Source organism: Gallinula chloropus, assembly GCF_964237585.1.
Source record: "Gallinula chloropus genome assembly, chromosome: 15".
NCBI lineage: Eukaryota > Metazoa > Chordata > Aves > Gruiformes > Rallidae > Gallinula > Gallinula chloropus.
The window spans coordinates 1,434,828-1,723,185 of NC_140100.1; the positions used below are offsets into that span (position 1 = coordinate 1,434,828).

General features: G+C 39.9%; 1 protein-coding gene across 1 annotated transcript; it reads right to left on the minus strand.

Annotated features, from left to right (window-relative positions):
* Positions 1-73,101: 73,101 nt before the first annotated feature.
* GRIN2A (glutamate ionotropic receptor NMDA type subunit 2A) lies at positions 73,102-239,771 on the minus strand (the record flags this gene model as incomplete). The annotated part of the gene is made up of 13 exons (XM_084271260.1): positions 73,102-74,892; positions 76,500-76,738; positions 90,383-90,570; positions 107,985-108,145; positions 114,573-114,802; positions 117,332-117,457; positions 121,432-121,585; positions 121,710-121,878; positions 123,264-123,469; positions 135,387-135,501; positions 146,366-146,958; positions 236,848-237,270; positions 239,754-239,771. 13 exons carry the CDS (start codon positions 239,769-239,771, stop codon positions 73,102-73,104), a joined length of 4,413 nt encoding a protein of 1,470 aa, XP_084127386.1.
* Between the last annotated feature and the right edge of the window lie 48,587 nt (positions 239,772-288,358).

Sequence of the window (288,358 nt, forward strand, 5' to 3'; positions counted from 1 at the left end):
CCATCACCCCCAGGAGCTGTAAAAGGACTTGACATTGGGATGCTCAGAGCCCTTTATGGTTGGAGGCTTCTTCAGCTCCACAAAGCTGTAAATGTTTTACCCTCAGACTTCTACAGCAGCTCTTTTTCATGTTCTTTCCTGTCAGTATTGTTCTGTTGTTGTCTGGGGATAAGCAATGCAAGACCTTGCTAGTACTTTTCAAAGTTTTCCTCACGTGTGAAAGTGGATTCCCTTGTCTTCCTCTGACATTTCAATGGCTTGAATCTGGAAAGCTTATGAAAAATCAGTTCATTTCAACTAATGGCTCAAAAAATTGGAAACTTTTTGAGGATTATCCCAAACCACAGGATTTAGCATTTTTTTTTCCTCAGCCTTTGAGACTTTTTTCCCCAAAAAACCAACAATCTTCCTCTCCATCTCATCTGTTTCTTTCAAAGACAACCTTCAGCACCAGTTCACATGTTTCATATTAATTTCCAGAAGGAACCCAGGTACTCTGATGTTTGTGCTCAACACAGCTTCATCTGCTCTGCCTTGGAGGCAAACAGTACTGGTAAAACCTCAAAGTACACAGGATTTGATTTTCAGCCACCCCCACCTAACCAAAACAATTATCAGTAGCAATAATGCAAATGAAAGAAGCTGAATTAAACAGTTTACCCACTGGGAGAGACTGGTGCCAGCAGATACCTGGATTAATACACATGGCCAGAACAGCAATGCCATTACCTATGTACTAACCCACAAGGGAGTACAGAGTGTTTAATTGCATTTAACCCCATCAGAAGGCAAAGCATTTTGTGCTGCTAACATGAGACATAAAAGATTTCTAAGCAGCATCTTGTCCACAGGTGGAGCTGACCAGGAAAAGAGATGAGTTGAAGAGCTAGCTTTTTCTTTTTTCCTTTTCTCTGGTCAGCAGAGTTCCCTCTGGTCTGGATCCTCACAGATGCTCAGACTACCATGGAGAGACCTTGCTTATTGTTACTAAAACACTACTACTGAAGATAACATTATATGGCAAAACACCCCTTGCTTCCTTTACCTATGAAAATGCCCAAAGGGCAAAACTGCTCAATTATTATTGAGGGATTTTTTAATGCAAAGGATTAGGGATAAGCATGCATTACTAACACCTTAATCCATTATGAAAAATTATCTTCTTAGAATCCAAATAGTTGGAGACTGAATTGCCTTATCAGTTCTTACCTGGTGCTCAATGTAGAGCCCTAAAAGAGCTGCTAAAGAAAATACCTTGTCACTAGTATCCATGCTCAGCACGCCATGACATATGTCTTTAATTAGGGGTGATAGCTGTTAATGTCTCTTTTTATAAGAGAGTCAATGCATGATAAGACAAGCTGTGATCTGGGCTTTAGCCCTGTTGCTATGGGATGTCAGGTACAGCCCCCATACATACACATAGACTGGGAGAAAATACCTTAAATACAAAGGAGCTGATATCCACCTGGGTTTCTGCCTCCCTCACTGATCTCAGAGGGATGGACACTGCACAGGACAGGATGGAATTTGCAGTGTTAGAGATCACTATTATGCTTCTTAAAAAGAAGGATGTTTAGGCATGAGCCAGGTTTTACTCACATCTGTGGGTTTGCAGAATCTTCCTTTCCCCCTGACTACTGTGCACTTCTGTGAGGCAGTAAGACCCTTGATTTAATGGAAAGGCTAACAACTGAAGTTTTTCTAGCAATACTCCCAAGAAGATGAGTGGGATCAGGAAGCATGAACTCCACACAAAATATGAAGACTAAAAGCTTTCAACATTTTTACTTAAAAGGAAAGGAAGCCATACAGAAAAAGAGAAGGAGCTGGAGATAATATTCAGAGCATGGATCTTAATCTGGTTCCCTCACAGCTCAGTTTGAATATCCTGGGCTTTAGCATCTGTTCTGAGCTCTCCCTCCTGTCAGCTGATATGTTTCCACAAAAAGTTTTCGTTTTTTGATGAATTTGCCAAGGAGACAGTTCTGCTGAAAATGCCATTACCGGGTTCGCACTCATCTCCATGGTAATTCACATGTTCCTCAGCTCCACACTGGCATTTTTTGGGTGCATCCAGCACTACTACCTGCTGCTACAGAAACGATTCCATATGATCCCAAAGTTGTGATGTTCCTGAGTTACCTTTTGCCCTTCAAAAGCCAGAACTCTTCTCTAGCAGAAGAGTCTGAGGAGGCTAAATAAATCTGGAGCCCTGCAGTCTATCATCCCTTTTGAGAAGACTGCTCTAAACCAATGTGGGACATGCTTTCTACTGGGGTCTGCCAAGCACCAAGGAGAGGGTAGGTAGGCTGAGCTGTGAATATTGGGATGGGGAATAGTAATAGTCAGTGTGTTCCAGTTTACATATGCTCCAAGGGCCCAGACAGTAGGTCACACAAGCTATCTGTTCCACAGTGAGCAAACAGCAGCTGAAGACACTGCACGTTACATGAGTTCAAACAGAAAAGAGCTATCAGAAATTAGGAAGGACAATGCCACTTTCTAGATAGTTATCACATGGAAAGAAAAGGAAGGGATGAGATCTGAGCAAGAGTGGCAAAAAATTGGAAGCCAAACTATTGCCAGCAAGAGAAAGCAACTAAATTCTACCTCATCCCTTGGTGAGCCAGCTGCTTCACCAGGGTAGTAACACCCTTGGTGTTTGTTGTGTCCTTCCTGTTTGCCCTTTTCCATGCCCTGTTGCACAGGGATGTGTAAACCAAACTCAGTACATCATCCCAGAACACAGCTGGGTACCTCTGTCATAGTGTTGAGTTCTACCATCTCACAGAGCCCTCCACACAACTTCTACTGGCATTCAGGACTGATGAAACAGTATTTAGCAGCTCCAGGAGATAGGCAAAGCAAATATGTCAAGGCTAAAATGCTTTCAAATGCAGTGAGAAAAAGATAGAAAATGTCAAGAAAAATCTGGCAAATTGAGAAAAAGGCACTGTCCCATCCCTTCCAGTCTGCATGTTGATTCAGAAGTTCCTGGAGTCCCTTTCAAGCAAGTTACACATTGTACCCAAAACTCTATTTGGAAGTTTTGCAAGTGGATGTTAATCAACATGCCAGCTACTAAAGCTGAATCACTGACTTAAATCAGAAAGTGCTGTGCTCAGCACTTAACAGTGTATTTCCAAAAGCCTTAGAACAAGATAAAAACTGCTGGAATAGTTTTAACTGTTATTTTCATTGCTAGAAATTAAACTGGAAGTTTAGTGATACAGTAAGAAATAAAAAATATAAATTAAAAAAGAAGAACAAAGGCCAGGGAAACAGGTACCTATCCAAGAGTTCTGCCAAGGTAAACTACAAAGCCCTAGAGTTACATTAAGGTATATGCAACTAGCATTAGTGTATTATGTTTCTGCTTGAAAAGTTAATGTAATACAGGGACAGCAAGTGATCTTTCTCTCTAGACTTCATATCAGGCTGGTCAAAGATTTTAAACGAGTAGCATGTAGCTGATTTTTGCTTTTAACGATCCTCTTTCCCTCCCTCTAGACATTCCTCTTCTAAACAAAAAACTAAGTTCTTTCAACTGGCAGATCACACACCACAGCAAGTCAATAGAAATGTTTGCTTTCCTCAGTCATCTTTCCTTCTACAAAGTGTAGTGCTAGGATGCTGAATTCAGTTACGAAAATAAATGCATCACTGTTTAATGTGACTAAAGCATAAAGAAGTTTAATACCAGACACCAGCAAAATATGCAGTGAGGGTTTAGTCATGTGCTTTGATACACATGAATAAAGAAGGGTTTTTCTACAGGCTATTGTAACAAGCTGTGTGGTTATAAGTTGTCAAGCCTTGAAACACAGAACCAAGGCCCCAAAACAAAACAGACACAGAGATGATAGAAGTGGAGAGTAAGAGAAGATACAAGTGGGATCAAACCTGCACTGTGCTGGAAGGAGCCTCTGTTTCAAGAGATGGATTTAAAAACAATGCTCAGAGGAACACAAACAAAGACCTGGCTTTTCTCCTGGTCAGTTTTACTGCAGAAGTGTAAACTTCTCAGACATGCATTCTGGCTAAGACTGAGAATAGTAGTAGGGACTACTTTGAGCAAGACTGGAGAGTGCACAGTGTGCCTGTACAGTTTGTAAGTATACTTGCAAAGCTAATGAGCAGTAGCAGCCTGCAACCTGCAACACTATTGGTTTTAACTCTAAGAAATGTACTCAGGGGATACAGGCTGGTAGGTGAAATAAAGGAAATAGCATTCCCTTCCTCTAGATAACAGTGGTGATGACTCCATGCAGCATTACTTACTTAAATTATATACAACTTGCATCTATAAGGGATTTTGGAAGTAGGGCAGTAACAAACATTAAAGCATTAGGCTCACTTATTACACCTGATAACGGAACTGGCAGTAAACAGTACAGCTGACTAAAGGCATGCAGGTTACAAGAGCATTAAAGGAGATACCAAGATTACATTTTAATTTAATTAAGACTTTGTGAACACCAATTTTATCAAGGGGACCAATTTTGTTCATTTCTTTTAGCATGTGTCTGGACCGGATAAGGACACCATCACAATAATCAGAGCAAACACAGTGCTGATTTTACAGGGACTGGTGAACTGTATTGGTTGAAAGCCATTGTGTTTCACTCAGCATTAGAGTTAAGAATGCAAGAACTGAAAATGAAATACACTACAGAATTTCTTTTCATAGGATCAGATTTATAAATCCCTGGGTTATGATTGCCACCTTGGAAACCCAGGACCAGTCTGATTCAGCCATCTCAGCTAGCAGTTATGGAGCACAGCAACATATAGATCTGTGTTTCTGTGTGAGACCCACTGAGACCTCAGTGATGTCATACAGACTGTGGCCCTTCCTTTCCCTTGTCCTCCTTCCCCTGTGAGCAGTCCTCAAGTCAGTGTTTTCACAAAGCAGACATAGCAGAAGTGAGCAGTGCTAGGAAATCAGTGTTTCTGTCACTCTTAATGCAGGTCCTGAAACTACATGGTCTTCTAAATGGCAGAGAAAAGCAGATGGCAGCTCTCAGTCCCAGCCCAAACAGAGATCTAGGTGTCAGAACATCTACTTTGACCCATGGGGCTACAAACACTTTTCTGGGCATAGGGACCTACTTCCATCCCTTCGTGGCCACAGGAGAGCAAATAAAACCAAATCATTCATTAAAGTAAGGTGCAGAGTCCAGTTGATTAATATGGAATGGAAGCCACTCACAAACTGGTGACTAGACATTTGCATCACCAGGTCCTTTTCAAAGTCATGGAACTGACCCTCATGATTCTGATCTACATGCCTGTCTGGTGAAGGGCCCAAAGCAAAAAAAAAAAGCATCATTTAGTGCAACAAGATGACATGTTGGCATCTGAGAGGGATGTTACTCCAGTTTAACCTGAGGTGTGCTCAAAGGAAGCTCACACAGGCAACCACACATGCCTGTCCCACTGAGTGACTAAGAAACAGATTTGTGAATCTGTGACCGTATTTGTTCCATTCAACCTCTTCCAGGTGTTATGGCAAAATAATGTGACACCTTTTCTGAAAAAAAATGGCAATATAAGAAATTCAGTGATATGCTCAAAACTCCATAAAGCACCAAATATCAGAAGCCAATAAAGAATGCATAATACCTACTTCATAGTCCCACGCACTGCCTATCCCCCTTATCTTACACTTCTCACTTCAAAGCAGCTTAAAATACCTCCCTGACTGAAAATAATTTCCAGACTTTGCACAGAGATTATTTCACCCATCAGTAAAAGGCAGTCATTTCTGAAGTAGCATTTAACAGAGCACGGCAGCCTGGAACAAAAGGTGAAGAATAACTTATTTAAATGAAATGTGGGAGGAAATCTAGAAAGGCAGAACTTTTCTTTCAAAATTAGCTCAGGATATTGGGTTAAAAAAAAATTCTGCACGTTGTGAAAATTACAACAAGCCGCTGAAAGACAAGATCTGAGATGTTTCACACGTTGATCAGCCCATCTCCCCCCCACCATCTTGATATAGCAACTTAATATTAACTCCACTGCTGAAGAATTTTAGTTAGCCACCAACTACATCTCAAACACATTGTTGGTGACCATTCATCCAACACTGACTAGCCTAATTCAAATAGCTTAGGGCAATCAGGCAGCAGGCAATGCAAAGTATAAGACAACTACCACTTATATAGGAATTCCTTCTACCAGCAAATTAAAGGCTTATCTAACTCATTTCTTCAGCCAATCACAAGTTTGCTGATCTGAAACGAAGTGCTATGGCTTCTTTTTGGGAAGCAATTTGTCTTGTTGATTTTCTCTAACATGTCCCTTGCAGCACAGGCATAGGATCACACTGTGGACAGCTGTCTGGCCTGGGAAGCCTTCCCTTAATAAACACACTTACTGGACATGAACAGCATTTCAGAAGCCTAGAGTCATTCCCATCTGTCTGGGTGGCACGTTTCCCTGCACCCCTACTAACAGATTTTTGCCAAGGGATACTGCCACCAGGCTTTGAGGAGCTTTGCTAGTCATCCCATTGCATATGGAATAAGATATTTCTATTAAAGGCACTCTCTGTGCCAGGAACTAAGGCATCACATCCTCCGAGACTTACACCTGCTACCTAACCCAAAACCCACTGCAACTCAGCAGAGGAAGGTACAGAGCTCACGTCCACCACAGGCTGCCAAGAAGACAGCTTGTGTTGCCTCCTGTGACTAGAAAAGCCAGAAAGGTCAAGTCTTCTGAACCAACAACGGGAAAGAACACACTAGGAAAGGTTCTGATATGACATTTCATTGCTTAGCATTGTAAGAGACAAAATTTGGACATTAGAGTTAAGTGTGCAGAGCTTATCCCACAGGAAGAAAACAAAAGCTGCTGCAAACAGAACAACACTTGCACTTTTTTTCTTCACAAAGTCTCTGCATTGTCAGTATGGGAATGGCAGAGTCAAAGGAGGGAAAGCTCTGTCGTGCATCGGTAGTTTCTGTGGTACCCAGACAATTGTCCATGCTGTTACTCTACGAATTCTCTGCTGCTTTTCTGTTACATTGAGATTCTGTGGAGTGATGAAGAACTGCAGGGCACAAAGCCTCTGGTGGGAGCTGGTTCACACCTCATGAGGTTTTCCTTCTGAGCAGTAAGACCTCCAAGAAGTTGAGTAATAATGATGGCTGCTTGTTGCCATTTTACCACCTTCCCCCAGCTAGGGAGCATGAAGGGGGCTGCTTGGGACTTTGTCCCGTGAAAGCTGCAGCTACTTCAGGAGCAATTTTAGGGCAGAGTAAAAGACAACACAGAATGATAATTCATCTAACAGGAACAGGTGTCTGTCAAAGATGTTCTAAGACATCTAATGCTGGAAATATATTTATAACAACCCCCTTCCCTCCCCCAAAAAATAAACCCAACAAAAAACCCCACAGCAATGTGTGCTCAGTCAATAATTCTTTGCTTATCCTAGATATTCTCAAAGATAATCATCCTTGAAGAAATATCATTTATTGAGGTTTTCCTCTCCCAACTAATTTATCCTGACTGCTCTCACAATGAAATTAAAATCTCCTTCTGTATTTAGTATTTAAAATAATCTATTGACTGAAACCAGCCAGCAGAAATCCACATTATAATTTTGCTTGAGGAGAAAAGAGAGATAAATCCCTTCTTTGGGATACAATTATCTTTCATACCTTCAAAAACAATGGTGTAAGAAATCACATGTCATAGATTATTAAATACTGTAACATGAAAATCAGCCTCTAACGAAATCCCCTCCAGAGAATGTTCCTGAATACCAGTACCATCACCTTCTCACAGAATCCAGGATCTGTGCACCCCTCCACAGGAGGAAAGTTAACAGCTAAGGGAAGCTAATAATGTTTCTACCCTGCAGCAATGACAAGAAGGTAGATCTCATCAGCAGCCTCAGGAACCTACTCCATTCCCAAGTTACCATGCTGCAAGTTAATTTCCTGACTTCCATGGCTCCAATATAACAACATTATTTTGTAATTAATACTGTTTACTTTGTGTCAAAGCCTAAATTCCTTTGCCATTAAAATAAAAGGCACAGAATTGAAAGGATTTATCTCACTATTGGAGAAAATAAAAGAATCAGTTCCAGCTGTCAAAAATAACATAAACCATGAACACAGACAGAATAATTCTAACATCTTAGACTCAACTGAGATGAAGAGATAAATGCAACAAATTTCTTTTATAGAATTCTTATTTCTATTAGAAAACAGCTCTTTCTACAAGATCTTTTGTGATCTTGTCTTGGTCTCCAACATTTTCTAGACCTCTAATAGAGAATCTTTTTACATTATCTTTAACATGCCATTTGAAAGCTCAAGTAGCAGACATCAAGCAGCTATTTACATGACTGTTCAAGTAGACATTCAGTAGCTCCACATAGGAAGACTTGTGCAGTTATATCAACACACATAACATTATCACTTAAGAACCACAGAAAAGAAATATGAAATAATCTTTAGAGATCTCCAACCTTCCCTCCTGCAGAAAAGATCTATTTGAATGGGACAGAAACTTCCATTTCTTAGAGTTCACCAAATTTGGTACTCACCAACCACACAAACACCATCATATTCAGTCATCCCTAATTCTGACAAAACCAGAAGAACTAATAAAAATTCCAGGAGGTGCTCTATATCAAAGTTCATCATCAAAGCTAGAATTGAAGCTGGGAACTTTCAGATGGTTTCAGAACAAACATACTGGCTGTGACTGGTTGTTATTGCACTGCAGTAGTCAGGACATAGCACTGGCTTCCCTAATGGGACATGCTTTTCTCTAGTTCTTGTGTAAGGTGTCCCAGCTCCAGCCAGATGCCTTAGCTACTGCAGAGAATCTGAAATGCCTTTACTCTGCATCACTGAATCCTGAATACATATAATGTATTAGTTAACAACTTGCTTCTTGCTTGGGCTAATAAAACATCCAGCTTTGGGTATCTACAGAGAAATTCACATCAGGGCTTTTCAGTATTTTATTTCATAATAATAAGGTGATAAAATCTTCAGTAGATCTTATGTGTAGGCTTCAAATTCTAATGTTTCTCAGACAAAACATTTAGCATGTTGTGGTGTATCTATTGCAATCCAGACAGTCATCACCAGTGATACTGAAGGAGTTCTAAGTTCCCCAAGTCCTTTCTTTCCTCATTTTCACAAGGGTAAAACAAAATGTTGTAACAGGCACTTCTCTGAGAGAGCTTCTTAAAATAATATTTATAAAAAGGCTTTTGGTAGATTGCTGATGTTAATTTAAGAGAGAAATAAATTCATCAACATGAAATAAAATCCCAGATAAGGGCTAGAAAAATCATTTGTATGTCCTTCTTAAATGCAGATCTGCCTGAAGTTATACATCACTGTGCTGTTTGTATGCAACATCAAAAAACAAGCAGCAATAAGCTTGTGCCTGTGTCTCCACCAGCTGCACAGTGCCCTTAGCATTTTCACTTGGTTTTCTTTCCACTTGATAGTCTGGCCCCCAGCCCACTGCACATCCAAGTCCTCCAATCCCCAAGCATCCCTGTTGCCCTTCTTTCACCTTCTTGGGGCTGCCCTCAAAGGCATGTGCAGCCAGCAGCCAGGGTTTCACAGCTACATGAACCAGATGGAACCTCTTGAGTTCATGCTAGTGTCACACATGATTCAACTCAGAGCCCGGTAATTAGACCACCTCCTGGTTCTGCCCGCACGTCTCGCTGCCGGAGCCACACGGGCATCTTGTGCAGTGTTTGGGCTGCCTCCCTGCAGGGCGTCCCTGGGGACAAACTGCCCGTATGCACACAGACACCAACAGCTATTCCAATTCATTCTAGCAAAGGAATCAGTGCAATCCATTGGGTCATCTCCGTTTTAAACCCAGCTGTGAACTCGCTAACACATTAACTGTCCGGACTGCCCCTGCCCTGCGCAGCCGCCTCGCGGAAGGGCCTGGAAGGGCCCTCCCTGCCGCGGCTCCTCGGCTCGGCCCGGTTCTGTGTGAGGGCTGGGAAGCAGTTCCAAAAACGTCTTGAAGCGACCGTGTCTCTTCAAAGAAGTATTTCTCTTCTCTTGGTAAAACTGCTACTAAATATAAGCAAAGCTGTCTTTGAAAACCTACAGAGAGCTAGGAAATGAGACATGATTCCTTAAATATAGCTTCCTATTTCTGAAGTGTACCTTTACCTAATACGTCCATAATGGCTAGAAAAGAATAGGACTGTGTAGGCACTTGAGCAGTGCTAGGAATGGGGAGGAGGAGGTGTTGCTTGCCTAGATTATTTCTAATAATGAAGAGGTTTTCATGCAGCCTTTAACCTACTAGAAATTGTATAATATACATTAAATTTCCTTTTTTTCAGATCTTCATAATCTGTCCAATGAAAGTAATGCTATTATCAACTGTCATTGGAGAACTGATGAATTTTGTCATTTCATAGATTTTTTTGGAAAGATTATCCCTCACAAGGATGATCATTACTTCCCTTCTATCATCATTTGTGTTAGTTCCTTCTTAGAACTGCAGATTCTCCCAGGAACAGAACTTAGTTCTGCTGGCCATACCCCACTGCTGACATCGACTGCCTCAGAATTCCAACTTAATACATCAATTCAGACAACAGGATTCTGATAGAAAACAGTTTAAAATGAAAAGCAAAATGAGGAAATGGGGTTGGGTTTTATTTTTCCAAGATTTCCTGTCCAGAAGTATTTTGATTCCTAAACACAGTATTTCAATATAAGTCAATTCTACCCAAACTGCACTTCATTATTTGCTGTTTCTTGAAATAAACCATTATAAAGCTGTGCTATTCCTACCCCCACCTGCTGAAGCACTTGCATCATAGTTCTAGGTAAGGAGGAAAATCTGATGTGACCACAGTGTGCAAGTACTGGGAAGGGGACAGACAATCAGTACTTCTGATCATGGAAAACATTCTAGCTAACCAATGTAATACACAATTCCACGACTGGAAATCAAAACTGGGAAGAAGATTTGAGTGTGTCTCAAATCAGTATACTGTCAGCTACGTATTGACCAATACAGATGGCCCATTGCTTGGAGTTTTTCACTCAAAACTGAGTATCTTTTCTCCAAGAGACACTAATTTTGGTATGAATTACGAGGTAGAATTCCAGTGTGTGCAGTACAGGCTGTGTGGGGTGATCTAACTTCTGCCACACACATCTCTGACACATCATGGCTTTATCACCCTCTCCCATTTGTAATGAACTGCTTCCATCTTGAAGACAACTTGACTCATCACATTCAAAGTCACCTGTCACCTCCTGCACGTATTTCTTGATTCAAAAGGTCTTGGCAGAGATGAGGATTTCCCTGAAGCACCAAAGCCATCTATACCTCACTCCCTCTATCCTCCTCTCTTGATCTCAAACCTTGCTGACTTCAGTGCAGTGACATTTATCCAAATAGCTATCACATCCTATTATTCTTCCTTCTCTTTTTCAGTTCTCCTGATTTGGCCCTTCACAGAGGAACAACAGACTGCTTTTTTGTTTATTTTGCCTGAAAGTTATGTGCACACAAAGGTTGACTGCAGTGTGAAGCACCTTCTGCAAACAGTGCTACAGCTTTCCCTCTCTTGCCAAAGTCAAACATCCGAAGGGTTTAAAACATATTGCTGATTATAAGATTGCTTACAATTGCCATATTAATGTATTCTGAAGCACTTTCCAAACAACATTTGTAATGAATTATATAAAAAGCAGATATCATTTTCTCTTTAGCTATACGTGCACACTCACCCGCTCTTCCCTGCACAGCAATGAAATTCATAGCAATAAACAAACCAAACCTCACAAGCTGAGACAAGATGTCTCATTACCATGGAGATAATATGTGGCTGATGCTGTTAGAATCTCAGCCACTACCTACATCTGGTGACTTCTGGGGAAGGAACAGACCACCAGAAATCAGAGAGCGCTGTCAGTGTGTTGAGAGACAGTCACCAATGTGGATCAGATGAAAAATTTTCTCTCTTTTTCTCAGTTAAAGACCCAAACCCAGAGCTTGCTGTGTCACTCTGCGTTCTCTTATCACAGACAATCTGCTTAGATCATAGATAACAGTTCAGCTGGGGATTTCTGTGCAGAGGAATCTCCCCAGACTCACAGACTTCTTGTTTCAGGATTGAACTTCTATCTCGAAAGCATTGTGAGTCTGACTTTCTGCACATTCCCTTTCCCAAAGCCAGAGGCCAGGCTCCACTTAACCAGGAGGCCCTGGAGTCTGGGATGGGAACAGGTAGGGTGTACTGTGTGCACTTTCTTCAGCTTTCCAAGGAAATTATTTTCCTTCCCCTCAACTGACAGAGATAAGTGCAAAGTCTCAAACAAAACTTTGAATTAAATTTCCATTCCAGACAGAGAGCAAGGGCAAAAACATGGACCCACACTCATGGACTTAAATATGACATCCTAAGGTGCTTTCCAGACAGGGTTATCCTGTGACTCTCTAATAAACTCTGAACACAAAAACCCAGGGTAGGAAAAGGCTTCCTTCTTGATTCCATTTTACAACATAGTGGCTGTTTTGCCAGTTATCCTCTCTGATAGTTGTGCTTTCTAGTGGTAACTAATATATGAAACGAAGAAAAACCAGGAAAATATTTATCTCCCTTCACTACTAACTCCTACTGAAGCTTCCTAAGCCTCAGACACTGATTCACATCTGTTTACAGATCTCTCACTCAGTCCTGTCGGCCTCCATTTGTGTTATCCCCCTGTACCCTCCAGTCTGCAGAACAGAGGAGGAGAGAAAATGCCAGTAAGAGAATCCTAGTTATTTATTTCTCAGTGCAATCTTTCTCCAAGGAGCAGTAAAATCTTAGGCTAAAGACTGTCATAGCTTTCATCAAAGTTGGCTTTAGTTAGGAGCACTGTGACAATAACAGTGGCTTTACTGGGCTTGCACCGCGTGACCTGGAATTTTCCAGAATTCAGATACTTCATTACCAAGCAATTTGTTTTGTCAGCTGGCTATCTTTCATTTCAGGGCACACTATGCAACTGAACCCAAGATCCCCATACTCCAGAATGATGTGCTATTTCTGTGGTTGCACTTGCTTTACAACAACACGTTCCTAGTAGGCATCATGGAACTGATGAAAGATGGGTTTCTGTCCAGTAGGAACAACCTGAGCACATAATATGTATGTCACCTGCCAGAGTAATTATTTCTACAACTTTGATTTTGGCCTGATAAGACAGACTACCTTCTTATAGATCTTGTCATGTAAAAGATGCCAAACTGCCTGTTGGCTGCCTCATGTAACCTATTTCAAAGATTTAAGCAGCAATATATTGTCTTTTCCCCATCCACTCACACGACAACACTCCCCCTGCCCACCAACCCTTACAAAATTCCAGGCAACCTCCCTGCTTCCAGCCTATTTCATTCTCTCCACCACCACCGGGGTTTTTCAATGACACCCAGCAGCTTTGGTGTGCAGCAAGAGTTCAGCTCCGAAACATCACAACTCTTTAAGTTCAAGAGGTATCCCACAGTGAAATGCCACAGTGCTAAATCACACCGTTCAAGTCAGAATGAAGAGTAACAGGCTTCTCTAAATCATACAATAGAAGTCAGTTAAATTCAGACACAGGTCAGTGGGCAAAAAAAAAAAAAGGGATTAAAAAAATGTCTTTATGAGTAAGTCCTCCTGAGCCAGCTCTGATCTCCCAGCCCAGGGCAGGGGGGCAGTGAGGCAGTAACTGGAGGGTGCCTGGCTTACCCAGCTCTGAAGCAGACCCATGGGTCACACAGCATGCCTCCAGGTACTCAGCTCCTGGAGATGGCATCGGAATGATGCCAACTCTGGGATTGCCTCTGGGTTGTTTTCTACAGCTCCTGCATGAACATACCACAGCACAAAGCTTTTCAAGGCACTCCATTCTGCTCTGACCCATATATACATGAACATGAGTATATCAAGTACACTTTGAGAAATTCCCTCCCACTCAACAGGCAAATTTTGAGCAACTCAAACTTAGGACAAAGCTCTGCTCAGCCTGCCTGATAAACTACCTAGCCAGGGCAAAATTTCTTCAAGCTATTTTATTTTTATATGCTTTCTTCATTTCTCTATATGTTTTATTTTATTTATAGGTTTTTCTTGGTGAAAGATGAGTAGCAAATATATTTTCCCATTTTATGTCATAAATATTTTAGTAATATAGGTGTATATATCAATAACATATGTATATAAGAGAAGCTGTCTTTGGTTTATTTATTAGCATTACCAATGCTTTAAGAATCCATATTCAGAATATGATTACAGGTTGATTGTTTTCCTCATCATCTGCAGTGACATTGACTCTATATTCAAGTTAAATCTTATTCATACTTGTGTCACAGGCTGGTTTATTTATGATGTATCAATTTACAGACACAGGAGAGCACTGCATGCAAAGTTAAACAAAAATGCCCAGAAAGTTAAAAGTGGTTGTACTGAAAATGACAACATAAGTACAGGGCAGAAAAGTCAAAGAGAAATAGTGTGAAGTAAAGTAGGGGAAAAAATGCAAGCAAAAAAGAAGATCAGCTGAGCACAATACTGTACTGCAAAGTTTGCATCAGTCACCTTGAAAGGAAGTCTTTAGGTGAGCTGGCTCCACAGAAAGATGCCATGAGCTGAGCAGACTCAGAAGAAATGCAAATTCACATAGACTCCTGAGATGATGGTTAAGAATTACCAACACACCAGCTATAGTTGAAGTTACAAGATTATTCAATGATGATCTTAGTTTTGCAAGCAATTTCTAAGGCCTAAATGAAAGAGTTTACATGGGTTTCTCCATAATTTTAAAAATCTGAAAGTGGGAGCAGCTGACACCATTTCACTTCAATTTGTATCTGCAACTGAAATAGGATTCAGGAATATTTCATTCACTAGATGCACATGGATAAGGGCAACTCAGAATTTGGATCTGGAACTTATCTTCTACTGCATAGACTTGGCATGTAATCTGGATCAACATCCTTTTGAATTCAGTAGGATTTAGAGATTTTTGGTGTCTCCAGAGAACAGTGCCCTGGCTGCTATGAGACTCAATTTAAATTGAAAATAATGTGAAAATAACTTCCCTAATTACAGTGTCACTGTGCAGATAAGTTTCTTAAAACTGTAGCAGCTGAAGTGCTGTGATGATAATTACCAGATATAGATTAGTTGTGCATAGGCTGCAGAATTGAATCTGCAGTTTCTGTTTTGATCTTCAGCCCTTTTTCTTCATTAAGAGTTTCATCTGTGAACCTTAAAGCTTTCTCACTTACTCCAAGGTGAATATGAAGTAACTCTAGGAAGGTCACAAATTTGAAGCCAAGCAAAATTTTAGAGCTTCTTTCAGAAACTTTAGCTCTGAAATTGCAAATCTTACACTACATGCTGAAATCTGCATGAGCTACACCAGGTTTTCTTTCAGAGTCCATAGTAAGAAAAATCTGACGAGGATAAGCCAACAATTCCCTGGTTGCTTTACCCTGGTGGGTAGATTTTCTCTAAGCACTAAAAAAATACTTGACTACGTGGACCAGCAGACCATATTCCTTGTCAAAGAGCCCTGGGTGCAATCCTGGGCTTGCCCATTTACTGTACTGAAACCACAAAACCTTTCAGCAAAGGGTAAATGGTGACACAGGAAAAGGGTAGAACAAAACTAATTCCTTAGATAAGCTCTTTCAATTCTGTCTTCAGATAAATGCAGCCAAGCATTAATTGTCATGATACATTAACATTTCCCCCACTTTTATTACAGAGATATTAAAATTAAAAGTCCATTTTGGTAATACACTTGATAATAATTACTGACATCTAACTGCACCGAAAAAACTCTCAGAACTATTCAAAGGATGTACTCCACGGTTCAGACCCATCAGAGTTGATGCAAATCTTCCCAGTGAGTCAGATACTGAATAGTCAAGCTAGATCTACATGAACACGATTTATTCTTGGTCCATTCACATCTTTCAATAGGCTTTATCTGTTCTCTTAGTCTTACAAACCAATGTACTAATTAGGATAAATCAGAAAATGTTCTACTAAAATGATGTTATTTCCACAGTGCTGGATACACCCTAAATATTTGCTTATTAGCAGTAAAAAACATTGCCATTTTTAGTTTCAATTTCAAATCACAGCATGCTGCAATATCCAAATAGTATCTGACATCACAGATCTCTCTTTATTTACACATTTTGCATACTGTGTCCGAAGACATACTTTTTTGCATGTAATATATAACCATCCCATTTACACAAATACATATCAGCTATGAGCTCATTCTCTCTGTTTATTATGAAATCAAGTTTAAGGTCATGTTACACACCTCTTGTTTATCTTACACAAACTAATAAATACTTACTAGGCAGAAAAAATAATGTCATCAACTGTTCTCAGAGCACTGTTCTGCAGTTTTGCTTGTCACCATTACAAAGAGGAACACGGGGGTTGAGGCCAAAGGGGGAAAAAAAATATCATCTGGTAGCATTGCCTAGCATCACATGCTTTTCAGCACAGCACCTTAACCCCTTCTTGCTTACAAGCAGTCTGGCTCCCTGCCCACTTGAGCATCATCTTGTTCCATGTGGTCACCTAAATCATTTGATGGGGGATGTTTCAGAACAACAACAAACCATAAAAAGCGTATTCTGGGAATCCTGAGATGCAAAAGTTACTCTGCCTCTGCTACACTGACCTATCTCACCAATTAGTTCGGCCCATTAATGCCTCCTGCTGTCACTCTGCTGATAGAGCAGCATGATCAAGGTACCATCTCATATGCAGGTTGCTAGTGCAACAGAGACAGGTATTCCTTCTTCCAGTCTCCTATCAATAGAAATCTCTCATTACTAATCAATCAGCCAGCTCAGCCTAACACAACTCAACCCCCTCTTGCAGTCATTGTCTAACAGGATCCTTTCCCCTCTTGCAGTCATTGTCTAACAGGAGCCTTCAGCAGCAGCTATCATAGTCAAATGCAGATTTTTCACTGCTGTTCACCCTGCAGCCATGGAGAACATTTCCACAATTCAGCCATTATTTGCTCTCAGTATGGATTTTTTTCCTCTTTAAAAGCAGAATATAGGTTTTCCTCATTTCTGAATTAAGGCTGCCACTAGCATTGCCAGTCCTCTGACCCATGATGTTTCCCCCTGAAGATTTCCATATCAGCCATGCGTTCAAATCTGTATCTGTCCATCCATTTTCATGGCACTTGTTCACTGCTCAGGGGAAAAGTTATTTTTATTTTTCATTTGACTGATGTTGTAATGTTCAGGATGAAAAAACATGATTTGAACCAATTATACAGTGGACAAGGATTCTCTCAGTTACATGTTTCCTGAACACAAAAGAATAGCAATACTCATACACCATAAAAAGGAGCTATGTCTGTACCACCCACCACTGAAATCTACCCAGGGGTTATATAGGATGTGCATCACCTCCAAAGCCATTTTGGGTGATATAATCTCAAGGGCACTCATTCTTTACAAATGTTAAGTGTTCCTTGCATCAAGATCCAGTCAGAATCTGAAGACTGACAATGAAAAGAAACCTCAGCACCAGAAGTCCTAAACATAAAGAATGTCATTTGAAAAACTGTTTGATGAGGGGGTTTTGTTTGTTTCAGAATTTAAGAGATCATTAATTTGAAAATCACTGATTTTGATATGGTCAGGATTTCCCCCTAAGACTTAATGAATTAAAGGTCTTTAGCCTGGAAATATCTCCACAAGACAGGCAAGGCTGAGCATACTTCTCTTACTACTCTATGTTATACCCTGTCTTCATGGACTCTGAAGGCACTGTACCACTTCTCTGTGAGAATTGTTTGCTATCAAACAGTACTTTGCTGGCTGCAGTGGAGCACTCTGCTACTTTGAGTTCCTCAGCTAAGCTACACATGCTTTTCAGGAATATATCCTCGAACAACAGCAATATATCAAACAGAATAAAAGTGTTATTAATGGTCTTTCATCCTTATTGGGATCATTATACCATAATTTTATACATAAAAAGCACACAAGAATAAAATATACATTAAAACATATGAAGATCCTGAACAACCAAAACCACTACAAACAGCACCAAAACCAAACCCAACCAAAACTCCAACCATAGAGAGAGAGCATTAAAATGCAAGTCTCACCACGTGATCCACCCTACTTGAGGGCAGCTGCTGCCACACCGACATACTCAACCTGCCGCATGTATGGACACTCCACGTTTCCCGTGAAGGATGAGAGATCATTCACTGCAGAAAAGCCAGACATGTCTCATAGTAAGAGGAGACTCAACACATCTAGAGACTTTTTAATGGCCATTTGAATGTCTCCTCCTTCATAAAAACTCTGACCTTAATGAGTCTGGGAAGAAACAAATGCAGAGTTTAGCAGAAGCCCCACTGTATAATTCCAGTGGGGCTACAATTCTTGGAAAATGGGTAAAAATAGGGATCATGGAAAGACTGCCTGCTACCCAGCTGCTTAAATTTTTGAAACACCATTAAACAAGCCTTTGGCATTCAAATGAAACTTCAGGTCTTTCCGGAAAGCAGCAGGAAAGGCAAACACAGACATACACCATCTCTGCTGGAACACCTACAGACGACTGTTTAGGAGACTTCTGAACATTTCTGCAGGGGAGGATGACTCAAGGAAATCTATTGCTCAAATAGTCTTTTGTCTTTCTTAACAGGCTGTTACTGCATAAAGCAATATCAACCAACAGCTGTGGTTCTATCACTTAATGCACATGTCCATAACCAAGCAGATCTCAGCATTTACTATTCATTCCTTTTAATGTAGGACTCACTGAAAGATAACTGGTTTTTACATCTGATAATGCCCCTTAGTCTGTGAGTGGAATAAAAACATGGATTACTCAAATCCTCAGTGTCTGTCTTTTTTTCTTCTGCAGTGAAAAGTTGTTGCAACGTCAGAAATATTTGGCCTCAAGGCTGTCTTCACAAAAGTGCTGCTGTTTAGCTCGTGCTTATGTAACAGTAACCGCCTCAGTACCAGGCATTTCCAGTAGATCAGCAACCTGCAAGTATTTAAGACCCCTCAGGAGTCTGCCTATCAGCTCAACTTGCCTGGAAAAGCTTTTCATTTTCATCTTTATCACATAAATATGCCTAACCTAGTTAAGAGACTATTTCTTCTATTTCTCTTGACCCTTTCTATGTCGCTCTGCTTGTAAAATAAGTCAACAGGCTAAAGGTACTTTAAAAAGCAGACTTGCTCAGCAGAGCAATGCTAGAGGGCATGTAGATTTTCAAAAGCCCTCAACAAGCATCCACTTTTGAGACTGTTTTCAATATTTTACCATTCTGATGCATACATAAAAACACTGAGTTTAAAGCCAGGAGTGACTAATATCAGAATCTAATCTGATCTCTTACAAGGAATAGGTTGTAAAATTTCAACAAGTAATTTCTGCATCAACCCTGCAACTTTCCTTTTCATCACTTTATAGCCATAGTTTACATCCAGCATGTGATAAAATCCAGTCCTATCCTTAAATGAATCAGTTCAATAATGAATTTTCCTCCCTGCTAAATACTAAAAGATTTTCTGTAATATTCAGCTCTTAGTGGTTATCATTGAACCTTTACCCTGTATTTGGCAATTATTTGTATTAGCCCACACTCAGTACACTTCCAATTCAGTGTCCTAGATGAATGCCAGACTTCTTCCTATGTAGAGATGTGAAATACATAAGGACAAAATCCTAAAACACATACTACCTAAAAATTACAGGATGCACAGCTGAAGCAGCCCTTTCAACAGTTTCAAGAGATGGAGAAATCAACATAGTGTTATCTCACATATTGAGTTATCACACACCCCATATTGATTCACAGTCTATTGTAATGATTGGTTTCTTTCTGCTTTGCATAAGTAATACCTCTACCTGAGAATTATCATCACCCTGGTAGTGAAGAGCAGTCTAAACACAAACCTATGACACTGAACTCCCAAGATGCTTACTTTGTAAACCCTGACCTCCACATCCCTATCAAAGAACTTCAGGCAGAAAATTAAGTTGGGAATTAAGATACTAACAGCTTAACACATAAAGATAACATACTAAACTCCAATGGACTTGAAAATGTGCATGCTTCCCTATGAAATATTGTACTTCCATGCAAGCCCTAATTTAACACTAGTAAAGAGGACACAGGTCTTTCACATTTCCTCAAACTGTTTATAGTAGGAGACCCGTTTCATTTTAAAGCCAGTGAAGTAAGAACAGAGGTTGACACTACTGCAGAACTCATTCAAGAGTTCTTTAACTTTATTCAAGGGGGTCCAAACTGCCTGATCAAGGAACAAGCAATGTTCTGGTTAGGGAACCAAAATCTCCATGAGTTGGTAATGAAGGATGATACTCATTATCAACAAGAGTTTTCACAATAACTGCTTTAAAGTGTCTGGGGAAAAAGAAATAAATCAGCTCAATTTCTCAGTGCTGGGAAGTGAGCGTGAGCATCCCCACGCCAGCAGAGTGCTGTGGCTGCCTTTAATGCTGTGTTTGTGTTTGTCAAACGACAGGTCCAAGTTTCCTCCAGATGACAAAGTCTTGGCAAAAATCAATAACAAACTCCTAAATAACAGAATCTGAGCACATAGTACCATTTTTTAATAATTGCATCATTTCATCAAGGCACAGGCAGACTGGTAGAAGATCTATACATCAGAATTTATACCTGAACTGTCCTGATAGTTTTTGAGACATTATGCCAATGGAGCATTTGAAACTGGTGCTGCAAAATGTTTTGAGAGTTTACCCATCTAGGTCATTCCTTATTGACAAGCTAATGATTATATTTTGCCATAAACCTCTCTAAGCTACTATATGCATAGTCAATATCAGCCAGAATGATGACAAAGCCACATTAGTTGATGCACTTTGCAGCTGAAATATAATAATAATAATAAAACAAAAATAGAATGAGCCACATGCTTATAAAATCCCTAAAGACCCTTCTCTTTCTTCCTTGGTCTAGATTTGCCCCTGAAAAAGAAACTCAAGAATAAGGAAATGAGAAGAATAAAAAACAGTGGAGGGCTTAAATTTATTAAAAAAAACCCCAAGGAAACAAAACCCACCACCAAAAAAAAAAAAAAAACAAAAACACCCCAAAAAAACCAAACCACACACCCAACCACCACATCAGCATTTGTTATGAAGGTTTTGGGGAGTTTTGCCCCATGGATGAATTATTCTTCACTTGTAGCCCATTAATCTGCTTTTGCATGTGTTGGGTTTCTCTATTTTTTCTTTTTTCAATAAGGGCATTTTAACGCTGTGCTGAGACTACATTGCTGCCATGAGAATGCTCACAGAAGAAAAATGAGAGCCATAAATCCATTCAAAATTATTTAGCCACTGTTTATAAGAAAGAAAACCCCAAACAACTATTTCCTATAGCAATGAAATACTGACAGGTATTTGTGTTATTGGAGCTCAGTTTCATACTGGGGTTCTTGTGAACCCACACACAAAGAGTAGAATTTAGTTATAAAAGGCAATTTCTACCACTGTAATTATATCCTTTTTAAGGACCTCTGTTGACAGAATGACACAAGACACCTCTGAACTAAAACCTGCCAGCTAAAAGCTGCTGCATGTGTGTAGCCTTATTCAAAGTTTTGCTTTATTTAAACATTAAATGAGGCAGCAGTCTGGGGTTTTGGGGGGGGTTTTTTGCATTGATCCAGGCAGCCAGTCACACTATATGAACAGAAAATACTCAAATAAGAGTGAAATTGGTTTGCCATCAAATCAGTGGGATTAATGAATATGCCAAAGTTTATCAGCAGACAGTTCAGGTGCAGAATCAGGAAAATTGGCTGTGGCAAACACTGTGCCTCATCCTCCTCTCTCCAAATTGTATCTCATCATGGTAATAGTAGAAATTGAACTGCTGACGACATTTTGTCACAAGATTTAGCTGCTGTAGTCATCCCAAAACACAAAGGTCAAATCTCCCTTGGAGCCAAACTTTTAGAAGCTAATTGGAGGGTTTTTTCCACCAAACAGTAGCCAATTAATGGAGACTTCTACTTTTCACTGGTGTCAGAGACATAGCTCTTGGATGTTTTCTTCTTGTTAATATTATGAATGAGAACCTTTTTTTTTTTTTAAGGGAGCAGGAAAATAGAAATAGAAACTGTATAGCTCAGAAGGAGGTGTTGTAGAAAGGGCCATAAGAAAAACAGTCTAAAGGTTTTCTACACATTCAATCACGGTGCAGGAGCTATAAGGTGATGCTGTTGCATTAACATGGAAATATTAAGCTTAGCTAGTAAAAAAAGCCCAGCTGCTTGCTGGCAATGTTAAAGAGATACCTCAGCCCTCAGGACAGCTATAACCTGAGAGACATGGGTTACAGCATAAGCTGCCTGCTATTTCAGCATCCCACAGCCAGCAGGTAGGGACAGTGAAGGCAGCACCTGGAACACCTGCACACCTTGAGGCAATGGATATTTTTAGCGCACAATGCGCAACCGTCACTTCAGCTTCGGAAGCCAGGCACAGGACCATCAGTCAAACTGTGCCTGAGTAGCACCGTGCACTTCAAGGGACCAGTGCTAAATCTGAACCACAGACCTGGAGCTGGGTGACAGGGGAGTGTCTGGGCAAGATCATCAAAACAGAGAGAACATTCACATCTTTTACATGCGAAGCAGCAGATGCTTCTTTCCCTGAGCCCTGTTCCCAAACACTGGATCTGCTATACCCATAAAACCACCTGCACAGATATCCCCTGCATACTCTGGTATTCCACACACTCTAGATGAAGTTTGCTCACTTTAAAAATCATCTATGTATGATGCACCTTGACACACTAATCCATTACTAGCAGTGCAATTTCAGTGGCACGGACAAATAACCTACATCTAGTAATTTACTTTTGAAATGGTGCAGGGAATTTTCACAACCTCAGTTTATCAAGATGTATCCCAGAAAATGCACTGGCCATGATGGACAGGTTATAAATATACTTCCATGTGCTAATGGCCGTGTACCATCTCATCACTGCTTTTCAGAAGCAGTCTTGTTCTCTTTCCATGGAGAAATATTCCACCAGTACAAGTAAACTGCAGTGACTAGCTGAGAAAATTGTTCTGAACAACTGACCACCCATAAGTACATCTTATTTCCATATTAAATTCTGATGGCCTCAAAAAGGAAGTCTAAAACAAGACTTATCCCAGTGGTTAGGTTTTCTTCATCATTAAAGGCTTCTTCGAAGTCACAGGATGGCAGAACAACCACAACAGCAAAGAACAAAATTGAGATGAATCTCATGATACCCAACAGAATAACTCTTCAGAGATTTACAGCTACATCACACCAGCTTCCCTTGCCAGGTTGTCCTCTTTGGCAGCATGATATCTGACTTGAGGAATTCCTTGATTTTTTTCAGAGTTGAACCAGATCTCTCAACCTCTTCGGGATGAAGGTACTGGCTGGTGAAATCCAAACCATGTAAATTGTTTGGAACAAAATGATGAGAAAAAATTTAGTAAATTAATGAGTCTTCCTTTCCAGAGACAAAAATAAATATACCAGAAGCATCATGAAATAACTAAGAATAAAAAAAAAATTAAATGTTCCAAAGATATAATGGGCAAAATATTTTATTCCAAGGCCAAAGTCCATCAGTTTTCACTTTGATTTATTTATGCAGCACCATTTTGGGGTATGATAAAATTATATAGCCACAGTCTTTTGAAATTTGTCAAATTTGTCATGTCAACAGATGGGCTGTAAGAACAGAAGCTCCGAACTGGGATTAAGGATGATTTGATCTTGAACGATTCCATCTAACTGCTAGTTACAGCTAAAACAGCTAGATATAAACTTAGATTGTTATCCATCTAATATAAATCATTCTGTTCGTGATGCTGCTTGTTCAGAAAAAACACATATCTCTTCTTGTAATTTTTTCTCCATTGTTCTAATTCTTTAAAAAATTATGCTGAACATCAGGTAGGGGAATTAATACTGGCTGACCAGAAAAATGGATGCCTTCCTCTCTTGCCATTTCAGCCATCACATTGAGTTATGTTGCTTAAATCTAATCATAGCATGCCACCTTGTACCGTGCTGTTATACTTGATGCAATAAATCACTAAATCCTATTAGAATCAATCTATGCCCAGCTGCAGTACTGTGATCATACCCCACTGGTTTGTGTCATGTATCAGAGATCCAGCACCAAACACACCCCAGCAGAGTGCCCCATTTCATGAGTGTTGGGATGGCATTTAACAGCATGGGTTCAGGTGAGCAAGACTTCACTTCGTTTGTATTTTTAGGATGAGGAATCCCTGGGACTAAGGTCCTTGAGTGGTCCAGAAAAAGTAGGTGGCATGTGGGTAGAATGAGCAACTTTGGGACCCTCATCTATAGCACATTTGACCTAAAGCTAAACTTAAACCAAGATTATATTCACATCCATTCATGTATCCAAACCCCCCTGAGAAAATCATATTCTTCTGGTGCATGAAGCAGTTCATGGCTGCAAGCAGACACACACATGAAGAAAGTTTCCTATACAGTGTGCCATTAATCTGTAGCCCTGACACATGCTTTTTCTTATATAGCACTTTATAGGCCACCATTTCCCTGTTTGTTTTCACAGCATGCTTCTGTTGACAATCAAATGTTGTGTGTGACATGTGCAAATGCTGTTTCCAGTCTAGAAATCTCCAAGTACTAGAATGGCCTAGACAAGTTGTTACTTCACAGCAAGCCCAACCAATAATTACACATCATTTTGGACTGAAGCATAAACAAAACAGAAAACAAAACCAGAAAAACAACATACACACCCCCCACACCCCCCAGTCTGTGACCACATCTTCCACAAAGAAACTCCAGAACAGGCAAGGTAATAAAACTATCATAGCTGGCATCAGGGATTACTGATAAGAAAAATGACTCAAATGTTAATCTGTTACAGAACTTCATTAATTAGCTCTTCAACTTGTAGAGTACAATTTTCTGGAAATACTCTGCAGTTATGTACAGTCATTTACACAAAGACTGCCTGTCATTATCCATTTGTTTGGCTCATAATTTTCTTCTCAGCTCTTATTCACCCATTCACTACTACAATAATTTCCAAATATGAATCTGCTGTAGCTTTGAAAGAGTATTTGCACACCTTGAGGTACACAGACACTGCAAACTATATTGTCAATACAAGTCAACTGTATCACATGTCAAATAAAGGGAATAAAACCTAATCCTGGGCTTTCTGAAGCCTGACATTGACAATCTTTAAAAAAAACACAAACCCAAAAAATCCCAACAAAACCCAGCCACACACAAACAAAACCCAGCAGGCCAGCCACTGAAAGGAGATAGGAAATTCACACCATCAAATGTCAGCAGCATTTATTGTAATCCCCTGCCTAGAGCTAACTTTGCCAGTGCTCTTTTCTGGTTTGTTTTTTAATTTCAATAAGAGCAAGGAACATCCTACATTCATCCACCAAATCAGCACACTTGTGTCTCTGAAGAGCCATGAATGCCAGTCCTGGTCATGCTCCTCTATCTGCAAGCTAGAACCATCATTCAGACTTGCATCACATTCTTCCATCCTCCAGAGCCTGTCCCTCTCAGTGAGGATGTGCATCATCAACAACCACATCTAGGGACTATGGAAGTCTAGCTCAAGCTGTGAAGAAAAACAGCTTCCTCCTCTGCCAACTGCCACTGGTGAGTGATGTGATACTTCTTGGATTAGACTGTTTCTGACTATATGCAAAGTTGTAGTGATTCCTTGGTAGAATTAGGAACTCACTTCAGACACTTTAGGTGAATAAAAGTTTCAAAGAATATGTAGTTTTCAAACCTATTTTGACATAGGTCCAATGCTAAAATCTAAACCACATTTTAAAGTCCACCTGACCCTATTGAAAACTGCCTGTGCTTCACTGGAAGAATAACTTGTTTACACAATGCTTTGCTCTACTGCTTCCTTTAGCCTCTTAAAGAATTGGTTGACCATAGTGAACAAAGTTACCAGCAGAAATATTAAGTACAGAAAACTTCTTAAAAGTGATTGACAAGACCAATAGAAAAACCTACTTCTACCCCATACCCATCACACTCCACTGTTACAATTAATTTTCCAAATTTAAACAGGAATGATTCAAGTTGCAGAAATTTAGTACACCTTTAGATAGGCATCACTGCAAAGAGATACTTTCCTTCCTTGCCTACACATGCTGCTTTTCCAACTCATAGCGTTGTCAGCAGTGTAATGTCACAGACATCTAGAATTCCCACTTTTACTGCACAGAACCCCAAAACTGTATTACACATGGCACTAGAGTGTTGAGTGTGCTCCCAATTAAACCTGAAGATTAACAAAGATGTATGTACTGCTCGTTACAAAAATACATTAGTCATCTAAATCTGCCATGGAATGATTCATGAGCAATTCATTTGTACGCTATGCAGAATCTATCCTTGTTCAGAGTTCCTTTCTAAATTTAGATTCCAGAGCAGTTCACTTTAAGAGAAATGTTAAATTGGTGATGGGATGTGGAACATTATTCTTTTAGATAGAAATAAGAGGTTGTCTAGGGATTCTAATTAGTTCAATAAGCTATGAATGAATATAACCAACTTTAAATACTAAGAATAATTTTGAGTCCTTGTTCCACTAATTAAGAAATACCTTTACTTGTAGCTGAAAAGTCCTGTTACCTGTAGCTAATGTGCCTAGGTTAGTTTTGATGACACACACATTAGAACTTTTTTTTACCTTGGCTTTATCTTTACATCTTTACATACTTTTCCCTTTGAAGTTTAAGGTTAGTTTGAATGCTCCTGCTGGGTGCAGGGTATAGGACATTCAAAACATCTGTCTTAGTCCCTCTAAAACAGGTATTTTCTGCTGGAAGGAGTATTTTTGGAAGTTAATTATAACATTAAGTACTTTGTTCAACTTAAATGCAAATGTAAACTGCAACAAAATTTTAACTATGAATAGGTATTTTGGTAAAAATATATAACAATTAATAATTGCACTCTGCTAACACTGTGAACACAGCCACGTAGGTAAACAGAGAAATGATAATTCCACACTGCCAGCAAAGTGCAGAGGAAAAAGAGGAAAAAGTGCAAGGAAATTACATCTGAGAAAGCCAGAAAAGCATATTTACATGGCCTTTCATCTCTGGCAGAAACCCCAGCGATCTGGGAATTCACCTTAGCAATCTTACCATTAGCTCACAGCCTGCCTAAAATGCACAGCAGACTGTGGGGAAAAAAAGCAGACAGCTTAGAGAGAAAAACAACATCTTGTTTCACTGAGATCTACACATTGCCAAAGGACAGTGACATTAAGAACAGGAAGATGGCCAACAGCAGCCCCTATAGCAAGTTGATGGTAAGAGCTTGAAGGTATGTGAGCAGGAGAGATGTTCAGCACGTAACCAGCTGTTTCTTTGATTTTGTATTAGGCATTTTCTAGTAATAGGCCAAATGAATCTGAAAGCCAATGCAAATCACATCAGCTCCATGGTTTTGCTCTTGGAAAAAAACCCAAATTGTACTAGGTCAGATAGCTCAACCAATTGAGAATAAAATGGAGAACTATGTCAGAGAGAACAAAATAACTGATCCTGAATAATCTTCTCCAAGTGCAGTTTTGTGCATAAAGCACAGTTAATAAAGCACATCTGCAGTCTCCTATCCAAACTGCTTCCCAAGGCAAGGTGCCTCATGAATACAGGAGCTGTTTATTCTATTTTTTTTTTCCCTTTACTGTTTTCACATAATGGAAATGAGCACCCTGGGGTACTAAGGGACCTGGATGGTGCTTTCTTTAAACATTTTATTTGTGAAGCTACATAACCATTCAGGAGTCAAAAGCAGCAGTCATTGTCTTTCACCTCACAGAGTGCAGGTCAAATCATCTGTTTCATGCCTCAACCAAAAATCATGCACAAAAAACCCCCAAATCATTTCTTTTGTCTTCAACATTACCCCTACCAGCACAAAAGCCCACACAAGATCCAAGACACTGGAAAATCATGTATTGATGATATAGGAGTCAAATATTGTAAGCTATTCTTAAAACCAGGAAGAATAATACCTGGTGAAGGTGTATGCTGGTTTTGTGCATTTCCCCAGGGCTGAAAGACACATGACCAAGGTCACTTCATGAGAGGAATCAGTGGTGGAAACCACGAGGCATTATAAGGCAGAGGCATCTGCACTGAAGGCCAAATTCAGCTTCTCAGTCAGCCACTCCTGTTAATACCATTTGGTTTCAAAACTCTACAAAAATATACTTCAAAAGATTTTTAAGAAGGGAACTGGGAGAGGAGGGAGTAAGCAGCCCCAGTTTATGGCACACATAAATTGCCAGAATCCCATGTCTTAAAGTCACAGCTAATGCAAAAAAATTAAACTGAGAGAGCCTAAATGAACTAAAATTAGTACAGTGCCAGAGGAGAATATGTCCATTGCCAAAGGCAAAGGTAGAGTGGATGAATGATGAAACTAAAGCAGCAAAAATATAAATCCCTATTCCCCACTCTAAATCTTCTTTAACAAATAAATTAGTTATGTCATCAAAAGCAGAGGTACCTGTGCTTCCAATTGGTTGATCTAAAGGGATGAGAGCAGATGATAGATGGGACTGAGCAGGATACAAAGCATCCTGCATGAAGTCATCAGGAAAGCGAAGAGGTCTTTATACACCCACCACTTCTGGTGCTGTGAAACCTTCAGGGTTCAACACTGCCTCCTGGAGCCCTTTGCAATGGGTCTCAAGGAATTTTTATCTCTAAATTCTGCTTCCAGTTTTCTTTTATTCTTTTCATTTGCTCTTTTGCTGGTTTGACTACCACAAGACAGGAGCAACCTTTCTCACATTGAACCAAACACTGGCACTACATAATTGCTACATGAAGCAATAGGCGGCTGCTTTCAGATCCAGCCTCCTCTGCAAACACCACACTCCTTCAGCAAAGTTAATCTACCTTTAAAGAGCAGCCTTCTTCATGGAAAAGAGGCAGGTATAGGTTTATAGTACTGGATTTTAGTTCTCGGTGCCAAAGGGTCTGCAATGAAGGAAGGAAAGCCTGAAGGCTTGATCTTAAATTAAACCAAAAAACTTTGTAGCAAAACTTCCATTAATTTCATGAACACAACCCTCCAGCTGACTTGCTCAATCCATCCATTAATACCTGCCTCACTCCATGTGTGTAGGAGGAATTTTACAGATTGGCTACTCCATCCCTTTCCATATCATACTATGGCCTGTCTTATCCAACAGGAAGATTTGCTTAAGTAGAAATTTATTCCTCAAGACAACATTATCCAAAGGAAAGTGTGTTATCTTAATTGAGAAAGATAAAAGAGAGCACAGGTATGCTCCTAACACCTCCTATATCCCCCAAAAGACAAAATGTTACATCCAGATTAAGCGGGTTATAGCTTCTGGGCTCCATTTATCTAATGTGCTATTGGAGATAATTGCCCATTCTCTGAATTGTTGTGCAGGAGTATAAATTTGTTTTTCATAAAAATCCACTCTGATTGCTAAAGCCATTCAAACTGTCTATGATATCAATGCTACTAATCACATTTCCCCTCTGTGTCCCTCCCTCTCTTTTCCCCTAAAATCCAAAGAGATGCTTCTGTATCAACATTAAATGAATTTGTTTGCTGCCCAGAAGCCAAATTAAATGTGTTCTTTTATACTCAGTGCTCACAGAATAGGGAAAAATAAGAATAAATGAGAGCCATTAATTAAATCTCACAGGGAACCACACTGTTGCAAATGGAAAAGAAAATCTATTTTTCCCGTAACTACTATTTTATGCTAAATGCATCATAATTGCTGTTCAAGACCAGATTAAGAGTTTGTTTTTCCAGCATGTGCTTTCTTTTTATTTGTGATCAGACTGAAAACTAAGTCTGCCTCTTTGCATTCAAACTTAAACATGAGTTTTCTGAGTTGTGGGGGTGTGTGTGGTGCAAGTGTGTGCAGAGATCCAAGCAACAAGGTTGAGCAGTGCAGTGCCTTATGAACCCCTCAGTGCAGGCTGTCATATAGAAAACTGCAGTTGGTGTCATTTTGTGCTCCTCTGACAAGCCCTTCTAAATTCTTTGTCCCATGTTCCCCTTCCCAAGTGAACAAGGGTAGTGTCTGTAGGGGTGACAGTAGCCTGTGCTTAGTGCCTTTGGGCACGTAGCTACACGAACAGTCTGGGCCAACAGGTTTGCAAGCATTAAAGTCTTTCCTGGGGCTGGGCATAGACAGAGCCCTATCCTTTCTAACAGTCCTTCAGGTTCAAACATGGTTTTACTTATTCTAATTGCAAGGCTTCCCATTTCTAAGAAGTTAGAAAGGTGAATTTTGTTGCAATACCAAAAAGTCAGTTTTTGTTTTGTCTTCATTTAGTTACCTGTCCCTGTGATCTTCCCCTCCCCCAAAAGTGATCAGAGACAACATCCTAAACATCTTAATCATAGTTTGTGGAAGTTTGTTGACTGGTTTGTTGTTTTATTTAAATGCAGAGGAAAAATCAATAAGGTATTTCAGGTTCATCTTCCTGCATTTTGAAAGCCTTTCTAAGCTTGCAACTCTTATGACAAACTACAGCAAGCCATGTAAAACCAAATACTACACATCCTGGAAAGCACCAGGAATCACAAATTCTGAAACCACAGACCATGTTTAGATCCAAAAAGACATTTCTCAGCTTGCTTTGGGGCACTGGAACCACTCCTGCTCCCTGTGCTGGTTAACAGTCTATAATCAAAGCCCCATCAACAGCATTGCAATGACCCCTCAGTTCATAAACTGGGAGCTCAGCTCTCAGCAACCTGCACATCATTGCTTTGCATCATACAGGGATTACTAGCAGACAGCAGTTAAAGACAATCTTTCCCCCCTTGGGCACACTCAACCCTTCTAATACTCCTAATCCCTGAAAGGCTCAAGTCAAGCTCAAATCAAATAAGAAAGGATCTTTAATAAAAGGAGGATCCAAGAACTCCATTCTCAGATTTGACTACAGGAAACCAGCAGAGGGAATGCAATTCTCACATGCTTGTGATCATAGTGAAGGCCTGGTAGTGCTTGTGAGTATCCCAACAGCTGCACACATGTTATTTTGAAATTGTACCTCCCATCTCAGCAAGTAGTTACAGTATGATCCTATCTTCCAAAGCAAAGACGTTTCAAAGCCAAGTTCTAACAGCTGACAACCCAAATGAGATGAAAGGAAATCTTCCACTGAATACACAGCAGAAAGAGACCTCACAGTTCTACAGTGACAACAACTGACAGGTATGAAACAGTCTGTAGATTCTAGAAAATAATACCCAGAAACACGTGACTAGGAAAGCAATGATACTCAGTATCTGTGGATGCCCCCAACTATACCCATCTAAAGACAGAGATCTCTTTCCGTATGCATGGCCACAAAACCCCAGAAAAACCTATTGTACCCACATCTGGAAGTCACTCCACCTGTCATCCCAGATCTCACTGCCCTCTCTTCTACTTCAGTTTTGTGAGGGATGTGGATCAGAGGAGTGTGCTGTATTCCACATGTGAATGCACATCTGTGAGTGAGGAGGAGTCATAAAAAGACAGAATGTGACTTCAAGGTTCAATTTTACACAACAGTTTCCAAGACTGTATTTAGGTTTCGACTACCAAGAAGCTCAGGACTGATGCTTTCAGAGAACTACCAATATTTCAAGATCTTTCTCCCTGTGCATACCCCTCATCATTATGTGGGCACTGATGTACTATTATTTTTCTACCCTGCATTAAGTCTGCATTTAGCCCAAGGTTTTATAACCCAGTAACTCAACGGTGTAAGATAAAAGGTACAATTAGAAAACTTGTAATTCAATTAATGACAAAGGGCCATTGATTGTCTTAAATAAACTTCCCCTTCTTGCAATTACTCTGGAATAAGGAAAGGCTGGGTGGTGGAATACAAGAACAAATAACCTTCCAAAGCAGTCTTCTCTACAGGTCCATATAGTATACTTAAATCCTAGCAAAGCAGTGTTTTACATGCCAACATCAATCCCATTGATACTTACTTAGCCAAAAAAGAAAATCATTTCACTCGATCACAGCTTGGAAAAATACAATACTGTATTCCCTGAGCTCTCTTTTAACCAAATTATACCAATAATTTTTAATGAATATTCTCAAGCCTTTATGCACAACACAGTTTAACAAAACAAAAAAAAAAACCCAGCCCAAAACCACAACCACCCTAAACCAAACCACTTTTCAATAGGTTGATCTAATAAGTTTTAATAACACATAAAAAGGGGGAATGTAACTCCAACAGACATTTACCTGGGAAAGGTTTGTTGTTGTATTGGGGGTTTTTTTAAATGCACAGAAAGTACATTCTCTGTCACATAAAAATTGAAGTAATTACTAATAGCTTACTGATGTCAGGGTAATTTCTACTGAATTCTCTTGGGTTCATCCCTCCTAATATGACTCCAGGTGACTTTCCAATATGGTGTGATAACTGGTTTGTTGTTGAGGGTTTTTTTATACCAACTCTTCTCATAAGTAATGATGCACAAAAAAAGAGCATTTATCAGACAGTGATCCACACATTCTCAAACGTCACCAAATGATACTAATCCATTCAGTCTTCCTGGGGAAATTGCCTTTTAAGCAGCAGGTTTATTTTGGGGTTTTTATATGAAGCAGGATTGATAGCACCTCGCAGTGCTGGTCTTGAGTCAGCAGCCATCTCCTGGATCATGCAGACTGCCAGTGGAGCAAAGATGGGCTTTTCAAGTGTTCACCACTGACCTAACCCCCAAGGCATTTTTACAACCAGTTAGAATGGAAGTAGCACTATTTTACTACCAGTTTGAATGGGAGTTGCATTAGGCCAAGGGTCTGTCAGGCGAAATTAAGAAATATGAGCTAGCTGCATCTGAGCACAGGGGTGCTGGAAACAGTGGGGATGCAAAGCCAGAAAGTCTAATTAAAGTCTTAAGTACTTAAAGTCTGATTTACTTTAGAATTATTTCATTCTCTTAAAATTCTCCACATTCCCTTTATTCTTATTGCATTTAATTACACTTTAAATATTTTTCCAAGCCAAGAAAGCTGCCACTTGCATGTTGAAAATGTTGAAATGAGATGCTCCCAGCAGTTGAAATCTGTTTCTTAAAGCTTTTTCCACAGGAAAAAAAAAAAAAAGGATGAAATCAGCCCTTTCCCACACAATTCCGGTTTTGACAAATTGGCATTTCTACATGAAACATGTTCTTCTTCAACATCCTGTTCAGTTCTATTTAAACACATAAAAATGTGAGCAGTGAAACGAAGTATATTTTATCTGGGGCTCAAATCATGAAATATTGAACATGGCTATGGGAACCTTATTCAATAACAGCTCCAACCAGACCAAATTGGGTTGTGGAGCTGTGAGCAGAGATTGCTCAGAAAGTACCTGAGTTGCAAACAAAATCATTTTCATGTCATTACTTGAAATAGCAGTTGGATATCCTGAACACCTCTGAGAGCAGTCAAGGGGGGATAAAACTGTGCTTTTAGAATTGATAGTGTGAAGCTCACTGCCACCCAAATAAAGCCAATTTAGGATGGTGTTACTTACACACAGCTGGGACAATATCAACAATTATATTCATTTTTTGGAGCTAGTTTACATCTTATTGCATGTTGCACAAAATAACATTGACAATTAGCATAAGATTAGTTATTGTATTTTGATTTTTTTAGATGTGAATTATTTCTCCAGCATCTCTCACTGGAGCCAGCCATAAGCTAATCATATCCATGAGGCTTCACTAGACTAATCAATGAACACTGAATAGGCTGAATTTTTTATTCAGAATTTTTTTCAAAATGCATAATAGAGAACCTAATTCAGTTTTTCAGATCTTAATAATTTGCTACCTTCCATTTAGTTTAATAATCATGTTATGAATTAATTTATTTGTTCTACAAATTCTCTTAATTTTTATGCTTATTGCTAAATGATATGACTAAAAATTGTAGCAGGCCTGTGTATATTGATGAAAAGATCTAAAGATAAGTAAAACGAGGAGATGAAAAGAAATGCAAAGCTTAAAATATAAAATTAAAATATTAATTTAAATTCTTAATAATGTTGGTGACCTATTAGGTGGCTAAAACATTGGGAAAAACATAAAAATATTGGTAAAAAAATGTCAATCATGTAACTGAGATTCTCAACCATCTCTCAGAGAACAGGCAATAAGCCATTTTCACCACAGTCGTTACAGTAATTATTTTTAGAGAAACTCCTGGTGAAATCTAAGCTGTAGCAGAGGGAACCAGTTTGCAAGAGTTTGAAACCAGCACATTTTTTTTCTTAAGATTTTTGAAGCTTCAAAGAAACAGCTAGCAACAAGAAAAACTCAAGCCTCACCCCGTAGCCACAGTAGCATGATAGCAAGCTGAAGAGCAAGGAATAAATATCCACCTACAAAAGACACTGAATAACCAGCATCAGGGTACCTGTTCACGTTCTCTGTATGGAAATTGCTAAATGTCCTTCTAGCTGTCAGATACCAAATCAATGCATGTCTAAAACTACTCTGCATGTCCAGTTGAAGCCAAACCAGGAAATGCATCTCCTGTCTCTAGAAGGTTGCCCAGAAAGGAGAATTAGTAAGTCAACAGTGTAAACACAATACACAGGAACTCTGTGGAACATGGAACATTATTGCAATAAAACAAAATAAATCAGTTCTTGGTTGCTTCTGGATGGACTCTTAGTGGTTGCTGACCCCAGCCCTCAACTCTGTCTGCCCGATATCTCAGACTACTCTTTCCCCATTTTTCCCAGAGTTTAGAGAACAGGAAGAAATCCCAGACACTTGGGGACAACTACTACATGTCTGGCAAGTGCTATTGACTTTTGATTGCAAGCAACTGATTAACAATTTGTTGCAAAGGTCACAGCAATAAGCTGGAGATAATGGGCAATGATCCATTGGATTGGCCCCCTCTTTCAAGGATGAAGTCTCAGCAGGGGTCAGATAGGAGCAGATAATCAGCCTTAAGAGAAGTCAGGTAATTGGGTCTGCTTCTAACACTGACAGAGATCAGAGGGCAAGAATGTTACTCTACTCCAGTCCCTCCTACCTCAAATCAAAAATATTTTTGCTCCAGCTTTGGGACCTATAATATCCCTGCTCTGATTAACAAATTGGCCTGGGTTTCTTTGATGCATTTGCAAACCTCCCTTGTACGTATTCCCTACACACAGTTGCACACAGGTATTTTTCTACCACGTGCAAAACAAGACCTGGGAGCACAAGTAGAACAGCATGTGTCTCTACTAACCAGAGCATCAGGAAGCAGACTGCACTGTCACCTAACCTGATACAAAATTCATAACTCTCATTTTCATATTTACTGTTGATTATAGTGCAAATGATGAAACTCTTCATCTCAGTTTTCCCGTGTTGCCTGTGGGACAGGGCAGGGAAGCTGTGTGCCATCAGCTCAGTCCACTCATTCCAGCACTTTTTTTCCCTGCTGCATGCATGCTGGGGATTGACTGTGGTGATAAAGTGTTTAATATTTATGATTGGGAGGTCTGGCTAGGAAGTTATCTTTACTAACTGAAGATTCCCTTTGCCTAAAATCTAACTGCCACTGTTTTCAACTCCTACACTGGGTGTTAGCACTCTCAGCCAAGCTGCTGAAGGAGTCCACCCCCCCCCCCCCAGAGATGGACATCTGGCTCTGTTAACATTAAAATGATTGATTTTCCTCCCCTCTTTCTTCCTTCTCTGACACAGTATATAGGTTGGGCCTGCAATCACTTAGCAGAGAGCCAGGCAGTGAGAAAGATGTTGTCCTATGGTCTCTCACAATGATCACAGTTAATAAAACCTCTGTCTGACCTGTCCTAAATTGTGCTTGCTTTGTTGCACAGTTGGAGTCCCCAGATTCTCCAGCAAGATGTAATCACTGTTTAGGAATGGTAATGCATGCAATGTTGAAATTCAGACATAAATTATTTATACCACAACTGATTGGGAAATTCACCAGATAAACTACTCATGATTATTATTCTGTTGGCTCTAATATTTTGTGAATTATGTACCTCTGAGAGCAGATTGCTTGTACTTGGGAGAGAGATCACTGAACCAGTATAATCTTTACTTGACATGTCAAGATATTGCAAGAGGTTTCTATCAATTCCTGTATGAAATAGGAGTGTGTAACTGGGACTGAGGTTTAACATTGCCATTAAGAAATATTTTGCAAAGTGCTTACAGGTCAGGATGAATAAATGCACACTGCAGCCTATGAGAAAGTCAGAAGTGGAAAACAGGCTATAAAATGTAACAATGAAAACAATGATATTCATGAGAGGAAAAACCTGTCTGCACGTGCAATTTACTGATTTTATTAGTTTTCATATACCTGTAAAATAAGTTTGACCTTGTTCTAGCCCTCACGTTATAGTAGCTTGTGTTTGATCAATCATCCTTTTTATATGAATAATTTAGTTCCAGTAATAGCACATTACTCAAATATATAACTGCAGGGATGTCTCTCTGTACTTAAGCATCACAATAACATTACAAAAGCAAGTGCATATCCACCTGCTAATATTTTCAGAATGAGCAAAATATATCTAAATTTAGATTATTCTTTTTTCAAAAATATTTTCACAGTAAAGGCAAAAATTCTTACCTTCAAGGAATTTTTTAAAGAACATGTAAATATTCCTGGCCCAGAGGTAAAAAGAAAAGCTGAGCAAATCAGCAATATTCTAGTGTGCCAGACAGCTAGGAACCAATAACACACAAATAGAGTTTGGTTTGGATCAATCCAATTCAAACAGCACTTGACCCAGAATAAAACAGTGAGTCTCTTCCCTTAATTAAATGTTGAAGGAAACTTATGGAAGGAGATCAAAATACATAAGAAACTAAGAAAATACTTAGGAGACTTTTATAATTAAAAGTGGGGAAAAAAATCAATATGGGAAGGGGCACAATCTTTCTTTAAAGATTCACCACAGAACAAAACACTTCTATTTACTTATTCTCTCCCCTACCCTTTCATGACCTTAGGAAAGATAAGTGGCCATCACATGGATTTCTTCTCCATTCACGATCTTGGTTTGCCTTCTGAAGTACCAGCTTCCTCGATTTCTTCAGACATTTCCCTTTTGCTCTCATTCAGCAAACTAATTTGGCCTAATTCCAGTCATTCTGTACTAAAGTGTTAAAATGTGTCCAGCTCAGCACGACCCATGTATCCTGCCCTTTACAGTTTTAATACTCTGACAGTTTAGCACCACACTAAACAGGAACAGAGATCCTGCCTACCTATCACACCCCCATTCACACTGCAGTCACAGAAACATCAGTGTAGTTTCAAGTTAGTGCAGGATTCCTAGTGCCACTAGAGCAGAGCTTCAAGTCCTTCACCCAGCTCAGGCTGCAACAACAGACAGCAAGGTGGAAAATTAATAGAAATAAATGCTTCAAGTTAAGACCAAAAAAAAGGGAATTCAAAAGAGAGTATCATAGTACATACACAAAAAACCCCTGCAGAGCTTTGTTTAGCCTCTGCAAAGGACAATAGATGCTCTAAATGAATTGTTGTATCTAATTGGTACAGCCTGCAGATACTGTGGGGAAAACACTTCTAAATATGTTCACCATTGATCATATTGGGGGAAAAAATAAGAGATCCAGTAAAATAAGACATTCATACACAGGTTTGGTTTTTTTTCCAGAACAAGTGCTCAGTATTCTTAATGTGTTTCTACTGATGTATTAGCAATTACCTTGCACAAAAAGGCAGGAAGTATTCCTTCTCCCTGAGACTCCACAAACTGGGCTGTTTGGGACGGCACTAGCAAACCCCACCCAATAGGTCGCCCCTCAGGCCCAGCCCCACACGCTCTCCACCATCCTCACACACTTCTTGGCTCCATATTCAAGCTGTTCCTTTGCTGTTGCTTTTCCTCCCTGCTTTTGTGTAGAAGCAACACTCCTGTCACAGGCTGGACCACCATGCCTGTTACCCCAAGGATGTGTTTGTGCACAGAAACTATCACTCCTGGAGCTTTCCCTGCTCCTACCACTCCACAGCACTATTTCTATGTGGTCCTCCATTACTTCACTCTTGCAGCCTATAACCTCCCTCCCACCACTTCTGGTTTCAAGCTGTCCCCAGCAGGCTGGCAGCCCTCCCTCCCCCTTTTCCAGGGAGGACACCCCACCTGAGCCCCCTGCCACTGATACTCATGGGGACAAAGAGCAGGTGTAATAGCCCCAGAGCTGAATGAGCCCCAGCAACCTCTCCATTGCTCCTGGGCCCCCAAGAAGCACCCACACTCCCACAAGGAACAGGTCCAGCACAACATAAGGAAAGATCCTTCTTGTTCCCATTCATCTCAGTGGTGCTGTATTAGACTCAGAAAAAACATTGATTTGAGCAAGACCTGAGGTATCAAACATCTTGCAAGATCAACCTCTTCCACCACAAAACTGTTAAGAAGAGCTCATGACATTGTCCAACTTCTGGTTTGCTGAGGCAGTTTCAGCAAGTTGGCTGGCGTTGTGTGACCGCATTTACCAGCCATCCCCGACTCAGGGCTGCCCAGCTAGACCTTTATCACCAGCTGCACAAAGCAACAATATACTGGTCCAGAGATTGTGATTGATACAAATCATCCTCTGAGGTAATTTGTCTGGATCAAACTTTGCCATGTCAATTTGTAAACTTAATTAACTGTGGTCTCAATAAAAGCCAAGATTAGGAACATAATGATTAATTAGTTCCTTTTAGGTAATGCAATGGTTGAATTAGCAAAATAAAATAGTGGAGAAGCTGGCAAGATAACGCTCCACTGATGGATGTAGGTTTGTCCTACAAAAGCAAATGAAAGAAGCATTATGCATTAGCACAATAAAAATAACTACAACATTAATCATTGGAAGCATGTATGTTATATACAGCTCTTTATAATATGAAGACACAGCTACTGCAGTGACATTGTTCGCAGAAAACACTAGGCTGGGAGGAAGTATCGGTCTGCTGGAGTGTAGGAAGGCTCTTGAAAGGGATCTGAACAGGCTGGATGGGCTGAGACCAGTGGGATGAGGTTCAACAAGGCCAAGCGTAGAGTTCTGCAGTTGGGACATAACCCCATGCAGTGCTACAGGTTTGGGGAAGAGTGGCTGGAAACCTGCCTGGTAGACACAGATCTGGGGCTGTTGGTTGACTGCAGGCTGGATATGAGCCAGCAGTGGGCCCAAGAAAGCTAATGGCATCCTGGCTTGTATCAGAAACAGCACGGTCATCAGGTCCAGGGAAGTGATCCCTGTACTCAGCACTGGGGGGGCACACACAAGAAACACACTGTGTTCAGTTTTGGGTCCCTCACTACAAGAAAGACATTGAGGTCCTGGAGCACGTCCAGAGAAGGGAAATCAGGCTGGTGAAGGGGTTGAAGAGCAAATCTTTGAAGAAGAGGAACTGGGGTTGTTTAGCCTGGAGAAGAGGAAGCTGAGGGGAGACCATGATCCTTTTTAGATTACAGCTCTTCCCTGTTTAAAGTAAAATTTGCAAAAGAGAAATTGACTCTACCCTCTGCTTAGAAAACATCTCAAAAGCATAGGATATTATTATTAGTTATTAGAAGAGTTGCAACACAATGACCAGATTTCAGAGGTGCATTAGGACTGTAAGTTTCTTACAGAAGTCAGAAACAAAATTCTAAAGCTTAAATACTTTTGGAGGCTTTAGTCCAGCCAGTGTGTACCTTCACATTTATAAACCAGGCTACATCAGCAAATTGGATGGAGAACATTTCTTTAGGTCTGCAAATAACTGGTAGTAACCAAATGGATTTAGCAGTGGTTCAAATTGTCTATTCCTATTCTGCAAAGACCTTGCATTCATTATTCCCTCTTTTCCACCCTCTCTTCTCCCACCTTAAACAGTTAGCTTGGACCAAAATCCTTTTTCATATGGGCAAAATTAACTTAGTGCTCCACTCATAGCAAAATAAGATTTTGGCCTAACTTAAATTTTCTTAATAGTAAGTATAACACAAACCAGAAAATAAAAACAATGACTGATTACTTTCAACATACTGGTAAGGCAAGGTATTGCATCATTTCTCACCACCATTCTTTAGCCTAAAAAGATTTAGAAGGTGGATATTTCTCATTAAGTTTATTCACTCCTTACCTTGCTGAAGGAAGTCATAGCACTTGTTTTTGTTCTATCTCAAAACCAACATCCTTCAAGTTATGGTGGAAAGAGTTTGATTCCACATTTTTGGGCTTCTCGTTGTCACATCCAGCAGTCCTGTTACTCACCAGTACTGAAATCTACTGGCATTATTGTTGTAGCATAACACCATCAAATAAATTTAGTTGTGCTTAATTGTTTCCCATGTAGCACACAATGCTCATGATAACAGCTAATAACTTGTGAGACTGGATTTCATCAGTAAATTCTAAAGTTATTGCAGTCAAAATGTGTGAACTGGATTGAGGAAAAAGAAAAATCATGAAAAATCACAAATCTTCAAATATTTGAAATTGCTCAGTTTTTTGGTGGAGGGAGAGAAGGAGGAGGAAAGAGAAAAAGTAAAACTATGTGCTACCCATTTTCTTTTATTCTCACTACTAAAACAGAGCTGCAACTGAGGAGCTGACTAACTCGATCATTTGCAATGAGTCACAATTAAATGGAGGCTGCCAGACTCAATTAACGTATCAGTTTAGTGCAGATATTGTTCTGTCAAATTGAAGGAAGAACTGTTTTTTCAGATCCCAGGAGTTTATTGCTTCTTGCTTGTGAAAAAAGCATACCTAATTCGAGCATCTCCAACTCCTGCTGCCACTGTCTAACAGCGCAGAAACAAAACTCTGAGAGCTGCAGCCCATTAAAAAATATGTTGGCCAAAAATTAGCATAAACCACTTGCATGCCTGACCAAATTAAGTAATCCCAATGTATTTTAAAGTCATTGGCTGTTCTGCATTAAATCTGATTAGTGGGTCTTTTTGTGCATGTTCTGATCTGGTGAGTTTTGGGTTGGTTTATTGTTGGGTTGGGGTTTTTTTAGGTGATACTAATTAACGTTTATGTAATGTATTAGAGTAACTCTTACATGTGAGCAGACTGTATGTCTAATGGGCGTAAGAGTCAAACACACTCTGTAGGCAGCCACAGGGCTTAACTCATCCACACGGGCACGTTTCAACAAACCTTAACATCCCTTGCTAACCACAAACCGGCCAGCAGTTTGAACTTACAGCCAGACAAGGGGCCACTGGGAACACAGAAGCGAAGCCCACAACCCTCCTTCCCCGAGGAGCCAAGCTGCAAAAATCCAGTTGAGAAGGGGCTCAGAAAAGCTGCCCGTGTAAGCAGAGGGCGACTCGCACTGAGAGATGCCACGGCCAGGGCTGCTGTCAGACCTCCTTTCGTTTGGTGGCACAGCACGGGGCTGCTTCAAGTAACACATTTTCAGACCAGCCCATCCAGGTGGCAACCCTGCTGTTTCAAAAACAGAGGAGCCTGTTCCTACAGAAAGTTGAAACCCAACTGTTGTCTTCAGCTGCAAAACAGCCCAACTGCCGTTTCCATACACCACTTCAAAACCTGCCCTTGGTACCACACTAGACAGGCAAGAGTAAAGAAAGGAACACTACCTTCTCCCCCAGGAAGGGTGTGGTGAGGCTCTAAGGTAACAGCAAACCCGGCTGCTACCAACAGTTTGATTTTTAAATGAATTTTGAAGTGCAGCGGAACTCCCTTTGGGCAGACACACGCCTGTGAGAAGGAAAGCTGGTAATTCAGCCACTCAGGAGCACGAACTCCGTAAACCCGACACAAGCCCTGCTGAAGCGCAATGACCGGTGTTACAAACTCCAGAGGAAAGCTCCCTCACCCAACGACTACAGGGTTTTTACCTCTTTCTTTCCATTTGCTTGTGTTTCCCTTTAGCAGGAGGAGGAGGGAACGCTGCAGCTGATGGCTTTGCTCTGTTTGCCCTCTCTGGCAAAGACCACACGAGCACTTCAGCGCCACTTACCCTGTCGCTTCTCATTCCCGTTCCTCCCAGCCACAAAGATCCCCGCAGCTCTCTGCTCGCTTGTAAATAAGTATCGTGACTCTGTAAGTCAGTCTCGTGTGTCCCAGCTGATGGGCAGGCTCGGAAGCTGACAGCCGATTAACCATCCCTTGGCTGCTCTTGGCACAGGGGCCGTTCGCCGACATCCCAACCCAGTCCCTTCAAATCAGCTCTCGCTAAGCACAGCTGTTTCCCTGATCGCTTTCTGCACACATGTGGCGTGTCGAAAGGCACGACAGACAAGTTTAATAACCACAGAGCAGACTTTTATCCCCTCTCGTGGCTGACACGGCAGCCTCGAGTCAGGATACAGAACTTTTCGTGAACTAGAACCACAGCACTGCTGTACTAGAGGTTGTCCCAGGGAGTCTTTCAGTCTGCACCTTCCTTACCATGACAAAGCACACCCTGCCACCTCCCTGCTAAAGGACGCACAAATTTACATCTCTAAACGACCCTCTTTCCTGCTTTTTCTCTCGCTTTTGCAGCTTGTCTCCAGCAAGCAGAACTGCTGCTTTTCCAGGGCCGCTTTTCCACTTCCCACACAGACACCAGAGGACAATGAACCCAGCTGCCTGCAAGTGCATTTCCCTCCCTATGTGAATTTCATACGGGAAAGGACATGAGATGCGAAGGTACAATGTATTTGTATTCATTATCCAAAGAAAATCTGCGGAAAAAATAAAAAAAAAAACAAACCCGCAAATAATATTTTTAAACCCATTAAAATCATCCTACATTATTAAAATCATCCTACAATTTATTAAACATTAGAAACTTCCAGTACATGAACCTCGAACACAATAGCCTGAGGGGAGCCTCTTAATATCTCTAATACTCCTTATTTCTCATTAAGAAACAGATAAACAATTCAGAATATGTTGATATTACCCTGTCACAGTTGGGAAAAGATTTTTACATTAACTATTTAAATTTTATGGCACTGTCTGCAGTATTTTCTGCATTGCAACAACAGAATTAAAGGACAAAGGATTCCTGCCAGTAGAACTGCAGCTCCAGACCGCGCTTTAAGGCTCAAATGTTATGCATTAATGAAAGGATAATAGAAATCTTTAATAAGTCAATGGAAGTATGCCCTGAAGGAATGAAACTTAGAAGACATGAATAGGTCATCTAAGGGAATTTCTTTGTGTTTGAAACTAGAGAAATGTTGACAGATGCGAAGGAGTAGTGACTACATATGTTATCCAATGATGTATTCACACAAAACACTTAGGCAGCCCTGGGAACCAGGGCCAGCAGTGGAGACCAGGCAGCCTCAGGATTCACCTCATTTTCTAACACTCCTTCTTCAGCAAATTAACCTTGCATTCTTAGCTTCACGACATCAAATGTACCCTTATCTCACCCACCTTGCACCTAGGGCTAGCAGTCTCCTTTCAGACACTTCACCTTCCAAGTCCTACCTACACTGCCTAACGTTTGCAAAACAACTGGGTGCTCAATTACACGTGGCTCAGACCATCTGGGAACACTGGGATCCATTCACACGTATTTTTAAAATTATTTCCTCCTCTGAGAACACAAGAGAGTTTCACTGTTTTGTCTTTTTTATTTCTAACAAATATTTAGAAAATGAGAAAGCAAAGCCTCCCCCTGCTAAAACAATGTCTTAGCAGTTACTGCTAGTGAAGGATTGAGCTGAGACCCTGCACACATTGCCCCCACAAGATGTATGGACATGCAAGTGGGCACACACAAAAACACTGGAGGAATAACTGGAAATGTGAGGAACACCCACTTTTTTTGCTATTGTGTCTTCTCCACTGCCATGTTCCTATCTAATGGCTACATCCAAAACCAAGGAGCTTTTCACCTTTTTTCCCAATCTCCTACAACCATTGGTGTAGCTCCTAGGGAACACCACCACCAGCCAAACACACTGCAGCTGCTCCACACACATTACACCTTTTTCAGGCTTCCAGAAATCTAGCAAACAGCTCCTCTGAGTAGACCAACTAACCAGTGAACACCAATTTGAGTGAGTTACACAGTCAAAACCCATCAGTCATGTAAGAATGTTGCACTTGTTCAGATCTCATTTAGCTCAGTCTCTGTTTTCAGCAGTGGCCACAAGGAGCCCTGGACACACTTGCAGCTTCAAGTGCTTCCTCCACAGTGCATGGTGTTTTTAATAAAGGCATCACATAGTAGTTTATAAGAATTCAGTCTATTTTCTGGGCCTGACCACAATAGAGGGTATGCTTTATGAAACACAGATTTGCAGTGGTTGGCAGGGCATCCATCAGCCTCAGTCATATTCAATCTCTCTTAGGCCTTGAGTATGCAAGAGCCCCAGCACAGTATCTTACATGCAGCTCAGGTGTGGTGTGGGACACTTCTGCTCTTACTGCAGGCCTCAGCAGTCACAAGTGCTGGTGCCAAGGAAACCTACTCCATTTAATTTAATTTGCCAGAAACAACTGCTATTTATGAGAAGTTTCTCTTCCTAGAATAAAGGAAATTTATTATAGGAGTGGAGGCCAAATCCAATAAGACCTTGCTATCCAGATCTTCCATCACAGTTCAATGTACCATGGAGTAATCAGTAGCATTTCCATTTTGCAGGCTTTTATATATGTGAATTGGAAAAAAAAGTTTTACTTCTTGCCAGATGGAGAACAAACAAGATATCAGCCTGGAAAGTTATTCAAATAAAGTTTAACCTTTAAACGATACCTGTTTAATTGTTCAGTCTTTTGTTGAGGAGCCCTGACAGATACAGGCAATTCTTGGCTCACACTGAATTCAAAATTAAGTTTAGAGTTTGAAATTATTTTTCCTGGCAGTTATTGGTAGAAGAGATTCCAACAGCTTGCCAGTTAAAATGTAATTAAAGTAGTACTCATACTTAAACACCAGCACTACTAATTTTTAATGCACATATTGACAAGTATCAGCAAATGATTGAGCACTGCAGAGAAGTCAGTGCTGCAGCACTAAGGATGGGTGCGCTGGTTCCAAAGGGTTCTCAGTGTATAAAGCAAAAGCTTCAACTAAAGAGAAAAGGCCCAGTCTGAAGTGCAGAACACCATTGCATGTGAGGCTTATAAGAGAATACAACGAACAGCTACAGCTCATTGAATCAACAGAGCTCATTAGGGAATTTGTCAGGGTGTATTCTCACATATTGATAAAAAGCATCTGCAAATGTATCCAACAGAGCCAATAGTTCCTTGCTTTGTCACCCATTTTTCAGATGAGTCCTGACACGTTTGCAAACCATGAAATTCAAACAAAGGCCTGTCTTGGCACACCACATGCATTTACACTCACATTTGGCCAGGGTGCCATAAAAATTGGTTGTGGTGTTAATCAGATATGCTCCTTCAGAATGATCAACATTTTAGCATCATACTCACTTTTACCTTGAAATCCATTGCATTTTTTTTTCCATGACAAATTGGGAATTTTGGTGAATAGAAGTTAGAAACAAAGAGAGAACAGGAATTAGTTGAAGGGAGAAAAAGCAGAGTAGAGGTTTGGTGCACTTGAAAAACTGCATGCTTGTACAATTAGCATCCCAGGGAAGCCTGAGGCTGTGAGAAGATGCAGTATGTTCTGGAGAGAAAGTTGCACAGACCTACACAAGCAGAAGATCCTTGGAGATCCCAGGCATGTAGAAGTCAATAGTTTCAGAGTTTTACAGGGGTAAAGCTCAAATGAACCATAATGTAGAGCTTTCCTTAATTTCACTTGGTGACTTAAAAGATTCTTTAGCATTTCTGGAAAAAGAAAATTCAAATCTGAGTGCAGCATTAGGTGCAGTTTGCATAGAGTAATAATAAAATATGTATTTCCCTTCAAGACAAGATTCTGTCTTCCTCCTTCCTCACAACATCTTGGTAGAGAAATGTAAAAAAAAAAAATAAATTCAAAAGTTTGAAAAAAAAAGACACTGAAAAGCCTGCCAAAGTGATTTAGCACAGCCAATTTCTCTGCGTTAGTATGACTGGGTAGAATTTGTTATCAGAAATAGTCGCTTTTCCCCTAATTTTCCCTGATTCCTAAGGGTTTTCTACATGGCCACATCAAAGAGTATCAACAGGTAAAGACATTTGTATGATAATATTAATTCACACACAATTCACACCATCTTTTGATCAGGATTACTTTGACTATTATGGACAAGGCGGGTTATATTAAATTTTTCACACCCTCAACATTGTTTGCTCACCTAATTGCCATGAAAAACCAGACCAGCTGGAAATAGCACTGGGAAAAATATCTCCAATCTGATTCAGAAAAAAATAAATATTCTTCCTGTAAAGTAGGACTGAAAGTAGATAGACCAAGATAAACCAAGAACATTCATAAATAATTGCAGTGATGACACTAATGAGATAAAATGCTGTGGGCTTCTCCTGGCATGTCCCAAACTGTTGGATTACATGGAATAGTCTACAGACACTAGAACCCAAAACACTGTTCTTACAGGCTAGAGCTCTGACATGTTTTTAGGACATCTTCAGGCTATGGTTCAGTGTACGATTTGTGTGCAGGTGAAGCACTGCAGCCTAGAGAACATAGCACAGAAACAGGAATTAAAATATGGATCTCATTTCTGTCCTTTAATGCATTTTTATTAGTGACCTTATGAAAAGTCTTTACAATCAGTCTACAGCATAGGACCAGTGACAATTACCTCTGTTGTAAATGCCTGAGATTGACTGAGACGTGCTCCAAAATCACCACTGTGATGGCCACGTGGCATCAGTAGGAGGCAGATTTTTGCAGTGCCCAGCTGGCATGCTGAGAAGGTACAACATGACACTGACCTTCTGGCTGGAGGAGACTGGGAGTAGAGAGGCTCTGCTGTTCCCAGGATGCCATAACCAGGCTTGCAGGCTCTCCACAGAAAATCTAAGAATAAGGTGCTCTTCAAATTAAATGTAACATGCCATTTCCTGCTCTGCACACACATGTTCTGGGAGCACAAGGAAAATGGCCTGCTGAAGAGCTTTTGGCTTCTGGGTGTTTACTTTCCTGCATGTCAACCTCTGGGATTCACAGACTTGGAAAGCTCAGGCTCCGGACGGCGCAGGGGCTCTGCAGCCCTGGTTCTCAGCCAGCACTAACTGGGGACACCACTGACCCCAGCCAGGCCTGTGCAACCCTCGTTCACCATTGGAGATGGGCAACACCTCTCCTACAGCACCACAACCAGCTGATATCTCAGAGGGCACCCACTGAAGCCACCATCTCTGTGCTGAGCAAATCCAGAGTTACTGTAGGATAATGACTTATGCCAGTGCAACATCCCTGTTCACCAAACCTGTGCAGTACAAGCCAACCTCATGCATTTCAAGTCTTAATGCAACTAAAACATATGGGCAAATACAAGCACAGATCTACTTTCACATGCCCATGTTAAAAGCACCAGTAACACCCAGAGACTTCACCACTTGCAGTGCATCAAGGAAAGGAGAGCAGCCAGCAGAAGGTCCACCTCGAGGTCTTGCTCTGTGTCAGAGACATTGCATCATCAGGAGCTGATTTCCTTTGCAGCAACAAGCACTCAGCACCCCTGGGGAACAACTCAAACAATTGTATAAAAAGTGCCAACAAGAAGTCCCATCAGAATGGATCCAGCCAGGCACAAAGCTGGAGCACGTAGCATCCCACAGCAAGGGGGACACCCACCCTATTGCTGCAGTCTGACACAATCTGTGGAAGTTCTCCAGCAAAATGGACATACCGTGGTTATTAAAAAAAATCAGGGAATAGATATATTTAAGACTCTCCTTCAATTTTTATTCTGAAAAATCCATAATAAACTAGCAAAAAATTAAGATTTGGTGATTAGCACCTGAATAATAACAAGTAATTATTTTTGAGCCAAACAAGGATAGAATATCCTGGCTAATTTATACTGGCTAATTAAGGTAATGAATACTTGAGAGTCTATCAAATAAATAGTCCCTTAAAGTGTTGTTTGAACAGGGGCATGATTATAGGCAGCACTAAAGAGGGTTGAAACAGATACAACGTACCTGTTTCAGACACATATTTAAGAAAAGCATAAATATCATCACTTAAGGTGTCATCTATATTCATCATCAATAGGGCCTGTTCCTCTAAGCTTGTTTACATGGGCAAATCCAGCATCAAATCAAGTGGTACAACTATTCCAGCATAAGAGTTTATCTAATGCCCTGTCCACACGGGGACACAACGGTACCATTCCACCTTTCAGTACAGTGACAGGGAAGAAGTGCCAGTGTAGAGTAATGTTTCCATAATAACATAATAACATGCTAGGAAAATAATTGAATAAGCTAAACAATTAATCACTGCAACAACCCTCCCAATATTATTTTCTAACTGGTGATTAATATACTGCTCAACATTCCTCAGTTTGCTTCTGGAGGACATCCTGCAGGCTCCACTCTTTGCAGTCAGCAGCAGCACGATCCTTCACGTGTTGATCTGGACAGAGCCAGTGGAAATGTGCTTTCTGCTGTCCTTGCCTCCTTGCTATGCACTATGCTGTGCAGCACTTGCTGCTGCACTCACTGAGAGTTTGATCCCCAGCACTTTCTGGTCAGGTGTTAAAAACCGCAGGAAAAAACTGGTGGGATTTCATTTTCTACTTTAAAGGCAAGTATTAAGTAGCCTAAAGTAGGAATTATTCCTATGATTTGATGCTAAGCTTTACCTAAAGTGACTGTAATTTTGGCAAAGTAATAAGATAAAATGAACCATACATAAAAGCTCCACTTTGGTTAAATGGCTCTAATCCAACAGGAGCAAGAAGGAATCAGCAGTGTGCATTTGGGAAAGAAAGCATAAGGATTCACTCATCTGACAGTGATATTTCAACAATGTCAGCATGAATTGTCCTGGTGTAAATGTTAGCTGGTTTCGCAGCAATACAAGGACAGTGGTCGTCAGCTAAACAGCAGATTTCTTTGTTTCTTCATTTAATAACAAATAAATTAGGAGGAAGCTTTTGTTTTTCATCAGCTTGACAATTATATCACTGTTTTGCTGGAAATAAGAGCAGTTGGCATTTTCTTCCTGCCAGCGTGTGCGTGTGTGAGTTGAATTGTCTCTGAACTCTGAGCAGCAACAAGATGCGCCTGGTGCCAGAAGGCAATTAACTACTGCACTGCAGCCAGGTTCATCGTGCGGGTGGGAGCCCCCATTGCACAGCCTGTGTGGCAGCCACAGCTTCTCCATCAAGGAACATCAACTCTGGGGTAACTACTTAGTCGCTTTAAGGAGCAGAGACCCACCCTCTTGGCAATACACCACCTAGTTTTATTAAGAACTTTATTTCTAAATGTATGGAAAAACCCCATAGAAATAAAGGGTGCAACCAGCTGACTGTAAATGGATTATGTGGTTTTCCTAATCTTCAGAAAGGATTTAAGGACTGAGACAACTTACCACTCTCATACAGATGGCTTTTTGGCAGCTTTTTCTGTCTATTAGAGACTCCAGAAATCTGCTGTGGGATCTACAAGATCGGCACAACACTGAATTTTCCTAGAACCCTCTCAAGGTACCAGAGGAAGCTGCTGCAAACGCTCTCAGAGAGGAGGCAAGGAACTCTGAGCCCTGCAGGAAACACTGCGCCCTGGAAGCTGCAAGCACAGGGAGAGGGGCAGGGGACGCCTTAAAACACCACTTCAGCTTTCACTAGCAGATACCAAACGCTGATACACTGTCCAATTAACACCAGGATAAAAGCTGTTTTTTCTGAAGCCTGCAAGCACGAAGCCCTCCAGAACTGCACCCAAACGTACAACTATCCCCTTCTCCTGCCTCTTCAGCAATGTCACTCCTGTTACATAAACGTGCCGTGCACACTGCATTTCACACCGCGGGAGCTGCTCGAAGGATGCCAGAGCAGTTCCAGCCAAATATACACACCACTCCAACTAATATGCATATACATCTCTCTCTAGTATGCAGCTAATGAGATGCAATTATTCACAGCTGATAAGACTCTTGTTCCAAAACCCTCTACATGAAAGCAAGAAAAAATTGAGTTGCAGGGAGACTTCTCCCTTTCATCAGTACTGTCAGTTATAATTCCAACATTATGTAAGAAACAGGAGAAATCGGCTCTGATCTGGCTAAAGGTTAATAAATGCAGTGGTTCGGGGAACTAGAGCAGAAGAATACTAATGGCTCCTGCACCTGGGACACAGCTCCCCTCTTCATTCTAATTAGCTTCTCCCACGTCAGGGCGGTTACATGGTATTTATGCCCAATGCTTTTATGAAATAATGAGGGTCTTTGACTTCAAGAAGTCCAGTTCAAGTCAAACAGAAGAAACAGGGGTTTAACAAAACACTGACCCTGTTAGCATGACTAAGGTGGCATAAAATAATATGGACAGCTCTTCTGCTTCTCCACCCTCACTTAAAAAGAAAGCAAAAAAAGTACCTTTCTTTGGATTAATCCACAGACATGTTTATTTTCCCATGTTAATATTTTTAGATTTTTCTGTAAATATGCTACCAACTTCTCCCTATTCTCAACAAAACATGAAAAAGCTAAACTCACTCAAAATGCCATAGGGAGAGGTTTCCTGGCATTGAAGTGGTCAGCAATACACACCTTACAATAAATTAAATGTCCGAGAGCAAAGGCAAGGGAAAGACTTGAGGAGTGATGAACTGCTCATCTCTCATGGTGCTGTCAGCAAGTGCAACAAATTACATGCTGGACACACACTGTGGCTCCTTCTCCCTCCCAGTGTCCTCCCCTGCGATGTCCTGGGGTCACTGTCCTACAGCACCACGGAGCTGAGGGCTGGCCCTTGCACCCCTTGCAGCCTTGAGATGAACGATCTCTCCCAGACCCTGCTCACCAGATGACACTTAGTCAACCACCTGCCTTTTGTCAAGGCAGTACAGCAACAGAGTGGCAAAGGAAACCGGCCAGAGAGGTTTAGAAGCCGACAACATTTTTGTCCTGAGATGTGCCACATCATTCCTTAATTCTCTAAAACTCCCTGGAGCAGGAGTGCAAATCCAGCTCTCCTGGCTGACCACCAGATTTTGGAGATGTGGCCTTTACCTCCAGTTGAATATTTTGTGATTTGTAGAAGGTGTTCAAGGAGAGAGACACTACTGCTATAACCAAAAGCAGCTAAGCTTATAAAGGGAACATTAATTTAGGTATCAGAGGGAAAGTCAGTGGACAGTCTGGGTTTGGTAAACTGCTTGTTTCCCAGCACTGTCAATGTGCAGGAGGTGGTGCCCTTCAAACCAGGGAACCCTGGGAGGCAGGAGACATCCCTCCCTGCTCACTGGGGCTGTCTTGCACCTGACCACAGTGCAGCTATGGCCGAGGCATCACCCTCCAGCCCTCCAAACCTCCACCAAATTGCCTGGGCTATAGGTAGGGCTGTTATTTCCTTGATCTCCCTTCCTTTCTCAGGACAGGGAATCCATTCACCCAGCAATGGGAAAGGGATTGAGGAAACCAGAGAGAGAAAACCTGCAGCAGCAGCAGCTGGTGCAGCTGCCAGCATCTCCTCCCCACTCACCTCCCAGACTTTGGCCTCTCTTCAGGACTGAGAATCCGCCTCCTTCCGTGAAGCTTCTCCCGCCAGTGCAGCACGCTGGTTCCACAGGCACAGGTAGATAAGGCAGGAGCTGAGTGAATCCCAGGCTCATGTGCTATCTCCAACACCAGGGCAGGATGTCTGAAGTGGAGTAGTAGGTAGTAAATAGGATCCCAGCTGAGGGAAATGCAGACCTTCCTCCAGCTCCCAGACATGGGCACGAATCTACTGAGCAAACAAATGTTTACAGCTGCAGCAATCGCTTCCATGCCACAGTTACACATCCACCAGCAACTGTGGGTAGGGGCCACTTCGGGAGGAACTTCTGACTGTTGTGAGCATGTAATTGGTATTCTGCCCTCCAAAAGGCTGTGTTAAACCTCCAGAAGGGTTTATTTAGGTAAAATGTGTAAAGCTTAACTCTATACCTGGTGTTCCTGAGGCATTTGGCCAGGTGTTTTCAAAGGGATGCCAATGCTATGTAAAACCAAGCTTTACCAGTGACTCAGATCACAGCCTAAACCAGAGTCAAACCATTGGTAGCACATAGATGTGTTCAAACAGGCACTAAAAATATTTTCCTTTATTTCTTCACTGAAAAAGCCAAACACCTCCTGCCTATATTTACCAGATGATGTCAGCTCGTGACATCATCCAGCACCTGGCTTCTGCAGTCTGTGTACCTGAGGTCCTCAGCTGTTCCTCTGTAGCTACTTCCAGGCACATGGCAAGACACAATCACTCACAAAAGTTCACTCCTTGCTATGAAATTCGTCATTGCTGCCCTTGACACAGATTCTTCCCTGCATCTTAGTGTTTAATACCAAGTAAAGATTAATTAAGTTTTGTGCAACTATGGCTCAGGTAGCTCATTAGGGACTTGTTTGCTTCTTTTTATTTAAATTTTCATTAGTTCACATTAAGTTACATTACAGGCTATAACTACTTTGCCCTTCTTGCTTTCAGCAAGTCAACTTAAATACTTCCAAGATTGTAAACAATGCAAGGTAATTAGCCCAAGTAACATTTGCTCCCTCTGGGAGAGAGTTTGTCTCTGGGGTACATCCTGCCAAAGGAAACCAGAAGCCCCGTGAGCTCTGAGGAGGAGGGCTGGGCTGTGAAATTCCACTTGGAGGCAGATATTCACTCCACAGAGTCAATACAGCATGCATCCCTCTGAGTGAGAAATCCCACCTCTCCCATTGTAGGAGGTGATGAAGAATTACACATACCACAACTTAAATTTTGTTTTAGAAGCCACAGGCTCTGGAGGCACTTTTTCATGCAGCTGGATGCAGTCACTGGCATTTGGGCTCTGTGTAGTGCCACAGTGTCTTTCAGGCTAAGAAAGAAACGAGGACATTGCAGGACATCCCCATGGCCACCTGATGGGGACACCCATCACTGTGCCCAGGTACCTCCCCTGCCCCTCATACTCCTTGGGCTGCTCCGGCACGAACACGTGTGCTGCTGAGCAGTGACCTGAGCAACTAAAACTGGCTGGGCTGAGGAATAGCAGGGGAAAAGTCAATGTAAGGAAATACTTCTTTCCTTTTCAGCCTGAGCACGGTGCATCTGGCTCATGCCAGAGTGCTCCTGCACATGGGCCGGTCAAACAGAAAATCTCTCCAGTCAAAACAGGGCAGAAATACAACTGTTCAGTCATGAGTGTGACAGACCCGCTCATCTCTCACAAACGTGATTAACTGTCTCACAGTCTTTCAGGCTTTTCCCACAACTTGAGATCTCGTTGGCAGATGGATTTTCCATCCAACGGCCACAGCCCCAGCCCCAACCCTTTGCACAACCAGCTCTCTGCCTTGCAAATGCAAAGTGAACTAGGGCAGGGGAAAGCCTGGCCAAAAGAGAGAAGGAGTTTTACTTAGTTTTTTGTTTTCTTGGTTCTCCAATGGCTTACAGAATTGTTTGTGCCAGAAAAGTAGGAGCTAAACTTCCCCTGATCACAGGGAAGCCTCTTCCCATGCTGCTGCTCCTCATCAGGGTCACCTCAACCCACACTGCAGCTCTCCAGGGTCTAACCACACATTATCTGTCCTATTTTCCTCACTTTCTCTGAATGCTCCTTTCTCAATTTCTCCCACATTTTCTGTTTTGGACATGATGACCTACAATAGGGATACATGACTCCTTTCCTCTACAGACACTTCAGGCATCTTCTCCCATGCACTCAGACCAGGCTCCCCAGGCTGGTTCCATCAGTTCTTGTCACAGCCAACTGATGTATTTTGAGTGCCAGCACTGTCTGGAAGGTTTCAGCTGAGCAGCTCTGTCCATAGGGCAAGTGTTGGAAAGGAGGATCAGAATGAGTCCTTCAATTAACCAGGGATTTCTATCGACTTGCGTTTTGGTGGATGGGTTTATGCAATCTATAATAACAGAGCAGATGGTTTTCAGAATGAGAAATCCATCAAACCTACCTGGTGATATTCAGGGAGCACAGATGAAGGAGAGCAAGAAACGTTATTTAGAAAAGCAAAAATAAAAAATTTCAAAAATCTGTATTGCCAGAGAACAACAGAGGAATGTGTTTCCAGGATGGGCTGTTAATGGGGACTGGCTATGAAAAATGATTAAAAGCTGGGAGAAAATTCAGGCTGCACAAAACTGATGTCATCAAGTTCAATTTCATTTTGGTCATTCAAGGTACTGAATCAGAGTTCCCTGCCTGAACGTTTATTATCCCCTTTTTCAGATTAAGGCAAAAATGGTGAGCAGCTCAAGGTAAGATATAAGGTTATGAGCCCATTTCTCACAGGTTATGAAAACTGTATTCACCAAGCTTCACGTTACCACATTGCAAGGTAAGGAAATTAGAGAGTGTAGATCCATTTGCAGCTGCTCTTCATTCCAAGAGTAACCATGTGGGGAACTACAAGGACTTCAAAACGTCTGCTACATGGTATGTTCAATAGACAAGACATCCACACTGGGGAAAAGAGGTTTTCAAGGGTTTTCAGCTTGACATAGAAGGCAGTGGAGTCAACGGCATCCTCCATGCTGCCTGTGCAATACCTGCACTTTAGGTTTTTTCTTTCCTGCACACACCAGCTGAACAGAAAAGCTGACAAGGCCCTTCATGCTCACCACTTACAACCCACTGTCTGAACTGAAAGTTTTTGTTCCCTGAACAACCTGTCCTATTTTTTTTTCCCAGGATCTGAATTCAGTGTTAGAAGGAAGAAAGTAGCTCATTGTTCACAACTTAACTGATGTATTTCTGCACCAGCACCTGCGCAGACAGTTTCCCTCACAGGTATGAAAGGACATAACATCAAGGATGGCTGAATAGAAACCGATCCCTCTGACGTTCCACCACAACTAGGACAAGCCTGATGGCACCAAGACAATCAGAGGTGAGAACATCCATCCCCTCAGGCAGGCTGGAATTCAGTGTCATGCCACCTGTGGACAAAGCCCAAGGTTCTTCTGCCACCCCCATGCACCAGCACTTCACACAGTCCTAATTTCATTAGCCATTCTTGAACATTCATCATAAAATAATTACATAATTGAAGATGGGTACCAACATTTTCAATGGCATTGAAACCTGAAGACAGCATTGCCAGAGACCACAGCACACGTATGCCTCCCAAAAACTTATGATGCTGTCTGTGTCTGTCAGGATACATCAGAGTGAGAATTCCCAGGTGGAGGAAAATATCACAGGAGAAAGGGTACTGGTGAAAATGAAAAAAAAAAGTGCAAAAAAGAACTGAAAGAAGAAAAAAATTTTCTTTGTTCTAAAACTTGATTCTTCAAAAGACAAACACTTAATTTTGCTGAGAGCTAAACGAACTTCTTGCTAAGAGATTTGCCACGTGTGCTTTTCTTGCCCTCTAAACGTCTGAGGCTTTGAGACAACTTCCTCAGGCCTCATCACAAATTATCTGAAATTATCTTTTGCAGAGCTGGAAAGGTTGAAGAGGATTTCCAGAATTAGTTAGGCTGCACTAAACTAGATCCATTATTAATAAAACTTCAAAGTGGACAATGTATTCCATCTGTAGCAATCAAAATGTAAATAAATACAAGAAATCAAATAATTAATCCAAATATTTGGGGACATTATATGACTTTTGGGAAGCGTAACACTTACACCAGTGCATCAGGGAATGGAAAACTCACACTCAGGAGATTCATCCAAATCGGAAGGCAACACTGTTGGACTAGATGGTGGTAGCAGGACAGCACTAAACCTCCCAGTGTTCAGAACTGTTGTTGTTGCATAACAAGTTCTGCAGCATCTCTTATTCAAAATGAAACAATTTTATTCCCCAATGGGAAATATTTATCAGTGTAAGCAGGGCTTTCTTCTGCTAGCTGTATGGGCTGAATACTATTTTCCTTATTTAACAGAGAAATTTGCATGGGGCATTGCCAGGTTAGATGCTGCACTAACAGCAGCCACCGTGTAGCTGCTCTGTCCCATCCTTAACACTCTCTAGTGCTGGCTGCTCCTCTTTCTGCACCAGGAAACAAGTCTCCATAGCAAATACAACATCTTACTCACCGTTTCAGTACTCCTGAACCAGAGTTTCTGCTTGGGAATTCTTCTCTGAAACAGCCACTGAATACTTTATTTTCTGGGAGTGGATGACAGCCCATGTCAACCCATTGACTTACCAGTAACGCTCGTTCCTCCTGCTCCTCCCTCTCACCTGCCACTTCAATGAAGGGCTCCTTGGAAAGAGGCATTCAGGTTTTTGGCACAGGCTGTGCAGGGAAGGTAATTAAACGACGTCACAATATTAAAATAGGACTGTCGACATCCTACGTCCACAAAGAGATCTTCAGTTTGATTGGTGGACCATTAAAATGCAGGCTCTTAATGGAGATGTAACTCTGGCCCAAAGAGCGGGTTTGGAATCTGCATCAGCTTTCCTGATTAAACCTCTGAAACGGTTATTGCAGGACTCTTATTATAACCTATCTCATTAAAAAAATATTTGCATCCCTCTTGTTACAGTTAGCTCAAATTCTCTCATTAAGTCCCCTTGTACAGTCATTTTTCTCATGCTAAACTCTTAAGTGAAAACAAAGCTGTTTCTTCCAAAGGGCTTTTCCTTTGTGTCCCTCTTAAGGAGGACGGAGTGACAACGTTCAGGACAGCTGCTCTGCACTGTGCACAAACAGGCAACCAACAAAAACAGTGAAAAGCAAACCAAAAAAGGAATCTGTTTCATATTCATGGGTCCCTGAGGACACCTCAATGAGTTCACAGGGGTCTAATGCACAGCAAATGTCACAAGTGTGGTCTGCTGAAAATACAGTGTGTGAAAGTCTGTAAATAAGGATGATCTAATACCATAACTTATACAAGAGTTAAGGGAAATGTAGTTTCTGTGTCAGATCAGGATGAACAGTTTGACAAAGGTCAAAGAAGACTGGTGGTCTCCATGTGTTGCTGATGGTTTCAGGTCTGCAGCTTTAGAAACAGTACCTCTGTGTATTCACGTGTCATCAATGGAACACGGTGTCAGTCCTGCCAAGGCTTTCTAGCTTGTCCTGCAGACAACTACAGAATGAGACCCATTTGGAGGTTTATCTTTGCTGTTATATGTTAACCCAATGGTGGCTACTCAGATGTCCTCTACTTTGCTCGACCTCTCTGTACATTAGGTTTCCAGTGACAAGTGGTCAGATGCAGTGAAGTTATGCCAATAGCCTTCAAAGTAGGAGAAAAATTAGTAAATGAGAAATGTTAACTGTTTTATTGCTGCAAAGCCAACTGGCCTCTGCCAAGACTGGGAGCTTCTTACTTTAGTGTCTGCTCCATATGAGAAATGGCAAGAGACATTAACCCAGCAGAACCCTTACTTTCAAACTGAAGAGGAGCTGGAGGGAAAAGAGAGGTGAAGTGGCTCACAGGATACCGTAGCATGGTAATGTGGGGCCTGTGTTAGAAACCAGCCTTTGGGACTCCCAGCCCAGCAATCTGTTTTGCTCCCAGCCAAAACTATAACAGGACTTCCATAAAATCCCATGGTTGGGAAGGCACAAGACTTTACATCTTCATCCAGGACATACTAGCAGCATACACACTGGGCAGCTATCCCTGTCACTGGCACTAATAGTGTCTGTCTGACACACAGGCAATATTCCTCTGGCCTTACTGACCATCGAGCCATCTGTCCTCCTAAAAGTCAGTCATATGACAGCTGCTAAAATCAGCACACAAGGGTCTGTGTTGGGACCATCACACTCATCTGGAGAGCATCTGAGAAGCTGGTTCTTCAAAATACTCGTGCCCACACACTGGTGTGCACACACACACACACACATTTTCACACACACTAAATTATCACAACCCTGATGCAGTGTCCATAGCAGTCACGTTTCTAGCCCCAGTCTCAAGCCCCACAGTGCTTGGTAAGCACCAAGAATGTGGGACCAACTTTTCCCCAGGTTAGACCACTACAATGGAGCTGATGGGGCCACTTAGCAATTAGGAGGATCGAAGCATTCCCAGGTCATAATTGGTCTTTGTGCACATCAGTGCAGCTGTTCATACACGGCCTGCAGAGCCAGAGTTACCCTGCACGTTCACTGGGGTAACAGACTGCGGTTCACTCTGAGTTAATCTGCATTTAATTCATCACAGGTTGCCCTTATGTAAGTAACTACATCTCAACATCCTATCTAGAAAGACAAGGATGCATTAAGGCAGCTTTCCAATCAGACACAGTAGCCCACAGACAGCAAGAGGGAACAAGAATCACACTGCAGGTAACCTCACATCCCTCTTTCCCTCTCAGCCTCAGGAAGAAGAAAGGTTTCCACAGAAATTTGCAGAACCTGCTGGGGAATACACCGATGTGAGCAATGAGCTGGCAACTCTGGTTCATACACACTCCAGTTTGCCCACCTGCTGCTCAGAGAAATACGTAAAACTGTCACGATCAAACAGGGATCCTTTCACCATTGACTCAATTTCTCCCTGTAAGACTAGTTCTGCTACCTGCATACAGCTCCCCAAAGCAGTAGATCTGTGGGGTTTTGGGTTTTTTTTCAGCCTGCAGTGTGAAGGAATCGAAGACTTGTGCCATTTTCTCAAGGCATCAATATTTAATAACTTTCTTGACAGCCTAAACTGTGGGTTTCTCATTCTCTGACTTCAAAGCATTCAGTGGTCCCACCCAGTACACCACATTACATAATCCAGCTTTTTTTATGCTGAGCATGGACTCAGGAAGTCCTCAGGAAATGGAACCACAGCAAGTCGGCATTTAGACCTAAGAGGTGTCTAAATCTATCCAGCATCCCTCAAAACACACAGTACCCAGCCCTCACCCCGGTCTGTAGGTGACCTGACATTTCTTTGCTGTTCCAAGGTAAATTGATTTGAAGGAGATCTAAAATGACCTATTAGACTCAAATATTAAAGGAAAAAAAAAAAGTTAGTGTTTAGAAATGCCAGAAAATAAATATACACAAGGAGAAATAATTTAAGCTATCCAAATGTTTTGAGTGCAAAAATAACATCTGAAAAAAGAAGGTTATGGGTGTCATTATGCTCTGAATACTGAAATCATCTTCTCATTGCAGAGTGGCAGTGCAGAAATAAATGAAATGTTAGTTTTACAGAGACAGAAATAGAAGAGAACATGGAGATTACAATGCTTTTAACTAACCCACAGAAATGTGCTGACCATGCAGGTCTGGTTCAAGGTGCAGCTCACACTTACAGGATGTTCTATAGCAGGAACAGAAATGGAGAAAACTGTTAGGAGTAGATGGGGGAACAGAAACTAAGAAAGGTGATATCATCAGAGCTGTTTGGTTCAGATAAGAGATATGTGAAAGCAAACAGAAGTACAGATATGGATAAGGTCACATTGGGTGCTCCCATTTGCTAATAGAGCATCCACAGAAAGGAACAGCAGTGGATTTAGAGCTGAGCAAACCAGGACCTGATTATTATTGCAGCATTTCTATTCAGGGTAAAATCTAAATGGAGTAACAATTTGAGATTTGATTTTTCATTAAAAATAAATTATTTTCTTTGTTGGTTAAGACTGTGAGCTGTTCTTGCAGGTGAGAGGCATGTTCAAAGAGATTTGTGCCATTTTTTGCAGTATGCTTAGAGTTGCCTAGTCTTGTTTGAAGGTTTCTCCCATAGCAGAAACCCTCAGCATCATCCCCACCCCTATTTTTAAACATAAGCTCTTCATACACATTGATGTACAAAATAAAAAGGGTAACAGGAATTAACAAGCACTGTGGTTTTCAAAGCCCATATTGGGAAACACTCACTGTGGCCAAATCAATGCAACTGCAGTTTTGTTCTCAGAGGAAAATTGAAGTTATTCCAGTCATCCTCATTCCTATTACTTTTATCCTCACCACAGTACACAAATGGTTCTACTTTTATAACTGCAGTAAAGGAACTCAGAGGCATTTCAGCTACTGGGAGAATTATACAATTTGCCATATTTTTGTGATATTGTGATGTCACTGCAGGAGCCTTTTCTTCATTTGGCAAACCTCCCGACTGATAAAACTACACTGCTTCAGAAACTGGGAGTAAAACCTGTCCAAGGTCTCTGTTTTCCCTTAAGCACAGAGAAGTGCCTGTTCATACTTACATTGGCATTATAAACATAGATTATTTTTAATAATTAAGATCTGAGCATACTGATTTGAACGGAACGCAGTCAGGCTCTAATTCTCACTCTGTGTAAGCCAACCAGTGGCAAATAAATAGTCAATAAATTACCCCTCCTCCAGAAAGCTTTTTGGTTAACTTCTAGAAAGAATATATGGAAATCAAAGCAGAGACCTTCAGTGTGTGGGACTTCTTCTGTGGAAAGAGAGAGCCAGTTCCAAGCTGTGCTGTACGTGAGGAGAGTCCTGCTGAAGCAGACTGCCAAGGGGGAGAACAGCAGTGCCAGAGGATAACACGATAGACCCCATGCAATTTGTGGAAGCTGTGGGTTTGGTTTTTTACTGCAACAAATTTGCAAGGGAGAACCAATGCTGTTTGTGAACTGTTGGAAGCAGCAGAGAGACTAGTGGCTGATGTGATCAGTGGGAAAAACTCACCACGCCAAGCAAGGTGGATGGTGTTTCTGTATACAGTGAGGAGCTGACTTCAGCAGTTGGCCTTAAAACAGGTGGGTTTTGCATCCAGAAGACACCTGTGTTCATACCAGGTGAATTGCTCAGTTTGCTGTGCACACTGCTGGCAGTGCTATGCACAGCATGTCAGCCTTAAAAAGCTTCCCTTTCCCACTAACCACTTACATTTTAGGGGGTTTTTTGTAAGCAAAGTCTTAGAGGTCTGATAGTTGCCACAGACACATCAGCAAAGACTCAAAAGAAGGATCTGAGAGAATATGACTATCTTTGAACCAGATCCCAAAGGAAATCAAAGCTGAAGCTGAGATGACTCATAGACACACACAGAGAAATCAGCTATGCTGGCAGGTAGACCTGGGAGGAGCAGGCTGGATACAAACACCATCACAGCTCTTCAGCTGGGACCACAGAAAACTGTTTCCAGATTGAGTCACATGGGCAGTGTCCTGCATCACCCACTTCCTACAGGGAGTCCAGTTTGCTTTGCATTATTAAAGGACTTCAGCTGGGTGCTTGGTGGACATCACTGCAGGTGGACCAAAGCCATTCCAACCGCCATGGGCTACAGTGCAGAAATGACCAGCCTGCCCACTGGACAGTGATGAAGATTCAAGAACAGATAAAGATTCAATAACCTGGGCACACATGATTTCATGTCATGAAATGGGAATGTTTTGCCAGAAATAGAGCAGGGTCCCTTGAAAACGGCTTTCTAGCAGGGGAAAGTAAGCCAAGCAGTCTTTTCTCATTAAAAATACTCATTAAGGACAGAAATCCAGTTTTATATCTCTCATATTTGTGCAGTCATGTTTATCTTGGGTACAAATAGATGGGACTGTTCTGCTGTGAGACATCTGTGAGCAACCTTTCACCTCCTGTCTCTTATTTTTATATTCAAGACAAAGCACATTTATCAAAACAATGCTGTGGATTTATATAATGACTTTCATCCTACGGCCTTAAAGAATATTATTCTACTTACCAAGGGTTTGTTTATGCCCACTTTGTTGATTAAGGGAAGATCCTCATTAGTACTGATGAGATATTCTGGAAAATGAGGTCCTACAGAACCACTTTGGTGCCCTGTGTGAACCTCGCTCCTTTAGCCCTGCTGATGGTCAAATCTCAGATAAGATTTTAATCACTCCACTAAAACCTCTATTTCAATACAAGTCTTGATTGATCAGAACATTAAACAAGCCTGCTGCTATCAACATCATAGCAGATGTAAGACATAACCCCCCGGTTTGCAGTCCCCCATCCTTACCTGGTCAACATCTGGGAGCGCTGCCATGCCAGGAGCACTCCACAGCATCAGCTCTACCGTTCTCCTCGGGGTGTTTCTTGGCACCTTCTCCTCCTAGGGCTGGACACTGCCTCCACAATTACCCAAAGAGCTCCTGCATTTCAGCTGCCAAGACCATCTCTTCAACGTGCTGTGTTTTCAGAATATGGGAAAGCGTTGCCACAGGTGGATGCGGATGGGCCCTCCTCAGCTTGGCTCCTGCTGCTCCCCCCGCGGAGGGAGCGCCATTCAAAGCACACGTCTCACACTGATTCCATTTTTCATAAGTTAATTGTCTCCGTCTTCTTCATTAATTAAATTAAACTGGGAACATCAAGCATATACTATCAGCTGTAGCTTCAGGCATCTTCACCTTCAGATAATTTCTAACAGCAAAGGACAGCTCAAAACATGTGGCTGTTAACACCTTTCAAATCAGAACCGCTGCTAACAAAACCCAAAGCTAAGCTTTACTCAGAGATGACACCATCTCGAACCACTTAACAAGGAACACAGACAAGAATGATACCATTGTTCATTTTCATATCAATTAGCATAAATTATCTTTATTAGAAAAATGAATTTTTCATATATTTACATTTTTTACATCATGTTATACTTGGCACGTGTGTTTTCCCAAACAGTTATATACATTTCAGCACACACAGACATTCGAGTCCCCCATTCCCTTAATGTTTTTCTACATGTTTAACAAAAATGAAGAACACAATACGATTTATAAGACAACCATAATAATTATATATTTCTCTATCGTAAAAAGTTTGAAGCAAACATAATTTTTCTTTAGATATGTTTCAAAATATTTATACAGTATTAGCACTCAGTCATGCACTGGGTTAAAGTATGGTGGGGGTGAACTGCTGTGAGGGAGAGAGGAGCGTGGGACCCCCAGCTCCTCCCAGCTGCAAGGGGTGCTGTTGGGTAGGTCCGACTACCACCAGGATTTCGAAGGCAGGGACAGATGGGTGCAGGGGTGACAGTTAAAGCTGTGTGTGTACAGACACTTGTGAATTACAATTCATTTCAGCTTGCTAAACCTATCTAATGAAACAGGCAGTAAGTGGATTGTCAAAACTAGTTTTTAATTATTCTCTTTCTCCCCAAATCCTTCCTTTTGAAGAATCTATCAGGCTATTAATTTGATAATTAAATTCCGGATTCTTTTTAAAATTAATTATTTTATGCTTGATTCCATTTCGCCAATATTCTTTCATTTCTACTCTTAACATCCTGATTTATTTCCCAGGGGTTGGGAGGTCTTCAAACCTCTGCTATTCTTTGCTAGCAATTGGAAATTCATGACTTACCCTTTGGTTTGAAACATTGCACTCTTGAGAGCGTTACAGTAAATCGCGCTAGTAAATAACCGGGGTGATAGGCTTCTTAATTTACTGTGCATGGAATCAAATGGGTCCGAGTTTTATGGTGAGATGTTATTTATGGAATGCAAATTTCTACTGCGATGTAGATTAGTGCTCTGTGTGACCTGTACAAATTAGTACACTTGGAGATTTCCCCTCCACCCCATTGGAACAAGAATACTTTTCCAAGGGTACTAATAACTACATTGCTGAGCAAAATTGTAAGATAATAACATGAATCCTTACTTTCTCAAGATCAAAATGAAACTAAACCAAAGTCTTAGGATGATGGCTGAAGATTCAATACTAATTTTCAGTTACATCTCTTTTTTCAGAGTTCAACTACAAATCACTTCTCATCAAACTCAAACCAGCAATACATCACTTGAAACTCTTAGTAAATGGTTGTTTGCTACGATGTTGAATTTTTGTCTTGCCCCTCATTCTCCCCAAAAACTTTATACATATACATATATATAAAGCTTACATAGAGCTTATATATATACATGTATGTATACAAAGACTAATCAGGACAACACATTACATTTACATTATTCAAGTAAACATTGTTTTAAAATTGAGATTTTAAAAATATTTCTGGTGGTTTTTGTTTAGCAGCACAGAAATATTAGTGTTTCATTAAAGTCTGCAAAAATCTTTCAACAGGATGAAAGGAAGCATGAAATGCCATTCACATTTAGTGAAAATTTGAATCTGATTAATTAAAATGAACATTATTAATTCACAGGTGAAGTGCTTCTGAGAGAACCTGAAATGCATCGATGCAAATTTTGCATAAAAATAGTGTACTTAGTTAAGAATCAGGTAGGAGTTTGCCTACCACATTAATGAATTCTGTTTGTACCTTCTGGTTTCAACAGGGAAGACACAAGATATACTGTGCATGTGCATGTGGGTGTGAGGTGTGAAGACAGAGAGATCAAGCTGTTCTTCATCAGTGCAAAATGGACGTCCTGAAGTAAGACAATTTCAAAATATTATAGCTGATATAAAATATAAACTGTAAACAGTTCTTATTAAAAAATTGCACTAGTTTCCTTCCTAGCTGCACACAGTTTTGTATGATGCAACTTCCATACCTCTGCAACATGAGATTTGGGTTTGGTTTTCCTAAATTCTGAGCATGAACTGAGCTAAGGATTTGCTCTCCTGTCACTCACACACACATCCCTATTCAAATCCAAAGGTGTTTTGCCTAAGGTTGGAATCCAGGCTTAAGCCAGGCAAAAAGGAGTTAACTATATTATTTTTTTTTCTTGCAGATGAAGGTCTCAGAACCAAGTTCTTCTCCAAGAGACACCTGCAGCGAACTCTACACAAAATTTGACCCTGCAGATTTTTCTGTTTCAGGATTAACATGGAAAAAAAACCAACTATCTATCCAATTCTCCCTTCAAACAAATGATTCCAATATATTTTTCATCTTAAGTTTTGGTTAGAGCACTGTAAATTTAGAAAAGCTGAATACCACAATCATCTCTGTCAAAATCTCCACATTACCAGTAATAGCAACCTCAAAAGCCTGTGCTTTGAGAGAAGTGATTCTGACAAACACCACTGTGAAATACTGCCTGTGTGGGCAAACCCAATTTTGAAGTGCATGGAAGAATACCTGGGTGGTCACTGGTACACACACCAGCTGATCTTTCCTGGGAATCTTTGGAAACTTTCCTCAGATACCTTAAGTGTGTTTAATGACCAGGTGTGGAACATGTGAGCTGACACAGCATTTTAAAGTCAGTCACCAGGCCAACAGACCTTCTCTGGCCATGAATTTTCCAACCAGTGCGAGAAGACATCCTTTTCCTATGGCTTTGTTATCTGTAGTGAGTATCATTCCCAACTCTTTTGGACAACAACTCTCCTCTAACCCGTTTTCCCGTGCCCTAGCACAATGCAATGCTGCTGCCCACGTGTCCTTTAGCTTGTTCCCTAACAGCAAGCACAACACTAAACGCTGGTACAGGCTTTGTGGATCTCAGAGGTTTGGAAAGGAAACAAGAGAATCACTTAAAGCTCTGCTGAAACGTGTCCCACAGATTTGGGAGGTTACTCAGTCATGACTTGGTTGGAAAGTGTATGCACGCACGCGTGTGTATACTGTATATATATTTAGGTTAACAAGTTTAAACTATTAATAAACAGCTTCTTATGGTATTTGGTAATTGAAATATTAGGCTTTTATAATTCAAAATAGTGCAACCTACATAGCAATATACAGGAAAATTGCACACATTGTTCCTATTACCATTAATATGCCTGTGCATATCAAGATGACAGGACACCCTTTTCCATAGGATTAACCTTTTGCATATTTAATTGTATTCTTTGGCCCATTTTCCTGTGAAACCTCGTATTACAACAAAGACTTTGGCTTAAAAAAACCAAAAGAAAACTCCCATTTTTATCAGTGACTTTCAGAAACTTAAATAGAATTAGAATCACTTTAGTTAGAAATTATCATTTCCTCCAGAAACCACACACCCCGCAGCCTGCCCAGATCACCCGCTAGTGTGGATAACTGTGAACCTCCAATTTCATTTTTTTTTCCACCTTTGAAGACAATTTACACTTCAGATGTTGCACAACACATCCTCCAAATTTTTTTTCATCTCCTCTAATCCTGTCCCAACAGTGAACAAGAAAAGTCTCTTTCCCCAGTAGCACGGGAAGGCACAGCAGCCTCACGATGGCTTTCGACTGCATCACTATGAGACCAAATACAGGGTTTGCGCTGTGAAACAGAAGCCAAACTATAGTGCCAAAAGGTTGTTTTGCCATTAAACACCATTATTAAACGGGCTCAATAAAAGAAATTATCCAACTAAGGAATCCTGTAGTAATGATGTAACACAAATCTCTTCAAAACCACTATTCTTATGGACTGCAATGCACAAAATGTATTTAAAAATGTATTCTCATAACGCATTTGCTGAGAAAAACATATCATTTCTTCTAATAGTACTAGAAGTGCAAAACAAGACATTCTCCATTGAAATTTGTCACTGTAAATATTACCATTTGCCCACCTTAAAGCTTAGTACCATTTCTGAGAAGCGAGGAAACCTTCATCAATTCCCAAGCAAAGTACCATCTCACTTGGAACTTTACAGTGCACTGAATAAGTATCACAATATTTATTGGTATTTATTTTCACAGTTTTATAACGTGCACATAGAAATATAATTTTGAAATATATTAGTGAAAACAAATACTAATACAAAAGGGAAAGGACAAAACATCTAGGAGTATAACTGCTTATCACCACTACTTTTTAAGAGTTGGAGAGTCAAAACCATCTCTTTTAAATATGTAATACTATATTTAGTGTGGTTATCTACTAATAAAGGTATTGCATGACAACGTTACAGCATGGTTATATTCTCTACTAATTTAGCATTGTTTTCAATACAGGTAAAGAATTAAGCAAAAGGAGTAAAAAGTGTCATTTAAGTGCAAAACAACAAAAACCTGGTAAATAGTGAGGTAACTTAATTTTACTTATATTATTTCTGGTTCTTAAATTATAGATATGACAAAAATCATCACAAAATCAGCAGTGGTTTCTTACAGCTGTTTAGACTGGCATTCATTTTAAAAACAATTTCAACCACAGCAGATATATTCTGCAGTATGTAACAAAAAAAAGCTCATGAACCTGCGAGAAGAACTAAGTGCATGTTCACTGCACTGCAGGGCGGTGCACGCTTGCAATCCTGACTTCCAAAGTTGCAGGACATCGGAAGAGCACATATTATTAGAGAGTATACTCTGTACACAGGTCGGAAAAAAAGCAGGGGAAAAAAAATTAAAAGCTTGTTTGGGGTGAAATAAATGAGGAGCTTATTTACAAAGAGCGCAGGAACCCTCCCTGGCAGAGCAGAGAGAAGCAAGGAAGGATTTCTGCTCCCATTCACAGTGCAACAGACACCAGAGAACACAAACAACCACCTCTCCGTCCCACAGACATGGCTGCTACACTGTAATGAAGGTGAGCATGGGCTTAATTCCACGATGAAAGCTGAACATCAACGAGAATTTTACACCATGTAAAAATATGTGCACATCGGACAGCAAAGTCTGCGTGATCAGAGCGATGGAAGAGACGCCACAGTCTTGAGGCTACTCCCATTGAACTGAACCTCAGCTACGTGAGTGACTCCAGCCAGAGCAGGTAGAGCCTTTCTTCTATCATACCATATACCTGTCTGTACTTGCATTTACATCCACAGACACGTGGTTAAACTGTGCTTCCTCCTTGTGACAGTAAACTCTAACGTCTTGCTAATACATTTAAATAAGACAGTGCGGGTGAATTTGCATAGGGAAATGGCTCGTTCCACAGAAGTCATGCTTTAAAAGGCAGCTACAGTCTTTCAGACGTTCCTTCAGCACTGTTATACTTTGAAGGCTCATCTCTCAATAGGAAGGAAGTTTAGATTAGAAAAATAACATTGGTAAACCAAACAATTGAAGTGTATCACCAGAAAATTGTTTTTAGGTTGCGAAACCAGAATGTCCTACAGAGGAAAGAGCTATTTTTAAAGGATTTTTGAGATAAACTAGGACTAGGGCTGGAAAAGGGAGTTTAACAAGGCAATGTACAACACTCCATCTTGAAAGAAGCACACAATGTGATGATTAACACTCAGCACAGGCTAGCCAAGCCACAGGATGGTTACCGCTCTGTTAACTAAGGGAGCATTTTTCACTAGGTTTTACCTATCACACATCTTAAATGCAATGAAAAACAACAAAAAGGTTCATCTCTTGAACTCTTTCTAAATCTAAGCTGGCTCTTAGACCCTTGGACTTATACTTCAATTCCTGTTCTAAGCTGATGAGCCCAGGAAGGGATGGAACACTACCAAAATCTTCCTCATCACTAAGATGCATAGGCTACACTGCAGAAATATGAAAATAGCAAGTTATTCTACAAGGAATAGATTCTCTCACTTTTATTTCATGCTGGCTAGTCACATGGTATAAAGAAAATGCTGATACCAACTAGGCTGGGACTACTGCAAAACCCACAGACCACAGGTTCTGCCTTAGTAGCTAATGGCACAAGCACAGAACCTGCGTGCACCTGCAAGGCTTAACTCACTTGCAGATTTTACTAGCAGATTTTTGAGGCTGGGGATAAGCAAACCACTACTTTTCTAAGCCCATCTGAGATGTCTAGGTTAGGAGACTGTAGTTTCTAAAAGGTCAAGAAAAAGGTAAAATCTTTCAGGACACATCACAAACACAACTGCTTCCAATCTGGAGGGAACCTTCTCTCTACTGACTGGCAACAGAAAGAGCTGAGCCCTCCAGGACAGAAACCCAACGCTACACTGCTCCAGTGTTTGCTACCTATAAAATAATGTAAAAATATTTATTTTCACCAGGAATAAAAGCAACAGTCCTGACTTCCCTCATAAGCCTTACTTCACTTCCTAACTGTTCCAGAAAGGTTACAGAGAGAGAGAGACATGTACTTATGAGATGCTGCCAAAACACGGTGAGCTGGTGGTGATTAGGTTTCTGTTTGTCCACAGCACTCTTGTTCCTAACCGAGCTTCTTAGATAGCAGAATAATGAATTTTGAGCAAAAGCTGCAAAGACATTAAATGAACTTTTCCAGAAATACAAAACCTCTTAGTTTTCCTTAATTTTATCTTCTATATTAAAATACCTTATTTCCATGCGTTTAAATTAGTGAGTGGCTACACTGCTCTAAGAAACACAAGCAGAACACAAAATCCATTTGAAAGGAAAAAGGAAAATTTACTGTGGTGAGAAGGGAAAGACAAAAACATGAAGTTCTACAATGTCTTTAAAAGAGGAAAAAAAGCAAGAGGCAGGTATGTCTACGTAGCTGTTTTTACCTCCGTGTACCTGCTACATTCCTCAGCAATTCAATATCCTGCCTCCACAAAAGTTGACGTCCAGGAGCAGTGTAACACTACAGGACATGCTACCAAGAATGGCCCATATCATTTACAGCCTGATTCAGTTCCAGCTGGAGTCACAGGAAATCTTGGTGATAGGAATGACCAACAAACTGCTAGAGCTGTAATCAGGAAAATGTAACAAGTCACCAGCACCATCCAGAAAGGTACAGAAAGGATGGCCACTTATGCAGGAAGATTCTTTTCTCCTCTTCAAGAATAGCAGCAGCTAGAGTGAGAGAGAGGGAAATACAGAAAGTCTTGATCTCGGTTTAATTGAAAGTCAGTGCAAATATATCAACAAAGCTCAGGCAATACTCAGAACTCCACGCGCTCTACGGCTGAGCCTCACAAGCTGTGGCTTGCGGCTCTACTGTTGAAGATTTGTCTTCAACTCTCAGCTGCTTCTTCTTTACATGTATATATCCACGACCACACCAGCTACTTGCCTACAATCCTACGCCTGAGCCTTTTCTTCCCCATTTCTTCACTTGTATTATACACCAAGATCAAAACAACAAATGCATGCAGCTTCTTATTCTCTCTACTTTCAGCATCTGTTTGGGGCTTTTTTTTCTCCTTTAAAGCAGCATCTTTTTAGTCTCATGTGAACAACTGCTGTGCAACCTTATCAAGTCTTCTCTCTGCCTCTTTAATTTGTTTTAGCTTAGGGGAGGTGGTTGTATTGCATATTTGTAGCTAATAATAATAAATCCTACAGTCACCAGAAATCTGCTCAAATCCAAAAAAGCAAACACAGCAATATATTTCTCTGTAACTAATTTGCTTGTACATTTCACAGAAAGATAAATCCACCTGGGTTTAGGATGTTTACATTTGGATCTCAACGGTTTACTTGGAAAATGTTGTAAAAGGGAATTTTTCTTTTCCCCAACTTCACATAAAGTACTTGTCTGTATATTGAATTACGTGTGTCTACTTTGATAGAGATGATGCTACAAAAGACTTGGAGCAATCCCAAATATTTTGAGAGCTTTAAGATGAGGTGAAAGACAAAACCCACCCCTGAGTTTGGTGATTCACTTGGTAAATTCCCTAGCAACTTGCATGGCAGTTTTTGGTATGATATCAGCCAATAGCATATCTGCTGAAACACATCAGATAGTTAAAAATACCTAAGATTTTTCTTAATATGCTATAATTTGGATTGGAAATTAAAATTTGCCTGAAATATTTTTATTAAGCTGGTTACAACAATATTTGTGACTTCAGTGCATTTGCCTTCCTGTAGACCTAAGGCAAATGGTATACCTATGTCTTTGGGAAAAGGTTTTGGTTCATGAAAAGTAGCGCTCATCCCATAAACACCCTAGAGCTCTGCTTAGCTCACACAACTATTCCTATAAAATGTGCTTCTTTCTATGGGCAGGCAAGGATCTGCTGCCTGTCAAATCTACGTACAGTGAGGAACCAGAAAGCATACCACGTGAATCAGGACCAGTAATTGTGACCAAGTGTTGAACAAAGAATACTGGAAACATGTTTTCTCTGGACAGCATATAGATACCCATAGATATGCTTTCTGAATATACTTATAATAAAGTATCCTGAGATTACTGGAAGCAGGAAAGGGACTCGGAAGCCCAAATCTCATTACATTTCATTCCTTCAAAAATATCGTTCTTCACCATCATAGTGAACATACAAATATATTTGTAAGTACCGAGAACTCATTCTGGACTGTTTGGTAAAGTCAGCTTAAATCTGTTCCATAGAAAATTTGTAAACAAAATTCAAGAAGCTATATTTTCTCTATCCTGTACATCATTTATATTATCTCCCATTTGCAACTCTGCTCTGCAGTATGCCATTCCAAATTAAACAACACATACTGTACCTCTGGCACACAGGTACCACAGTTACAGCCGACAGGCACAATTCTACTAAAAAAGAGTTTCTGGTTAGAGAAAAGTTGGGGTGATATTCACATTTCCCAATTCACAGTGGTAATGGTTTTCCTGCTCACTGTTCTTCAGTGAAATGTAGGGAATAATGCTTGAAAAATCTAAACTTCCTCTACATACAAAAAAACCCCAAACCTAAAGCAAGTCTCTGAGTATCAGGAGAGAACCACCTGTGGACTGATTTCAGTATTAAATATATTAGCAATTGTATTTACTTCTTTAGCTTAAATTAAATTTACAGCTGTACACTCTACTCGTGAAAGATTCCCTCTGCCATTCCACACTCCCTTATGGTTAAAATCTAGAGGGGGTTGTTTGCCAGCGGGGGTGAGGAAGGGTGTGAGGCAGACATTTTATTCGTGAAATAATCTGCTCCTTACTAGAAGTAGAAGTCATACACCGAAGCATCCCTATTACAGGAACATCTTTGCATACCAGTGAGTGACAATAAAGATACTGTGTTCCTTAGCTACGTGAGCATGTGTTCGATTCATGTAACAGACTTGGTCAGAGAGGTTAAAGACAATGGCCTGACGTTCAACAAATATGCACAATATTTTGGAAGGAAGAAGTCCTTCAAAAGGTGTTAATCCTTCACTGAGTATGCAAATAAATGGTACTGGACTCCTCACCGACTACACTGAACATATGGCTGTCGGTGTTTGATACTCTATTAACAGGTTTCATACTATCAACACACAATTAATTAGATATCACTAATACACTAGGAACAAAGAACTACAGTGGGTTGGGATTAGGTTTGGGAAGTGAAGGAATAAAAGAAATACTATACAGCCCTGAGTAATCACCAGTAAGGGGCAAATGCAAACTTAGGTACACATGAGGCCTCAAGGTTACTGCTAAAGTCCACAGCTCCATAGTAATGCCATATAGTGATATCTAAAAATATATACTCTGGATCAGGCAGCTGTGAAATTTCTGACAAGATGACTGCAGACTACTTTTCAATTAACTTAGTTTGCAATGGTAAGTGCATGTCAAATATAAGAAAAGCATTTGTACATTAATGCTAACCAATATCCATGGGGCTTTTGGTACACAGCAGTTCACATGTTTGGGTCTACAGCCTTCCCATCTATTTTCTGTCAGTCTGGCATGAACATCCTAATTTTGTGCTAACACACTGTATTTTATTTATTAAGGTCCTGGGGTATGGGGGTTTTTCTAATTTATTTTTTGGCTTTGAAAATGATTAGGAAGCTAACATATATTTTTGAAAGTCTAGCTTTCTGTTCTCTTTTGGAGTCTTGCTTTTGAAACTGTGCAAATGCATTCCTAATTCTTTTTGTCTGTGTCATACTACATGCATACCATATTGCTTATCCAGTACTAGAAAATCATTAAACATTTCTAAGGACAAAAGTACATTGAATGATACTTAGCAACATAAATTAGAAGAACCAAAATAGTGAAATAATTAGATACAAAACAGCATAGTTGCCAACATATATTGGGGCTAGTTCAGTACAGCCTGCCATTTATATATAAAGCATACATAAATGGCTATTTTTTATCCTTTTCAACAAGACATATTTTAAAAGGATAGTTAAGAGCATACTAGTTTACCTATTCATGTACAAAAGTACACTGGGAAAGGGAGAGGTTTACATATCATTTACCATAGCAGGATACTGTTAAAGGATAAATTCTCCCTCTAAGATGGTGGCAACTATTTTTTCCCTATAGATAAAGTGTTCATGGAAAATTTAAACATCTGATTCAATGCTAGGCATTTTCTTATACACACGTCTATTGCTACAGGAATTTAAAACCCTTGGAGTTGAGTACAAGCTATTCCTATTTGCAACGTAAGGCAAAACATGCTCTGAAATGTACATGTCATTATGGATCCGACCATCCCTGGAACAGTATGATGTTGTAGACTTTATGGATGACCTTAAATAATTATCATTTCTTCCTCTTGTTGGCAATGAATGTTTATAAAGATCAGCTGGACTTCGCCTAAGAGATAAGTGCTGGTCGTCACGATACGAGTGCAGAAAGGGATTATCATCTGAGTGAACAGGATACAGGGACTTGCTCCGCTTACTGTCCTCTAGAGCATGAGTTAAAAGTGAGGCCTTGTTGCTCAACAGTTTGCTTGAGGGAACACTAAACATGCTTGCATATGGACTACTTTGTAGAAATTTCTCTCTGTCTTTCAAGCTTATACTGCGAGAAGGTCTTCCAATATCAATTTCCCTGGACTTATCAGCGATATTATCAAAAGAATGTTGCCTGCTAATCCTCAACTTATTTTTTTTATGATATTGCAGAGCATTGTTTTGTGACCAAGTACGGTCATATATTTCTTCAGGAAGTGATAAGTTCGTTGTATCCTGCAGCATCTGATCTTCTTCAATATCATAGAGGTTCCCCATCCGCAAGCACGCGTCACATTTATAGGGCGATCTGCTCGAATAGTGACCCGCATAAGTGGGCATATTGGAAAGACAGCTCCTGCAGTGGGTGGAATTCTGTCTGTATCTATCGTTCATGTCAACTAGGGAAGCATTTTTATCTTTTAAAGTGTAGTGCTTTGCATAAAGTTTATACTGGTCATTATTTGGAAGACTGTCTTCATTATGCAAGGGAGTCCTGTTAGCATGCTCTGCTTTCCTGTAGTTGTCGTTGTGATCTTGATAAACATCAGGAAATTCTATAGTTTCTGGAAGGACAATGTTTTCTATGTACTGAGGTGTGTCCAAGCGGAATCCTGGCTCCTTGTCAGCATCGATCGTGTAGATTTTATCCCGTGGAGAGCTTGGTTTGGTTTTCAGATATGTCAGTTCCACATCACTGCAGTCTTTTGGGTATTTTGATGCTACTGTCCTTTTTTTAAAATTGTCCTTGGTTTTGTGGTGCTTGTTGTTGTTTTCAGGCTCCATATGGCATGTAGCTCGGCTTGATGTTTCTGATACATCTGAATGGACAATCTCTTCAGGAAGGTATCTTTGGCTTTTCACTGAAAGCTGCCTGTTTTCCTCTGACCCGTTTTCTCTCTGGGAACCTTGGCCCTGACGTACAGATTCTTGACGTAAAGACTCAACAGATTTCCTCCAAAGCTGCCTAGGTCTGGAGTTCACTTTTGCTTCTGCTGTTACTGCAACTTCTACTGTATTTGGATTGGACTCATTCAGCGTGAGAGGATGCTGACCTTGGAAAACATAGTTGTTAAGATTGTCCTTGTGTCTATTGCCAGGAAGTGTCTGCAGTTCACTCATATTGTCACCAAAAAAGTTGTCTTTTGTCTGAAAGGATCTGTTATCAGAAAATATCAAGTTTCCCTTATCCATGACCATGTCCATAATCAAGGAACCCCTCTGAATAAAATCAGCTGTTCGTTTGGGGGAGTTAATCCTTGAAGGATTGATATTGGTCATATTTTTTGCTGTTCGTAGTAGTTTTAACATGTTGGTTTGGGAATTCGTCAAACTAAAGTCAGGAGACTTCTTCTTTTCCTCAATGTGTACTCCATGAATGCAGCTGTAAATACCCTGTAAGACAAACAATAGAAGCCAAATTAAATCACTAGGTGTAAATTTAAAATGTTTCCATTCTACTTTTAATTAATAATAAAGAAAAATTAATCATTGCTTATCTAATGATGGGAAAGATTAAAAACACATATCTATCCCTTTAGCATTTCCTTACATCGACATGGAAGAATAATTTCTGCCGTTTTTGTTGGATCCATAAATAAGAAAAATTTCACAAAGCAGTGGCCTGTGTTGGCATCCCCTGCTCATTCCAGAAAACAAGATTAGAAAGGACCCCAAAAGGTTCCCTAGTCTCATCACAAATTGTAACTAGCCTTCAGTAATGGGAACTCTATTATTTCAAATCAGTGATTAGGTTATGCCTCTAAACAAGCCTGCAGTCAGGCTATTTCCTTAGAAGCTAAAATACTCTTCACAAATAAGACAACTACTTAATCACAGTTGAGCTTTTCTGTTTCCTATTCTAGTAGATATGAAAAAAGTCCATCTCTTTCTAAAGCCTGAATTTGAGTTCATTTTGAGCAAAAGGCTGAAGCCCATCTTTTAACTCCAACCTCTTCGGTCACTTCTGTGAGTTCAACTGGCATTTCCAACCCAATGAATTTACAATTCTCAAAATTCTGCCTTCAAAATAAGTACTTCCACCCCATCACCCCACAATTTGTTAACAAGAATTTCCCATGTAAAAGGCCAAAAGTATGAAGTTCAAATGCAAAATATGGAGATTAAAGTGTCTATGCTTTCCTAGACAATTCCCAACAGGGTAGGGCAGAGTACTTTTAATGCACTTCCAATGCAGTCCAATTTATTCAACAGGGCAATTTCAGCACGTTTTAAAGTGATTAGATGTTTTAGTATTATTTTCAATTCTCCTCAGCTATATAACATATCCAGCAAAATCAATTACCTAATGAAAGTGCTATGTGTTCTTAAAAAAAAAAGACAAGAAAAGACAAAACCAACTGATTTGCCAAAAATGTAAGAGCAAGCACATACTTCTCTAATTTTACAACAATTATCAGTTATTTGGATATATAAATCCACTTTGGGTTTGGTAAAGTTATCATTAAAACCTGTCTTCGTGTCTAAGCAAACATAAATGACACTACTGTTTGACCTTTTCTCATATGGTTTATTCGAGTTTGCTCTCAGGAAAAGCTTCTAAAAATATTCCAGTATATTTTTATTCCAGAATATATTCATCACTTAAAACCCACTTGTTTAAAAAATACACAAAACTGAGAGCTAATATCTATCATCACTTTAATATTTATTTTGTTTTGAAGGTTTTTTTCTGTGGAAATCAATTTCCTTCATCTGAGCAGCTCTACCATTTCTTCATCAAAATTTCCCCTAAACACATTTGGGTTTAGTGTTTGATTACAGATTACCTCAGCATATGATAATTTATACCCTCGAATAGTCCCATGGCAAAAAGATTTTATATGGAGTGCAAGTGCATGCTAACCCCACTGAATACGGCATCACACTGATGCTCTAACATGTTTTTTCCAATGTCCAAGAGTGAATAAAAGGAAAGATAATGTTTTAGGGAGACAGCATTTATTCTGTTTCTTGAAGGGGAAAATTAAAGTAATACTCACCCTGCTGATTGAGAACAACAGTCCCGGCCTATCTGAGCAGACTCCAGTGAAGCAGAATCTAAGTTTCCAGTAAAACAAGTGCTCCCAGACAAATGTTATTAAACTGAGTGCCATGGCTGCAGCAAGCATGTAAAACACTCCTGCCATGTTGTCAATGTCCAGCTGGCTGCTCATGACTTCATTCTTCTCGTTGTGGCAAATACCAGTCAGCCACAGGGTCTCTAACTCTTCCATTTCCCCTATGGAGAGCAAGGACTCAAGCCAGTTAGAATGCAAAAATTGCTGCTCACAGTATTTGGAAGTCTTAGCAAGTTTAAAAATACAGCACCATTTAATGCTTCATTTATGGAGTACTTTAGTCTTATCTACTAAGGATTTGCAAATATAGCAGATTTCAACTCACAGCACCCTACTTTCAGATGTTCTCAGATTTCATAAATTACGTGGGAAGCTGGCTGCTCTAGAAAGCAAGATGTGTGATTTGGGTAAAACTTTCTTCTGCTTGCCATAACCATTATCACTTGCTATAGAGAATGGAACTGGGGGGGTTCCTGTCCCAGGGGAGTCCCCTGCCCCATCCATGAGAGGTGTATGTGGTGCACTCTCAGACCCAGGAGGCTGTGCAGGGGGATTGTGGAGTCTCCTTCTCTGGAGACATTCAAGAACCGTCTGGATGCCAACCTGTGCGACTTGTCCTAGGGGAACCTGCTTTGGCAGGGGGGTTGGACTTGGTGATCTCTGGAGGTCCCCTGCAATTCTGTGAATCCTCCCATCCCAGTCCAACAAATGCCACCAGTGCTGCTCCCATCTGCAGGTCCAGTGGGTACCAGAGCCAGAGGTGCTATTAGCAGCACCCACACTGATCCACCCTGACTTCTCCCTTAGACATCACAAATAACTTCCACACATTCTCACACTCCCTTTAAAACATGCCCTAAGCAGTTTGCCCTTTCTTTCCTGTGAGACCCACAATAACTTTATTTCCCTTTTGTATAACTTGTAACTTTCTGGCTGAACCTCTCCCAACATGTCTGGTCTCTGCCATCACCTCTGGTATCTCTTGTTCCCTAGGGCTTGGGTATCTGGGAACTTGACTTACTAGTGCTCTTGTCTCATTCTGTATTTTGTGTTGAACAGCCACTAATCAGCTAACCTTACAGTCCAGGTACCTAAATATCCTTTGCATCCATGTATCCCTTCCATATTTTTATTCCAGCCTCCCAGCTCAAGAAGATGTTTCTGAACTTCAAAAGACAGATCATCCAAACAACAAGATTAAATGACAAGTTTAAAAATTCAGCATGAGCAGTAGCAACCAGGTCCAGCAGCTGGCTGCCCCTCGCTGCTGCACCGGGCCATCACTGCAGCAGTCATCATTCACATTTCCTCTCAGAGCTGGCTGCATTTCAGTAACAGCTGAACTGATTCAGAGATGCAGTTCTAAACCCCTTTCAGACCTACAAGCACTTCAGAAAGAAAACACATTATTTATCAAAACTTTCTGGTTTTCCTCCCTGTAACACTTTTATTTAGGGCAAAGCAATGACAATCGCTAACCCTGGATCACTGGGTGCAAAATCACCCGTAGCATGGTGTCTGATGGTTAAGGTAATGCTATGCTGGGAATGGAAAGCCTGGCTAGCTTTGCCTGGACAGCACATCCAGTAAGTGAGGAAAAACAGTCATGTACGATGCTGTACTAACAAAGTCGAATGTGGTTCATACATCACATGCTTTTCTATAGAAAATAACCATCCCTTAATGCCTGGATAATTGCCGGAATACAGTATGTCCCCATTCCCATTTTAGTTTCTTTTTAAAATTTTTACCTGTAACTCACAGTACCTTTCCAATACAGTTCTCTTGGCTTTCTGTCTCTCTTGATTTCCTGTTTTCCCCTAGAGACCTGGGTGATGAGGGAATTGCAAACCCTTCACATACCATGTACTCCTATCCCTCTCTTGTGGTGCCCTGGACACCTCCCTCCACTCACTCTTGGCCCCCTGCACCACCCACCTTTTCTTCTTAACTCTCCTCTGGCCTTTTGCCGCTGCCACTGCCTGCCTCCTGGCCAGTGGCTGAAAAATAAATGCCATCATGATATGCCTGAAACAGAGCATCCTTGGTTTCTGGTTTTGGCTAGGCCACGTCCTTACTGCCATTAAAGCACTTCACTTAGAGTTAAGGAAGCCGATACCCTGTCTTCTTCTGTTGCATATTCTTGGTCTTAGAATCTGTATTTCACCGGTGAGATCTGGATGAAGAATGCTATCGCTTAGCAGTGGTTGCCACTGCCAAGGTGGACAGAGGTATGCAAGAAAATGCAATTGTTCCTGCCAAGATTAGCTTTTATATTGCATGATATGATTAATTATCAAACATTTAGTGTTGTTCTTACTGAATCATTGCATGTGCATACATGCCTTTTTATTCTCTTGGGGATAAAGTCTGATGAGTAATTCTATTATTATTTTTAATTACATAAACATCACTGTTTCTAGAAAACACAGCAGGCGATACAGAGGGCCAGAAAGTACAGGATTAGCTGGCTTGGTGTCTTTCCCAGTTTCACAGAATCACAGAACTGTTTACGTTGGAAAAGACCTTTAAGATCATCAAGTTCAACCACTAACCTAGCATTGCCAAGCCTACCACTAAACCATGTCCCTAAGCACCACATTCACACATCTTTTGGACACCTCCAGGGATGGTGACTCCACTACTTCGCTGGGCAGCCCATTCCAATGATCAGCAACCCTTTCTCTCATATCTAATCTACAACTCCCCTGTCGCAACTTGAGGCCATTTCCTCTTGTCCTATCGCTTGTTACTTGGGAGAAGGGACTGACCCCCACCTGGCTACAACCTCCTTTCAGGTAATTGTAGAGAGCTATAAGGTCTCCCCTCAACCTCCTTTACTCCAGACTGAGGATATGGCTTCAGTCTGAGTAAAGAATTCCAATGCTACTTATCCCTAATCCTTACCCAGTGATTAGGGAACACGTTTTCAGTATGACAATCCATGCATCATTGGAGTAAAAATCAGAAAAAAATTGGCTAGAAGCTATATTGACATTTCAGCTACCTTCAAGTTAGACTGGAAGATCAATGACCTGCTGAGCAAGAGCGTTTTTGCAAGGTAACGTGCCAGGGCACTAGGAAAGCTGCAGCCCACAGATAATTTGGATGCATGAGTTGGAAGTGGAACACAAGACTGTGATGGAGAAATTGCTTCTCAAAGCATGTAAAGGAAAAAACTGAAGTAGAAAAGACAAGTACCGAGAACTTTAGGAAAGGCATTTCACAATTTGTAAGAGAGGTTATTCAGTCCCTATTGAATGCTGAGCTTAGTTTTGTGCTGGAACCATGACTTGAACCTCTACACTTGAAAAAGACAGTGTATCTTCTCCCAAATTACTGGCCAATCTTCAAAATACCTAAGAGCATCCATAAAGAAGAAAGTCATTCCTAACAAATCTTTAAAAGTTTTCTAATCCAGGACATAGAGACAATAAATTATTAATGGTAACAGCATAGATATCGCCCACTGCTGCTATACAGATAATTGGGGTTCATTACTGCATTTCCATATCTTACACCACTTGAATTTCTTTTGTTCTGCAAACCTCAGTGGACACTTTCCTTCTTCTCTCTTTCAAGTCCTCCCCAAGGTCTATGAATAAAACCCACTGAGGCTAGAGAAAAGAAAAGAACCCAAGTCCAAAGAGAGAGCAGTTATTCTGGTTTGTGCATTAGTAGCCAAAGCTCTGACAATCAGCCCTCATTACTTCCCACAGGAAAATTCACATCTCCCAAGATTGTCAAACATCAATTTGATTTGACTGCTGTGCCCTTTTACAATTCATAACAAAATCCACAAAGGAATTTAAACCTCTTTTTTATTACTGTTTCCCCTGCGTTTCTTTCCCTTTGGCATGTACATCTAAAGTAACTATTGATAATCCACTAACCTTTCCAAAAACGTCCCTACAGAAACCAACCAAGCTTGTTTTGAGCTGAGATAAATGACAGTGCCCTGGCAAGCTACAAAGAACAAAGCATCTCATTGCCTCGCAGATCCTGCTGTTGCGATATCCCTTCCATTATATCTGACAATTACAGAAATCACTGTTAATTAATACCCAAAAGTAATCCACTATTTTATAGATTGCAAAGCACTGTGAATCATGGTTTGTCATATTTATGAAGTGATATTATCTGGGAATGGGCAGATTAGGCTGGTAATTTGGGTCTATATATAAATCAGTTACCATTTACAGGACATGTTTATACACGTGTGTGTGTGTGCACATGCAGAACAGCAGCACAAGTAGTTACTGATTCACCTGTAATAGCACTTCAGCATAGCCGACCCTATAAAACTGGCAAACATACCCAATGTATTTATTGCTCTTCCTGCCCATTGCATTTTACCCATGATATTTACAGAAGGCATAAGACAGACCTGGGAAATCTAAGCCAGTAACTTCAGTGTGTATAAATGCAAGGCCTCAATGAACCAAGGGTTAATGGAGTTCAAGTCTGCATCCAACGGGGGGTGTGGGGGGGTCTGTCTCAACTTACTTATAAATATTTATTAGACTTATTTTAAGGCTTTTTGTTTTCACTTCAGGCACTTACTAAAGGAATGTAATGTCACAGTCATTTTCTACCTCCATCCATGTGTGGACCAGATTAGCAATTAAATGAATAGTTCCAGATTTCAGCAACAAAGTACATCATGACACCAGCACAAGATTAGAAAATGAAGAGTTCCAATATACATAAAAAGTGTTTCTTTGCTGTTAATATGTTCACAGTATATTTAACCTGCAAAATTCGCAAATAACTGCATGATGCCCACTTTAAGATATTTTTAAAATTTCTATTTAACACTGCACCATAAAAAGTCTGCCTCACTCACAGGGTAAGATCGGTATAAGCGAGTATTTTAAAGCTCCATGTTGCTAGCAGCATTGAGCCTCAAAGCACAGTACGGTCTCCTCTAATAAAGTGCAAAATTCTAGCTGTCTCTGTGGTAATTCAAGACTGTTTACAATGGTTTTTAATACTCAGACCCCTTTGTACTTTGCTCAGGTCTGGCCCTGCGGCTGTGGGGCTGCCGGCTCTGACTGCTGTTTGGGCAGACACCTGCCGCTTGCCCACTCTGACCCTGACTCTCCCAGAAGCTGCTGCCTTCCTACATTTTAGGGCAATGCCTCTAGCATACCCAACACTTTGTCACTCCAGGAAGGAGTGAAAAACTGTCCAATGTGCCCTCTGAACATTTTTTTCACAATAAAAACCATCATTATCCAGGCACAGCAGAGACACAGATCAAAGGGTAGAATTACACGCTTTTCCTCATCATAGCCCTGAGCAACTTTTGCAAGCTGTGGTGTCATCTATCCCTGTCACCATCCTCACAGAGCTGAAAAACATGCTGCCCTTTTGCAGTCTCTGTCATTGCCTCTTGGAGATGTGTCAGCTCCAGGGGCTCTTTTAAAGGTGTCACTGGTATTCCCAGATTCCCTCCATTTCCTTGGCCCAGCATCTTGTAAGCAAGGGCCTGCTGACATCATCCCTTGATTCTCAGCTTTGTACATTAAACCACATTCCTGAGAGAGAGTCATCCCAAATGATGGGACAGCATGAGACACTGGCAGTTAGAGCTGTCTAACTTATGGGTGATTTCATGGGTATTCTGAGTATTTTTCCCCTATATCTTCACCTACACATGCATCCACCAAGATGCCCGGATACTGATAATTACATGTTATGTATAGAAAAGAGAAACTCCACATGGACTTGTAGAAAAGCAGTTTGGGGTAAAATCTCTCTTTTTTCTTTCCTTTTCTTGCTTTTTTTTCTTAGGAGATAAAGTTTTCAATACGTGTCTAATGCCTTCCTCATGATTAGCAAAAAAATTTAAAATCTTTCATTATCAAGCAAGTGTGCTGCTAGTTGCTAATTTTCCAGAAATAAACAAGCACAAAGTTTAATAATTACATCCAAAATGAGATCAAGCAGTCTAGGATAATCTCTGCTGGTTATTTAAAAAACAAATAATATAGTTAACTTGCTGCTCCATTCTAGGAAAGAAAGGAAAACCTCGGAAGCTTGAGTGGCCCTTGAGCATATTCTCCCTTTCTCCCTGAGGATACCGATGTGAGGACAATCTAACCCTCTATCTGCCTGATGGCGAAACCAGGAGTGACCATACAGTAATACTGACAACAGTCAGTAAGTAACAGGGATCAGAAGTGCAGCGTGCCTGGCAGTGCCTCCACAAACCTTCTCTAAGTGCACAGCCACAGGGATTTGATCCCTTTCCTCCCCACAGGTGCTGACAAGTCCCAGTACAGCTGCAGGTCGAGCTTCATCTGGGTAGAAAAACACCCCCAAAAATCAAAGCAAGCCTATGATTTACCTCCTTTGATCTTCACTCTTGGGAAGGCAGCCAAGCCTGGGCTGGCTTTCAGGAACACAGCCAGGTTGGGCACAGACTCATGATGGCCCAAAATAGCATTCAGATGTCCGGGCCACCGCTTGCTTGTAAAAGGTGTGCTGCACCAGCCAGCCCCAGGGGAAACACCACCAGAAGTTTGGGCAGTGTTTGATGGAGGGAAATTGCAGAAATAATAAAGGACAGAGGTATCACTCTGGAATTAGTTCTACACATGAGAAATGCTTGTGAAGAAGCCATTAAATAAAAATTACAGGAGGGAAGAAAAAGCAGCAACATACAAGCAGTGATTACAATCAAAGCATTGACTAAGTGGAAAAGAAACCAGAAATGGTCCTTCTGAAGAGTTTACTATTTATTTCTGTTTCAATTATTTCTATTCTCTGCAAGAACAGTTATCCTATCAGACGAGTAATTACATTAATTTTACAAGATTTGTAATTGGAAAATTGGCTTTTTAATTTTGATTCTGTTTTTTATACTTCAAATGATCAAAGTAAATTGCTAAATAATATGTTTTAATATTTCTATAAGCACTGAAGTCTATAATTCACTGAGTTCTTATTTTTCTTCTTTAAAAGACAGGTGATTTTCTGCTCTACTTTAACAATGTAGGTTAAAGCCATAGGTTCATGGAGACAATCACTGATGGTTCACAGTCTGCCTCAACTACTTCCTGAAGTACTCTGGAGGGGTATTCTCATCAAGTTCTTAGCTTATATTTAACCTATTTAATTATTCTCACACAGAAAGGGAGAAGAAATCTATTTTATATGTCCCTCCTGGATCCAGAAGAAGATTTTTAACACTTCACACATTGTTTGGAAATGACAGTTTCAGGGTGGTTCAAAGCACCAGCCTCTACCTTCACCTTGTGGCAACCCAAACCCTGACACTGGGCTGCCAACAGAATAGAAAAGAAACAGCAAGCCTAAAAAAAATTTTTCGAGGTATATCTCTAATGGGATTTTCTCTGGCAGTGGCATTTCTCAAATGGGCTACTGCTCTCTTGAGCATGGTTGAGAGACTGAATTTACACAGTGAGTCCACTGCACAAAGGCACTTGCAACCACCTGAGCTGTGGAAAACCCCAGTAACGCATCCACCCACACCAGTGTCGGGTCCTGTATCAGGCAACTGGAATGGCATGGAAAGGCACTCTCCTCTGACTCCAAAAACCACTGCTGTGTGCAAGTGAGAGTTGTCTGGAAAAATTAATTCTCCCAGACAGTGTGTTGCTTTGCACACTGCAACCACCCCTGTCTAAGCACAGCCTGCGTGCTCTGCCGCAGCGTGCCTAGGGCAAGCAGGGAAAGGATGCTCTGCCCCGGCAGAGAAAGCTGAGCTGCAGCCTGATGGTCAGTACAACAGAATTCCAGCATCAGCACATCCCTGAGACCGGTGTGAGGTGCAGGGAGTGGAGGCCAACTGGACACCATAGTGCATGTGACAGAGCAGAAGGTGCAAAAAGACCCAGGCTGGTATTGATGGCACAAGGGGTGGTAACTCTTGCTCAAAGCCCTCGCCTGAAGCTTAGCCTGAGAAGCCAGCCTAAAAGGGTTAACTATATGTATCCTTTCACATCAGTTGGATGTAGGGCATCACCTTGAAAAACCATGGTGCCCTAGCAGAATCATCTGCTTACTTGGGCTGGACAAACAGCAGTTCTCAAACTTAGGCACAGACCATTTCACACTTACTGTGGTGACAACTCCTACTAAGTGATGGAGGAGGAAGGTAACACCCTGTCACTTGCAGAGTCTAACATAAGAGGGTCTTTGCCCTGAATAGCAGTCAGAAGCCAAATGGGTTGAAGTGTGTTTGGTTCAATAAGCTCATCAATTCCATTTTGACCTAGTTATATGATCCATACAGAGTTTCATACAGGAGATCATATAAAAGCACAGCAACTTTTTGAACTCAGTCTGGAACCCCCAAAACAATCCCTCTTATTTTCTGAGTAATTTCCCCCTGTAAAAATAGCAAGAGGAGCACAGATGACTGACAGCAATAAACTTCTTGTGAGCTAATGACTGCACTCTGAATGCCCCCGTTAGTTAAGGATGAATTAACAGAACTGCTAAGCACGACTTTCAATATTACAATCCCTCTAACTCTTGTTCAGCTACACAAACACCCTCCACTTATACACTCACACTCTCCAGTCACATTTGTTCCACCCACTGCTTAAGGAGGACACTAAATATATAAACAGAAAATCACTGGGATTGTGGATGTATTCTGCCTGAGCAGCACGCACTGAAAATATGTCCTTATAATCACATATTTCCTTCTTGGTCTGTAACAGCCAGTGTGAGTCACGCTGCTACACTTCCTTATAATCCAGGCAGCAATTTGGAAGGCTTATACTAAAATATGAAAAAAAAAAGAAGCAAAGAGCTTTCCTTTCCCAGATGTAAGGGGGCAAATCTCATTTCCACACTTACCTATTACCCCTAAGGAGTGGGAAGCAATTATCCACCCAAGAAAATAATTCTTAACGTACTAAGCCATCCTAAAAGCACATAAAGATTAACCAGAACAGAAAGTTATTAAGAAGGACATAACAGGCTCTCTGTGAAAACTCAAACCAGAATGACTTTTCTTTACATCTCTGTGTCTCTAATTGCTTTGAAGTTGCAGCTTTAAGGGTTAAGGGCTTAATACAGCTAAACCATCTGCCCCTCTTTTCCTGGAGATCTCTTTCCAGACCTTGCTTTGAACTGAGCCCATAACATCCAGGTAGTGCAATAGGTTACAAACCGCTCAGGCATGGAAGATGCCTGACCTGGCCACCTGGCTTGTGCTCTCCCACAACTCACCAAACTCACAGTCTTTACCCAGCACTTCTCTGTTCCTTGTCTCCACCCATTTCTGCTTTTATGTGTCCTTTATCCCTCTATTTCTGCTGCATCCCCCATAGCTAAAGGCTCTTGCTATCTTTCTCTCAATCCCATGCATGCTCTGAAGCCCTCTTACTCCCTTAATCCCAAAGCAGCTTTGCCATTTGCAGTTCAATAATCTCATTTGCTCACAAATGACAAAAAAAAGAAAAAAGAAAAAAAAAGGAAGACAGAACGAGAAAGGAAAATAAATTCTCCTCACACTAGGCCCCAGTGATCCTGACGATGCTCTAGGTTTCAGAAGCAATGCCTTTCAAACTGTTCTGCAGTATATTTTTAGAAAAGTACCACTCAGCTTTAAATGGCACCAGGCAGCCCAAAAGCTGAAGGAGTATTATCAGCACCCAGGCCCTTCAGACAGCTACCCAAAAGTTCCTGCTCCTGAAGGCTGGAGGAACAGGGGTGCCTTCACAGATGTTGCAGTCCAGCAGGCACAGGCTTGCAAAATGACGCAGGCCGCGTGCCGGGGCCTTCACTGCGCCTACTGAATGGCAAGCACGCACAAACAAGCCGTTGACAGCTGCTAGGGTAACGTGCTGGATCCTGGGTACATCAGCCTGCCCAGCTGCTCCTTACAGAGGTTTATAAAAGAAATCAAAGCACATATCACACTATTCTTCAGTGCACAACGTTTCTGATCTGACACATTCCCGGGGCTGTGGGCGGAAGATCCAAACAAGATGATGGTGCTGCTTCTCAGCAGCCGTATCATTTGAGTTGCTTTTGAACTCCCGGGTGCTTCTATTTCTGAAAAGAAGATTGAGAAATAGTCTGGGGTATCTCTGTAGATATATTTTTATTTATTTGTTGAAAAAGCCATGGAAATTTAATCTCGTGACCACAGCAAGCCAAAACCCAAGAAGCACAAGCACCAGTGTGCTTCAGAGAGCTACCCCCATGATCAGCTATTTCAAACAGAACTGCAGATCCTAACTGCCAACTGCAAGTTTTCGCAGATAATGAGGTGTGACATACAGATATTGAGATGTACAAACCCCGAAATTCTCTAGTAATAGATTTCAATTGTTCCCTTTGCACAAGGAAAAGCAACACCTAACTCTGTATTAAAAAGTTTCAGTGCTCCAAAGCAATTTATCTTATACTAAGAAACGCATATTCATCTCAACTTCATATGAACTTTGCTATGTATACAAGCCTGCACAGACCAAGCAAATAAGCATTTTTGGGTTTAATTAAATTTTTGAGACAATTACATAGCTATTCTTCAGATTCCTCAGCAATGCTTTCCCATCTTGCTTCCCTGTGCCTCTTTTTTAAAAGTAACACATTTGGTGTCTTAAGAGTTGGTTTCACAGTGTAATTATTAATTGCAAGTATAATTTGTCCACCCAGTAGGTATGTCCTCAGGATCAGGACACAACTCATGTAGAAACATATAAACCACCCAGTTAAGCTTAGTTATCCCTAACACAAGCCTACATCCCTCTGTATTTACCTCAATTTTTTCCAGTGTTGATAAGATAAAAAAGGGGGTTCAAAGCCACTGACTTTCCTGCATTAAAGGATCACACTTTGGAAAGTATGAAAGATGCTCCTGCATGAACAAGTCATTAATACTTCATCTGGATGTTATACATCAGCAAGGAAGAGGAAAACATTGCTATCCATTGTGCAAAAAATTCATTTCAATGTTAAGTGAACTGGCTTGGATAGGAGAATGATATAGAAGCAGCAAGGATAAATCAGATGAGAAAAATCACAGGAGAAAGATGTGTGCAGCAGAAATTGAAAGCTCTAAAGCACATTTCAGAATGCTATCTCAGTACCATGCAGATGTAAGAGAGAGATGAGATCATGGATTTTGTAGGTGCAATCAAGATATACTTTTAAATAAATTACTTGGTCTTATCCAAATATCTAGTATCATTCAACAGGTTCTTTCTTCTTATTAACATAACATTAATATCCACAAATGTGTTTGGTCAACCCATTAGGATTATTTTTCTTACAGTTATGAAACTCATTAGATTTATATTAATTTATTGAAATTATTCTATACTGTGATTAATATTCCATTGCATATACTGAATAATAATTCAATACTGCTAGTTGCTTTGCTGATATATAGGCTTAGTCTTAAAGAATAATGAATTCTGCAGTGGCTATACACGTGAAAGAAGGATTTCTGCCTTCATTTGTGTATGCCTATTTACTTAAACAACCTTTTTCAGACTCACTGAGGCTTTCCCAGGAGTATCATAAGATGAAACTTTTCCCCAGCCATACTTGCTTTTAGTCTTGATAACTTCAAAGAGATTGTTAGTGATACAGCAGAGTGATGTGGGTCTGAACTCTGGGTTCATCTGTTCTAATTCATCAAAACACAGTTATGTAAGTTCAGAGCTGAAAAGATTACTCATCAAACTACTGAAGTTAGATGTAGATTACAAAATCAGGCCATGCTAGTTCCAGACAATCACTCTTTTTACATTTAATTTTTTGGTGTTTTGTTCCAGTTCACCTGCAGTGTACTTTATAAATCAGTAGGAGAAATGTCACCCTCATTATCATTCCCAGGGTTTTTTATTTAGGCTTTTTTTTTTTAAACTTTTCGTGTCTTTCCTCTGTTTTTTGAGGGTTTGGTGGTTTGTTGTGGGAGCAGACATTTCATGACAAGGTTTCATTATTGGACAAGGTTTCATTCATCTGTATCTATTGCAGTTCTATAAATTATTCATATGGAAGCTTTTGACACTGAGTTTCATAGACAAGTCATTTGCATTATTTTCAGCTACCAAAAATGGGTTAAAGATATAACCCATAGGTCAACATGTAAATACAGGGTAAGATTTTCCCTCTCTTCTCCCATCTATTTTCCTTTCTACCTGATATTCAGACACAAAGTGATTCCTAAAAATGCAGCACCTTTGGTATTTTGATGAAGTTTTACTTGAATAGGTTCAAACACTTTCCCTTCTAGCTAATGTATTTTCTTATCCTGTGTTTTCATTTATTTTTGTTGGGTGAGATGTATCAAAAGCAACAAAAAAGCAAGCATGAAGAAACAACAGCAACATCTAGAGAGGTTAAGCCCACAACTGAGAACAGCCCCTCAGATCCTCCTTCAGGCTACAGAAACAATTTTATTCTTTAGTATGGGACAAATAATTCAACTTCTCTGATTCAACTTCTCCACCTGAAAATGGGTCAGAATAACTAAATAGGAAAATACTATTCACAAAATAAACACAAATAGGAAAACAAAGCAAAGATTTTAGCCAATGGATTGCAGCTGTTTAAAACAAGTATGAGCAATTGCTCAAAACCAAGCTATTGTGGGTCGTGTATTCATTCCTTAGCAGAAGTAAGCAATGTTCCTTCCATAAGCCTCCCTAAATCCAACAGATCAATAATGATGGCACCACTGTCTCTCTACGTACACCAGACAAAATGCATCAGTCACGTTGATTAAATCTCTTCCAGTTATTCAGTATCATAATAGGAAATAAAATCCATGTGCTGGCAGACTAACACACTCACTGTCTCCAGTATGAAAATTAATGTCTTGTTTTTTATGGACTACGAGGCCGCTTTGCTAAGGTCCTGTATTTTGCCACTTAAACTGCCCTATTAAACAGAAATTTACCATTTTTAGTCTCAATGACATGCTAGTAATGACCTGAAGTTCATATTTCTTTTTCAGTGAAGTCTTTTTCACTGGCAGCCAAATGTGAAGTCAACACATGGATCCGTGTTAAAAAAATAAAATCAAAATGACCCTGTAACACACACACCATGTTCTGATCTGATGGAGGATTTCAGTCACAGTATGAAAGTTTTTTAACCACGTTACTTTTATTTGCATGCACATGTGTGGAGTTTCACTGCAGCAGAAAAAACATTTCCACAAAGAATGTACTTCAAGCCCTATGTAGAGAACAAGTCATTATTACTGTTTACAAATACATCAGAGATGTGTGGTGCTTTCTTCTGCAGGGCAGAAGTGCCAAGTCAACCTACAATTCTTCTGGCTTCGTGTTAGAATGAAAACCAGCTGTTTGAAATCCATTAAAACCCCACTTCAATTCCATAAGCATTGTTTTAGCAGAAGTTTAAATTAATCCATCCTAAGATTAAGGATCACTCACACCAATTCAGATCTGAGCTAAAGACTTCTAAAGAGCAAAATAGGCATGCTGAAGGATAACTCATCTCCAAAATACAAACTCCTCAGGAATTGCTCAAAGACAAAAATAAAAAAAAAAGAAAACAAAGAAACGTAGGAATGCTCTGTGGCAGTCAGGCCCCAGTTACTCTGCAATGCATATGAAAGCCCTTTCTGAAAAGAGATGCCAACATCTTTGGTGTTGAGGTAAGGTAAAAGAAAAGGACTCTTGTCTCAGCATCACAAACTAATTTTACTCATGTTTCGCATTTCTTTGGGTTTTTTTTCAAGACCGTAAGAGAACAGTAGTAAAAGGCTCAGAGTTACTAAAGTGGAATTAATTGTGCATACACAGAGAAAAACAAAGGAAAAATAGATTGGTCCCTACCATCTCCAACAAACTGAAGGAGGGCTAGATCAATCTGTCTCTTCCAAGGTGATCCTTTCTGAAGCGCTATTCCATAGCCTGTAGTGGCAAAGATGTATCCACTCCCTATTGTGACAAGTTTGCAGCCTTCATCTCTTCCAGCCTTGTAATTCAGCACTGCTGCATCGTAGATGAAAGCATCCAACTTCCTGAAATAAAAGAAAACATTTTACAAACCAAATCATTAGGGACAGCTGTTGTCAGACTTCCTTTGTCCTTGATGTTCGGACCCTGTTGAATATCGTATGTATTCTTTGATATCATTAATTACATATCCTGCTCTGGCGTATCTAAAATTAACAAAAGGCATCTATTTTAGTGAGGGGAAAGTAGGACACATAGTTTTGCATTTCTATTTTAAGGGATGCTGTTAAAAAATACTGAGCAGGAGAAACCAAGCTACAAAATGCCTTGCCCTGATATCTTTGTATCTTTTCTTTCAAAATGGATAATGTGCATCTTGAGGGGCAAAACGATCTTCCAAAACACAAATTACAATAGAGAATCTGGAATTGAAACAACAATAACCAATTATTTTACTTAAAATACTGAGACTAAACATGTGACTTGGCCAGTCTTACACACACCCCCTTATTTTATGTCTCTTTCCAAAAATAAACAGTGGAGGTGGAGGTTATGTCCTTGCTAAGACAGAGGAAGGTATTGCAGCATATCTGATACAGCTCTATCTAAATCCTGCTTTAAAATCACAGAAAATATTTCTTTATGATTCACAGTTCCAAACACGCTATTTGTATTCCTGCAGGAATAAAGGAACTTGTGGAAAGTTTCAAGGCTTTCAGCCCACCTACCTTAACATGTAAGAACGGGATAATCCCATTCTCTAAGGTATACAGGGCACACCACAAAATAGAGGGAAACAGAAGCAGTAAGGAAGGGAAAAGAGGTGGTGTCCTTCAGGGATCATTTTTAAGCAGCACTGTAAAGCAAGAGTTAGAAGAGACTGGTGCATAGATATTTCACAAATGGAGCCAGTAAAAGTGCACACACAGGAAGACAAGGCTATGTGGAAGAACAATCAGCAGTAGACATCAATAAAAGTCATTCTTATACCTACAGAATTTCATATGCAATCTTTAAAAGGAAGAAGATAAAGCTGATGTTTATGCTGTACTGCTGCCATCATTGGCAGCCAAAACCTGTAATTTAAGATTTCTACCACTTGCACAAGACCAGCAGAACACAGAGGCAACAGGACAAAAACCATTCTCAGCACCAACACGTCCTTGATGATGTATTGAACTGAAATTATTATGTCCCCCAATAAACCACTCTCCCTTTTCAACCTCATTACCCCTCCCATGGGAGTCAGAGGACTGGGGAAGACACAGCTACAGTCAGCTCCAGGGGTTGGTGTGGGAAGCATCCTTACCCTGCCACCCTCTTTGGCACTGCAGCTCTGGGCACTGCTGGTGCTGCCTGCTGTGCCTTTGACAAGCCACAGTGCATTACAGAGGAGCACTGCTAAATTCTGCTGACAGGATGCACATGACAGAGGCTGGCAAAACACTCCTCGTGAACAGTTGGGATCTGTCTTCTTGGAAAGGGAATTACAAAAATGAATTAATTGTGGCACAAACAGGTACAAGAGCATCAACTTCGATTATAGTACATCAGTATGTACCAGTTGTGAATTCTGTTGCTGTTGAAGTTTTCAGATTACAGTTTAGCTTAAATTCATATCCCCAGAACAGAGCAAGATCTGGAAACATCAGGTTTTGGCTACTGACAAAAAAAAACCCAAAACTTTCATGCACAAATTAATTTAATGTTTGTTCTTAAACAATCAGTCAACAGATTCATACAGAGCCCTGACTTTTGCAGAACTGTAGATGAGATAGCAAAAACATGGCACCAAAAAATACTCCTATCCATCTCATACTAAAGCAAGAGAAATACCAGGAGAGGGTGAGGTTGATGGATTTTGTCTGCTGTCATGAAAAAGTAAAGTGTGAAGTTCCTGTCACTACTTACTGTACTTTATTGCTTCCCTTCAAGGATACTTACCCTAACAGCCACCATTCAAGTCATCAAATTGGAATTTAGTGCAGCAGTTAATTTAGAGAAAGTACAGGTAGCTTATGCAAGCATTAAAGGAAATAGCTGGGACATCATTTCCTTTGTTTTTCCACTTTTTCCTAAAGCTGAGTTGGTGCAATCCTCAGCTTAAAAGTCAGTTTAGCTCCAGTGATGTTAACAGTCAGATTTTCTCCTTCCTTTAAATGGGTAATTCAACATGGAGAAAACAATTGCTAAATATCTGGTTGGTGATGTGTCACAAATTCAATCTGGAAATAAAATATGGAAGGCTACCTAGCACTGAGGGCAACTGAAGTGAAAAGAGCCAAGAGACTGTTGGGGTACTGCCCGAGCCTGCAGTCTTCAACACACAACGACCAGGCACTTTCCTGAGTGATGTGCTGTGATGCAGAGCTTTCTTTTACACAATCTTTGTTTTGTGGAGAGAGAAAGAAGAAAAATCCACATACTTTGGTAGGGTCACAAGGGAAAAAAGGAAGAAAAACTTTTTGCCATATCCTCACAATAGTTGCAACAGTTTTGATTATCTGTGGGGAAGGAAGAATACCTCCTCTCTCACTGGATGTCGTTGGCTCAAGCAAGGGGCTGGAAGGTAATGCTCCACAAACCAACCGAAGTTAAAATACACTCTGGAATCTGTCATCTGTTTATTCTGGGATTTACAGTTTTGCAATGCAAGCAGATAAACCAGAGAAAATCTACAGAGTCAGCTCTTCTTCTGTCAAAAAACTCAGAAATACAGAGGAAAAAAAGATCTTTGCTAAAGACTCCAGGGCAAGCCTTGTGCTGCCTCAGAAGTCCCACTCTACACTTGCAGCTTGCCTCCTTAGTTATTCAGCAGGTCAGGAAAGCATTGGGACAGAGACAAGGAACAAGCACAGCTTCACTCACGGTGGACGCGCTCCCCAGCTTCCCTGTAGAGAGTTTGCCATCAGCTGCAGTGGATACACACAAGGAAAGCCAGTTCTAAAGATGTAGAAGGCTTTACTTGAGGGTTTTCTCTATACTATTGCTATAAGGTCACAATAAATCTCATTATGCAAATCAATTTAAAAGCATGAGGTACTCTTTTGACAGATGCTGAGTGCTGAAAGGTTCTGCTATCACTTGCTGCCCAGTGCCTGAGCCGTAAATCAAATGTTGATTGCCCTGAAAAAGTATTTCTTTCTACAAACTCATATTCAGAATATATTTTCTCCATTTCCAACATAAATCTTACAACCTCTCAAGGCTTAATTATCTCTTCACCATGTGCTGATTACAGAAGTACTATTCCTTGCAAAGCAAAGCTTCAGAACATGATGTACCCCTGCAGCGTGGGCAGGGAGTAACAAGCCACGAATTAACAGCTCAGACACTAGGGCAACCAACTCTTCCAATGCTAGGAGGGGAATTTCCTGACACTCTGACTTCTAATGCATCTTCAGACCATTTTGAACATTCCTCAATAACAGTTTCCAGAAACTATGACAGAAAAATCTGGGCAAGTCTGGAAATTTGACCCTTTCCCAGTTGTTCACAAAGACATCAGTGAGCACAAGCTCCAGCAGCAGATAAAGCAGACATTTGTGCAGGCCAGCAGGCTGCAGGGCCGCAGAGCACTTTGCTTCCTGCTACATCTCTGTGGGGAAAACTGCATCTGCCGCTTTGCTCAGCACGGACGGAAGAGCCAGGCTGTGTGCACCACGCAGTCCACCCTTGCCTTGCCATTCTTAAAGCAGGAGACTCTGGGCAAGCCTGGATCTGTGTTCCAGCTCACCCTTTCCTTCCTTCTCCTCTTTTTCCACAGATGGACTGGCAAGCTCCAGGATCTTTGTTCCTGTGGCAGCAAAACTGATCCGTGCTCCACAGCTGAGAGGCTTTGTGTCGGCGTGAGTGCCAAGCACGCCGCTCACTAAGTCACACATTCACGGTGACACAGCTCACACTGAGCGCATCACCCCACAGCACAGGAGGCTCAAAGCCTCTTGCAAACCTGAGTCACTTAAAAACGAATCAATTAACTTGTCATTTCAGTGCAGCCACTTCAGGAGGTGAAAAGCTCTGTCACATTGTGTAGGTTTAAATAAACTACTAAGAATTATTAGAAAGATGAAAGAGAACTATAGAAAGTGGTATGCAGCAAGAAACAAGATTTATGACTGCCCTGAGCTAGCCAAACACACCAGGGAACTTCAATGAATGCAGAGGAACAGGGCTACAGTGTTATGACTCATCTAAGGGACTGGCAGGTTTGTAAACTTCCTCTGAACTACTGCAATAATCCTGGGCAGGAGAGAAAATAAACACTTTGGAATGTTTATATAAGAGACACTACAAAGGCAAATGGCCTTCCTTACCTAGCAAGCAGAAAGAGGAAAGCGGGTGGGGAGAATATCAGCTCACACAGCATAGGAGAACATCAGGTGTTCCAGAGCTGTGAACTGGATTAGTTCTACCACATCCCAAAGGAGCATTACTGAGAGTAATAATATGAAGTGGGAGATGTGCGAAAAACAAATGTGGACAGTCTACCTAAATGTTTGAGTCACCAAAATGTAGAAGCATTGAAAAGCCAGACCAGCAACTGCAAAACCCCTCCTCTGAAATGTTGCCATACACATTCAAAGACACCTGCGTAAAGAAGACGAGAGAAAAGTGGACAGAACCATAATTCCAGAGAAGCTGAAAACACATTCCCTGTCATTTTCTCCATCTTTATTATTGGCACATACTTTTCACCAAATTCCTATGATGAAAACTGAAAAGCAGGATTAGGAAAATGCCCCTTCATTAGTTGCAACTGCTTCCTCAACTGCAGTGCAGCTGGCTTAGAAAATGCTACTTCGTTTCCTTAACCAGCCACATGATCCTTGAGCAATTTTGCTTCCTTGATGCACAGAAGAGAGAAAAATCTAAAACAGTGACCTGCTGAGTAGCTCTGGAGAGACAACTGTGGTTTAACCCAGCCAGCAGCCAGAACTACCACACAGCCCTTCGCTCGCTGCCCACCATGGGATGGGGAGGGAACCAGAAAGAAAATAAAACAATAAAGCTTGTGGGGTGAGATAAAGACTAATAGGACAGAAAAGAAAGACAATATTAACAATAACAATACTAGTAATGATACAGGAATACACAAAGCCTGTGATGAAGAGCACAATTTCTCACCACCCATAGCCGATGCTCAGCTAGTTCCTGAGCTGCCCCACCTCCCAGCCCAACCCCAGCGACACACCAAGCACAATGACCCATGGTAAGGAATATCCCCTTGGCCAGGCTGGGTGAGCTGGCATGGCCATGTCCCTTGCCAGCAGCTTGGGCAGCCCTCGCCTTCGCATAAGAGGCTGAAAAGTCCTCAACTTCTTGGCAACCACTAAACCATCAGTGAGTTACCAGCAGGATTCTCATCCTAAACCTGAAACACAGCAGCAGCTGATAGGAAGAAAATTAACTTTAACCCTGCTGAAATCAGGACAGACTAATCCAGCACCCTAGAAATCAATCTCTTTCAATTCCTCTATGCCCTGCTATGGCCTGTGCCACCCCATTCAGAAACTGGGAGGGATGCTTTAGTGCAGTGCTGTTTATCACGTTATCTATTTCCCATCCAGCACTGCAGTCTGTGGAATAATGTCATGTTTCCATTGAGGATCAGAGACTCACCTCTCAGTCAGCATGGCTGACGTCACTTTCCAGTTTTCAACTGCTGCAAGAAATCCAAACACATCATATCTACAGAAGAGGTTTGTTTTGTTTGCTAAATCAGGTACCACTCGGAGCAGCGCTCATCTGTCTGATCCAGGCCATTAACTTCAGAATCAATTTTTCTCACTCTCATTTCTTTATGTTTTCTAACACCCCCAATGTGTACATTTCACAGCCACACAACAGCTGTGTATTATGAGGAACACAGATTTGACTTAAACAAAACCAGAGTGCATGTCATGTAGGAAGTGCTCCATGGCAGCAGTTTGCTTGCACTGCCTTTTGCTGTAAACACAATGGCTTTTCTACAGTATTTTTGTTGAAGAGTTACTTCTAACTCAGATGTGCACCTTCTGGGGCTTGTTCTGAAAAATTAAAGGTCAATTACATATTTAAGAATATTATTAATAAAGAATAATTATTCATTAACATGATATACATTTTATTTTGAGGAAAGGTAATTAATGGGATCAGATCTATTTTGACCATTTGTCTCAGTGGCTTAAAAAATAAGAGATGCTGTTCTTCAACTTTGGTTGTAAATAAATGCAAAGGACATTATATAGCAAGGGTCATACTTGTTTACTAATGTTCCACTTGTGTCTTTTGAAAGCACAATATTTGAAATTACTCTCTTATTACAAATATCCAACTTCAAGTCAGCAAAACCTCAAAGAGTATTAACACCACCTTCACCCTCCCCTCTCCACCCCCTTCCATCATCAAGTACACTTTCACCTATGAAAGCTTTGTCTCTCAAACATGATCTTTTGAGAGATACAACTCACCTTCAAATCATTCTGCAAAACCACCACTTTCCAGGGTTGTTTTTTTTTAATAAATCACAGAGCCTGCAGAATAGATGCCTTACATGACCCCTAAAGTAGCATTTATAATTTGATATTAGGCAAAACCCTAGTATCCACTTCAGGCTAGATTAAGCATAAGCATATACTTTAGAGATCATCAATACTATTGTTGGGAAGGCAGAAAGTGCAAAAATAGTGGCTTGAAAATAGGATGAATTTCCATTATAGATTTACAGCTGCATTACAAATTTAATAACTCACATTTTATCCCTTCTTCATCCATGGAAAGGATGAAAGGAAGTATGTCAAGAGTGCAACAATGAGAGACCCAGCAGTCACTTTTGCATCTCTAAAACTACATCCAGGGGATCTAATGCCAAAAGGTCACAATGGAATGACGCAGCAATCAAAGCTGCTCTGCAGATAAGGCTTCATTGAAAGTGCTCTACAGTGACACTTTGATATGCTGGAGCAAGAGAAGCAGATATTTAACCTGTAGCATGAGGGACTGATGATGTCTTTCACCCAGTTTTAACTAAAATGCATTGCAGGTTATCTGGTGGCACTGGCTTATCTTGTAGCACATATTCACATAGTTCCACACAGATCTTAAGTTCACATTCACTGGGTGGATTTCTTGACATCTTGACATTGCCAATTCATTAGGGGAACATTTTACAACCACCCTTCCCCCCCCCACAGCCGAGGTTAGCAAAGTTTAACCCAGTTAAATGATGAACTCATTAGCAGGGAATGAGCTTTCAACTTCTCCCCCAGCTCGAACTGTCCTCACTTCAATCTTCACACAGGAAGTGCAGACACACAATTCCAAAGCACAAGCTTTGACAGACATTAACACCTCCATGAGAGGTTGTGGAGGCTTCACCTCACCTGTCAGGGCACTCTCAGGCTGCCAGAAAAGCCGCTGAGAACCTCCCTGCATCCTTTGGCTGTGGTTACCTGAACAGGAACACTCACCCCCTCACTCACTGGAGCTCCCCTCATCTCCCCACCTTCCCAGTCCCTCTAACAACTCCCTTAGCAACAAAAGAATGGAAAATTTTCTGCATCTTGATGATTAATTTATGCAATGGAATAGTGTCCCACTTCAAGTCTCAGAAGCCAAGCAATGAGGCACTTGCAAAGCATCAGTTTATCAAAACACAAAATTTGAGAAGTCGAGTAGGGGGAATATATTTTTAGATTAAAGGTTTTGTCCCAGTTACAATAGCATAATGAAGGATAAATTCAGCACATTGCACCAAGCACCTGAGCGTATCCCCAAATCAAATGAATCCTAAAACTTAGAATAGTTTCTTCTCAAAAGAAGATGGATTGCAGTTACTTTCACCTGTTTATTGTATTTCCAGGTACTTTATAATATTTTAAAAACTTTACTTAGATGACTTAGATACCTAAAAAATAGCAATAAAGACACAGACAATAACCTGTTTCCAAAAAAATCAGAAGAGCACTCTGGTACTGAGTAAAGGAATTAGGAATAAATGACTATAAACATTTTTTTCCTAGAGGAAAGTTGTTATGGAGCAGCACATTTATCATATGACCATGAAGAAGTTCCTGAAATTGTGACCAGGCTTCAAAGGACACGATGATGTCTACTTCTGTTTAGAGATAGATTCAAATTACTGAGCTTCCTCAGAACTTCAGCAAGTGCCTTATCAGATCCCAATATCAGTATCTGCCTGGCCTTGAAAGCCTGGTAGAACCAACTTCCCCCAGAAAGTTTCACATTAAGTTCTATCCATTCTGTTATTTATTTAGACTTTTTAACACATGTGGAAGAAATACAAGAATGTGAGAATAACTGTGTTTCCTGAAAGGCTGGCAAGCGATGGCGAAGCAGGGACCAGCCATCAGAAAAACTGATGCCAGAAAACCCTGCCACGAATGGAAATGCCACAGGAAGTCTTTATCTCTGCGCTGGCAGCTCGGCGGCACTTTGTAGTCCAAACCCTGCAGCCCAGCCCCGCTCACTTTCACAGCAGCGCCAGCAGTCGAAGCAGGAAAGCTGTGCTGATTCAGGCACACATTTCTTTTAAGCTATTAGATTTCAGGATTGATACTTTAGTGAACAGACCCTCTGAAGAACACGCAGAGATGGAACAGCAAATTTAAATGTTTTCATCTCTCAGCGGTCTTTTGGCACAAACAGCTTTTGCCCAGTCTCAAAGCAGCTTCCCAGTTCCTAGCTGGAATGGCTACAGTTGTAACATCAATTGAAAATCATTTCCCTCAGAGTGTAATACCAAAATGAGTATTCGACTGAACATGGAAATGAATATTAAGACTGAATCCAAAAGGAAGTATCATAACGTAAATTGAAATTAAGCTATCCCAGCCATCTGATGCCAAACTAAATGAAGCTGCTGATTGCAGAAGCTGCCTGAACCCAACCAACCAGGAAAGAAAACACTCAACGGGGCCAAAGTGTTTAGCAGAGATTTTTTTTCTTTTTACAGAATATTGAGAAGAAAATGGTTATTCATCAGCTCCTAAAGCTGGTTTAGGAAAAACAACTGTATTCTGAGGGTGGCAGAGCACTGGAATAAGGTGCCCGGAGAGGATGTGGAGTCTCCATCTCTGGAGATATTCAAACACCATCTGGACACCATCCTGTGCAACTTGCTCTTGGTGGTCCTGCTCTGGCAGGGGCTGGAAAAGGTCATCTGCAGAGGTCTCTGACAACTCCCATGAGCCTGGGATTCTGTGAAAGTGCATTTGTATTTGTGCAATAATTTAGTACTTACTGTCAAAACTGATAGTGATAAGCAGACATTCCGGAGCAGCAAACATCTTGCTCTCCCAGGCACCTCTGGATCTGTGTTCAATGCTGTTTGACAAGTTTCCCCAGATGTACATATGATCAAAGATACCTATACCAGGCTGAAAGATCCTCACTGGCTTAGCCTTTGCTCCCAACAATTTATGATGCTAGCAAATAAAGAGATGCTTCAGGAGGAATAAAAGAAACAAGGCACGCTGGGATGCTGCTGTCCCTGAATGTATCTTCTTGGCTTCAGATGAATGGGTATTTCATGAGCTACAGTCTGTATTAAGGCTCATCATGTTTAACAGCTGCCAAATTATTCACATTCCACCAAGTCCTTCAACTTCTTTTTGATCTTGGTTTAATTTTGGTAAAAATGTAACTGTACCAATTTAACTCCAGAAATGCAGTATTCTATCAGTCACCACTGAACTTCACAAAGGTCTGGTGCCAAACAGGGACTAGACAGACAGACAGAGAGGAGAGAGCAAAGCAGACAGACCAACTGATGTTCACTTCTACTTAAACAAAATTAAATCTTGTGGTCTACAGTTCTGATTATATCAACTTGCCAACATTTAAAGAACCACAGGACAACAATTTCTGAAAGTATTTTAAATTTCTATTTCCATTCCAGCTACAAGGTGGAAAGTATGTAGGCAGAAATTATGATACTCCATATATAATTTAGGGCAAAGGTTGCCTGAACTCATCCAGGCTTCAGACAGGGCCTAGCTCAGTTTCAGATTTCACTTGACTGACAAAATTCTGGTTTAATTCAGCTTTTTCTAAGGAGTTCCTATGGTCCTGTCTCACAACTTTGCTCATTTTTGAACTTTGTCTTTCTGACCAGCTGCAGAAGTGGATGCTTCTGTCAGCCTCCAAAATGTCCAACAGTTAAATCCAGAAAAATGGTCTAGTGGCTGCCTTTGTAGGAAAGTAGAGCAATCCAGGAGCTAGTTAAATCAGTCCTCTAGGCTATTTTATATTCTTAGCCATTAGTTATGAGTACCATTGACAGTGAATGATGTGAAATATTAACTCCTCATCTTATGTCACAGATTCACATTTTGGATTTATCATCCCCTTACAGGGATGATCACCAGGCACTGCCATTGCAGCGACATCTTAAAAACGTGACTGGTGCAAGGACCACTCATCTAAAAACTGGTTATTTCAGTGACTGTATTTGATTTTTTAGTCCTGTTTTTGAAGCCTGTGTAAAATACAGAACCCAAGAAGGTTCAGAATAGACAGCTTTGATGGAAGGAGGAAAACATGGTCTTCGAGAGATAGCTGGATATTAAAGACTTTATACATTATTTTTAACTTCAGTTGCATAAGGTTGTTCTGGAGAGAGTTTGAGCACAAGCACAATTTCTCTTTTTTTATATTGTAGAAGAAATCCAGGACGTTGCAAGAAATAATTACAGACTGCAGGTACCTCATGCTGCTCCACTCACCATCTTTGGCAATTTCTTAAAAATTGGGTAAAAGAATTGCTATCTATACTGTGTGATTAAAAGTCTAGGAAAAGCATGAACCTTCTCAATTACAAATACTGTAAGGTGTTGTCAATCAGAAACAGCAAAAAATATTAGTCACTAGATTAGAAGTTTAAAAATTCCTGCCTGCTGAACATTTCTTTGAGTTCTGGTTGCAAGCTGTTATCATCTGTCCACAAGAATGATGAAGGACTTGTGCTTTTTATGAAAAATTAAACCAACAATTTTTCTCTTTAAACAGGTAATTTCTCTCACAGCTTTCCCTCCTCTTTTTAGGTAAAAAGGTATGAACCAAAGAAAGAGTAAAAACTAATTTTTTTTTCCTTTGATGAAAATTTTGGGGACAATTTTGCTGTACAAATGAACTGAAAATACTCCAAAAAACATCCTGAAATTGTTTTCACATCCAAGCTGAGATGTCAGCTGGCTGCCTAAAAGACAAGTTTGGTTTGTTTTTTACTTTAGGCACGCCACCACTTTAATTGACAGACCTAATTAACAGAAAGACCTGCTGGGCACAATCTGAATTGTGTTCCAGCTGACAGAAATGGAGCTGTTTGCCTCCTGGATATGCCTGCACCATGCTGCAGAAGTTGCCAGCGCAGCCGCTGACCCATTTGTATCTGCTCAGCAAATCAGGGAGTGTGCAAAGCTGTGGGTTGGATACAATTTATAAGCACTGTAAGCACAACAAAAATTCGATTCAGACCAATAAACTTAGAGACTGTGGGTTAAAAGAGCACCAGAGCCTACTAGGGGCTTTTCTTGCACTTACTCTGCTGGGTATCATTTGATTCTAAAAAAACATTAATAATCATATTGTTGTTTTCATGTGGGAGAGCAGGCAGGAAGTAACTTCTCAGGCTATCCACACTCTTTGGTTAGATACTTTCAGTTGTTTCTACTAGCATTATTATTTGTCATTAAAATATGCTGAGGAACAGAATCCTCATGTTCCCCAGAGACTTGCAGCTCAGGACATGCCTGCAGGCCGACAGCATCTTCTCGGGGGCAGCTCAAACTGATAACCCACTGCATCTGAGGCCATACCTTCTGAGGCTCAGGCAGTGCAGAAATGCTGTCACCATGATGTTCTCTCCAACTGGCTTCATATTTCTGCCAGGACACCACAGACAGCTAGGGAATAAGGTATTAAACTTGATGTGTATAAACTACCAGCATAGCAATCTTTAACAGGAAGGCAGATGGAGTCCCAAGTAAACTTTAGCATCAAAGCCCTGAATATATAGGCACAGCTGTGGCTGGAAATAAAAACTGGAAATCGCTCATGACAGTGAGAGGGGTCTGCAGCTGCACAAGGGGCTGCTTTCCTGGGGAACACAAGGGAATCATTACTGCAGTTTCCTTGAAACAAGCCATGTTCTCAGCTTTTCTTAAAAACTGAGCTGAAGTCCACAGATCAATATGCTGCCATAACACAGCGTCAGTGAGAACATCTCTTCTCTTGAAACAAGATGTTCACTGCATGACACTCAGCTGCAGTCCTCATATCCAGGGAAATTAAGTGAAGAAAAAATTAGATGGATTCATCAGTGATGGGCAGCTGGCAAGTGAAGGCTTCCCATTTTCTCTCCATAGTAAAGACCCCTTCCCAATTAAACTTTCTTATTTCAGTCATTAGCATATAAGTCCCAGACAATATTCCAGCGTGGGTGTGCTGGAGAAAAGATAAGACCATGAAGTATATTTCCAGGTTATTGCCATTGCATCTTCTCCTCTTGACAGTTTTACAGCAACAGAACATCATACACAGAGAAACACTACATGGAACACTCCCCAGCTGATACATCCCACACCACAGAATTACAACAGCAAAGGTTGCTTTGCTTGCAAAAAGATAGCTTTCCTTAACTACAACCTCTTCTGGAAAAACATAGCAGGGCCAACAGAAGCAAACAAACCCAACCAGTCACTGCAAACATAACACAATGATTAGCTACACTTCTTCTCCAAAGGCTTATTCTCTCTTCAAGAAATAAAATCAATAGGATCTGTCCTCTGGTACAGAGGATTCTAGAAACATAGACTAAATAAACACAGCATAAACAGATATGCTCACAATGCATTTTTAGAACTTCATTTGATCAATAAACATCTAAATAACACAGCTGAACTGCCATGGCTTTAACATAGCTGAACTTCACCCCCTAAGAGTACATTAGCTCATGTCTCACAGGCTTTACTCTCCTGAATAATACTCAGGAAAATATCTGACATTCCTGTTTTCACTAAGGAAAAGGAACAAAACACTCTGGAGAATTCCTGAGCTGCTCCCTCCTGCCTAAAGAGCAATCTGAAGCTCTGTGGGTAACACAGCACATGTGGTTGAGCTGAGTTTGACAAGCTCATAAGATTGTGATTACTTTCAGTACTAAATTGCATTGGAGCAGGTACAATATTTAGCCATGTTGAAAAATATCGAGTAGTACTTCAATAATAAGATGCATGAATTTGGCTTCCTCTTAACAGGCCAGGTTGCAAACTGATATCTTTAATTAATAAATGATGCACAGAAAGTTCTGCTGTTCATTCAAATGGTGTTTCAGCAGCTTTCTGAAAACCCTATCTGTGAATCTCACAAATAAGACACTACTGACAAGAGGCAAATATTACTGACACTTGACAGATTTTAATTCAGTATTTTCAGAAACAAAGGCTGATTTCTTATCAAAGGCATAAAGCCAATATAGCAAATAAATTTGCCTTCACCATTGAGAGCAACAGACCTTCATGAAGAAGCTGCAATGAACCCCCCCCATGGGGATTCATTTGAAGGAATAGGTATAGAGTCAGTCTGAAGCAAAACTCTTCTGGATTTGCTGGATTTCCCAGTTCATTCCTTTCCAGAATTATATTCATAATGCTAATGGAAGAAGATAGGTCCAAGCCTATTGCCCATGGAGAGAAGTTGTTCTAATTAAAAAAACAAACCCAAAAAACAAATGCAGATGTTTTCCTTGTAAATTTTTTTGGAAACACTATGAGTTTTATCACTCAAAGATGACAACAGAAAGGGGCTGGGTATTTTATTCAGTTTCCTGGACACAAATGTATGCACACTCATCTCTGCATGTATGGCAATGTTCTAACACAAGACCTGTCTAAGCCCTACATCAAGCCCGGAAATAAAGGCAGGAATATCATTTACTTTATAGACATTTCTGTCCTCGAGGATTTTCTTGGCCTTGCTAGTGACTGACCTCAGGCATCTGATTTTCCACTTCTTGTGAGAAAGGAAGATGAAAAACACAGTTTGCTTTCAAATTTACTTTCTGAATTAGGAATGGGACAACAAAAAAGAAATCCTAGAGAAGCCTGTGCATCTGAAGCTTTATGTTTATCTCCATTCCGCTGTCTCCTTCCAGATCAACTCAGTAACTTTATGTATTAAACATGATAGTCTCAAAGATCAAGATATTCCCAATACATCCCAAGAGGCTAACACTGATTAAAGCTGATCTCAAGATTTAAGAGAGTTTGAGGTACAACAAAACCAGACTGAATTGTGACAAGAGATTACATGGCAGCTGGATTCTGTTCAGATCAGATGCCACGTGCATAGTGTTCTCTGGTCATTACATACTGCCTGATTGCTCATATTTTTTACTCCACCTTAAAATTAGAATCAAAACTATACAGAAGGAATATATGTCTGCAGTTAAGGAAAAGTTATACAAACATTCTTCAGGAATAATGCAGGTACTACTTATTTTGACTCTCAGCAGCACTATCAACCAGACAATCTTTGCAAGTCTGTCCCAGGTCTACAGTCTCCAGACTCCATAATTACCAAATAGTTCATCTTCAAAAAGCTGTACAGAAGCAGTAAGCATTACAATACCTAAGAAAAATTGCTTGCTCTATGCTACCAATGAAAAAAGATAAAAGTACAGGAATAGCTTTGACAGGAGATAAAGATGAAAACAGACACCATAGCTGTAATAAGGTAAGCAGAACACATAAATACTGAAGAGGAAAACAGAAATTACTTATTGGTTCAGAAGCAGAAGCAGTTTGAAGAAGGAGAGACAGGTCATCCTCAAAAAAGCAGCAGCCACACAGACTCCACGGGGCAAGGGGTATTAAAAATCCTGGCAGTAAGGGAAGTAGGGAAGGTGAAAACTTGATCAAGTCTAGATAAGGATGAAAGGGCAAAATTCACATGGAAGCAAAAAGTAATCTGGTCAAATAATTCATGGGGGAGAAAAAAGATACAGTGCAGGTACATAAAAATTGGGGAAACAGTTATGAATACTGAAGAACAGAACAGGAAATTTAGTAAAAGTGAAAAACTGTGTTTTGAAAAACGTGTCTGGAGAAAAAGAAGAGGCAAGCAATTGTAATACACTGCAAGTATTTATTCTCCTTCCTATGGAGAATGCAAGTTATTACAGTCCTGTATTATACATCCTCATCTCTTTCATTCAGGACACTTCTAGCTCCAGAGATCCCTGAAGCACCAGCCATGGGAATTGCTATCCCATCCTCACCAGAGGTCTTAGCAAAACTGAAAACCTGGCATGGGTGGGGTCAAGGTGCGAGTGACAGGTGAGGATGACAGTGCTTGATCAGTGTGGCCACCAAAATGAAATCACCTTTCTAGAGAGAAACCACTCAGAGGCAAAAAGAAGGTGCTGCCTGATCTGTAACCGTGTTTACTGGCCACAGTTACCACCCTGATTTGGCCTTTGCTCAGCTCTTGCTCTGCAGAAGCTGAAGGCAGAGAATACATAAGCCCGTTTGACACCGCTCTCTGCTGGAATGTCCAAAGCTGTGATACAAGCAAACACAAAGTGACACTTCTATTGTGGGGAACTTCAGCAGCTGATGGCTTTAATCCTCCTGTAGGTGCCATCGGACCAAACACTAAGGAGCACAGCTGTATGGAGCAGTTACTTATATTGATCCAGAAAACACTGCACATGGCAGCTTATTTGCACCATCTGCTACAGAAATGTCAGTCATGGGAGCAAGGTAGGCACCTGGAGTGTCCACAGTGAGAAATCACTTAGAAGAGGAACGAAACTGCAGGGGGGTTGGGGGAGAAATCTATAAAAAGTGAATTGCTTATGCTGTCAAAATGAGTAAAGCTTTGGAGGAAGAGCAGCAGCTGGCACAGGGGCAGCCAGTCTGAGTGCTAGTGAATGTCCCTTGCAGCCAGGTATCAACCCCCTCTTCATCCTTAAGTGTCTGACAGGTGTCCTGATTTTAAAACTAACAGCAGTTTTCAGGGCTTTCAGTAGCAAAAATATTTGGGGAAAAGAACAAGGAATATACATCCCGTAACTAAACTATCCATCCAACCCAACAAGCCGTAACAGTGGCTGAAATTAAGGACAGCTGCTCCTTAATTCCCAGCAGGAATGGTAGCCTTCAGCTGACTGTCTGTAATGTATCATTTCCCAGGAAAGGTAACTTGCACAGGCTTGGACAGAGCAGGAGCTCTGCCTCCAGTTTGGAAGGACCACAGTGAGGTTCACCTCATCTTACAGTATATGTCTACCTCAGGCCAGGAGAAGCAATGCTTGAGAATGCCTTGAGAAATGAAGACAGGGAGTCCAGAGGAGACAGCAGAGAAGGAAACAGTAGGAAGTGTAGGAGAAACAGTTCCCCAAAAAAGACCAAAAGTAAGAGCTTAATTTAGTATGGAAAGAAAAGTGTCCCACGCTCACCACAAATAGCAGCAGGCTAGATGTCCCTGGAAACAGCCACGAGAGTAGATGCATTTAAAACCACTACAGGTAACTTAACCTCCTCACTTCAAAACAACACAAACCTAAACAAACCTAGCAATAAATTATGATTATTTTACTCCAGTATTACTAACAAAAATACACATGCTATCATCAAGCCTATATGTTTAGAAAAGATAGCTAAAGCTGACACATTCCCATCGCCCAGATGAATACCGGTACAAGCAGTGAGTCACACTCATACTTTCTGAGGATTAGGAATGAAAATTCAGTCTCTTTGTCCATCCAGGCAGACTGGCTACTTCAGAGACAGGCCCTCAAGTCTAAATCTCAGATCTTGATGAAGATGGAAAGTAATGTTTGCCCAACTATTTACCAAGATTGCCAGAAGGAGGATTAGATAGTACATTTGAGACTCTCTCATCTCAATAGGGTTTACAAAGATCAAAGTCAATGCTTCAGTTGTGACAGTAAATGCACAGGGCCATGTTAATTTGAGGAGGGTAGAAAATGTAAGAGCTGACCTAAAAGTATGCTAAAGGGAGGGGAGGTTGAAAAGAAGTAACAAGCAGTTGCACACTGGCCAGACAAACAGGCCTTGTCAGAAGTTCACTGAAGGAAAGCACATTCCCATGAGAGAGTCCTGCACAGGTAACAAGGTGCTGTACACAACGTGTTCTGTGTTGTGCTGTACACAACGTGTTCTGTGTTGAGCCCCCACCCAAACCCAGGTGCATGTGTGTCATCACTTCAATTTTGAGAAATACTAATTCTGCCCTTCTGTTTTACATGGGACACCAAAGCTTTCACACAATTTTGAAACAATCATACAAATCACATGCAACTCTTATGTCTGTACAGAACAGTTGAAAAGAGGCCCATGCACTCCCCAGCACACCTGCCACCAGGCTGTTCACTGTCACAGGAAACACAGATCAATATTGCTGTTTCTGCAAAGTCTGCAGTATTCTTTAAAAACTAAAGGAAAAAGCTTACCCAGTTTTCAAGCTGACCAAGGCATCTTCAACTCCCTTCTGATTATACTTCGTCATGTAAAGGTGCATATCAGGGTAGTTGTTTCTGATATTCCTCTCTGTGCTTCCATTTGGGACAGTTCCAAATCGAAATGGAGGAGAATAATCATATGGCCTTTGAAACTAGAGGGAGAAGTAAAGCATTTGGGGCATTACAAATGTGAAGGGCAATTTCAGGTTTGAAAAAAAACCAACCAGAAGTTGTATAAGGTGCCTCAAATTTCTTCTAGGCAGATGCCATGGGTTCATTCAGCTCTATTACAGCAGAAACTGTGTCTTCACACTGTCTGAACTTACAGAAACACCTACATCCAAAGTGAAACCACTCTAATGTGACTTTCTCCCATACACTGTAACACGGCAGGACCACAGAAACTGGAGCAGAGAGATACTGGAGGAGATGTTCATCTGCCAACATCTCCCTAGAGAACCCAAACTACAAGCAGACACTGGTAAACAGCAAACAAAAGAAAACAGTATTTTGTTGATCGTTGTTTCCCATCTAATGTCAGTTGAGACGTGTTGGGTCCTCACACAAAAAGCAGAAGGACCATTTGCACTATCCAGGCAGGAGCCTAACGTGCTGCTCCCAGAGGGGCACAGGCAGGTGCAGAAAGGGGCAGGCTGAGAGCTGGCTTTCCTTCCACCACCGTGATTAAAGGGGAATAGAAGTTCTTGCATTGTCTCCAGGGCTTCAGCAGCTACACCACTTAACGTGAGAAGAGCTTCTGGAGCTCTCACACCTACTCCCTATTTATTCCTACAATTGCAAATTATAAACCTGTATGTTTGATGACATAGAGGTTTATTCTACCATTTTACCCTCTGTACCACTATTACATCAGAGCAAAGCAGCCAGGGAACAACTGCAAAGAACAGCAATAGCTCAGACCAGGCTCAGGTTTCAGGTGTGGAAATCATTCAGATATTCCCACATAACCTTTTGCTAACTGACCTGAAAATTTTATATGTGCCTTTTCAATGTATCCATTTAAATACCAAGTGACACTTAAGGATTAAGTTCAAATGCTTCTTTAGGAAATAAATGAAAAAGGCCACTCAAATCTGAGGAGCTATTGGCTAATGAGGCAATTCAATTGAGCATTGATAAAAGCAGTCATCCATTAATTCCATGGTAAAATGCACTCTGTTCTTACTGTTGAAGTTAGAAGAACAATCTATATAGCCTGTGCTGCCAGAGACGGCCAATATTTATACAGCTGTTGCTTCATTTGGGCTACATAAGTTATACTTTTCTACTTTTGTCTCAGGGCATGAAGTCGTCTTAGGACCCAGTGCCAGTTTGCAAAGAGCATACAAATAGGCTTCTAGAAAAACTGGGAGTGTTTTCAATTCCATCAAACCTTGACTGTGAAATTATTGCTGCAACAATATTTTCCTGTTACAGAACTACAATTAAATGTTTCATTTTAATTAAGCATATTTTGACAAAGCATAAAGGAATGAACTCTATTTTTTCTCCATTCGTTTAGCTAACAGATGTCTTACTTTTCTCATTTTCCCTTTTCACAGCTTAACTGTTTAAATTATTACTTTGCTACTGCTTTGCACATAATAATTGACCCATGCACTAAAATTACACTGTACACTAGTCATGGTTCTTAGGCTATATTTGCTGTCTCCTTTTTGTGTTTATTATGCAACACCGAGATAAACCCTGCACTTAAATATATGATCAGAGATGCTGCTAATACAGATGTACCTTCTTATTAACTTCATTTAAACCTGCAGATAATTAATCCCTGAAGTAGCATGATGGCTTCCAATATCTTCTAATGTCTGTATCAAATTTTCCAATCAACAGAACTGGGGGGGAGGGGGGTAAGAAAATAAGGAAAAAATGCAGATTTAAAGACCTGTAAAAACTGCTGCTGCTCATAACTGGTGACATGTTTTTAAAATTCAACTGTGGGGAGCATTCTGAAAGCTCAATTCCTAATCCTGAGTTTGGCAGGGGAATTGAGGGAATAGGAAGATTATGGTGGTGTGCTGAAATGGAGTTTGGTTATGAATATTCTCACTTGTCAAGAACATTCATATGAGTTTAAATTGTTTGGAGGAGTTTCCTTTCACAGGAATAATTGAAGGAATTGGGGTATCTGTCCCAGATTGAATATTTGTGGAATACAAACATATTTCTGCAGGAGAGCAAAGATTAATAAAAAGTACTACTTCATTCAAAGCTTGTGTGGACAGCAAGCAAACCAAGTGATGAAATAATTCCTATGAGGATTTAAACCACAGAAAATTCAGAGATAAATAGTTCCAACCATCATCCAATGACTGGAATTTCTTGGCACAACACACTTATCCGGCAAATTTTAAGTCACAAGGAGATATTTTTTTAAAAAATAGCTGTCTGCTACTGTTGCCTGTTCACAGACTACTTATAAGGGAGAAGAGTTTAAAATCTTTTTACTAACAATGTACTCATATCTAAAGTGTATAAAGACCTAATCAATAATTTTAAATTTGTATTCTGCGAACTGACATGTCCTGGAGAAGCACACAGGCTCTGTGGCTGCAGCAAAAATGGATGTGGCAGGCATAAGGCAAGGAAGAAAAAGTCTCTACATTCACTCATTTTCCCTAAGGACCTATAATGAAAAATACAATATATTGTGTCTGTTAGGAAGCAATATGCTTCCTAGACATTTTAAATCATTAAAAAAATCCTTAAATTGAATGCACCAGCCCCCTGAATTAGAATTCCTTGTTGCTTCCCCGTGCTCTGCCAGCTGTGAGAACTGTGGCACAAGGTGACAAAGCCCCAACCCTACTGCTGTTGGAATCCCAAGCAGGATGGCAGAGCTGAAGAAACAGTTATAATGCTTTTATTTCATTTGACCTACTCGACTTAATAAATCCAACAATTTCATTAGTCAGTAGTGATCTTTCACCAACATTAAATACTGACTGAAGGAGAAAATGAAGATTTGCATGCCTGCCTGAGAAGTTTGGTATTCACAGCAGTTCATTGTTATTGTTCTGGAGCATTCTAAGGAACACTGGGAACATTACCAAAATAGTAGAAAACTGTAAATATTCTCCCTCAGGTAACACAGAGTTCAGTGGGAATTATGGCTGGAGTGACAGAAAAACACCCACATTTGAACTCTCTGATTTCTTCTTCTACCAGATGGAAAATACTGACAATCTGATTTCTGATCTCTGAAAAATACAGCTACTGTGTTTTGTAATTCCAAAACTATTGTTATAAACATCAGCTACTGAAATGCAGTCAATATCTATGTCTGACAATTCTCAAAAAGCACTATAAAGGTCTAATATTGATGTGGAAAGATGGATTGGGCTAAGGGGGTCACCGTAACTACCCCATCATCCATGCTGCCTTTTGACCTCAGCCTGCTCTGTTTTGACACAGACAGATCTCTGAGTAACTCCAGAACTTGTGCCCTCTTGCTATACAGAAATATAAAACCCATGGTACAAGACTGCTGTGGATCTTACAAAAATAAGGAACATTTAAATGGTATTGCTAAGGCTTCCCATTGAGGTTGAAGAGCATCTCACCAGACCACATGCACATGGGGCATTTCTTAAAATGTGTCTGTGTGGAGAAATCACAGCAGATTTCTTGCAGGGCAGATGCCTTGCAGGGCAACTCCATCCACTGCTATCATTTTCCCTTCGTAATCCTGTCTCTCTCATTAGACGAAAATGGCATAAATGGTCTCAAAAGTAACAAGTGCTGCCAGTGGTGGCTTTGCTGGATACTTTTCAACTAATTTGCTCTATCTTTTTATGAACACAAAGCTTTTAAAAATCTTTTACATACACAAGAATGTCAAAATATAATTTTCTTCTCATCTTCTGAATCACTGGAGTTTATGAACACCCACCCCTAGTAACTCCAGTACACGCTGTGCCATGTATTTCTGGGTGACACACAGATGACAGGGCATTCAGAAATTCATTAGCAACATTATGAAGGTTGAGGAAACTATCAAGAGGTTGAAGCCCAGAAGGGTAAAGAGCATGTTATGTGTTTAGCAAAAGTGGAGAAAAAGATACAAGAGTGTAACACATGCCCTGGATGGGAAGGTATCGAATGCCAAGGGTCGGGAATGACGACTCAGAGAGAAGGGGTTTCTCCTGGCTTGTCTGTAGTCTATCAGGTACAGAGCTGCATTGAGAAACCTCAGGATCTCTAATTGGGAATACTTTACTGCACTGGTGCAAGAGTTGTGGCAGTAGGAAAAAGGGAAGAGGATAACAGTAAACTGATTTACCAGCCCAGAAGTGGTTTTTTTTAAAAGTTATTGAACTTGTACATATTACTTATTTGAAATTTTACCCATATTTCTGTCCTGTTTTACTGGCCTTTGCCTGGTACCTCTTTGCTTGCAGCAAGGGCCAGAGGTCTCTACGGAACAGCAGCAAAACTGGTGTAAATTCCTGACCTGTTCCTCTACTAACACCATTGCAGCAACAAGACAAAGAGGGGGGGGAAACAATTTAACATGAATCAGATTATATTCCCATAAATTATCTTTGATTATTTGAATTTTTAAAAACTGAGAAACCTCAGGATTGTAGAGGAGACAAAACCTGTGTATGACAAGAAGAATGTTTTGAAATAGATGACTGTTGCTTTTCTGGACTTAAGGCTTGTTTAATTTAATCAGAAAAGGCATGGCTCCCCTGATTTATCTCTATATGCTTCAGGCAAAATTTGAGGAACTGTAAAATAAAAACAAAGGTGGCAGATCCAATAAATGATCAGAAGACTGCACAAAAGCAGATGCTGTTTTCTGATCCAAGTAGTTTTCTATTTTTGTTTTGCTTTTTCTGGAAAGAAAATCCTTGTTAGCAGAGAGAACAGGAAAATGACAAAAATAAGGAAGTCATTAGGCAAAAGCTACAGAACAAATACTGACATTTTCCCAGCCCATAGGTCTGTGGCAAACAGCCAGCAGAGAAGGAAATAAGGGTGCCCTGGCAGACCCGAATGCTAGTGCTGTGCCAGGTGCCGGCCGAATCATGCCAAACCTCAGACTTCCCAGGAAAATGCTCTGTACTCTCTGTACCTTCTCACAAACAGGAGAAAGGCATTTCTCAAATCCTTTTTTTTTAATCCTCAACTGAATACCTTCTGTGTGTCTCTGACTAAGAATATTATCTTAAAATTGAGGCATATTTAACAGTCTTCATACTTTTTCAAAGGTTTTGTGACAACAGAACTTAATGAAAACAAAACTACTATCATTTTTTGTTTCTTTTTATCTGTCTTTCCTCTAGCCATGCTTGCAGTTCATGCTTTGATGCTTCAGGAGATCAATCAAAGGCTGGCCATAAAAAGCAGTTAAAACAAAAAACAGACACAAGGCTATCTAGGCTGTTGGCATCTTTTGAATAACTATTTCCTTTCTTTTCTGTCCTCTGTGACAAATCCCTTGTGAAGCTCTCCCCTGTGCTATGCTCTATTTAAATATTATTTCTTAATGTCAATATTTAGCTCCATTTAAAACAACTGGGCACCAACTTGAAAACAGCTCCCCCTTTATGCACATCCATCAGCACAACAGTATTGCAAACAGACTTCAATCCCTCCTGCAATACCACTATTACTAAGCTGTCACAGAAATGAAATAAAAGGAAGTAAGTAATTGCTGGGTTTCTGATTTATAAGACTATAGATTGAAATCCACACGTACAAAGGCCTGGAAAACAGACTCTCAGCAGTAGGAAGTCCAGTCAAGCTAGAACAACATTTATTATTTGTCAATTTGTGCAGAAGTTAAGTAGGGGTTAAGGGAATTATCAGATTCTATTGCTCAAAGTGGAATTGTCACAAAAATTCTTGAAGTAGGAAAGTGTCTTTCACAAACACATCAAAATTCTGTGCCTTATCCCATGTAATTTCCATCTCACTTCAATGTGATAACACAGCCCCAATTTTTCTTACCTGTTTATATTCCATATTTACACTTGCTATTTTATAGACAGAAAACATTCAAACATTCACAGACAATATATATCACTTCTTATCATTTCTCTTCACCTATTTGCACTGGCACCACTAACTCTGAACTCTTTCTGTAACTTCCTTCTCACTACATAGAGAGCAAAAAGACATTTTTTTCAGGAGCATTAACCGGCTTCCAATAATTAGTGGATAATTGCTGGTTTTATGAATAATTTATCAATCCATATATTATAAACCCTGCACACAGAGACATTAAAATAAATTGCCTTCCCTGATTTTTTTAAACTTTTCAAAACTTTCTCTATTGACAAGGCATTCTTCTTAACCCAACAGCAATGCATCTCCAACACAAAATGAAAGTACTTTTCAATTAACACAGTTCCTTTTGAAAATGCAAGTCACAGACTTTGAAAACAGCCTTTTAATGTCATGCTTTGGCTTAGGCTTTTAGTAAAGGGTTACGCTCAGAATTAAAGTGTCCGGTTTCAGCTTATCTTGATGAAGGGGATTTTTAGCACAAAGTACAAATTGGTAGATGGATTATGATGAACAGACACTGCTTGTCATCTGAAGACCTACCTTTTTATCACTCAGTCCAGTCACTTGGTCAACAAATTCCTCTTGAATCATAAATGCAGCTAGGTTGGCAGTGTAGCTAGCCAGAAAAATGACAGCGAAGAAAGCCCAAACTGACACCATGATCTTACTGGTTGTCCCTTTGGGGTTTTGCACGGGCACAGAGTTGTTGAATACCAAGCCCCACAGTAACCACACTGCCTTTCCAATGGTAAAGGATGGTCCATGGGGATCTGTAAATGCAAAGAGATGTTATTTTTGTGGCAATTAAATTAAATCTTGACAAGATGCCCTACATAATAGCAAAGTGCTCACAAAGATATAGTTCCTGTACTCCCAAAGGAATCACAGGATTAATATAGGTAAACTCTATTGTAATATTTATTTCCTATGTGTAAACAAAAATGTAAATATTTTTCTATATGGCATTCACTTCAAAAGTTTTGAATTTAAACTGGAAAGCATAGGTGTGGAAGAAAAGCAAACAGATATGTCTCCTGCAGAAAGATATGTGCCATGGTATTGTCCCTTTCAATCTTCTGTGCCACTGCCAGTGGACATATAAAAAGAAAAATGGTGGGTTTAAGTCTCTCTCAGGCCAATTACTTCGTATCGTCTCCAGTCTTCCAACATTATGCTTTCTGAACTTTACAGAAGCATATTTAAGAGCAAAATGTGTGAATACATCGCCTTCTTTTAAGCAACCCTGCACTCAGAGGATAAATCAATAAGTCAGCATAAAGGAACTATCTGTGTAGGTCCACAATGTAGAACCAAGCAGACTCTGGGTACCTCTCACGTTCAGAGTCAGTTCTGTGGCTTGTGTTGGCATTACAGGTGAAACCCCATCCCTGCTAATCTGTTCTCTACTTTTTGTTATTCCTGTTCTCAGTCAGCTTTTAATTCACCCTAAAGCAAGAAGCGGTCAGCACGATGCCCTCATGCCCACATAGCATCAGAAGTGGGATAGCTATTGCAGTTCAAAGGCCTTATTTGTAGAGCCCTATGAGAATAAAGGGAATTTTGTTCTAACCCAGCTTTAGGTAAGTACAATGCTGTCATCACATATTGCTCGTCATCTAGACTCCCTTTATCCTCAACGGAGAGAAACAAGCCTCCCCTGAATGTGACTCATTTGACCTTTATATAAGCATCTATTTTTAATTAAATAGCAATTCAGGCAATAAGCTCTGATGCAGACACCTGTAATATTACCCCCTTCCCTGCCCTGTCCCTTTATCCAAGAGGATGCATATAAAAAACTCATATTTAATTACTAAATTAATCATAATTTATTTTAGTAATAATTTCATTATTAACAGAATAAACCCCAAATTGGGTATACTCAGTGGATGTTCTCATTTCAGTGGAAACACCCCCTAATACAGTGCAAATTTTTCACAATGCAATCAAGCACATCATCTTAGTTTATCCTCTTTCTATTGTGTAGCGTGCTCAGAAGATAAGAGTGCAGTAACAAAAACACAATGGAGCTGGCTTTTGGTTTATGAAACTAACTTCTAGAGCTATTTAGGACTGAGCTGATACAGGGATAATATGTATTTTCTGAGAAACAATGATAAGGAAAGTATATTGCATGGAAGTTCTCTTGGTGCTACTGGAATTTGTATTACTATTGAGTTTCACCCTGATAAAAATGCCTGGGGGAAGAAGTAATCTTTATAAAGATTCCCATTTATTTTAAGCTTCCCATGTTTCAAATTAATGGCAGCTGGATTCATGGCAAATCTCTAGAACTAAGTCAGGATGGTCTAGTGCCATAATATATCTTTGTGACCATAAGTATGCTAAATAACCAATTCTGGCACAGAAAAGAACAGCCTGCCCCTAGGGTCCACAGTGGTCTATACTCAATTTTGATTTCCCTGTCCTACACACAGTGTTTACTTTGGACAGAGGTTACATGTTTTATTGAATTTATAACATCATCTGGACATCAGAATAATCCCCTTTTCCAGGGAACAAACCAATCATGATCAGCAAGAAACCATTAGCTTGCAATAGTCTCTAGAAATGTGTTCACCAAGATGGAAGATCTCGTGCTATAAAACGAGACAAGTAGGATACAGAAATTAAAGCCAGGCTGCATGCTGAACTCTAAGTGAAGAAAGGGAAGGAGGGCACTACAGTACATGGAATCCTCATTCTCAGGTCAAAGTGCCAATAATCTACAACCACAGCTTTTACTGAGAAAGGCAAACTCTGTATTAAATTCATGGTGCAGGTTTACCATAAAAATGACGTTTCTCTATCCAGGGATGCTACACAGAAAGAAGTGATGCCCTTCTGCCACTGGCCACATTTCAAGGCTGAGTTCATCAGGATTTTTACAGGAACTATATAAAACCACATACTTTGTAACTGCTGTCTTTCAGATTACCCACCAAAACACACCAGTTCAGATCATTATCTCTGAACTGAGATTTCACAGGAGCTGGGAGTCTTTAGAACTTACTCCAATGCTTTTTAAAGCTGACACTCTACAACTGAAACAGTATACTAACCAAACACTGCCTGAATACAACTCCTGCTGATCCCACCCTTTTATATGTCCTTATTCCAATAAATCACAACACAAACATAAGCAAATAAACCCTCAAGAAATCACATTTTTAAATGAAGAGCAAACATAGCTTCATAGATGCTTTTATTCTTATGTTTATTTTAAAAGATGGAGGACAAGGGATGGGAATACACGATGGTTTTTATAGTTTTAGGGTTGTGTAAAATGCAAAGCTTACCTCTGCCTTGTGCTAAGTTCCTGTTATATCCTACAGGACTAAAGTACTCAAATATAAAGACAGCCATGGCAGACACAATGAGAAGCATCACAAACATCATCACCCAGACAGAAGCACTAAAAGGCTCTGCAGCAAAACAGACAAGAGAAACAGAAACACAGTTCATTAAACCAGTCACAGCACAAGAATTCTAATGTCTTTGACTAGGCAAGCCCAGCAGCTTTCTTTAAATTAGCTTTTACCAACCAAAATGCTAGCAAATAAATAGCAATATATGAAGTAAGTAACTATACACAACATGAGTACAGTCAAAATCTCAAATGTAAGTTTCAATTCAAATCCAAAGGCTGTATACTTTTCTTTGACCAAGCTTTTATTAACTCTTAAATAACTAATTTGACTCGCTGCTTGTTTTACAGTCACCTATTCACAATGAGGTAGCCCGTTTCTATGTTATGTGCATTTACCAAAGGATGGTCCAACCATTCTGGTTGTGTTTCTGCAGACCAAAAGCAATTAAGCACGTTTAATACATTTGGTAATTTACTGAAGTAGATCTCTCTCATTTTCTATCCAGTAAAAGGTGTTGGGGGAAAAAACCTAAATACTTGCATTGAGAAATATTTTTTGTTTCAGAACTTTTTCCCTCTGTTCACTTCCATCTACCTGCAATGAAGATGTTGTTTTTACCAATTGCAAACACATCCTTTTGAAAGTCTCATTCTCATCTGGGAGCAAATTTCTGAAATCAAAAGGTTTTTAAAGGAAAACTGAATGTCAGTTTGAAAGACAGAAAAACATGATTAAGTAGAAGAAGTAGGTTGGAACAGAAAACTAAAAGCAGTTTCAAATACCAGAGGAAGAACCAACTTTTGAAAGGATTGGACACGGTAATAATATGTCATAACACGAAATTCTTAAGTATTTGCATTGCCAAATCATAAATTCTTTGCCACTTCAGGATATATGTAAGGTTTTCTATTACAGAGTAATATGTATGTATTAGGCCAGATTATTTGGGGTTTTTTTTATATCATAATTTGGTAGATACTGCAAGCATACAATGCTCTGAAGTGTGTGTGGGGAAGTCTTAATAGAAAATTTCTTCAGAAATTTGGAATCAAGAAAAAACCAAATAGCCCCACTAGTGATTTTCAATGTGAACAAAACAGGGAAAACAGGGAAATTTTAAGCCAAACTGTTCCCTTTCTGTTCGTTTGGGGTTTTTTTAAAGATAATGTTAAAGAAGAATATATGTACTAGGTTTTTTAATTTTTTTTTAAACAGATTTATTTTTAAGAGAGGTTATGAGGTTCTATAATTTATTATAATTGTTTGGAAGAGAATAGTAAGTTAACAAAATAACAGAATTCTTAACAGGCATAGGAAAGGCAGGTAGAAGACATGTAGCCAAATACAGTTAATATCAAATATTGTATGAATTCACATATTAACTGGAATAAATTGGCATTCATATAAAACAATTTTGACAGCATTCTCAGAGAAGAAAGCAGCAACTTGTTCAAAATCTAAATAAGGCAAAGGGTAAAACATCTGATAACAAGCCAGCCATAAACAACAGCTTAAGCAGAATGCCCTTTAATAATTTAAGCATTCCGGTAACGAGGTGGGGGATTAAAAGAAGCAATAGAAAAATAAAAAGGTGGTTAGAATAGCAAGCAGTAAGATTGAACAAGTACAAAATCAATTGAACAACAAAGTTGATCTTTCTGTCATATCCAAGATCAAATTACTCATTCAGCACTGTTTGATTCTCAAAGCCAGCAGCAGTTTGATAAGAATTTTCAGTAAAGCTATGATATGGCAGAAAAATATTAATGTGTGATTTGACTGGCACTGGAGAATAATGAGCAATGTCCCCCTCTTAAAAATATAGTAATTTGGGTTTGAGGTTTCCCTTACATAAAGCTGAATCCAATCTCCACAGAGTTGTTACAGAATTTATTCTTGGATTTGGTATTTATGAATTTTGAGTATGATAGGAAAACATTTCCATGTGAATAAAACTCTCATTTGAAGGAGATAACCACATCAGAAATACAACGCTGCAGATCATCACACCATCAGTGATTTGATCTATTGACACAACCACTGAACAGGAACACTAGTTCTGGCACAATCCCACACGTGCCTACATTGCAGTAGCAAACCCCAGGAACAGTATTTCATGAACTGCAATCAAGAGCTATTTCCAAAAACTAATGTATTTGACAGAGTTTTTGAAATCTTTAAAACAATCATGTAAGATGACAATTCTTACACATTCACTTAATTGAAACAAATTTGGCTGTGAATAGAATCAGGTCTCTGCCCGATCGGATTTTGTGTGGCAAAGCATCGTGGTACTGTGCACGCCCCATGGAAATGCACAGTTCCAGTAAAGTGGCAGTTCCATGCACGTCTAAAGAGGGAGATCACACTTCTGAGACACAGACTTGATTTACTGGTGCAGCAAGTCACATTTCTTCAAAAGTAATGCTCTTCTATAGAGCTTTATAAGAAGGGGTTATTTGTACCTTTTAAGTTATATTTACATCCAACTCAACCAATAGCTGAATGTCTTTTAGAAATCTAATAGCTATATTGTTGTGAAAGATACAAAAGCAGCTTCTTCTTTGATGGTCTTTGTAAGCAGGTTTTAAAGAGTCTACAGTAAGAATCACCTGTGCTTACAGCACATTTAGAAATCACCCCAGCACTTATATTTCAAATTATAATCTCAACATGCTACAACTGACATTTTAAAAATGAATTGACTTTACAAGTCAATGACTTCTGGAACTGACAAGGCTATCTGAATATTTTCAAAACAGGTACAGACTCTCATTATTTCATTAAAATATCTTTAATTCACTAAAAAATATTAACCACCAACCTTTTTTTTTAGGTATTACCAGGTTTGTGAAGTTACTTGATTACTCACTATTGCTTGCATCATCTCAGCAGGGAACAAGTATGAGCAGTAAGCAATGTGGCTAAATGACGACTCTTGGGTAAGAAAACCCAATTATTTGCCCACTTGTAGCTGACACTACACCAACAATCTGCTCCCCAATGGCTAAAAGCAATTTCAGTGGAACTGAAGAACTTACACTTAGCAATCTAAAAAGAAACCATACAATCAGTGATGCAAAACCAGCATCGCTGCTGACCTAACAGACTTGGGAACACTAAACTGTTTTGTAAGATAGCTGGAAAACAGTGGGGTTTGGGGGGTTTTTTTGTCATTGAAATTACTTCAGTGCCATTGGTACTATTTTCCTGTGCAACATGTCTTTAAAAATACTGGGTCTGAATGTGCTATGAGGAACATAACTGCATTCTGGGCACTTTTGATCCAGCTCACAGCTCATTCTCTTTTCAGTCATGGCTAATTCAGGCTGATCTCCAAATACAGAAATAAACAGTAAGCACTAAAAGAAAAGAAGAGGGAGGTAATGAAAGGAGAAAACAATTGAAGCAATCAAGGAGAGACCATCAAAGTCTTTTTTTCTTTATATCCTACCTCCTTTCTGTCCAGCCTTTCATCTCTTTTCTATATCCCACTGCTCAAGTGCATCACAACTCCACTGCACAGATGGACAAAACACTCAGAAGCGCTCCAGTGCAGTAGTGTGGTGTTCCAAGGCCAGAGGTAACTTACCAAATTAGTTGTCAGATCTCTTCTAATCATAAGAAATTATCTTTTTAACTATTCTACAAGGGAGTTTTAAATTGTTTTGTGTCTGTGAGTGTTAAAAAGATATGAAACCATCTACAGTGGGCTAAACAAGTATAAATTAGTTTCTGAAGAAGCAGGTTTTGAGGAAATAATTTGCTCCAGTTGAAGATTTTGAGGAATTCTTTCTCATATTGAAATCACTATCATTGTTCTTCACTTACTGCATCTGAAACCAAGAGCACAATGTTCATGTGCTAATAATCACACGAATCAGCATGTCCACAGTACATACATCCTAATGTAAGATTCAAAACTTGACAGAACTGTGTCAATGCACTATACACCCTTAAGAACAATGAAACCTACCCAACTCTATAGGAATGCAATTAAATAATCTAGAGGGGTTGGAGAATCATACCTAGAAAGGCAGATGGTGAAACTGTGCCATTGCTCCGTGACACCATGACACTAATTCCAGTCTCAACAAATGGCACTGAAAAGTCAACCACTTCAGAGCGCTCTTCATTAATAGTGAGAGACCCCACAGCCATAACTGCACGATGATATACCACCTGATCCACAAAGAGAAGACACCACCAACATTACTCAGTAGAGAATACCTCATTTCTCCAAAAGAATTAAAAACAATCATTGCTAAGTTCTTACTTGAGAGCTCTTTTACCTAACAGCACTTACTTCACCAATCATTCCATTCCACACGTTATTGACTTTTTTGCCATGTTTCCCATTAGTCACCAAATACAGGTCATATGTGAACTTGACAGTTTTAGATAACTTCTTCAAGATATCGATGCAGAATCCTTTGCAGCACTTCTTTACATTAGTTCCCTCATTAGTTGAGTTGCTGTTGACAGAGAAGAGAGACATAAACATATCTCCTGGGAAAAAAATAACCACCTCAACAGCAAGATTCAGCATAGTGTGCAAAAAGCTTTTTGTCACACTTCTGAGGGACCATGTTTTTCTGAATTGACATAGAAATAATCCAGAGGGTGCTTTATATATGGTGCTTGTAGCTCTTACTAAGCAGAGTGCAGTTGCTTGGTAAGAGGTAAATAGAAGATAACGGTAGACCTTGTATGACAAGCTTCCTGCTGCAGTATCCAGCCTACTGCATTTCACTTCTCCATCAAGTCATAGTCTCCTCTTAGTAATCTCTCTCTCAGACTTACATTAAACATTCATTACTTTTACTCTCAAGACACAAGTCTACATGTCATTTACTAATTACAGAACTCCCCAACATGTAAGCTCTATAAAGGCACAGCAGTTCCCTGTAATGCAAAGGGATGCTGCCCCTTTTTCTGTGGTTTGAGGAGGTGAATTTCAGGCCACTTTTTTTTTTCCTGAAATGCTCAGTTCATGACCTGTAGAACTTTCCAGTATAATCACCTTCAGAAGCCAACATAATATTTTATAGACTCTGAAAGGGTTGAAATGAAAGTGAAAAATAATTTAGAACTTGACTAAATATAGTTATGTAAAAAACCCAAGTTTCTCCAGAGTTAGGAAGTATGTGTACTAACATTCAGCCGTCTCTGGAAATCTTCAGAAACACACATTATATCCCTTAACATCTGCTCAGTAAAAACATGTTGTTGTTGTATTCAGTTCATAAATAAATACATGGATTGAAGCACAGAACAGGTGAGGAAACACTGATAAATGCACAACAAGAATTTTCCCACTGATTTCTAATAAGTGCTCCAAAGTTACAGAACAATCAAAATAGGGCGTGTTTTTCCAGACAGCCTAGTTTATCCTTTACCAAACTTCTGCATAAACATACATTTTGATGAGGAAACCTTCTCAAATTGTTAAAGATTCGTTAAAGCAAGCATATTTCAGCATAACCAGAAACAATTCAAAAGCGACACCTTAATCTAATTTTAGAATGCAATCTTCTTCCATGGGACTGAAAAGGGAGAATTCTAGTTGACTTTAAATTTTCTGTAAACTCACTATCCTGTCATTAATTCAGAGTGTCTTACAAATATAAACCCAGAAACTTTCAACACATTAAAAAGGAAGATGTACACACAAGAGGACACCATGTGGGAAAGTGAAAAAGAAAGAGGAAATTAAAATCTGAAGCAAAAGGAAGAGAAGAGCACAATAGCAGAAAACAATTATGAAATGAAAGAAGCAAGGAAAAGAATTAATGAGAAAATAAGGGAATATATTTTGCACTCAAACTAAAGACCAAAACAATGCTATGTATTTACTTACTTGATTTTGACAAATTTGCGACATGGTACAGTGTTTTTTTGGCAACTTTCCATCAAAGGATCCACATCTTCAACAATGACAAAGGGAGCCTCTTCCAGGGTGACAATGCTCAAATGGTTATCGTCTGGGTCGCTGTCTGCAAAAGAGCTGTACCTTGGCCAGACTGAGTACTTCAGGCTCAGCGAGTTGTTCTCCCATTTCCCCACCTGAAAGGCCAAGACACACGGCTCCTGGTATCTGCCTCCTTGTTTTGACAAGTGAGATCTAATATCAAATGTGCTAGGATACAGGTACCAGAGATTACATTGCAAAGACATTGTCCCAGGCTTTTGTTATCAAAACTATATTAGAACTTTTTAGTAATTGCCTGAAATAAGAAAACACACTGGGGTAAAGACAGAAAAGTAAAGTTATTTTAAGAAATAAAATCTTTGTGAAGACTGGAGGATATCAGTTAACCCTATCTATCAACCGGCTTTAGTTGCACTGAAATTTCACATGTATCATTTACATTTGACCCAGATCAGAAACCAGATACTCCATTTGCAGCCAATTTGCAGTAATAAGCACACAAGCCTCAAATAAAATTTAAAACACACCTGAAACACCACACACATCTCAACAACCAAACGATCACGATATAATTTCAAAATAGAAGACACTTTCATCATTACAGTTTGAAAAGCCATCCTGAAAGCTTTTACCTCCAGTTCCATCCCACCTGAGCCAGGCCAAACCATGTTTTTCATACACAGAAATTAAATTCTGATGATTTAGTTCTCATTAGAAATAAGCATATTTTATTCTGCTTTAGTTCATGCCAACTGCTGGGGGAATTTAAGAAAGCATATCCCACTGTATGCTCAAATTGTCCGCTCATTTACTGTTATAAATTATCCCTTCTAAATTAATCTATGTTTATTTCCACTTCCAGAATGCCAGAAAGAGGCATATGATTTAAATAGTTGGAAAACACTAACATTTTCTGCCTCAGATTATGCTCAAATACTTTGTATCCATAAATCTAATTGCATGTTTTATCTGAGTAGTGATGACAGATAATATAAATGAGCTACCAATCCACAAAATTTATAACCTAATGCATTTTAATAACTCTTCAATTGCTTAAGCTAAACAAATTATAACATAATCATGAGACTGCTGAAATATTTGTTTTGCAAGGAAAATGGTGGGGATTAACAGTACAATGAGAGTCTTGGGTCCTAAAAAATACCTATTAAAAAAAATGTTACCTACCTTCTGTCTTCTAAAACTTTAGAATGAATCACAAAAGTTTCTGAAGAACATGATTTATATCCATTCCTATTTAGGGAAACATATAAGCACATGCCCTTTGCAGTTCTCTTTCCATCCTGTTTGTAAGTCAAGTTGCTGAACTTTAATGTAGGAGGCAGAAATGCCGAATTGCTACACACTTAAATTAGGAAATTCAAAATATCTCAAGGGAATTACGAATTCCCACCTAAATCGTTGGGAACTGGGCACATATTATGTACAGTCTTAGTATGAAATTTAATCAAAATACAATGGTTGACACATTTGCTAGAGAAAAAAATTGTGCAGAGGGAAACGATTGTATTTAACTCTGTAACAGATAGTTGTACTGCAAAAATACTTTAATTGTCAATTTGTGGGATAAAATCACATTCACAGCAGAGTCTGTGCTGGTTTACATTAGCTTACACAGTGCAGTTTATATCTGTGCCCCAAGTAGGCTGTGAAGTTGACCATCTGGAATGGAGAGATATCCAGCCGGCTCTGCAACGAGCGTGCCAAGTACTACGATGGATTTCAGAAGTGGAAGTGTGCCTGACCGCCTGCCTATTCCAACCAGCAAGGAGAAAGGAAACATGTCTGAGGCCTGGTTGTGTTTCTGTGTTCAGATCTACAGCAGTGGCAGCACCTGCCTTTCTGAATCACTCAATAGGGGACCCTGGGGGGAGGCAGCTCCACCTAATCCCGAAGCACATAGACCAACAGGGCTACAAGCTGCCCACAGCAACAGAAGCTCATCTACGCCTACCAATAATGTAACAATTGGTTTGATACTATTAAAGGAGTAATCTCAATGCTCTTTCATACTACAACTGGAGAAAGTCATTTTATTGTTCTGAGGAAGTTACAACCAGTGACACTAACGGTTTAACTTATGGAAACACTAATTACTTGACAGTCACATGAGTATGGAATTGTTGTGTTGAACAAACCTCTGCAGTTAGGTACAAAAATTCTTCTCTCTTGCATTGCAGGGATTTATCTCAGTATTTACTCCTTGGTAACCTTATTTTTAAAAAATAACTACAAACTTAGGATGGCCTTAGGGGCATCCCTACTTCTCTGTCCAATAACATAAACAGCCGCAGTCCCAGAGTGTCACGGTGACTTTATCTGGGCTTTATATGGTGCACAAATTGCACACACCACTGCAGGGAGTAACCTACAGTGTCAGAAAGCACAATGAAAAAACGTACAGGAGAAAGAGATCAATGTCATGAAGAATGGTAGAAAAACAAAAGGCAGAACAAGCTCTGAAAATCCTCACTGATGGGCTAAGAATGGTAAATGAGGAAGGGCAGCCATTAGAAAGAGGCTGGAGGTCACCTCTTCTGTTTGGGAAACGTTTCTGTTGTATTTGCTTGATCTAATTAATAAATCATTGTTGGATTTTCTCTGCCACTGATGCTGGACTCAAAAGTCAACAGTCTGCATGTTTATTCGGTGTTTTGATAGCTATACTATTGAAAATTGTGCATTGCAAATGATCAAAAGACTTGTATCTCTTCCATTTCTTCTAGATGGAGAGTAACAATCTAATTTCACACAATTAAAGTACAGTCAAAATATGGACCAATTTTTATATTTGTATTAGAAGCTTTTTAGTTTGTGCAGAACTAATTATAACATTTTTATTAAGAATACAAATAGTATGAATTATTTACACAATATTTTCCATCTTCATATATTATTTGGTTCTTTCAATACCCTTGTGCAATTGATACTATCCCTATTTTTACAGGGTGAAGGGCTGAAATAACAGAGATAAGCTGTCATATAAGCTAAACTAACACATGAGAAGATTCCCATCAAAATAAAGGGAATTTCTGAAATCGCATCCATATGTAGATGTCCTGCAAGATCGGCCTTTATATCACTTCAGAAGCCAGATGTAGTGTTACATCTAGTCACTATCCATTTTGAATGTCTTCAAAACCTTCAAATGCTTAGGGAAAAAGCTAACAGCTTCTAACAGCTACACGTGTTCATTTTATTTCAGAACATTATGAAGAGTTCTGCTTACAAAGTGTAAGAATCTGTGTGCGAACCCAAAAGTTAAGCCCTCATTCAACACTGACTGTTAGAGAGACTTACCTGTGGCAAGAAGGCAAAATATCTAAGTTAAAAAAAGCATTCAGGTCCTGGTGTTACCTGTGAAGGTCATTATAAATGCTGCAGAATATGAAAAAGTTCAGATGTAAAAATATGAAAAGCAGAACATGAAAAGTTCAGTTGCTGCTCTCGGTAGGAGACAACAGTGATATTTGAATAAACCATTTTACAGTGAAATAGTTCACCGGCCCGGACAGCTTCAAAATTCAGTTGCCTCTAGTGTTTTGCAGAGTGTGCTAATTCTTCAGTAGCTATCATGATCATGAAGTGAACTAAACATGGAACCCCAGACCAAGTCCAAGCCTCTAGATTTGAGACAGAATGCCTGTTTTTAAGACAGAAGGCTCTGTGTTTGAATTAGTGTGCTTACCTATTAATTCTGGTGTCCCTGACACAGATGTTCTTTACGCAACATTTCTGATTTTGATGACAAACTATTTGAACGCTAGAGCACATAAATGTGCAGGTTAAACCAAAACCTCCAATGCAGAATGTTAGTGAACAGTATCTCTACATACTCTTAGCAGAGAGCAGAAACAGTTTTCACAGCCAGCCTATCAGGGACTCACAGATCCACAAAACCAAAACAGTGGCAAACTCACACGTAGGACAGAAACACACCACAGGGAAATGTTACCACTGCAGTGAAGAATTACTATCTTGTTCTTTCAGTCTGCAACTTAAAACTTCCTACTTGCAGTCGATCAATCTCAAGGGAACTCTCTGCCATTCAGAAGCTTTTTCTTATCTCTGGAGTCTTCAAGCCATCACTGCTTGGTAAAGGGTAACCAGGGGACATCAGGGAGTTAAAATACTGCACAGGCCTGCCAGGCTGCCAAAATTATATTTTGACAGGGTGGGAGATGTGTAGGAGAGAACTTTTACTGAATATAATTGCCATTCTCTTAAATTTTTGAAAGAAAACAGTTCAGACAGTGGGCTTTTTACTGGAAAAAAAAAAAAAAAACCCTAACCAAACAAAAACCCCAACAACCAAGAAAAAACCCCAACAAAGCCCACAATTTGAAATAACTTGTAAGCAGTTCTTTTTTTAAATAAAGTACTTGCACTTCTAGTTCTGGATTTGGTATCTAGAAATACATGCTAATTTAGCAGAATCTGAAGAGATAAATCTGAGGTGAGAGAATTTGAACTATTCAAGTGCATTGTTCTGTTTGTTTTGTTTGGGTTACTAATCCACAAAATTTGAAATTTTAACTTTTTCTTCTCCAAAAGAGAACAGCAACATGTTTAAGATTACAAATCTCTGTGTTGGACAGGATAATCATTTTCCTTGCTCCTGGAAGCAAGATTGACTGCCCCTGAGACCACGGCTGAAAGCACAGCTCATTAACAGGAGGCAGTCAGAGCCATGGCCCAACTACAGCAAGAAGGATCTCACTTATTTGAGTTGATGAGGCAGGCACATCCTGAATTTAAAATGAAACAAATATAACTTAAAACATCTACCTGTGGTGTAGCCACTCCCAAATGACAGGAAATTTAGCTGTAGATGAATCAGGGCAATTCAGTCTGTCTTACCTGCATCCCTTTCCTCATCTATTTCTTTCCTCGTTCCCCATCTCAGCATAAGACACAGTCATCTTCACCTGCAACCATGTGCTGTTACAAAATCTCACGTGCTGAGGAGTTATTCCTCCAGGCACATGGAGGACACAGGAAAAATATAGCTATTTTTGTAAAAATCTGTGCTCTGCAAAAACTCTTTTTCATTTAGGTAGCATGACTTTTTTAGAATGACAACCATTTAATAGAGCGTTAAATAAAATATGGGAGGAACATTTGGACTTTCAGATTATGCAACCTGAAAGATGAAACTACAGAATAGTTCAAAGACAGGTCTGAAAATTTGATTTATGCTCCAACCTTAAACCCAGTTAACTACATTTAGTTACATTCTATAGCAAGTCAAGCAACAGAGATAAGACCAGAATTCTTAGAGTGCAGAGAGCATGGAAACGTGTCTATAAAGAGAGCTCTCCTGCTTAGACTTCCTAAGAAAACAATAGTGCCAGAGAAATTAAAAGTGAGAATGAGATTATTCTCAAGTGGTAAAATGGAATATCTATTTTGCTAGATAAAAAATTGGAAGGGGAAGGTAAAACTGCCTTGAGAAAGATTTTAAAGTAGCACCCTGCATTGGTAAACCAAACATTAGAAAAAAAGATAATTCATGCTGAGGATAATGCTCAAAAAACACAGATATAAACCGTTATGGAACTGTCAAAAGCTGCACGAAAATACATTTACTGTGTGGAAATGCCACAAAACACACAGAGATTTCTGATACATTTCAATCATTTCTAGTTAGACTGATAATGATGTGGCCTTGACCCCAGACAAATACAGAAGATGGCTCTCTCAAAAAAGGGGCAAGAGAGTAATTTTGGGGAAAGATCCTGCCCCAAATTACAAAAAAAAAAAAATCTTGTTTATGGCCAAAAACAGGACTGAAAAAAAAATACAGTTTCAACAGCAAATTAAATCCTTGTTTCACTGTTGTAGGTGAAAAACTCAGCTCCAAGTACAGACTTTCAATGGTACATAAACCATTGTATTTCTTTTGAACTTGTACATTCTTCCCTATTTTCTCTATCTTCATGTGCAGGCTGGAATATTCTGTTGGTTTAATCTCTACAGGATACACAGGAAGGAAAGCAGAAAATAGCTGAGAGCACTGAAGGGCTTGTTTAATGTCAGACTGAATCAGCAATCACAGGGTCCTCATCTCATCCACCTTACAAACTCCCTGTATTACATACATGGTTTGACCACTTCATGGATGCCTAGTTATTTTTTGAAGACTGCAGCTGTGGGGGGTGATAACGAAGCATTTGGTGTTTCTTTGTGACAGCTAGACAAATACAGCTAGGCTGAGACAGTCAACTTGCAAAGTTACACACTGCTACTGTACTTCACAGAGTCACCTCTCCTGCTGCACCCTAAAGCAGTCTCTAAATAATACAATGCTAATCACATACCCTCACAGAGACCATCAAATCAGAGAAAAAGAGCAAGGCCACATCCTGGGCAGAGAGAGAAAAGAGCAGAGTATGTTCTGCCTTGTGAGCCAATGCTGGCACAAAAAGAAAGTCTGTCACACCAACATATCTCACAGAAAACAAACAAATAACTCAGTCCTATCGCCCTCTTCCCAGCAGATGGGAACAGTACACAATCCACAGTCATCAGCCTTTTGGAAAAAAATTAATTAAAAAAATGGTACATGACAACATGGATACTGAATGCACTCCCAGGGCTACCCGAACAAGCCTTGGAAAAGAGAAAAATTTCCAGGGTTGTTCTTTCTGCACTACACACATACACATATTGCAAGCATAATTCTTGAGTTGTCTCACTTTTGTGAAGAAAATAATGCTGAGCAAATGCAAAATCTAACTCACTATGCTTTATACACAAACTATTTATTACTCTCATTTCATCACAGTTCTCCACTTAGAAGGAAGAGCTACTCTGGCAAGTTTTAAGTCAATAACTAGAAAGCATAAATTGAGTTTGTCGGGTTAGCAATAACAGGCAGCTGCAGAACAAAGCACAAGAGCAGAATTCTTCCTCCAGAAACAGCATCTGTTGTGTACCTTCTGCTGCAAACCTGTGTCCCTCCACATTTCTGAAAGTCTGTATTTCATAATGCCAGCCTAAATTGCAATGACAAAACACCATGCGAGCACTTTCATGTCTTATTAATATGGAGTGGTTTACAGTCCCGTGTGTTTGGAAGCCATCCATTTAAGGCTTTGAAGTGTTCAGAATTTGCTGTGGAATCTCATGTGGGGAATGCAAATGTGCTGCTCTTCCCTCAGGGCTGCTCCTCACGCTGCAGGAAGGTGCCAGTGCTGTGACCAGCAGGCCTCACAGGAAAACGTGCGACCCAGAGGGATGGAAAGCAAAGAGGGAGAAACAGAAACTGTCACCTCCTGTGGCCTCATTTCCCAACACTGAGCTAGTAATTAGCATTCACCAAATCCTCAGTGTTTGGTATGATTGTGGTGCTGGGAAATGTCCTGCATAACTCCATGTAGTGCAGAGTTCAAGCTCATGCCAGAGAAGCCGTTTTATGAGTTGATTATGTTATTAGAAAGGAAAAGAGCCAACAGCCCCTTCCCTCCGCTTCCTGGTGGTGGAGGGCAGACGTCCTGCCACCTCTCAGTAAGGATCTTGCAGCTCTCCAGAAATGACCAGATGACTACACTTTTGCCTCTAGAAAGAGCTACCCTTGAAGTCTTCCTGCTCTTTAGTCTCCTCTCTCGTATCAGCCGTAAAGAACAGGAGCAAAGCAGACTCCACCACTGCTTCCCATGGCAGCTACGATTCCTTTACAGCAGCAGAGAGGAGGGAACCATCCTCCCTGGGAAATACAGGGTCTAAGAAATGCTGTGTAATAATTGGTGCAATTCAAAAAATTCAGTACAGTAAAGGTCAAAGGAAAGGCCTTTAGGCTAAGTAGAAGCTCACTGATACAGAAACAACATGCAATTCTCACTTGGCAGTAAGTGTCAGGGTAGGCATATTTACAGGGAGACTAAATATGCTCAGCAACAAGGATGGAACAAAGAAAATGACAACCCAACAGATGTTAAAGAGCATGCTGTTTCTGCTGTGGGCAAAGATAATATATCATGTTAGGCCATAGAGCTACTGACAAAAGCTACACCAGCAAATGGATGATTAGATGATACAATTTCATCTGTTCTGCTCAAAATACATGCATTTCTTCACAACTCTTAAGGACTGTCTGTCATGAGGCATCAGGATCCCTCAGCTGTCACAACCCCTGCTCTGAAATCAACTGATACCTCCCAAGAAAACACCCTGTACCATCTCAGTGATTTTTATTATCAGAATAGTCTACAAAACTTGAGTTCTTATCCAGTGGAATCTCAGCTATACCATTAGACATGCTAGATGTCTTTCCTCAGCTACACGATGGTGGATACTAGTAGCCAGATGGAGCTCTCTGTGAAGACCTTGGTTCATTTATTCCAGGCAGGAATCACACACCCTCTGCCCACTCATTCCTAGTTAGATACAAATGTCTACAAGCTCACACAGAGCTTTTCAACCTGGCATATGATAGTTAATCAGAACGAAATCAAGTTGTACATTAAGTTCTGCATTAATAGAAAGTTACCTTACGTAAATCTGAATGTAAGTAAAGGTTCTTCCAGTGGCATTTAAGCAGGAATTGTGCCACATAGTACCTGTTAGTCTTATTCTATGATTTCTTGTAAAAATCTGTTGGTTATAAAAATGTAGGACTCTTATATCTCATTGTGGTTTTGCCCTGGAACTCACCTTTACATTTTTAAATACACTCATTTCTAAATGCTTTAAATACTGTCCTCCCCACCTTACTTAACATACATGATAAGCACAGCTACTTAAACCACCTACTTTCGGCACTGCTAATGACATCTTAGTATGTGATTTTAGTATCAGATTGACTGGGTTTATTTGCACATTAGAAATTGCAGACTAACAGACTCAGAAGTTTGCAAGTCAGGGAAGTGAATGGGCCAGGTGAGACACCTGGGTCACACCTCACTGAGGTAAGCTTAATGGGAGAGTTGGAGCTGGTACTGTGGGATCTCTGTGGGTTTTTCAGCAGTAGCACAGTGTTCCTGCAGCACTTTGCAGATAGTTGGGCAACACTTAACTCCGGCAAATTTATCAAGTTTCAGTGAAACAAGCACATTAAGCTTGTCTTCTCAAAAATCTATTGCCTGAGAACAGCAGCCCCTTTGCCTGTCAAGATTAGCAGCAAGAATATGGATGTTGATGTCAGAAGTTTGAGTAGCTGCTTTAGAATCTGTCAAAATATCTTGCTGGATGCCTGCTGAATGTGCCCAAAAGTGATTCTCAGTCTTCAAACTACTATCATCCAACCAGCTTTTTTCAGAATCTGATATGGGACAAATCCCTCAGTCAACCCCATTTATACATGAAGTTGCTACTTCAAAGTTTTGATACTGAGTCATTTGTAAAGAAAAAAGTACTTCTTTTGCTAAGGGTAGACGTATGCTCTTTGACTATGGTTGAATGGATTTTCTATAACCTTAAGCCTCGAGTCAAGTATATCAATTTTGAGGCCAAGGAAAAGAGAAGTAAAAGCAGATTATTACACTAAAACCAAAGAAAATTGAGTTTTAATATTAAATCTTGTATTTTCAGGAAGATATTGGGTAAAAAAAATCTTCACATAAAACACAATTACTCTTTCTTACATAAATCATAAAGTAGCTGCTCATAATTTCTATGTACATTAGTCACATTACAAGGATTAGCACATTGTGGCATTGCCAGTTTTTCACATGAGTAAATCATTTAATTAGATTCTAGGATTTGATGTTTCCCATATAGGATTGAGGATATTTAATAAGACTTCAACAAAACAATTCTGTGATAGCCACTGCAATACTGTAAATGGAAGTACAAGCATGTGCCTGTCAGGAAATGTCAGATCTCAGATAAGTAACTTTGACAGTTTTGAGATTGAGCAAGGAGAAAAGTACAAGCAGAAAGAAATTGCTTCAGAGATGTGGGGTGAGAAATGCAACTTGGAAAGAATGTTGAGACAATGCTAGAGCGATGTTCAAATAAACCAAAGGGTGGGCAAGGGCCTTCTCATGTCTCTAAGTGAGAGGAACTCTCCTGTTATTTCTGCACAGTGATGCTCTGATGATACAAACATGGGGTGCTCTGAGATAGCCATGAGCCACATCCAGCTTGCCAGGATAATTGATTAGTCAGTTTGTCTTCGTCCACAGAAGCAGAGATCAGCTTGTGGTCAGAAGAGTTGTTCTGGTGGTGACAGCCTGTTCTTGTCTGCCTTTCACTTCTCCCCTCTGACATAATTCAACCTGGCCCCTTTCCCACAGTCCTGTGGTAGAGCAGCCGACACGCAGGCTGGAGCTAGGGGCAGGCTGTCTTTACTGCAGTAAGGCATCTGGCTTGCTCCCAAAAGGGCTCTACAGCAAAGGGGCAGCTAGAAGCAGATGCATAAATCGGGAAGGGGGGCAGAAGCCTCCCTACAGATACTCTTTCCTCCTATAAGTCCCTCAAGTACAAGGATAAACAGGAAGGGATTTTTGCATCTGATTTTGTGCTGCCATACAACATGCATGGTCAGATACAGCAAACCTGCACCGAATCCTCCATTCTCTGGCAGGGGAGTCACTTGCAGGTTAAAACAGGCTGAAGTTATTTCTTGGAAGTCATGTTGGTTCATATATCCCATATTTCTATGTTGCTTTTTTGGTAATTTTTCAAAAACATCAAACCTGCCTCACTTTGTCCTTTGAATGGTCTTAGAGAAGTTTCAAGGTACAGAATGGACAAAGCCATTATACCATAAGCATTGCTGGCTGCCTCCCTAACAATCTTCTCCCTTTGGTGCCTTATACTAATACTGCCCATGTAGTGCAATATTTTTCCAGAACATTATATATGATATGCAGACTACTGAAGAATTTTAAAAAAGGGTAAGAAATTTTCATAATGGTTACTGAGCAAACGATTCCTCCAAAGATTCAGACTGACACATTTGGATAGCATTACATTTATCCAGAGAATTAAATTTGCATCAAATGAACATCAAGAAGTACACAGTATAATCTAGGACTCCTCTCTGTATTTTTGCATGACTAGCATATTTACTGAAATGTCCTTCAGTAATTCTGATTTTGTCATTACTGTTCAAGATCATGAAGAGTCTTACAGTCTTACAAATTGCACTTGTTAGTTGATTTTATGGGATCCTGAAACTGTAAGAAAAACAGTTCATAGATTTCAGCAGCAATTTAGATAATGCAGGGTCACGCTTTATGAATTTAAAATAAAAGTGGGTGGATGATGTCTCATATGGCAATCAGTTCCTATGAGCCTCTGTTTTTAAAACATGGGACCACAGAGAGCCTGCAAAACTCAGAGCCAAAACAATCACAAGCTGAGTTTTAAACAAAATAAAACAACATCCCCCCCCCCCCCCCAAAAAAAACCCAAAAAACCCACACCAAAACCCTCATGATAAACTTTTCCTTTTTATTACTTGTATATATGATTAACCCTGAGATCAAGACAGAGAGGTTTTTAAAAAAGCAGGTAGTAGAACCTGGTCTCAGCAAATCAATTTTAAACACAGAAGATCTAGAGGATCAGCCTCAAGTTATGTTAAGATTCTAGGTCACTGCACTCCCTCTCTCTATAAATATCTATGAAAATAATATTATTTACTCTTCAAAGTAACTTTTCCTTCCAGTCTGTACAGAGGTTTATGGAGATACTTACCTACCAGAAGCGCACAAGTCAAGATTCTGAATTTTTTAGGCAAACGGAATAGGGATTATCCTGCAATTCAACAGGAATGCCATAGACTTCTCAGTCATCCATTTTATTTTCCTGAACTATAAGATGAAATGCAAGGTGTGTTTCACAGAAACCTTCTGAAACCCATGTGGTATAAAACTTTGCTGATAAATTGCTTTTCCTGTTAAAACTCCTCAGACCTACTCAGAATAAGGTAAAATTATCTTTTCTGAACTGTTGTGACAAACCTGCTACAGCAGAATATCATCACTGACATCCATGACATTAATCTGTCTACTCTTCATGAATAGGGCTCTACCAAGTCTCTCCTACCCCCTCTCACGACTCTTACCCAGAGGTAATGCTCACCTTTTCCCATTCACGATCGTTGTTCAGTACTATCACCACCAGCCTGGGGTGTGCCTGATAACCATCCGCTGTGAAGGACAAGTCTTTACCTTCCCAGGTTACATTCATCATAAACCTAGAAGGTAAGGAAAGAAAGTTCATTGACAAATGGATAGCATCCAGCAGTTAATGAGCAAGCTCCTTCACTCACCAGAACCACTGGTAAAACACAGGCACCAACCCCTGCTCCTGCTGTGAAAAGCCTGCGCTCGTAGCATGTGGAGCATTTCAACACAGTCCTTAGCAGAAGCAAAACACTGTTTATGTGTGATTTTTAATGCAGACATCATTTTTAAAGCAGTTGCCACATTATGCATGACATGTACACTCTCTTTGCCCAAACTCACCAGTTTTTCAGGACGAGTCTACCTAGTTTTTCCATATCCTGATTAGGATGTACAGATTTTAATTTCTAACTTGTTTTCCCCTCATCACTGAGCCATGTACCTTCTTGTCCCAAGCACCATCTTTTCGTTGATTCAGAAATCTGCACATCTAGCATACTTGGCTTTCCTCAAAAATAATTTTCTCTCAAAATTTTCCACAGATCTCTAACATAAATTCATATTTATATTTGCTCCAATTCCACACAGCTCCAGTGTTTCTCAGAGTGAACAGATTGTTTCCACCGCTCCAGGGTGAGAAAGAGCGATGAGAAATTGCAGTTTTTATTTAAAGTGCAAATACAGGGAACTTACTGCCAAGAGACTCAACCACCACATCATACAGGTCAAGCTCCCCAGATTGCAATATTGCAAAAATCTATCATTTTATACATTATCTGAAATTCCCTCAACTAAGAAAACCAGGCATGAAAGGGAAAAAGGCTGGTATTGGTGTTGGTGTTCTTTGGTCACTCTGAGTAACTCCAGACTGTCAATGTGAGCTTGACAGGACTGTCCCCTTGGTGGGAGGTGAAACTGCAATTCAAAATCTCGGATACCCCATGGCACTTCCACAAGTTAACATGCTCTCTACCCCATATGCATGGCCTGAAGCTAATGGCATTGAATTGCACTGAATTCTCAGTGTATTACATTGAACGAAACTTAGTTCAAGCTTTAACCTACGTGCTCTCCCGGAACTCAACTCAACACCAGTATCATTCCATCCTTCAGGCAGATGTGTTCGGAAGGGTGTTACTCTTAACTGTTCTTCATACATTGCTCTGTAAGGTTTCACCAAGACACTGATATTGATTTTGGTTTTGGGGTTGTTTGGACTTTTTGTGTAGTAGATTCTCCTGGTGAATCTGACCTAGACAACAGTCTTCAACTCCACATTCAAAGGACAAGGCTTTGTATCGACACAGCTGCCTGAAAATCCCAACAGCAGAACACTAAATAAATGTATATAGACCCAGAAGAAATAATGGCATTGTACCATAACAGTTAATAATTGCATGTGCAGAGCTCGAACCAGGCATATTAATATCATTCAGCACCAGTTTGACAGCAATTTGTAAATTCACCCATCGTAACAACTCGTATTTTGTGACAGACTTTCCACGTGAAAATTTTCCTCTTGGCAGAACTTTGCTTTTCAGTTGAACTAATTTCCCATATATTGCATTTTTCATCCAGCAATGAAGTGCCTGCTTGGGAACAAAAAGCTTGCTTGCCACCTTGAGAGGAAGTAACAATCCACCAGATAGAATCTGCTTCTTCATACATGTAAGAAAGCAGCATAATGTTCACTCAGTGCTGAAATTCAATGCACTGTGACACACAGAATAAGGTGCTCAGGGAGCTGCCACAAGAGGAAAACAAGGACAAACTGTGAAAACATGTGCTACTTGTGTTCATACTTCTGCATCCTCCCTCACACGTTCCTGCTCAGGCCATACCTGTGAAATAACACCTTCCCCAACAACCACATCATCTTACAAGGCCAGGCAGAAATCACCTCCTTTCAATAAAACCAAAAGCTGAGCGTTTTGTCTCCTCCTGAAGCCTGGACCACAAATGTGTACACACTGCCCATCAGGCTTTTGTGTCTAGCTGGGTTTTTTACTACATAGCCATTGGTGACTGGGCTCAAGTCAAACCCATCCTTTATGTTGTTTGGTAGGATCACTACCCCAGATTTCAAACAGGACTCATATTTTAGGATAAATATGGAAACGCCATAGCCTAGAAGCTAGTCAAGGGCTGTCACAAGAGTGCTGCAGCTGTAGAAATGCTCAAGTGCTTCAAAAAAGAAAGTTGAACCACAAACCTAAACTGAAAATCTGAACTCTGTGTATTTTTAAACTGAATTTACAGGCCTTTAGTAGGGAAACACAGCTTGCAAGTTAAAAAGAAGTCCCTAATCTGTACAAGTGTCTTCAAATTGCATTGTCTGAGTCACAAAGGTGTCGGTGGGTGACGCAGGCTGAGCTACCCCAGTTTCTCAAATTGCAGCAGTAAAAAAGAACTTCAAAGAGATTCTTGTTTTCCCAAGCACACTCTCCTCTACAAAAGTCAACTGCCTGTGTTGTTCAGAAACCAATACCTACAATCTATGTTCCCTTCTGAATTGTCATTTGTCCTCTAGGAAGGAGAGAAGTTACTGGCCAAGATCCTAAACTGCTTGTCTCTATGAAAAAACAGCTCTGCTTTTCTGTTCCTGGTTAGGAAGAGTGAGGAAAAGAAAAGTATTTATAGTCTGTGATATTCTTATACAGCTTTAAGCCCAAGATTAATTCTGTGCAAGATATGTTTGTTTTCTGAATTGGTCAAAAGATATTTCTGCAGTAATTTTGGAAGTGCATATTCTTGTTCTTAACTAAATGAGGTGCTTGATTATTTGAGCTTGCTACTTCAAGGGGGCAATTCAGCATACACCTTAGATTGGTAGCTAATCTGCTTTCATACCTCATTAATGCTACAACCTTTGCAAAGACATGATAGCAGGAGGCCTTGTGATGATGTTATGATACTGAACTCTTAATTAACTTTTGCAAACTTCAGTTTGTGAGATTCCCCAGGTGATACATGTATGAGAAGTGGGATTTTGAGGGGCAAAGTTAAGCTATTCTCATACTGAATCCAAAACAGACTTTATCATTAAGTGAACCAACTCTGTACTATAAATTTCAAACATTTTTAAACATTTACATCATTCTCTTTTCCATGTCACCTTCCCCAACAAAACTGAAAACAGATTCATTGAAACACCATGGCAGAATGCTGTTCCCCTTGTTTTTACAGCAAACCTTTGAAGCACCAAGGTTATGAACTACTTTGTAGTTTAAGGTTTCCAACTTAATTTTTATAGACTCAGAAAGATCAAGTAAATCAGGTAAAGCTTCAGATTAATACCAAAATGATGCAATATTTATCCAAATCAAAAGTCTGACTCTATACAGAAAGACAGAACATGATTGAACAGGATGGGTTTTCCTACCCTGTAAACATTTTATCACGACTTCATGGACTAACTTCCATTCCTTACCTTCCATGGTCAGGATTTCCTATACTGCACAGAAAACTTGAAACCCCAGCAAAGCTGCGACCACTGTGAGACATTCTGTTTCCATGTTATACACAGGCAAACACGTTTGCAAGCTGTGGAATTTCCTTTGATGTTTATCCTATGTACATATATACATAGTTGCAAGAAGTGTTTCCCCAACAAGCACAAGGACTTTAAAGCACAAGCAAGAAGGCTTAGTGAGCTGTGTTGTGGGTGATTTCTAAGGGAAAAAAAAACATAAACCTCTATGTAAATTATAAAGATCACCTTGTTTCAAAGAAGTATTCTAGCCCTGGCTTCACAAACTTCTTCAGGGAATAAGAGGAAAAAAACAATGACAGAATGAAAGCTCAGAATTGCACTGGAGAGCAATCCCACAACGTTGAAGCGGGCGTGATACCACCCCTGGAACCTCACCAGTGACAGTGCTCAGGGAGGTCCCCATGCAGCACTACCCTCCACATGCTGTATCTCCGGGATGCTAGGCAGGGAGCATCTTGCCAAATATTCATGTCCTCACTACAGGTTCTCTCATGACCACCCACCTGCCCACCCATAACCTGGAAGACCCTGGAGCACTACTTTGCAATTTATTGCTCCCTAGAGCAAGCTGCACTCACTACCCATCACCCGTTAAGAATCGTGAGGCAAGAGAGTGAGCCCCTTGTTTCTTCTTTCCAGGGTAACTTTTGTCACAGGCAGCAGTATGAGCCAAGCACTGAATCAACTGTTTGTTTTTCCAAGGAAAAGCCAAGCTGAAGGAACTCCCTGGCCAGAAGGCAAGGGAAACTGAAATTTTTGAGATTCACCAGGCTAGAAATCAGTCAAAAATACAGAATACAATCTGGAGCCAACCCTCAAAAGCATTGAGCAGCCAGGAGGAAGTGCTACTGGAGAGACAAGATACAACCAGTCTGCACATTGAAGCGGCAGCACTCTGCTCTTGCTGAGGCCAGCAGGTCTATTCATGCTTCAAATAAACCTAAATACTCTTCTAGAAAGATTCCAGGATCACAGCATTAAAAAGATGTCACATGTATGAAAACACTTTCACAAATGTATAAAAATTTGGGGCACATAAAGACAACCTGGATTTTAAAAGGTACCAATGAAGCACAGGTGCATTCACAGACCCAAGAAGTCATTGCATTACTCCAAGAAATTAAAACTTTTAAATTAATCCATGCCTTAAAAATAAACACATACAATGGAGCTGTGATTATTATTATAAATTATTTAAAATGCTCTCACCAAAACTACAGAGCAAAAAATGCCAAAACACTCTTTTCCTCTCAAAACCATTTGTTTTGATGTTTTCTCTATTTTTCTCTATTTTGTGTTTATTTTCTTTCTTTCTATGCACTGAAATATGAACGTGAAACTGTCTGTGCTACCATCAAGTTGTGTAACTGAGCACAATTAGCAACACCAGATGCTTCTCCTCAGAAAGGATCCTTGGTTTCTCCCCTGTAAAGGTTTAAGCCTTCATTTCCACTAAGCTCTTTTCATAACATTACCACATCTACCAGTAAATAATTTTCTGGACTCAGAGGACAGGATGATGACAATGGGACAGGACATGTTAAATTTCCAGGGTTACCTTTAAACCCTTCATTCTGATGAGCCTGAATGTGATCACAGGAGAAACTGCTCTGAGCTCCTGCCCAGCACAGCAACAGGGTACCCGAGTGGAGAAGTCTGCCTGGGGGGCTGCAGGATGGAGAGGTGCACCCCACACAGCAGTTACACCTTCAGAAACCAAACAGGTCCTGTAAACACCCTCAACACACGTCCCATGGTTTTAAAAGCAAGCTTAGCCAGGGGAAGTGCAGAGTGTCTCAGATGACCTTTCTTCTGGAAGCTCTGATATTTGCTCCTTACTTTTGTTTTATCATGATAATTTTATACAGATTCAGACTTTTAAAAGCAGAGATTCAGGACTCATCAGGCTTGGGAACACAGCCAGCTCTGCAATAGCAGCATGGTTTATAATTAGTATGAAACCTACCTAGTGTCCAGCTCCCAAACAAATCACTGGCTGGGAAAAATGCAATGGGTAAGGCAGAGGCATTAATGAAAACATATCACTCCTAAGCTACCTTCAAAGAAGAGAACTTAGTTACTAGACCTGTCAAATAAAGCATGTGGCCTGATAGCTGCAGGGAGCAGAAAGCCCATGGGACTCCTCGCTGCCTTGGATTCAGACCCACATTTCCTGCCCTCATTCTGCAGGCCAGATAATCAAACTTGATAAATTCCTCAGGTGCCATCACTGGGGATTATCGTTTTGCATTTAGTGTTTTCTTCACCATGGGATGGTGTTTCAAAGCCATGACAACCGCAGGCAATGAAGAGAAGCAGCAGAGACTTGGGGAAATACAGGTTTCACAAAAGAAACGCTCCCCCAGCTCTCCCAAAGAAAGAATTTCCAAACTGAGATTTAAAGCAGATGAAATGCCTCACAACCAACGTGTCATCTGGTGATATTTCTCTTTCCTCCAAATAGTGTGAAGCAACCATTTTAATAATGTAGACAGCCAGCCTGTCTGGGCTTGGCATTCACCCAGCATCAGACCTAAAAAAGCAGATGAATCCAAATTTTGCCTTTTTCTTCTTGATCTTGTTGAGGTTCTGAACTGCTGAACTTCCTTACTATGGTTCTGCTGTGACATTTGAAAGATATTTATCAATATATTTTTTTAAAAAAATATTTATCATTAAGAAACAGATGTCATAAAAAACATCTATAAATTTAAATCAAGGAAGACTGAATGTAGAGTGTATGGTTTGAGGTACGCAAAGAAATAGGTCTGGAAGAGATCACTATTAAACAAGGTAGCAATGCATTTTTCAAACACTGAAGCTTTTTTACAGACAATTTTGTATCTTAGGCTACATAGGATTTCTTTTTTTCTAAATTCAAATCCCTTGCAGTGATGCCAAGAGCCTCTTCTTCCTCTTCATGCCTCCTCCACTTCCCCCAGCCCTCACTCTCCTGAATATCAGTCTGCGACGATACCCTGCTTTGGAACTGTATCTCCCTAGGCCTTGAGCCAGGAAGGATGAATAAAATTTTGGGAACAATATGCTCAGTGACTGTGAAAAAGGAATGGCATGCCAACTACTTGTACCTCCTGCCAGCTGCTCCTTAAAGCATTAGTTGCCACTAGGTCTAGAAAAGTCATTTTGCCCCAATTCTGCCACACAAGTGACAAAACCCTTGGGGAGCCCTTCTGAAAGGGGGGCAAGAGAAGGGAGCAAAATCAGAAGTGGCCCAGCTGCCTGAGAGGGTGCCACAGAGTACTGTAACTCACGAGACACCAGGAGGTTTAGCACATTTATGATTAGCAATAAAATTTCATAAAAAGACTAATCTGGTCACCTTTTGCTCCACCACCTCAGAAACATCCCAAACTCTTCCCCATGAAGTTGCCTGGTTGCCAGCAAGGGCTGGTGTCTGCGGTTGTTCTGTCTCCAACAATCTTCACTTGTACTTTGACTCTCGAGGCCTGCTCTCAGCCCTCAAGCTTGGCTCTGCTCAGCCCCAGAACAGAGGTTGCACTTGCTGTCTTTATTTTTTTTCAAATTATCACAAAAATTGGCAAATGTTCTAAAAGTCCCTAATCTGGTTATTGTTCAGTACCTTCTGCTTCCCAAACTGACCTGAGAGAAAATACCAATAGAAGTTTTCTATAAGTTCTTTAATCAATCAGTAAGCCAGAATGAAGTCAGAATCTCTTGGGTGGCACATTTCCCTCCACAACCCCTCTTCTCTTGCCAGTGAAGATCAGTTTTGCTTTCAGAGGAACATGACAAGAGTTTCATCAATTCAGATGTTTAATGTGATACAAGGGAAATGCCCTCACACTGCGGAACAGAGAGATCACTGCACATGAATCAAAGGATGCACAAATAACTAGTTGATAATGTTTAGAAGTTGCTCATTAGCACCAACTTTGTGTTTCCCTGAGTTTCAGTCTTGCTACAAAACTCTGTTACTGAATTTCCTGCTAGAAAAGCATCCCCAAACAAACACAGCTAAGTGAGATCTGCCACTGAGAGTTTTTTCTTGTCCTGAGTACCTTCCTTCATTTATTTTTCCACTTCTTCCATGTTGACAACAATAACTTCTTACAGTACAGGACCTTTGAAATTAGTTGTTAACATTAAATCTAGGACTTGCTTCTTAGTCCTCCTTTGGAGATGCTTGCCTAAATACACTGTCCTCCCTGGATATCTGCTGCTCCCACATCCCTCAGTGCTCCATGAAGCTTGCAGCTTTCTTCATGCTTTCAGCCACACCACCATCATCCTCATTCGGATTTGTTTCTGTAGAGCAGCATTCACAGTAATGAAGGAGGAGAATAAGCAAATCTAGCAGCATGCAAAGCCTGGAACTTCTTTGGACTTTGAAGTTATTGAATATGAAAATATACTGAAATCAGCTGTTCCCCTCCACAACATATCAGCAACGTATGTGACTGAAACTTTACAGATCATCACCCTGCATGCAACGCACCCCTGTGAGCACACAGTGGCTCCAGCAAAACCACAGCAGGATCACAAAATGGGAAAAAAACAAAATATCCTCAAGACTCTTGAGTGAATATAACATTTGGTATTATGCACAACAAGTATGCTTAGTGAAAATGCATTTTGCTTCATATATAATTAAATAACAATGCATCTTCAATCATACAATAAAGCAACAATACCTATTTTTCCCAAGTTGTTTGACAGAACATGAATGAACACATCCTCTGTAAATTGGCTGTTGATCTGCATGCAGGAGAAGATTAAACAGATTGCTGCATTATTCAAAACACTGTGTCCATTTAATACCTGATCTTGCTCAAAAGATGGAGTAAAAACACTCAACTTGATGAATGAGTATCAGGACTAGAGTGACAGGATGCCCTTGACCTCTGAAGGAGACACTGTCTGTAACTATGCTGTACATCAGCAGCACCACAACAGCAAGGACAAGAAAATGAACCGTGCAGTCGACCGTGGAAAGACAGCAACATCAGGCAGCACAGTTTAAAATGCTGTTCCCAGCAAGCACCCAAGTTTTTAAGGCAGTGACTCAGGGCAGGATACCCCCAGTATTTTTGCCTGGTTCTCTGGACCTATCATTGCTCCTACTCCCTGACCACCTAGTGATGACCAATAAAGGACCCATGGGTAAGGTATGAAATGCCAACCTGCCCAGAGCAGTTTGGACAGCTTTCTAGCCTTACACCCTACCTACCAAACATAAGAGGAGTCTCTAAATCATGCATATTATTAGGTTGCATTTGGAAACTGATGTAACATTCAGATGTAACTAGATGTAAACACTGCATAGTAAATGCCTGACCACCTGCAGACAGCTAGCAAATCATTTTGCTTTGGGGGATAATGACAATAGAGAAGCAGCTTTGTCCTCCCTCTCCATCCCCATTCTGATCAGGGTGGTTGGAAATAGTGTTGAGAGATGCATCTCCCAGGGTTGTGACTTTTATACATAATGTGAGCACTCTTCTAGACAAAGCAGAAGCATTTCTATTCACAAAGCTGCAGCATTTTCCATGACGACTGGCAGGGTTGTTTTGTTTTGCTGTTTGTTTGCTTACATGTTTTCCTTTTTGGAGAGAGAGAGAAAGAGCAAGCATTTGTTCAACTGACATTGCATTAATGAGCTGCTAATTCTATCTATCCTGCTGTGCTACTGCCAGTATTTCACACAATGGTATTTTTTCTGTCTTGGAAAAAGATTATCTGAATCAACACACATATATATATAATATATATATATGCTTTTTAATACACTGAAAATGATCCTTGTATTTTATTCAAAATCCTTTATTCATAGGGAAAAAGTAGTTGAACATTGATCAAATCACTCCAAAAACTAAAGCACACCTGAGTTTCTTCTTAATGTAGAAAGCAAATAAAAGCATCTTAAAATTGCCTTGACAGGGGAAGGATAAATTGTGTGCTTCAAAACATATATATCTTCAAACCAATTAAATACACAAAGGATTTGAATAAAAGGGAGGAGGAGCTTTCACCTCATGGCTTTCTTTACATAGAATTTCTTCATAAACAGAGATGAAAATCGCTACCTAGATCACACAAATCACTACCAACCCTCATTTACAAGTAAGTATTATAAGGCTATGTCATAATTGCTTATTAAGTGTGTTTAAAGCTAGTGGGTTTAAAGCTGGTAGACTTAAAATAGCTGGAGCCTAAAAATCCTTTTCCTGAAACTGGGAAGATTACGTTCCAGAATGAAGCCCCAGTTTACACATTGATTTGTCATATAAGGAAGAAACCCAAAATTTAGAGATAAGAAAGTTCAATTAAGTTATGTAATTCACCTTGGCACAGAGAGACTGGTCAGCTCCCAGAGATTACTTAGCACTGCTAAATGTTTATATATATTTGCTTTTCTTGCAGATTATATGTGACAAGAATAGTCTCGGGGAATTATTACATAAGAAGAATTATTTTAAGTTTATTCATTTTAGTGTAATTCTGACATCTCTAAATTAAAACCAGCCTGCTTCTTGTTCTTGTGGTGTTGGAAAAACTCAAAGAATCTCTAGTACAGAAAATGTATTCTCTCTATATAGCTCAATGTTTTGCATCAGAAGTGTTTTTATTAACCGCAGTACACTATATTACCACTTCTCCTATTAATGATTTCTTGTGCATCATGCACTGCACACTGCAGAATCTCCTGGTGAAGCCTAATCCCAGTGCCCGGGCACTCACAAACCCTATTCTCCTACTCATCCACATTTAATGAGAAAAAGATGATTGCAGCTATGGTCACAAGCACCATATGAGGATCCCATACCGGGGACAGTAGGACAGTTATCCCAACAGTGCCTTCCAGCTGCTCTGTCCTGACACAAGGACCATGCGAGGGCTTTCCTGGACCCGTACTGGCTCAGAGAGCCCAGTGCCTCCTCCTGTCACTCACCAGGAGCAAGTGAGGCAGCAGGAAGAGAACTACAGATTTTCTGCAGCACCTCTGGAAAATCTGTACAGCCTCCCATCTCATCGGATAGGTCTATAACTTCCAGGGACACCTCTAATGCCACACTTATTTTCTAAAATATTACCAGGCTCCTTCAGGTGCAAGTGATGCAGGCACCACCAGACAGCATTTTGGCAATTTATCTCATAGTTAAAGTATAAAACAGCACAAAATTAACTCTGCTTCATACCATCTAGGGTCAATTTCTGTCATCTTCTGCAGCAGATGCTGAGCAGTATTTACTCTCCACCTCTCATAAGATCATTTCCATGCCCAGTTTTCAGTGCAAGCAAGTCCTAATGCACATTCCCTTCAAATATCTGAAAATTACTACTTAGAAAGGGCACCATGGGATTAACAGAAAACAATATTCTCCTTTAAGAAACACAATGGTAACAGAACAGAAAAATACCAAGATGATGTAGAGAAAAAAACCCAAACCAATAAGCCTTACTTGTGCAAGGTCTGAGACGGCCGGTCATTTTTCTCCAGTTGTCCATAGCAGCTCGTTTTTGCTTCAGGAATGAAGGAATACTTTTCCATCATGGCTGATGCAGCAGTGGCAATAATCCCAAGGCCGTCACGTACCCGAGCTTCTAAACTGTAGTCCCATTCATCATAAGATGCTGAAATGAGTCCTGAAGGAAACTCCTTGGGAGTGATTTCTGTGTTACCGCTAACCAGGCTGGGAACTATCCAAAAGAAATCATAGCCAGTAAGGCCCAGGGAACGAGCCTCATCTAGTATGTAGACAGCTTCATCCTTGGAACAATATAGCAGGATGACAGATGAATGGATTTTCTTCAGCTGAATTTGGGTCTTAGCATCTCCAAAGGCAGTATCGAGTATGATGACATTCTGCATGTCCCAGCCCACAAAGCTATTTTCCACTGTGGTCTTAATGACATTGATGAAGTCTCGATATCCAGGGAAAGTGGTGGTCACCAGAGAAAACACGTGCCAGTCATAATCCTGCATGATCTTCAGCATGACAATGGCTTCTTGCTGGATGGAAGCCCCAAACTGGAAGAATGTGGACATCACATCCTACAACACCAAACAGAGAGAAAAATTACTACTTTGTACAGGTCTGAAGGGAGTAGAATCTCTCCGATCCTTCTGTTTAGTCCACCAAGACCACCAAACTTTCATTGCTTTCAAATAAATTTCTGTGCCTTATCACATTCACATCATTAATAAGCAACACTGATCATAACTAACCAACCCAGCTAATTAAAATATTTGCCAAAAAGTGACAGATATTTACATGGGGAATTTCTGAATGCTTGATCATTTGAAGACAACTCAAATCAGTACTTACTGAAGCAGCTCCCCAGAGACAGCCACCCACTGTTAAACAACTCATCTCCAGCAGGTAGCTTTAGAATCATCAAACTTGATAGAAATACGACCAAACAAATCAATACCTATTTTTACTTACAACAGAAACAAATTGCAATGCACGTGCTGTATACACGTGCCAGAGCTCTGCAAGGCTCCACCCCATGTCTGGGGGATGCTTCATTTCCACCGGGTCGTTTGACTTGGTGGAAACTGGCTCTGCAGAAGTGGATTGATTGTCCCAAAGAACTGAGTTCACTACCATCGGTGGGCTCACTGCTGATCATGCTCCATTCAGAGCACGTGGCCCATTGATGCCTGATGTAGAAGTAACAGGATGGGACTACAGAGACAACCAGTAAGCTGCTGGGGTCCTCGATAGAGGACTTAACTGAAAGTAAATTCAACCAACAGCCTCGCAGTCTGTAACAGGTAGCTGTGCTGCCTGACACAGCTGTGCTGCCAGTTTGCTGCAGGACTTGTTTCTAATATTTGCCTTCGGCTTTCCCAGGATTCATAACATTTGGTACAGCAACAGGGCAGGTGCCTCTTATTTTAACCACAGCTATCAGAAATAGGCAACAACAATTGATTTTGTTGACACTACATTTATAAACATTTTTGTTGATGCAAGATCTATTTTACAGTCTATATCTAGATACATAGTTATCACAGTACCAAAACTATGTACAGTAAGATACATAATTCTTTAATTTCATTTTACTTGAGTATTTATTCCTGACCAATAGGAGCAACTTATGTGCATTATTTTCAGATACAGAAAGTATGAACTGCTGCTGGAAGAAAAGCTTATGATTTAAAAATAAGATGTTAACCATGCAAGATTTCTTATGCAGCCTTTATAGGAAAGAGGCACACAGTGCTTTTAATTTAGAGAGTTTTATGAATGCAGTTGTGAACTGCTATCCTATTTTACACTTGCAGGGAACAGGAACAGATTGACTCAGGTTTTATGGTGAGGTGCTGTTAAACACACAATTATTAGTGAGAACGGTACAAGTTCTGTATTTCATCTGTGGAAATCTATTCAGAGCAAACTGAGCATCTATATTTTTTAACAGGAGATAAAGAGTGTTATTAGGTTCCAAGTGTTACAAACCTGACACCAGGATTTTGTACTGTTTGACAGCAATACAAATCTTTTGACTTGTGTCAGACCAGGAAGACTGATGATACCAAAGGTACAAAATACACACCACTGGTGGTAACGTCATCATCTGCCATGGCTGCTTCTGCACCTTTAAAATGGCATTCTGAATGCCAGTGCCACTTCTGCAGTGGTTTGAGGTTAATTACAGATGTTGCAAAACATATTTAGGAGAAGAATTGAATTAGCAAGATTTCATTGCTGAATGCTTCTAGGAGCCACTTCCTTGTGACCTCACTTTGTACTTACAAATAAACACACACACACAAGCTTTTTATCTGGATACTTACAGAGAAAGAAACGCAGCACAGAAAATCTGCTTGGAGTCAGCATTTAATGGTTTAGTTACTGATTTAACATTCCAAAGTAAATTAGATATCTAGAGACAATGCCATGAATCCAAGTATGCTGTCACTTCCTAACCGAACATTAAACGATATTGTAATGAAAAGCCAATCACTACAGTTTTCTTTCCTAGCTCTTATCCTGCTTTTTACTTGTGATTATGCTAAATAACACTAAAAATAAGAACAATAATTTATAATAAATTGATTGTTTCTATCATAGCCTTACACTCTACCCTGCTTCTATATCTATGGTTTATGGCTACTAACATGGTAGAATAATTCTTTCAGACAATACATACATCGTGGTCCTTCTTGCATCACAGGATCTTCTACAATTAGGCAACTGAGGATGAAGCCTCAGGGCAAGAAACAATGCATGTGGACATTTCCAAGTTTGAACTTACTAACCAGCAAATAGATTTTTAACCTAGAGCAGTCCTTGTAATCTTCCCTGGCCGTGAAAGACAGCCTTGTGCCACCGTCACCAAAGTCTGACAATACAAGCAAAGTGCCAAAAAGAAATCTTTTCCTTTTGCCAACATTTTGTTAGAAAAATAGCTTATGAATGGAGTTTTGATTAAACATTTTTGTAAAGTTCACACCCATATTACATGGATCCTCTTCACAAAATTGTAAACATGAACTTTAGTCAAAATCAGGCCATTAACATCAATTTGTGATCAGAAAGATGGGAAGAATAATTATATGGTGAAAGAAAGTCTGGGTTCAGGAAAAGATTCTCATCTGAAGAAATTCCATGTAGCTCCACTAATTTCATGTGATGCTTCTATAGAGCTGAAGATCTGACTGTATCTGTTTACAAAGCATTTGAAACAGATGGAAGATTACAAGAAAATCGCAGCCTTAGGAACGTCACCAGATATTTAAATGCCCATAGGGAAAATATCCAAGGATATATTATCCATTAAGTTTTGGAGGGAAAGAAAGTTTAGTGAAGAAACAGCAAATAAATAAAACTTTAGGGGATTCATCTACTGTATCCTTAAACATCTACAGAAGGGTTCATTTTGGGAGTTTTAGAGTTTCACGTTCTTTCTGAAGAGCATTATTTTTCCTTTATACAGGCTGAGTATTTCATAACACATAAAATCTAATTTTTCTATATTCAATAGCAAACTAAAGTGATGCTTGCAAAAACCCTAAAATTATTCAGTTATTTTCATTGAACTGTCATCTTATCTATCAAGTCATCTGTCAAGACATCTGTCTAAGTCATTGCTGAAGTAGGAATACAGTTGTAATAGGAGAGGTACTTTAAATACATCTATATTCTTTTTCTTTCCTCATGGCCTCAAGATTATTGATGGAGGATTCAAGGAAACTCAACCACTTACCCAATACTAAAAACTTTTATACAAGGTAATTGCATAGATAAATCTCAAAGCATGAAACTGCCAACATGTTACACTGATAGGAGCAAAAACTGTTAGAAGTAATTGTGGAAAAGATTAAGTAATATTTATTTGGTTTTTCTGTCCCAGCTTCTTTGGTGGGTTCTACCACAGTAAAAAAAAATATTACAATGAAAAGAGAAGTAAAAGAACAAACTAAAACCTTTTGCTTCTTTGTCTTGCACATGAACATACAGTTTTACAGCAAAACATCTCCCCATATGCTTCACACCAGAAGAAAGCAATCCTTCAGTTGCTTCTTGTTTAAGATTATTCTTGAATGTTGTGTACAGTGTAAAACTGTCATTAGAGGAGAAGGGCACTTCAGCTTTCCCATGCTCGTGCACAAAACAGCACCTCTCAGGTGCTGTCATTTCACAGATTAATATATTAGAGTAGGTTTCTTTTTAATTAGTGTACTGAGTCTATAAATCTGTCAGTGTTGTCAGAATTGCACATTTCACTTCCCCAATTCCAACAAATTACAGGAATATTTCTCTCAAAACCTCATCCTCAGCTATTTTCATGACATCTTAGTTTCCTAGCTCCAGCTTTTCCATGAGATCAGCAGGGCATATTCACAGCTGCTGTAACAGCTGAGGTAAGCCCTGACAGTAGTTTATGCCTAGTAGGGAAAAAGCTGCAATACTTGGTTAGTTAAAGAAACATTTGTAATCTAAAATAGTATACCTTTTGTTAAATGAAAATGAAATACTAAACCAGAACAAAATAGGGGTCAACACAGACCAAATCGATTTTCCACTTGGCAGACTTGTCAAGGACAGCTGTTTCACTGGTAAGACAATATTATGACAGGAAGCAAAAAAACAATATGAAACACCATTTAAAAAGCAATCCAGAGGGTGATTTTATTCAGCTAGAAAGAAGGTTATTATGACAGGGCTACAAGTAGGACTTTAAAGTTAATTACTTCATTCTTATTCACTCTGTATCTTCTACAGGGATCCAGCAAAAATCATTTTTCTCCTGGTTTACACCACTGTAATATTGCATTTTTATACCAGATTTAAGGCATGTGGTGCTAGGTCTGCATATACTGTGCAAGCTGTTTCCTGTTTAATGAGTTATAGTAGTTATTTGGCACTTTTATGAAGACTGGAAAAAATGAGTGCCCAAGATTAGTCATGAATTTAAGCTGAATAATTCATTATCACATCAAAAATATACAGAAGGAAATTATTTGTACCAACCTCAAATATAGGTAAATAAAGCATCTTGCAGTGTGTTAACGTGGTACCATTTTTCTTGGATTACTTGAAAAGATGTAATTATCCCCAGGTAAGCTTGGAGTGAATTGGGTTTAGCTGTCATGGATATCTAGGTTCCAGCCATACGGTCTTCCTTGGTGGTGCTATATAGGCCCATGCAAAACTTCCAGTAAATGCAAACACAGAAGGAGCTAAAAGAAAAACCTTGCCTCCCAAGATACCCTGCTTATTTCTGAACTCCTAAGTTATTAAATTCCTGCCTCCATTCATTAACAGTATGTAACATGCAATTCCCAACACAAACATCTCGCTGAGGTGCCCAGGGAGAAAACTCCCCCATTATCACCATGGGAGCAATTTGGGGGAAATCATACAAAATTACATACTTTCAGGCAAAGCAGAGCAACATGTGAGGGTGGAAATCATTTACTAATTATTACAAATGGTAGAAAAGACTTTCTTCCCTAGGACCTGTCACATCTCCAGACACAGACATGGGAAAACCATGCACGACCCCCACCTGCAGACTTCTGTGCAGATACCAACTTCTCCTGCAGGACCTGCACACGGGCTGTGGAGCCACCCAGGCCCAAGGCATCTCCCCACCAACCCTCATTTGCCCCAGCTGCCATTGCCACAAGCCAGGCTCAGCTGCAGCAAGGTGCATGTCCAGCACTCATGGACACTGACTTGCTCCTTGCACAGGCTGAGCTGGCTAGGAGGGAGGGGGCAGAAGGGCAGGGGTTCCTGCAGCCCCCACACAATGGATTTTGTTCTTCAAATCTGCCCACACAGGCCAGTTAAATGTGTTCCACCATTTGCCACTGAGAAAACTAAGGCTTTCTAGCAGAGTTTGAAAAAGATGGAAATATTCTTACTACGTAATTTAACTGGTACAAATGCAGAGGCACAAAAGGAATAAAGGTCAAACGAAAGGACGAACTCAGGCCTTCCTTTTATTTTAAAAGTTTGCTCTGGGAGAGGAACACTCAAGCAAGAAAAGGGCAGTAGCAATCAAGGGAGTACATTACGGCTTTCCAACATCTGACATGTCCCCTTTTATTATTTCAAGGAATAAATATCAGGGAAACATGATTTTGAAAGGTTAGCACCAGCTTAATCAAGCATGTTCTTTCCCATTTCCAGAGGGAGCCTGCAGGGATTCATTTTGCAGAGGCTTCTGTATTTTCAGGCCACAGTTTTATCTGAAGAATTTTGCTAGATAACAAATAGACTTTTGGGCTTTTGGATTTTGTTTTTCTTTAATAGATCAATTTAATTTTATATTTCCTGCTTGGCTTATCTGGGCCTGTTACAAGAGTTGAACTTTGTCATAATTTTTTCTATAGCAGAAGAGCAAAGAAACAAACACAAAGGAATGAGAACAGGGTTTCTACAGATCACAGAGCCCACTGGGTTTTGGTCCTTTATATTCTTCAAACAATACAGTTTCATGTCTAATGAATTAAAGTAACTCAACATGCCATCACAGTGAAACAACATAACATAATTACGGAAGATGACCAGTGTAGCACAGAGCTCACGAAGCATTCCCTAGGCTGGAGGACACTGTCTGGGTTTTCAATGCATCTGGGTTCCCATTTTCAGATTGCTCAAAAGTTGGAAATTGTGGTGTCTTGGTCTGAGCTCCTGGGCAACCAGGACAGGCATGTGAAAAATACTTCCAAAGGCTGAAATTACATCAACAAGCCTGTGAACCAACTTGATAAAATCCTGAAAATATTCATGTGAATAAGCTGGGATATGTTTTTGGTGGTGATTTGATGAAAGGTTTTATTCACAAGATGCCCCTTTCTAGATAAATTTCAGCTTCCTCTGTGACAAAAATGTCTTACACTGTGACTATTTCAAGAAGGGCAAAAAATGTGGTTCTACAAAAAGGCAGCATGGAGCTGGCTGTACCATAGCTATTGGGGTAACAGCTATTGTACAGCTTTTGGGGTGAAACAGAACCTCAAAACTTAAGAATAAATAGAGTACTGATGCCTGCAAGGAAGATAAGGGTGAATAAGGAATATTTTCAGAAAAATCATATTTGCTTTGCATATTCAAATATTTCTTGAATATAAATCAGGCCCTGTCCATCCCATACAGAATCGTGCGGTGCTGTACAGCAGCGTGAAACGACAGCATTATCCAGAAATATGTTTTTCTTTTATGGAGAGGATGAAATTTGTACAGAAGTTTCTCATTTCCAATAAGTATTCATGATGAAAAAATAAATTTTAAGAAATGAATCAGCAAGAAGGAGGGATTTTATGCCATATCTTATAGCTGAGTATCATTTCTTTTATGCCCCTTGTCATGCCTGCAGACTAATGCTTTGCCATTTTTTAAATTTAGGTGGCTGATTTTCTCATGGTTTTTACAAGCAGCATCTTACTGTTTATTGATGCAGTTGGTCAGCACTAAACTGATGCAAGTTAATAGGCTCTTGAAGAGCCCAAGACAACCTCATTTTCCATGGGAAAATGACTTTAAATTATCCATACAGCACATTTTTCACCTCAAGGAACACCTGAGTTCACATGCAGAGCTCTTCAGTCTGTTCTTTCAGTGAAACCTCTTCAAACAGTTCTTATGAATGATTGGAGAGCAATCAGGGAAGTTAATAACTTCTCAAAGACAGAAAAAGCAATTTCTGTGAAGATACTCTGACAATACTGGTGAAAGTAACTGGTTTTCTGCCGTATGGAAACATTTATCTGCCAGCACTTCACATCTGACACATCACAACAAAGTTGTGGTGACAGCATTAGAATAAAATGGGGCCCTTCTCCTGTTCTCCCCACAGTGACTTGAGAAAGTTTAGAACAAACTGATGATGATCTACCTGGATGAGAAAAATAAACAATAAGACAACACTATAAAACAAGGTAGGAAGAAACCCAAGCCATGATTTTACCAAAAACCTTACAAAATATACTTGTTAAAAGGAGGAAAACCCAGACTTAACTTTCAGAAAAAGTTTACTTTTTCAAATTCATAGAAAGTTTTTCTCCAAGTAACAGAAATAAAAAGCATTAATAGGGCATCAGTGAGCCCCAGTGAATGGCCAAGACTCAGGAAATACAACATAGACAGACAGACATTCAGGGAAAGGAAAAGTCTGCATAACTTCCCTCTCCTAGTACAAGTGCTTCATTGGAACTCATGTAATTTACCTCTAGAAATAAAATACTATAAAGACATAGGATAAATGAAGGATACCAGCCAAATGAGTCAGATAGGCTTCCGGAAAATCAATAAAAATCTTGGTATATAGACTAGCCATCCCCACTATCCCACACTCTCATTCGCCTGGGGCACTATTTACCAGTGTTCACATGGTTTCATATCAGTATTGAGACACACTGTATTTTACTACCAAAACAACACACTGGGCCATGTGAAATTTCTCACCTTCCTCGGGTTTCAGCCTGTGACTATAGAGAATTATCTAACAGTTGGTTCATTTACTTTGAACCACATCTGTTCCCACAAGGCCATCAGCATTGAGCGTCTCTTGATTCATGGGCAATTTGGGGAATGCCAATGGATATAAAAGCAAAGCATTTAGTTTACACTTCGTTATATTATTTCTTGGAGCAGGCAGCTAGTTCCGATTATAAATCTTGAAAACAATCCTGCTGTTAAACAGTTTGCTTAACCGAAACCAACCTCGTACATGGGGTTTAACTGTCCCATTTCAGAGATCCTGATGGCCAGGTTTGGTACAGGCAGCTGGATCTCTGACACAAAGGAAGATTCTAAAACTTCCAAGAAACTCCAAGAAGAGAAGCCAATGAAAAAGCAACGATTTGAATGCCTCTTTCAACACAGTGTGAGGCACGCTAATCTGTATTTTCTAAATTTTTGGTGAATAACATTTCATTCTAATAGTTTAGTCCTACAGATCTTACTGCCCCAAAGGGTTATGGCATTAGCCTTTAAAAAGCACAATGGCCACGTTTTGGCTGATTAACAGCTTCTAACAGCACCTGCCTAACCCTTTTTGGGTACCTGCTAAATTAAAACATGTAGATTTGGTAATTATTTCCTCCCCTTGTCCCATCTCCTGTCACTTGGCGGAAGAGACCATCGCTACACATCTCTACAACCTCCTTTAAAGGTAGTTGCAGGCAGTGATAAAGTCTCCCCTTACCCTCAACATCCCCAGCTCCCTCAGCTGCTCCTCAGAGGATTTGCCCTCCAGCCCCTTCCCCAGCCTGGTTGCCCTTCTCTGGACTTGCTCGAGGACCTCAATATCCTTCTGATGGTGAGAAGCCCAGAACTGGACCCAGCACTTGAGGTGCAGCCTCATCAATGCCCAGTACAGGAGCACAATCACCGCCCAAGATCGACTGGCCAAACTATTTTTCATAGAAGCCAGGATGCCATTGGCCTTCCTGGCCACCTGGGCACACTGCTGGCTCAGGTTCAGCCTGCAGTCACCCAACACCCCCAGGTCCTTCTCTGACAGCTCTCCAGCCAGTGTCCCCCAAGCCTGTAGCGCTGCATGGGGTGGTTACGTCCCATGTGCAGCACTCTGCACTTGGCATTGTTAAACCTCACTTAACTGTCAGATGACATCACAGAGTAATTTATATACATGTAGCACACACACCCCTAACCTGTACGAAAAGTGGTTCAGAAAAAGGATTTCAAGTGGTTGAAGATATTTCATTTTCTGTTCAAATTTTATACCTTACCCTGTAAAAATATCATGCAAGAAAACCCTGCAATAGTGAACTACTTACAGCTCCTGCACTAACAAAATTTGCAAATGTGTATGAAAATCTTTTACCATTAGAAGCTTTAGGCAACACCTTTTTAAAGCAATACTGTCCAAACTTACTAATCCTGTAAGCAGAATCAGAACTTTACTTACCCACAATAACATTTCAATATGCTATGGCCAAGATCCAAGCATTAAATCCAGAATCAGTAACCATTTATCATCTCATGGCAGCTGAATCAAGTTAAATAGGCTGATGACTTACAGTAAGTATTGCACGTGTGCGTTAATGCCATACACTATGGAGAAAGATATGCATAACTAAATATCAATAAAAATGCCTTAAGACATCATCTCCTTATCTGAAAACATTTGTTCTCAATTGAATGGTAAAAAGCTTCTCACTTGTGTTGGGATGAGAAGCCAGAAAACCATTAACTAGAGTCATTTCCATACATCTACACTTAACAAGTAGAAATGAAGGCAACAAACAACCTCCCCCTCCGCCCCCTATCACCAAATGGTGAGCACAAGATATTAAGCAAATAAAAGAAATACAAAGCTGATTTTTTTTTTCCTGTGTACTTGTAACTGCATGCTTTGATTTTAAGAACCTGGACTCTTGGGGTAGCTGCCTCTGTGTACCTAGTCTGCTTCAGCAGCACTGGGCTGAAGAGAGACACCCAACAGCAGGAGGGCAATCATACAGGTGGATGGGAAGGAAATCTTTTGAGACTAAAGCTAAATGGAGTTCAAGGAGCCATCCAGAGAAGTTTTCCATGGCAACAGAGATTTGTGGGATATATTCAAATTAGCAGAGGAAGATTAACAAGACAAGAGATGCAAGATTCTTGACTTCTAGAAGCCATGAGTATTTTGGCTCCCCAGGTGGTTTGAGTGCAAACCTGACCCACCTGCTTTTGGAAGGTAAAGTCACAAAACCATCATAATTTATCCGAAGTACACATGCTGCTTTTAAATTCTTCTCAAAGAAAGTGTTTCAAAATACTCAGCATGCTCCTTGGCTTTTATGTACAATCAGCAGATCTGAAGAAGACAGGGTACTCGAGGGAAATACCGTTTATGTTTACCCTCTATATTCTCGTCCTTAGGCATCCTCTTCAGCTTCTGTGCAAAGCTACAGCTGCTTTTCTGTTATGCTAAGCAGAATTACATGCTTTCTCAAAGTGAGTGATCAGACCATCAGTAGCAAAGAATATCCTTTTCCATTGTACATTTAACAGCAGCGGGTCAGAGCAAATGCAGACACTAACTTTCTGGTATGCATGATCTATAGCAGTACTTACACATCACCCTAGCTCAAGCCAAGAGGGTGGCTAACTTCTTATCTTAGAATGAATTCAACTGAAAAAGAACATAGCCCAGAATACACCAACAATGGATAATGTTTCACTGGTATTCATTGCAGAGGCTTTGAATAATCGCGGCTGAAATCACAAACCACCACATTTGTATTAAAGTAGTTGCAAAGTCTCCAGTACTGGGAGCTACTGCATCCATGCTAGGAACATAGGAAGAATGTTGAGTGAGCAAGACAGCAGAGTTGAGCTGTAGGCAGATACAATGTGCTACACGAGCATTTAATGTTGCATTCTGTGATGGTAATAGAACAGAAATATGCAGGCAAAAATCTCTGCTGCACCTACTTTTCCTGACTCTACCCACACTGTTCCACACTTTTGACTTAAATCTAAATTTTCTTTTTGATATTCTGTTTAAAGATTCATCAACTTATTTAGGTGCAAGAACACATCAAGAGGTTTGCCAACCATTATTCTGATGAGCAAGTAATATTCCAGACAGAAAAGCTTTACCAACAACATATTCAAGTTTTTATATGGGCAGAAAAACTATTTCTTCTACCAAAGAGCTTAGCTCAGGTTGCATTTCTTAGTTAGGCAGAGATAAAATACTTTTAATCAGTGTTCTGATTTACAGTAAATATGAGAGCTTCCTGCTCCCAACAGACACCTTGCCAGGCATCCCACAAGTAAACATGTCACCTGCAACACTGCCTCTGAAAGCCATTTCTGGTGACAGATCAGCTATTTGCAACACATCCTATACCAGTTCTGCAGGCCAGAGCTGACACAGTCCCAGAGACAAACATCCAGCATATTGGAGACATCATTAGAAACAGATGAGTAGTGCAAAACTAATTAACTCCCTCATGGATAGCAGCAGATAGTTTCTTTCACTATTTATGGATCATGCATTATTAACAGATATTTGGAAAAACACCAGTTCCTGAGAAAAATATTAGGTATGAAAGTTTCACCCAATTTTAAATTAAACATCTTCATCTGAAAACACAAAATCCTCCGTCACTGGAATTCGTACTGTCTTTCAGAGAAGGAACCACAGGGCAGTGTGACAGGTGACTGGACACAAATCACTAACAGTTAAGGAATACCATTTACCAAAGCCCATTTTCTTAATCATCCTTATTATTAACCAAAGAATAACAATTATTCTCAATGAAATCAGCGAGGGCCAATAAAGGTTTAACTGACTAAATTACAGCAGTAATTACCCATTGTTCCTGGTACTGGACCTTAGCAGCAATAACTTGTCTTGCTCCAGCCTGGGTTTGCACAATGACCATAACATCAAAAGGCACTGTCACAGAAGCTGCAACACAACACCTATCAATTTTCAAAGATCTGACAAGTTTCCTTTCTAGTAGGGAGTACAGCCCTAGAATACACAAGTGCAATGTGTTTCCTTGTGAATCTTCCATCCTGGAACATTTATTTATCCCCAGTGATACACAGAATCATTTAGCACAAGCCATGCTACAAAGCCTCATGAAATGTCCTAAACCCACCCATACAGAAATAGCTTCTACCCCCCTCTTCAAAGAGACCATGAGTTCTACCAGACACACATGATAATACATGTTGCCATCCACAGCCAAAATACAAGATAAAACTACTCCTGTCTCGGTGTATCAAATGACAGCACACACTCTGATTGCAGAATAAAAGCTAAGCTGAAAAAGCTCTAAGTTCTACTGCTGTGTGATTAAAAACATCCAACCTGTAAAATATACTGGATATAGAATTATGTACACTGAAAGACTTCCACACACTGCATGGTTCATCCCTCTCCAGGAGATGAAGCAGTACATTTGCCTTTGATTTTTTTTGCCCCATCTCTTACAGGAGTTAAATTTATGATTATACAGTCACTGCATAGAAACAAGGCACACTAACATTTGCTTGCTTACTATGAAAATATCAAACAGCTTGTGGTCATCAGCTAAAATATTCAATTTGGTTTTCTTACAATGCCTAAGCCTCCAAGAAGACCAGATTTTATGGAGCCTTCATGGGCAAAATTCAACACAAAGCACAGAACTATGTATAAATAAAAATAACACCATTAAAATAATGTACAGAAATAAGCATATACAGAGAAGTACTGTCTACTCATAGAGAGGACTCAAAATATTATTTGAAAAAGCGACTACTAAATTGAAATGAGAGGTCAACTGAGCAATGATATCTATGTATGGAATCACAGAATCATTTAGGTTGGAAAAGACCTTTAAGACCATTGAGTCCAACTGTAAACCAAACACTGCCAAGCCCACCACTAAACCATGTCCCTAAGCACCACATCCACATGCCTTTTAAATACCCCCAGGGATGGTGACTCCACCACTTCCCTGGGCAGCCTCTTCCAATGCTTAACAACCCTTTCCATGAAGAAATTGTCCTAATATCTAATCTAAACCTCCCCTGGCACAGCTTGAGGCCATTTCCTCTTGTTCTATCACTTCTTAGATGGAAGAAACACCCAGCCAGCTACAACCTCCTTTCAGGTAGTTGTAGATAGCACATTGGTGGATTTGGAAATTCAAAGGATGCATAAGGGATATTCTCATTAATTCATTCATGAAAATCAGTATACAATGAGCAGAAGCATTTGAGAAAACAACGTTAAACATCATTCTAGTTTCTTCAGCAAACAAGTAGAAATACAAATGGGCCCTGATTGCTAACACCACTTTGATGGAAGACTATGTCATATCCTCAGTTTCTTTCAGAGAACTACTTAAATGCACACTGGTGCATTACAAAGCCCACAACAAGGTGCATACACCTACTCAAAAATGAGGCAACTTCCTAAACTATTTAAACATTTTCACAGTTTCTTACCATCTTTAGCACAGACCTCTTCCCACCCCCATCAAGTAGCAGCTGAAGAACGTGTTTATATGAAAAACAGGATCACCTTTATTTACTGCAAAGCTTAGGACAAATTTCTGCCCAATTCAGAAAGATGGAGCCTATGCACTCTCCAGGATCTCCAGACTCACTCAAGGAATCTGATGCCTAAGAGGAGCAAAACTTTAGTTAGCAAATGTGATTCAGCTGGCTATATACTCATAAACCAGTTTTATTTATTCCCTTCACCATGCAAATTAGAGCCCTGTCTCTACACAGAGACTGGTCGTGGTCCCATGCTCACCAAGAGCTTTATGTACCTTTTTTCAAGTGTGTGTTGACCAGTTTCTAGGTACTGGAGAATAAAAAGGACTGGAGTTTCTAGGTACTGGAGTACCACAATTTGGGGAAGGGACAGGGATAGATAGATGACAAATCTAAATCATTACAAGTAAGGTATGATCTTTAAATAACTGCTGGGTGGAAGGTGTTGCATCACACAATTACAGATTTATAGCTAACTGTGGGACATGAATGGAACTTTTACAAGTCACGTTAGTCTCTGTATTACTTGAACTACAATTACTGTCTCAGCAAGGTCCATGATTCAACCACTAGACCTTCAGAACAATTATTTTTGGTTCTAATCAAAGTTTGGGAGAGCACACCACCCCAAGACCTTCTCATTAACATGTTTTGTCATTGTGCAAGTTCTGTACTCCCATATCTACAGGCTGGGAAATCTTGTAGATCATGAGAACATAGCTTGACAGACTTCAGTCAGATTTCTCAGGCAAATTAATGAAAGCCAGCATTAAAGCCAGCTGTGTTTAAAATTATTTAACCTGTGTGTCCCATCCCCCCCTTCTTATTGGCCTCAAATTTGTTACCTCCTATTGGCAGCTGTCACCCTCACGATGCAGCTGGAAGAAAGATTCATGTGAATACTCCTTGGTCCCTTCAGTGTAAAATCAGTCAGGTTGTCTGAAAGAGGCTCGTGTGTCTCATCCATCTTTAGAACAGCCAGCTTGGCTCTGAAGATGATGAAGGGTGTGCAATGATTTTCAGTGCCAGAGCAGTAGCCTCAAAGGAGAGGGATGATGTTGAATGCTGCAGGGACTGGAGCAAGGAACGCAGACCAGAGCGAAATAACTTATATCTGCAATTATCATCTAGTCATAGACTTAGTCTGCTTATACTTTAAAGGAGTAATTAGTTTAATAAATTGCAATAAGAGGAGGCTCTCTCAAAATCACATGTCCACCTATTTAAACTCATATGCAGGATTTACATGTTCTATCTCTGAGCAGCAATACTAATCTAAATGGATGCTCTGAAGACTTGTGATGCAGGTAAGCACTGATAAAGCATTTTGTTGCTTGTTTGTTTGGTCTTTTTCAGAGCCCAGGTTGTGTTCTGAGCTCTCCAACACAGCCACAAATCCCCTCACATCCCAATTCTCTTTCCACAGTCCTGCTGCCTTCCAAGTTTCATTCCAGATTACACCTCAGACTTTCCAAAGCCATTTAAAGTTAATGAAGGTGGACTGGCTGAAATTTTCTCCAGGCTACAATTCTTCCACACTGCTTTCATCCCCATCGCTGGTGTCAGCAATACTCCATGTACTGACAGAAATTTAACTTAGCTTTACTACACTTGCACATAGGCAGACTGATGAGATACCTCAAAGGAGCAGCAAATTTCATCACACATCATGCAGATCAAGCATACAAGTACACATACAAGACTGCAGGGATGTTTTCCTTTAGCACTGATAAGAAATTAAAGATTTCATCCATTTTCAGTATAGTATTTGCAGTTTTCTAGAATCAAAATCCTAAACCAGGGGAGGTCTGACAGTTCTGCAGCTGGTCAACATCCATAGCCATAAAATCCACACTTCTTCTGATGAGAGGAAAGCAAATACCCTTCTTATTATCTACTACAAATTATGCAAACCATTTCCATAATATTTTAGCCTAAATGTGGGGGTTTTTTTTAAAACTTCTAGCTCTGTGAGGGATCCCAGTACAGCTGTTATCACATTAGAAGTATATTTCCTCAAAATACAGAGGTCGTCTTCTTATGATCAATATACTGCATTCATCACCCCTAGCTGTCTCAGTGGCATTCAACCAAACTGGTCTCAGGAAAAAATGATCCAAAAGACTTGATAGAAGGCAGAGGTGGTGGGATAGTTACTGGAGTTTACTGGCAGGGTGATCCCAGAGATGGCATACATCATAGCAACATCCAAACATCCCCCAAATGCATTTTAAAGTTTCTTGACCTGGAAATACTGTTTTATGGATCATTCCTGGAGATTAATTCCATTAATAATTTCCCCCCCCAGATTTTACAAACACATATGAAAACTTAAAAATTGTTATAATATAAACAGTGAGCCCAAGGGAAAAAAAAAATCCCACTTTTTCCTCACCTTTGCACATCCTGCACACCCTGCTTTTCATACATGACAAAACTCAAATTAGAAAAATCTGAAATTCCAAATTTAAAATTAAAGCCTCACAATCCCCAAGTGCTGACTGACACCCAGGAACAGTAATCGCTCACAGTCTCTCTGAACAAAAAGGGTTTCAACCTCTTCCCTAAGATTTTAGGAAAGGTGAACACTGAATTGCCAGATCTGTGAGGAATCCTACTAAAATCTCCTGGCATGAAGCTTTGTTAGGTGAGGAAAAGTGCTGTTTTGTGGAAAGACATTTTCTTCTGTCATTAAAAGGCTATGATAGAAATCACTTTTGGGCTTTTTACAAATAATGAAGAGAAAATTAAATTCCTTCTCTTTTAAATTAGTTGTTTTAATTAGAAGTGGAAGAGAGACATAGCTCCCAAGTGACCCATATTGAATGGATCTTCATTTGAGACAAACAAAAATGTCATTTGCAGCAAGAAAAGCCTGTTTGTTGGTGTTGAACCCCACATGAGCTGAGCCATAATGATGATTTCTGGAGTGCTCACAGCTAATTTACAGACTTTCCATAAACATAACATTATAGTGTTTGAATTATTCCTAAACATAGGGGAGTTTATCCCAACACGTCTGTCTGTAATTATCCTGTTGAAGGAAAGCAACGCAGAGTAATCACATCTTAGAAGAGTGATTCTTGGGAAAATAATGTATAAACCTTTTCTCTTCCTGTCCTCTCTTCAACAGCCATTTCAAATTTTTGTTACTTAATGCATTTTTTAAGACCTCTACTTATTACAATAAATCTTGGCTTTATGTTTAAAACTACTTGATGGGTTTTTTGGGGGGAGAGAGGGAGAAGGGGTGGTTTGGGGAGGGAAGATCACTGCAGAAAGATCTAGCTAAGCACATCCACCTTAACTATCAGCTTGAACCAGAATCCACGTGGAAAAGTAATTTCTGCAATCACTTTGACTTGCCTCTGGTTTTGGTCACTGGGTTTTGGACCATTTTTTTGGGAGGTGGGGGGGGGGGCGGGGGTTGGGTTTTGGTCCCTTTTCCCAAGTAACAAGTGATAGGACAAGAGGAAAAGATGTCAAGTTACCCCAGGATAGGTTTAAATTAGATATCAGGAAAAATTTCTTCACTGATCTTAAAGGCCTTTTCCAACCTAAACGAGTCTGTGCTTCCATCTATTTGCATATGGTTATCCAAGCAGATAAGCAAACATTGCCATTTAACAAAGAACTTTCAACAAAGAAAACATGATTTCTAAGAATATACCTGTCTCCAAACTGTGACCAACAACATGGTCTCTCCATTTGAACATTCAAGACTATTTACATCACCTTGAAAACTGAAGCAGAAACAGCCACACAAAACCAACTGGGTTGCATCAAACCTTCATTATGAGAACATATGCAGGGAGGCATCTTAATTCAAACTCAGTTGGAGAGTTATTGATACACCATGTTATCACCTATAGAAAACATAATGCTCTCTTCCATTTCTTTCTCAGGTTCCCAATCAGCCATGGACTCTTCTAATAGTCCACCAGGCAAAACTGCCTACCACAAAGCATACATCCTCTACTTACAAACACAACCCTTCCCTACACACGTGTTCTTTGTGAAAAAAATTCTAATGACAGAGGATAGATTTTTTTTTAAATGGTAGTAAGCATCCTTTTGAAGTCCACAAACTTCAATGAGAAGTCCTGAAGAACACTGCTTCTACAAACTGTTTTTATGACTGCATAAAGTAATTTGTCAAGGTCTGTAAAACAGTCTAAAAATCGATCTTTTAGAATTTCAGAAGACACCTACATATTTATCTGTGCTTTTACAAAATGCTACATCAATGCTGAAGAGTGCAAGAATTTAATATGATATTAGTTTAACCTAGCATTGCTCCAATCAATAAATAAAATTAGAATAATTTACTCTCCCATGATTAAATGCTGAATTAAGCAGTTTCTCCAGATACACAGCCAGATGAGACCAGAGATTTAATTTCATTAGGAGTGCTTTTTGCTGTGCCCGTCTAAAATTAAATTTAACTTTTCCATGAATAAATGCAACCACTAAAAGTGCTCAGTAATCTTAGAGTGTAGTTTTGGAGCCAAATTGTCCATCAGAATCAGGTTAAAACCAAATAACCCATATTCATTTATTGTTTCACAAATACCATCCAAAACAATAAACTTGTAAATAGTTCAAAGTATTATTTCCTTAAAGTGCTAAGGGAAATGTTACATTGGCCCCACTTGGTTGTGATGCTCCTTGAATGAATCCTACTATCTTTAGATCCACAATCCTTGAAATTGCCATCAGCATAATCACCAGGATCAGCCATGGTTTGGATCAGGCCAAATGAAAGAACTCCTGTGACACTATTTTCAGCGTGGAAAGCTTTCCTCTAAAATAAGACATTGGCTGTCACTTGGCACAGCAGGGAGACAAAACTGTCAAAGAAACCATCTAGCCTTATCTTTTTCCTTTGATAGCTCTAACTCCATGCTTTGCACTGCTAAAGGCTTTAAATTCTTTCTCCTTTAGGAAAAAAGTGTTGTACAAGCATAAAACATTCTTCAGTTTAATTCACTCTACAGGAGGGAAGTTGCTCTGAAAGCTAAATGCTGTTCCCAGGACTACATGCACTGCAGGAGTAAAACGTCCTGTGGGTTCAGGATTCACATTCTTTATGGCATTTCGGTGAGTGCCCAGTTTGGTTAAGTTCAAAGGGAGACTTAGTCTATGCCTAACACACAGGGTATCTTCCAGAAGTGCTCTCTGTTTAATAATTGTCAGTGTTCCTCTGAGTGGAACATCACTAGTCATCTAGCAACATCCATGTGCATCCTTTCAGCAGAGGCAGGAACACGGTAAGTGGGAAAGCTCTGGATTACACTGCAGCAGCAGGGAATCAGGGGTCAGGCTACACATCTCAGGTGAATCCCACAGCTGGCTGCTTTTGTAGTGGAGATAGCATTCAGAAAGTTGTCAACTGGTAATTGCAGAGCCTTAAGGACCTTAGAAACTTCAGAAGAGGGACTGGTATAAACAGAACCACTATCTAAAGAGTGCTTTGTATTCCCCTGCCCCGTTTTCCCCTCACTCTGCTAAGCACAGCTTCACACAGATCGTGACATCCATGAGTGCCAACTGATACCATCTATTGCCATTTATCTTGTCCTGCATGTATGCTAGATGCTTGACATGATTAATTATAGGTGGGTTTGTACTGCCCCAAGGAACTTTCAAAACTATTTAAAATATGATAAAGTGGAGCCACAAAGTAAGGAAGCACAAGCTTCAGAATCCCAGCAATTATAAGCTGACAAAATTAATGAGTGTATACATGAATGAGAGAGCATTCATGTATTGTTCAGGTATCTCCAAAGACCACCAAAAATCCTATCACTCTAGTTCATCATTGTCACCTGAGTGAAAGGCAGACCACTTGCAGAGAGGGATGCATGTAAGTAAAAACAGACAACTGATGTACCAAGTCCTTCTACCTCCACCAAGGAAACTGAGTATGGTGGTTTGATGTCAAGACTGAATTCATATTAAATCCTTCACTATTAAGACAAGTGGCAAATAGCATTTCTTGCTCTTATGGGAATAGACTAAGCATAAGAGCCATTCACAGGAAGAAATATTCAAGCAGAAGGTTGAAATTAAGCCAGAGGCAGGACATGGTCTCTTCCCAGCAGTTAGCAAAGCTCCTACTGAATAAAAGATTGAGTCACAGCTGCACTGGGCAAGTCTCTATCATTTCTTTGTGCTACCAGACTGATGAGTGAGAGAACAGAAGTCCAGCATTCCCCATATTACACAAGGAGTCTTGCTAACTCCTTTGATTTCATTGTAATTATTGCTTTAAACACTGAAAATGTCTTCTCATCTTTGCAAGAACTATCTTGGTCAGCAGATAGCCTAAAGTGTACACTCACAGAACCACCTTCCTAACCAACACATAAGCCACCCAGTGTGACACATGGGTCACACTGGTTCCTGGACATGACTCTTCTGAAATGGTTATAAACACTTGAAGCAAGCTCCTCACCAATGAGAGCTAGTAGTTGCCAAGCAACTTTCAACAGACCACCCTATCACATACACAAAGCACAGGAGCTTGTGGGGGGCTGGAAGAAAATGTGGAAGCAAGGAGGGACACCAGGAACATCAAGGTTCCAAGCTTACCTTAAATATCTGCTATAACTGCAGTCTGAAAGCAAACTACAGCTCCACACCCATCTAAACACTCAGAAATTCTGCCAACAAACAGGAATCACAGGCTTCTGAACCTTAATAGCAGTTTATGTTTTAGAAAACAGATGTTTAATCTCCTCAGCTACTACTGTCAGAGTTCTGTATCCTAAACAAATACTGGTATCTGTCCCTCACAGTCCATCCCATCAAAGGGTCCTTAACGCCTGTATTTATAGCCTCAGCCTCCTCAACGACTAAACCCTAAGGAAGAACTGGAATGAACCTAAACAAAAATTCCCTGTGGAAGTTCAGAAATGGCTAACTCAATAACTCCACACCTTCTTGTAGAGGCTTCTACACTCTCTGAAGGTTACTCAAGTTTCAATCACACAGGCATTTCTCATCCTCAGCCAAATCCACCTCTACTGCTGCCCCATGGCCGTGGCATTGCTGCCACTAAAGGGCCAAGTGTAAGTACCCTGCAACACACAATCTCTTCACTGGTATGCTAAAAAGGTTTTAAAATGAAGGACAACATTTTTTAAGACAAAGCAGAGAAAAATGGGCTTCAAAACGTTACCAACGGATTTCTTACTACCAGCCTTATTAAAATCCTTCCCACTAACAGTCATTTCCCTTGCAAGAAAAGAAAAAGGTTTTTCCAGTTCAAAGACAGGAAATGCTTCAAACATCAATTAAAAGCTAGATTTTATAATGGAAAGGTTACCTTCCAATTTAAAAATCCATTGAGTCACTGGATGCATGCATTTCTGAGCATATGCAAAGACTCATTGAAAGAGAAAATACACATTGCTGATTAAATACCCAGGACCACAAAGCAGACCCTGAAATCACTCCCTCCCTAGCCAGGCAAAATAATTCCTCTGGAAGCAATATAAACAACATGAAGACCTTATTATCTCATTCCAGTTCCCTAGAGCCTTCAAGAGGAAAGACATACCAAAAAGTGGATCACCCATGTGTCCTGTTTCTTGGATTTTCTGATTCTTTTTGCTAAGCACATTCTGAAACAAGAGCCCACAATGCACAAAGCTAATGCATGTTCTAACACAGCAGCAGAGGCATATTTCCTCACTCCCACTTGTCACCATTAAAGTAGCATATGGTTGAGGGGGAAATGACTTTGAACCTGCCACTTAAGGACTTCTGCCCTAAGCAGGAGATAATATATGTCTGAAAATAGTCAGATGCAGAATTGCTTAAGAGCAGCATGGTAAAAGAACATTACCTGAAAAAACCTCACAGTTACCCATCTCTGCTTAACTTTATTAGTGCTGAAATTTAACAGGTTCGGAGGTTATATGCTTAAATTAATCTAGATAATTTGTGTTTTCAAAAGAAGGCTCACAAGGAGGTTAATATTTCATGATACTTATAGGAGGATCAAATGTTAACATCTCAAACTTCTAGGTCCTTGGGGCTGCAGGTGTTTCCAGGCTTCAGCACACACAACAAAGAGGAGATTCTGCTCCCTCAGCAGAAACTGGAGAACATAAATCACAGCAGCACAAATCAAATACGGTACCAGATCTTACTTCTTTTCCCTGGCAAGAACTGAAGAATCCAGGCACTACATTACCAGCTACCTAGGTCTAAAAGGCTATGCTGGCTGCCAACATTTCTTGACCTGTTTCTTCATAACTTGCCAGAAAAGGAGAAACAGTATGATACATCTGATTTCTGTCACGCAGAGTCCAAATGTTTGCTGACTGCACAAGATATAAATTTTCCCTCTATTCTTTGCATATATTTCCAGATGTTAAATCGAATCATCCATAGTCAGATAAACTGTACACAAACAGAGCATTTGTGATTATAATTAGTCTGAAGTAGACTATTTTGTAGTGGAATAAAAAGTTGGTGTTACAGGTTTGACAAAATCTCATCTGCCCAACGTCTGTCTTGCTAACAGCAGGATGCTTAAAGCAGAACCAGTTATTCTGGTTTATTTTTATATTTATATTTTATATTATATGCTTCTTCTGCTAAATCTTCAGTGACATTTAGCCTCTAATATTCTACTTTTTGCAAGAAGGAAAGATGTCCCAACACTGAGATCACTGCAGTCAGAGCTATGGACAGACTGTGGGGAATCAGATCTTTGCAGGGAAGCATGGCCTTGGTAACTATCTAGATGTTATTCAAAGAGAACCTGATAAAACACTAATGCCACATAAAGCTCCAAGTTACCTGATCTCAAGAGTCAGCATTGCTTTGAGCAGGTGACCTGACCAGGCAACATCCAGAGGCCCTTCTGAAGCTGAGTTTTGCTTTGACTTTTCAATCTACATATTAAGCTCCCCAATGACTAAGGAACCTTTTGTGATTTACAGAATTTTGTTAAACTTGGAGGCTCATGTACAAATGTCTTGAGGCATCACAGCAGTTTGTCTCAAAATATTGCACTGCCATCCTATTTTGACACCTGCTGCAGTTTTACATTTCCATCACTGAAGAGGAGTAGCTAATTGCAGTGTGCTTACACAGAACCATCCAGAGGATGGCACAAGAAAAATCAGTTCTTAATCAGCTTCAGAAATACTTCCTAAGTAGTCATTATGTTACATCAGAATTTCAAATTGTTTTAACAAAGGGACTATTTATCAACAAGAAGTGGCACATCATCCATAACTCCTAGGAATTGAGATAGTTTGTCAACTTAATTTTGTGGAAGCCTTTTCAGGGCATGGAAATGTAAATTAAAATTATAGCAGCGTGCAAGCTCTCTGCAGAAAGTTCCTGTCACTGAGGTGACACATGAGCCTCCACAACTCTGGGAGGGCTGGTGCTCCTGTCTCATTTCAAAGTGATACAGCAATCATCTGCAACGCCAACATAGAATGAAGCTCCAAAGATGATTAGTCCCAATAGACTAAAGCTGTTATATTTGGCTGAAAAATACTAGATTTCCTCATACAGTTTTTACAGCTATGTGCCTCAACAGCTTCCAAAGCTTTTCATTTTTCCAGTCTTGGTCCCAGTCAGTTTTGAGGCATGATCAAGAGAATTATGTAAAAAGTCTAGCAATTACAATAAAAGTGGTTGCTGAACTCCCCATGACAGCAGTGAAATGCAGAGACTTCCTAATTATTGAGTGGTGTTGAGCCCATTCAGGAAATGACACAAATGGCTTCACATTCATCCAAAAGCCACTGAAAGGAAAAAATACAACTACATCTGAGATGGGTGCCAGAAGACAAAGCAGAAAACAAAAAACACCCTAGTTGAGAACGCAAAAGGGATCAAAATGCAGGTCCTGATCTGAAAAGATACCCTGTAACTGCTGAATATTCCGTATCAGTCACGTTCAAACATAACTACTTTTTCTTAAAATATCCACACAGACACACAGAAACACAGACTAAGATTGAAGCAGTGAACAACCTGATGCATTTGGGATCCTCTTTCACAGGATTATACCCATGAGCTGCACATGAGTGAATGACATCTCAGCGACAGGTCCTCAAACTCAGCCTCACCCCTCCCAGCTCAGAAGATGAAACTGTTCTACTCCAGTGAACCTGGGCAGTGAAGAGACTGGCCACAGGCTGTGCCTTGGATTGGTGTCAACCCAGAATCAGCATTTGAACAGAAATCTCCAACTGCTGCTGCTTTTCCACTCTTTCCAGAGTGGAGCAAAGCAGTTCTGGACACCAAGGATCAAGCAGTGCCTGGCTAATTTTAAAAGACTAAGCAGGTCTTTTTGGAGTATGGGAGTATTTGGAGTCTCTGGGAAAGAGCTAGAAGGGAGCAAATACCTAGAACACCATTGAGGAGAGTCAGTGGCAGAGAAAGAAGGGGTAGGAAAATAATATGTTTAGACAAGTAAAATGTGGACTGGATCAAACACACAATAAATTTGACTTGTGATGGTGTCTAAACCCACTACATGAAACCAAACGTAGCATTCAGACATCAGCTCCCTCACGATTGTTGGATCCTACCAGGCACAGGAAAGAGAAAAATCACCATTAGCAATGTAGCATTATTTTTAATTGACCCAAGAAGCCAGCTGTCAAAGTGTTTTCTGTCTGCCAAATGAGTTTTTAGGTGTGTGGGAGGACACATAAGGACTTTAATATATTTCTTACAAAGAAAATATCCATTATAGTGGAAAATGGAGTGAAAACTTAAACAGATGAGAAAGTGAGGGAAAGCCTCCAGCATATTCTGATAAATCAAGGGCTATGTTCACAAGAGTATTACTACACTGTGTCTGTGATCAATTCCCATATCAGCTATACATTAAAAACCTCACAAACTTTATGTCTGTGCCACACCCCTACAAACTCAAACCAAGAATCTCCAGCAATTATTCTGCCTGTGATACCTTCAGCTAAGAAGGTTAGATTGGTTGAGGAGTCAGCAGGGAGGGTCAAAATCCACTGATAACTAAAATTAAACTATTTCCTGCAGAGACAATTGAAGAACTGGCAGTACCTTGTGATATCAGAGGGGTTTGGCATGGCAGGGTATATTTTTGAGAGCATAACATGTTCCAAGAAATGTAGTCGAAATGATGGGATCATCATCACTTTCATCTCAAAAGCATTTAGCCTCTCCTTGTAAAAGAAGTGAATTAATTCATTGATGGCTGCATCCTCATCCAACATTAACTGACCCTCCCAGCAAGTTAAGGCAGAGGTCTGCAATGCTTCTGGAAGAGAACTTGTGCTTTCATTTTGATCACGAAACATGTTCATACCACACACAGGAAATACCTACATGGGCATATTTCTCCACAGTCATTGCCTTTTGAAATTCATTCACATTTTGGAAAGAGGCCAGATATCATACAGTCTCTACAAGGTTGTTTTAAAAGCTAGAGCAGTTCCTTGATCAGGTTCACGGCACAGCCATACAAACATTGTGCTGGCACAGCAGATGTCTGGGGGAAGGTGAGGAAACAGGCATGCTTCATGTTGTATTGCTATCAAAAACAACCTACCATGAAGCCATAGCCTCTCTGTACAGACAATAGACAAATAAGTCCAGGATGAAACAATATGAATAACTTACAACATGCTACAGGCACAAAGAATCAACCCAAAACTTCACTAACATCTCCCACTTCCTGCAAAGAGTCTGCCTTGCAGCAAACTGGCTTTCAGAAGATTCCAAATACTACCTTAAATGTAAAGAGGCTACACTACAGAAAAGTAAAAAAGGGGTGGGGGAGGATGTCCAAATGCTATCCCATCATTACAGTCAAACAAAAAGCACTGCCTTAGGCATGATACCAAAAATTTTGACAACACTACATATAAGAAGTGATCTGACTACAAATCCATTATATAACACTGATATTAAGCACGGTTCCTTCTAGCCTAAGATTGGACCAAAGAATGTGCTATTTCTGTTTTGCAAAAGAGCTGCCTAACTAAGCCTGGAAAAGGCCACTGGTACCTAGCAGGCTTTTTCTGGCAGACAGTCCTTTCTTGAATGTTTTCCTACTGGGACTACATCCCATACTTTGGAAGGAGATGGACCTCGATTCTCACATTCTCAGTGGAGTATCAATCTCCATCCACCCATCGCATTGGTAAAATTCTTCAAATAATTAATCACTCTGAGTTAAAAATCTTGCTTTCTTCTGTAAATTTAAGCTCAAATACCTTTCATCCCAAATCTTTGTTACTCAGGTAAAGAGAAGGCTCTTCTGTCCATTTAATTACATACTGTGGTCAAGATACCAGCTCACTTTATCTTTGCAAATAAAATACCTGATGATTTTTCAAAATCAGGGCAAGAATTTCTGAATACTTCTGCCATTTCTCATTAAGTCTGCATATCCCAAGAGGAGCATCCCTAAAGTAATGCAAGTCTAATCAATCTAATTCTATTGGCTACACTGATAATAGCTTATAGAAGACATAAAATTTTATCAGTCTTCTGTGCAATTACTCAGAACTGTAGGGCTAACCACAGCATTTAATTGTGGAGGTTTAGCCCCAACCAGTGGCTGAGCACCACAGGCATCTCCCTCACCCTTGGAGGAGAGAGAGCCTCCATGGGTTAGGATAAAGGCAGTTTACTGACAAAATCACCATGAACATAGAATAATAACAGCCAATTACACTCACACACAGTGAGAACACAGAGTACATTACCAACCCAATGATCACTGAGGGCTGCAAACACAAGGGCTGAGCTGACACCCCTGCCACAGACTGCTCCAGAGGCACCCAAGAGCACCCCTCCCCAACCAACCCATTTTACGGGACAGTGATGTCAGGTGGTGTGGAAACAGCCCAGGCTAACTCACCTCACCTGGGCTAACTCACCTCACCTGGGCTAACTCACCTCACCTGGGCTAACTCACCTCACCTGGGCTGGCTGCTTGGGGAGATGGCCTTGCCAGACCAAGGACAATAATCATCTCAAATACAAGATTCTATGGATCAAAACTATAGAAAAGCATCTCTCTTCTTGCTGTCAACGTGCCACAGTTTACAGGGTGCAGGTCAGGGAATGGTTTATCCACTAGGGATTTTGCCAGCATGAAAACACGTCTGACACAGCCCATTCCCTCAAAAGTATATGTGTGTCATGGTAAATATGCTGTTAATCAGCTATGGCTTAAAACTGCTTATCAATTATAGACAGCCTGCTGACTGGAAGAGGGGAACAATGAACCAGAGCCCACTTACCCAACCTGCCTACAGTGACAAGCAATGTCATAAATCTACAGAGGCATCAGCTGAAGGAAAAGGTTCAGTACAAATTACTTGCTCCTTAAGCTAAAACATAAAGTGTTGTACTACTGTTTGTGTTTCTGGAATGCTTAAATGCCCAAACTTGAAAGACAGAAAGGAAATATGGATGAATCTCTTGGCAGCAAAGTCCACCAAGTTATGTCCTTCATCCAGAAGCAACTGATTGCTCTCAATACATGCACTGGTCATAAACTAAGGATTTTCACTTATCAAACTTAGCTGTACTTTACATACAGCAACAGTCCTCATAACAGCAACAATCCTACCTCCTATGTAAACTATTTCACTTCAGGGTTATTTTTATGTATTTAGATAAGATTTTTGGTCTGTCAAATAGCAGGAAACTTTCATTACTCTGCTTTGCTTCAGGTGCTAGTTCTATATAATTGGACTTTTGATAGATTCAGACAGTGAAAGCATTTTTCTGTTATCAAACTTCATGCCCTTATTTAATTATTCTGCACCCTCAAGCATAAAATACATTATTTACACAAAGTGCTTTTTATTCTCTATTGATAATTTCCTGATTGTACTGACTGGAGCGTTATACCATAAAAGCTTCTGGTTTTAACTTCTTATCTGTGTTTCTGCAAAAAGATGTAAATTATAATTAGTCACTAAGAGAATAAACATCACATGTTTGATTCCTAATGACAGAGGAACTTAAAAATATTCCATACCTTTCTAACTGTAATTACTACAGCAATGGTAAGAGTAATCAAGATCAGCCATGGAAGGCATAAGGAACACACACAACAGAGTCCCTGCCTGGATGACTTATTCAAGGAGGAACAGGTTATTTTTTAAGTTGTTTTACTCACCTGACACACTGGTTAGGGTCTCCCTTGTTTGTATGGCATTGTACTTTGCAGATATAGCCAGTCTAGACTAAGAAAATAGATTCTGAAAACATGCAGTTTCCTCATCCCATCAAAAAATAAAAGGGAAGAAAAAATCCCAATTTAAAATTGGGATGAAAAACTACTGGCAAAATTCTAGTATACCCCAACTGAAATATTAGGACATCTATAAAGTTCACTTCCATAACTGTCACATATTCTGCTTTTACATTTTGCAGATAACTAATAGTCATAAAGTTATTTAAACTGAACAATATTTATATACAAAGTGCACACACAGTCTGTCTGGGTATTTCTGAAACATTCATAACTGCCTTCAGAAATCTGTGGAAACAAAGCAGTGTCCACTGCCTGAGCTCACAGCATTTCCACCCCTCAGCACAGAGACCAACTCTGCCATTTGCTGTGCAATTGTTTGAGGGTGGAAGGTAGGGAGGAACTGCTGCCACTTCCCTTCTTTGCATGGGATTTTGTAGTCTCTACCTGCAGCTGCCATACTTCTTTTGCTACTGTTTTGTCATCTATGAGAGAGTTTCCTCTTGAGCACAAATAACTTCTTTATTTTGCCCAAAGAGCTATAACTTTTTGAGCCAGTATATAACTAGAAACAGGAAACCTTCTACTTCTTCAGAAGTGTCTTTGATTTCAATCCTGTGTTTCTCCTCCTCCTATCCTTTCAGCTCCTCTGCCCATTAATAAAGCCTCGATATAGCACATAAAGTGTTTAATCTTTCATGATTACAGGAGTTGTGAGTGATTCCTTCAGACCTGACCTGAGGATTCTTGTTGGCAGTGTGTTGTGCACCAAGAACATAAACCCATCAGTGTGGTGTCTGGGTTTTCCATCCTCAGCTACGGCTACTCCCTGCTGAAATTCCCCCAAACCAAAAGCAGCACCTTTTCTTCTTATCAAAGAAAAACCCCTAATGCCAAACCCTCTCATCCTAACAAATCACCTTGGTGTGGAATACTGCACAGTTCCTGTACAGCAGCCTGTAAGCCACGTTCTGCTATTTACACAATTTTCTCTAGAAAGGTTCATAGAAATTCCTTCACCAAAACACTTTGGCTACACACTGTAATAGAAGATACCTGTAAGTGTCACTGTAATTAAAGCACCTTGGAGATGCTGAAAAGGTTGTGTTGTGGCCAGGGTGGACTATACAATCATCAGACACTGGCTTTGAAACTTCTTAAAAAATAAAAGAATAACAGTAGTGAAAGAAATGACATCCAAACTCATTCAGGGCTACAATTAAAAAAAAAACAAAAAACCAAACCCAAAACTACAAAAATAACCAGAAAATCCCAATGACAAACCAAAAGTATAAAACAAAAAACCCCTGCCTTTTACTCAACTTAACTATTGACAAGTTCTTACAAAAAATCCCTACAACCCCAGCACCCTGAGGAAACACCTGCTCTGGCTATAGATACAGATGAAAACCAGACATTATTTCTTAGGCAAATCATCAGAATAAGCCTTTTATGTTCACCTCACACTGTCTTCCTTTCTGCTGTGTTCTTTTTGCACTAGAACATGCCCCATTCACAGCCCCCAATCTTCTTAGGACGGCAGGTGCTGAAGAGATGGGTGCTTTCACAGTACTATGTGAGTGGGGACCAGAGAGCTGATGGTCTTCAGGCTCTGCTCAGATGTCTGATCCACAACAGCAGGAATTGTACAGAGCCATGCCTGAGAGGAAACTGGCGATTAAACCAGATTGCCATCCTTGCCACTCAGCATCTTCAGCTAGCAAATACTGTTCACTTCATTTAAATTTGATAAGAATATTTCTGGGCATTCACTATCCTTATTTATTGCTTGTCTCTCCCTACCAGCAAATGCCAGCTTATTTATAGTGAGACCCTGATAAAATCTGTGCAACACCTGTCATGCTGGAGTCTTCTCCAACTGCGTCTGAGTAGCAGAGTCTGATGTGACTTGATATTATACAAATCTCACTCTACTTTGCTACTAGAACTGCCATGCTGGTTAGAGAATTGCCTAGCCAACAACAAAGGCTGCTTGAAATTGGTAGTTCCCTAAAGAGCCACATTTTTAAACCATTCTGTGCTTCATGCTGGACAGCTCTTTACAGCAGCTGCCATCAGATGTGACAGGAGCAGCACTCAGCATCCCCCTGTTACACAGGCTTCCCCTTCAATACAGCTCAGAGCCCGAGAGCCCAGCCCCTGTACCCTGCAGCACATTCACCTGGTGCCACACCACTAAGTTCATTTATAACAACTATGTTTTGTCTGCAAACACCCAAATATGCAAGAGTTTTACAGAGATGTAAATAATGCCCTTTAGACTTAATAAAATGGTGCATTTTTCAGCAAAGAATGAAACAAAGGAAGCACAGCAGTGAACTTAAGGTAATTTCTTTCAGCATCGTACATAAAACCCCGAATGAAATGAAGACAACTCCTAAGAGTCTGGAAGGAAAAGATTCATCTCAAGAACAGAGGGCTGAAATAAATGACTACTATAATCTTAAAAACTTTCATCCTCACAACAGTAACGGGAGCCCAGCACTGCTCATTTTCCACAGACTGCTCTGACTCCTGGAGTAAGCATCCACTTTGCAGTATTTACATTATTTGCAATAACTCAGGGTATCTTTTTCCTACGCTCATGAGTTTTCTCTTCATATCCCTGTTCCCCAGGAGAAATAGAATTTAGAGAGAGGATTTCAAACAATAGAAGCAAAATGCTAAGACAGTAAGATGCTCAGAAAAAAGACTTAGGACTAAAAAGAAAACCACTTTACTGTGTAAAACTACCTGGGACTCATCAGGTCTGTTTCTTCTCCCAGTTTCCCATCCCATTAATAACTGCAAATTAACAGCTTCTACATAAATTACTTGTAAGAGCCAAATTACCTGACTCTTTCCTGAAGAGATCTACAGCTAGAAATGTATTGGATACCAGTGATTGCTGAGTACCAAGGACAACCAGCAATCCTGGCAGCTGCCAGGCCAAGGGGTAGGTACCAGGGCTGGAGCTCAGGGGAAGGTTATGCTGCCCTGCCAGCCAGAGGGTGCTTTCTCACAGCCAAAGAGACTTCATGAAGTTTCGTACAATTTAGCTCTTGCAAAACAGAAATGGACATCCTGTTCAGGTGTTCTCAGAAGCACAGGAGCAGAGGTTCAGGATGAACAGTTGCACCACAACAGGCAATGATTACAGCCGCTTTTTCGCTGTGATTCCTGCAATTTAAGCCCCAAACACTTGTGTAAATTACAATCTGGGAATGCTGAAGAGAAGGGCATACTCCTCTAAGACTTGGAGTGGGTTTTTTTTTTTAATTATTATTATATCTTTTCTCAAAAGAAGGCAATGCCAAGATCTTTGGGTTTTTCTAGTCACTATTATCAGTATGGTCACATGAAGTGTCAGTTCTCATTTTCACCAGACAACTCTGTGACAGGCCTAAATGCAACCAAACATACCTACTGAGCCAAATTACTTTGTCAGTGCTACAAACCATTCCTGAGTATTTAGTAAAGCTTTTTAAGAAAAAAAGGCACCCTAGGACTAATGTCTTCATTCAAAATTCATAAGCTCTATTAATCTATCAAGTATGTATTTTTATTGGCTCTTACATAGCTCCCTCAAGGCAGGGATATTTTAAAGCTGATGAAATAGAAACCACCACAATGACTGTACTCACTGCTCAGCTGAGGATACAGCTCCACACATAGTTTCTGAGTCTTTTCCATTAACACACTACCAAACTTTCCCAAATTAAGTGCAAATACACCAAGTGATATCAATTAACAGATCAGCAGGTATTCCTTGATTTGTATGCATCTACCTATTAAAAATACACCTCCACCCATCTTGCTTATGACCAGAAAAAGCTTTCCAATATTTAAACCACATCTCCTCAAACATGCACAGCTTTCTCAAAGTACATATTAAAATGTCATTCCAGGGCTACATGTCATAAGAAGTTTCTGCTCTGTATGTAAGTTTATCTGAACTTCTGAGCAAAACCCCAACATCATTTCAGGAAGCTGAGGAGACAGTATTGTCAAACACTTTCCTAGGAAGATGAATTGAACAAGTAAACTATTGAAGAAACCTTGTTAATAGTACCTGCATAAAAGCCCCCAAAACACAACTTGCATATTAAAGAGATGGAATAGCTATTGGCCATTATGTATGAAGAATATAAAAATAAATATTTATTATTTTATAAATGAGGATGGGGAAACCTCCTTTTTTTTAATAGTCACAGCTGGAATTCAATTGAGTTTCTTCAGTTTGGGAAACTGGTGTCAATGAACCAGTTCAGTTTCAGAGCAAGCTCATAAGACATGATAAACACCTTATTTTCTTAGCTTCATTCTAGGAGAACATATGTGAATAAGAGGGGCGCTCTGTTTGGAGTAATCTCATGATTTTGCTCAGGCCAAGCAAAGTTGACAGAACAGCCATCCAAGCACTTAGTCATTTATTTGCCTTAAAATCCTGCACCATGTAAAGATTTCAACCAGTTTAAGTGTTTAAGCTTCTCCTGTGCTATTAATATTGAAGGCACTTCACATTTTTTCAGTAGATAGCATCTTAAAAAGAATAAATATATGTAAAAAATGCACATATAGCAATTAAAGCTATATTGAATGCATGTAGCTAAAAGCACAAGAAACATACAATGCAAACACCATTAGCTCAGCTGCTTTGCACACACTGTTCCATATTCATTTTTTTGTAGATTAAACATGTAGGTAAACACATTAGTGTTTTGTGACAATTTCACAGAGAATTTTCACTGAGATCATAAGCAGTGCACCATTTTGCTGTGGATCACAGGGCTTCACAAGCAACAAACCCAAAGAGGAGAAATTCTGCCTGTCTGAAATCAGTCCTCACATAATCAGACTAAATGCCAAGGCAGTTTTACTACTTCCAGAAACTCACTGGCTCACTCAGAAGAAGAAGTCACAGTTCCCTAGCTCATATTATAGGTGAGACAAAAGTGCTAAACAGCTTACCAAGCAGCATCAGGCTAATTAACATCATATCAGCTCTAATTGGAAGCGATTCAGCAGTCTCAGCTTTGTAGTAAAAGTCTTTTCAGGACTCACTGATGTGAAAGGCTAATACTGACATCAAGAAGTGTATAGTCATCTAGTTCTCAAATCCCAGAAGAAATTTATATATTAATTGTTCACTGGAGAGTGGTCTGCAGTCACCAGCAAGAGATAATTCAGCCACTGTGTTGCTATTTCTTTCATCTTACTATATTCAAGCATGCTGTTGCAAGCACACAGAACTAGATGGGCTGGCTAAATCTTCTCTTGGGGGTCAAGAACAGGAACAAGATCAGAACCTCAGCTCCTTCAGTTCTCAGAGGTCTTCTGTTCTTTCCAAGTTACTTCATGCAATCCACAATCTAAGAGAGAAAGCAATTCAACTGTCCACTTCTTACAGAGTAATGCCCATCAAAACTGTAATTCCTTTAATGAGGATATAATTAATGCTTGCATTCATCAGGTCATGCAAACCCTGACTTTGCACTTACGTGAGTACTGAGAACCTGATCAGTTCCACAAACTAATTAAAGATAAGTTCTGAGGAAAGATTCTTTGTCTTGGGTGTGGGCATCCAGGATGTAGCCAAAACAAGCAAAGAGACAAAAATGAGAAACCTTTAAAATGAAATTAACTTAACTTTGGCAGCTTCTTACTGCATATCTTCTACTCATTCCTGCTCTCCAGCTATACAGAAAGGGATGCTGAAAACTGACTACTTAAAATGCCCACCATGGTCAAGTCGTTAAGTCACATTAAAGGATCCCTCCTGTGCTGTCAGACACAACCGTCAGAGGATTCGTTCAGAAGGACGAATGAAAGACTGGGACCTTCACAGAAAACCATACAAAATCCTTCAGTTTCCTGTGCTGTGGTACAAATGTGGCAATTCCCAACCTTCCTCAATTAGCTGTTCAAATAGTACAAAGAGTATTCCAGGCTTTTTTCCCCCTACAGTTGCCAATAGGGAGTGCTCAGGAAAACTACTGGCCAGGATTATAAAACAACTTAAACCCAAACCAGGTTCTGAAACTAGTATATTAAGGCATGCACTTCAAAGTCAAGGTATCCTACCTCCCTTTCATCCCACAGAAGTAGTGCCTAATGTATTAAAAAATAAAATGTTCTAGAAGAGAAGGTCCAGAAACACTAAAGAAAACCTGAGTTACTTTGCAAAAGGATTTCTTGCACAGGAAGAGTGCAGGCAGAGTGAGCTCCAAGGACACATTTCACATTTAAGTAGAGTCTATTATCAAGATACAACATTTTCATGCATCGTTTTAAATTGAGAAAGGCTGTGTAGTCAGAGAAATGGCAGTCTCTGGCCCTTCCCAGCAGAAAAGTCCTTTTAAATTTTAGAAATTTAGCTTTTCTCTTATAGCTATTTCCCTACCCAGTGTGAAAGTCCCTACCTTGCCAATTTGTTTCAGAGACAGCAGCAAATAGATGGACAAAACCTTTGCTTCTGTCATGGCATTCACACACCCTGTGACAGCCTAGTCCTCCACTGGGGCATCAGTGGCCCTCTGCTGTCACGCTTACCCATGGGAAATGTGTCACTCTGAGTGACATGTCAACACTGAGCCCCAATTTCCTTTTTCCTATATCTCCAGCATTCCACCTGGGCCTTAAAAATCTCCATTAACTGTCTTGTTCCCCATCTGATAGCAATTTTAAGCTGCGTTTCAAGATGAAACAGTGACTTAAAAGACTGAATATTGAGCTCAAAACCTAGATCTAAATTCTAAGGCACTGTCACTTAGAGTAATGCCTCTTGGTCCTGGTCTCTACTGCAGTGCATTAAATCACTGTGATGGTAAAATATCTAAAGTAACGAGAGAGCATATGATGTAAAACATGGTCAAAGTAGAAAGATTAGAAAGGAAATACTGCAAGAAATAATGCAAGTCCATCCCAGGAGAGATAAACGGTGAAACTGTGAAAGCCAGACTGCCCTGGAGAACACGGGTGATTCACAACTGCTGCACCTTCCTCATACTGCAGAGGACAAGCATCACTGCAGCAAAAAGGTTTTGGGGTTTGTGCGTAACACTGATACAGCCCTGACAAAACAATGGCAGAAGGCTGCTAGTGGCTAAGCAACTCAGTGATAATCATGCTGAAGTCAGCTGCCATTTCAGAAAATCCCATCCCATCCTGATTTAAGTAATGCCAGTATCTGCTAATACAGGAGGTTTCTTCTCTTACTTTAAAATCATGCAAGGTATGCAGAGGTGGCACCATGTATTTTAACAGGCCAGTGAGCTCTCTAATCATCTGAGATTCTCTTCCCTGGTGTTTCTCTCCTACAACCTTACTTAAAATACTTTGTGCATACTATAAAAACTGTCAGAAAAAGATAATCACTAGCCCATCAAACAAAAAATAAAACATTTTTGATGATGACCAGTTAAACCAGAACTTTCCACCAAAAAAATTTGAGGCTCTCAATGCACTTCCAAGCATCTAATCCCTTGGGCTGAACACCTCTTCCTAGGAGATACAAGGTCCAGAACTGAATGACCCCAGAGATACCACTGTCTGGGAAATTTTAGAGAGGAGCCCTGTGGGTCAGACTTCAGTAGAACACAAAGGTTTGGATGAGAAAAATGTGGCTTGTTAATGCTGCTTCTGCATCTGTACAGTATGCCAGGAGGACTTCAGTATGCAGAGGGCATGATGCTAGCTCATTTTTAAGCTGACAACTCCAGCTCTCAACATACACTCCAAAACTTACTCAGGGTAACATGGAGTCTCAGAGGAAAAGACCAGGAGTGCAAATGTTCTGCTCCAGCATACACGCAATCACCTAAAAAACCTTTGCTCTCCGAGCCAGGAAGGCTTATGCAAATGAAAATGAACACAACAGACTAACAAAAACCCAGACCTTATTAATAAAACATTTGAGACTTTAGCATGTAGAAGTTAAAAAGTTAACATGACAATAGGCAACTGAAGATCATTTATTTTTGGATTGTGCATTTGTGTCACTTCAACTATACATAAAAGGTTCTTCCCTAATTCATATGGCTTTTTAGTAGTTTGCATAATGCAGAAACTAACAGCAGAAGCTAAGCAGTGTCTATAATATGACTTCATTGCAGTTGAAAGAAATGGAACGAATGAAGTATCCATCCAATATCTGCTCTGAACTGGAAGATATTATGACTTAAAAAATTATGTTAGATCTAATTTGGCCAAAAAAAAGTCACTATAAGTTAATCTTTCCTCAAAATTACTGTCAGAAAGTCCATGTAGGCAAAGCAGTACTAGGATGAAATCCTGTTTTATAATTAATACAACTTCATCAACACCTTTTGTAGTAGTGATTTCTACACATCTGAAGAGGCTTTTCATTTTTAATCTCTCTACATTACTGCTACTCAGTTCATCCTCTGGTGATACTATATTGATTTTACCTTCATATCTATATTTTGTCTCATTGATTGAAAAGTCATCAAAACAAGTTTATGCTTATTTGAAGTTAATATCTAGGTTATGTCTCTTGTAAATGAGGGTATAAGCATATTAACATGCTAAACAGTCTGCTAACAAGCCAAGAATATTCCTACTTCATTCTCAGGGAGCCTCATGCTCTAAGCATTTTCATCAGTGATTAAAGTATTAAAGCTTATATTGCAACAATAATGAACACTTTTCAGTTTACTGATAGTCTTCTGACTCTTCAGTTTCAGGTTTCAAAGCAATTTCCCCATGTGACTAAAATAATTCTTCAAAGTAAGGAGCATCTTTTGTTTTTCCAGGGACTAAAGCAATTTACTGAGCCATGTGCAGTCGTGTTCCAAACTGGCCTTAAGTCCGGGCTGCAGACCTGAGGAGCTGACCCAATACTTCCAGCTGTGGCTTGGGCTTTGCACACTGGCCACACTTCTGAGTATTAAGACCTGTATTTCTGTTCACACACAGAAAATCAGAAACAACTGAGGAAAACAATCAAATGAATTACAAATGCATATGAGATTTTCCAGCCAAGTGACAGTATTTTAGTCATAAAACTCTGATCACTTTCCTACCTCCAACTTCATCAAGTGTTATTTGCATTCTCAACTGTGATACTTTAGAGAAGTAAAACTGCCAATACACAATAATTAAAGCACTTCCTTGAAAATAAAATTATGTGGCACTAAGCAGTTGCAAACTTTGAAGCTTGAAGCCAGAAAAAAACATACCAGCGTAATCTTTTCAGCGTTTATGGGGGTTTTTTCCAACACATGATGAAGGGCATGACTTTTGAGAGTTATTAGCAGCCAAAGAACAGAAGCAGCAGCTATGGTTTTTGATAACCCCTGTATGTGCAGAAATAATACTAAGAATATAGTAATGTTCAGATGACCAAAAAGTCATCTACGCTATCAATGTGGGTCCCCACCCTATAGAGAGGTACAAATGAAAGCATGAATATTACCAATAGATGACAGGGGAATTTACTACCTTAATCTGGTGTTCGTCATCACCATCAGTAAGAGTGGAATGCCCCACTGACATTATAACCCAGTGGAGTCCAGAATACAGACTGATATGATGACATCTCAGTGTCATGCACCTTCTAATACCTATTTAATTAGTCAACACATTTTAAGCAACTGCTATCACTTTCTTTAAAACCTTATTTCCTCATGTCCTTACAGAATACTGCAGCTCCTTCATGAAAGACCAGCCCAGACAGAAACTAAGGTTCCATGCAGACAGACAAGGAGTGAGGAAACTAGAACTGCCACAAGGGCCAATTCAGTGTACAAGATCTGTGGCTTCTCAGTTAAGATGAGATGTTACTAAAAGAGTACTCTTTCTAATAATGTTTATTTGATCATTAACAAGAAAAATGTCCCAAGGCAGGGAGGTAAGGGAGCACCATATTGAAGATCTGGGCTTTCAGAATGAGCTCAAAAAAATAGCATGTGTGAATGCCTTAAAACCCAATAAAAGAATTCAGCATGAGTACTCAGAACAATAATGATGGCTGTGATCATACAGTATATGTAGAGCTAGTTAAGGAGCTTAAGCCAGAAAATCTTTCATAATATATCTACCCAAATAAAAGGACCAATAACTGATCTGGTTAATGCTGTTTCCAGTCTCACAAATAAAATTATGATGTGTAGTTTGAAAAAATTGTGTCCCACTAAACTAGCTATAGCTCTGAAATGAACCTTAAGTCACTGGACTGTGAAGCAACTTCCATTTATTATGTAAGCAAAATGCTGAGTGCTACTTCTATATTTGTACTAAAAAGCAAGGAAGAAAATGCCTTCAGTTAACCACTCCTTTGCTGATTTTCTGTTGAGAGTGAAAACCAGCAAGGCCTCATCAATGCTGCCATCTACAGAGCACTTCTCCATATCAGAAGAAATTTTTACAATTCAGAACTTGAGATTTTGCATTGCCTGATAATAAACTGCTTGGAAACCAAATGCACATCACCTCCATTTCTGCTTGTAGTAGTCCCAAACAGAGTTCTACCCTATGCATTTTTTTCTTGGGGAAGAGCCAAGGGATACCAGTGATTTCCAAACAATTTCAGACGGTCACATCTGCTCACGCTGCTGTGGCTTATGTCACCTGCAGTAGTAAAGCATCACTCACCTCAGTAGTTTACAAGAAATGTAAAAAAATCAAGGCAGAACAGTGAAAGATTTGCACATAAATAGCTGAACAAAAATCCCCTCAGCATATCCAGGTACATTTTCACTTTCTTTTTTCTTCTCCCCAACAGAAGACAAGTAAACAAAAATATGAGTAAAACAATTCATTCTGATAAATGCATTCTATCTCAAAATATAACATTGTGTATTTCATCTACCACTACAAATGCTTCATGTCACAATTTCCAACTCTCAGAAGGTAGAAACAAATCTCTCCATGAAAAAAGCCAAGTAAAACATATGACAAAAAGTAATTTATAAATAAAAGTGAAAGTAGATAAAATATCTTGACAGTAACATTTTATCTTGCTTTACAATAGACACAATAACCTATATAATTTGAACGGGTGTTTTGAATTATATATAATATAGACTCAGGCAGCTTTTTTAAATACAGATAAATCTCACTCTAGAAGGTACAATTACAGTGAAAAACTTTGCTTTGTCTTGTCTTCACTCAGGTTTTCTGTAAACAGGAGGTTTTGGTGTGTAACACCATGTTCCAGCCCAATTACACTAAATCTCATTCAGCGTGTTCTCTCCTGTAATTACAAAATGCACTCCAGTTTGGAGAGGAAGTCAGAGTTTGCTGTGGTTTAGCCCCAGCTGAGAGCAGCTGCACACTCACTCCTGCCTCCCACCTCCCTCCTTGGTGGGGTGGGGAGAATTGGAAGACAAAGGCAAAACTCCTGTGTTGAGGTGAGGACAGTTTACTGGGCTAGCAAAGGAAGAGAAAAAGAACAACAGTACTTGGACTATATAAAGCTGGTGATAATGCAATTTTTGCTCACCCACCACAGCCCGATGCACAGCTTGCAACAGAGTAGTGACCCCTCTTCCACAGGCAGCTTACATACTGAGCAAGACATCATGTGGTATCGAGTACCCCTTCAGCCAGTTTTGGGCACCTGTCCTGACTGTCCCCTCTCAGTTTATGAAAACATAAGCAGAGAATTTAATGTACATAAGATAAGCAAAGCCAGCGTGCAGATGCATGCTCTCTGCAGTGGATGTACAGACACACATCTGCCCTCTCACAGCAGCCAGCTTTTCCAGTAAATAACATTCAGAAGTAGAACTTGTCAATAAAAGGGAGCCATTAACAACTGTATACTTTCAGAGGGTGTGCTCAGTAATTCACATAGTTCAGCCACTGGGCAGCAATGTTCCAGTCACTTTCATACAGCAATGAGCTGTTAGTGTAGATCAGAAACCCAAGGTACACACACGCCTGCAAATATAATGCTGCTGTCACACCTGCTGAGCCACTGGACATCGACACCTTCCCACTGTTTCCAGCAAAAATAAAGCTTGCAGCATCTACCAGGTGACTTTTTCTGCAATTTGACTGTAGCACCACATACCTGAGGCTGTGGAAAAGATGCTTCTGCAGAGCATGGTGCAGGCACAAATACCCACCTATCCAGAAGACATGCACAGATGTATTTACACTGTACTGCAACCTCCAACAGGTTCTGAACAGATTTTAACAACCTGCCCATTTTACAGAAAACCTGAAGTAAGAAATCCAAGATACTACAGGCCCTTCTGACCTCCATTTCAAGCCCATTCTGCTGCATTCATGATACACCATGTCACAGAAGGATGCAAGAATGCAACAGCAGAGCAACAGCAAATGTTCTCCCTTGAGCACATACCATGCACAAAATACGTCATCAAGCTCAAAGGAGCAAATGAGCATGGGCTTTAATGTTACACAGAAAACTTTTGTCCAAATCATCGTTTGGAGAGAAGTTGTTTCTATTCCGACTTCATATGAATTTCAAATACTTAGTTTTATTTTTAAGACGACAGTTATCTGGAAGACAGAGATTTAGGCAGCCTATCTTAAGCCTGAAAACACAAAATCTGTTGAAAGCAGAAGGGGCTAGGCCAGCTCTGAAATTATCATCATGGAGGCTACGCTTTAATTAGAAGGTTTTCACCAGCAGTTTTTGTAGACAGCAAGTACCTGCCTAAAAAAAAAAAAAGATCTAAGATGAAAATCTGTCAATCTGTTTCAACACACATGGATACACCCCAGGGATGAAAGGGGCAAGTGTTTGAAAAAGGTCACAGCAAATAATCACATTTACTGCTAATTCTGTAACCCAAAGTGGCTACATGTGAACCAGACATTTCAAGAAGAAGCCTCTAGATAAAAATTAACTCCACCTCTGTTTATTTGTCTTCATTCAACTTTTCCTTTTGTTTTCACTTGCCTCCCTGCAGAAACATTACAAATGAGGTTGTCTAATGAAAGCCATTCAAGCACTAATTTATATATTCAGCCCAATGAGATGCAACTTTTCCCTGTTTTTATACTCTCCAACCACAACAGGACAGCAAAATGATGAATCTGACTGCACAAATGCCTGGTAAAAGTGTGCCAGCCCTTATCATATCCATTTGTTCAGTTGTACTGCAACGGATGCCCTTTGGCAGTTCATCCCTTTGAGCAAACACCAACTCCTTCCTAAAAGTACATGAGCAATTGTTCTTAACCTTTAAAAGGCTTTGAGTACAGGAATTTAAATAGTTACTAACAGCATTGCAACACAAAGTAACATCACTTAGCTCCATCTGTATGCCAGACTATGCTTGTGAAGGAAGCTGCAAAAGTGGATCTTATTGCTGAAGGTCTAGAACAGAAGAACCACCCAGTGGTTATGGATATCTATGTATGTATCAAGTGTCACTTCTGATCTGCTTACTGAGCCTTAGTTTTATTCCCAATGACATTCTGGGTGCCCTAGTCAATGGAGAACACAGAAGATATCAAATGTAATTAAAATGTGTTATTCAAGCTTTCCAAAACCCCAGACCTATGTTGAGTATACATAGCATCCAACAGCCCACTTCATCTCAAGCAGGCAGCAAAATCCTGCAGGTAATTCTTTTTGAAAATAAATTTAAATGGTCATTTTTTCAGGAAGTTAAGTATCAGTACCAAGTAATGGGTGAGTTGTCTGACACCACCAAACTACCATCTGCCTGCAGAGATAAAAGCCTACACAAAATGGCTAATGCACCAACAAACAATGAGATAAGCATCCAACACCACGAGACACACATCCCATTGTGCCTGTGGGATGCCAGGTGCTGAACAGCCCCTGCAGCTCCCTGGGTAACGTCATGACTGTTTCAGTGGGAAGCTGGCTACTTACTGCTGTTTAAGGCTGACTGCTGGATTCAGTGTGACATCCAGTGTAAAAAACTTCTATAATTGCTCAGTTACAAGCAAATACTTCTAACACCATCACAGCCTCATGAGGACTCTTCGCCTCTCCCTTCTGGTACTCACTGAATCTATTCCTTGGAACTGGATGTATCTTGGTTGTCCTCACTGTGGGATCCCTGCCCACCAGTTCAGTGTGACTGAATCCTTCTCACTGTTTTGTCAACTCCTTCAAGGTCTCCACACATACAGGCACCCAAGCAAAGACTCACTTTAGGATCACTGCCCACACGGAAAGAAGCAGACCCATTTGTTTCACAGCAGCAAGTGAAGAGCCCTTATGTCCAAGAGATCTATCAAACTAACACTTGCATCACACAGACTGATCCCACCAGCAAGCACTGAACCATCACTTCTCCAAGTCATTGAGTCATTGTCACAGTCATGTTTCCCACTTCCCCAAAGAATGTAAAAATACACTTGCCAGTATCGAGCCATATTTCAACAACTCTTTTTTCTGTTAGATGGTATCAATGCTCTAGCATTTCCTGTACTTAAACAGACACAGATACAGGTTTATATGGGTTTATATGAAACTTAAGAATATACTGTTTTATCTAGTCCAAAACCCCCTAAATATTAGTAAAAATTCATTCTAAGAGATAAAGGAAATAGGCAAATACGTGATATCATCTATAATCACCTTTAAATCACCTATAATTTGCCTTTCAAGTGATCCCTGTATGCTGTTAGAGCTAACATAAGCTTAGACTAGTGACCAGCTCTTGCCTGCTTCCATTTGCCAATGCAATGAAACTCAGTTACCTTAATTGTACCTAATTGCATCTTTGTACTATAATAAAAATGCATTTGATTCCAGACAATTTATGTGCTTTGGCAAGTTCAGCAACAAATCAGTTTGCATCTAGGGTAATGTTTAAGTATTTCAGCATAAAGCTGCACCTAGAGAAGACTTAGAGATGTTCAAGTTTGGGACGTGCCTTGACTCGCCTTTCGGGTGTCTTTACTTCCACAAGGTTGCACTTCATTGCAGGGTTGACTGAGCAAAGGCTTGTGAAGTTGTCCCTTGGGTGCTCCCTCATCTCTGATCATGTCTGTCTAATCATTCTTTTTTCTGAGATAACCACATTCTCTGTCTTTCTGTCATGAGGAGAAAAAAACAACACAGACCAACTTTCAAGGTATAAACAGTGTTTTATAATTAGGAACGCTGGATATTCTCTGCAAAATATGCTTGCTTAATAAAAATTCCCTCTCAGTTTTGTACTGCCTTTTAAGAAACTTTCAACATTTCACCTCTGTGTGCATTAGTTGGAAACAAAAGATGTAATGGTGTCTGTCTTTACATAATGGTGATACACCATACAGTACATTTAGTTTGTAAAATAGTTCGGCTGCATTTTTATCTGCACAGTTGTTTGAACAGAAAATGTGAGAATGAACTGAGAGCAGGCAGAAAAACAACTCCATACAACCCTGGCTTTGAAACGAGAGACACTGTCATCTCCCAGTTGAGCAGAAAGGGATAATAGTATCCGCTGACCTTTTCACAGTATTTTTTCAACACAGAGACCATACTATTTTCTAGAATTTCCCAGACAGACTTGTCCATGTGCTGCACAGGTTACCCATCTGGACAGGAAATCCAAGACCTCAGAAAATGATTAATTTACTGTATAGGAACAGGTCATCTGCACAATTGAGTGGATATACCAAGGATTTCCAGGTGGCCTGGGCAAGCATCCCAGACACTCCAATTCTAGCAAGATTAGATTCATCGATTAAAAAAAAAAGACACTGAAAACCTCTATATACAGTTACCCTCATTATAGGTATTTTTTAAAGTCTCTATTAAAGCAGAAAATTTTCTAATGCTAAGTGTTTAATCATTAATTTATTCCTGTTGCAAACTTACACGTTTGTTTTACAAATGTGCCATGGATTTTGGGGGGAGATGTATAAATTCTTCTTCCTACTAAATAGTGCTGTTCTACTACTGTAATTATTTCAATGTATTTTGAGTTTTGGCAATGACATTTTTGGTTTACATTCAATTCGTATTTCCAATTTTAAGCTAATAATCCACAAATCCAGCATTTGCAGCTTTATAGATCATTTTTAGAGCCAAGAGAAGAGTGCCCACTGGTAGAAGCTCCCCTGAACCAGCTGGACTTGGCTGATAGGTGGTGCAGAAGCTCATGACCCACAATATTCTGTGAGAAGTGGACACTAACAAAGCAGACTTCCTTCAGCCTCCCTGGCTCAGAAGGATTACTGAACTGATCCAGCAAATAATGATCTGCTGCAAAAGCTGGGAATAATCTGGACTCCTACGACCGTGGTTATACACAACAGCTACGCAACTTGCTCATGTTCACGTAGGAAGAAAACTCCAATTAGCAGGGCTCTAGTTTTAGAGTCAATGAACACTCTGCCCTTTTCCCTCCCTGCCTGACTTGATCTCATCCCCTTCATTTTCCCCTAGATACACAAACTGAAACACAAATGGAAAGATCTTTCTCACCTCTGTCAGGTGACAAGATTGAACACAGACCTTGATGTGTTCTCTGAAGAGATGATTTTAAAGATCTGGAGTCACAACACAAAACACAGTCATAATTACATATAATAGCATCCTGGTTTTGGTAGAGTAAGAAATCATACAGTTACAATGCTGTCACTACATTTGCAGCGAATCTAACACAGAGTGACTATTTTCTGCCTTCTAACAGAGCTCACACCAGCAAATTACACTGAAAAATACCCAAACCAGCAGCATCATTTCCACTCCTGGTATGTCATATCATTACCCTCAGCAGAAAAACTTTGCTGCAGCCCTACACAGAAACCTACATATCAGAACAGAAGCTCTTTCCAAGAGGAAAGCAATAATAAATGATCAGCTCCTTAAAAAATTCTTTATTCAATCAAATCTCTTCATTCTATTTTGCCAGAGGTGGATTCTGGCCAGAATACAGACAGCCCTGGGATAACTCCATATTTAAAGACGGTATTTTTTTGCAACTGCTGGTATGTATGTATGTAACAAAGCCATAGGACTTGGCACAGTAGGTGATGACATTAAAAACTAACTCATGTTGCTATTAAATTCCTATTTTTTTTAAAGATTCCATCTGCTCAGCTCGAGTCAGTCTTAAAATACTTACAGTTTAATTCCTGATAGTAAGATGCAAAGTAATAACTATGGTGACTTCAGACCTGGAATCTCTTGATAATTATTCCAGAGTAGATTCTGTGTGTATGACCAGTAGATTAAGCACCAGTATTTTTTGAAGTACTTACAGGTCTATCCAGAGGAGGAAGCATCCAGAGGATTCAACCTTGATCCACCTCTTTTGCATTATTTGTGTGATACTTTGTACATCCCTCTGTGCAGTTCTTCTCTATTTGTATAAAACATGTACACTGCAACTACTGAATAATCCGATCCTGCCATTATTTTGGTACAGAGAAGATTCACACAGACCAAAACAACCAACCATAAACAGAATGCAAAAGGACAGAAACCCGGTGAGGTCACTACGGTTTGCACTGAAGAAGCATCTGCCTGTGGTCAAGTACACTGATGAAAAGGTTGTGTGTACCCCCTCAAAACTATTTGTGATGACAGCAGAAGCACAATTCTCATTCAAGGTCAAGAAACGGGAGAAACAACCCACAGGCAAACAAAGCTGCAGCGAACATACAAGGTGAGTGGCCATGCCTGGACAAATGAGAAAAAACAGTTCTTAGCAAATCAGTCAAACATGAACCTTATGGTTTCACTGAAGTTAGACAACCAAAAGCAACCTGCAAAAAAGGATCTGGGAGTGCTGGTCAACTGCAAGCTCTGTATGAGTCAGCAGTGTTCCCTGGCAGCCAAAAGGGCAAACTGTGTCCTGGGGTGCAGCAAACAGAGTAGCCAGACAGTCAAAAGAGGTGATTATCCTGCTGTAGTCAACCTTGGTACAGCCTCACCTTGAGTACTGGGGGCAGTTCTGGGCCTCACAATTCAAGAAGGATGTGAAGGTCTTCAAATGTGCCTAGAAGAGGGCAACAAAGCTGGAAGGAATGTACTGCGAGGAGCTTCTGAGGACTTTGGGCTTCTCTAGTTTGGAGAAAAGGTTGCTGACGGGCAACCTCATTGCTCTCTCTGCAGCTTCCTGAGGAGTGGAAGTAGAGTGGGAGATGCTGTGCTCTGATCCTTGGAACCCAGTGACAGGATGTATTTCACAGCTGCAGCAGACAAGGCTTAGAGCACTGGACATTACAGAGCCTTTTTTTACAGAGAGGGTGGGTCAAACACTTTGAGAGTCCTCCTAGAGAGATGGTCAAAGCCACAAGCTTGTCAGTGCTTTTAAGAGGCATTTGAACAAAGCCCTTAACATGCTTTAATTTGGTCAGGCAGTTGGACTAGATGATCATTGCAGGTCCCTTCCAACTGAAATAGTCTATGTTCTCCTAAAATTGGCACAGCCTAGCCAATGCAACACCCCTGGTGTGTGCACATAGAGCAGAAAAACAGAAGTCTAGTTTCTGGACTTTTATTTGTACCATTTCTTGCCCTTCACTGGTTTCTCAATGTGGAAACCATTCTTAGTTACAAAATAAACAGTCCTCTATTTCCAACAGAACTTCAGGAAGTGTTTCCCTAGGACTGGGAACTGGGATGAAAACTTGAAGCCACTCACAATGGCAGTCAAAGTGCAGGTGAGCACTTGGCAGGATTCAAGGCAACGACTCAAAAATTCCCTGAATCAAGTCTTTTCTTTGTACCAGAAGTAAATGTCTTAAAAAACAAAACCAAAAAAAAGTCCCAAAAGAAGCCATTGTGTATGGCTCTGCTCATTCCCAGGAGGATTAGCAGTACTCATGAGAAATGCAAAAATACAGCGTTTCCTATGCAAGGGAAGGAATCAAATAGGCTTCATGAAGTCAGATTTTTGTTTACCATATCTAATTTTATGGAACTGGACTTATTCAGTAGTTAGTTGAAAGCTTTTCACATGAACTCTGCCTTTCCAGCTGCAGGGTGCACAAGGGGACTTGCTGTAACAAGGAAGACTTACAGTGCCCACGGTGGGAAACCCATCCGATGCTACTCGGTTTTCTAAACTGTGAAAGTTTGTTCAGGGTAGTCCATTGCTCTCCTGCAATCTATCACTTGTGCCTGGGATTAATTTGGTTAACTCCAGCTCAAACACAGTCCTTTTAACATAGTAAGCCATTAGTTTTCTATAACCCCATTGTAGTATACCAGCATCACTTGGGTTATGTACTCCAATTTCATGCTGAACTCGGATACCTCAGAGAGCGACATTACAGGGAAAAAATAGTTTGGAAAGACTTTGTTCTTACTTTTTGTGGCAAGAAAATAGTGTATGACTTGTACACACCGTACAAGCAGTTCAGCAGCTTTGCTACACACTTAACTGAGTTTCCTATTTTATAAACATAAGGGATTTTATGATATTCACTTTCTGATGACATTTAGATTTCTCCTCTTTCTTGTTGCAGGGAAAGGTAGCACAAGAGATAAGGGATCCTTATAAAAATATTTTTGCCAATTATGCATCCAAATAAATATTCTCAATTGCCTATGGCACATAGACGTAATTAGACAATATATTTCTTTTAAGGCATGAGACTGTTTAGAGATGTGGTTGAATAAACACATCAAAATATTGAGTTTCTCAACAGCTGAGCCAGAAAGGTCAGAAGAAAACTATTAAAATTCGTGTCTTCCTTGAAGAAGCAAAATAGAAAAACCATGGCAAACCAGGGAGAAGGGGCAAAGAGGAGGAGATGAAGAAAGTTATTATTGTAGAAACAGGTTTGTCAGAAGCAAAAACTGAACAAGAATGTTTCCAAGCTACATTATAAATTAAATCATTAGTACTTAATTTATCTTACACCTGTCAGGCTCCTGCATGTGCCATCAGGGTTTTGCAACCGCTTCCCTCTCTCCTGTGTGTCCAGTTGTATCCCCTCAGGGCCAGCTGATGCAGTGCAGCTCTGTAACACGGTGTCAGACTGATGGGAAAAGACCCGTGTGAGAAGGGGCTGAAAGGAGCCTTCCTACGGGCACACTTGGAGTGGTGTTGAAACTCAGGCTCTTGGCCTTTGCATGAGCTGCTTTCCAAGTGTGCCTGTGCAAGACACCTATGACAAGGATCTGGACCTGACACCGACTGCAGATTGACTTCCCAGCTTGATCACCAACCTCTCTACTCACCATGGACTAAGCTCAAAATGACTGTGATCAAACCTGCGACCACTTCATAGCAGCCAAGTTCAGGCCTGCACTTCTGAATAGGCTGCAGATGTCTAAAGAACTACAGCTCAAGTGCAGTGCTGCAGAAAAGCTTGCACATTCACATAATCCTAATGTCACTATTCTACAAACCAGAAAGTCTGGTTTAGTGACACAATTGTTGTTTATGTAGACAAGGCACAATCAGCTTTATTCTAACTGTTAAACAGACTTTGTTGGGGTTTTGTTGGGTTTGCTTTTTCACTTGGGTCTGCTTCTATTTTCTGCTTATCATTCTGTTCTGGTTCTTTAAACTACAAAGAACTCACTCTAGAAAAGCCACATGCTCATATTCCATACCATATTCTAAAGTAGCAGGTGTGCTACAGTGACCATCCCTCTGCTCCCACTGCAAGAAGCGAAACCTCTGCACCTCCAGAGATGAGCATGAGCCCAAAAGGTGAGATTCATGAACAAATAGCAGGTGGAGTGTGTAGGACAATACACTGCTTGGTACGTTGCATAAGCACCTCTGAAATACTGGATATACTAAAGAAGCTGTGCTACACAATGATCACCTTGGGAACACTTATAAGCAAATATAATTAGAAAAGTAAAATTAGGAGAGAGAAGACCAGTGTGAATCATTAACAATTCCAGTTACACCTAAGAGAGGAAGCACGCAGAAGATTGGTTAGTTAGGTAGGTAAATGTGTATGATGGGATATTTCTATTTGGCTAAGATGTCCAAGTCCCTTAAGACTTTTCTCTTTGCCAGTCACTTCTATTTCAGATCACCAGTCTATAAAAAGAAAGAACTGATATATACTAGTGTACATGCAGCAACAGAGCGAGCATCTATATAAATATCCCTCAGAAGAGAATTGCCCACTCCCTATCATCTCATGCAAAGACAGACATGGAGAGTTACAGGTTTGCAGGAAATCTGCTTCAGTACAAAATTCTGCTTGAAATCTTTGTGAAGTAGGTGGGAGGGTAGAGGTAGAAGTGAGAGAAAGTCACCCCTTCTCTGTCCAGTAACCTCTGCAACACTTCCAAATCTTTGCATTACCCAAGAAGGATGCTGCAGAGCTCCCACTTCCCAGGAGCACCACAATACCCCCAGCAAACAGATTTGGTTCAAAAGAGTTAAGAGCAGTAAATCAGTTGGACCAAACCATCACAGAGGCAATGTGAAAAATAACAAAAATGTCTTGATCTGAAGTAATTTACATGGTTGCATTTTGTTGTGTGTTTTCAGCTTTCTCTACAGTGCTAGACAGATTTTTCCTGGGGCACAGAATGGTCTTTTTCTCAAGAATGCGTGACCCAGCCAGTTCTTCATAGTGCTGAACTCTTGACACAGCCATGTGGACTGCCAGCTAAGCCAACAGTGAGAAGGATCCCACTGCAGTATGGAAACAGCCATGAAGGAAGATAAATTTTGCTTTAGAAGCCCTGCTTCCTCACAGAATTTAAGCCCTGGTGGTTCAACCATTTAACTCTTTTTAAGTATTCTGCTTTTAAATTAATAAATAAATAAATAATGCACACACCACACACATACATGACTCATCACAAACAAAAAAACCCTTTAGATTCAAGGCCATGAATATCCCTGGAAGGAGGCTATCTTCTGGAAAGGTATTTTCTGTAACACCCTGAATTCTCTCCAGTGGTGTTTATGGATTCTCCCACTATTGCAATGGATGAGTACACTGCAAAGAGGTAACTATAAAAACTGTAAAACAAAGAGTTCATTTTTCTCTAGTTGTGAATTCCAAACAACAGATCTTTTGCCCAGCCAAGATACTACTTTACAGCATGCTATAAACTCTGTCCTGGTCCCATAAAGAGATTTCTTAAATGACTGACTTGTCTAACCATCTAGCTATGAACCTCTGCGGGCTTTTTACCTAACTTGTCTGAAAAGGGCTTTTTTTGGAGAATGCTGAAAGACAGAGGGAGCTTTACTAATAGCTATAATTACATGCTCGGGGTAATTTAGGTGAAAATGAGAGGCATAGTGTTTTCATGTGGCTCTAATATTGCTATGTCTCACAGTTAGGGGAGAAGTGGAAAGTCACGGGGAACCTACAAATTAGATAAATTGGATCAAAGCTAAGAAAGCCATCTGCAGATTTACCTGTGACAACCTGTTTGCCCGACAACACAGGCAGTGATGAAGCAAACAAGCAAAGCACTAGCATATGCTGCTCAAGAGACAGCAGTAAACCACAGTGGAAAGCAAATTTTATTGCTACGTCCTGTTTCTAAGTACCATCAAAATGTTTTCATATTTCATCACCGTGAGCGTGCGCTGGATGTTAACACAGCAGCAGCACACCACAAGCTAGCACCATGGGCAAGGCTTAATCATCCACCTCTACTGCCCAGGCAGGCAACAGGTTCAGAATAATATGAGGACATGTCTGTTCCTACTGTTCTGTCTTAAAATATGAAAATTATATCACTGAATTCCTGACCCAGGCTAAAGAGCTGCAAAACCTTTCAGTCTTAAATGTCTCCTTTTATTTCTTTGTTAGTCAAAGGCTAACCCTTTGATCCCCGACTACTTTGAAATGAAACCATACTGACCACTCACAGGCATAGGGACAAGGGTGGAGGGAACAGGGTCAATACAAAAGAACAGCCAAACCAGCAAGCAGCAAGGGTCTTCCAAAGGCTTATCTATATGCAGTGATGGCTGCCTGCTGTCCTACGTGACTTGAAAGAAGAAGAAAAAAACAGCTTCCTCTTTTTCCCTCCACAGAGGCTTCATTTGTTGTTCAGAGTGGAATGGTGCAGCAGATATTGCTACAACAGCCTGTGACATAGAACATTTCCCCCAGACCCCTTAACAAGCCCCACAACAGCGCTGCTGTCCAGCACACAGGTCGTAAGGCTGTCATATGACAGAAGCACTGATGTTTCTTTTTGTCCATCAGCAGTCAAGGCTTGTGTGAACACCTTCCTGCTCTCAGAGTTTTTATATGGATTACAGCTGAGCTCCTGTCCTGTCACCTAGGGTTTATGCACAAAGTTTTTAAGAGCCAGCAATGTGTCTGAAAAGATGCATTATCTGACAGAAAGCACATTCCATCCAGCTAGAAAGGATGGATGTTTCCCATGCCTATCTCACCATGGACCACAGCTACCTCACCATGCTTTTTGTGCACTGTGAACAGACCACAGGCTACAGCCCACAGATGATCCAACTCAAATACAAATTGATTCCATTTCATATGTCATATTTCATTTATCATTACCTTGGAGCTGCAAGTATCTTGAACCAGACTTCTCCTTTGTCAGGAGACACTGAAGCAACATGTTTCAATGGAAGAGTCAGAGAGATCTATGACAATACAAATGATGTTTTCTTCAACCTCTCACTAGGTACACTCAATAGGTTTCAATCTGTGACAGGTGTTCCAGGCACACAGCAGGTATTGCACTCGTATTTGACATGTAAATTGGCATGGCTTGCCCAGGGACCAGTGAAATGGACACTTTAAAAGCTAAGTATCAGTTTGGAAGAGGGAAATCTTCTCTACCAGAATTCTCTTTGGGAAGGAGAAAGCTTTTGCCAGAGAAAAAGATGAAAAAGTGAGAAGCTATCAGAGGAATCAGGGCATTGCTAAACATAATGACTAACATTTGTGAACAATTAGGGAACTCTCTGCTGAGATTGCTCCACATGAAAGCAGCTTTAAAGGTTAAATGGTTTAATTCCAAGAGGAAGCTTAAAGATTAAGCAAAACTGCATTGTGAAATGCTTTGGGGAATGGTTTCCTCAAACAGAGACTACACTTGTGCATAACTGGCTGTGCACACAGACGGGCTTCTGCACAAGTGACAGTTGTCCCACCCATAACAGAAAAATTATTACACCTATATATTTAGTATTTTCTCCCAGCTCTTAATATAAATATTGGCAGATTTTGTTACCTTTGTTGCAGAGAGAGTAGTCTTTGGCAGGTTGCAAACTCATAAGTTAAATGAGAACACTGCAGAATGACAGGAATACCAGCACTGGGAAAGTTCTCCAACATGAAATGCAAACTTTTGAATTGTTGGAACTGAGAGGGCTTTTGACAGCTAATTATTAAGTTCTTATGTTGGACAATGTCCTAGAAGACCATCTAGAGATCTGGCTTCTGCCAGCTTTGCTTTTTACATTGGCCAGTATTTCTGTAGTTGGTAACAAAAGCAAATCTATACTACAACCAACATGACCATTAAAATATTGTCTTCCAGAGCCAGTGAAAGCCCTTCACACCAGCCTTAACCAAAAAAAAAACCAAACAGATTTTTGCAGTGAGTTGAGTAGCTGAATATAGTCAGGAGTCTCAGCATTTGTTTATGTATTTTAAGGACAACTTTTAAGAATGGAGCTTCTTCCCAAGCTTCACCACAAACCAAGGACCTGCTGCTGCATCTCCAGTTACAAAAGCTTCAACACAATTCTTGGTCCCTTTTTAAGTTAGCAAAGGGTTGTTCAGGGATATGCCACCAAAACATTTTCAAGGCCTTCATTTTATTTTTTGACCAGCAAGCAGAGACAGAACTCCAGAATGGACAATGAGATAAGTGAGTTCCACAGAGAGAATGGATGTGCCTTTTGTTTAAGTCCTAGGACTCAAATGTTCTTATTGATTATTATTCCAACAGCTCAACAGTGAAACACTCACTTTCTCAGCACTAAAGATTAAACACCTTTGGTTCTTTGAACATGGCAATATTTCAGTAGCTATTTAATATTGATGCAGAGCCAACATTGTAGTCTCAAACCTTACACTGATGTGAATCAGGGCAGCTTGCAGATCTAACATTAAAAGGCAGTAATAGAACAGTAGAGGATACACGACAGTTAGAGAGCAATCCAGCCAAATGCCAGTGATGGCACTGAGGTTAAAACATACAACTGGGGTTAATTCAATAGGTGATACAAAACAAAATACTAAACTGGGATTGTCATAAGAAGCTGTAATCCATTTTGAATGGTAGGCCATCAGAAAACCATCACTGAATATGTCAAAAATGAATTATGTGAATATTAACGACAGAGAGAAGTTCTCACTTCAAAATCTTTCTATTTTTCAACCAGCTATAAAAGAATGTACCAAGGTAGGAGAAAGCCATTATCATTTTGTGCCGCTTTTATAGACACGGCACAAATCAAGAAAATCTCTGTGAGGCACTGCTAAGACTTCACCTATAAAACTGTCTGCCATTTCAAAACTCAGTGGTAGAAGTGTCAGACAAAAGAAGGACACAAAGAACAGAAAATTACTTAAATGGCTAAAGAAATTGAATTATGAGGAATATATTAAAGAAACACATTTATACTTCTGTAGTTAATAAAAAGGCTAAGAGGGAACTAAAATTTGATTAACTGCTTTTCAGATCTCAGCATGCTTCATAGACTACATTACAGAACGAAATGGAGCTCCTCTGAATATGTTCTGATCATTATCAATGCTCCAAAACCACACCCTTCTGTCAAGAAAAACAATCCTGGCTGGCTAGAAAAAAACGAGTAGTCATGTAGTCACCAATGAGAAGAAGAAAAAGCATTTATATGATAAACAAAGAAATTAAGATAATTTCAGTCCTGCACTATTGATTTCATTGAAGTCATATTAAACCTAGCAGATAATAAAATTTTACAAGGCTGAATTGGACTCTGGTATATTATTAGATTTTCTTTGTGCTTCACTAATCAAATACACTCATACCCACTTCAGTCACTGAGTTCCTACTATGCACTTTTTTTTTTAAGAGTTAAGCATTGGGATTTGGATTATTTATACATTTACCTCTTCAAACATACCAAATCATTAAAAACATTTTCCAGCCACTTCCAGAATTCAAATGGGAAAAGTGTATTGAAAACCCCTTATAACTAGCTAAATATCCTCAGGACTCATACAATTGTTAACCAAAGTCACCTGAGTCCACTTTCTTTACACTCCCGGTGCATATAAAACTATTTTCAGAGAAAACTTCTGCTTGACAGACAAAGAGAGGAAAGACTTAGTTCAGGAAACAGCAGCGAGTGAATTCCAGGCATGGGGATTCATTCCTTGGTTCATGTATTCAGTTGTGTGGTTTTTCTTTTATGTAAATAGATTTGCTGCACTCACCAGATTTCAATCCTTGCTTTGCTGTGTCTTATTGAAAGCACATCAACCTTGAAAATGTTCAGACAAGAAAACCAGAATAACTGTAACACTTGGTCATTCAGATATTATAATATCAATATAAACACAGCAGTGAAAAGATAAAAATACATTCAGTTCCAGTTCCTACATTCAAATGTAAGGAAGGTGTTGGCATCTGTATCTATCAAATAGCAAACACTACAAGAAAACCTGATAAAGACCTCAAGGCAGGCAATGCTTTTATCACTTGAAATGCTGAAAGCTTTCCCACACCAATTCCAAAATAGCTGCAAGTTGTATGACAGCAACAACCAGCATCCTTTGTCCTCCCAATCATCTCTTATTAATGTATTTAATTGTTTTTTAGTGATGCATATAAATACCTGAAGAACAAGTACAAAGATGGAGCCAGGCTCCTTTCAGTGGTGCCCAGTGACAGGACCAGAGGCAGTGGCCACAAACAGAAACACAGGAGGTTCCCTCTGAACAGCAGGAAGCACTTTTTGGCCATGAGGGTGACCAAACTCTGGCACAGGTTGCCCAGAGAGGTTGTGGAGTCTCCATCCTTGGAGATACTCAAAACCAGTCTGGATGCAGTCCTGGGCAGCCTGCTCTAGGTGACCCTGCCTGAGCAGGAGGGCTGGACCAGCTGACCTCAAAGATCCCTTCCAGCCTCAACCATTCCCTGATTTTGTTTCAGTGATCCAGCAAATCCTTCAAATACCTGTGCACATCTCCACAAATGCTCTGTGGTTAATGGTGCAGCAGTACTGAAATGATGAAACTACAGATGATGAAAGCCATGGTAAAAGAACAGAATGAGGAATCATCAGTCCTCTCTACAGCAATCTCAGTCCATGGGCAACTTATTATTAGGGCAAATGAGGCTAACAGCTGAACTGCAGAACATCCTGATTTATACTGGGCTGTTAGTCTGTCAATAAACTGGTAAAATACATTTCTTCTGAGGTGTGTATGTCAAAGGCTATTTTCTCAAAGAAGCTAATGAATAAAAGGGTAGGACAGTGCTGTCATTTCAACTCGGATCAAAACTCATATTTTATATACCTTACAGGATTCTTTATAAATGTAAGCAACAACAGCATTTTTTCATTAGGTATCTTCATTAATTTAACTGAACAGTGCAGAGGTCTGAAGAAAAAAGTGATACATCCAAAGATGGGATAATCTTTTCCAAAAATACCTTTTATATGCTGATGGTCATGCTCCTCCAACGCCAATGAACATGCTATAAGCTAATTTTCCTATCTGACATCGAAGTCTAATCATCTAATGATTCAAAACAACCCAATTACTTTTATAAGAGTGACCACAGAATAAATACCACCACTGAAAAAATGATTCTGTATGTAAGCTGCAGCCACAAGAGAAGACTCTTGTAATGTGCCCACAGTGCTTCTCATTTACACACCTGAATTATAAGGAAATGTTCTACATTTCCCCTTGAGGAAGAGGTGAAATATGCTCCACTGAGCTGGAAACTCACTGCTCTTGGTTTTTCTGCCTCAGGTTGATTTGGATATTCCCTCTGTAAACCTTGCAGTTATAGTGGGAAGTTCCACAGGAAACATTTCTTGATGACATGCCATGAAGTGTATGTGTGTATATATATACACATATTTTTATATTCACACACTCTCTAACAAAACTTCACTCTACCTTTATCCCAGTTTCCTTGCAGGCAAGTCCAGCACTGGGGTGGGGACGGCAGTGAGCCCAGCATTCAGGAGCCACATCCATCAGCCTGCCGCAAAGGAAGTGGGGAAGCTCCTCACAGCCACCTGCCTCCTCAGGCTGCACACAGCAGGATCTGCACTCCCACCCCACGCTGCCCTCCCCCATCACAGCTGTTCTAGTTAGTTTTCTGTCAAAATAGCTTTGCCTCTGGCCTTTTACAGAGAGGAGTTTTTCACGTTTTTTCTTCTCAGTGCTCTGTCGTGCTTTGGTAACACTGATTTAGACCAGACTTGCACAACAGGTCAAGAAGCAAAATATCCCACAACTTGTTCCAGGTTACACCAAAGTCTTAAAGCGGTTTGGCCTTGTTCAGTACTTCACCACTTGCCTTTGACACATATGCCAGACTTCACAAAGTCATCACTAGTCAGCATCACAGGACCATAGAAACAGATGTAACCTATATTGTCACCGGCACTGTCTGGAAGAAAACAAATGGTGCCAAGCCCTTTATTCTACTTCTTCCAGACATTCTTCAACTTGTGAACAAGAGCTCGTCATAACAGTCCACAACTTCAAGGTTTTTTCAGGAAACTGTCCCCATTCCTAGGACATGATTGTCCTTATGACTTCAGTTTTTATTGCTTCTGGATGGGACCACAGTACCTCTGTACTAACAAGGGGATTCTGTAATATTCCAAAGCATAAAACTCAATTACGCTTCTGTTACATAGAAGAACCATCCACCATGTAAAATTTTGAGCAGAGAAGACGCAAAATTAGCAGTATCCTACACTGTTGCAAGAGAAAATTCATTAAAACTGTTATCCTTCTCAATATCTGTTTAGAGGTAGAAAATTTAGGCATAAATTATCACAAAAATCCAAGGTCATATATGAACACAGCATGGTTTGGTTACTGCCAGAAACTACCCCTCTTGCAGAGCTGTAAAATATTTCCTCTAAACCCACTCCATCTCATTCTAAATAAGAAAAAAACATTCCTTCATCCCTCTACCGAAGAAAGAAAGAAGTGGGAATATAAATCTTGCATCTGAAAGCTTAAAAGTTATAGCACTGTCTTCTCCCCCCAGGGTCCTGCTATTATCTCTAAATCACTTTGTATTCTAGACAGTGTGGCTACATTGCCAACACATCAATTATACTTTGCACAGTTTCATTGCTAGATTTACTAAATTCAATATAATTAAGTGTGAACCTTTTAGTCTGAAGCCCATATGCTGTAAGTATAGGAACAAGTATGTCAAACTTTTAAAAAAGTTAACCATTAGTGAAACAAATCTATTAAAGATCTATAAAGCAGTTATACAAAGTAGGCAACATTTAACCTTACAGGAGCACAATGGGCCATGAAGTACAAAGCAAAGATCAGTCTGCCATGAAGTTATAAATGAGGCTAAAACAGACAGACATACTGACTCCAGGAAGATCCAAATTTAGCCCATTGCAAATCTTGAGTAGACTAGAATAGTAACTCATTTTTCTGCTAGAAATAGCTAATTACAGAATCAGAACAAAGTTCAGCAAGCTGTGCAATTACCAAAATGCAGACAAATTGAATGACAGGTATAATTTCAGTTGTTAGGAAACTGGTAGAGTGCAGGAAAGACCAAGGAAAGCTGGTCTTGGCACTTGCAGAACTGTTCCAAGACAGATAGTCCCCTTCTCGGTAAACAGTAATTAGTAGAACTTTGACTGCCAGTGACAGAGTTTGACCACAAGAGATACTTATTAACATAAAGGTTAATTTGGTGTTAATGACTGTTTGATTTCACAGATCTTATCTGTACAAGAATACAAATGCTAGCTTATTAAAGCAGCTCCATCCATTTTTTGTTCTTTCTTCCCTGTAACCTTCACATTGTAATAGAGATCTAATTTTCTTTTGAAATCTCAGGATTTCTCTAAGAAACCTTGCAAAAGAAGAAATTTTGTATTAAAAACAATTACATGTAATTAAACAATTAAAAACCTAAAATTAGTTGCAGCAAATGGTGGTTGTAATCAGTGCTGTCAACAAAGTGCTTTTAATGAAAGCCATATTTTTCCCCTTTTAGTGGTAGTTATCATTTTTGCATCAGTATTCTAGAATCAAAAGGGTCACAGCATGATTCCCTTTTAATCAATTACACCCTCTGATAAGCCTAAGACACTAAACCAGATAAATTTTAAATTTTTTAAACAGCTTGAAAACAGTTTGTGCTTTCTTTAATGAACAAAACAGTCCATTCTTTTTAATCCATCTCATCTAGTTTTTAGTAGTATGAATGTACCTCTCATCATCTAGAAAAGGGATGACAGAAACAATACTGCTCATTTTATAGCTCTGACCAATCTCCCCTGCAGAAGCCCATGGATTTTATGGGAAAAAACATGTCCCAGAAACTTCTCCAAAGTTATAATGAGAAACAGATAAATTCTGCATTGCTCTTAAACCATTTGTGCTTTTAAATAGCCATCTTATTTTAGCTCTTCAGCTGGAACCATAACTGTACCATGATGTTACAGTATTTTAACTGGGAAAAACAAGATACCTTAAACATAGAATCTTCTGGATGCTTCTAAAAGCTCTAAACTTCTAAATGCTCTAAAAAGTGACATGCTGGGTTTTACAAATTAAGGATAGGAACTATGTGGTAAATTGAAAGAAAAAGGTGGACAATCTGAAGAACACATAAAAATAAATCACAGCATCTTACAGTGAGCATCTTCCTGTAGACTATGTTGAATTCAGAGGAGAGGTGTACATTGAACACTAACCAACCTTGGAAAAATCCCACTTTTTAAGTTACCACTTAAAAATGGCTACTCTTGATAAATAATGCTTACTGCTGAAATAAATATTGTATATTTTTCTTTGTAGCCAAGCATCATGGTTTAACCCCAGTCAGCAACTAAGCATCACACAGTTGCACATGCACACAACCTCCCCCACCCCAGTGGGATGGGAAGGGGAGTTGAGAAAAACAGTAAAACTTCTATGTTGAGATAGAGACAGTTTAATAGGACAGAAAAGGAATATGAAATTATAATAATTATTATTAATAATAGAATACATCAGTGATGCATAATGAAATTGATCACCACCCACTGATTAATTCCCATCCCCAAGCAGCAGTCACACCCTGGCCAGCTTCCCCCAAGTTTCTATATAGAGCATGATGTCATATGTATAGAATATCCCTTTGGCCAGGCTGGATCAGCTGTCCTGGCCATGTCCCCTCACAACTTCTTGTGCACCCCCAGCCTCCTCGCTGACAGGGCAGTGTGAGAAGCTGGAAAGTCCTTGACTTGGTGCAAACCTTGCCTAGCAACAACCAAAGCATCAGTGTGTTATCAACACCATTCTCATCCCAAATCCAAACCACAGCACTATGCCTGCTACTAGGAAGAAAATTATCTGTCTTAGCTGAAACCAGGACAGCAAGGTAAACAGTTTTAAGATACCTCACTTTCATGGCACAACACGGTCCTGAGAAAGAAAAGTTCATCTTGGGATGCAGTGGTCTGTAGTCTGCAGCACAACTCCAGAACTATGAGTGCTAGTAGACAAAGCACTCATGTACAAACATGTGAAATATCTTGTACAATTCTTGTTCCCCACATTCAGGAAAGATACCTGAAACTGTACAAGTATGGAGAAAGTTATAGGAATAACAGAGTAAATCAAGAACCCATCACACAGCCTGGCTTCCCCTGGCAAAGTGAAGACTGACAGAGAGACTTTTGTCTACTGTGTGAATGGGATGACAGAGGAATTACTAGAAAAGTGTGACAGCTGTCTAAATTTAAGAACACTGCTTATACAGCCACAGTGTATATGAGGTAACCCTAAATATATTTAGGTTCAAAAAACAATAAAAGGTGTCTAACCATGAAAATAAAGAGTTTAAACATCATTCTTCTAAAAGAAATACTGTGTGCAGCAAGCAGTATTTAATGTGATATTTGCACAGTTTACAGGAGGGATTTTGTTACACAGTTCTTGAGATGGAAACCAAGTGGAGTTTTCGAACAGCAAAGGAAATGTGCTGATAAAAACTAGTAAGATGTAAATGTAAAAAGCTAACTTTGCAAAGAGGTTCTTAGGTTGTAAGTCACAGCCCACTTGGAAATAAGCTGCATGGTCCCAGAGCAAAGGTTTTGCAGATCAACCAAAACATTCCTTTTTCATCTGAGGAGAAAAGCTAAGAAGATGTTGTCAGCTTCTCAGAGTATTCAGCAGCAGGGAGAATTACAGGATAGCAAGTCTAGCACTATGCTGCACTGTTATATATAGATTTCAAACCAGCTGGACACTTTCTAATACTCCAATAAGAATTTTCTATTTGAATTTTAAATAGATCATTTCAGTTCTGACTCAATCTCAGACAAGTGGCAGCAGTGACACTGGAATGTACAGAAAAGCAAAACCAAGCTGGATTAAGAGTTCAGGCAATTTAAAAACTTTGCACAATAACCTGAAACACAAATAAAAGGCAAAGAGCTTCCATCTAAAGTCACTGCTTCACTACTTTTGACAAGGACTTTCTTAAAACTGAATTTGAGGTATAAGTTGGACAGAAACAGGTGATGAAATAAGATCTTATTCTGTTCTACTCCATTAGAACACAGCATATAAAGCTGCAGAGAGAGTGAAGACAGAAAGGTTTTGCTTGCACCTTACACCTTTCAGGTTTGCTTCCTTCCTCCTCCAAAGTAAACGGCCCGTAAGCTGAAAGCATGCACAGATACACTGCCAAACAGAATATACAGAATTCTTTCCAAGGTCAAGTTTGACAGACATCTGATAATTCCAGTCTCTAAAAATTAATATTTTACAACTGACCTTCGTTTTAAGCAGTGAAGACATCTGCTTGTACAAAATGACTCGACCAGCACATCTTCTCAGGCAGATTTACTGTTTTTTCTTTACAGTTAACATAATTAGTTAAACACACTTTAATGAGAATGTTTCATTAAGATAGCATCCTACACCAACATGGACATCACTCAGTTTCCACAGTAATTTCTGACACACTAGGAAATATATGCACTACAAGCAGCTAAATTCTGTCCTCTAACAACTACTGGTATGCAAGGTCCCAGCTTGGACACTCAGTGGATATCCTAACACAAGTGTAAGGGTTGGGGGTAATGCAAGAAGCTTACCAAGCTTACCAAGCATTCTTAAAATAATCAACCTAAATCATTTCCTATACTAATGTATCATCTCTTGGGAACTGTGGCTCTGTAGGTAAGAGGTCTTATTTTGCTGATTTCCCAAAATCAATAACTAAATTAGATCTTCAACAATCAAAAGCTGTCTGCACTCCAACTGATAGCAGATGCAATATTGACTTTTCTTTTAACTGTGGTTTCTGTGGCCTAGATCAGTGCTGTGGCAAAACTGGAGATGAAATTAGTATCAGACATCGCAGGAAAAATCCTTTAACATTTACAAAAGAAATTTTAAAATTACCCAAATTCGTTCAGCCTCTCCTAAAGCGATTACACAACACACTATAAATTTGAGCAGTACCATCTGGTAGGAAGATGTACAATGCACATGCATCCATTATTCCCACATTTTCTCACTGTACCAAGCCTCTGGGGGAATATATTTTACCATGATATTTGAATTGGAAAAACATCATTTAAGGACTCAAATTTGAAAGGAAATGGTTTGCATTTAAATGCAGTTACAGAATTAAACACTAAACTCATAATACAAAGTAGAAATGATATGCACATTTTCTAGTAAAATGGGTCAGGAGAGAAGGGTATTTACATTACCATTTTAAACAGCTAGTTTAAGTAGCAACACCTCCTACATGGCCACTGCACAAAGTCTGACTTGGGTCCTCAGAATGTCCTACTACACTTCAATACCTGTTTCAAGAACATGAATTATTAACTAGAGCACAAGTAAAGTAAATAAAGGAACTGCAAATACTTTATATTAATTAGATCCTCGTTTCATAGTATTGAGAGCTTACTTGATTTCAAGATCACTTTCCTTCATTCTGCCAATTCCCATATCTGCAAGTACAAAGCAGATAAAGGGGATAAAGACTAGAAGAGATGAGAAGCATGTATTGCAAGACAGAAGGAAAAGAAAGGCTTCCAAGTAGCCTGAAAAGGTCCATTTTTCATATGAGATTTAATCAGAAATATGGCTAGTATTGCAAACTTCAAAAAGCTGGGCAATTTTGTTCTCTGGATACAGCCAGGCTCCTTAGAGTAACACAGGTCAAGAGAGACCTATTCACCACATTCCCAAATATATTTGTATCCATAAACACAGGATCTAGCAAATTTCTGCATCTCTCCTTAACTGAATCTATAGAACATGGTTAGTTGGCTAAGTATTGCTGATGAGGCTTGGAGATGGGAATGAGATCTTCATGTGCACCAGTTGAGGTGATCTAATAAAATTAACTATTGTTAGCAGCAGATCTAATATGAAAAGAAATCATTTTTCTTGCATTGCTCACATTATTTCCTCATTCTTTTGTCTTCTGAACTCAGAAGTGGATTAATGGTTGACTCATGTCTCATTCAAAAGTAGAGAACAGACAGAAGGATCCAAAGAAAACATCACTGGAAAAATCCAGTTTCTATTTACAGGCAAGATCTAAATTAATTTCCTAGATAGACTTTCATACGCTCCTTTGCTACAGAGATACAAGCCCTTCCTTGTCAGCCATTCTTTTTCCTCATTCATTGCACGGGCTTCCAAGGATGAGGAAGTTTTGCACTGAATATAAGAAACATGGGAAATTGGAGTTCAGATAAAGATTTTGTGGTCTGGTTTTCCTGCCTAATTTTGGAGAATAAAAAAACCTACTCAAGGACTTCTATTAAAAAAAGAATTTAAATATTTATTTGTATTATATTTATTTATATTAGGACCTATTTACAGCTTTTTCCCATCCAGCTAATTGTCTCAAAGTTTGGAATTAAAATTAATTCAAAATGTCTCTTGGGGTAAGAGATAGAGCTTCTCCCTGACTATTTTGTCATTGACTAGCATCCAGTTTACACTGCAGAATCCTTCAAACAACTGTAGGGGACTGAGGAACCAATAATCAGAATAGCCATGGGTTCAGTACCTGTTGTAGCAGCCTCAAGGCTAGTAGTCTTCATACCTTTTTTTTCTATCTACATTAAGAAATTCGGCAGGACCAGGTGGCAATTTTGATGGATGTTTAAGCAACACTTTGCTATATTTATGAAGTTGCTTGTGTGTTTCTTCTACAAGCAACCATTATTTAAAATTCAAATGCATAGCTCATATTTGTTAAAATAGGCATCAGATGAGAGTTCTTGTTGTAGAGTCACAAAAATTTAGATTGTGAGAACGTGTCAAAGAACCTCTAGCGACTCTGGCCTGTTTCTCCAGAGAAGGCTGCTTCACACTTCTTTATAGAGTAAACACTGTAAGTAAGCTCAAATTTATCTGTTCAAGAAGGTGTAAAATACATTACAGAAGGGTGAGAAGAACCAGTAAGAGAACTGTTGGGATTTTCTCACTGGGTGCATTTATTGGAATGTCAGCAACTTCAATCTAGATCACTCATTATACAACAGGACCCTCCTTGTTCAGTGATATTACTGGAAAGGGACCTTTTCAACCAGGTCATGCTGCTTCTCTGGAAGTTCTCAAGAAAACTTGCAAAGCCAAAACCATCTTTCTAAAACTCAGGAGTAACTTGCACTAAGAAGCTTTACCATTAAAAACCCTTTGAAAATATTACTCAAGGTCATGGCTATGACATGAAAAGTTTCTTTACAATATCCATTTTGTTTGCATAAGCACATTTGGCAGGCAGTCTCACTCACAGTAGAGTGAACTTCCTCCATCATCTCAGGTTTAATTGCTTCCCAACACACACACTCTTTCCCTATTAATGCTTTTTGACAAATTCACTGCACATTAATTTTCATTACTTGTTCTCTCATGCAAAATGGGCCATTATTTCTCAATCCCAGCTAAATTTTCAAAATTAACTAGTTCCTAATTCAGATGGGCCCAGTGCTTGCAGTGTAGCAGTTGGGATATTACCTCATTATAGCTGATTCAGTTACAGGTTTGTCAAGCACAGCTGAAGTCAGAGTAGTAGGCAGAACAGTGTCTTTGCCATGACATTACCTGAGAAAATACTACCTGCTGCTGTTAAAAGTAACAGAGAAAAGGAGGATGTTTTCATAGATAAGACTTTTTTCTAGTCATCCAAAAGGGACAAAAGAGGCTTTGAGGACTATTGCTGCATAGCTCTTCAGTGATAGGGAAAACATATCTGATTGTAGAAATAGCCCAGTGAAGTGGTTTACCAGAAAACATGATTTCTTGATGCCTTTCTGTAGCTGTGTCTTCAACTCAGGTGGCATTGCTGGAATTAGGCATATGCTTTCTCTGTCCTACCAAGAGTCAGTTCCTTCTTGATCCTAGATAAACCCTTCCATCTACCACTCAAGGCTTTTTCTCTGCAGGAAGGTTCTAACTTTGTAATCTATGAGTATTTACTTACACAGATCAGTACAGCACTGGAGAGATCTCTAGAAATCCATCTACCCCTGCCCCCAGCCTGGAGTCACTGCCCATTTCTGAAGCACAAGAGTTGGTTCCCAATTCACTCTCCTGCATACCAGGTAAGTGTCACCAACCTCTGGTTATTGGTCAAAAGTCACTTATATTGACCAGAAGCCTATTGCAAGAACCTTTTAAGAAACTGTAAGAAAGCTTTGTAAGAGGAGAATAACTGAAGGGCGGTGACTTCTCATGCACAACAGGTTTGGATTTAGTAAAATTTGCAAGTATCATGAGAAGCTGCATAGTTGGTTTTTTAAAGCGATGGACCCTCTTCACCCAAGATCTAAACTGCACATGAAAAGCACAACTGTAGTAATGGAGCAAGTATCTATCTATATATTTGTGTGGCCATGCAGAAGGTTTAAGAACTAAGGTCCTAGATAAGAAAGATAAGTTTGAACTGGTTCCAATCTCCCAGCAAAAGCAAGTTGCCAAGATGTTCTTAAAAGTGTAACTCAATTTCAGCTGCAAAAAAAAAAACCCTCTCCAGTGATCCATTTCATAAACAGCTCTTTTGAATTGATTCAGACTTGTTCTGTTCACCTTCTGGTCCAGAAATGACAGCAATCAAGCTTTCAATGAGGTACTTAGGAAACAACAATCATTTACACTCCAAACAGGGTGTATATTTTTTTACTGCTGACTACAAAGCTACAATTTTTCCTCCTCTGTAAACTTTGGGTAGTTATACATAGTATTAAAGTATTAAAAAAAAAATTGAAAGTTTTGCTTTTTAAAGTTTTTTTTTCATCCTCTTTAACAGGCTGAGTTAAAATCAAACTCTTCTATGAAAAATTAAAAAAAACTATAAAAAGAAATGCTCAAAGTTGATCCTTGATCACATGAGTTATTGTTTAACATTAATACTAATACTTGGACAGTCTATTTCATCCCATTAATGCAGAAGTCGACCCTTGAAATACCTACAGAGCCTACAGGTAATTGTTTATGTTCTCTCAACTGCAAATTAAGTTTATTTATACGTATGAAAACTCACTCTAAGGTAACAGATGGGAGCTTCTGTGGGAAATATGCACATAAATTTTAGGTTTCATGTGAGCTGTAGATGAAAACAAGCATACTGCCTCAGATTGAAATCTCCCAGCTGTATTGATTTTTCAGAATGGAACATGACTGGAAGTTATTCACAGACCCTCTCCACCCGCAGCAGCAAGCTGCTCTCCCTCCTCTCACAGGAAAAGGGGCACGGAGGAGAAGAGCTACTGATGGAGCTAGGGAAAAAAAAAAGACTGCAATGGATCTGAATCAAGAAAGGAGGAGGAGGAGGGCAGAAGGAAAGTATTTGTTCAGTAGACCAGGAACTTTTTTAAACAATTTAATTCCTTTTCTCCTCACCCATCTTATTCCCTTCATCATACATGTACAAACAACTCCACTATGTGCTCTGTCTCAAACAGTTCTCTTAACACCCACAGCAAGCATAACCATTTCCTTTGTCTCTCGCCCACCTCAAAAAAAATCAGCAGACCCTTCATCCACTTCGGTGTCTATTACCCTGCAACCTTCCCAAAAGCTTTGCAATGAGGCTTTCTCCTCCCCATCCCAGTCCCAGCATCCTGGGTTCACTGAGTCCAGGTTCACTGTGGCTCACAGTGCATTCCCTACTGGAGCTCACTGCTACCCAGCACAGAGGAAAAACGAGGATGGGGCTGTCCCCAGGCTGGTTTCTGTCTGCACAAAACCACCATCATGTGGAATAAACTGAATTCAAAATCCCAGCAGCTCTCTTCAGTTTGTCTTGGGTCCAGCCATCACAAAGTAAAACGTCATGCACCTTGCATGGTTGCCAGAGAACTTCTACGAATGGACTGTGCAACCAATTAGGAAACACGGAGAAAATACTGGGGAATCATGTACAAGCCAGGTGTGGTAGGTTTATGGAGAGAGAATCCAGCTTAGACTCATGGTACTGCTGATTTACAATAGGATGGACGCAGTTGACCTTCTCTTTTTTTTTGATCCATGAATTCAACTGGCGAATATCCCAGCAACTGAACAAGTTGGAATGCATACTCAGTTAATTAACCCCCTTCTCACCAAAACCTCTGTACCTTCAGGCATCATTCAGTAACACTATTATTCAGTAACCATCAATGGGACAACCACATGTGCCCTGCAACAAGCAGTATGCTGTGATTGTCTGCAGGAATTAATGGTCTTAGGACAAAAGGATATTAATCAGCAACAAATTCTGTGTAGAAACATGTTGATACAGTCACGACACTCTGGCAAGGAAAATTTACTTTAGCAAGGCCTCAGATTGCAACTGCTGAAATTCTCTCTCCTGGGCATTCAAAGTCTACAACACCTCCACAAACACTAAGTTTACCCAACTAGAAAAACTAAAATTAAACCCAAACATTAATGAAGTGGCAGACTGACATTCATAGATGCTGAAATCCAATGCACATCAATGCTGACCTAGAATAACCGATGTACAAGGCAGTGCATTGTCATTTCACAACCCTCTGTAACACAGGGGCACTTTGCTGGCCATAAATTGCAAAGAAAACCAGCACTCATAATTGCTGTTACAAGTCCTTTTTCTTTTACTGCATTCCTAGTAACAGAGAGAAATGAAAAACCTCTCCGATTCCTCCCAAGGTTATTCTGCACACTCCCACACAAGAGAATTCCTAATCCAGTAGGTACAGATCTGATTAAGTTATGAATCACACAATTGTAGAAACAACCAGGAGACTGTCAAGAGTTGATACGTGCTGTTGGTATAGATACTGATCAACAACAGTTTCCCCTTTAACCCCACTATTTGGGACAGACTTCCCACCCTGACACACACTCCTAGGCTGTTATCTTTTAAGACTCCAGTGGTGGAACCATTGAAGCTTGGTGTCTGTGCCCAGTACCACACCTGGACACAACCCTTCTGGTGTTATTTATACACATGGACATGAGACCCACATATCAGACCAACTGCACAGAAACAGTACACAGTGGATTCTAACTGTACAGACCAGCTACAGTTGCAGTAGGAACAACTTCATATAGACAGACTAATTCAGATGTTTCTGCTGGATAGAACTTCTCATTTTTCCATGAGACAAGCAGTCTGAAAGTCCCTGAAGTTTGCAGCTGAAAATCTTATACAGACAACAAATGAAGCTACAGCAGAGAAATGATGGCTGCTAACTCATCATCTTTGGAAACAGGAACTACAGAAGTAGCACTCCTGTGACATCATGTTCAGACACCTGCAAACACTCAAGCAATTTGTGGAAGAATTAACTGTACAATGCATAAGATAGGCCCTTACTGTAATAAACAAGGGGATTTCTTTTGTTCACCTTTAGTGTACAAAAGGATGCAAAACAGAGCAAAGAGAACTTTTCTGCATGAAACATTCTTCATCTTATGCAAAATATTGAACCCAAGTCCCAGCCTTCAATTTTTGTATGGAGTTTTATGGCTAGCATCATACAGACAAAACTATCTTTAAATATGTCAAGCAGATATGACATGATATAGTAATACCTTCCTGAATATTCAGAAGATCAGTTAATCAAAACTGCTCATCTCCGAGGGATCATTAGGAAGTGCAGTTCTCATTTCTAAATAGTAACTTCCAATCACTACTGATCATTCTAGCAAGTATACACAACTGTTATGCTTATCCCACAGCTTAAGTCATCTCCCAGATGACTGTTGCAGCCTCCAGTTTCACTCGTTATTTCCTCAGTGGTACAGTTATGCATAAAAATAAATAAATATGGCACAAAGAAAACCAAAGTTATGAAAAACATCAAATATATGGGATTTATTTATACCAAAATAGTTCACGTGAGGTTAGGCATGAAGTTATGACAGTAAGTATGAAATCATATCTATTTCCAATTTGAAAACCCCTACTTAAAATAAGCCTAAAATGAATCCCTAATATTTATTCCTAAAGTTAGTTTTCCACAGCCTCAATTTCTATTGCAGTTAAGTATACTTTAAATGTGACAAAATAAAGATGCTTATTAAATCAGAACTAAAACATTAGTTTATTTCTTGCAGAAACTGTCTCATTGAATGCAAACCTCAGCCCACCTTGATATATTGCCCATAACTCTGAACATCATGACCACCACTTGCCTACTTCACAAAAGCCCCACTCTTCTTTCAGTCACTCTTGACTACACATGATATTGTGCTTCATTTATACCAGCACTAAAAAAGAGTTTGGGAAACAAATAATAGTTGAGATAACACACTTGTTACCACACAATGTAGGTAGGAAAATGTATACAGAGGGCTTTGAGGGAGGGAAGGAAAAGAAAAAATAAAAAGCTCTATTTCTCTATTTTTACCTGAGGTCTTAATTCACACGAAAATTAAAATTGAAGCACTACACCAGCAACAGAATCAATCTGGCTAATCTTCACAATACCTACATATGAAAAATGCAAGAATCACTTCCATATCTTAACAGAAAAAGTGAGATCTCAAATTTGCCCCATATACCACAGACAAGTTGCTCCAAAACGGGCTTCTGGAATTAAAAATAAAGTTTAAATAAAAAAAAAAATAAACCCCAGAAAATGCTACAATCAGAAGTTTTACTTTTCTGGTGGTTGCATGTCTCACCTGTACTTGCCATTATGTCAAACACTTGAATACAGCCCACTTACAGTGATGTCATTCCATAATATCCAGCAGGGATCTAGAGGATGCGAGAGCTTCGTTACAAAATCTCTCTTCAAGCCATCAGCTAAATATTCTACAAGCTATGGGTAAGTGCCTGGAATGAAACAGCATGCTGTATGCTGGATTCAGTACCCTGAAGCTTTAATCAATTATTTACATAGTCATGAAGACCAGCTTGCATCCTGGAGATGTTGCTGCAGAAGATCTACATCCGAGGGAGCAGCTGCTGCAAACTCCTGGGAGGAGGTAGGTAGCACGAGGGCAAAACCCCAGTGTTGTGAGTCAATTGCAGGAGACTACAAGGAAATAATGAAGGAACACCTTGCCCAAATAACCTCCTCAGTTGCAGCCTAGTGTAACTAGGAGATTGGGCACAACCACGACTTCCAGCAAGTAAAAATAACAGAGCCAGAGATAGAAGGGGAATCTAATCCCAAGGAAATTATATCTGCATTTCCATCACTTTGGAGCACCTTGACAGAGGAATCTAGTGAGGTGCAGAGCCCAGAGGCTCTCCATGTTGCAGAGGAAATGGAAACTTCTAATGTTGTAACAAGAAGGGCAAAAGAATTATTTTAAGGGAAGTTGCTCTAAAAAAGAAGAGTCACCCCAGGTTTTCACATCCATGTCACCACCAACTTGAATCGCCAGAAATAAAAGTTAAAGAAAGCAAATTTCACTGTCTTTGCAAAGCCACAACTCAGCTGCCTTCTGTAGATACAGAAGCTACAAACTGTGAACAGTGAAATATCTGAGGTTCAGTCCCACTGCAGAGACTGTACTTGATACCTGATTTTCAATCCTGTTCAGTCTAGCTTGCCAATACATAAAGTATAAATACAAAAGTCTTGGGATAAGAGTTATATATCACCTGTGGCATTGGCAAGGGCTTGAAACTTGCTGTCCTGGAGCCACCAAGGCAGGGTAGTAGATTCTCACCCTCTATTTATACTGTGACTGACAATCATGCCAAGAGGGAATCCTTTTCACTAAACCTAATTGTTTTACTGAAATGCTGCCAGACATTGCCACTACACCCCTGATGTGCCAGGGGAAATTAGAGCTTTTATTTGCATTTTTCTGAAAATAGCTCAGTAGTGCATGCCAAGATGGGGATCCTGACATTGTTCACAATTTGAAGGAGGCAACCTATCAGTTATCTTTAAACAGAGCATTGTTCCCTATTTCTTAAAAGAAATAGGATATGCCAGATAGGGCTACTTAATTCTAACTACCACTTCAGTGCTATTCCAGAAAGAACAATCTTTTGTAAAGCCCTAAATTACCTGCCACAAGCACACAAACAGGAGGGATCAGTTGAGATCCCTGTTCAGAAACTTTTCTGGAAGTAGTTGTTGATTGCTCTTTTATGTAGATACAGTGTATTTTCACATAGCATGAACTATACAAAACACATTTATCTTTGTAATTGCAGCACCCATCCACGTGGTAATCAGAAAACACATTTCTGCATATGACAGTGTTTTTTCTCCCTCTACATCAGAGCCTCACATGCCCATTTTTTTCCTCCATAACCCAATATTTTCCCACAGCCTCACCCCTGTTATCACATAACTTTGATTTGATAGGGTGAACTATATACATTGTCATTAATAATGACTGGTGAGTTAAAGGGAAAAGTATAAGACAGGCAATAAAAAGAGGCAATAAGACACCTATTTTTGGATAAAAACCATCTAATTCAATAGCACACTAATGGGAAGACTTATTTTGCACATCGACACATTGCAAAAGTTCTCAGTTTTGTCTGTCTCACATACACACTCTGGTATTACTCACAGATGGGACACAAATTGTCTCTCCTTGAGACATGGCCACCATGCAAACAGCCCTGTGTGCTTTTTCATTTTGTACACATTCACTGTTGCATCGAGCCAAGTGCAGACTGCACAGCCTTCTCTCAAGGCTGTTTGCTTTGAAATCTGAAACAAAGCACAGTGATTTTTCCTCGTACTGTGTCTTGCCCAGCAGTTCTCCTGTGCTTACCCTTCTCAAAAAGGAAAGGATAGAAAAAGATGCAGTGATGTAAGACAAAACCTGACCATGTGGCACTGTGTTGGAGTCCATATGATACTAACATGGGAAGTTTTCTCATTAGTGTTAGCTATTGTATCACACAATGTTATGAACATGCCCCAACCAATTCAGTACATAACTGGTATTATGGAATAATACAAATAATTGAAGAGGAGGGATGGGATTTGTTTCTAGTCTTTCATTGGCCTGTAGCACAGACATAGATACTCTTACAAACATAAAAGGAATAAATACTTTAGAAGACAAAGCACCATTCAAGACTCCAGGTACTATTCTGCCTTCATGTCATGACATGCATATCCACAGTTTAACTTGCAGCCTCCCATCAAGAGTATTTTCACAGAAAAGCATGCCAGCACTTGCTTACAGCTTACAGGGTCAATCCAGGTGTAATATCTCAGTATGTTTCACCCTACAGCTCTGCTCCAGTAAGATGTGCCTCAGGAAAACACAGACTTGCTGTGTTCTTAATGCACACCCAACTGCACAAGTGGTGTTAGTGTTACACTAAGGAGAAATGCACAGGACTTCAGTTCATTGGTTTGTTTGTCTTTACTAGCAATTAAAAGCTGGTAAAGCAAAGCAATGTGCACAATGAAAGGCCCAAGCAAGCATTATAGAAGGGGAGCATTTCATTACCTATACATTATTTCATAGGTACTTGTTGCCATACTGATTACGCAGACTTGAAAATCAGCTAGTGGATTAAGTGTCTGCTGGGAATACTTGGCAAAGCAAAATTAATATTCAGACCCAGTATCCTATTAGGGCACTTGTTCTCAGTTGGGATTTCCAGCTTATTTACCTGATGCTCTTTTTGCAGCAGCAGGCAGTTCTTAGTTCATCATTCAAAACTTCACCAAATCAGTTCCCAAAGAGAAACAGATCAGCAGGATTTTAATTAAAATGGCAGGTATTCTAAATGATAGAGGAAAATACAGACTTTTCTATATCTGGGGAGGTCAAGATGAGACTGTTCACTAGACAAACTTGGAGAAAATGGGAAAGTTAGAACATTAGGTGCCAGAGTGGGAAAGTATGTTGGGTTATTGATGTCCCCCCTCCCCTTCCCCCCCATATACTGATGATGGTACCGAAGATGATACAGTTGGCAGAAACTACTTTTCTGACAGCATGAATAATAGGATCTTCTGCTTCATTGTCTTAATGCTTTGGCTAGTCATTTCTTCCAAATCTGCCTCTCCTAATGTCTACTACTTCAACCTTCAAATATTGCAAATACACATAAAATTTGTCTATGAGCAGAGAGCACACAGAATAAAAGCAGCACAGTTCAACAGTCCAAGTCTGAAATAACAATGAAATAAAAATTGCTACCATTCCCAAGCCACTGATGAAAGCTGGGAAAGCTGATTTACTTTCCTTCAAACTGTAAACCTGAATATAAGAGCTCTTTGTATGTCTACAAGCAAAGGAACCCACATACACTTCTCTAGGAGTCACCCCTTTCTCTTCACAGAAACACATCACAGAAATGCTTCATTAGCAGCACCACATCTTCAGCAAATCTATCACTTACCAGGACAAGTCAGTCACCTCTTAGAGAAAACCAAAAGCAAATAAGCACACCAATAGAAGCAGACATCACATGAGGCAACTCATGTATCAATTGTTCATACCACAGCGACAATTGTTCACTCACTAGTATCTGCCTTTGAGGATGACACATTTTCCTGCCTGCCTGTTCGAGCCCTTCGGTACTGAAAAGCTTACTCTGGGAACTAGGGAGTTTGAACATCAGGGTCTGATCTTGCTTGAATGTTTTACTTTAACTAAAATTAGAAACTATAAAAATAAGGTTTCCTGTTTGTTTTCAAAGTACCAATGAACTACAAAGTAGATAATTCATTTGTTGACTTGCTGTATGCTTTTCATGATTGTCTCTCTCTGCAGCAGGCTGCTCTTCACTTTGGTTAAAGCACACAGTCAAGTCTGCAGATTTTCTGTCCAAAATAGCACACCAAGCACAAGTGCCATTCCAAGGCATTTCCAAGGAAACTGAGGCAGAAGGCCAATGCTCACTTTTAGCAGAGACAGACCACAGGCAACTCAAGTGAGGCCCTGAGGGCTTCTGTGTGCCAGTCAGACTAAATCAGATGAAGCAAAGGAGCAAAGGAATGTAAAAGACAACTTAAATTCAAAATACCTTTCCAAAGCTCTCTATATCTGCAGCAGAAATAGGTCTAGAACATAAAGACAGTGGCAGTGTGGGGGAGGAAGAGGGGAATTAAGGCACAACTAAAGGAGAATGTAAAGGTGAAAGCAGATGGTGGTCATCTCAAAATCAAAAACCTTAACCTCAACTGATGAAGGAAATAAGGGGAGGAAAAATAAAATCCAGAATGGTGGAGCCATTCCTGATAGTACATTTGGAAGAATTAGGGGAACTATATTGTTTACATAAGTGATTATTACCATGCCATTACAACTCTATTTATGAGATAAAACACAAGTGGGTACAAATTCATGCAGCAGATACTTTTGTGGGGAGGTAGAACTGTTGTAACAAATAAAACTCCAAGCAGGAAGATACAAACCACCTTGCAGAGTCAAGGAATGAAGCCCTGGGTGCTCAGAGGAACTGGCTTTATTGGTGCACATGGAGGCAGACCCAGGAGCTTAGTCGGGACTTTGTTAAACTTGGTTTCATGACTCTGCACATGCTCTCTTCTGTTAAGTAAGCTGGTGAAAATGGAAATGCTAAGTGATATTGTTGACTAACTCAGATTATTAAGCCAATGTACTTGAAAAGGAAATCCATGAACTTGTGTCTGGACAAGGAATTCACAAAACTATACTAACTTTTTCTAGTGCTTCATACTGTTTTCAAACTGAGATGCATCCATCTTTTTACCTCACTCCCACTTCAAGAAAGTCAGATTAATCACACAGACAGCAAAACAACACTAAAACCAAGGATTTTGCTCTGACTTTTTTTCTCTTCTCTCTGAAAAGCACAGCCAGGAGTACCTTAAACTTTCTAAAGGTTTGGTTTGGTTTTTTTTTTACACCTGCACTGGTGTTTTTCTTTCCAAGTGGCCAGATATTTTCATTAATCAGCACTCTATCACAAAATAATTGGCTTCTGCAGGTCCCTAGAAATGAAACATCTGTAAGAGGTAAACATTTTAATTCCAGTATTAATGAAGTCTGGAAGAAGCCTGTATTGCTGCAGGGAAAAAACAGGCTTGGTCACTTTCAATCAGAATTTTATCCAATTTGCTGTTCAGCCTTTTTTGGTACAAAACATTATTTATGAGCAGTATTACCCATGTGTTGCAGACCATATGTAGCATTCACTAGCACATCCCTGGAACTTTCCTCTCCAGCCACAGTAAATTATCAGGAAAGACTACCACATTTCATTAAGGTATTTTAGGAAGAATATTCCACTCCTGTAAGGAGCCCAGTTCTTTGAACACAGCCATACAGAGTGGCAAACAAATAATGCAGCATAACTAACATGTTTTGCAGTCTTCCTTTGCTGATGTTCTGCTGTATATGTATATCATGTCCTGCACTTGGAGCAGAGCCTCTCTTGGGTACTGAGAATATGTACTTACCCAGCTTGAATCTGCACAAAAATTATGAATTCTGAAATGCATTACCTTCTGTAGCCTTTTTTTAAGAGCTATTCAATAATAAAATCAAATTCTCAGTGATAGTAACACTCATTTCCAATTGCTCAACAAGGCGAGATGAAGTGTGTTGCCTCTGAGGAACCCTGCACAGCTGAAGACTGTGCGAGCTCTGTGAGCAGACACTGGAAGACACCAGTTCCTCAGGACAGCTGTGCACAAACCCACAGTAGCCCAGAGGAAACAGCCAGGAGACATTTTCAAAGTTGAAAAGCATATTTATCAGTATCTCCAGCTCTCATTCTCTGCCTCACTGTCTTTGAAGCTCTCTCTCACAGCTTAAGTGAGCCACAGGTAAAAGTGGCACCACCTGCACTACTGCTGCTCTTGAGCCACGGGGCAAGTGCTGGACTGCAGGTCCAGGGCTGTGCTGCCCTTCGTGCAGAGGGGCAGACCTGCTGCACATACATCACCTGCAAGGAGCACACCCTAGAGTACCCTACCTTACCTTTCATGCTTCAGTTTCCACCTGGAGGGAAATAGCTTGCTCCAGGTACAATCTCAGGAGTAAAGAAACACCAGCAAAGTGTGGTCACACAAGGGACTGAGATCTTGACTCTGAAATGAAATGGCAAAGTGCCTAAAATGCAAAAAAGATGTGCTTGTCTTTAAAAAATTCTAGGTAAATGTACAAAGCACCTACTTCCCTTAACATAAAGAAACAAGTGTTCTACATATATTGAGAGACATCATTCCATTACCTCTGGTCCCGCACTAAAAAACACTTGTGCATAGTGAGCAATTTATATTTCCTTCCCCTGGTTCAATCCCACTATCATTACCTCTCTATAGTTACTACATACGTAACATACACACATCGTGAAACCCTTTCTCCAGGGCACAAGAACTAACGGATTTCACTCTGTGACCCAGCCTTTGGAATGAGAGTCATCATATTCAGCAAGTCAGTTCTGGATGCCAAAGGCAACTGGTTGTTCTAGAACTCCTGATTATTTTCAGAGACAGGGACAATACCACAGACTTGAACCTGAAATGACTTCTTTGAGCATTAAGAGGTTTAAAATCTATCTTTCTGGTATTTGGAGCTTATAGAATTAAGATCTTTGGAAGAAATTATCACAGTAGCTGATAAGAGGCAGAAGCAATTGGATGAGTGAGGACCTTGTTAAACCCACCAACCTGGAAAGCCATGAAAACCATGAATAGTTTAAGATTGGCTTCTATGTGCCTGTGTAACACAGATAGAACAAAATTAAAAGCATCCTGTGCACCATATTCATGCAAATGGGCTTGGTTTTCCAAAGAGAAAGAAGGCCACCCAGCTATTGGAAGAAGACACAATGGGGATCTGATTTTTACATAGTTATGTACACATTGCCATCAAGCAAAACATCAGATTTTTTTCATGCTTGTCCCACTTCTGTCTTCAACCCACAGAATGGCACTGAATGTCCAGCACAGCCATTAAAAAACTAGTGTTGTGGGTGTCCAGCTGCAACAGCAGTTTGTGTCTTGTAAAACCACTGCATAGCATGTCTGACATGCAGGAGACATCATGTGCAGGTTATGGTGAAACTACTCCACAGGGCTGAGAAAGCTTTCACCATTATGAATACTGTAACCTTCCAACCATGCAGCTCCACAGCTTCTAACAGGTTCTCTTTTCCCCTACTAGAACAGCATGACATGTGACAGCTGTTTTTCCAAGTCAAGAGTAGGTCTTCATCACATCTCCCTTGCGAATTCTGCTCTGCCTGAGGCACAAGAGAATAAAATATAAAAGGGCAGAAGTACCCAAAGAACAGTCATAAATTCTCCCTCTTAAAAAGGTAAAATTAACATTTCTCCAGGAAACAAAGTATATCCTTTTCTAGGAGCTGAAGCTTTAGAAATTCTTGGAACATAGCTTACTGTATCTCTACAAGTATCCCAAAGCCAGTCTGTCTTGCCAAGGCTGATAAGCACAGTCCTTAACTTTCTGATCAGCTGTACATCAGGATTGTACTCATCCCACTTTATATAAGGGATTTATATAAGCCTGGCTAGATTTGGAGACAATCTTATCATAGTATTGTACAGCTATTGCAAACTTTTTATGGATGTGAAGTATGCAGAATTAGAAACAATTTCATGCCACAAGTCTTCATCCTTCTTCATTCATGAACCAGTTTCCATCATGACACTAGTTGGATATTTGCCATTCCTGAACTTCCTCATTTTCCTTTTGAAATTCTTCATTTTCCTTCTAAATATTATTCCCCACCCAAATGATGCCCACCTTAGTTTCAGTCCTCCTATCAACTCACTTGATATTGTTTACTCACCTTTCCCTCATAGGCTCATAGTTAGTAGATTAAAGAGAATCAGCCCACCCCACCTCCTGCAGGTAAGCCTTACTATTCCCTAGTCTTAGAGAAGTAATCAATTTCTAAACCCCTTACAAGATTAGTCAGGGCTTTTTGGAATGTGAGACTTATTGCAGACAGTATTTCTGAAGTTCCTCCATTTCTTGCACAGTGGAGTGAAACTGTCCCCATTTATAGTAGCAACACTAACTGGAAAAAAATATAGGAGCACCCTGGGCACCTCCTGGTGCAGAAAAGTTTGTTGCATGCACCCAGGTCGTGTTAAACTTACTGCCATTTTTGGTTTACCTCTTTAACTCTTACTAAAGTAGCTATTTCTACAGTGTCTCAAAGCTGATGAACTGATTAACACCTCAAACTGCAAAATTGATGTGGAATATGCTAAACTGTATATTGGGATGCTGGAACAGGCAATGTGTGGTGAGTTTTTTAGTTGAAATACAAGGCAATCCAGTGAATTCAACATACTGTCCTTTAGCTGCTCTTCCATTCTCAGAAAATTTCCAGTCCCAGTCAACTGACATACCGAATATTTAGAACTGGAATAAACAGCCACAGGGAGCAGCACAGATATTTTCATCCTATCCACCCAGTCATGGAGAGAACTGCTAAAATCTGGGTTAATCCTTCCAATCCTTAGTCAGAAATGGAGGTCTGTGCAATTGAAGTAGTATGCCAGAATTAGATTTGCTGCTTGTAAGGATTCGATTAAGCCAAAATTTGAAGATCTGAAATAGCTAGTTAAAAAACAAAGTAGTGCATTTCTACTGACATATATTATAATCCAGAAAAATCATTGTACTGATGCTCTTAGCTCTTCTCTCCACAGGAAATTCATCTGGGACAAATCCCAGACACCGAGATGAGAGTTTCACTTTTTTGAAAAAAAATAAACAAATCGGCATTTCTTACATACAATAATGACAACCTCTGGACTGGAACACCATGAATAAGGCACAGCCTCCAGTTAGGAAGAACACAGAAATAAAGACAATTACTTATATTGCAGCTTTATGGATCTGATCCTCACAAACACCCTACCGACAATATGAACTACTTTGTATTTGTTAGTGTGCTAAGAAACATGACATACCCATTAGGTATAAAATATTTATCTCATATCTATTTATCAGCATTGGGCAGGGGACTGCTTTTATTTTTAGCAAGCTGAGAGATTACACATGTCAACATAGAAAATTTTAAAAATGAAAGAGGGAAGATATCACTCTCCCAGGAGCCATTCCACTTGAAGCTTCTTCGTCATTTGATTAAAGCCTGCACAAATCAGGCTGGATTAAATCTAAAATATAACTAATAGTTTGCATTTGCCACTGCAAGTCTTCAGGCTTATCTGTAGACAATTTATGTCAGCCCTGAAGTTTATGGTTCTTTCCTTGATGAGGTTACATGAGATCACCTCAAGACCCAGAAAGCCGGCGCTCCCCTTGAGCCTACAAATGCCAGGTCTGCGCGCTTGCATAACACATCACACTGCGCAGAGTCACCGTGGGAGCCAAAAGCAAAGCGGCAGTAAAACTTCCAGTTACAAACATTTAAGGTCTATAGTGACAGAATAAGAGGCAAATGTTCAGCTGTAGCCTCCATGCCAAGATAGCCAGAGGTTTCAAGCTATTACATAAGCATGTTTGTCATCTTTATTGCTCCAAAGCTGCAAGTTTCGCTCAGACAAAGCTCTTTGAAGTTCTTGGGGAACCGGCTCTCCGAAGATGGAAAAACAAATGATTAAACCAGCTCAATAGGGAATCAGGCTTATGATACATACTTGATTTAAAAGGAAGCAAGGGAGGGAGAATCTCATTGTTTTCTTTTGGGTTTTTTTAATACAAGCCTAGAATGCTTGTTAAGTAGGAAAACATACCACCACGAGCTGGATCAGAAAAGCTATTTTAATAACAGCATTTTTAACTTAAGTAAAACCAGGTAGCATGTCCACAAGATGTTTCACCTGCAGTCCAGTAAGTCATTAGAAAGAGAGCACCCCAAGTACCATTACAGCCTTCACGTACCAAATCATTCCTTTAACTACAGACTGCTCTTCCAAGCACAATATGCCTTAAGTCTAGTGTGTTGCTTGGACATTCCACCTCAGATATTAAGAGGCTCTGTCTGTATCTTTATGCCTTTTATATAAGAAACATACTAAGCCCCTCACTAGAAAGGCAAAACCCTCTCTATCTTCTCTTGACATTGCAGCATTTAAGTAGGCATTAAAGGACTAAATATTTAAAGTATTTGCTTACTTTGCACTTGCTCCTAGTCCTTCACTTCAGAATGAAATCAATCGTGCCACAGCCAGGATCCCAGCCAGGAGGAGTTTTGCCTCCCTTGTGAGACTATACCTGACCTGGATGCTGTAAGCAAGCATGCCGTCTTTTCTTAGTGGAATCATGCTCCTTGGCATTTAGAAATGCCTTTGCTGACCTAGGGAATTGTTTTCAGCTTTGTCCTGGTCCATTCCTGCCAAAACCAGCACAAGCTTAAATTTCAAACTAAGGCTCTGCATGCATATAACTTACCAGACAGTAAAAAAGAAGCAATAGAGGGTGGGAAATGAGCAAAGCTCATTGTTATTTTGGCTTAGGTTTTCCACTGCTTACAAGCAGTGTCCACTGAGGTATCCACTGCAGTTTAACAAATCAACAGGACTTATGCTGGAATAAGGATTACAGAGCTGGACTGTTACACTTCATTGAATGAAATAACTCACTGTTTTAAGATTTCTGCCTCGTAGTGTGATAAAGGTAAATCACAAATCAGCTACTCTCCTGCCAACAGTCACCTCTGACATGGAAACACACTTAAACTGAAAGAAAAAAGCTTAAGCAAGGACACAAAAAAGATTGGTAAAGCTTTCAGTGACCATTAAAGGCACACATGCTGCAGGGGACAGCTGCCTCCCATAGGAACTTCCCAGATGTTCATTTAAATTTAAATTCAGAGACCATCGGATGTGTTTTTATGACAAATTTGGAATCTGAAAATATTAGAGTGAGAAGCTACTGAGCAACTGCTCAGGACACATAAGATGTGAAATCTATTATTTACTCCTGTCCTCAGCCAGCTATTTAGTGTCATTTCACTACTATAAATATGCCAGTAACTCTTATGCTATAAAATAGTGATAGATAATAAGGAACATCAACAGGGAAGTAAAAGAGGTTGCACTCAGGATCCTGTGTCCTAGAAGAGGTTAGAAAAGGAAAGACTGAGACATGACTTATGAAATTGTTAAGACTGGAAAAATGACAGGATGAGTATATTTGGAAAAGGCTATGAAGATCATTTGATGACTTCAGCTGACCTGAGGGGGTGGGAATCACGTAAAATTGTATTTTTCCTTCCACAAGTTAGCTTATCCTGCAAAGAGCCAAAACCATCCTTGCCTGACACTTTCCTATGCTGTACTGTCTCTATGAAGACACTGCTCATTTTCATAATATAGCCAGTCATTTAGATGACATCAGCATTTATGTAATTCACAATCCATAACTTTGTCCTGTTATTCTTATAACAATTTAAGTTACAAGTGCCAATAAAAATGAGTCTCAGAATAAGATTCCAGAGCAACAGCAAAACACATTGACATTCCGAGGAGGCTGCAGAATCAGCGAGCCATCTAACACTGCAGAAAGCAATTTATTTTCACATATTTTAACTGTCAGTTTGTCCTGTCCCCCAGTATTCTGAAGCACCTAATGGGAAATCTGAAACTCAGATTAATTGATTTGAAAATCAATTATAAAAAGGGAATCGTAAATATCTTTGCAAATGCCAGTTTCTAGAAATCCAGGGCAGTAGGTAACTCCACAAAGCACCTGAAGAGTGAATATACACAGAAAAAAATACATATATTACTACAAATCAGAAAATCATGAAAAAATCTTCCCATTTTCTATAGAAATAAGTATTGACATGGAAGGCTATCAATGCTGGACAGTCAGACAACTGCATAGCAAAAGAAAGGGTGGGTTGTATGTTCAGGAAAGCCTATAGACTGACCCTGTCCAGAGGTTATACTAAAGAAAAAAATAAAAGCAGCAAATTACAGCTTCTGTAAATTACAGAAGACAACAAACATGCAGAGTCCAATGCAGCAATTTGCAGATACTGAACTGCAGCTCAGGCTTCCCACATTGCACCAGGAAAAGAAAATGCCACCCTATTTCAGTATGTAAAGCTTGTCAATGAATGCAGAAGGAGTCACTTAGGACAGGAGAAGAGTTGCCCAAAATCCCAAGGACAGGAACCCTGAAGAGATACTGAGATAGAAACTGCCCAGAGTATTGGATACTTTTGGTTCTCTCACACTTGTTTTCTTCACAAACAGGTCACTTTCATCAGCAATTTCTCTTGCTGTTTTACTATCACCTCTCCACCACTGTTACTCTGGCTCACCTGGTTGGATTTCTCATCCTTTATTTCTCAATACTAAACAAACAGGTTTGGCATCAAGTCATAACATGTTTTACTTTCTTGGGATTCCAGAGAATTTCTTTGCTCCAATTAATCTTATTTTAGCACAACTATCATTTGTGCTCTCTGCACAGTGTAAGAGACCTGGTGCTCCTCATGTTAAAGGTTACATAATTTTGAGAAGTGTATTTTCTCCCAGCCAACCTTGCTTCTGCTAGAAGTGAGCTAAGGGAATAAATGGGGAAAAAAGCCACCCCACCTTAACACTAGGGTGACATCCAACATAAAGTAAAAGAGCAAATATATGGGATGCAGCTGAAAAGAGCATAACAGGAGAGTGTTTGGAGGCAGCTGTTTGGCGGAGGAGATTTGCATACAGAATGGACTGGATATAAGAATTGCTGTCTAAGAGCAAGAGAAGGAAGCAAATGTTTCTTTTTACAACTCCTGGATCAGTTTGCTCTTACAGTTCGGTGATAAAGCTTCATGTTTTGAATGCTAAGCGTTGGAGCCAGCCACAATATCCTTCACCAGAAACCAGATTCCACAACAGGAAATTTCAACCTTCTTGCAGATAACAATAGTTAAAAAGCAGATGGAGAAAAGAGAGAGAAGATGTCAAACAGATCACAAATGAAACAAAGAACAGAGACAGCTTATTTACTACAAGTTTAATGTGACTATTGAAAACACTCCAGATCATCATAAATGGTACTTAAGTAAAAACAGTCACTTTGCAGAGTTTTTGCATCTGTCTTAGGATGAATTCACAAACCTTATCTCATCCCAATTAGGTACTTCATATAGCTCTGATGCTTCCACCAACATAATTTACCCAGAACTCTTAATTAGCTTCATACACAAAAAATAGCATGTAATTTGTTTGGTAATTATATGTTTCTGAAACTCCAAAAAGCAACTCATTACAGGAATGTCATGCACTTAGAACAGATTACCTTAATTTTATTTTCTGTTTATCCAATTACAGCTGTCATTCCTAATTGTATTGTAAATTGTATTGAGCTGGAAGGTGGCTATAAAATCCCTGATCTTTCTTCTTTCACAGTGGTTCTACATATGCAATGTGTTTCCACTAGACACAAAATCAATGTACTGAAAACAAAGCAGTCCTATTGTTAATTCTAGTCACATGGAGAAGCAAGTTGGTCAGCACAAATAGACAAAATTTTGTATCAACAAAATTGCAGGCAGAAATCTTGAATCAAAAGTGATGATACTAGGAGAAAAAAAAAACCAAAACCAACAAAAAAACCCAGACAAAACCAAAAACCCCTCACAAATCCAAACCACTGCCTCCCAAAAAAGCCCAAAGACAACCTGTAACAAAACACCCAAAGCCAAACCCTACCACTGCCAAGACAAGCAAACAAAAGGGAAAGATAGGCAGCTTCCCACACAGAAATGCCTTGAATGAAACACGTCTATAGAAAAAGCTTGCTGTGCACAAAAGGCAGGCTGTGTATAGCTGTGGACACTGAGTGGAGGCTGTGGAGAAGACCAGCAGTGGTGTTCTCAGGCAGGCTGCAGCAGGTACAAGGAAACGGTCCTTCTTCATTAAAAGCCCATAAGGAAATTATTTTCCCAACCTATAATGGAGACAGAAAGCCTAGAATGCTTACTGAAGAGTCATCTGGTAATGAAGTACCTCCCCAAGAAAGCTTCCTCAAAACCTAGGTTAAGGGACACGTGGTTTTTGAGTTGAAGGGTGTATAGACTTGACCTGGAAAAAAATCTACTTTGCCCAGGCTAACCAAAGGTGGGTGTGCATGATCATACTGGGAAATTCCATTACTGAAAGCACATCAAAACACTATTACTTGTAGGCTCCATCCTAAGTAGTTGTTAAATGGCCTTGCACACCCAAAACAACCTCCTTCCAAACACTGAGGCTTTTCAATCATATAAGCTTCCCATGTATGTAAAGCAAAGGGGAAATTGCTATTGGAAAAGGTGAGGCAACATTAACTGTGTATCAGAAACTTATAGCTGCTGGACACAAAGTAACTTCTAGCAAGAACTATATCAGGAAACAAGCTAGTTTTCCTGTTAGCTCATTACATTTCTTCTACACTCTTTAATAATTGATTTAATTAATTAAAACAAGTTAATGCACTTTTAAATAATTAATATTTGTTAAGTAATTAGTAGATGAAAAATGAAAAATGTGTTTGACATGATATCAAGGCCCTTCTACTTACTACCTGATTATATTAGGATGAAAACCTTCAGGTATGTTCTCTGGACATATTCTGAATGCCAAAAACGTCTTATGCACTTTATAATAGCCTGTTATTTTTTCCTAGTTTAAAGGGAATAATTCTGGATTTTGTATTTGAGAATGTCCTTGGGAATAAATTCCAAAGATACCACCAGGAATATCTACAAGCAAAAAAATATGCTGAAGGTCTGGTATCCCACTTTTACAGCTCAGGAGTCAGCTGTGTTGTAATTACCTATAAGCAGGTAATAGTGTGGAGACATTGCATCGGTGATCTACAACAGTGACTTACTTGCAGTTTTAGCATATTGTTGCTCAAAAAAGGCACTTATGTTTTTCTGTTTCCAAGAACTGTAAAAACAGACAGTTTGAAGAGAAATAAACCAGATCCTTAAAGATGAAAATATATTGATCTTGTGCCAAATTATTAGATCCAAGTGAAGCCAAACACCCCTCTCCTAAGAGCTGTTTCTAGGATCCCACCCTGCGCCCTGGGCTCAGCTGCAACTGTGTCAACTCAAGCAAGCTAAAACCAAGAACTTACCCATACCTGAGCTACAGCAAAACTCAAGTTAACTCTAGATTTCCATTTTCTGCAATCAGTTTATCAGTTGCAATAAATCCCAACCTCTTCAAAAGAAGCTGCTGGTAGGATAAAAATTAACTGTATCCCTGCTGAAACCAGGACAACTCCACAAAAGTGACAATTCCAGTCTACTCGCAAGGTATTCCAGAAAATCCTCCATGATTTTCTTTGCTAAATTAAGATGGAAACTTTTAGGTGTACATGAGAATGAGGGATGACATCAATCTCAAAAACAGCTAGGAAAGCCCTTTAGAGAATCATAGGGGTCAGAAGGGACCTCGAGAGACCATCAGGTCCAACTGGAAGAGGCTGGGAGAGAAAGCAAGGCTCACAGTAATACAGTGCTCCTCCAAGTCCTGAGACAAAGCCCAAAGCAGCGAGCATGGCCATCCTCTTTACTTTCTCATAGCACTGACAGCACAAGAGCAGCAACGTAAACCAGCACCTGTATCGTACCCATGATACATTTATTGAACTACAGTTTAGTCTTTCAGTCTTTTGCAGTACCAACCAAAGCCAAATTTAGCTTCCTACACAGGAGCACAGCGTCAGACTCATGCTAATATCAGAAATGAAAAGTTAAGAAATTTAAGATTTTCTGTAAGAATACAGCAGTGCTTTTACAAGCCAACTAGATGAGCTGGACAGAAATCTACATAACACATATGGAAGACATGCAAACTAGTGAGCACAATCCATGAAGTAGGATCTCCAGGAAAAGATTCTACAATAAAACAAATCCAACACCCCCCTCATTCATCACAATTTCTAGAGCTTAAGAATTGAAACTCACTTATGCATAGTGCAAGTGTGACTTTTGAATATTTTTGTATGTTTTCTTTTATGATCATTGTGCTATGAGGATACATGGCAAAGAAGTTCTAAGATGGACAGAGGAAGCTTAAGAGCATTGTACAAAGTTGTGTATGGATAAGGGAGTGTAAGGTCTCAGTGCCAGAGCCTGGAGCCTGGGTGTGTTCTGACTGTAGTTACAAGGCTGGGCTTTGAGCTTTGGTTTGCACAAGTGCAGTATGGTTTTTATATTTCAGGAATGAGGAAAATCAGAGCAATTCTAGCTACATCTCTACTAAGCTGAAAATGAGAAGTAATGCAAACACCTGCAAGTATTTCAGTAAAATACCTGAAAAATATCCATCTTAAGAATGGACAATATTTAAAAGTACAGTTTCACTCACTGCTTGCTCATAGTTGGAAGTCTTAATAAATATCCCAACAGCACTATAGGTCGTGGGGGCCTGGCAGATGAACTGAACATGAGTCAGCAGTGCACCCTTCCGGTGATAAAGCCTAATCAGTCCTCATTAGCTACAGCCTAGCCAGTTGCTTGAGGGATGATTTCCCTGTTTGGTACTGGTGAGACCACATCTGCAGTCCTCTGTCCAGTTTTGGGCTCCCCTGTACAAGACATCATACTTGAGGAGTCCAAAGGACTGGGGCGCAGGAGCTACAAGCAAAGGCTGAGGGAACTCTTTTGCCCAGAAAAGGGACAGGTAAGGACCAGCATAACTGCTGCCTAGAACTACACAGAGTTAGAATCACAGACACACAGCAAAAGAACAAGAGCCACATCTTCTTAAAAGATATGATGAAAATATTTGCATGGTGAGAAAGGTTAAGTTCCTAAACAAATTTCCCAGGGAAGCTGTGGTATCTTAATCCATGGAGATACTCAAAACTTGACTGGACAATCTGAACTGAGTTTGATCTTAGCCCACTGTTGTGCTAGGGTTGGGTTAAACAACCTCTAGAGATCCCTTCTAACCTCAATTGCTCTGTGATTCTGATTAGTAATTTTGAAGAGTACAAGAGTAAAAAAGGAAAGCTGAAGCTGGTGGCAAATGCAAAAGGGATTTTACAGTAAACAACTGCCGATTCTATCAGCAGAAAGAACAATGAAGAATGATAATTTAACCATATATAGTACTTTTTTTTAAGCAAACATTTATTTTCCATAACATTCTCAGAGCTGCTTCAAGAACTATCCCTTTGTAATAGTCCTTCTGGAAAATTACACTCACCTTTAATGCAGTTTGACTATGAAATATAACTCTTAATACCTTCAAAACAATATCATGCTTCAAATTATATCTTTCAGATAGGTTGCTAATGACAAGTTAGACTTAATTTTGCAACATGCAAAAGCAGTGTAGTTCAGTGACACTAAGTATTCCTGGATGCATTTATGATAGATAGAAGCTTTTTTCCCCACTTGTGAAGGACACAAATCTTTTCTAATTGTCACTGAACTAACCATGATGTTCTGTTTTAGAAAGGTATCATAAATTCTATCATTATACTGATAGCATGTGTTGAAACAAACGTAACTAAGTTTAAAACCAAACACTCAACTCAGGAAACAATTCCTAAGTAATGTTTGGTTTGAGATCTCTCAAATGTCAACAGATACAAGATGAATAAACAGCCAGTCTGTTTTCAGCATCCTCCAAGGGATGCTGATGCACAGCAGGTTGGCACAGATGCCCCAGACACAATCATCTCAGAATCATCTATCCCACATGTGAATATGTTTTGAGTCTGTGGCAGAATTGGAGACCAAAGCCAAGGAGCACATCACTGCCAGGAAAGTTCCTGATAACAGCAGGTGCTAAAATCAGCTGGAGGCAGAGCATGGGGCTCCTTGTACAGTTAGAATCGAGCAGGTACCATACATCCTTAAGAGAACAATTGGTTTATTGGTAGGGGTTTGACAGAAGATGTCCAGTGAAGACAGATCAGCTAGGTCCAGAAAACATTTCAGTTTTGCTGGCTTCACATGCCCATCAATGTTTATAGTCTACATCAAGCAACAACTCTTCAGATTTTGCAGGCAAACTTTAACCAAACTGAAGCAGAGTACAGACAGCTGGGCCAATGGAGGAAGCAGCCCAGATTACGCACCCTTCACAGCAGATGTTCACATGGGAACTCAGTACCTCAAAAGCTATATGTCCTGCACTAATCACTCTGTACTCCAAATGTGGGCATACCTTATCTCTATAAGCCTAGAACAACTTTTTCTTCTTTAAAGATACGGCTCTTCATGCAACATCCACACTGAGATAGTATTTATTAGCCACACAGAATAGGGTAAACTTATCTAAACCAAGTCATTCCAGTAAAGTCTTTAGCAGCACAGAGCATTATATATGACTTGTCATTTCTACGCCTTCAGTTTAGTTCACGTTTAGGACTTGGCACAGAATTCACTGAACTCTTGTGCTGCCTTTATGTCAGCTGTCCTTGGCAGGCTGCGAACAGGTAGGTACTACACACACGCATTTTGAAGTACAAGTCATCTAAAGCACAGCACCAGCATAAAGCCACAGGGGAGGAAAACAACTGTTAGAGCCACACAAGAACATAAATGAAACAGACTGATTAGGGTGCCAGAGAACAACATCAACAAGCAGGAGTGGGTCCAAACATCTTTTTTGCATATCCAGCCATCTCAACGTACAAGACTAAACAGAAGACTTTAAACACTGATCAACTACATAATTCAGCCAAAACCCATGTTGTTTCGGGTAAAATCCTGGCACTGACTTGGAAGACAAATTTTACATTTGCAGTCCTTCTCCCTCAGACTTCATCTCTGCTGCATTTATGACAGCACTGTGAATTTCCCCTTCAACTCCCAGGAATTCATTCCCAAATGACTAGTTAATTGAATGACACACACAGGTCTCATTACTGCGATGTTCGAAACCCAGTTGCAAGACATTGCACATCACAAAAGCCAAGTTTAAGATTAAGGCAATTTCGGTTACATGAACAAACAATTCCTCCAGCCAATTCTACTGAAGACAGCTCTGTTAGACTGTCCTAAAACACAAAAGAGCAATTTTGATTTCCCAAGTGGAAATCTCAGGTGCCAAGTTTCAGCACAAATATGTTTTATTAGCCAACTATGATAACCCCTAAAATCAAAGGATGCTATAATAAAGACAATCTTAGCATACAGTGAAAATAGCATTCACTTATGAGACAAGAAAAGTACAATCTATTTCATCTTCTTGAGGCTCCTACATAAGAGTAAAAAATAGATCAGTATCAAGTAACATTCTGCATCTGCTACCGAGTGTGAAGTCAATTCCATAAGGATTTCTGCCAGTGTTTCAGCACTCAGCACAGGCTGGAATCTTCAGATATTCTTGTACTGGCATAGAAAGTTGAGTGAAATACATATCAAACAAAATCCCTCAATATACATAAAGCCACCTTTAAAAAAACATTGGTAAACCTGTACAGTAATTCGAAAGCATGTGAAATAACTACCTCTCTAACATAGTAGCATTGACTGTAATGATCTTTCCATACAAATCAAGATGTCACATCCGATGTTATAGAAACTTTGCTATAATTCAGCACTTATTGTCATCCCCTTGTATGACATGTTTTTAAAGGCCATTCAACATACCAAGAGAGGCAGATCTCCTTATCCCAGTGGGAAGCCTTTCCCAGAGGTAAAAAAAGTTTCAACAGTTCAAAGCCTATTCCCCAACTGGAACTACTCCTTGCATCTTTCCCACTTCTTTTTCCCCCTCAGGTTACAAAACAAGGTATCTGGACCACTTGACTCTTTACATCGATTCAGAGGGTTCTTTACTATTGAAGTATTCTTCCAAAGCCACTTATAAGGAATAATAATAACTAAGAAATAAGAAACCCTAAAGGGTACAAATAGCAGGAAATAAGTCACAATTAACGTTGAAAAGCCTTGTGAGCTGGGAAACCAATAGATGGGTTCCCACATTCAAACTCCCTCTTCATCTATCCTCTTTTACTCCATGACAGGAGCTCATCTAAGACTTTCGGGCCAGGCAGCAGTCCATGCCAGAGAGCTTAAGTCCTGTGCAGTGCTAAGCACTGGCTTCAGGAACAGCAGTAATCACTTCACAAGATCAATGCTGCAGTGCCAGCAAGGACTTTTTAAAATGGTTACACAGTTATGGAAGATGAGCTGGGTACATGAGTCACTTTTGTCATTCCACAATCTCGCAACTGATTACATAAAGAGATGTTTTCCAACAAAACAAATTGTCATTATCTCCAGAGTTTAGACAACCCTGCTGTAGATTTTCATGAACTATAGTAGGGAATTGGAAGTCTTCTGTTAGCAGAAGTCTGATTTAGTAAGTATAGTGAATACAAGAGCTGTTTCAAGTTTGTAAGACTACTTAATTTATAGACTGCAGTGGATCCCAAACATCCAGCATATGATTTTCCTGTTACAACTATTGTCCTCAAACAGATTCAGTTCTATTGTTTGCTATTTCTTAAAAGCATCACAGAATATCCCCTTGGAATTTTACATCTTATCTCTAAAATCATTTCATGGACCTACTGTTTTGAGGTGGTTTTTACAGCCATATTTGCCAGTAAAATTTCTAAACATACCAGCATTCAGCATACTGGAGAGGAAAATCAGGACTGTTTTTGCAAGGGACGAAAAGGTGAGTTTCAGGCATAAACCCCCCAAAAATACCAGACTATTTCATGAATGATCAAAGACACTGCTCAGTATAGTTTTCTTTTTTAAAGCAAGAGACAATTAGAAGCACCTTTTCTGAACTGCTTGCAGTGATTATTCATGATAGAGACCAACACAGCAAAGTACATGAGACTAGCAAAACTTTTAAACAAATTTTCCTACCTTATCTGCCATTATCATGGAGGCCCCGCCATGAATTCCAAGAATTGGAATAGAAGTCTGAGATGAAATAAAATCCAAAATCTGAGCTACTGCCTCCTGATCAGTATCGTCTCCAAAAACCACTCCATGGATCTTGGTGCCTGACATCAAGTCGCAAACATGTGTTATGATGCTCTTAGGGTCAGTCTGGTTCACCAGAAGGGTCACTACATTGATATCAACAGTCAGGTCTGCTGACATTTCCCTGGTCCAGAGAGCTCTGATATCTCTCTCTGTGATATACTTGGTCCTTCCCAGAATCACTGCAATGTTCAGGATGGGGTAACTTTTCTCTGCTCCACGAACAAGATCCAAAGGCGTCAGAAGAGCTTGGAGTACCAGGAGAGCACAGCCAATTTTCCTCATCTTTGCCAGCTTTATCCCCTGTAAAAGTGATCACATTGTATGAAAAAAGCATCAGAGAAGGAAAAAAAAAATATGCCTTCTATCTCCAATGCAAGTGTTTAACAGAAAGCTTCTGGACACAATGCAAAACTTCAGCAGTTTCAGTATTTCCTTCACCTTAGTTTTAATTTAAGCCTCTTGTATTTCCTCAAAAAGTTGGCTTGCTAGTGACAGTATTACAGCTGGTCCCCCACAAGCAAGGCAACAGATGTAGCACAAGTACAGAGGAAAGACCCTTAAAATTCTTCCTGGATGGCCAAAACATTAAAGTGACCGAAGTCATTAAAAAAAAGATATTATCATCCTTCTCTTTAACCTTGCCCTCCTAGAACAGGTAAAACACAGAAATCTCTTTTCCTTTGTCCTGAATGTCTATTTAAAATATAGTCAGTCTAACAAGAAGAGGTGCTTTAGCTTAAAATGAGAGAAGCAAGCCAGAGGTCTGCTGGAAACCCCAGCCCGTATACTCCACATATCTCACAGCATTCCAGAATCATGCTGCTTTATTTCTGAAGATCTCTCCTAGACAGCTGCTGCTCAAGCGCAGTCTACTGCATTTCTGGAACAGATTCAGACGAACAATATTCTGTCTTAATTCTTCTCCCTCCTCTTAGGTGGCGTTCACTTGAACATCTCAGAACTGCTGATCTCAGACACAAAGTTGTCACTGGTGTTGAAGGGGAGGGTGTTCCATAAATGAGCATCACTGCACTGGTTTACTTCACGTCTTCACTGAACCTCTGTGGGGGGCTGAATATAGAGTAGGACGGGGAGAGTGATAAGCCACAGAAGTAATCTGAACTATCTGAAGGAGGGAGAAGAGGGAGAGCAGGCCTGATTCTGCAAGACCTCCCTCTGTTTCTGCACCCTGGGGGATTTCCACCCCCACAACCGGCTCTCTGCTAGCTGCAAGAAGGGAGTCCCTGTGCCACATCGCGCTCAGCTTATTGCAAAGCGTCACGCAGAGAGCACCGGCGGGGCTGTCCAATCAGGGGTGGCAGTTTTCAGATATCCCCTCTCATCCTGCGAGCTCTATCTCCACCATCAATCAGAATCGTCTGCCGCTGAAACGCGCACGAGACAGGGGCTTGCTGCATCGCTGCCTCCTTTGGGGGCAGAGGAGGAGATGAGCCCTTCGGGCACCACTGACCAGCAAATCAGTGCCACTGTCTCTCCCAGGTCGTGTTGCACCGCGGGCCAGATGCCCACCGCTGCAGCACCAGAGGGGCACGGGCAGCGGCTGAAATAAACCTCAACGCCGCTTCGGCTGCCTTCAGACCCCAAGAACTCGTACTTATAGTAACAACCGCCACCCGCACAGCCCCGCCGCGCCACAGTTCGCTCCCCGGGGTACCCGCACCGCACCGCGGAGCGCTCCCCGCTCCCCCGGCCGCGGCGCGGCGCGATGGTGCCCCCTGGCGGCCGCGGGGGCGCCGTCCCACGTACCCAGCGCCTCAGGAGACGGAGCGGCAGCGGGTGCCGGTGGTGCCGGTGCCGGTGCTGGTGCAGGGCATGCCGCGGCCGCGGGCATGTCGCGCCCCTCGGTGTCCGGGCTCAGGGGCGGCCTCCGCGCCGCTGGCCGCACGCGTGATCCCCGCCGCAGCCTGCGAGCGACATGGCATCCCGGGAGGGCAGCTACGCGGACAGGGAGACAGGGAAAGGGGGGCTGGACGGGGTAACGGGGGGAGAAGAGCAGACGACGAGAAGCTGTTAGTCGGGTTGCACATTTGATGGGGGAAAATATATATATATAATTCAATCTCATTCGTGTGGCATGTGAACCGAAATAAAGTGTGGAGGCTCCGAAGTTCCACACGCACACACCTCCCTTCGCTTCGCAATAAACGCCAACTCCTTCCCAAGAGCAGCGCCCGCGGGCCCGCAGCCCCCCGGGGAACGTCCCTCCGCCTACCCAGGTCAGGAAATCCTGGGCTCCCAACTGCCCGTTTGCTTCCAAGAGAACTGCACGGCTCTCAGCTCCAAGGGAAGGGAGAGCCAACCTGGGAAGAGCAGCTAGAAGCAAACTAATTCACATGGTCAAGGGCAGGACTTGTCTTGACGGGTTCAAAACAAGCAAAACCTGGAAAACAGCTAATTCGCTGTGGGTTTGTAAAGCTCTTTTTTGTTTTCTAACGGAAGAGGTTAATTGCCAATTTATCATGAACAAACCCAGGGACACACGCTCTAGGAGACTCCTCCGCGAAAAGCTCGGATTGCTTTGATTTTCATTCACTATTTCCAGTAAACACGTATTCAGATACTTCTTCAAGCACCCCCAGTGAAATGTAGGACGCTGGCGCGTCAGGCAAAGGCAACCGGCATTCCCTAACTGGTCCCCGGCACTGGCTGGGAACTAAGAGCCGAGCCTGGCAACGCTGACAGCCCCGCGCGGCGCCCGCTGCCTCCGAGCCCGTCCCCAACTACCAGGCGCGTATCGGTGCTCCCCGAAAGGCAATACTTACTGCATTCTCCCTCCACATAGTTCCAGTTTTAAGATCCTCAAAGTCATTTCAGTAGATTCCTTTGCCAACAACCAAGTGGAAAATAGGTCCCTTAATGCCTGGATTTCATCCTGCAACTTGTGCCCACCGCAGTCAATACAAGCCCGGCAGCCCTTTATCGCTTGAAATCCCGCATGATCAAGTTTTAGCAGAGCCATCGCAACTGAGCTTCGCTCTTTACTTTTGGCAGGAGGCATTTAAACGTCTTCATCTTTTTTTCCCCTCCCTTTCCCCCCCCCTCCCCTCTTCGCTGTTTAAAGGGCAATTGCAATATTACTGCAGCAGTTCCCCAGGACGGAGCCTCCGAGCCCCCGCGCTCCTCTCAGCTTCTTGGAAGCGGCGGGGACCGGCAGCGCCGGATCCTGAAGGTGCGGCGGGAACCACCCGGCGGCCGCCGCACGGGGGCCGCCTCCACGCCGCTGCGGGCTGCGCGCCGGCCCGCTCCGCTCCGCCGCCCCCGGCACCGCCGCCCTTGCAGGGGCGAAGCGCACGGGCGCCTTGTCAAGCCGAGACCAATCGCGGCTACTTGAAGGCTCCCACCCCCCGCGCCCGCTCAGTTCTGCTTCCACAAGCACCGGCGAATGAGTCAGACCCTGGCAATCGGGGGAGGGGGTGTCAGATCTGGGGGAACAGTGAAAACACCAGGTTTGGGACAGAAGAGCGGCAAACTTGAGCGCTCTTCCCACGTTAACAGCCCTAGAGAAAGGTTGGTAGCCCGGGAAACCCCAGCGTGTTCTCCTTTCCCTTGATGCAGGGGCTGTCAACCAGAAATCCCTGCCGTGGGGCTTAGGGGAATGAATGTGGAGCAGCAGCTTCTACGCTAAAAGCAGCCTCAAAAGCTTCACTCCGCAGCCAACTAACACAAAAAATAGTCCGTAGAAGTTGGCTCCATCTGGGCATCCCCACTGCCTCATCCCCTATTATGCATTATGCACGTTTCTCCATCTCCGACTCATCTCGCACCACACCAGTGACAGCCCCACCTTGCTGCTGAGCAGCTCTTTCCTCCTTGGCCACACCGCACACCACCACTACCCACTACCTTCCTCCACAGCACACTACAGCATTTCCTCCTTTGCTCCAGTGCTCTTCTGCTTCCCCCTTTCCACCATCCTGCTCCAGCTGCCACAACTTATTTGGTTTTGCCCGAATGAATATACCAGCTACACTACCAGCTCACGTCCTCTTTTGTGCTCAGTCCATTACCACCCTCTATGTATTCCTATGCTGAACACTTCAATGTGAGGCCAGTCTGCACACTTGGACAAACCCACTCAACAAGACATATATGTCAGAGGAACCTTTGGGTTCAACTAGGACAATGCCAAGTGCCCACTCACTGAAGTTTGCTTTTCACCATGATAAGACACAGAATACCCAGAGCTTCCTCCCAAAGACATCTAACAACGCATCAGCTTTACTGCTCTTGACGGTCCCTTCATAAAATTCCCCAATAGGTCTATCTAGGCCTTTTTTTCTTTGAAAGACCTTATCTCCTAAATTATTTAGAGAATAATTCCTTAGACATTGCATTAGTTTTCTAAATGAAGCAATTACACAGCTGCAACTGTGGCTTTTTCTTTTTAAGTTGGGTATTTTGATGCATCTTTGCATTTCACTCCTGACACACACTCCTCTCCTGTAAATATTACAGCAACAGTTCTCAGTTACAGGAGTTAGTTCACATCCTTGTGAAATGGTTATTTCAGTGTTATTCAGTAGATTTCTCAAAACAGCCACAAAAAACAAGGATTCACTCGAATGCAAGTGAAATACATAATGGTAAAAAGCCCCTGTGGCTCTAAGATTAGGATATATTCAAAATATTAAAAGTGACAGTCTTTAAAACATACTTAGTGCGCTATATACTGTGTACAATACATTGACTGAATATAAAGGTTTGAAAGACCAACACAGGAAATAGTCATTTTCTAACTTTGAGCTATATAATTTACATATTGTCACAATATTTCAATTTTTTTCCTCAGTTACTCTTATAAAAGTTTGTGAAATATCACATTAAAACTTCACAGTTTGCCCAAATACATTGGGACCAACCTTGGCAGTACCTATGCAGTCCTCCCAAAAGCCTCACCGATTTCAAGCAGATTTCTGCCTCCAGAGTTGAGCAAATGCTGCAAAATTAAACTATTTTAGTAGACGTCCATAGTCTGTTTCTACATATATTTGGACTGTTTAAGGTTAAAGAGAAGAGCTGCAAACATGGTAGGAATCAGCCTCACTCAGCAGAAACAAGAAAACAACATTTGCATGTAAGTACCTTTAACTCATTATTGTAATTTGTGTGTAGGAAGGGAATACTTTCTTCTAAAGCTGCCTAGCAAACACTAACATCCCTGCACTCGGGACACGAAGTTACAAACCTAGTACTTCCTAGGAGAACATTTCTTCTGAAAGGCAGATGGGTTGATGCATGATTGCCTTCTCCACGCAAACAGCTGAGCACTTGGCTTAAGGAAGCCACAACGTAACTTCAAGAATTTTGGAATCCTGCAGTTTCCCAGCCGGGATTTCCCTACCTCCTGCCTCCTACCTCAACTTTTATTTAGAGGCCAGAAACTTCCCTCTTACTCAGTCCCTTCCGAAGGAACCTTAAATTACAAAAACGTTTCCCTTCTCAGAAAATTACCTGTTGCAGGAACACTTGTCAACAGAAACAAGCAGGTAACTTATAAGGTACAAGAATCATTTCCAAAGAAGGAAAAAGCAGCAGTAGGGTCTAACTGTGGTGCAGGGCGGCTTTCAGTCTCTGCTGCTGACTCAGTAACCCTGAGCCTGTTACTGTCTCTCTATTTGCTTTGCTTTACCAGCTGTAAAACGCTAACCTCAGACATGTTAGATAGCTAAATTAAAAGCCAGATTTAAGCCCTAGAATGAGGAAAACACCATCATTTTCCTGTGGTTCTTAGAAAGAGCAGCGTTAAGGGATGCACAGTCACCCCTTTTGAAAATACTTTGTTCCCATGCAATGACAGCAGTTAGTCAAGAAAAATACTTCAGAGCATTAGATACCAAATGATTGCCACTCAAATTTCAATACAGGTACTCTATTCCAAAGTTTAAACCATGATTCAAGAGATATCCAAAACAAATTGCAGATCTACTCAATCCCTGCTGCATGGACACACCATTACATAAGATTTACAGCTGTTTTATGAGACCAAGTGGTAAAAAGAGATTACAGGTAACTGGCTAGGTTAAGGGGGAAAGACTTACTTAGAATTGATTCCAACTTTAAAAACATTTCTAGTTCCAGCAATAAACAACTCCTACGTTTAGGGAATAGTGCTGTGACCAGTAACAGTATTTACATGCACCTTATCTGCCATAAATACCTGAACTTCATCTACCTTGAGAAAACCCTCCAACAAGAATCAAAATTCACACAGATGCAAAGTCTCTTTCCACTAGCACAGAACATCAAGTCTGAAATGAAATCACTTGATTCAAGGAAAACAGCGCACAGCAAACAAGGATACAGTACCGAACTTACTCTCGGGGGAGAGGGGGGGCTGCAAAGTTACTTCCCTTCTAAATGAACTCAACATAAAAATGAGTAAGAACTCTATTGTTTTCAAACTTACTAAACCATTTGGTCACAGATGGCCCTCTTACTGAAAACTGGCTTAGCTCCTCATTTGGCAGTGTCCTTTCTTGCACAATTTACCAAGTCATGCATGAAATGATGGCCTTAAGCTACTCTCAGTTTTGCAAAGGACATGAGCTGGCTGTCACAGAAAAAAAGGAGTCAACATCACTGAATAGAGCTGGAGGCTGTTACAGCACTTCAGCTTCTCTGCAAACAACCCCCAGCAGCAAAGGAACACCCTAGGGACAGTTCAGCCAGAGTTCCTCCTTCCCACCTCATCTCTGATGACCAGTTGTTCAAGAGTCACCGGGATTGTAATCCATTTCCCATATCAAGCTCATCTTTAGCTTTGTTTCCAAACTCTACTATGCAGTTCCCAAGAGGAATTATCTTTCGCTGGGAAATCACTGAATTAGTCAAATTTAACTCTGAGGGTCATGGCGGAATTTCATCATGAACTCTGTACTTCTTAATTAAAGCTGCTCTAACAAAGAAATCTGTGTCACAGCAATGCAGTCTTGTGAAGGCTGTGTCAGCAGCAATCCCATTACAAGGTCTGGGCTTCAGGGAATCAAATTAGGTGTAAATACCCAGTTTAAAGTTGCTTCTTTTCTTCCCTCCCTGTCCTTCCCCCAATCAAATTATGAAAAACCAATATATTTCTACTAAAGCCTTCTAGAAACACCCAAGAAAAAACCTGATGACTGCAAAGCCAGTACAGCTTGTGCATTAATACCCAGAAAAGTAGAGGAACAGGGAAAAATTGCCAATATTTATTTAGGGCCAAAATATGATCTCCTAATCCTCACTGAGTTCAGTAAAAGTGACAAGCCTTTATGAATCAGATTTTTAAAACTACTATTTTAAGTCTTCTTCTCACTCACCCCCTGAACCATATACATCTGTCTCTTCTATATCTATTTCTGGACAGCATGATGGGCCTCCCAGCCAAATATTTCCTAGCTTGCATTAGTCTTTCTCCAGGATGCTCAGACACTTGAGGTGTGTGATGACAGGGCGAGTTTTGCTCTTGTCTCACATGGAACATTCTCTGTCTCCACATTTGAAATGATCTACATTTATACAGTTTTTATATACCTAAAAATGCCCCTAGGTATGTAGCTGACGCATATTTTCCAAAAGTTTTCCAAAAAATATTCTTAAGTCAGAAATTACTATCATTCCAATCTTTTGAGAGAACAATACATAGTTCAAAAGCCAGGTTCCTTGAGTAAGTGCACCCATTGGGCACTCAAGGGACAGGACAAACTTGATAGGTTTGAAAATATTAATCAGAAAAATACCTCATGAATCTTATAGATAGGTGAGCTACTAGTATTATCAATGTTAGCACTCCTTGTTCAGCAAACTTTCATAGCATATTCTTAAGTTTTTTCACTTAAAACTGGATTCAACATAAAGAAAATTACTACTTATATGACTGATAGAGACAGCAGTGACCTCTCACACATTGTTCATTGGTGGTACTTGTTTGCTAAAAGAAAGCTGTACTGAGTGGGAAGCACCAAGATGCCTACACTGCATCTGCTTCTCAGTGCTTCACTAAGCAAATTTCTGCTTAGGGAGTTGAGACTTTTCTAAATCCAGAAAATCAAATTTAGTAAAGGTCAATGGAAGCTTCTTATCAACACAAAGTTACCTCAGCTCTAGCTGGAAGATATTTATAAGATGAGTAGTATTTTGCTCCGTGCATCCAACCCATTTCTCCATTGTAGGCACTAGCTCTATTAAAACTAGGTGCTAAAGGCTTATGAGACATCTGAGCCAGTAGGAATAGATCCAAGATAGAAAAATCCCCCTTGGACTTAAATTACAGTTCCACATGATGAGTCAGAGCCTTCTGTTACCTATTTCTGCCATATATGTAACATGGCTTTTGTTCACATGCAGGAAAGCTATTGTGCTACCTGAGCATTAGTTTTGTTTCAAGTGCAATTGCCATGGTTCTTCTAGATTCTGCTTTTAGTCAGCTTTTGCTCTAGTCTAAGTACCTCCCTTCCTTGCTTTCTACAGAAATGAACCATCTAGCTTTTCCATGTGCAAGGAAAAATCTAGGCTGCAGTGTTTTCTACACCAAGGTCATTATTAGTGGATCTAATTAGTTTCATTCTATTGCATTTTCAAACCTTGCATGGCTTAATCTCACTGATAGGAACAATAAATAAGACAAAGGGGCTTTAAACAAAATAACATATTAAACCATATTTTTCTCCTACCTAAAAATGCAGTCTTATCTTACCTAGATGACAACATTTATAGGAATCTAAATCCATTATTATTATAGTTCTGGAATCTTCCCCCAAGAAAAGCAAATGCTATTTCACCTGCTTCTAAACTTTCATTTGACTGACAGTAGCTCTCGAACCTGAATCAACTGGTTTCTGCTGCTTCTGGCAGGGGAGCTCAATTTGGATGGAAGAAGGAAAGGATTTGAGGATTTTTTCAGAATTGTCTGCTCTCTTGCTTATCTGCAAAGTAACTTATATGGAATTAACCCTTAGAAGTAGTAGTTTTTGCTTGTGGCAGTTCTTGTACTGTGAAAAGTTACAGGTTCAAACAGGCTTTTTCCCAGAAAAGCTGCTGTTGACAATCCTATTCCTGGGAAAATTCTGCAAATCTGCTCTGACAAACTTTATTATGATAGCCATTAAGAAATATAGAAACTGAAAACAAAAGTAATTTTTTTTCCAAATAAGGAGCCTTCCATGCTTTACTGGAGCTATTTCAGAATGATCACCTCATTATACCAAGTTGAATGGATACAAATGTAATCTTTGCTTATATTATTGACATTCATTAAATTGAGCTCAACTATTTGAAATACCATCTGCTAAACAATAGCACTGATATACCAACACAAGTATCAAACCTCTTTTTAAGCTCCTAAGATAGATTCAAGTATATTCTTAAGTATATATAAAAGATCCCCAGCTTTATTTCAGCTGACCATACTGTGCACACCCCCAGTGACATTAAAATTCTAATAAGGTTAGGTGGTTTTTAGGTGTCAATTACATATGTGGAATCATCTAGACAGGTATAAACATCAAAAGTTATTTCACCAACCTATTGAAAAAATTGGCCTCAGACTGGAATCAATATGCATTTGCTTAATTTTTATAAGGCAATTAACTGGAATCTCACTTGGCAGACAGTTGCATGCTATCTACTTTCACACAACTATTTCTGTTCCCACCAGTCCTTTCTATAACACAGGTTCTAAAATAACTGTGATATATGTAGGAACATGAATATTTTCTAGTTAAAGCCTGCCAAATCTTTTCTTTCGTCTGAAAAAACCTGACAGATTGCTTGCTTTCTTGATTTTAACCAGAAAGCTAAAGTGCTGGAAGTTGATAACCAAAAAGAGAAGTCTGGTTTAAATTTTCTTGCTCAAGTGGGGAACAATGTGCTTTTCCAAGGTACAGAACACTGCACAAAGGTTCATGAGCTACTCCATCTATATTGACCTTGTATTGTGTTTGCATACTTGATTAGACTCCCATATCAAAATCCAGAGATTATGTGAAAATTTGCAGGAGAAAGAGAATGTGCTTTTCCTATATCAAGTTAAAGATACTTAATATAAACCAGCTACATTCTTTAAGAAATTTCAAAACACAGTATGCAAGTATTAACGTAATAACTACTTGACCTCACTAAACTCACTGCTGTCCTAGTCTGTCACAGATTTATTACATATTGCATGGTTCCAAGTTCTCCTTGATGTAGCTCCAAAAACTTCAAACATCATATTTTTTACCAATAGACTTCATCTTTGCTAGTTATCAACATTCATGCTGGAATGCAGTTGTAAGAGCAACATTCATTACAGTCAAACATTTCAAGGTTAAAAAACACAATGCAAACTAGACTCCATGCTTAGTCTTTGCAGATTTTCCAGTCTTCATTTTCTTCTTTAACCCAGTTGAACAAAACTATCTTTGCAATAACACTAATTCCTAGACTGGCTGTTTACTCCAGGAGTTGATTATAAAGTTGATATGGGGGAGGGAGCTGGGGGGGAGTTTTTCTCAGTTTCACTCTTCTGACTCTCTCCCTCATCCTACCCTGATGGAGTGGGGGTGTGAGGGAGGGCTGTGAGGTGCTTAGTTACCAGCTGGGGTTAAACCACAACACTGTCCCTAAGAGGATAGCTGAGACCTTTTGCTCCTTAAGAGATCACCTAAATAATCCATATACAAATTGACTATACATTTACTATTTCAAAATACATCTATTCATGCACACAGTATAAAGTGTATATTGCCAATATAGCACAGCAAGCAAGAGTGCTTAATAACTTGGACAATTTTTCTTTTATCCAACTGACCATAATAGGTCCATGAAGGTTGGTACTTCCAATACGTTAAGCTTTTATATTTCTTTCTAATAAGCTTTGAAGTAGTCTGCTTCTTGCCTTGATTTAATCATATGTTTTGTCTTTGAATTGTTAACTCAGTGCAGTGGAACAGTGGCAGGTACAATAGCACTTCTGTAAACAAAAGCGTATTTTGCTCCCTGAAGTTTAATTAACTGCTGAGTTAAACCTCGTCTCAAGATGATCAATTAAGGCACTTAGACTGCTGAAAGACAAGAGCATGGGCAGGAATAATGCTCAGTTGTTTGGGATAAGTGAATAGTATTTTCTCATTCAGACTGCTTTCTAAATAAGTTAATTTTATACGTAAGAATAAACACACCCTTGATCTGACAAATCAGCACAGATCCAGAACCTTTCATTTTATATATAGAACCATAAAAGACACTACCTGTGATAGCATGGAGCATTAAGTCAAAATTCTAACTGAATTTATAAACATTATAGAATGAACAACTCCATTTCTAAAAGAAAGACTAAAAAGGTAATCAATCATTTCTTCTTTAAAGGGCAAGTGATTAATCCTCTATAAACTAAGAAGGTATTTTACTGAGAAACTGCACCAAGGGGAGACCTGCAGAAAGAAATTGTTTCCCTTATATTTCTTATATTCAAATTATTTTTGCATGTTCCTGTAAAGGCAGCTATGGGCCTGATTTATCATTTAAAATAAGGTCTGACCTAACATTGTTGACTTATCCCAAGGTGCAGACTCAACCTATTTAGCCATATCTAACAAACCATGCCCTGCTGCAGCTAAATAAACACACTAACAAGTGTTACACAAAGATGCCTTCTGGTGACTACAGAGAATGCTGAGAGCCCACCACATCTCATCTTCAAGAAGCACATGCAGACTGAAACAGATTGTGTATGTATCACCTTTGGAGCATGCAATTGTCAATTTAAGAACATGAAATCATGTCTATTTTTAGTATCAATTATGTCACTGTATAAGATGCTTCTTTTATAGTGTCAGATGCTCAGAATAATTTATTTCATTCACAAGGGCTTCTGAATAGTTAAAGCTCTGGCTAAATCCCAAAATTCCCATATGACTACTCTTGTCAAGTTGAAATGCATCCCAGCGTTCAACCTCCTTCTGAGAAAAGGAGAAGAAAGATGGTCTAAAAGTCAAAGGACATTAGAGCTACTCAAGGGGACAAAAAGCAACTCCATACATTGTCTTGAATGGCAATTACCTAACAAATGTTGCATGTCACCAGAGTACAGCAGTCTTGCATAAGCACCAAGCGACTGCATGCTGCATGTTGTTTTATAGGAAAGGTAAACTTAGAACAAGAAAACAGCTATTTCAGCAGTTACCATGCCTTCCAACTGCAGCACAAGAATGACTAAGCTTGTTAAAACTGTGTACTGTTCAGGCTGCTTGTAGAGTCATTGGTACCAATTCCACCCAGTGAGAACTCCTCTGTTCCTGTGTGGTGTGAATGCCAGTCTTAAAGTTTCTTACACTTTTTCAGCAGCAGTGAAACATACTGAAAGCCTAAATTGTGCTCAAACCAAATGTTTAAAGTTGCCTCAGACTAGATTTAAAATCTAGGCCTGCAACTGTACTGCAGTTTGGTCACTTGGATCTAGAAGACCCCAGTAGATAAAGCTTGCTGGTTGGAGACTTCATTATAATTCCTGTTGCAGAAGCTAATAAAAAATGTATTTGTGGTTCTGTACAACTGTCCAAAAGGTCAAGCCCAGAATGATACCAAACATGTGATTAGGGCATATTTGCCCTCAGGGCAAAATTCTAGCCATTGTGTAGAACCCCCCAGTCCATACTAATATCTGCAGAGTATCAGTTGGACAGAACATAGAATAAAATGTTTGCTTCTCATCAACAGCATTGTTTTACAAAATAAAGTCTATCCTGCATGAAACAGCCCAAAGTTAATGCTCAGCATAAGCAAGTTATTTTAGTTTGTTTCTGCATGGAAACTACATTCAAAACTGGGTTGAAGTTTTCTAGTGCACAGCTATATTTATATTGTTTACACAAAAGCTGAGAAGCTGTCCACATATTGTCCACATCAAATTACTTTGTCAAGGTATAATCTGTAACTACTTGAGTCATTAGCATGCAGCCCTGATTACTTAGTAGGCATCTAACCACAGGAAAGGAAAACAAATCATGTAACCTCATGCTGATTTCAAAACGCATTATCGGTGTAATGTGAGGTACACTGACAATGCATTGCAGTTTCAATACTGCATTGCAACAGAGGTGAAACGAACAGGCAAAGAAACAGTAACAACAGCACATTTAACTCTTCAGAGATGATCACAACACAAATCAGCCAGAACACAGCTAGCATTGAAGGAAACCCCTTATTTAGGTCTTCAGACTAATCTGCTGGAGCATGGGAACACTTACAGAACAGAACAAGCATGCAGTCCCAGCCTGTCTGCACATGAACTGACTTCCAGTACTCTGGAGTATACACACAAGCAAAATCAATTACAGATGATGCTTCCCTTCTGCTACCTGACCGTGGTAAAAAGTGAATCTCAAAACCTTTCTGAGTAGAAAACACCATTTCAGTTCACTGCCTGGGATTGAAGGGATTTTGCTTTGTCCAATGTAGCACTGAAGTTGCTTTATTTCTCCTGATACTCTAACCAGTTTGTGAAGGGTGTGGGCACATACTCCAACCCATGTCATCAAAGAGGACGTGAAGTTTCTAAGTGGAACTGTAGCTTCTTTCCCCTTACAAGTTTACAGTTACCCTACACACACACACACCCACCCCCACCCCCTACCTCAGATTCTTCAGCTTTTGGCTACCATTCCCAAGTCTTAACTGACTTCAAACTTTAATTTCACTAGGTAGATTTTAAATTCAGGTGTTTTTACCTTTATCAAGTTTTGAAGAAAGACTTGAAAGGGAAACTAAGGTATAGCCAAAGCAAGCTGGGTCTCATTGAAGCACAGCCTTCAAATATTTCACAACTTTGAAGAGTTAGTACCATTACTTGCAAAGAACCAACTCTGCTCTGTAAGCCAGGATAGATTCACCTCAATGAATCTGAGTTTGTACCTCAGCTACAACTACTCATTTTAAATAGGTGAAAAGGCACTAAGTGGAAGGGAAAAAAGCTGCAGCACAGCCAGGAAGATTACCTGCCTATAGATTCTAACTTGTCCACATCACATGCTTTTCTTCCCAGCATACTAGCATTTCTGTTGTGAGCCAAATCTATATTGCATTAGTAAAAACTTACACATTTATGGCAGAAAGATGGCAAATGATCTCTGCACACAAGTCAGGATGGAAGGAAAAGAAGTAATGCATGGGATTTTCTCTAACTAGAGATATGTACCCCACTTTTTGTATTTCAGCATCTCACAATCTCTTAATATGGTTATCCACAAGAATCTTGTGATAGAGAAAAGGGGGCAAATGTTTTCCATCAGCTTTCTTGGTGATGAGTCATTTAGTCTCTTTTTCTCCTTAGCGTCTTTAATCTTTACATAATAATATAGAAGTGTTCTGCTTCCCATCAAGGAATATCTTGCTTGTTTTATACACATTAAAGCAGATTTACTTTGAAGCTTTGAATTGTTTGTAGCTTTCCCCATCAGAAGCATCACAAATATTGCTGTGTGAAGGAGGGATATTTTCAGTTCACTGGTTAATCCAAGACAGGAAAACATTTTCATTCACCTGAAATCAAAACTTTACTTTGAAGGAAATTGTGAGATATTAACCTTTTAAATGGATATCTAAGCAACATATCATTGCTTAAAACCACAAGGCCAAAATTATTTCTGTAACTGAACAAATTCAGTAGGATTACACATCAATACCATAGCTTTAACCCAAATCTGTATTTTCTACTAACTAGGTGGCCAGAAAGATATGGCCCAGTTCTTCCCATAAGTAGAATATAGTAGAAACTTCTCACTGCATCCGTCTTTATGGAGACTCCTGACTTTATGGAGAGTCCAGAGAACTGCTGGTCCAGTAGGATCCCAGTGCCTCCAGTGAAGACTCCTCTGCTTTCCTCAGAGCAGATCAGAGGATTAATTGATGTTTACCACGAGAAGCATGCCATAGTATCTAGTATGTACTGCACCTAACTCTGGAGCCCTCAATACAAGACAGACATGGACTTCTTGGAGCAGGTCCAGAGGAGGGCCACAAGGATGACCAAAGCATCTCTCCTACAAGGACAGGCTGAGAGAGTTGGGCTTGTTCAGCCTGGAGGAGAGAAGGCTCCAGAGAGATCTTTACCTGAGAGAGACCTAGACAAAAGCTGTGGAAGGACTGTTCATCAGGGCATATATGGACCGGACGAGGGGCGGTAGTTTTAAACTTGAGCAGGGGTGGTTTAAATTAAACAGATTAGGAAGACATTCTTCACTATGAGGGTGAAGACACTGGAACAGGTTTCCCAGAGAGGTACTGGAGGCCCCATCCCCAGAGACGTTCAAGTTCAAGCTTGATGAATCTCTGAGAAAGCTGATCTAGTTAAAGGTGTCCTTGTTTACTGCAGGGGGGATGCCCAGATGACTATTAAACTTCCCTTCCAACCTAATGTATTCTATGATTCCATTCTGTGATCTACCTTACAGCCTTACTCCCTGGGAGGGCAATCCTTTCATGCACTATTAGTTAAGTCTCCACCAGGGTATTTTTGGGAATAAACAAAACTGCACACAGAAGTGTAACAGTTGTAAAAGGAACTTACACTTTAAATCATGACAAATATTTCCCAATTAATTCAGTTCAAATTAATATGACAGAGCCCATTTTCCAGAGAGGGGATGCATAATTTGTACAGAATTTCAACAGAAGACAAGATCTATGTTATAACCTCAGAGCAACAAAAGCAACATCACTGTTACAAGTACGAGTTTCTGAACAGGTATGCAAAGTAAAAAGAAATTCTTCCAGATTTTGTTTTACCCAGAAGAGCTATAGTTTAAATACAGACCTGATAACATTAGCAACTCCAAGATGTAATAATCTCATCATTACAGAGAGAGAGCACGATTGGTTTACTTATATCATTATCATTAATACTAGCAACACACTTAAAAATATTTAGCTGTTTTAATGCATAATTAGAAGAAATTCATCTACCAAGTACCAAGGAGACTGACTTCTTATAGTGTAGACCACGGTGAGGTCAGATAGATTGTCTTTGCTAAGTTCATTTCTGCTCTTCGAAAGCTACACCAATATTTGCAGATGTCACTATTCTGCAGGGAATGAGGGGGAATTGACAAAGCAATAAGGAGCTGACAACGGTTACTGAAGAAAACTGCTGAGTGGGTCTGTACAGCTTCATTTGCTAAAGAGCAGTAATTTGTTCTCTCAACTCAGGAGATGCTTGCTATTTTGTTTGTGATGGATTATTCCTCTCTCTCCATACTTGAAAAGCTGCATTTATTTATTTTGTTTTGCCCTAGTTTCATTATTATAAATTATTACATTTGTATCAGCTCCTGACCTAGATCTTAAGAAACGGAACGTTTCTGTGCTGGAATCCAGAGCTTACATATTCTCAGTGACAGCCACAATTCTGGGACACAAGCTGAGCTTGGAGGGGGGAGGGTAGGAGAAGGCAGTGTCTATGGGGGGAATACTGGAAAGTGGGAAGTGGATATTGGCATTTCTCCCATCTAGGTTTGAAAACTGCAAGGGACAACGAGGAAACACTGAATCCACTAGGCCCATAATGAAGAAATGGGCAAAATCAGCTAGTAAAATGTTGCATTCAGGGCCAGATAAAAGAAATCTCTTTGCGCAGCAGGAATGAGAAATGGTCTACAATAACAGACTTTTTTGTTTTCAAAACCTAAATAATATATAACTAATTCCCATGGCTAAGAGGAGAATAGCAACAAAAAAAATCAGTGGTATAATGGTTTGCTCAGAACCCCAATTTTCATCAGCTAAGAATAAAAAAAATCCATTTGCACAGAACCAGTTACGATCCCCAGCAGATAAAACAGATGGGTAACTGGCCATTCACAGCCTATTTCCATGATACACATTCTTGTGCTCTATAAATAACCGAGTAGGGACACCTGCTTCTTGGCCATGCAATAGAAATGCCTCTATTCTCTTCTACTTCCATCTTGTTCATTATGGATAAGGATAAAAAAAGATAAAACAGAATTAAACAATAAAACTTTTCCCTTGCCAAGACAACAAATTCTGCCACTGCAGCCTCAGCACAACTGGTAAACAGCAGGTGCCATCCATTCAGTTGACTGAAAACTACTCACATCTCCAAAATTAAACTTACTGAGGGAATTCATGTTGGGTCTTGTTGAGGGTTTTATTTTATTTTTATTTTACATATTTGCCTTCTGGTAATTGCACAGAAATTACTACAAAACTGGTACTTATCCTTCAAGTATGCATGTTTGTTCTACTAAATGTTACTTGTTTTGCTTTTTAAATCTGTTTAAGTGAGAAAATGTCATGCTGCAAAAAGTTTAGAAAGTAAATCTGGCCAATTCATTCATTCCTTCTCAATAAAAACCCATAGGAGTCATCCTCTAGGGTAAGATGGATAATTTCTGGTGGACCTGCCAAAGGCAACTGTGGCCTTCTGTTGTGGACACAAGCAAGCTGGTATCGCAACCTGCTCTCTCAGGAGTAATTAGGATTTCATCACATATTCAGTTCCAACAAACTCATGTCTTTGTGAAATTCATGAACAGTAAGTAAAAGAGCACCTGAAATCCACTGAGCAAAAGCAGGTGAAGGGGAAGGGATTTCTGCTACTGAACACAGATGCACTTTGGGTATGCAGGTCATACAGCTGCACTGTCCAAAAACAAAAGCCAAGAGGCAATACTCTCACAATTAAGAGAAACAGCTACACTGTCTGCCCAGACCCCTTTCTACATTTTTGCATTTTGCTCTGAGCACTTGGACCTTGTTTGCGCATCTGGATGAAATAACTCCTCCCTCTCAAAATCTGCAAGTTCAGCTTTGTCAACTACCTCACCTGCAACTTGATCATCATCTTTTTGCTATGTTTACCTTGAATGCACCTCTTTCAAACTCCCCAACACCAAAATTTGTTTTCATTATGAGCTAATCACAATTTCATCTCCCTTTCGGTTTGTCTTCCTCTCTTAGGTATCCTCAGTATCTACCTACTCCTCTCACTTCGTAAGAGCACATCAGAAATTTCCTAACAGGCTGCTCTAGAAAATAAGTATTTCCATAGGGAGTACCAGCTCTAGTGAAAAAAACCCAAACAACCCACTGCTGACTTTCCAGTCAGAACCAGAAACCAGCACAAAGAAAACAGTTACTGACACTAACGTGGAATACAAAACCTCTGACTCAAAGTCTCAATTTACATTAAGCTGAGGAGTCCGGCTCCCAATTTAAGAGCTTTGGGAGAAGCTGATTTATCTCCATGCAAAACAGGAACAACGTAAGTATCAAAGTCAGAAACCAAATTATGCAAAATGAGAAAAGCTTCCCATCTCACCACACTAACAGTTAACTGTCATTCAAAAAGAAAAGACAAAAGGAGAACCTGGGGGAATAATCAAAATCCATATTCTTCACAGACAATGCAGCCATAGAAAACTTTTTAGACTTCATTATTATTTTTAGACATCATTAAGACTTCATTAATGACTCATGTGAGTCTCTTCATAATTTCACTTTTGTTGCCCTATTGCTCTTTGCACTGTATCTATTTAGTCTATGTACTTTACGAATTTTCCTAAGTATAAACATGTGCTTGAAAATAAGTTTATAAGCTTAATATACACATATATATAAAATATATTAAACTACAGACCACAATTTCCATGTTTGCTTCCCAACCCTAGCATTTTGCATCAAAAAAGCCACCGTCACACACATAGTCATTACTGTCATCAGTTGGGCTGTCAGCCCAATTCCATGCAAAATTAAATGACATACAACTAAACCTCCTAAGACTAACTAAGTTTAAAAATAGGCAGCATACATTTATTCACACCATCAACAATGGCATTAGACCAATAAACTCAGATTCACAGGCTAATGCCCTTCAACAAGCAAGGGATTCTGGCCAAATCTTGATCTGATATCAATGGTAATACCCTAGACTGCAAAACATGAGCTTACTTTCTCCGCTTAATTGTTTAAGCAAAGAGTAAAGTATTTTTTCTTCAGTGATTTTATGTAAGAAATGAAAAAGGTTAGTGTTCTGTTGTCAAAAAAATCATCTTGTGTCTCCACAATCATTAACTATTATGCTGAAAATTTAGATGCTCAGATCTTCAGAACTGCAGAGCATGAATGTCATGGATAGAAGTCAGCTCAGATAATCACGATTGCTTTAAACATTCCTGATCAGGTACTGCTTCAGCAGCAGTAGAAAACATTTACTTACCACTGAAGCAGTTGTGAAGCAGGTATAATGAACCATTTTAACTAACACTTATTTATCACAACAAGGTAGATAAAAGAATTTTCAAATGTATATTTTTCAGCTCTGCATAAGTTCAATTTTTTATGGTTTCTTTAGCTTTTCTGAATTCATTTAAAAGGTAATTTCCAACCAACATTCAATATCCTGTCCTTATGGTCATAGCTGAAATAATGTTTGAAATAAAAGACAGATAACAACCTTCAGCAAATGATGCTGCTGAACACTGCAGTTGCACATGATTCACATCACAGCCCATGCTCCAGTTGAATTTACATTACTGCCTTGAGATGCTAGGGACACGTGTAGTAAACTACCACTGACTAATGGGCAGTGTTACTATTATATTTGCAGGACAAGCAATAAAGCAAAGGGAATTAATTTGCATAACCCAAGGATTTCACTCCCTAGCTAACTCTCCCTCTCGCTTGGATACAGTTACATATATAGAAAGGTACCAATAAAGAAAGCTCACCTAAAATGGTTAATGAACTTTACAGCTTCCACTGTCAAGCTGCTTTGCAGGAACTGACAAAGGAAGAGACACCTGAGCGTGTTTCTCCATCCCATATATATGCAGACAAAAACTTATGAACTGCTCTTAATAGAGCATTTGTTGTTTTGTTATGTACAATTTGAGATATTAGAACTCAGCATTTCATTTGATAAAAATTTCACCTGAAGTAACAACTGAAATATAGCACATTGGCATTCCTAGACACCCTTTCTAGGAAACACAGCTTGTATTTTCACTAGATGGGATTTTATGTATTTTTTCAGCCCATACCTTACTTGGCTCATGATTAGATTTGATTTTTCTTGTTTTATTTTTGGATTGGGATGGGTGTTGGACATGGTTTAGAATTCTGACCTTCACCTATTTCAATAAAGGGAAGGGTTAAGATCTCCACAAATCTCACAAATTAACAAGGCTTGGACTCGTGATCAGTTAAGAATTCTGATACTCAAGAGACCATGGCAATATATGCATGCAAAGTCAAATAAATTAAGGAGTAATTCGTATTTATGGCTAGGCCCTCCAATTTGAGGGCTGATCTAAATTTAGTCATTTGCCTCCTTCTAACTCTGTATGACTTTTTTTCCACATGCTTCATTCTGTTGCAAGTTACAGCTTAGCTATTTTCAACATTTAAGTATTAATTATAAATTGACATTCTTCCAAATGCCATATCTAGAGACCTTTCTTTAAGCAGCATGTCAGAAATGAGAGCCTCATCTAAAGCATTCATGAGGAGATCTACACAAGATGTAAAAGCAATGGATTTCTGTATACCAGAAGTAATCAGATGTTTTATATTAGTGTGAAAAGGGACATAATTTAGGGTACATTAAAATCAATATTTAATTAATTGCTCTGAAATTCATTTATCTCTACTGAAGGGTCAAAACTGTCATCTTTCACAAACCTCCTTCCTCTTATCCCTGTGCCCACAAACACTCTGGTCTTGTGTAAATATCATAAAGCAGCTCTCTTAGCTGGGGGAAAAGATGACCAGCACATTGTGGAGATTAGATTCCCTTTACTTGGATAGGGCAAATTTCCTTGGCACTTTGCAGTTTTTAAAAAATGGAAAAATGCCTAAAAACTCCAGATGCTTTTAGCAAGCTTCCAACAGCTAATGCTGCATAGTGTAGCCAGAATTAGAAAGACTCAGTGGCATCCACTTCAGAAACCTGGTATATGGAATCCTCAACAAAACCATCACAATGTTGTACAACAATGAAGTCTCAATGCTTATCTAATCTCAATAGCACTTCTATTAAAATGGTTAACTCTACAACCACTGCCAATAACATTTATGTTTTTATAGGAAAATGAGAACTCAGACAGAAGACAAAGCAGTAAAAAAATATTTTAAAAAATGGCCAAATGCTGAACCCTCAATGCTTACAACAAGTTACAAGTGTAAAACAATAAACAAACCCAGAAGAGAAAATGAATGGGAAAAAAATGCTAAGAAAACTTCATTGATAAATAATTTCTATTGCACCCATGCCTGAAGTAGATTACAGCAACTAACCCCATGTGAATATGCTCAAGTGCAAGTAGCTGTTGTCTCCATCTACAACTACAAAAACATTACTTTGTTATTTCTGATCCATGGCAATTTTCTTTTTACACCACGAAACTCCAGCCTAATCTCCCATCAGTCACCTCATCCTTAGGCTCCATCTTTGAACAGCAAGTTGATCTATAAATGAACTGCTCTGTGTTCATTCTGAGGCTTTAAGATGAGACAAGGAAGTTGACAGGCAGGCAGTTTCTTGCTGGCCCGTAAGCACAAGAATTTTAATACCCACTTTACTCATTTAGCTGACCCAATCCTCAAAGCACACTTCCTAATTACAGCTTTAAATCCTATAAAGAAATTTATCTTTTATTATAATAGCCTATTACAAACACCGAGCTGTAGTATTGAACATTTTTGGAAAACTGCCTCACTACAGGTTTTTTCACCCAGTATCTGCATTTCTTCCATAAACATTAAAGCATTGTTCTCCTCACAGCAAATGATTAACTTTGTTCAAAAGCACAACAAACATCTTCAAAAGTGGTTAGCATTTTTGTAATGAGATATGAAAAATAAAATAGTTAGGATTTTTCCTAAAATTGAGAATCCCTTTAAACAGGCTCTAAAGAAATGAAAAACTGAAACTTGTTTTTCAAAAAGCTCCTAACATGTCCAGATTAAACTAAGAGATCAGAACAGAGATGTCAAGAAAACCAAAAGCACAAGCAAGAGGATGCAAAACCCCTTTATATACTCTTTCCTGCAGAATTAGAGAGAAAAAGGTACTTTTACTATCTCCTGTATCTCACATTAGGGAATGTAACTAGCTCTGCATACTCCACACTGAGTCTCAGTTCTCAGGTTTTTTCCATCATTGACATTTTCACCAAAACTGAAATCAACCTCTCATTAAATGTAGGGTTTTTTTTTCTTCAGCCACCCCCAGACAGGTAGAGAAAAGCACTCTGCCAGAGCAGTCAGCCAGCAAACAGGAGCTGTGAGGATGAAGCCCACAGCTCCTACCTGTCGTGGGAACTTCTCTCTAACAGGCTGTAAACTTGAGCCTGAACTCAATACTTAGCAAGATGCTGTAGTCCTGGAGCAGAAGCACAACAGTACTGCCATCCCTAGTCACAGGCTTTGTATTACCTCACCCTTGCAAATCTCAGGAATTACCAATCTTTTTCTGGACTTGTCATACTTGATGTCTTGATAAGAGGGGGTTGTGGCTTACATTGTTTTAGTTTTAGATTAGCTTTGTAAAACTGTGTGATGTAAATCCTATCATTAATCAGCAAAGTATCTCACAATTATTGCAACATAATGTAATAACAAGTGGTTATTCGATGCAGAATAACTACTGTAGGGTGACAGCAAAGGGCTTGAAAGTACAAGAACAGGAAAGAGAAATCAGCTATATTTAACTCATGAATAGCTGGTCATTAAATAGATGCAAATTTGGGAGCTGGGTAAAACCAGATAGAGAACAAAGAATAAGCATTATATATATGTACAGAGTATATTTTACATGTGGGAAATTCAGCTGTAATGTAGAACTCCAGACATACTGAGTACAGTGTAATCATGCACTAGAAAACAAGAATAGCCCCATGTGGGCTGTAGAAGAAAAAACAACCATCATCAAGATCAGTGTGACTGCTGACCTCAAGGCACAGAAGGGTAACAAATGGATTAATGTAACACCAGGGGGAAAGAAAGAAAAAAAAAAAGAGGTACATGTGAATAACAAACTTAACTGTATTATGACTGAGACTTCTACAACTGTACTCTTTCTATCTCTGCAAGAATTATTCATCAACTAATAATAACTCTCTGATTAGACTGTTAAGACTTTAATTAGGCTAACAATAAACTCCTGGCTTCATCTTTGCATGTGAAGCATTCCTTCAGCCCCTCAGCTGCATGAGATGCAGTACAGCCTGCAGTGCCAGCTCCTCATTCAGAGTTTCAACTTGAAATTTATGAAGTCATAAATAAAAAAGAGATAAATTTGTAAACAGCTCTATCGTTGATCATAAATGTTTTAATTTCATGATTTTTCTCAATAGGAATGGAGTGCCTAAAAGTGATTAAATCACTTATTAAAAAGTTGCCATTTATTACTTAAGAACCAGTACAAGAATGGCTTGTTAACACTAAAGTTGAACTGATTTAACACTTACTTATCTCTTCAAAAAATATGATACCAGCTGTCCAACGAAATAAAGACATTAAAAAAATGAAGTCAATTTACTTCCCTAGGCAAGTGTTCATAAAGCACTCATTCTGGACATACACTTAGATATCTTTTGATTTTCTTACTGTACAAAAAGTTCTCAGAAAACCAGTGACTTACTGATATCTAAAAAGTGGATGATGATGTGAAAGATAATCCTTGAAAAATATATAGGGCTTTTTCTTAATTACCTAGCAAAATTGTTCTCTGCTTTCCGTCTTTGAGTAGGCGTTCCTACTGCTTGAGATGCAGTTGTTAAGCATACACACAGGTTTGTGCTGAGATGAGCAGTTATACTACGAAGGACAAAAATTAAATGCAAGAGTGACACACAACAATTTTCCATTTGTTATTCTGATACCCATAACAACCATTAGCTGCATAACAGAGATCAGTCAAAATAGTTTTCAGGTTGGTGGATTTTTGGGGTTTCTTTGCGTAGGAGTAAAGCTAATGGGTTTGTTTTCACAGGCACATCCATTTTTCTCTACAAGTAAGTTTTGTTCAAGCACTTCACAGTTTCTGTTTATCCAGTTACTCAGCTACTTGAAATATCCCTTCATGTCACATAACACTGACATAGAAAGTACTTTCAAACTGGTTGCCAGAGCTTGATACTTTAAGATGTGTGGTGTATGGGCAGTGGGACCATGTAACACATACACAGGAAGATTAAGATGCCAAAAACCAGAGCAAACAAGTGCAAATACAGCCCCAAGATGTGCAATGGACTGCACAGTGCTGTCTGATGATACAGGAGGTGCTACACAGCGTGAGGAATTAACAAGGAAAGAGTGCTCTGCCCTCTCCCCCCACAGCCATTAAATCCAAATTTAGGACAGACTGAACTATTTTGACAGAAAAAGTGCCACAATCTTCTGTTGCATATTACAGAATGATTTCTAAATCTTTGCTTGAGACAACTATGTTGTCTATGTAAAGAACTGGATTACCCTTGTTGTGCCTTAAGTTCATGGAGAGGAGGGCTGTGACAAATCCATACTAATGAAATTTTATTAACCATTTTAGTTGTCATCATAAAGGAAGTTTACCTAACTGGCACAGCCAAAATCACCTTCACTGTCTGAAATACGTTTAATCTACTAAAGCACATAACATGCAGTAGTAAAGAGTCTATTAAACTTCTTTATAATTTGCAGTTAACAGAGTAACTAAGTGTCACTGAGCCTCTGGAAGCCACTGCACACTCTCCAAAAGCTACAGCCACTAACCAGGAGATGCAAACTATATTTTTAGTAACATGACAACTTATACACAATGTTCTTCTGCTCTCAAAGCTCTGGGAATAGGAGTAAGTAAAAAAAGGAAAAGCAATGAGAGAAAACACTGTTAATAGGAAAAAAGACCAGGAAGGATGTTACTGAAGAATAATTAATTAGCACAGGAAGATACAGACATACAAGAGAACCAGAACACGGTTGCTAAAACTTGAGGGAAAATTACAGAATTAGAGGACAACACTCATGTTAACAGTGCCAGAAGTTGGAACCCACACTGATTCTGAGAATGGCACATGCTTCTTGCTTCCTATTCCTCCTGAAGTCCAAGTTTCACAATATAGAGGAACCTGAAGCCAACATCCCTTAACAAAGAAGATGCTGCCCCTCACTGATTAGCAATGTAGCATCTCACAAGAGGTCAAGGCAGCAGCTCTTGGCTCATACCGATTTCAGGAATTAGAGACAATTAAATCCCTACTTTGAAGATAAAAAGACAGTTTCACTCACTGCCTTTGAAGCTGCCAGCTTGGATTCTCGCTCCAAGTAACACAACACCAATCTTGATTAAGACTTTTTTAAAAATTAATATAACTGTGATAGTCAACAAGAGCAAACCAGCCAGATATTATTTATAATAACAAATCATAAGGACTCTGGAAACTGATGACTAAGGATGAAACTAACCTCATAACAGCTAAAAGCAAATGGTATGCATTGTGTTTGCATGGCAAGGTTTCAGTAGCAGGCAGGCTGCACCAGTGGCTTCTGTGAGGAAGCTGCTAGAAGCTTCCCATATGTCCAACAGAGCCAATGCCAGCTAGCTCCAAGACAGACTTGCTGCTGGCCAAGGCTGAGCCCATCAGCAATAGTTGTACCACCTCTGTGGTAACATAGTCAAGAAGCGGAAAAAGTTACTGTGCAACAGCAATTACAGCCAGAGAGGAGTGAGATATGAGAGGAACAACTCTGCAGACACCAAGGTCAGTGAAGATGTATGGGAAGGGGATGCATCAGGCACGGTAGCAGAGATCCCCCTGTAGCCCATGGAGAACCCCACACCCAAGCAGGTGGATGCCCAATGGAGGCTGTGACCCCACAGAAAGCCCGTGCTGGAGCAGGTTTGCTGGAAGGACTTGTGACCCCATGAGTAACCCACGCTGGAGCAGTCTGTTCCTGAAGGTCTGCACCCTGTGGAAGGGACCCACACTAGAGCAGTTTGTGACGAATTGCAGCCCGTGGGAAGGACTTAGATTGGAGAAGCTTGTGGAAGATTGTCTCCCATGGGAAGAACCCCACACTGGAGCAGGGGAAGAGTGTGACACATCCCCCTGCTGTGAGGGATAAGGTGCAGCAGAGACAATGTGTGATGAACTGACCAAATCAGGATCAAGATTAAGCCCAGGAAGAAGTGGTGGGGTGAAGGTGTTTTTAGATTTGGTTTCATTTCTCATTACCCAGATTAGATTAGTAATCAATTAAATTAATTTTTCTCCAAGTCAGATCTGGTTTGCCCAGAATGGTACTTGGTGAATGATCCCTCTTTGTCCTTATCTCAACTCATGAGTTTTTCATTATATTTTCTCTCCCCTGTCCGCTGAGGAGGAATGATAGAGCAACTTTGGTAAACTCTTATTTCTGCTTCCAAAACTCTTTGCTCAATTGATACAACTCCCTACCCCACTTCTCTTGGCTCTGCAGCTCAAACGAATTGGCTAAGCAAGAGGTCTGACAGCATAATGCTGGAGAAGAGGAAGTAACTGCATACCTGGAAGATGTGGTAGGTGGAGAGGGAACATCCTTTTGTCAGCAACGTTAAGCTTTTAGATCAGCTGTTGTGCTAATGGAATATTTCACCCTTTCAGATCTTCAAGAAAATGACAAAATTGCATCATTCCCTTGTTATATGGAAAAACAGTCATAGTAAGAAGGTGACATGATTAACTAAGGGGAGGAAAGAACATTGAAAATACTACTGAGATACCTGTTTTGCTATCATATACTTTCAATAATTCATGAACAAGTTAATTTAAGTATTTGAGAGATTATAATCAGCCAACTATTCAGTCACAAGTCACTACAACCCTGCAATCACATCTGAAGTAGCTTTTATTTATCAGCAGATGATATGTAATGAACTGACACTTTGAATTTTTAAGTCACATTATCAATGTTAGAACACTTCAGTAAGATCAGGACCTGCTTTTCATCCTTTCCTACATCATATCTCATGGAGAGACACGTGGTAATTTTTTACAGTAATCTCAGTGTGATTATGTCTCCATTAGAGCTGACCAGAAGACCCAGTTTTGAATAACTTTCAATCCTTCAGTCCACAGAGATCTCTAGGAACTGTCTACTCTAGAGTGACTGAAATTATTGTATTTAATGTAACCCTGCTTATGACTTTCCATTTTCTGCAATATGAAAGTAGTATATTGTAAAAAGGCTCCAAACTGGTAACTTCCCACAAAAGATGATGACCCAGTACTACTTGAAAATCTTGATGAGAGCAACTCAAAAAGCTTCCTGTTCCTCAGCAGAACAAAAGAGAACAAGTTTGAAAACTTACTAAAACTCTCCACTACTAATCTAAGTGTTTAAGAAACAACTGCACTTCACTAAGGACAGTGAATGAAAGGAAGAAGCACAGGAAGCCTAAGAACAAGTTTGCAAGTTACTTCAATCCCCTAAAGCATAGATAAGTAGATCCCAGAAGAATACTAAGACCAGGTGGCAACAATATATTATGTTAGTCTGCTGCTGCATTCTTCTGGTAGGTTGGCAGCCCAAAAGTCAACTAACAAGACTATCTTCACTATTGCTTCCTGCAGAATCAAAGACATAAGGCCAAAGTCTTCAGATAGTAGCACAGTTCCCAGGTTGTTTCAATTTTGTCTTTCTGAGCTGTGGTTTTGATAAAGTACTTCACTCATCACTTGCAGCTATTGCTAACTTGCATAAGGCAAGGTTTTTTCTTCTGCTATAGTTGATGAATTTGTTATTGCTCTGTCCTTTTTTCCCCTTCCGCTGTAATACTCATTAGTAAGTATGAGTATATATGGTTTATTATTCAGACAAAAAATAAGTAGTTTGGAAGTGGAAATGCTTGTTGTGTTTGCACAACTGAAGGAAACTGATCCCTCATACTGGCTTTGAAAGAGACTGTCAAACTAACACAAGATTGAGTCATTTATTGTGTTATTTCACCTTCTGACATTCTCTAGCAGAGATCTGAAGTTCTATATAACTCCTAGAATCACCCTCCCATATTTCACAGGGAGATGAGTAAAGCATCTAGTTTTGTGAGTAAGCACATAGCTAAAGCCAAGAAATAATTTAAGTAATTGCTCATCTCTGCAGTGTGTTCATAACACAGCTGAAGCATACACTGCTTCTCTGAAAACGGAGGATGGGCAAGAGCAACTGCCAAGGTCAGATAAAGCTACCATTAGATCTAAACAACAGCTACTGAGCTAAAAAAAACTGACGTCTCAAATTCATACTCCAAAGTACTGGTACATGCAATGTCAGAAAGAGTAGCGAATAATGAAAGCAATTTAACTAATACCTACGTATAAAACAAATGCTTAACAACATGCATTAGTTACTGTATTTGTAATTCCTTGCCCTATCTCAGTCCCCTCAAGATAGAACTTGCAAAGCAGAGCCTGTATACCCACTAGTGTCATAGCTGATGCCTCTGTTATTGCTTTTCCATTTATCTTCACTTTAATGCAAGCTAGTAAATAGGACAGTATGATGTACCATTTGGACATAAGCAGCTGAGCAGAAAAATCTATTCTGGGAATGGAAACTTTTTGTATTGTGTAATTAAAAGCAATAGAATATACTTTGAACATATCTTAATCAATTGAAGAAGTATTTCATTAAGCATCTTAGGTACACTTCCTTTAGAAAGTAGGTATACCATAACTGCAGGAAGGAAACTAGATGTAATAACAAGGCTATCCCTTCTAACAAAAAAAACCCAAATACAATAAGCTTTTTGCAAAGTAATCTAGAAAGGCTGAAGTCTTTCTTCTTGAAAAGTCACACATTACTAGAATAGAATGGACTATAGAACTGGATCATTAGGAAGAGTTATGCATAACTATGAAATCAGCAATGTCTCAAGATCTAGAGCTACTCCAAATTAGCGTAACTTGTACTCTCTGTAGCAGTTTCAGCTGAACTCTCTAAGGATATTAAAAATACAGTTTCAAATACCAGGTAAACTATCATAAAGCTCAGTACTTGCAGAGTCTGATCTGAGATCACCGGCTACAGTACCATTACTACTCACTGATCTATAAACATCTACCATTAGATTTCTCCAGCAATTACAACATACCAAATCAAATACATATATTGTCTATAAACTGCAGCTCATCTTAGCTGAGCTGTAGAGTTAAAAGGGGTGATTTTAAATAAATAGCACTATTTGGGGGGAAAAAATCACTATGCACTAACACATTTTTCTTATTTTATTATGCAAGAAATTATTGGAAAGAAAAATCCATTACAGCAGTTCAGTTCTAGAAATGGATAGATTCCACTCTGCCAAACTAATGTTAAAAAATAAATAAAATGGAAATTGGTGATTTTCCTTGAGCCTGCTATATTCCAGCCAATAAGGCAATTGTCAAGGCACAGCAAGGGCTGGCTGTACACAAGACAGGGTGCCAAGCACAGCAGCACAGCCAATAGAGCAAGGACCTTGCCAGCCAAAACCAGCACCCAAGCAAGGCAGCAGGGCAAGTTCAGCTAAAAGCCCAGATCATCAGGCAAATCCAAGATGACAACATAGGTCTGAGATCTCTCAGGACCAGGCCTGGTGACTATACCCAGGGTCAGACATCACCCAGTAACAGCTAGGTCCAAAAAGGTCAGGCCAAGGCCAATCTCTGTAAGGCAGACAGGCAGGCCGGCCACCACAGCGAAACTAGAGAACAGGACAATTAGGGCATTGGCAAGACTGAGTTTAAACAGGGCCTGGGCCCGTGGGTGTGCGAGGAGGTTCCGGGTGAGGCTGATCAGGGCCTCAAGACCTCTTAGCAACCAGGGGGCCTTGACAACAACAGTCAAGGCAGCAATTCTAAACCTGTACTTCATTGGTTTACTTGTTTTCCTTTAAAGACTGCCCAGCTTCTAAAATAAATCTAAGACAGAAATTTCATTTTGCCTTTGATATTGCAGCTATGGCATACTCTGGTGTGTCAGCTTGTTCTGACTCATCTGCATTTAAGTTTGTCCTGGATACTGTTTGTTTGCTCCACTTTACATTTTATTTGCCTATAATTTACTCACTCTTCATCTATCAAAATCTGCTAACCTTTTTCCATCTTCCACCACCAATTTGCTCTATGGACATATTTTTGTACACTGCCATTGTTGCCTACAGCTACATTCAACCACTTTCTGCCCAAATGTTTTCTGCTATGGTCTATCTCTTCTTACTTCATTCTCTAATGTATCTGCTGAATAGGAATATGAATTTCTTAATACACAAGTGAAACACACGTAGGTTTTGACTCCTCTTAAAAATAGCCTTTTTTTTCCAGGACAGTCTTAACAATATATCCTTCAGAGTAACTTGCACCACTGATTCTTAGTTCTGAATACCAATTCACATGCTAAATGATGCAGTAGGTGGATTTTTTCTTACTATTTAAATAATCATTTGTTAAAACAAGTTACTTTCTCCCACTTAAAAGTCTGAGATACACTATACTATATTTCAAGAAATTAAAGAAGTTGCTAAATAGTAACTGAAGGAATTCACATTTCACCTTTTCTTAAATTTAGTGTTCAAGCAGTTCTGAAAGCCTTGATGCTATTTCAGTCTACATAATTCGACAGACATAATTTGGCAACTATCTGATATAATAGCATCCTAGTTTGAATAGTTTGAAATGATACCTGAGGCAGACTCCAGGGCTTTGCTACAAATGGCAAGTGTTTTCCTAAGAACATGAATCTTCTTTACAAATATGGACAGTCACGTATACTAGCCTTTATATTTTCTTTCTCTGAGTGATCAAATTTCAGTCACTGAATGCAGAAAGCACTAACATTAAAAAGAATTGTATTGTGCAGTGGTAATTTATCTAAGGCAATCAAAAAGGCTTTTCTCCCTGAACCACAGAAACAGCTCAGGGATTAGAAATCAGGACCTCTATTCCCAGACTCCTACTCAGCCCATTAGCCAGTGTGCTTCCATGTCTTTATTTTGAAAACATACAGCATGTCATAACACCCCAAAACATGTAGTGGCCTCAGCTCAAAACAATGGCTTGAAACTGAAAATAAAGACACATATGATCCTACCCACATATCCACTTTATTGATTGTTCCACAGTATCTCCCAAGAAAGCTTTATATTAGACATCAACCCTAAGTGCTTGCCTTCTTTAGACCCCTGTCCACAACAGCAATGTATGCTTTGATGACCACATGACTGGGAGACACCAAGTCCCTTGTAGGAAGGATTACAGCACAGACCCTTTGACTTCTGCAGCCAGAGGCAGCCATACGGTCTCAAAAGCAAGCAGCTCTGATCCCAGGGTTCCCTGTGTGAGGGCAATCATGCCAAGCTGATTCAAGGACATCTTTCTCATTAAACCTGCCTGGCATTTTTCTAGTAGAAGACCAAAGATGGACTGGCATCTCTGCACTCTGCAACTTCTGGCACTAAAGTGTAATCAAGAGGAAAACATGCAGAATTCAAGATATGAACAGTGGGACACACTAAACATAGTAAACAGGCAGAATACAATTCTGAACCTATTTGAGCACACAGTATGAAGTGCCAAGTTAACTGTTCTAGAATCATGCATTGCCTTTTCTCCAACACACAAGGCCTGGCCTTCAGATACCAGAAATTCACTACCTACTAAATTGCAGGAGTTCAAGGCAAAAAAGGCAAACAAAAAGCAAAAAAGCAGGAGCCTAAATAATATTTACCTTTAAATGGCCAAAGTCACTTTTTTAAGCAGCTAGTAGTCCCATCTAGTAATGCTCTGTGACACTTGCCTTGAGATTTGACTTCACAGTAACTCATGGGTTTTGTTCATGTTGTGTAACGTGTTTTCACTTGCTTTGATACTGTGAACTGCTCTGGAAAGCCACAGACCAAATGTCTCTGATCTGATTTGCCATACTCAAGCTCAGATACATTTCTTAACTACACTCTACCTGCTAGTTCCCTCTCCTTCAGAGGCATGATCCTGTTACCTCCTCTTCTTCCTCCCTTTTTGCACTGCCTCTGGAATTCAACTAAATGTACAGTAAATCATATCACCCTGCTAACATAGTGCAAACTGCCTAATATCTTAGGTTATTTTTCTGTCTTGTTAGCAAATTCATCAGTGCATCACATCATCAGACTGACTCCAGAACCAACAATAAAACAGGGTGGAAATGAAGCCAAGTTTTTGTTTAATTAGGGTGCAGAGAAGGAGAATTATTACTCCTTCCTTCCTCCCAGCAGCAGCAAACTATTAGATCAGCTTAGCCATTCATGCATTTCAAAAAAAGCTAGGATAATGTAAGTCACTATTACCACAGCCTAAATTATCAGTCTGTCCATCACATGGGTGCTGGCACTACGCTGACCCAACAATGCTGATTTGAAACAAAAAAAGCACAATCCTGTTAGTCCAATCCCTGAATCAGCTCTGCATGGATTATACAGGTGCCCTGTAAAGAGACTATGAGACTGCATCATACGGAGAGAAGGGGAAAGGTGGAACTGCAGCACTGTTGACTTGAATTAAACTTAGTTTAAGCTGTTGTGTAACAGCATGTATAACTACTTATTTAGTAGCTTAAAGTGATTAGGAAAAAAAAAAACTTGAATGAATCATATGCTGTCAGAATAGATGCATACACAAAAATCGCATAGATGATCTCAACACGCACTTAGACTACCCTCAGGCTTGATGTTATTAATGTTACCTAAGTTATGGTATTAAGGACAAGCAATACTGTGCTTTCTAGATGAGACAGAAATCTTTTAGTTCATGCCTTTATTTTAAAGGAAAATGTGTCATCCACTGCTATTTCCCAGGCCAGAAGCCCCAAGTGTTAAATGGCTATCAGATATTACTGCTGGAGGAAGCAAGTTAATGACTGAAAAATTAGACAACCCAGAGGAAACATCTACAGCAATAAATCAAAACCATAGAAACTCAAGAAAATAATGAGAGAGTCAGAAGTTCTTCGGCCTGGAGTACATCAGATAGTGCCAGGTATCCCCAAGGACAGCAGCCATAAAAACCTAAGACAGAGACAGTTTGGTCGAATTCACAATTAATCTTATTTAAGCATCCACTTTTATAGCCATAGACAGTCTTCCTACAGCCAATACATAGTAAAGTCCTAAAAAATATGAGCCATAAGTGGATGTGGTCAGTTTGTTTGTGCCTTATTCACACTTGTGCAGCTCATACAGAATCAGGCAGAATGAATGGCTGATCACCCTTTCTATACTAAAGCCTCCACTTCCTGAAAGTTAAAAACAGAAGTGTATGTCATACCCCAGAGATGTGGAGTTGGGGTAAGAAGAGTTCTCAGATTTTCTGCATGAAAGACTTTGGTTTTCCCCTGGCTGTTTATTGTAGGGAAACAATAATTTCTCTATCACTTAGGAATATTTTACTTAGCTCCATGGGTTATTTAAATGTTTTGGACAATGACAAACTTTAGCATAATGTACCTCTGAGAATGTCTTAAGGATAATTTTGAAAGAAGTCTCACATGATACTAGACTATTTCATATATCTTTTTGAATGTCTTTTTAAAATAAAAGCTACACAAAATTATAACTTCTATACAAAACCATTCCATTATCATTTTATCTCTTTCCTCCCACACAAGAAAATACCTCAGCACAAGAATTTGGAAAAGTGGGATATAAAGGTTCATCTGAGTGACTGTATTTCTTTCAGGATGCTGAATACTGTCTTCAGACCTGATACAGAGAATACTTACTAATACCTACAATCTTCAGGCAATACTCAGCTGTTAAGACAAAATTTTGCTGTAAATATTTTTTTCAGAACAAGCACTCCCTATATGAGTAATTATTTTATTTGTTGTCTAACTGTTGTTTACTTTTGATCTGGTTTTCAGTAAAATAAGAGGAAGACTTCATTCACTCCCTGCTCCTGGCCTTTGAAGTAAAATCTTGTATCCAGCCCATGCAGCAATTGCACCACCTGATGGAGCTGTTAGTGGAATCTCAATTATCCTGCAGATTTTTCCCAACACCAGGTCAGAACCAACCTCCAATTATTAGCCTGGCTAAACATGCCTTCAGAAATTTTTTGAGCTAAACTCCATTTCAGAATAGAAGTGTATGCACAGAATAGCATGGAGTAGGCATTGCTTATGTTTTTGATGTCCTGCTTGTCATTACAGTTGGTAGCCAATTAACCTTTATTTGAAGCACTGCACATATGTTACCACGTGAACAGCTGAAGTCTGGAAGCTCTGTGTGTTAAGGCACACACAATGCAAGATGACAATACCACAACCTGCATTTAAAAAGTGAGAGTCAAGAGCACATATTCTATATTCCTGATTTATGAATAGGAGTTTCATGTGATTTTAGGCAATTTCTCCCAGATCTGTGTGTAAATACAACACTACAGCAATTCTCCATTTATCCACACAGTGTTCATCTGCTCTTCTGCAGTGCAAACCAGGTCTGTTTCTGCTATCAAAGACAGAATGAAAAGCCACAGAACTGAAGCAACAGCAGTTGCACCTGGCTAGTTTTATTCTTTTCAAAAACCATTAATATTTAAAAGTACTGTGGACCCAAGCTTGTTAGCTGTGTCTTGCTTATCCATATCCAAAGTAAATTAAGAAAAAATTAAGTCTCAGACAGTAGCCTTATCACAAACTAAGAATTAAATCAACTATCCAACATAAGCAGTATTGCAAACAGCCTCCTGAATCCAAAGTAACGTATCAAAATCCAAGAGGCAGAAGGGGGAAGGATAAAAATTCCCATTTTCTGACAAGAGCCAAGTGACAGTATCACAGCCAACATTAGTCAGCACAGGAGAGGATGGCCAAATTTGCAAGAGTCAACTAAAAAAACCTAATATTTACATAAGACACTTTAGTTATTTTGCCTAAGTCATTTAGGACTCCAAGAGCCATTCAGATTTACAGTCAGACACCCCAGTGCTGGTGTCTAAGACTGGGAGCCAGAACCCAATTCTTTCCTTCTACCTAAAGCTGTTGGTTCTGCAGGCAACATGCAAGTGCCTTTCTGGATGAAAAGTAGTTGAATATGACCTTGAGTACTGCTTCATATTTTTAATACTGGTTTTGAAAATGTTAAGAACTACCAGTGAATACTACTGTAAAATTTATTTTCTTTGCTCCAGGATTTTCTTTCAGCATAGGTGAATTACAGTAGCATTCAGAAACTGCATTCAATTTTATTTAAAATGTTCTTTCCATCAAATTCATGTACTAAGAATTGACCTTGTTATTGTATCTTCTTTTCCCTATAGAGCAGGAAAGATCATTGCAGATGTGTCACAATTCTGGAATAAATTGCTGGTGTTGGGGCCTCTGAGAATCAGCTTAACTTCATAAAAATGACTTTAAACCCTAAATTTGGGACTCAGGTTTGAAATGTGGCCAGAGCTGAAACACTACAAAAGTGGTAAAAACCTCTGGGATTTGGTCCCTGAATCTGGAGTGTTGCATTAACAGACAGCCTATGCCTACATTTGTAGTTATGCCTAATTTTTCTTTACATCATTCTTCATCCTTCATGTTTTGTGATTGGTTGAACTGACTAGAAGGTGACAAACATTGCTTTCTTACTAATGCAAATTCAAAACTCTCTGGCACTTTCTAAAAAACCTTAAAATCACTAAAGCACATGTCTTGAAAAATCATATAAAAGGGAAAAATAACCCCCACATTGCTATCTTTAAAGGCCTCTCTAAACAAACAATCAAAAATAGATTTATTTATCTAATGAGTATAAAAAAAACCCCAAGTACAGTGGGAAAGGAGGCAAGACAACGTGGGTTACAGGTAAACAAATTTCTCAATAGAAACCTTGTGAGAACATGTTCAGTAGGACTCATAATTTCTAGATAAATGAGAGAGGAGAAAATGATGGGACATTCTAAGCCTGTTACATGTCATCTCTTCTCCAGAAGATGGAGCATCGTGCTAAAACATTGCAAACCAAAAAGCATGAGTGAACTTCAGAAAGTATAACATTATCCTATAGAGCTTTGCCTGGTTTACTTCTGCTGAAGTAAACATGTAAATATGACCTATGGGGCAAACAAAGCCTCAACACCCTGGGAGAAGAGGGCCTGGCGGTGCTGAGCCTGCTGTCAAACCTTGTCCTTGCCAGCCAACTTCTGGCACTGTGGAATGGGCAGAGTTCTGGGACAAGCTTCCTTCTTTTCTGATTTTTCCTAGAGCTGCCCCATCAGATCCTGACCAGACACTGGGAAATGATCACTCTAGACAGCAATGAAGCATGCCCAGTGAAAGCCCCCATTATCACCCCTCCAGAGGTGAGCAGATTCAGAACCTAATGGTCTCATCAGGCTTCAAAATACTTCTTGAGCAGAGCTTCTGCTTTCCTTTCCTTTGAAAGCAATCTAATTTACACATGCAAGCACTGCTTTAAGAACTGAACCAACACAAACCAGATGGAAATAATCAGGGCTTTCCCTTCATAACTGCACTGCTGCTCTGAACTTAATGGCTAATGCAGACAGAAGCCAAACTCTGAAGTAGGTACAGTGAGGCGACCCAAGGGCTTTTCCCTCCCTCCAGAGCACAGAGAAGAGGAAATTACAGATCAAGAGAAGCCAACCCAAGTTCAATTGATATGTACTTATGAAACTTCTATTTGTTTTTTTTAAAAATCTTTAAAACAGCCAATCAAGTAATGTAACCAACATAATACAGTGAATTGCACACACTGGGCAAACAGAAAATAGCATGAGGTTGTTGGTATATAAGCTTGTATTCTTGAAAAGAAACAAGTAACTTGATTATTCTTTCCTGTTCTATTTAAATGTGTAAATCAAAACAGCAAGTAAAAGGGTATGGTAGTTCAACCCAGAAGGAAAATAAAACAGCATAGCCTGATTCCCTAGTCAGTCTATCATATACCTAAATTGAACAAGTCCAAATACTGGCTTGCCAGCTCAGCAAGTAGAGTCACTCTTTTGCTGCTTACAAATGCCTTTTAAAGACATTTTCTTCTTAGAGTTAAAACACCTCTATCTGCTCTATTCTACTGTTCATTCCCTGTTTGCTCAAAATGCCAACCTTTCAGCTTCCCTTCCTAGCAAAAAGCTGTACATCACACTAAGAATTGTTGGGCTGAATTGGCTTAGGTTTCACTGATACAACTTTTTTCTTATTATTTGCACATTCCAGCAATGTTAACCACACAGTGATAGAGCTTCTGAGCAACTTGTCTATAAACAGATTTGCTTCTCACAAAAGTTACATGCTGAAAAAAAAATCTAGTAGTCCTAGATAGCCCTGGTCCACAGAAACACACTTGGGTATATGAGCCTGATTAGGCTCAGTACCATATGTAATGGTGCTGATGTTAACTGCTTGGTAGATATTCCCAGTAAGAAACAGGCACTGAGCGAAAAGAACAAGACTTCAATTATTATACATCCAGCCTGAATACAAAAACTAGTGTCTAAATTCAAACAATTTGATGAAGGAAAGGGTTACACAAATAGAGGGAAACTGTGGGATGAGTACTAAACATACTTTAAGCCTAAAAATAATTTAATTTATTACCTGGAGATATCAGGCCATCCCAGATGTAAGTAGTTCTCTAGTCATTTGCTTATCCAGCCTACCAATGCCCTATTTATCTAAGGAATTTCTAGACCTAGCAGAGCAGAAACAATGCTCTTTTTTGCAGATATTTTTCTTTTGCAGTTATTTTTTACACAGGAATAGCCAAGCTAAAGTCACATGGGCTTTTCTGTATGCAGGGGTTTTGTTTAATAGTCACTGAGGAAAAATACATGACATTTTACGCTCTAAATACACTTCCCTGGGAAATAAGAATTACTGTATAAGATTGTAGCCTGAGCAATGATGGAGCAACTAGAGAAACTGGAAAAATAATAAATCATTTTGAGTAATGAAAATCATGCATGCTATAGACCTTTCAGAAAAAAATAAAAAATAAATTCCAAAGTCCTCTGCATTTCTAACTGTGAGTTTCTGACTGAACCCAGCTAGACAAGACTAAAGCTTATCAAAGATCATCCATCATTTCTCTGTGGTGCTACTTTTCACCTAAGGATAAAACATTGAAAAAACTTAAAAGGCAAAGTATTACATTCTAAGTGTCCAATCAGCCTTTGACCCCAGCTACTACTACAACACTACTCACAGAAGACTGTATTTGAGAATCTGAAACCATCTCCCTTCCAGAAAAGCTTCACAAGCTGTTTGTGAGCTAATAAAATACTCCACATAGTTAGGAATGGAAGACAAATATGTCCTGAGACTTACATAGTCTCTAAATTACCATTTTAATGTTCATTAATAGCTTTATATTGTGTATATGTAAAGAGGTATAAAATTCATTTTGCTATTGAAAATTAATGGCATCATTTCAGAAAATAAAACATCCTTAAAATCTTAAACCAGCCTCTTAACTCTTGACATTCAAAAGGCAGCATCAAGTGACATAATGTTCTTCCAAAACTGAAGCCCCTGTCCTTCATCCTTGCTTACTCCTCTATAGTAAGAGCTTTGCTCTTGTGGTGGGTCTGTAAATTTCTCAAAACCCTGTTTCTCATGGAATTCTAAGGAAAATGAGCCAGCCCTCATGAGCCTGGCTCTCCCAATTCCTCTACAGTACTGCAAACACATTCAAATTAAAAGTGACTAACATCAAAGAGCTTGATGCTAGCAGAAACCCTTCTAAACTTAGTCATGCTTTTCCTCATCTTCAGAAGCAGAACAATCAGGATAATCAACTTTAACAAACCAAAGCTTAGGTTTGCAATGTGAATTCCAGTGTGTTCAGCTCTTGTTTGTCTGTGCTGCTAAATATTATCATGATCAAAAAGAAATGTACTGACAGCCATAAAAAGATTAACTGTCACTTAGAGTTAAAATGCTGTTCTTCTAGATATTTTCTCTTACTGGGCAGGCTTCTTGTCTTTAAGTAGCATTTTAGAGTGGTTAGTGCTAGTGTTCTTACTAAATCTCAGCTCTTCACATACAGTTATACAAAGGGGCATCCTCTCAAGCCTGAACAAAACCAGGGCAGAATCTCTTCTCATATATGTAAAAACAACAGTACCCTTTCTTAATGGAGACTTGAAAAATAGCCATCATCCTCATTTATTATGAGGACTTAGGCTGCACAAAGGACCATCTGAAAAAATGCCAAGAAATGCACTCAAAATATTCTTGTTCCCAAATCAATTATTGGCCTAACACATTAGTGCATTACAAGCTTTAGCACACTGCTACACAGTAATTAATATGTGTCAGTGGTCACAGTTTTAGACTAGCTTGTTACACAAGGCAAAATCTTTGAAAAGTAGGCATCTTATGAACCTGTTTTCTTACTGCACTATCAAATGCTTCATTACAACCAATAAATAAAATCTTCACTGAATTTAATAAAGCAACAGAATTCTTATAATATCCTTTAGCTATTACTCACCATTATTACCCTAATTTATTAAATACCATTATATTGCAGTCATCAGTGATACAGTAACACTCAACCAGCATTTCATGTACTGATAATGTTAAAATCTAACTTGAGAGTAGAAATGCTAAGATGACTGTCTTAGAAAAAAGGGGCAGATACATGATAGCCTAATCAGATTTCAAACAGATGAGACTAGGTGCTTTTAGAAAAGAGAGCCCAAAGGAAAGTCTGAAGAAGAGGCCCACAGTGTATCTTAAACATTTGCTGTCTGACACAAGAAATCTGTTCTAAAATTGAACTTCACTGTTGTAAGGAAAACAAACTGTTGGGTTTTATATTTTATGGACAAGAACTAACACAGAAAAGAGAGCCCTACTCCTCTGTTTCTTTAAAACACTTCTTTCAGTCACTAGATTTTATCTCCAAAAAAAAAAAAGTAAGGATAAAACTCTGAGTCCTAGATTCCTTTCACAGATGGTTTTGCTTTCTTGTACCAGGAGATCTCTGAGCTCTCCTGTGTTCCAAATGGGAAAAGCTTGAGGCTACACTCTGAGGGACATCTAAGTGGTACACACTGGCACTGTTGCTGAAACAGTTCTGCTTGTTCTGACACCCATGGAAACAACCAAATGCCAACAATACCAGGAGGGAACAAATGGGTTTACAACTACGAACACTGACAAAACAACACTGGTGTTTTAAAATTCAGGTTTTATGAAGAAAATATTTGCCTTTTCATATTTCTAACTATGTTTTATAGTATTTTCTGCTTGCTGAACACATCTACATGCAATGAAGGGAGCAGTACCTTACAAAGATGGCCTTGGAATGTCACACAAAGGAAATTTATATGCCTGGAACCAACGCAGGGCAGCTGGAGCTTTACCACTGCTATTCTCCTTAGCGAGACACTGTGGGTTTGAGATCCCAAAGCTTGTACTCATTCAAGAAGACAGCAAGGAGCTACAGTTTGTGAAAACTTCCAGGACTTTCTCTTCCCTGAAGCCAACCAACAAATCCTCCCACACTGTACCCACTGGGACTTCCAAATATCTTCCAAGTCTCTGAACAAATCCTCCCAGAAACTCGCCTCTCTGCACCCCTTCTAACAGGGTCTAGGTTTGCAGCTTGTCAAGAAGCAGAAGCACAGAATGACTTGGGTCAGGACAACCCTTTTTCAGGCGGGAACTCCCACTCAAAGCCAGGCCAGCTGGGTTACATTGCTCAGGGCTGCGTGAAAAAGAAACCATTTTCCTCAGCATTCCCTTGTACATCGTGTTTTCCAGCCCCATAACCATCTCGGTACCCCTTAACAGGACTCCATTATGTCAATCTTTCTTGCACTAGCAAGCCCAAACTGGACATAGTACTCCAGACGCAGCACAGAAGTGTTCAACAGAAGACCAGAGCCACCTCCCTCAGCACAGGGACTATGCTCTTGCTAACACAGCCCAGCACATAATACACCCGCTTTGCTGCATGTTCAACTCTCTCACCACGAAGGATGATTACCTGTTAATTCTTACAGGTACGAAGCAACGTCTGCAGCTGCAGTTACTCTCAGGAGGCTGCCTGGGGAAATCGCCAGAGTCGCCTCACCTGGGCGCCGGTGACGACGAGGGCGCCAGGTCGTGCTCGCGCCGCGGGGTTCGCGGGAAGCGCCAGGCCGAGCGGGCAGCGGCGCCTCGCAGCCGCCAGGCGGGAACGGCGCCGCGCACGAGCGTGGCCCCTCAGGCCGCGAGCGCCCCTCAGGCTGTAACGGCCGCTTGGGGCCGGCCGGGTGCTGCGGAGCTTCACGCGGGGGCCGGCGGGGAAGCGAAGGGGAAGGCGCGCAGCGGACCCGCCTTTATCCCGCCCTGCGGGAGGCGCCCACGAGCGCGCAGGTGGGAGCCGTTGGCTGGCAGCGCTCGTTATCCCGTTAGCGGCTGCAGGTGCGGGGCTGAGGCGGTGAGTAACTCTGGGTGTTTACACTTCTTCCCCCTGGTAAGTGGCCGGGCGGCCCGGTTCCCGCGGGCTTCGTCGGGTGGGCTGGGCTGGGCTGGGGGCAGCGGTGGAGAGTGAGCCCGTGGTTTCTTGTTTTGCCCTCGGCGGCTGGCCCTTCCTCCCCGTCCCGTCTTCCCGCCAAGGCTGGGCCGGTTCTCCAGCTCTGCCTCCCGTTTGCCCCGTGGACAATGAGGAAGAGGAGAAGCGTCTCCCGGGCTGGCCGCCTCGCCGGGGCCAAGGAGGGATTTTGGCAGCTGTAGAGACCTGCCGAGATACTGGGGCCGGGGACTATGAGGGCGGGGAGAGATGGGAAGCACGGGCAGGGCACAGAACCGCTGCTTTCTGGTGAGTTATGACCCACGCTCTCAAAAAGGTTATGGAAGGAGATCGAAGTCATACCGTAAGCTGCTGCCAATACCCAAATGTTGTGTTGTAGCTGACTAACACCAGGCTCCCCGATGGGATGCGGTCACACCAGCACGAGGGAGCAGAGCTATTTGTGTGTGGAAGGTGTGGAAACGTTACGTGTGATTTTCATAAAAAAACAGGAATCCTGAAATAGGTATCTGTTAGATGTGAATTCCAGATACAGGTTGAGATGAGACAAGAGTCGCTCATCACTGGAATGCTGACAGCAGGGTGGAGGAAGAGCTGTCCAGGGGAAAAACGTGCAATCCTCTTATTCTTCTTTTCTTTGTCAGAAGAGATGGTACTTGCATCAGAGACTGAGCAAGCACTGTTCAGATGGGTTTAATAAAATCTTGCTGGCTACACAGCAGAAAGGAAAGGAAGGATGAGAGGAAATCCCCTCTGGTTGTGCCAGGGGGAGGTTTGGGTTGGATATCAGGAAAAATTTCTTCCCCAAAAGGGTGGTTGATCAGTGGAAGAGGCAGCCTGGGGAAGTGGTGGAGTCACCATCCCTGGAGGTATTTAAGAGAAGTGTGGATGTGGTACTAGGGACAAGGTTTAGTAGTGACCTTGGCAGTGTTAGGTTGGGTTGGACTCAATGATCTTAAAGGTCTTTTCCAACTCAAACAGTTCCATGATTCCATGAGTGAAGGAGTGCAGGGAGAGCAAGACTGTGATGTTAGTTGCAGTTGTAGAAAAAAATCCACTAATATGATCAGTTTCATTTGGCTTTCTTCACTCCTGTTCTCAAGCCCTGATGTACTTTGCATTGTTCACATCGGACACAGGCCTGGACTAAACAGTATTGATACAGACTGTATAGAATAGGACTGAAGCATATAGAATAGAACCCTTGGATAATTAAGGTTGGAATGGCGTCAGGAGGTCACTTAGTCCAACATCCTTCTTGTAACCCTCAGCATGGGATCTGTAAGCCTTCTGACAGAGTGAGTCCACATTGCCATTTATGTAAGGTCATAAATGGACTGAGCTTCCCCAAAACTGCACGGGATCTGGAAAAGAGCTCAAACAACTTGCTCTGCAGTGGCTGGGTTGGGAATCTGCTAGTTCTGAAGCCAAGAGCCAATCCATTGTAGTTGTCTGGGGAGGCTGGGATCACTCCTTTTGTGCAATTTGCAAAAAGAGTGAGGGTATAGCATGTGATGGAAACTGTGAAAGCTGTGGAAGAAAGACAGGAAATTCCTCAACTTTGTCAGCATTGCTCAGACAGTGTGTCCAGTGCGTTTCAAGAGGATGAACTGCAAGTGGCACACAACCAGTTGAGAAAAATGAGAATATTCACAAGTGTCTGGAAAATACCATCTCTAAGAAAATACTGAATGCATTGGAAAATGGAAGACTGGATGAGACATTAATCTTCAATTATATAAGGGGGCTTCTGTGCAGATGGAGGGAATAACTTAATGGTCCTGGAGGACAGGATGGGAAGCAACAGGCTTAAATTGCCAGTTACTTGTGAAAAGTAAACTTATGGAGGGTGAAATGTGTTGGGTGGTTGTGGATTTTCAGCTGGTGTTGAGAATTTTGACAAATGCTTGTCAGGGATATTCTAGGTATCATTTATCATACTGTGGGCTGGGGAATGAGCAAGTGACCAAGTGAACACCGAGCGGCTCTGAATGCTTATCTTTGTCTTCCCAATTTCTCTGTCATTTCATGTCGAATCATGTGGAAAACAGAATTTATTCCAACGGGACCACAGAGATAGGGGCTTCAGAAGATGAGAAACAGGAGAAAGTGAGATGATAGATAAATCCTGTTAAGAGTATTTTTAACTACCTGAAGTTAGATGTAAATAATGGAACCAATACAGCCATAAGTTTCTGTCAACCACATATTTATCTTTACTGTCCTCTGTAATATCTAAATTGAATGTTGGGAACACTTACTTTGTTAGGGGTGACGACTTGATGGCTGACTTTTCCTGCTCTGAAACAAGAAGGGATATTTAAAATAAGATTTAATGAACTGCCATACTAGACGTTTTATAAAATACTGTGCATTTGCAAAACCATTCAAAATAAAGACTTTAGATAAGAATTACTCTATGTATTGGGTTTAAAATCTAGTTCTTTGTTCTAGGGCATGAAAGATGGCGTATTCGCGTGAACCTTCGAGAGCAAACCAAGCCATGGCTCTAAGTAATCAAAAGCAAGTAGGAGAGCTGAATAAAAGGAGGAACACTTCAACAGAGGGGGAGATTTTGAACGGCTTGCAAACTAAAGATCATTTTCTTCAGCCAAGTAGCCTAGATGTAATCTACAAAAGTAAGGATTATGTCAAGTCTTCTCTGAATCAAATGTGCCTTCAGTGCTAACTGGAAAACACCACCATTGCTCTGACCAGCAGTCAGTGGCTAACCCAGAATGTTATTTTGGTGTAAATGTTGATCAAATATTCCTTAAAAATAGTGAAAATCTGTGTCTGACCTAATTTGCAAAAAACATTTACAAACCAACTTTTACTTCTTCAATTTTACAAGTAGAGAGATGCTGTCTCCTGTCTCAGATGGAGAAAAGAGTTCTCTTAGTGCAGACTGCCTAAAATAAGGGACAATGAAAAAGTATTACAATTAAAGACAGTTATACAAGCCTAGCTGTTAGAGGTGAAACAGGCAAGGTCTTCTTAGTCTTTTTGGAGTGGGGAAGATGAAAATGGTCTCTTATCATTGCTTTGTTTAACTTTTTGTTGTCTTAAGAAAATCACACCTCAGCTTTAAAAGTGCAGTACAGCTTTCAGTAAGAACTGCAATAAGCATGCTTCCTGCAAACTCACCTGGATTTTGAGTTTAAATAGATAAATGCTATTTTGTCATAAATTTTTTTACCATTTTATAAATTCAGAATAGTTTTTCTTCCCTTGAATCTTTGAAATGCTCATGAACTACCTTTAGCTCTTTGTACTGAGTTGAGTAGTTCATATTCATGGATATGAAAAACTTGCTGCTTTAAGGGGAAACTTGCTGGAGTGGAATAGTCACTCCATTTCAGTTACCCTGTTCTATTGGTGGCTGCTTTGAAAGTTAGTGTTTAAAGAAAATTAAAGTATAAGTAACCGATTCAGTTGTTTTCTCCATCATTTGAAATGTATTTGTTAGATGTAGTGCTAATTAGCTTGTTTTGATTGCGCTTCCTTAATAGGACTCTGTTTCTTAATATTCTATTTATATAAAAGGTATGTTTTTCACCTTCCACGTTGTAATATAGCCCAGTTCATTTCTAAAATACAAATTATCCTGAAGGCCAAACTAGCCTGTTCATACTCAGCTCATTATGGCTTTTACATTGTTTAGGGTGGGGAGTTGGTTTCAGCTCTGTGGGTTACTTCAATAACTGCACACACCGCCCTTGCTACTGCCTGAGTAATGCTCAATGGAGTGAAACAAATACCTTGTTCTGCTTGGTTGTGGTGCAAAACACCTCCTGTACAGTCACAAAATACTTGAGAAATTTATATTGCAGCATAGTCAGGTAAAGAGCCAGGAATATTGATCTTTTTTGCAAGACAGTGCAACCCTTAAGTTACAAGAACAAGATTCTTCCTGGACTACAAAGTGTTACCTCATTAAAACTCCAAGAGAATATTTTTCTCTATGTCATTTTTAATTTCAATAAAAAGAAGGCTTGGAGGAGAGATACTTCATTTGCTGGTAGGAAGAGTGTTTCTGAAATTATGATGGTTCTGACATGCTTCTAAGGCTGGCTTCTCAGCTAATAAGGCTTAAAGCATTCCAAACCCTGGGAAGGGGCTTTCTATAATATGTCAAAAAACTCTTCTTTTATTTGGTTCTCTTAAGGTAGATAGTGTATTGACATCACTGGGGAAAAAAATAGGGTAAAAGAGCTCTCAATATGTATCTCTAATAAAGTTTACTAGTGAGAAGATGAATAGCAGCAACCTGATCTTGTTTCTGTCCCCCTCTTCCCTCTCTTCATGCTTTTGTCTGAGGTTTTGGTTTCTGTTTCTTTTTGCAGAGAATTCTGTGTGTCCTAAATCGAGTTCAAGATATGCTGCAGCATATTAAAGGAGGAACATCATTGATGTGAATGATACAACTCCTCCCTCTGTTGCCCTTAGTTGTAATTATTTATATTGTAAAGTAGAAGGAAGTTTGAAGTGCTGACAGTGTGGGGGGGGTTGTTGATTTTGTTTGCTTTTTCCCCTCAGGGAGCACTCAAAAGAAGAGAGCAAGCTCAGAAAGACCCCAACATACCCAGTGTAAATGTATTAAGATGTCTGATGAAATCGAGATAAAGAGTATTTGTACAATGTCAAAAAAGGAAGAAAGTCTTTTGGGAAAGGTAATGTGAAGAGATTCCAATGTCTGAATTGCTGTTTTACTTGTGGTTTAAAACAGACAGCATCACCCTGTTTATATCTTAAGCTGTAGTTGTGCGAGGACTGATGATTTAGATTGGCAGAGTTGGTAACTGACTTTCTAGGCAGAGTATAAATGGGTGTTTGGAGGGGAGAAAATACTGAAGTTATTTTTAATGCCTTTTCTACTTATCCAAAATATAAAATATTTTTCTTGCTATATGAGACAAAATTTACATATGAATGCATCCTATTCTTGCATGTTTCTGATGAAGTAACATTTGCTTTGTGAGTGGATCTGACTACAACTCTTTGAAAGTGTGTCAGACTGACTGCAAGTGTGCTTTTGCATTTGAAATTTTCTTTAGACAATACATACTTTTGCTCCTTCTAGAAAATAGAAATAGGAGGGATTACTCAGAGGGATAATATTTTCTTTTTCTGTTTGTGGAGAGTATCTGAAAATTCCCCTTTAGTTCCTTTCCACTTTAAGCAAATATTTCCTTATCAGCTGCTACAGATTGAGACCTGGGATAAGGATCATCTAAAATGAATTGGAGAACTCTTGAACCCTTTATGCAGCTCCAGTTAAGGGAAAACCTGCAACTTACATTCAGTTGGTCCTGAGCAAATTTCTAGGGCAAAGAACTAGCAATTAAACACTGATCAGCTGTCTTGAAATTGCTGTGCTACTCCCACTGTGTTCAGTGGGAAGCATGATTTTGATATTTTAGGGGATTTTAATGAAATTTATTGTCATGTGGAAAAAAATATATGCCTTGAATTCTCATAGTTTAACTGTTTTACTGCTAAGAGCATTGTTATGATTACTGTATGTCACTCTACCATTTGAATTCCAGCATATTTTCAATTAAAATGAAATTGAACTTTCATTCTGGTGCTCCCCAAGGTGTGTTACCCCTTTGATTCCAGTAGCCAGTTGCTGATGACACAGAGATACTTCTGGGTAGGAAGGTGGGAGAAAAGTGCTGAGGGGCTGTAGACACAGACCTTAGGTAAAGTTTTGTGCCAGTAGAAAGGGATGAGGAATGATGAGCCAGACTTGGGTGAAAAATTAAAAGTGCTGGCAATCAGCAGGACCAGAAAGAAACATTTTTATACACACATGCACAGACATGAGAATGCAAGTGCTGCTGTATTCATTTTTTAGATGCTAAGAAGCCCAGGGAGAACAGGAATTAAAGAGCTACTTGGTCCTTCATTTAACAGCAGTTTCTGCAAGTACAAAGCTTCCTCTGTCAGAACTGGAACTGGAGAGGAAAGACTGCCAAATATAGGAGGATACTGAAAGAGAGAAAAGAACAGCTATATAGGAAAACTATATTTAGTTCTCAATTTATGGCTGCAGTGAATGACCATCAAGAGTGAAACCTCTGGCCCAATGAGTGTCATCAGCAGAGTGTCATCAGCATAAGTATCTTTCATATTCAGCAGTGTTGCAGTACATCATTATCTATTGTTCATCAACATGGCTTGGAGTCAGAGAGATTTCTCCTTCAAACCAGGACACAAGACAATATTTTGTTCAAGGCATTAAGACTAAGAGTATTTTAAAAGCTTCCCTCTACATTTTAGCAATTATCAGGTGTAATAGGAAGTAAATGTTTTAATTAAGAAAATTAAAGAAACCAAATACTTTCTTTGCTCTTTTTTTTTTATGAAGAGGAGGGAACTACTGTGTGGTTGCAAGAAAGCAGAAGCAATTCAGTAAAACCCTTGAATGAAAGGAATGAACTTGGCATTTACTTTGTTATCATAGAGACAAAAAACAAGTGCTCCATGTAGAGAATGATGTTCAGAAACATATGTTTCTAAATGTAAATCTTTTTTATCCCAAGAAATTTCCATTACTTGATTATGAAATCTTTATTTTCCTGACATTAAGATACACTCTCAGTCCTGCTTGTGTAGACATTTTTTACTTGTAGTTGCTATCAAGGAGATCTGTCCTGATGTGTAAAATCAACAAATAATTTTAATAGGAATAATTAAAATTATTTATAATATCTATAAATGATAATTATTCATGTTTATGTAGTCATTGAAAAGTTTTCTTTCTCAGGATAACATGCTAAATTTTGTAAACATTTAAAAATATATTTAAAGTAGTGATGCACATAAACATACTACTTCTTTAAACTTTGGTAGGTAGGTACAGTGTGGCACCTACTGTATGCAAAATTAGTTAAGTCCAATGGAGAGTACCATGGTACAAAATTTTGTTGTTTGTAACTGCCAATAATGCCATATAAACAACAGAAGGAAAATGACCCTACTCTCCTGAAAATTAGCTAAATTTTACACTTGAAACTGTGTTTGTATAGTCATTTCAATGGTTTTCTTTATTACAGGTCAAACTTATGATTGGTGAGCAGATGAATATTTTAAATGACTTCTTCAGTCAAAAAGTACAAACTTTAAATAGAAGAGTTGAACAAATACAGTGCAAAAGAAACCATGAAGAAATAGCTAAAGCGTTCTTAGTAAGTTTCTTTGCATAACTGTGTGAACATTTTGCATGTGTATCATATATGACTGTTATGCTACTGTAAGAAAGACCCTGAAAGTATACAATCCTGTGTCACATGAAGGTAATGTTAATAATAGTTCTATTTTTAACCTTTGTTCATTGCAGTTGTTTCAGTCTACTTTTCATATGATAATAACATAAAACTTCCTTATTTTGGGTGAACTCGTAAGTGGTTCTTAAACCATGCTCTGTTTCTGTTCTGTTGCAGAAGAAAATATCCAAACTTGAGGGGCATATTAATGCTGTGATAGTATTTCAGAAGGAAATGGACTCCAAACTGGCTGCTCATCAGGTATGATGCAGATGCACATGCTAATAGAGGTATTAATGCCTAGTTGTAAAGGAAGACGTGCCTGTTGATGTTTACACTGGTGACTTTGACAGCTACATTGCTGTTGCTTGCATTAAAACCAGCAACAACAAGTCTACCTGGAGCTCTTAAATTGGTTGATCTTTTGAGAATTTGTTTTCAGTTTTAGACCACAACATAGTTCTTTTCAGTCATTCAGATTAAACAGACATGTGTTGACAACTTTGGCTTTGATGCTGTCAGGAGCCATTGGAACTTTTGTAGTGAAGGGTCAGACCCTCTTTATTAAAACTTAAAGCTGCTTACAGCATTCCTGCCTCTGAATTACCTTCCACCAGCCATTTAGCTATAGTCTACTAGCTGCATTGGGGACATGAATAGCAAGTTGAAAATATGATACAGTAAATGAATATGTTAGTCATGCAGCTATTAATACAAGAGTATTTTTTGTGGGAGGTATTGATACATTAGTACTAAAGTGATAAGATTTCAAAACTTTTTTATTCTTGTGACGAGCAGGACTTTCTCTTGCAATGATCATACTTTGCTGTACTGAAATTCTTTCAGCAAATCTTGTGGGAGGAGGAGCTCTGTGAACTGTCAGCCTCCTATTTCTCATTGACTGTAAATTTCTTGAAAATTCACAGTTAATTTTACAGAAATGTGTTTGTTCAGAAGAAGTCTTTGGAGTCAAAGTCCTTTCATTGTTTCACACCTAAATGTATGAAGGAATTGCATGTACTAAACATGCAACCTTGTCTTTATTGTTAAAGGCTTTCACATGTTCTACAAAATTATTTTCATATCTGCTTGACCTTTTCCCAAACACTAAACAAAGCATAAACCAGGATAAGGTCAAGTAACATGCTTGCAAGCCTCAAAATTTAAGAAGTGTTTGGGTTTCTTAAAAACAAGTGAAGCTTCAAGGGGGGGGAAAAAGTGTTTCAGCATTACTGTGGATTTAATGTGATTTTCCTTTTGTTGTTGTGTTTAAGTACACCTGGATTACTTTTGCACTTTTGCAAATATGAACAGGTTTATACTGCAGTTTTCATGACAATGTAGTATTTGTTTCCTCCTTTGTCAGATAATGGTTCCATGTACAAACTATCAAAATGGAGTTCTTAACCAGTTTGGACCCTCTGCTTTCTATCCTGCTGTCATAAATACACCAAGTTCCTCAAATACACTTCTTCTATCATCTTACACTGGTTTCACTTCACAACATGTTTCACAGTATGTAAGGTATGTGTCTAGAGTTGAATAATAAAATATAGTGACTCTCCTTATATGGTTTTAAAGCATTTGTGCTCTTTCTTTCAACTTTTTGAATGCCAGTTAAATTCTAATAGTTGGATTTAAACTCAATTGTCACTAGGTGAGCAGTGCTGTTTCTGGTATCTCCACCTTATCCATTGTGGCTAAAGCTGGATAATAATTCTTGAAGTGCTTCAAGGTCTGTACAGGTGCTAATTTCTTAGTGAATGACAGTAAAAAATACCTGCAAAGGTATTTTAGTGGTCATAAAAGGAAAAATCTTCCAGGTAGTTTCTTAATAGAAAATGTAAAAAAAAAAAAAATTAACATCACCAATCCTATTTCTGTTGTTAGGACACTTCTAGAATGAGAGAAATCCAGATTCCAGAGAAATAATTCTATTTATTATGACATTTTAAGTCAGTATGTACTAAATAGCATTAAATGGAATTCTAGACATTTCCTTTTAAAAGTAATTCCCTAAAGTAGTTTTATTTGATGTTCATGTCAGTGTTCCACCTGTTCCAATACTTTTCACTATTTGCAAGCTGCAAAAGCCCACTCTAAGTTCTCAGTTTGAAGCCATGAACAGAGGCAAAAAAGAAATCTTTAGATGCTCCCTCACAGAGCTAGCAAAGAGTTTGGGTTTATTTCTGTCTTGAGATTGAGCTTTGCACCCATGCAGTGGCACTTATTGCATATTTGAGTGTCACCTCTGGAGCAATGCTCTTCATCCAGCACTTGCAGGCTCTTCCTCCTGTGCTGTATCTGGCTCCCTGCAGTGGAAAATTTTTCTTCTTCTGCGTTATCCAGTGGGGTTTTTCGGTACCAAAAAGTAAGAAAGTAGTAACTTACTTTGGCCTCTATACAGACAAAGCCAAAATGGTTGGGTTTATAACAAAAGTATTATTTCTTGTGCATGAACTCATTTTTATTTCCTTAGATGGATGTTTTATATACTGGCTTGTTTTTCTTGTATTTTCCACTTATTCTGTAATACTGAGAGAGATTTAATCTGACCCTTGGTTACTCTTGTGATCCTGTGAGTAAATAGCTGCAAGATGATGTAAAACAAAGA